General features: G+C 46.4%; 6 protein-coding genes across 6 annotated transcripts; 4 read left to right on the forward strand and 2 right to left on the reverse strand.

Moving 5' to 3' along the window:
- The first annotated feature begins 11,296 nt into the window (after positions 1-11,296).
- LOC149332470 (uncharacterized) lies at positions 11,297-12,733 on the forward strand. The gene is made up of 2 exons (XM_089555768.1): positions 11,297-11,429; positions 11,512-12,733. Exon 2 carries the CDS (start codon positions 11,697-11,699, stop codon positions 12,483-12,485), a length of 789 nt encoding a protein of 262 aa, XP_089411894.1. The 5' UTR covers positions 11,297-11,429; positions 11,512-11,696; the 3' UTR covers positions 12,486-12,733.
- Positions 12,734-12,940: 207 nt separating this feature from the next.
- Positions 12,941-16,359, reverse strand: LOC149332471 (uncharacterized). The gene is made up of 5 exons (XM_089557518.1): positions 16,326-16,359; positions 15,670-15,979; positions 15,281-15,452; positions 14,179-14,278; positions 12,941-13,848 (listed from the first exon to the last, which is right to left on the reverse strand). Exons 1-5 carry the CDS (start codon positions 16,357-16,359, stop codon positions 12,941-12,943), a joined length of 1,524 nt encoding a protein of 507 aa, XP_089413644.1.
- A 26,976-nt stretch (positions 16,360-43,335) lies between these two features.
- Positions 43,336-208,237, forward strand: LOC149332472 (A-type potassium channel modulatory protein KCNIP1-like). Its single transcript, XM_089558085.1, has 7 exons — positions 43,336-48,234; positions 184,469-184,596; positions 188,066-188,135; positions 189,537-189,607; positions 192,137-192,412; positions 197,496-197,558; positions 199,914-208,237. Exons 1-7 carry the CDS (start codon positions 48,090-48,092, stop codon positions 199,959-199,961), a joined length of 801 nt encoding a protein of 266 aa, XP_089414211.1. The 5' UTR covers positions 43,336-48,089; the 3' UTR covers positions 199,962-208,237.
- Positions 71,226-73,800, forward strand: LOC149332473 (uncharacterized). Its single transcript, XM_089555763.1, has 3 exons — positions 71,226-71,389; positions 71,460-72,490; positions 73,749-73,800. Exons 2-3 carry the CDS (start codon positions 71,559-71,561, stop codon positions 73,798-73,800), a joined length of 984 nt encoding a protein of 327 aa, XP_089411889.1. The 5' UTR covers positions 71,226-71,389; positions 71,460-71,558.
- LOC149332474 (solute carrier family 22 member 16-like) lies at positions 171,944-173,905 on the forward strand. Its single transcript, XM_089555764.1, has one exon. It carries the CDS (start codon positions 171,944-171,946, stop codon positions 173,903-173,905), a length of 1,962 nt encoding a protein of 653 aa, XP_089411890.1.
- Positions 208,238-230,675: 22,438 nt separating the features above from the next.
- On the reverse strand, positions 230,676-248,397 carry LOC149332475 (GTPase-activating protein skywalker-like). The gene is made up of 11 exons (XM_089558084.1): positions 248,303-248,397; positions 247,013-247,178; positions 245,907-246,239; positions 244,318-244,434; positions 244,119-244,229; positions 241,931-242,024; positions 240,524-240,586; positions 237,653-237,771; positions 236,521-236,760; positions 232,944-233,302; positions 230,676-230,811 (listed from the first exon to the last, which is right to left on the reverse strand). Exons 2-11 carry the CDS (start codon positions 247,148-247,150, stop codon positions 230,676-230,678), a joined length of 1,710 nt encoding a protein of 569 aa, XP_089414210.1. The 5' UTR covers positions 247,151-247,178; positions 248,303-248,397.
- Between the last annotated feature and the right edge of the window lie 20,871 nt (positions 248,398-269,268).

Consider the following 269,268-nt stretch of genomic DNA (forward strand, 5'->3'; position numbering starts at 1 on the left):
CAGTAGTTCAAAACTTAAAAGGAGACGCTGGGTAGTTTTCACGGTCATGCATCACGCTATATTTGACCCAAAACCAGAGCAGAAAAGATGAAAATACACCTGATGGTAGTTTGGAATGGCAGTGTTTGCTTTCATATTCACTTCGTTAAGGCTTGGCTTTTCAATATGACTGAGGAAAAATGTAGCCTCATGAGCTCAATCAAGAGCTCAGGGTTGACACTACGTTCTATCACAGTTCCATGTTCATGAAACACATAATCTGCTGCAATACATTGCGAGGACCACACTGTAAAAAGCCTGTGAGAATTAGGCCTAAGCGGGGGCTGTAGCGGGGTGGGGACACAAACAAAGGAAAGTCAGGTATATCGTTAGAGCACTGGAGGCTTCACAGGAGCAATTCAATTATGTAACGCACTGTAGCGGAAAACGGCGACAAGTCGATATGTTGTACCGCGGCAGGCGCCCGTGAAGGAGCAGAAGTCAGCAGAGATCCAGCGACGATGGTAACCAAGCGGTCGTCACTCACCGCCATTATCCGACAACTGACCAGAAGCAGACGAGACGCTAGGCGGCGGGGCGGATGGCACAAAATGGTGTTTTTTTTGCTCCATTTCGGCATTGATGGAGTATTTGGCACTATTAACTCCCTTTATAGACTGGAGTAAATGCTGGTAAATCCTCATTCTTACTCCCTTATTCCCTCATGGGAGTAAAATAGAGGACAGTCCACCTTTTTACTCCCCACTCATGGAGTAAATGTTTTCAGAAATGGAGTAAAAAGGGTGGCCGCCACCATTTTTACTCCCTTATGGGTATATTTTTGTTTACAGCGTAGTTAAAGCACTCGGGTGAAGCCATGATGCCCCTCCATTTTCTCCATCTGGTTCTGATCTCCTTCCTTTGGTTGTCTTGACTACTGTCTTTCTCTTCGCTCTTTCTTCTTCCTTCTTCTGTTGCTCTTTATTATGCTTTCTCTTCTTCTCCGTCGTCTTCTTTCTTCTCTTTTTTGGTTTGGATTGGCTTTTGGTTTGGCTTGAATTGGCTTGACGCCGAAACGCTTGAGCATCGATTTGCTGAAACGCACGTGCTTGAAAATGCAGATCCGAAGGAAAAGGGCATTAAGGCATTAACTCCTGCTTTAAAGCAAGGAAGACGTGGTTTCTAAGCCATCCCCTTATTGAGGCATTGGGGTTACACACGTGTATATCTCTTCCGGCAAAGGCACAAAAAATAACGAAATACCGATAAAGCGTCCATAAATGCAAATCCTCATGCTTCGAAGTTCAACTAAAAATCAATGAACTCGGAGGGTCAAACCCACGCGCAAATACAAGACGGAAGTAAAATGAAGGAAAAAGGCAATCTTTATCACCATCGAATTTTCCGAGAAGGGCGGCCGAAAGAAAAAAAAACAAGAAACTTCCCGGAAAAGACGTTCTTGAAGGTGCAGAGAAGTAGACCGGGCATACTTCAGCCGTCGGCAGAAGCCGGCACTCGCACCTGATCTGGCGTTGCCTAGCGTGACGCTCTCAGCCGAAAGCTGTATTGACGCGCTCATTTTCAGCGTAACTGAGTTTCGCATAGGGGCTCTGGAGGCTCATGGGCAGCGTCGTTTATGATGGCTTCGACCGTTTTCCTTCTATAGTATTTGTTCATTTTAACTCCTCGTGCGAACTGAGGGAGCGTGTGAGACTGCATGTCCGGCGTGGCCTCTATGCGTAGCAGGTACCGGGAAAAAGCTGTGCGCGACGAGGTTTTATCAACGCGCGGGTGAGAATTTTTCGCTGTGCTTTTGCGATCAGATAGGCTTAGCTGTTAGTAGGCTCCCACTGCGTGCTTTAAACTTCACGTGGTTGGAGCTGCCTGCAGGAATATCGGATGAAGAACACAAACGTGCAGGACACATGAACGGCGTTTCGAGATCAAATCGAGTCACAGTAGATGGAATGTATTCGGATTGAATCTGGCCTTTTCGAATCTTGAGTCACTTCTAGTTGAATTTGACCCAGTTCAATTCTGCGAAATGAAATTAAATCTAGGTGAGGAGACGGAAATAGAATTGTAACAGATGGAATCTCGCTCATGAAAAGTGAGGAAATTTTGATCTGCCCCCCCCCCCCCCCCCCCCCCATCCTTGAACACATACACAAGCATTTCCTCCCTCAACAGCAGCTAGGCTATGAGTAGCTGCCTTCATTTCCAGGTGAAATCCGATTTCAACCGATTTTTTCACCCAGGGACACCCAGGGAGCATCTTTAAAAAAATCAAGACGCGGTGCCAGCCAGAAAAATCGCTTTTGAGGAACTTAAACGTTAAAGTTAATATGTATTTGTAACCTATAGATTTAAATTCTCACTGTGTCGGCTTCGTTAAATAACTGCGGCAAACACGACGTCCTTCTATAAGAAGAAGCTTTGCATGTATCTATAAAGTCATTACTAAAATTTATTGCGCTTAAATACAGATATGTATTCCTATTACTGAATTGCGGGAATGTTTTGAGTTTTGAAAAAAAAAAAAATGAAGGCACTTGAGCAAGGTGCTGAAGACATTATCCATCGCTCCTGAACTCGCAGCTCCTCGAAGAAAAAAAAAAGATAAACAAACGGAAAACGAATTATTCCGAATGTTCGAGATCAGTTTAACGGAGAGTTAATTCGATTTTTCTTCTTCTATATAAACAGAGGCGTCTGATGTTTGTTCCCTTTCCTCTTTATCGCAGTTTACCCTTGAGTTCTCATTTAACGACTGAAGCAAATATGGAAATGGAGAAGCCTGTTTCAGCGAGCGCCTGGAAGGCACCGCCTTTCTGTAATGAAGTTCTCGCGTCCGGTATCTAATAACGAAGGAACTTTTATATATGTATTTGTTTTTTTCAAAACGCGGCCGCATCTCCGGGAGTATTCAAGGGGGAAAAAAAGTAAAGAAATCGGTCCGAACGAATTTCGAACTCCGCGTAATAAAACGAGTTCCGTTTACAAATTTGCATGACCGTCTCTGGTGGAAAGGTTCAAAATGCCGGATCTGAGAGCTTTCTTGAAAAACAGCTCGAGGGTAAGGTTCTTGCGCGGATGTATGTCCGAAAAAACAGCGCGAGAGTCTTGTCGACAGGAAGTGGAGAGAGAGACAGGTAGAGAGACAGAGAGAGATGTGAAGCTCTGCGTGCACGTCTGTATGTCGGGGGAGAAAGAACGGAGAGGAAGATGGACTGCAAATTTGAAAACTTTGGCGCGAGCGAAGGGATAACGAATTTATACGGCGAGTTGGAAGCCGCAGTGTGAGCCAGCGCCTTTCGGATTGGTCGGCGTATAAGCGTAGGTAGGCAGCATACGAAATACACCGCATGAGACGATGGTCTCAGTTACGGACGCATATAATTTACTTGATCCCTCTTAATCAAAGTTCATTATGCATTCTCTCTGAAGCGAAACTTCATCGAGCTTTGAGGACGCAGAGCTGTTACTACGCGGTCGATTTGGCTTTGTCATTTTTTACATTGGTCTGCCTTGCAAAACTACTTTGCGATTGCGCAATAGTCGCAGTAAAGCTTTAAATTGTCAGTGGGGGACAGTTTTGAGATGTTGAACAAAGCTATAGCGCAGGTAATGAGGGCTAGCATAATGATTTAAACGAAGCCTGAGTTTCTGAAATGCGATATATATTTGAATATTTCTCATCACAGGAGTAGCACAATGGTTTGAGCATGCACCTCGTACGCCAGAGGTTAGAGTTTCGATCCTCTCGGCCATTGTGTAGACATCGGTTTTCTAATGAATTCAAGCTTTCCACTAGCCTGCCGCTCGTCTGTGTGATGAAATATATAGTTAAAAAATTGGTACGGTTTTAGCGTAGCCAAACCGAGTAGACGTGCGAAGGCATGTGTTTAGCCTGTTTAGCTCATGGTTTTGCTTTTCTGGGTCGTCTGCACGTTCGGAGACGATATTAGACTCGGGTTAAGCTCTGATCGAGGTTAAGCTGATCTCGCTCAGCAGATGGAAGTTGCTGAAGACGACGATGCGCAATGCTCAGCGCGTGAGTGTGTTGCAGCTTAACACGAAGACAACAACAACAACAACAACAACAACAACAACAACAACAACAACAACAACAACAACGAAGCGTAATCATCTGCTGCGGTAGCATAGCGTTCTCGTACAGTGGCCAGGGAAGCTGATCTGTTCACGTCGGCGTGGGTTCGAAACCCAGTCGCGGCAATATTCATTTCTACACCCTGAATGTCAGGGACGCCACAAGGTTCTTGGTTAGGTTTGACCCTGTGAAGTAGTGCTTTCGCATCAAGACGGGTCCTTGACCCTACTTCATGTAGACCAGAACCATGTTAGTCATGGCGCACTTTGGACAAGTGGTCCACACGTCACTAATGCAAAGTCATAATTCAGTTTGGTTGTTGTGGGCCCCTGGACGAGGTTCTGTGGTTGTTCTGCTCCTGATTTCTGCAGACATGCACTTGCATTGGTTACCTAATAATGAGAATATCTGTTAGGAGGCGTTGAAAGGAAGCAAGCTGAAACACAACGAAAAAGGTCAGCAAAACACCGTGGTATATTACCCTACTTCCGCAAAGTGGTGACGGAAGTAGCTGCGTCACATCCACACATGATGCACGCGCGCTCAGATTGACTACTACTACTACTACTAGTAGTAGTAGTAGTAGTAGTAGTAGTAGTAGTAGTAGTAGTAGTAGTAGTAGTAGTAGTAGTAGTAGTAGTAGTAGTGGTTTATAAAAATAATAGTTAACAGGAAGGAAATGATTTTTGGCAGCCCCGGCATCTGCCATGGCTGCTGGAAGCACCTGATGGTTTGGTTTGGTTTATGGGGTTTAACGTCCCAAAGCGACTAAGGCTATGAGGGACGCCGTAGTGGAGGGCTCCGGAAATTTCGACCACCTGGGGTTCTTTAACGTGCACTGACATCGCACAGTACACGGGCCTCTAGAATTTCTTTGGAGGAGAAATTCTAGCCGCCGCGGCCGGGATCGAACCCGCGTCTTTTGGGTCACCAGCCGAGCACCATAACCGCTGAGCCACCGCGGCGGCTGGAAGCACCTGAGCTGGGGCAGCGCAAATAGAGGGATAACGGGCAGACTGGAGAAATGAAATGAAAGGGATGGGGTAAGAGCCAAATAGGATGGGGGGAATAGGTACTGTATACAAGTACTCCATCTACACAATAACATACTCAGAAACGCTGCTTTGCTCTAATTACCTGGTGCACTTTGATTACCTGGCTTCTATTTGCCCCGCTTGTGTGGTCGGGAGATGTTGCAATGTCACAGCAACGTTGTGCAACGTCACCGCGTGCATGCACTCTCTTGCAACGCTTTCATAGGTCAGAAGGGAGAGACGGGACGTGATGACGTAACACTGTTCGTTTACTAGCGCCGGCCACAGGGAGGTCACCTACAGGCAGCTATCGTTCACAGGCCGAGTTTATGTTTCATTCCGGCATTCCGGCTTCGTAGCTCACCTAAGCACTGTTGCCGCTGCAACGTTGAGTACACAAACGTAGCATAATGTTTACCTCAACCCCCCCCGTCCTTCTCTCACGCACAGTATAACTTTCTTTCCATGCATGCGACGACGCATCATTTGTCCCGCCATTCTCTGCAATCATCAATGTGAGGGCCCGGCACTGCCGAAGCATGCCACAAATACAGGCTTGCACAGGTCGCGGATCGGTTATATATGGGCCAGCGCTTCTTTGCGCGGAATTCTGGAGGCTCGCCTTTTCTATATACAATCTCTGTGAATCTGTGCAACATTGCTGGAGCTGAAGTGGCCGTGTCGGCCAGTCAGAGGCCTAACTCACTAAGGTGAGTGGTTCACAATGATTAGCGACTTTCCCGCCCTCTCTTGTTGGCATCGCTAACAATCCGAACGGCTACTGTGCAGACGAAAGGCTTCGTGAGTTCTGCCGCTGATTGGCTGACTCCATGACTTCTACTACGCAGCATTGTTCCAGTGGGGTAAAAAGCGCGGTCCATACTGTTGCCACTCCCCACAGTTTTCCTATCGTCTTCACTCAGGAGAGCTAGCAGCTCGTTTCCACAAAAAGAGAAGAGCGCCGCCTGCTCATTCCGCCAGGGGGCAGTAGTGCCTTTTCCCGCACCGGAAGCCGGCTGCACCGAATGCATTTCCGCTCTTTACGGCCACCCGTTCGACCGCCTCGGGAGAAGAAGTCGTTCCAAAGAGCGCAATCTCGAGGGAGAGAGTGCGGCTGTACAGGCGCGCAGACATATTTCTCGCGAACTTGAGTTGTTTCTCGCGTGCTTCTAGCCGTGCGTGACTGAGTGTTACGTGTATTGCGGTGGAGCGCTGTTGTGTTCGTGCAGGAGGCGGCATGGGTCTGTTTCCGTAGCGCCTCTTTTTCTCGGTGTCTGCGTCGTCTTCTCGTTATCTGCCTGGCGCGTCGTTATTTGCTTTCCCACTGGGAACTGATTAGAACGCTTTCCTTTCGCGCTGGGGATAGGCTGGAACTGTTCATGCACGCCCCGATATACATAACTCGGCCCATAGAAGTAGTATACTAACTCCATAGACATACTAACGCCAAAAGCAAAGCACGTGGCCGAACTCCTATGGGCACTCTCTCCACATTCTTGTTAGCTGGGAAAAAGGTAAGCCTAGCAGTAAGCAGCCGTTACTGTGCGGGCAAAATACAGGGTCTACAGGGTGGGAACAACGACCTTCACCGGCCACGTGATTCAAACCGGTACCAGGATGGCCGCTGCGCAGACTATTCTGCAGCGTTTTTAAGACCAGTGGTTGAGAGGTACGAAAATTGTATTTTAAGGCGAAAGCTTTTATTTCTGTCGTCCGTTAACAAAGCGTGTCACACGCGTTTAACTCGGGAACTAAAAAAGATAGAAGAAAACCAATGGTTGCTACAGACAGAGGAGGAAAAATGAACCAAGAAGCCAAGTTTGATGACTGTAGATTAATTAGTTAATTACTTATAGGCAAAAATGTGTAAATTTTGTCGAAATAGCGTCGACGTCGATATAACCTCCGGAACGGTGTGACGTCACATCCACCAGAAGTCGTCACGGCATAATGAAAATGGTCACAGAATGGTCGGAAAAACGTCGGATTTGTGTCAAATTAGATGAAAAATGTGTAATTAAGCTTAACACTTAATATCCGCGAAAGATGTATAATTTGGGTTGTGACATTGTGACGTCACATCCACCGGAAGTCGTCACGGCATAGTGTCCTGGGCTTTCGCCTCTGAACACTTTAGTTGCCAAAGTGTCCTCGCAATTTTTCAAACAGACTTAAAAGGTTACTGAAGCAGGGATTCCTCGATTTTTATGGCTGTTTTTAGCCATACATTCCTGGCGATGTCAAGATGGCGCCTCAGAGGTTTTGCCCTACGTCTTTTCCACGCCTTAGCCCCCTGGCACAGTTAAGAAGTTCACTTCTGAGAGAGGCGGTAATCCTCGTTTTAGAGATGCATTTTGACAGCAAACGTTATGACAATCAAACGAATTAAACATAGTTAAGACAACGATCGCCCATTGATCTTGTTCCATGACACCCATTCCTTGAAAGTATACGTAAATAAAGATTGTACAAGAAGCGCATTAAAGTATACAGGAACAGGACTGAAAGGCAGCATGTGTCGAGAAAATTCTGTTTTCACCGAGAATTGTCCTCTAATAGATTTTTAAGGAGAGGTAAAAAGAAAGCCGCCAGAGATGAAAAGAAAGTATGAAAAGGGCAGTTCGGGGTACTAAAAGCGCATTTTTTTTGTGCTTTTTCAGCACAGGTAAAGTGAAGGAAGACGGGGGAAAAGAGACCACGAATGTGTAAATTGTTCACATTAAAGTGACCATTTTTGGCGAAGTCGAGTTCCCGTCATGCAAATTTCATTTGCTCACGTGACAGGACTGCTCATGAGAACAACGCACGTACTATATAAATTCGAGATTCCGCGAGACAGGTCAGGCAGGAAAGGAAAACAACAGGAAACACAGGTATGAGTACTAGAAGGCAGCACACGTGGCGACTGAGGAGACTGAAAGTTCGCAGAAAGAATGGCGATGAAACAAGAAAAAAAAAGGGAATAGACTAAAACTGGCGTGGGAAGAACGAGCGGTTTCCTGGGAACCCGATATGATGGAAGAGGACGGCTCCTGGTCCGCTCTCTCGGCGGGCACTCTTTTGAATTTGCCGCTTTAATAGCTCCTTTTTTATTGTTTACTTTATTAAAGCGAATCGGGGGCAGCTGCGGTCTTCTTTTGTCCTGGACGGCCACAGCTCCGGACAACCACGTGCAGACAGGGGTAAGCTTGAAAATAGAACATATATCTGAAGAAAAGAAAAAGTAATGGGACCAAGGAAGGTGGATAATTCGTCTCCCCTCAACCTCGCCCCAACTTTTCGAGCAACTCTTCTTCCCTGCCGAGTTTCTCTCTACCTAAGCGCACTCGGTCAGCTGTGCTCACCTTTCACACTTCAGGGTACCTTATCATCGTTATTATTTCTCTGCGCACGTGCTGGCCTCTTCTCTGCTTCTTCTTTCACTCTCCTTCCTTTAGTCTTTCTATCTTCTATCCCTCCCTTCCTTTAGCTTTTTTGCCGTCTTTGTTTCCCTAATACACAGAAGCCAGCAGCTCCATTTCAGGCCTCCTCACCGAATTGTTTCTTTTCCTACATGGGCCTCGGTAGCACAACGGTAGATGGAGCCACCGGTGAAGGCGCGGTGCCTTGTTTCTTCTCTTTATTTTTTTTTCCGTAGGAGGAAGGGGCGATAAAGGTGTCACGATAGTTCTCTGGCGACCGGCAGGGATTTATGGCGTCGCTTAGCGTCGTTGGCGCGTGCGCGCTAAGCCGCGTCTAACGTTTATATTTCCGAGCGATGCTGGCTGGCGTGCAGTCTTGGGCAGGGAGGCTTCTCCTCACTGCTTGGCTGAGCTGTGGCGAAGTACCTAACGATGGTACGAAGGAAAAAGAAAGAAATATGGGAGAAAAGAAAAATATGAAGGAAAGATGAAAGTGAGTAGCGGCTAACGCATGCCCGTGCCTCTTGAGTATACTTTGTCTTGGAGAGAAGGAACCGTTGGCCATATTTTTTATTTCCATTCTTCCGTTGTTACTCCAGTTCGTCTTCTGTGACACGTGGCTTTCTTTAACTCTGCACACGTTTTGTTTTTGCGTTGCCCTTGGGAAGATGCGGGGGTGAGGTATTTATTGTCCTTGGCCGCTCGAGACGGATTTATAGCGTTAAATACGGACCCCTAAATTTTCGCTGGGTTGCCGCGCTTTGTTTTTTATTTATTTTTCTTTTGTTGGCGGGAATTTACTAGAGCGTCTCTCAACGATTGCGGGACAATCGTGGATTTGTAACGTGCTGTAGATATTTATCATAGCGACCTTTTAAAAACAACTTTCCCGCCTCAACGTGTGGCTCATTTGCGGTGAAACTTAGCACGGTGATTTCATATTGCAGTAACTTTTGTCGTCTGGAACACTTATTCCGTGCTATAAAAACTGACATAATTTCTAATATAGATACAATTATTGCAGAAAATGGATTCTTGCTTACTCTGAAGAAAACACATTGGAAACGAAAGTACAGGCTTCACCATTCAAGTAAGATGGTCGATCTCCTTTCACTAGGAACTTCTTTAAACTTGCTTCCCTTAAGGATTGTCATGTGACACGAGGGCACATCACCCTCGAGATAAAAGCTACTGTGGTTGATGGGAGTTGAAAGGAATTCAACCGAGCCGTGTGACACGGGTATACTCTGTCCTTTCTATGCCATGTTCTCTGCAATGAGTTCGTGTTCTTCTATATTGGGCGCGAGCGCCACCACTGGAGGGAATGGCGCTAGCGTCGCTTTTGCGTAGCAAGTGGGATCACGGGTCTCCTCTTGCTGTTGCTGAAGCGGACGCTCGCCTGAATTTTGTGCGTTTTAAAGGCTAACAGTCTTGTTGTCATCTGCATTTTTCGTTTTTAGTGAGTGCCAGCACTGCGCACTTTAATCGTGTGTCGTCGCTGGTACTGCTACAGTTTATTTAAGCTTTTGCCATGGTCGCTTACTGCTCTGTGCCTCAATGCCGGACTTACGCGGCGGAACCAGGCGTAAGCTTCCACTTCTACCCGAAGGACAGAAAGCTGCGAGAAGCTTGGTTAGTCAAGCTACGAATGGGAAAAGGTGCGAGTGCCCATTCTCGTGTGTGCAGCAAGCATTTCAGCGAACAAGATTTCGTCTATGGAGTTGGCGCTAAACTGTTCGGTGAGTAGCGGCCAAAGTTGCGGCGCGTATTTGCGTCCGCGCACGTATCACTTGTGGAGTCAACGAAGGATGTTTGTTGACAGGGTGGAAAAGGCGTTGGCTTCTACGCGAAGCAGTGCCATCCCAGAACCTGCCTGTTCGGCCTTTGGATCGCCAGCCGTCTGCTCGGCGTCGCCGAAACAGGGTACAGGGCCGAGGTAAGCTGAATGTGCATGGCAGCGTCGGGCGCGATTACGCAGTTTTAATTTCGCGCATAGCACTGCATGCGTAGCATAGTTACGTGTTTGCAAGTAGGTATTACTTTGTGTCTCAAATAATACTTTTTTTGCTTGCTGCGCCTTTGTGCGGGGAGCTTTTGGTAACGTGGTGTTGAACTGGCGTGTATTTGATGAATGAATGTATTCATTGTGCCGCGAGACTCATAAAAGCGAACTAATGCTTGCCGGTGGCGTGTAACTTCCATGATTAAGCTCATTTGTTATTTTGGCGCTCGTAGGCTTGCTGATGTTATCTTTTCTTACAAGTGCTAGAACCAGTATCTGCTAATGGTGCTCGTATCATTGTTTACATTTTGTGCCACTTGCACGCGCGTGACGAACATGTACGAACGCATTTTAAAACGGCTTGGCTAAATTTCAACATGCATCTGTTCTGAAAATCAGTGTACATCATTGCTAAGCTAAAATTTGTTTCCACAAATGTGCTATGCAAACAGAGGCCGAGCTTTAAACGGCCAACGTTAATAAAATACAAAGACCAGGTGCTGTTCACCTGATCACCTAAGTATCAACTGCAAGCTTCTTCATTTGTTAGTCAAGAATTTCATTAGAGTGGAATTAAGGCTGATATTGCAGTGCGTGCAGCAAGGGTGGAGAATTTATACCTACTTGCATAGCAAAGGCTGTGGCTAACTGTTTTAATTATTTGCTTTTATGCAGATAGAAGTTTGCAGTACCACTGTGGGAGAAACCCATATCTGAAGCTCATATTTCATTTTCAGAAGATAGGCCGTTCAGCAACATTTTCCCTAAAGAGAAGCTGGTACCGTTGCCTGTATGCGAACAAGAAATTGAAGCAAGTACATCTTGCTCAGGAGAAATTGAAGACAGTGCACCTGACTCAGGGTTCAACGCAGATATCAATCCCGGTCCAGGTGGCAATCAAGGTATCATTGTCAGCAGGATTATCTATATATATATATATTGCATTTGCTGACTACAAAAATAAATGTACATTATTTGCTTCAGATATCCCTGCCGAGCTTCATGCCATAAAGAAGGAGATTGGCGTGCAAGTCGACACGCTCGATGCTGCACGAAAACAACCACTGAGCACGGCAAACATCCAGGGAGAAAAAGATCTGAACATCTTAACTGGGATTCCCTGCTTCCAGCTGTTCTATAACATATGCGATATTTATACTGACAGCCGGATGCTGATGCAAGCAAAACGATTTTGCTTATCAAACGAAGATGCGGTGCTATTAACCCTCATCAAGCTTCATTACAACATGTCATTCGCACTGCTTGGTGTGCTTTTTGGCATTCATCGCACCACGGCATCAGAGATCTTCAAGGCCAGTGTGGTAGTCTTGGCTGCAATAATGAAAAATGCAGTCTTTTGGCCGAGCAAGGAAGCTGTTGTTGATAACTTGACGGTGTACTTCAAGGAGTATTCAAGTGTCAGAGCTGTGCTAGACTGTACGGAGATACCGATTCAGAGGCCGAAGGATATGGAGTCCCAGCTGTTAACGTATAGCTGGTACAAGGGTGTGTACACAGCTAAGGTTTTAGTTTGTGAGACACCGGGAGGTCACATTAGTTACATAAGTGAAGCTTATGGTGGCCGAGCATCTGACTCCCATATAACAAAGGAGAGCAAGATTCTAGAAAGATTTCTACCTTCAATTGATAGCGTTATGGTGGATAAAGGGTTCTTAATAGACAAACTCTGCCTTGAGCACAACATCACAATGGTGCGTCCACCTTTCCTACGCAAGAGAAACCAACTTACAAAGCATGAAGCTGAAAAAAATCAAAGCATCGCAGCAGCTCGGGTTCATGTTGAACGTGCAATTCAGCGCATGAAAGTGTTTAAGATTTTGACGGGGAACTTGGGCACCGAGCTTTTTGCTTATATTGACGACATTATCAAAGTCATTGCAGGAATAGTGAATCTCTCGAAGCCTATCTTCAGCAGTGACAAGTATTTAGTACAGTAGAAGACTACCAAAGTGCATGGACAATATGTTTCAGCACAGTTTCTTCTTTGGATTGTGTTTCCTACGGCTCCTTTTTTTGTTTGCTTGAACGAAGTGGTGGGAATTTTTCTACATTTTCTTGAGTGAGTTGTACATTGTGTTTGCCCTTCTGTTTATATGTTCTTATCACCAGTTTTCATCATCTACCTCAAGTTTGTTACTTCCTTTACATATGTGCTTTAGGTGGCTTGCTTCTCTTGACCGAACTGTTTTCCTGTAATCTTTTAGTGTTTTCATTCTGGTCATGCTTTTTTGTTCTTTATGTCAAAAAATAATTATGCGGCAAACAGCATGAAACTAAGTGTGCAAGTTGAGTTTTCACAGTCTCAGTAACATCAAAGTTTGAAATGCATGAACACACTCTTTATTGCCAACCATTGGCACAGTAAAAATGAATGAATGGTAGACACCAGTTGTCATTGAGTTGCAAGGTAAGGCAACACATAGGACTTGAAAAAGTCAACACCCCTCTGCACAACATCATTGAAAAAAGAACTGTTGAACTCTACAGGAAACAACAACAAGTTTTCGTTGTCTTGGAACACAAAAACATCAGCACTAGTCACCCTTGCCAATCCCATCTGTACCTGCACTTGACAGAAGTACTTGCTGGTCTTTTTCAGGCAGAAGCTTACGCCTTCTCTTGTTAATTCTTTTGCTTTAAATTTTTCTAAGCTTATGGGGCACTTCACTTCAAGCACTCTTGGAGTGCAGCAGTCGCATGTGACTAGCCCATCTGGACTGGCACCAATGCATGGATGCTGGTCTGAAATTAAAAGTCCACACTGTTGGACATTTACATTTTGATGCTGACTTGCAGCTAAATAGGCCATCTTTGCCGTTTCTTCTAGCAGAGTGCCTCTTGCCATTGCAGGTGTCTGCACTGAGGTTTCTCGCAATAAAACTTTCAAAAGAGGTCGCACATCGTGTGGGCCCATCCTTGTCCGGAGTGTGTGCACTCGTGTGTATACAGAATAGGCAACTGATGCTGTCACCATTCCTCTCCTGTACATCAGCCAGTGTGGAGAATTTGCTTGAGTCTTTGTTAAATTATTTACCATGTCAATTTCTGTGTTTGTGTATTGCTGTTGGAGGTGGCTGTAAATTTCTTCTGTTGAGTGTGCTCCGGCTGCAATGGCCTTCCTGACAGCTTCAACAAGTGCTGGTGGGTTTTTCACACCGAGATTTCCTGGGCTTCTTGAACTTGTAACACTATCAACAGTGGATGTGATTGTCTGTGTGGGTACCAGTGGTGCTGTGTCAGTGCATGATGGATCCACATTCTTGCTGCCTAAACTTTTACTGGACAGTTCACAGTGACTTCCTGAAATGAAAGAAATACAAATTTATTGGTGTGCTCTGAAACAAAAAATAAATTTCTGTGCATTTTTTGCGTTTGGTTGTGTTGCTCTCTAAACAGAGATGCATACTGTAGCATCTAAGTTTTCCTGAAACTATTTATTTATGAGTAACTAAACAACTGGTTCAAATAACAAATACAAACAGGGGCAGTGCACTATACGAAACTGTTTACATGCAGTAAAAAAGCTTGGTAATTATTGGTATTGGTACCTTTCAATTGACATGCTATAATGAGGTGCTAAGTCATAAAGCAGTTTACATCAAATAAAACTATAAAAATATATCCACTTACTGTCTTCACTGTGGCGGAGTGCTACGCAGTTGTATGGCAATTCTTGAAGCAGCCTCTTCAGGATGTTGCCATCAGGCACCTTGATATTGTCTCGTTTAGCCTGAAACACAAAAGGTTCAATCAGCCTACTTTCCTGAGCACACTAATAGCATTTTTATTTCATGGCACTTTTTAATCCTCATTATGATGTTGAAAACTGAACTTAGTACAGCTCTGATGCTGTTGCACGGCTACTTTCAACAAACTTAGTGCGCCTTAACTTGATCAGTAGTCCAGAAGTTCTCGAGGTGCATTGGAAGAGGCTGTAGTGGTCTTAGTCATGCTCGAAATGAGAACTTTTCACATAAAAATGCAGATAATATTTTTGCGAGTATGCCAAGCAATGTTTCCAAGTAATTTTTTTATTTTGATGCTGTTTCTACTTGCTTAACACATGCATCCTCTCAGCAATAATTAAAAACTATCTATTATATTGTTTGGCTGTATTAAATTAAATATTCCAGCTGTGGTGGACAAACAACTTCGATAACAGCTATGGCTTGTTAGTCTCGATGCACTCTGTGCAAAGTGCACTCAAAAACTATAAAGAACATTGACCTCAGTGATTGTTCACAGCACTTATCTCACACCAGTATTATGAACAGAGCAAGCATTTGAAATCATGAAAAGAGTCACTGTCACAAAAGGTTTGTAACTTTGACTAAACTGAAGCATGCATCGAAGTTAGTATGCTGCAGGAGAGGCATTCACACATAGAAGTACACGAGTGCAAACACCTGTGCCACTGTATTCATAATCAAATGAAACAGCAGCAAACTACTGTCTTCTCTTATGAAAGGTACATAAACCTGAAAGTACTCTGCCTCGCTGTATCCTAGTTCATGAGCAAAATAAGGATGACAAACTATGCACGTTATTTTTCTGCTACAAATTTCGTGTATGTTTCGACCAAAACCAAACTTGCACCACCACAAACACCTAGCATTGCTACAGGTCTAAGTGCAGTCATTGCTAATCATAATACATATGCTAACATAATAATATTTTGTGATACTCTATCCTCCTCTTATTTCAATTTGATGCAACATGCATCATGACTTACCTTTTTGGTACAGTGTAGGTCCACTATCTTCCTTGGTGCATATTTTCCTTTCACAACGGCTTTCTGATCTTTTCCCCATTGCTGAGGCAAATCAGTAGATGACATGAGGTCGAAGGTCTCTGCATGATGAATGTGCAGCAGCAGAGCAACCATGTGCTTGCACTTGTGCTGGCTATAAAAAATAAAGAACGCATATCATGCCTTACCAAACACATCTGATATTATAATGTTCTCACTTGTTTCAGCAGTAGATGCAGCTTACATGTTACAATGTTTCATAATATTTGTGTAGTAATATGTACAGTTTAATTCACAGAAAAGTGCCTGCAGAGCAAAAGATAAACTACAACAGTTATATTCCAATCATGAAACCAATGTTAGTATCATACCCTGCTTTGCAAGTGCAAGATGCAGCAGTCACTGTCCTTCCTTTTATTTCTATCTCCAGCTCGTGAGGGTCTTTGTTGACAGCGGAGGTCTGAAGGATAAGCCCAACAAATGTGACTTCATCGTCTTTGCAAAGCTTCACGCTGCACACCACTACGTGCTTTGCGTCATAGACAGCCTCCCCTTGTATCAAAAGCCGGGAGGTCTCAAATTTCTTCTCAATGAAGTCATTGATGCTTGACAATGGAAGTTTCACTGAAACGAAATAAAAGATTTTGCAGCGTGACAAAAAATAACACGCCCGCGCCTCAACTGGAGTGATAATTTCGAATGGCCGAGCAAGCCAATAAACACAAACTAGAACATTACAGACTGTGACCTCATGAGGAAAGAGTCAGCAAAATTACCCTGCGCGGGATAAACAAACACTCGCCCGAAGCTCGAATGGCAATACCGTCGCGGTCAGTGCGCAAGAATGCGCGGCGTGACAGAACACTGAAATTTAAATATTTATCCGCGTCGTCTCCAACTGTCCAACCCGACTGCTGTACAAAGTTCTAGGGAGCAGTCGAACGACGCCGCTTCCGCCGGCGCTGCCTGAAAGCGCTCGGCACCTGTCACAGAGAAATCTTATTACCGATATTCAGTGACCGCTTACCTCTTACTGGTGTGGCACCTTCAGTTCGCTCCATAGCATCAACAACGGTGGTCGTTGCACGATCGCTGCCACTTCAGCAGCTCGCTCACACGGTAACGTGTTTTGTTGTTGCCGAGTGAGTGGGCCTGATGCCTCAAATTGAGCCTAAACAGGTCCAGACCCAAGTGCATTTATTAAATGAATAAATAAACTATTAGCGCACAGCCAAACTACCTGGGAAAGCGTCACACAGTAGCAGTTCAACGCGCGTTATCCCACTTAGTGCGTCAGGCGCGAGCAGCCGAGGGGTGGCGCCACGGTATGTCCTCGCGCCCAATATCTGCCAGAGCCATTCTGCCATATCTCTCCTCAATCTCAAAAGGCCAAAGGTTTTAATATAGACTTCATGCCTTTTTTTTTCAGATGACACTAAAATTGGGTTCAACTCGTTACGCTAAGCTACTGTAAATGACATTTACTCTAAACAAGCTCGGCATCATCAAGCCTGCCGGCGATGGCGCTCAAACAAATGGACGACAGCTTCTTGTACACTCCCCCCACCCCCCCCTCCTCGCCCTGTATGCATGCAACAGATATCGTCACCATCGCACCTGCCAAAGCCACGCAGACAAGTTGGGGCCGCGTCAGTAGGGTACACCAAGAGCACCAAAAAGTAAAACGCGAAGCTCCTTGGGAAGCCTTGCGACAGAGTTTGCAAAGTTCCGCTCGCAGCCGGTGTTGTGGCGATACATTTAAAGCCTCAGAGTCAACAGATCCCCGTCAGCAGCAGCAGCAGCAGCGAGGCCGCTGTTTTCGTTGCGCCGGTGATGTCCTCGGGGATTAGTGCGCCATGGATGCTCGTTAGGCCTAGCTGCGAGGGAGGGACACCTGCTAAGCGCAGTGGCTGAGCTAACAAACAAACAGGTGTCGGTGGTGCCATATGATATATGTGTCGCGAACTGCATCCAACGTCTTTAGTGGGTCATTGTCATTAACCTTGGAACACCTCCCCCCCCCCCCCCCCCCCCCCCCGGAAAGAAATGACAGTACAGTTACCATTTGTTACAAGTAAACGCTTCGTAAAGAAGGAAGTTACGTAACAAAACCGATTTGGTCTCTCTTGGTAGCGCTCCATGGGTGCAGATCTGCACCGCAGTCTTACCAAGCTAAATATTACAAAACGAAAAGACTCGCCCTGCTCTTAAATAACATAAGCGTAAAGGAGTTGTTCAAGCTTTAAACAACCTAGCGCTAAACTACGACAGTCTGCACGGCGTTTTCCGTTTGGCTACTTTAACAAGAATAGAATGTACTCCCCTTGTATGCATTTCTCCTGCATATGAGCGGTGTTTTTGTTTATGTTATCGGTGATGGTCGCCAGATTTTTCCTCTCCAGAGGACACATAAGCCTGATTTGAAATTATACCGCCTTTAGAAGTTGCCGTAACAGAAATTAATGTTACGGAGTGCTCGAGGTCACAGCCACCACTATCATCATCATCATCACCACCACCACCATCATCATTCAGTATATGTCGACCAGCGGACAAATGGCTCCTACAATGTTTTTCACTCAGTCCTGTCAAACTGTACTCGGTACAGGAACGCAGCCGACTGTAACCTCTTGTGGATAATCATTTTCTTCTCTGCCTTGGGCATTTTCTACAAGCGGGATTAAACATGGTATAGCGTGATTAAACACGCACACAGAAACATGCTTCTATGCGCGTGCCCTTTTGTTTGTGTCATATTTCTGTCAATCTCCACACTTCACCGTGAGTAGCAAGCTAGACATGGGCGTGAGGTAACGTTTGCAATAGTGACTGAAGTCTGCCCTCACAAAAAAATTTTAGACAGTTGTCTATAAACTTCTGTTCATAAAGTCTATAAACTCTATAGACAAATCCTAGAGAACAGTCTATAGGCAATACAAATGCCATAGACACTCTATAGACAATCTATAGATTTATAGCCATACACTTTTAGTAGACTTTTATCTATAGACAGTCTATAGAGTATGAATTGACGAAACGAAATATCTATAGGACGGCAATAGAGCCAAAAATTAGTGTATAGACTGCGTATAGACAATTTTTATAAGTGTGCACATAGACCTGCTTGAAGAACATTACTAAGGCGTCCTGTTATCATCGGCACTTTGCACGAAATCCCGGAAACTGAAAATATTCACTGTCATAACCTCAGTCGGCAGAATTTCGCCGCCCTCCACTGTTGGAAATGACGTCGATTTCTTCCAACTCGACACATGTTCGAATGGGCCAGTGTTTTTCCGAACCACTTGATAAGACGGATCCAAAGTGGCCAGCCCCGCTCACTGCCCTCTTAGCGCGCACTTCAAACGCAAGTGGACGGCCGTCGAGCGTTCGCGCGTAAAGCGCGCGTCGAAAGGAATATGCGCGGTCTCCTTAACGTGAAATCGATGTCTCGAAAAGAGACCGGTACGGCGGAAAGAGGCTTAAGCCTTCTCAACTATTGCAGCACTGAGAGTATCGAGGGAACAGTTGCTCCAGGAAGCGAGACGTGAGCACCGACAGTCTTCCGCTGGGGGACAAACGCGAAGACCAGGGAGGAAGGGTAGCAGCCGCACGGAGTCCCACTTCGACGAACGTTGCCGACAGGGGAGACGCGTAGTGTTCCTCAGCAAAACGGTGCAACGCGGTGAAAGCTATGGAGAGCGGGTGCCTTTGGTGAGCAAATCTCCGAGTTCTTATAACTGTATGGCCTAAAGTAGTTGGGAACCACTTCAGAAATGTAGGGAAAATCTTAGACAGCATATGTTTTTCATAACACGTTTCAGTCTCGCACAGGTATAGACCCCCGCAGGTGTTTTTACAAGCCTGATAGCGTTTCACTACGGCTGGATCATGCAAATAATATTAGACAAATTTTCTGTAAAATTCAAGCATTTAAAATGTCATTTTTTCCTAAAGCTATAGGCGAATGAAATAAGCTTCCATCCAATGTCGCAACGATTTCCTCAAATCAGTAGCCCTACTGAAGTAAGAGAGTATTTTTTTGTGCGTGTGTGTGTGTTTGTGTATGTGTGGAAGCGTTCGGGCAAAGTTTTTTTTTTCATGCATACACGATGTGTTGATGATAGTGATCATGTGCATAATATGTCGCGTTACCTACATTATTTATTGGTTCTTGCTTTCTTCAACACCCCCCCCCCCCCTTCCGCTGTAATTCCCACGGGTGCTGTGGGTATTGTCGTAAATAAAATAAATAATAAACTTCGCGCCGCTAACCTGTGCCCCGCCTATCGTATCACCATCGGGCCACTCTCCTAGAAACACACCGGCTTCATCACTACCACTGCTACTATCATAATCACCACGACACCACCAGCACGTCGCAGTCACCATCATCACCATCACCACACCACCATATCGTGAGAGTCGCGGTCTTCGCTGTGGTCAGCGCCATTGTCATCAACCCAATCACCCAAACCACATCTAATTCTCATTTGCAAACCAACTTTGAGCGGCTCAGTTCTGATTGGCCCGCGAGACCTCTACCTTCCACTACGCTGCACAGTTCTCAGGAACAGAGCATAGAAAGGGGGGAAAGAGCGAAAGAGAGGGTAACGGAGTGAAGGCACGTCCCGCAAGCTGAAAATGAGTTGGTCTCGAGGGAAACGCCGGCTCGCTTGGCTGGGCTAGCGTGAAATTAGAGACGTCTTCGTCGTCGTCGGCAGTCGCCATCTCTTGGCGTCTTGTAACCGGAGCAGCCCAGAGAACTAAACGACTCGGGAAAGAAAGGATGCACGCAAAGAAGCGCGGGAGACAAAGAAGTTGGAATTGCGCATTTTCTTCGGAGTCCCTTGGCGGGCTGCTTTTATGACTGCGCTACTAGGGGGCCAATTTGCCGTTGACGTGTGCTGCCTGATTTCGCGGGGCGGTCTCTTCAGGCGTAAATCTGGCACATCATCAAGGAAACTCGAGTAGTATAAAAATGCCGAGTACTTTGTCAGTGTATCGAGAACTTCCTTCACATGGATGAGATGGCTGGCTATGTGTGTCTAGCGTGACGGTGAATGCGGTGAAACGACACTCGGACGTGTAGATGGTAAGAGGTCTCGTGAAAACCTTGCGTGTCTGTGTGTGCGCGCGACAGTTTTGTGCTATTGCGTTTCGCTTCATCTCTGTCGCCCTTACCTGCATTCGCCTTCGAGGTAGATTACTAGGCTAATATCTCCAGTGATCAATAGAGAATGCCTCGTCCTTCTCCCCCCCCCCCCCCTCCTCTCCTGTGGGAAGCTGGCGAATTATATTAGAGACCTGGGAGCCTTTAGTGTGGTAGAAAGTAATAACGAACTCGCAGACGTTTTTTTCTTCGTTGTAAAAAGAACAATGACAGAGAGTCTGTGCTGCCTACTAATCTCGCCGGTGCACGGATGTAGGCGCGACAGAGGCGCCTAACGCGAGCAAAATTAGGCGGTAGAAGGATACTGGAGTGGCAGTGACGCTGTACCGTTTACCAGTCTAGGTGGCACATGAATGTAAAAATGACCGAGGCGCTTAACCCTTGGTGATCTAGGCGGTAGGTAGGCGCAATGCCTCATGACTTCGAGCGTATCGGAATATTGGAAGAATGCTTACATCTTAATCCGCACGAAAGGGGACATCAAGGACTTGAAAAATTAAAGTCTGATCAGAGTACTGTCCGTTTCCTGCAAGGTGATCGCAAAAGTAGCCGCCAATAAAATCAGGAGAATTGTAGACTGCAATCAACCAAAGGTCCATGTAGGCTTCTGTGAAGAGTACTCGACAACACGCTATATTCACAGCATCAATCAGGTGATATATAAATGCGCAGAATATCACCATCCCCTATGTACAACCTTTATAGATAAGGAGAAAGCATCTCATTAAGAAGAAACCTTAGTAGTCATGCTGGCATTACGGAATCAGAGTGTAGCTGAGCCTTATATAAAAATACTGGAATATATCTATCAGCTGCGCAGCCGCTATAGTCCTTCATAATAAACTAATAAAATGCCATTAAGGAAGAGTGCTAGGCAGGAAGACACGATCTCTCCGGTGCTATTCACCGCTTATCTACAGGAGGCATTCAGAGACCTGGACTGGAAACAGTTGGGGATAAGAGTTAATGGTTAAGTAATCTGCGATTCGCCCATGACAATACTTAGGGGGTGGGATTACTTATGAAGTTACTCAGAGGATGAATTACAAAGTATGACTAATGACTTAGACAGGAAACAGCAATTTACGATTGGTAGAGAGACATTGGAAGTGGTAAGGGAATACTTGTAGTTAGAGCAGGCAGTGACAGCTGATCCGGATCATGGGAGGGAAATAACTAGAAGAATAAGAATGGGGTGGAGCGCATATGGCAGGTTCTCTCAGATCATGAATGAGTTTACCAATATCCCTCAAGAGAAAAGTATATAACAGCTGTATCTTACTGGTGCTCCCCTATGGGGCATAAACGTGGAGGCTAACAAAGAGGGTTCAGCTTACACAAAGAAAAAATGATAGGTTTAACGTTAACTGGCAGGAAAGAGTAGAATGGGCCGTGGAACAAACGCGAGTTAACAACGTCCTAGCTGAAATAAATAAAAAAAAAAGAAATGGGTTTGGGAAGGGCTTGTGTATCGCTTAGGGTATCGCTTAAATGCACCCGCAGTCACATCCTTGCGGAAGGACATAGCAGATAAAGAACTTAATCTCATCGCTGTCTTTGCATGCATCCTTGAATAGGTACGTACAGTCCAATTGTCATTTTGGGCGTTACACAGGGAACCAGTAAATATCAAGCATAGTGCTTCCCATTCGAAAAACAACAGAAAATTTTCTGTTGTCACAACATACTTTCTGCAGTAATTTTGGCCATTAACTTGTAGTAAAAGCATAAATTCTTGTAGTTAAAACAGACATTTCTGTATTAATCTGCTGTCCCTTTTCGTAGCGACACAAGTACTGGAAAATAAAACAGCATTATCGAAAAATACTACAGTATTGCAGAATGCTCTGTCGTTACGAAACCGCAACAAAACATTTTGTAGTTTTTTAGGCAGGATTCTACCGTTTCTTTTTTACTGGGTTTGAATTTAAAGACAGGTTTCTTCAGGTGGCTTGCCTTCCATAATCTATTGAAGATGAGCATACGTGCTGCGCTGACTTTTATTGTTTTTGTTTTAGAGAAAAAAAGTAAAATATTTCAAGTTCTCGCAGTATAAAGCAAACCAGGGGAGAAAGAAGAGATTACGCGCAAGGCAGCAATGATCATCCTGCCTTAATATCCTCTCTTCCCCAAAGCGGACAAAGTACAATCGTTATTTCTATATTACTTATTAATATAAGCCATAAACCACATTTTGTTAAATTATAGAGGCCCGTGTACCGCGCGATATCAATGCACATTTTAAGAACCCCAGGCGGTCGAAACTTCCGGAGCCCTTCACTACGGCGTCCCTCATAGCCTGACTGACTCACTTTGGGACGTTAAACCCCCATAAACCATACACCACAAACTGCGTTTTTCTGAAAACAAAACCAAATTCTCAGCTACTAGGGGTGAAAATAGCATGCTGTGAGATCCCTCGCTGCATAAGGTGAGCCTGCAAGCGAAAAAAATTAAAAAAATTGCCAGATACACCACGCTATAAGCAGATGATGAGATGATTTTGATTTTTGCTATTGTTTTGAGGTATGTGTCTGGGCCTCGGTGAGCAGTTTTATTGCCTTCAGATGTTAGGAAATAAGCCTTATTAGCTAGTTTTTATTGCATGGTAATAATAATTTTCCCAGGAAGCCCATTTGCAACACAAGGGCCGGATGCTACTAGATGGTGGAAGTTGATAACTTTTAGCCAATATTTTCATTTCCTGTGCATTAGAGGATAAACCTGTGCGCAAACGCCAACCGTTAGATGATGCCATTGAGTGAAGAGGGCACTTCACTCGCGACGCTTAATTGTTACTCCCCTTTGAGCGTCATTATGTCGGACCGCCTTGTACGCCTTGTGTCATTAGGGCCGAAGCTTTCTTGGAAGAAAGTGGTAGGCACTGATGAAGGGTTTGCCAGGCCGTCCCACGTAGAGTGGATAGAGCGTTGTTGTTCTAGCATCCGGTCGAGCAGAGTGTAATGAGCTTCTGCAAGAACGCTGGCAAGGCCAGAAGAGCGGCTAGTTAGTTCCCTGGCAAAGGTCTCTTCGAAGCATTCCTGAGAGGACTGAGAACAGAACAAGTACTGTAACTCTCTTCAGCGTTCCTTCGAGTGGACCAGATCGTGTGCAAGGCAAGATTGACTGCCACGACAATTTTTTCTCGCCTTCCGTTTTCTGGTAGTCATATCCGTATTTGTCTTGGTATAAATTTGTAGTCTTTGCAATAAGGTAAATTCTAGAGGCCCGTGTACTGTGCGATGTCAGTGCACGTTAAAGAACACCAGGTGGTCGAAATTTCCGGAGCCCTTCACTACGGCGTCCCTCATAGCCTGAGTTGCTTTGGGACGTTAAATCCCAATAAACCAAACCTAAACCAAACTCACACGTACAAGTCCGCGCTAATGCGCATAAGCAAGTGCGGAAATGTAAACGAAAAAAAAAAAAAACACGGGCCTGCGGATGAACTCGCAAGCTACGAATACAGCTCGCTAAAGAGCAGTCAGGCAAGCAAGACCGTCCGGAAGTGAGCCAGGGACAACTACACACCGTACATACGTCACGCGTGCACTTCCGGTGGCACCCGTGGGGCACGCACTCCACTACGGCGTCCCTCATAGCCTCAGTCGCTTTGGGACGCTAAACCCCATAAACCAAACCAAACCAAACAAACCAATAAGGTAAATTTGTACGCTGGTTAGGCCGAAAGAGGTACGCGTCGCCTCCTGTGGATTCCAGAAGCTGGTGTCGCATAACTATTATTAAGAAAAGCCTGGGAGAGGAACGCAAGCAGGACAAAAGTCAGAAAGCGCGTTCATAGAATGAACAGAAATACGTCTTCATTTAGGGAGTAATTACTCATCGGCGTCCACATAAGTGTTGGCATACGGCTACAGAGGAAAAAATACAGCTTTCCCAGAATCCTCGCTACTGAAGAAATTTTTGTCTTGGTCCGTGGAGGGCCGTTCTTCGGAGCAGCAAAGCTTCTGGGATAGGTATATTGCTTTCCTTTTTAGCCGTATGGCTATACCGTGATGACGCTAATGAGTAATTACTTCTTATTAAGAATCTACTCAACATTGTTTGTTTCCCCTTAAACACATCGTACTAAAAAAACGCCTGGTCTGCTTGCGTGCGACGTGTTTTCTAAAAGAAAAAAAAAAGTCCAGCACATCCCCGACAGGCTGTGCCCAGGAATTCCAGTATCTTGTAGCAACTTCGTTTGTGTTTTTAATAACTCTTATTACGTTTTAGTAGGTTTTGATACAGACCCTTGAGAGTCTGCTGGCCTTAAAAGAAAGGTACTGTTGGAACTGTGGTACTTTTCTTTAGCTGGACAGAGCATGTGCCTAAGTGTTCGCTCCGCCTCTTGAAAATCATCGAGAGTAACTTTCTCGATCTTATTGTTCTTGACTCGTGACAGCTGTTACTCTACGCTATTCTGTATAAGTTTGGAACTCTTTTTAGTGACACTTAGAGCGCACAAGTGAGGTTCCGAATTGACATTATGCATTGAAGAGACTAGTAGGACGCTGCGGTTGAGATAAATGCAAGTTCACTGACTATTGACGGCTGACTATTGACGGTTAGTGCTGCACAGATGTACTATTCCTTTCACATTGTCCACACGCGACTAAAACCAGCAGATACGCCATATAACATTGATTACCAATATCGATGACAAGGTTTGAGGCTAGGAGGACAGTTGGCTAAGATTTCCAAGAAACATTTTTGCCAGAACTGCAAATAAAAATTCACAGGGACACCTAATTCCATTGCTTATTGCCTGTGCGATGGCCTTAACAGCTGTTGACATATTTACCGCAATTGGCTGTCGGAGCTTTTGCCGGAAGAAAGCATCATTCAAATGGGAATTTTCTCGTCCGGTGACGACTTCACTTCGTTCCAGCCAATGGGCGAATTCATGACCGGCGACGCAATTTGGCCCCATTGGGTTCAAATGCTTTCGCATTAAAATAAAAGATCTGCGTGCACTTGAAGCATGTTGATAACTTCAAAGCAAAATGGGCTAAAAGCTTGACCGGGGAACGACACTCAGGTCCACGAAATTTCATGTGGTGCAATCCAAACGCTATGATTTTATGTTCTCCAAAATTTCGGCAGTCTTCATGACTGAGTATGTTTTGCGAGATGCTTCCCGTTTCAGAAAGATACGAGCAGTGGTTGGTTGTTGACGTCTAACCTGTTGAACTTTTCTTTCTTTCTTTCTTTCTTTCTTTCTTTCTTTCTTTCTTTCTTTCTTTCTTTCTTTCTTTCTTTCTTTCTTTCTTTCTTTCTTTCTTTCTTTCTTTCTTTCTTTCTTTCTTTCTTTCTTTCTTTCTTTCTTTCTCTCTCTCTTTCTTTCTTTCGTTCTTTCTTTCATTCATTCTTCCCTTCTTTCTTTCTTTCTTTCATTCATTCTTCCCTTCTCTCTCTCTCTCTTTCTTTCTTTCTCTTTCTTTCTTTCTTTCATTCATTCATTCTTTCTTTCTTTCATTCATTCTTCCCTTCTCTCTTTCTTTCTTTCTTTCTTTCCTACTTTCTTTCATTATTCCCTTCTTCCTTTCTTTCCTTCTTCCTTTCTTTCTTTCTTCCGTTCTTTCCTTCTTCATTTCCTTTTTCTTTCTTCCTTTCCTTCTTTCTTTCTTTCTCTCTTTGTTTGTTTGTTTGCTTCTTTCTTTCTTTTGCGTAAAAATTTTGGAATTCATATAGGAATTCATATAGCAGCGTAGACTGGGTCGCAGACTACCAACCTTTATCAATGCTTAACCCAGTCACTCTATGTACTCAACTCAACCCCGAATCCGACGTCTGCTAACGTCACCTCTTTACCTCTTCGCCACAGAGCACACGCATCGTTTCGCTACAAAATTCACGACAACCTCCATGTGATTCCTTCCTTACCTGTATGCCCTCTACTTTATCATTCTTCTTTTCTCTTGCTCCTTGTCCCGTCGTTCCGGGGTGAACGGATCGTTTCTTGTTGGCGTGCCCATTTTACGCGCCGCGTAGCAACAGAGCCAACCGACCCGTAGGCTTAATTTCCCAAGAGCCTCTTACCTGGCGTCGGAGAATAGAAAACAACCTTCGTTCGGCTTATCCTCCTTCTAGCTGCAGAGATGCTGCAAAAAAGAAGAAATAATAAACGAACGAGAAAAGAGCGAGAGAAGAAAGAAAGTAAAACACCAAGAGCTTCCAGGCAATACGGAAAAATTGATCAACCGTGCAAGGCCGGAGCCCATTGTGTCGGGCTTAAGTAAGTCATGACGCAATTCTCTTCGTTTCCGTGGCAGACGTTCTTAAGGAAGTGGGAGGTTGGAAAGGGTGGGGGGAAGTAGAAATGGAGGGAATGTGTCTGCCCCAGACATAGTCGTCGTCGCCGGACGTCGTTCCCCGGGTTTTCCCGCCCGAGACGCCCCCTGTCGGCGTCTACTAGCGTTTGTTCTTTGGTTGCTGCTGTTGGCGCTCCCGGAAATTTGCGCAACCAGCACACGTTGTCAATCGCAGCAGCAGCAGCCGGAGCAACGTTGTCAGCGTCAGCGCCATCTACCGTCTGTTGCACAAAGGAACACACCTTCCGTGTATGATGACCTCCAGCGCTCCTTCGAGGCCGGGCGAACTTGGAGCTGTCGTTCTTGTCTGCTTCATTGTCAGTCATTCCTTTCTTTCGCTTAGCTGGTAACTATGCCGCTGGCCTTGCGAGGTTCGCCCGGGTGACTCGGAATGATGGCTTCCCCTGTGCTCCAGTACAGCCGAGTGCACGTGGACACACAGACGTGAGTCAATTCCCAAAGAAACCTTCCATCCTTCCGTTCCGGGAGTCAGCGGAACCTCGAAGGATGGAGGGAAGAAAAAAATTTCCCCAAAACCAACAGTGCGGGTCGGAAGGAAGCACGATCCGCTTCGAAGGTTCTTAATACTCGGAGGTTGCGCGAGCGAACGATTGGAAGCAGATGAAGAGGCTCGATCTTATTTCAATGCTTGTTTACTTTTGCTTCGAGCCCGTGGAAACAAACACGTGTCTGATGGGACTTCGGAAATTGTTTCCGTGCTGGTGCTCCGAACGATATGAGGATATGATGCAAGGGGTAATGGTTTCGAACGATGTATGAGAAAAGGTGCAGCTGACTCGTCTCGGTAACAGGATGGAAGGAAGGCGAGATCACAGAAAGAAAATACAAAAAATACCCCAACAGAATTAAAGGCAGTGTCTGTTCAGGCCATGACTGCTGGCCGGACTAGACGGAGCCGATGTGAAATTCTGGAAACATGTCCATTGGAAATCTAAAGGGTAGTTTGCGAGAATACCGTTTTCAGAAGATTCATTTTGGTGCATACTGCAGCTCGACCGCTTCGCCCATCCGCCAAGCCATCCAGTTGTTTTTGTATCGTTAGATCAACGGCATGAAATGCCAAAGTGCCCATGTACTGATGTTCAGCTGTTAGTCTATTGACCTCGCCTGTACTAAATGACCTCAGAGAAGCGTGGCAGATCGGTGGCATAAAACGCAAGCTTGTGTGATACGGCGCGAGAGGGCACAAGACGTCGAGGATTTGCGAAAATCAGCAGCGTGGATTCCCAAAATAATTGCACGTTTTGTTGAAAAAAAATTGGCCAAATTGCGGGGTTAATGTCATAAAAGAACACATGGGTTATGAGGTACGCCGCCTAGGGTTCGCCATTGAGACCGCCTGGGGTTCGCCAACGGGCTCTAACGCTGCACAGTCCTAACAAAACTTCTCCATAGACTTTCTTAGACTTTTTGTATACTTTGTTACCTTATAATCGATATTTGCTTTGGTCTATTCATAGCCTACAGACTACAGAGAAGAGTATTCTTTAGCTGCATAAATCTATAGATTGTCGGTAGACTGTCTATGCGATTTGTACCGTCTACAGAGTAATCTGTAGGATTTATCTATAGAAAGTCTATAGTCTTTATAGATAAACGTCTAAAGACAGTCTATAGACTATCTAAAAAATTTGTAAGAGAGCACACCGGAGATTTTCGCGTGCCGTCTCCATCGAAACGCAACCGCCGTGGCCGGAATAAGTTTGAGATCGTACTTAAGGGGCACTAATAACAGCACGGTCCAAATTTCATTCTAAGTAAAAATCGATTCTATAGCTCTTTTTATGTACGACGATGTTCTTTTGGCAACAAAAGATGCGTTTACAGCCAAGAAATCTCATTTCGGAAATTTCCCTCCGATCTGATTCAAACTCTTGCTGTCTACACCGAAATCGATTCTGTGTTCAGCGTTTCTGGGGTCTGTGACCAAAAATCAGTGTCGACGTTCGTATTATACATCCATAATCTGACGGTGATGCCGCCACCTACATTTAAGGCTCAGTTTTCAGCGTCTCTGTCGTTTGGAAACGGCAGTTACAAATTTCAACCTGTCCTCATGTTCATTTAAAGAGGACGTCTGGTCTGTAAAGGAACCAGAAATATTGATCTGCAGAGGAGCTAGACGAGAAAAAATTCGTGAAGAAATAAGAAAGGTGACAAAGGAAACGGAATAAAAAAAAATAGAATAGAAGAGGAGAGAGAGAGAGAGGGAAAGGCAGGGATGTAGATAGAAGAGGAGTAGAATAGAAAAGGTAGGGAATGCCGGTACTAACCGTGTCACGCGCAGAACAAAGGATATTTGCTGCCTCTGCTTGTGATTTCGGCCCTTTTTAAAAAGAAAGAAGAAAAATATACCACAGATCTTTATGCTTTCTCAATTTAAGAACACGGAAGTAGGTCACATTAATTATCTTTATAGATTACCAGCGCCGGCGCAATTCCATTCGTGTCTCCGTTTAATTAAAAATTGATTTATTTCCAGCGTGCCAACTCGCAGCTCGGCGACCAGTGCGGTGAAACCGAGGGAAATGAACGACCTAGAAGTTTGGACCGTGATATATATATATATATATATATAGCATAAACGTAGACCAACGTTTGACCGCGGAACGGCCTTCATCAGAACAATGTCATGTCCTGACACCTGACATTCTGACGAAGGCTGTTCTAAGGTCGAAACGTGAATAAATCGTTTCAAACGTTGGTCTACGTTTATGCTACTACTGACTGTGCCAAGATACCTTTTCGCTGAATTATATATATATATATATATATATATATATATATATATATATATATATATATATGAAAGAAGCCAACAGCCACAGAAACCAAGGGGCACAGGGGATTTTTAATATTTTTATTTATTTTGTGGTGTTGATCAATTTAGAATATTACTGAACATGTTATCGCTTAAAGCTAATTGATTAGAAAAGCAGAAGAAAAAACAACCACTGCCGCCGGTGGGATCCGAACCCACGACCTCCGAATTACGCGTCCGGTGCTCTACCTCTGAGCTACGGCGACGGCTGTCAAATCTTCTGCTTTCGGGGGTATTTATGTTTACAAGTATGTTTACAATATATATATATATATATATATAATTCAGCGAAAAGGTGATATATATATATATATATATATATATATATATATATTCTAGTGTTTTAGCAATTATCCAATTGTTGATCAATTATCTTTTAGGTAAACAATAGTTACACGACTAATTTCGCTTTACCGTGACGGATATAACATATTTATACGCAGATGAATTCCCCTATGCTTTTCGGAGTTTCAGTGGCTGTTCGTCTTCTTCATATGCGTCTCGTACCGAGCTCCTTGTTTCCCTGTAAATATGATTTTGTAGCGACCTTGTCTGCTGCCACGAAAAGCGCGTTTGAATAGAGACTTCATTATTAACGAAATCGCATCAAGTGGATGTCGACTGTAGAAAGAGTGGAGAAATAGAACATTCGCTCACGGTGGGCGCAGCTTTCAAATGACAGCGTTAATTAGAGAGACACGGAAGAGGCCTTTGCCCTGCAGTGGGCGTGGTCAGGTTGATGATGGTGATGGTGAAATGCGCAGCGTATATTACAGCACAAGGACGCATTAACGCGCGTAACATGCTTGGTGCGATTGCACCACACAAGCGAAAAACAGTCCACCCGGCGCGGTGGCTGAGTGGTTACGGCGCTCGGCTGCTGGCCCGAAAGACGCGGGTTCGATCCCGGCCGCGGCGCTCGAATTTCTGTGGCGGCGAAATTATAGAGGACCGTGAAGTGTTCGATTTCAGTGCACGTTAAAGAACCCCAGGTGGTCGAAATTTCCGGAGCCCTTCACTACGGCGTCTCTCATAGCCTGAATCGCTTTGGAACAAACAAAGAAAGAAACAAACAAACAAAAACAGTCTCTGGCAGCGACAACTGCACGGTCAAGAGAGGTTTGATAGAACTTCAAAAAATAACTGCACGCGGGGAAAACTCAACAGCTGAACACGTAGCGAACTGAAAGGCCATCGACGCATGGCTGTGTGAGTGTACAGTAGAATATGCGCGGCTCTACCAATCGAATTTCGTAGTTGGAGTGCACTGTGCTCTTGTGGCCATGATTTACCGGTAAATTAATGAAAGCTCTTCTCTGCGGCCCCACTACGTGCTTAAAGGGGCTGCGAAACACTGCTTGAGGGGATACCGGCTATACTTCAGGTGAGTTGTTTATGTCACACTGATGCTGACTTCAAAAAAATTACAGGAATCGATGCACAGGAACGGGGGTTATTCAGTGAAGAAATTTCAAAATACAAGCAAACAAAACGCTGCCCTCGACTCGATTTTGGCGGGGCTTCCCACTCCTATTTCGCTCTCCCAATGACGGCACCTGGCGCAACCAATCAAAACAGCCTGCCAGAGCACGTCGCGGAAGTTTGTACTCCATGGTTGCCTGCTCTCTGTAACTCGTTCTTGCTGAGACTAGCAGCGTCGTTTCCATGCCAGAGCTACCCTGGTGGTGTATTTTTATTTTACTTGCTTTGCAGGGCTTTTATATAAGACAAACAACTTGTTTTTGTTGATCTAATATAAAACGCAGACAGGTGACAAAATGTGTCTATTTATTCACACAATTTGAAGTATATTTACTGTTTGTCCGATCATCAAGCTCGCGCCAGGTGATGTCATATCCGCTGCTAAAAACCCGCCACTGTGTGGCGACACCATCAGAGCCATGAAGTTGTTTTTGGGAGGACATTAAAATATTAAAAAAACGGAATATACGCGGTATTACCGACGCTAATAGCACCATTATAACTCACTGTATGCAATCAACAGGCAAAACAGTTAACTAAAATTATGTTTCTGGACCCCTTTAAGAAACACTGGCATACGCCGGCAAAGAAAACTGTCACTTCTATTTCATCGTTCAGGGCCTTTCGACATTATTACAAAGAAGAAGACGGCAATGGCGCAGGACGGAGCGCTCGAGCTATACCAGCAGCCATTTGCCATCGCTTCAGTGGCAGCAACAAATCCCCTCATTGTCATCAGTAATCTCGTCTCATTCTTCGGCTGGCCGTCACTTAACAGTACGTTTACGTCCCATCGATCATGAGCTTTCAGAGTCACTAAAAGCCCTAAATTGGGTCCTCTTCTAATCAGAGACAACAAATAGCTTGGGCCGTATTGTAATTCACAAAACAAATCACTTATTAAGCTGCGCGAATCATCAGCACAGAAAGCGAACGCTGAAAATGGGTCGGCGCGCTTACACATATGGTTTGGTTTGGTTTATGTGGTTTAACGTCCCAAAGCGACTAAGGGTATGAGAGACGCCGTAGTGGAGGGCTCCGGAAATTTCGACCACCTGGGGTTCTTTAACGTGCACTGACATCGCACAGCACACGGGCCTCTAGAATTTCTCCTCCAAAGAAATTCAAGAGGCCCGTGTACTGTGCGATGTCAGTGCACGTTAAAGCTTACATATATGATACCTCGAATTGCATTCGCGCACAGTAAAAAAAATACTAAACGAGAAGCTGAAACATATACCTGGTCCCCGCATGCATCGTTATATATCTTCGCGGAATGCATACCGCCGCGCATTAGTGTGTTGGCATTTCACCTTTCACACTACGCGCCGCCGTCTTTACCCGACTCGGGGCAGCGTTTTCGTTTTCTCGACCGAACCAACATGGCGGGCCTAGTTGCGGGAACGCTAAGAGATGGCGCTGCGCACTTCGCATATGGGTCTATTCCTTGCACATTTCTCACCGCTACGCGCGCAGGGATCTATAGTTCACTTTTTCGCACGATCCAGCGCATATATATATAGACTCGCTTAGCCTTCGGGCTCCGAATTCGGTCAACCCCGGGTCGTTCCTCTTCATTTCGCGACCGTCCAAATTCCTCCTCCTCCTCCTTCGCGTCGGTGCAGTCGGCGCTCCGTCGTACCTCGCGCTCATTTGCCTGCGGCTCTTATTGAAACAGATGTGGACGCCTCTGGGTGAATACGGAGCCGCCATTCGTCCACCGCCTTGCACTCTCCCATTCGTTTTTACGCCTCGAATTCGATTCCGGGCGTATTCATGCGCCTCGTGAAAAAAAAAAAATCGACTTTCTCATATTCCTTGATGAGCAGGTCTCGCCGTTTATTGTTTTTTTCTTCTCGACGAGAGTAAATAAATGAATAGCGGAATGGAACGGGAAACGAATTGGCATTGTCGAGAAATGGGGGTATCCTCCCTGTAGCCTGTGCTGATGAGATGTGCTGCTACGGCTGTGCAGCACCGTTGCCAGAAGGGGAGATGATAGACACCCGTTTCAAAATTTGCTTGGTCTCTTTTAACCCCCCCCTCCCCCCTTTCTCCCTCCGGTAATTGCGACTCGCGATTGGCCAGCTACACTGTCGTATATTGCTATTGGCCAGCTACACTGTCGTATATTGCTATTGTCTTGCGTGTACGCGCCGACCAATAGCGGGGTAACAGCTTCATATTGTCAGTGCCCACGATTCGCTTAAACGCTATAGCTTCGGGTTGCACATTGGTGTACGCTTTTAGAGGGGCGAAGGGATCCATATAGAAATTGAGAGAGAGAAAGACATAGGGGAGAGGAGAGTGATAACGCTGTCCGCATATGAGCGCAGTGGATGATTGCCAAAGTGAAACGCATCGTCGATGACGAGAATGGGCTTTGGCCGTACAAAACGCTTTGATCCCTTTGGGTTGAGTTTCTTTTCGTTAGTAATATGTATAAAAGAAAGTAGTTTAACTTTATTTCGCACGCGGGCGAAAAATTTGGCAGAGTTTTTCTAGAGCCTAATTTACCACAAGGCTGCATGCACTCTGTCGAACGTGTGCGTGAAAAATTGCATTTCGAAGCACTTGCTGCTGACATGTGTGCGATCGTTATTTATGCGGGTACTGTGTTTCGTCAAGACCGTACGTTTTGTTTTCATCATATATGCATGAACAAATGAAAAAAAAAATAATAACATGTCAGTGTAATTTACTGCACCCTGTGGCTGGTTCGCGCATGTGTCCCATTTCGGTGATTATTGCGCCTTTTGATATTGCTCTTTTTTTCATCACAATGCTGCCGTGATTGGTGCACGGGTCACTGCGTCTGTACTACCATCTTTGTCAGCCGGCCGATGACGGCATTACTTTAAACGTTACTGTGATCATTGGCATTAATTGCTCGCTCACTCACTCACTCAATCACTCGCTGACTATCTCACTCACTCACTCACTCACTCACTCACTCACTCACTCACTCACTCACTCACTCACTCACTCACTCACTCACTCACTCACTCACTCACTCACTCACTCACTCACTCACTCACTCACTCACTCACTCACTCACTCACTCACTCACTCACTCACTCACTCACTCACTCACTCACTCACTCACTCACTCACTCACTCACTCACTCACTCACTCACTCACTCACTCACTCACTCACTCACTCACTCACTCACTCACTCACTCACTCACTCACTCACTCACTCACTCACTCACTCGGTCAGTCAGTCGCTGCCAAAGGTATGACACCCTCTGCTAACGGATGACAATACGACCCCTTAAAGGCTTTCGCCTTAAAAAAAATTGCGCTACTTCCGGCTGTAGGCCAGAGCCGGAACTCGTTCCCGCCTTAACACGCTTGTTAGACGTGCTTATTCATAATTAAACTTGCAATCTATTCACAAGAGGTGGTTTCTAAAGGGGCTATCTACAGAAGTCGTTGTCCGAGTCATTTTCCAAACTCCATTAAAGAAATACTGCCTGCCCCTTATCGCATTTAGAATGAAATGGTAGTCGGCACGATACGGAACCAACGCTCTGTAAACAGACTGTGTAAACCATACATATCGCGTCGTTCCACCCATTTCGTGGCAAACGGCGCACTTTAATTGCTGCGTCTCGCGTACCCGCCCGTTCCCTTATCTTTCGCATCACCGGGTGCAAAGAAGAAAAAAAAAACGGCGCTGCCTTTTTATTTCTTCTATGTTTTTCTTCATCCCGTTGTTTCCCTGTTTCTCGCCTTCCCTCGCTCCCTATTCATCCCCAATCTTTGCTCCCTCCGGGAGTTTTCTGTATCCAATCTAGGGAAGCAAGGTTTCCCCTTTCGAGTCGTTTCCAAAGCCGCACTTCATGCCGTACTTTGCCTCGCTAATACTACGCAGCGTCATGGAAGCTGCAGGGCCGGCCTTATATACCGTACTAATGCATATTTAAGCACGCATCCCTCTTTTTCCCGGATCGGAAATCCTCAGATTAGGGAAGGGCGGTGATAATCGAAGGGTGGTGTAGGTTCAGGCCGCGGCGTTTGCATTTCCGTGGAAGCGAAATGCAAGAGGTTCGTGTGCTGTGCGACGTCACTACACGTTAAAGAACCGTTAAATAACCGTAGGTGGTCTGAATTATCCGGAGCCCTTCACTACGACGTCCCTCATAGCCTGAATCGCTTTGGGACATACAAACGCATAAACTAAACTGTTCTATATTGAGACCAGGTAGAATACATCTTTTTTTTTTTTTTACTGCCTTCAGTTTTATCGTTACCATCCGTCGCGGCGATTAGGCGATCCAAGCGATAACGGGGAGGGGTGTCGTTTCAGCCAACGGACAAAGGGCTATAGATAAGTAATAGAACTGGAACATATTTGTAGTACTGCGTTGTTCCTGCATTCCTGTATTTTGCGTAGCAGCAATAGCTGGGTCTGGGGCACTTTCCGAATCTTACAGCGCTGTCATACGCTGTTGACACTTCTGTCATTCTTTCGCGCTGAAAATTATGCTGTGACCGGAAACACAATGACGTCATCTCTTACCGGTCAAGGAGATTTAAGTACGCGATTGGGCCATTGAGAACGGCAGCCAATAAGAATGGGACGACCATTCAAGCTACTGCTTTCACTACTGCGCATGGGGCAAGAGCGAAAGTTTAGGACTTTTTGCAGTGTATAATTACCCGAAGTTCCCAAACCTCCACTGGGGAGAGTTAGGGAGTTGTAAACTGCCGAACTTTCACAAGCTTCCTTCGGGAGCAATTAAGGAGTTTTGTATCGTAAAAAGGAGATATACTGAGTAAAACATCTTCACGGGCTTTTTACAAAGGTTTTAATGGGAGCTTCTGAGTGTAACAACTACATAGCGGTCCCATGCTTTCTCTACGGTGTCCAGCGTCACCGTCGAACGTTCTGACCAAAAAAAAAAAAACTCGCTTTATGCTATCCAGATGTATAAGGGAGGAGGCGCTCCTGAAAACGGGTTCCTTGGGGTCACGTGGTGTAGGTAGGCTTGATCTGTGTGGGCCTTGAAGTGGGCAAGAGGGAAGGAAGGCCAAAGTTTTTTTTTTCTGTGACACAGTAGATAATCTGTATATATTTTTTGATATATAAAAAAAAATAAGACATCAGGATATTACATAAAAAGGAGGGGGGTGCGGCGCATTGGGAATGAGTGTGCTTACATTTACAGGTTGCGTAATTTCGCGTTAATACCGTAGTGAAGGCCGAGGGCTTCGCAAATACTTTTACGAGCATGCGAACGGTTCGAAATTGTTCGGCACCCCGCTCGCTGACCAATCGCGTCAGACGACCGTAGCAAGTGCGCGGCTGCTCTCAAAGAAAAATAAAAAAACTTGTTTTACAGAGCAGCTGTTCAAATATTCTTGTGGCCATATTGCGTCGTTCGCTCGGTATGACGTTACCAACGCAGTGGCTCAGTGGTTATGGTGCTCGGCTACTGACCCGAAAGACGCGCCGGGTTCGATCCCGGCCGCGGTAGTCGAATTTCTATGGAGGCGAAATTCTAGAGGCCTATGTACTGTGCGATGTCAGTGCACGTTAAAGAACTCCAGGTGGTCGAAATTTCCGGAGCCCTTCACTACGGCGTCTCTCGTAGGCTGAGTCGCTTTGGGACGTTAAAGCCCATAAACCAAACCAAACCAACGCGTCTCCATCTATTGTGACGTCATCACCAATACCTTGATTAATTACTTGTCAGTGGTTCACATGACCAGTTAAACTCCATGCACATGGTCATGACTCTCATTCGCATACTGTCCAGCCGTGCATAGCTTACACACATGCTGCACATTTTTTTCCCTGAGCGTATTGAGAGACCGAGGGGCGCGCTCAGAGGGAAACACAGAGCAAGAGCAGCTTGCGGGAGCCCGCATATATCGATTCGGGTATTTGTGGCGGCCGGTTAATTATCGATGCGTCCGACCCGTCTCACCCCCCACAGTTTCCCCTTAACCCCAGCGACCCCGTGCCTGCATCCCGGACTCGGCCTCGCTGCCACTATCTCTCTCTCTGATGTGCCTTTCCTTCCTCTTTGTTGATGCAGAGATTGCGGCCGCTGCCAGCCGGCTCGAGTCATTCGAAGCATTTAATTAACATCGATAAGGCCCCGTTGATTTCCTTTTCCATAGGGATGCCGCCCATGACAGGAAGGCTTTAACGTTGACTGGATCAGAATTCACTGCATGGCTGCACTTTTCGCACGACAGACCACCGTAATTTGTTCGGTGCAAGATGAATGAATGAATGAATGAATGAATGAATGAATGAATGAATGAATGAATGAATGAATGAATGAATGAATGGTCTGGGCGGAGTGATGGTGGCATGATTGCCACTTTGCGACCGTATTGAGAGATTACTGCGATAACACTCGGGAGCATTCAGCCGCCGCGGTGGCTCAGTGGTTGTGGTGCTCGGCTGCTGACCCGAAAGACGCGGGTTCGATCCCGGCCGAGGCGGTCGAATTTCGATGAAGGCGAAATTCTAGAGGCCCGTGTGCTGTGCGAAGTCAGCGCACGTTAAAGAACCCCAGATGGTCGAAATTTCCGGAGCCCTTCACTACAGCGTCTCTCATAGCTTGAGTCCCTTTGGCACGTTAAATCCCATAAACCTAACCTAACCTAACCTAACCTAACCTAACCTAACCTAACCTAACCTAACCTAACCTAACCTAACCTAACCTAACCTAACCTAACCTAACCTAACCTAACCTAACCTAACCTAACCTAACCTAACCTAACCTAACCTAACCTAACCTTGGGAGCATTCAGGGGGTAAAACTAAACGGTAGCCTTCGTGACAGTGAATGTGAGTCACAGCCCTGCGTCTCACCCCACCAGGCAAGACGCCATGGCTCTATTATTGCGAGTTCACGTGTTTTAAAGCGTCCGAAGCGGGCATCTGAACACAGGCAGGACAAGCCTTAACGAGCCCGTAGAGATAACTTTCAATTCATGAAAGGTGCAGAAGCCTATCTGAACAGTGGCCTTTCTCGCACATAATGTGTCAGACTGGGGAAGAGTAAAATGCGACCATCACTTCACATCTTCCCTGCCCCTCTTATTTTATCGTTGGAGAAGTAAATATGAGCACATGCTACTTATGTATGGATGGCTTGCAATACTTATGGAGGCATCATGTAGGTGGACCAAGATCGCGGTGTAGAGCTGTTCGCTCATCTAATCCGCGTATCCCCACCCGCTTCTATATGCATTGTGGCAGCTGTGCTGAAGACGAGACTCGAATGCAGCAAATGTGGTCGAGAACGATTGCTGCGAACCTGGGTAATGTGGGCCAAAGAGCCGTATAATAAAATGAATAAACTACTAAATCTAATGGCGCGCACCAACGAAACAAGTGTAAACATTAAAATACTTTGTTTTGTGAGTCAGATACAATATTTTGTCAACAACGCTATGCTAAGCTCTAATTTAGCATAGCGTCGGAGTGCTCCAGCAGAGCCACGCCACTCGGCTGAAGCCGCTTCCCCGATTTACCGGTGGAGCTCAAAATTCGCGCTCGCCCCAAGCTCACTGCACTGACGTCACGAGTGACACAGTGTCCTTCGGGCGGATCCCAATCCCCGTTGCCAGGGTGTGCGAGATGATGAGAGCAGTGGCAGGAGGTTAGGGCGTAAGTCGTGCCTTTTACTCCCGCAGTGCTTCCACAGAGCCCACACGTAAGAAATACTTGTGTGAAAATGCTGTTTAAGCTGCGGAATTCCTACTTAATTCACCAAGCCCTGTCCGACGTACACCATTTCATAGCACCTTTAATCTCAGGCTGCCACCATATTTCTCGGTCTTGTGCACAGAGTTGGAGGTGCGATCTCGGCCTACTAGGTCCAGCTCGGAGAAATTCCATGTTTACTCAAGTGTTTACTCAAGTAGCATATGTCCTGTCGTACCTGTGTCTATTTTGTCCTCGTTTTTTCGTGCTGCTACGTTTTCAAGTTGGATCAATACCAACTGGCCCAAACTTCGGTGTTTTTGCAAGTAGTTGGCCCGTGGGCAAGTCCAGGTGGGAGAGGAATATAAACACGGGCGGTAAAGCACTGTCAAACGTATACATAAATGTAAACACTGCCCAAAAGGTAAAAGAGCCGACGACTAACAAACACTGCTGATCGTGGCGGAAGCAAATAGTCAGCGAAAGCATTGACCATAGTGGATGTTGTTTTTTATTTGTGGTGTTCATCATTCGGAGATTAATAGGGTAATCATTTTATAGACAATTGATTAAAAGCAGAAGAAAGAACAACCATACGCCGCCGGTGGGATATCCGAACTCACGACGTTCGAATTTCGCGTCCGGTGCTCTACCAACTGAGCTACGCGACGGCTGTCCAGTCTTCTTCTTTCGGGGGTATTGATGTGTAGTGTAACTGACCCTCGAGAGTGTTCACCAGCGCCATCCTCATCCGTAGCGGTGGGTGCAGTAAGTCCTGTATTACCGCTAGTGCTACGTAGAAACGTGGTCGAACGGTGAGGGCGGAAGCTGTGCGGAAACCCTCTAATGCTATACTCATGGCATCAAGACTGCTGCAGTCCAGGCCCTCGTTAGTCATGTATGTCATAACGAACCCCTCTTTTCTCTTCCCTAGTCTGATAACCGCTGGTCCCTAAGGGCCACGGAGTGGATTCCACGAGAAGGCAAACGTAACAGGGGGCGCCAGAAAGTTAGGTTGGCGGATGAGATTAAGAAGTTTGCGGGGATACGGTGGCCGCAGCTGGCAAAGGACAGGGTTAATGGAGAGACATGGGAGAGGCATTTGCCCTGCAGTGGGCGTAGTCAGGCTGATGAGGATGATGATGTCTGCTAATTCATTACATATGACAGAAATTATGTAGCAATTACCAACTCCATCATGATGCACAGTGTAAGTTTAATACTTCTCTGAAATTTTGAACCCTCCCAAAGGTAACAACGCCCTTACTGCACTACTGCTTACAGTGTCCTAACTGACCATTGGGTAAAAATTCCAGGTACTGACAGCGGCGTTTTGTGTATAGCAATCCACGTTAAAACAGTGCAAGACGCTTTTTCTTTGTTGTTTCATTTAATTTCCAAGAAATGAGGAGGCCGAGGTAAAAGTAGCAAACAAGCCGCTTGTCAGCCTTCGACCACCGTCGACATAGCAACAGCTTAGACGAGCGACACACAGTAATATGATTGTAAGTAAAACACAAAATCGAAATCAAAATTTTAAAGTCGCGAACCAGGCGACGAAAAGAAGATAAATTACATGAGTATTTCATACCTTGAACAAATAGTAGAGATTGCAGTCGAGAAGGCTTCATTTATTTTGTTTAGTCATTGAACTAATTTTTTGAATATTTATTTTTGCTCATGGGCCCAGGAAGGACAGACATACATAAATGAGCAAAGAAGGAATAGCATATGGAATGCAAAGTCACTAAAAACAGTTGCACAATGATGCCGGTCTCTCTGTGGAATCCCTGCTAACGAAATGATAAACAGGAGCTAGATTTTTCAGTGAGCGTTCTAACACCCGACGCTGCAACTTTATGCGACGACTTCGGCTTCATCATGGCAGAGAATGTGCTACTTTTTCTCTGCCCATAAGCAGCATGAATAGCACGTTTGCAGGAGTCCAGTACACGGGTTAGTGTCTCACCATCGATTGCCACAAGTACGCGTCGCACTTTAAGTGTTTTGTTCGTAAAATTGGTTTGTGCAAAGAAACCTATATACTATTGACCATAGCTCTTTGATCGTGACGGTTGCAAAAGTACGGTTAAAACCCTCTCTTTAAAAGAGCACGCCAACTCAAGACGCATGACAAATGTGGTCACATGACTGTCACGCAGACGTCATTGCTCTTTTATCGCAGTACCTGTGCAGTACCGGTTCAGAAAGCAGGAACCTTTTCCTTCCTGCTTTGTGAACCGCGCTTTCTGAAGGCGCTCTTACTGTCCGTTTCTTACTGTCCTTTCCTGTGTGTGTGCCCTCTTTTGCGCTGTTAAAACATTGTAACCTTTTCCTTCACTGGCTAAAAGGGGGCGTTGTTTATGCGATGCATCAGCAGTTGCTGACGGTGCACTGCGGATTTTGAGCGCGGTTCGGAGCAGCTTGCTTTCACTACAACAAGTGAAACGACAATATGCCAACGTACAAATTTCACGTAATTCAGGGTGACATGTTTTCGAACACGGGTCGAGGAGACTGAAGCTACGCGATTGTTTTAATTAGAAAGTTTAGCTTCGCAGTTGGCAATCCTGCCCGGTCGCTCTCTCTATGGCAAATCTCAGTGGCAATCTCTTCAATCCTCGTTAAAGCATTTCCCTCTCGCCAACACTGCACTGCTCTTTGAGCTAGAACTAATCGAAAGCACTTCACCGCGTGCAACAGTCGAGAAGAGTCTAGCGTGGCGGTAATAAGCAGCGAGGGAAGCTGGCGGTAGCGCGGATGCCAGCACGAAGAAGCCGAGCAAAGCGAGTCTTCGCCGGAGGTCGTCCCAGGATTATCGATTGCCTCCCGAAGAATCCCCCCCCCCCCCCCCCTCCACCGAGCTCCGCTCTAACCTTTTTTCCCTCACCAGCAAACCCTATCCTCCTCTATCTCCTGTTTCGGGAACGAACGCGCACTTCGACACTCTTGACGGTGCGAGGCTCAGTGCGGTACGCACAGCTCTGTCGTGCCTTCTGCGAGCCTGGCGGGAATCGAGCGTACTTTTCCTCTTCCCTATTCATTCCCCTTTTTTCCCCCTTTGACACTCCCCAGAAACACGAGTGGTTCTCCGGTGGCGGTTCGCGTGCTTGTCACGGAACTGTCCGAGCCTTCTGCGAGGAGGACGGGTACTCGCGATGCCGTCTTGGCCAATACGTCTTCCCTGCGCACGTGAATAATACATGTGTGTACACAATGAATGGTTAGGTTTGGGTTATCATTCTACGGCGGCGTCAGGACGGGTGACTGCCACTCTGTTCTTATTGATGATGAAGGAAAACGCTATGGGAACCCGAGTCAACGGCAAAGATAGCGTAGAGATAAGCTTTATTAGCGCTGCTACGAAAAGGAAGATAACGGGCGAGAGAACTTGTTCTTGTTATCAATCACTATTTGCACGGTCGTGTGTTTAAGACAGAGAGTAAGCCTCAGCTGGCACAGGGCAAGGCTAATTGGAGGTCAATGGAACGGGCTTTTTTTTCTGCTGCGGACATGATTAGGTTAGTGAGATGTGTTCTTCAATGTTTTGCCGCAGAGCAACACCTGGGCTTTCAAAAAAAAAAAAAAATCTTTCCGCGTCGTAGTTGCAACAAAATGGTTCTTATTTAACTTAAGGTTGGGGCGCCATAAACGTGTAGAGGGTGATTCCCTCTTTTTGTACTTGGCCACCTTCCATTCTTGGCAGGTAACAAATTGAATTAAATTCGGTTACCTTAACTTGACTTCAATTCATGTAACTGACTCAATTCATTGATTAAGTAGTGAAGGCTTTAGGGTTGAAGCTGTAAATTCCACTTTAGAATGCAAAGCTATATGCAAAACCAAATCTACAACAGCTGTCGCTGTGAAAGAATTCACTGAAACCTAGGTGTGTGCCGCAGATATTTTGCTGCATAACGCTCCTTTTATCCTCCGGAGCGAAAATTGCCCCGTGCATCGCGCTAGGTAGCTGTGCTTGCGCACAAATATTTTCACAGCTTATCCTCACCTCCAAAGCGGATTAAGACCGGCGATGCTTCGGAAATGGCCTCGGGGTTGTAGTATATGCTGATAAATAAACAACCAAAGACCACCGTTCTTGTTTCTTGTTTTGACACAGTACGCGTAGGCGAGTCTGTAGACTTCCCATTCTAATGCGTTCTTGTTTACCTTGTTCCAGGTCATCCGTCCCCGAGGAAACGAAATGTCGGCCCGCAATGCTTATCCCGGACCAGAACCCACGGCAGCGGCCTACCGTAGGGTCCCACGCACCATCGGAACCTGTCCCGCGCAGCAGGCGGGCGCAGAGCGGATGTCTCCTTAGCAAAACACGTCGACGACTCAGATTGCGTCGGGGGGAAGAAATCAGCCCACGTCCTACGTCATCTCGGATTCCCCATACCACCGGCATCGCAGCGTCAACGCTTTTTCCGAGGCAAGCGCACTAAGGCAGCCAACGCAGGGGAACCTACGTCGTTGGAGACGTAGACCATGTGTTTACACTCGGTCCTGGAGGCGTGATCGTAACTTGTATGGTAAATAAGCAAAGCAAGCAAGGGAAGCGAAAGTAAAAGGAAATCAGAATCAAGTACGAAGAATCCGGAAGGCAAAAAACAAACAAACAAACAAACAAACAAAAACAACGCGGTGGGGGTCTTCTTTCGACGAACCTTACGTGATAAGAAGTAGGCTGTGACTGGAGAGTGGAGTGCGAGGCTAACCTTTCGCCTGAATGTTCGCTCACTTCGAAGGGCCCGCAGACCCCCGGGCTGACGTTTATTCGGGTCGGAGCTTGAACTCCACCCTTTCAGCTTCGCGCCTTCTAGCTGCCGACTTCGCTGCATCCACCACCACTTCCGGCACCACCTCGGCTTCTCTATCACGTCGAGTCTGAGAGAGTCCCCTGTGCACTCTCGTCGCGAGTGTGAAGTGGTAGGCACCGTCCCGAAGTCCCCTGCACGACCGCGTACAGCCGACCACTCAGAGAAAGAGAGAGAGACAGGCTGGTTCTCGTACTCCGAAGAAGAGACGAGGCGACGTCGAGGTAAACACACACATTCAGACGCGAGCAGACCGGGAGAAGCAGAGGCTTGTTCTGGATAGGAACCGGTGCATACGGAGGAGAACCTTGAGGCGAGCACTCGACAGCGGAGACTGCCTCTTCGATCCTCCTCCTGCTCCACCTCCCCATCTTCATCCCCATCCTCTCTAAGGAGAAGCATCGAAACCTACGCTGTGCAAGGGGCAAGGGCACATCGTTGGATTGTAAAGAGGCTGCACGGACGACAAACTGCTGTTGCTTAACTTCAACATTCGACGTCTACTACACAGCCAGTTCCTCCGACGAGGTTTGGAGTGAGACCTTGTTAGGTTAGCGAATGGGTGAGGTGGATCTCGAGGCGACAGCTACAGAGTAGTTTTCTTTTTGCGTTTGAGTTTGCGAGCTGCGGACAACGACTCCATTTTGGATGCTGGCGGCATTTTGATCACGTGATCCAATGTGAATTGGTTTAGAACTGACGGTGTCGCAAATACGGAGGCTGTACAACTTCGGAAAGAGAGCTGGGACAAACGAGAAAAAAAATTTGCCGTACCGTGATTGGGGTAAGTTGCTTTGAAGGAAGCAGCTACACATCGACGCTGTCGAGAGATAAACCCGTCACTCGGTGTCCCAGCGGACAGGGTGGGGGGTACGTACGAGTGGACACATGTCTTTTCAAGCTGTCGGTCGTCTTCAGTCGGCTCTCTGAGGCAGAAGCGAGCAATCGCAATTCCTGAAAGATAGACTACTCGAAGCGAACTACTGAAATAAGTAAAATTCCGAAGACGTCACTCTAACTCTTATTTTAGCGGCTGTGTTTCTCTCGACGTCTACGAGGTATAGCGGCTCTCTGGTGCCTCGGTTGAAAGTTTAAAAGGCCTCGCTTGTGAATTTTCTATGAGTGTTTCAACGAATCAGAACTCGAAGTAGTGCAGACGTTGAAATTCCCATCCTTTCACTCATTGTTTATTTAAGGTGCGCTGAAGATAACGCTTACGCTGAAATTGCCTAAAATTTCTAGAAATTTAAACCGGAACGAGACATCCCGATTTCGTGTTTCTTTAATACATAGTTAAAGTTTACGGCCTCTTGTGCAGTCAGTTCAAGCTTATTCGTAGTTTCAGAAGGAGATTAATTCGAATTTCATAGTGGAAAGTGAAGTTGAGCGGTGTTCAGAACAAACCTTTGAATTTAAGAACATTTAATTTTCGTTTTGTTTCAGCATAACGCATTTCAAGTGTCTCACTTCCATTCCATAAATAAGATCAGTTTCGCATTGCTTATTGCAAGACGTTCGCGAATTTCAGATAAATACAATAAAAGCAAGAATGTTAGCAAGAAAAGGCCTGGTATAAACTTTGGTAGCTACTTTTACCTAAGTGATCGGTTTATTTTTCTTTAAACCTTCATCAATTTCTCAAACTGAGAGCTTTGAAAAAATACAGAAGAATTTGTTAGCGGCACGTTTGGAGGATTAGAAAAAAAGCTAAATTCCACCCGTTCGAAAAAGAAACCTAAAGGACGTTTTCACACGCACAAAAGAGGAAAGGGAACACTGAAAGCTTTGTTTTTTTACTCTTTTCACTCTTGTTTGCTCACTACAGCTGAACGCCATCTTTTCACCCGTAATAATCCGCAACACTCTGTTCCCGCAACAAAGACAGGAGAAGGTCTGAGACGTCCGAGTGGTTTAAAACATTAAAAAAAAACTCTCGTTCTGCAAATAATCCGACACAGTCGCATCTCACCAAAAAAAGCAGCCATTAGACGTCGTCCAAGTCTTCGGAAAAATGGGATAAAAAAGGGGAAGAAACGAAGCAGTCGTCTAAAACGCCAAATCCTTCTAACGTGAAAAGAAGCACGTTGTTGTTTCTGCGGTCCGGTCGCCATCGACTAAGCCAACCGGACGCAATGGCGTGACAAACGGCCTGAGAACGCCTATATCAGTCGAAGACAGCCGCTGGGGTGAAGAAGGTGAAGAGGCAAAGTCTTGGCTGTGCCTGTCATAGCCGTTTTCTTTCTCTTATTTTTTTGCACCCAGCCAGAAGCAATGACCGAGGGTCAGGAGAAATGATTGTTCGTAGACGGCCCCTTTCTGGCGTAGTAATGGTATCACTCTGAAAGGCGGGCCCGAGGTGGAAAGAGAGAGACAAGCGAAAGCGAACTCATTGTTTAAAAATCGCCGGGCGTCTTCCCGAAGACCCGACCATGAGTTGTGGCCATGGCATGACGACAAGTCCTCGAGCGTAACCACGAAGGCGCTGAAAGCTTGCTTCTAACAAAAGCGGGCAGTTTCTCCCGTCGCGTTGCGAAGTCGAAATGTCGCGCACATATCAAATGCTTGCTGGTTTGCCTCGCTACATGATCAAGTAAAAAAGAAATAACGCTGCTACACGACTATCATTTTTCATCTTCATGTCCTTCGCAGTTTGTTCGGGCTGAGAGCTGTGCGGACCAAGGATGCAGGCATCATGTCTTAGAAGTTGACCGATCCTTTTTTTGGAAGCTCACGCTCAGTGGCCAGCAAATTCAGTTTTCCAGTGCTCCGAAGACCACATCTTAGCATAAATCTGCCATCATTTAGCACTACGTCATCATAACATACTCCAAGAACAACTAACGGGCTCTGTGTGACTCAGTCCTGTCGTGCCTGTTCAGCTGGACAACACACCATCTTTTGCACAGAGGTCTTCTCTCTGTTCAGACGATCCCGCTTATTCCAGCAATGTAAAGCCATTCCAGTATGTCATAAATTTCACATTTTAAGTCAAGCGTACTGAACTTTCTCCAGTTTCCAACTTCTGCACTTTCATCGCTTTATTACTTCAAAATTTCGATTCACTGCGCTGGTACTCGAGCTCAGCACTACTTAAAGTATTTAATGCGTCCAGAACTAGCTGCCTTCTGCAAGGGCGGTAGTGGGCCGACAAAGATAACGACATTTTCGGGACACCATTCTTAACGAGTAGTCTTGAAAGCCTCTCGACATGTTTCTCGACTTATCGCGGCGCCATTGTTTCTCAAAGAGGGCGTGTTCCGTGAGATATATATTTGGCAAGAGGACAAACCAAACCTGTCTCTGACAAGAGGCGCAACTTCACCCATCTAAACAGCGCAAACAAGTGCTCGAATAAGTGCAGTTCGCGAATTTCGATGAACTTGCGGAGGAGGCCTGGCAGGCTCAAGGCACAAACTCTGCGCCAGCCCGTGTCGTTCGCCGTCCGCGCCATCTAGTGCTGTGTGCGGTCAGTGTTCGCAAGTGCAGTGGCTATCAGCTCTGGTAGACCACACGTCCAGGGTGCACTGTGTCTGCCGACAACCAGAACAACTGTGGAAGCTACGGAATCAAGCAGCGACCTAAACAGTCTCTGTCTGGAGGTGTTGTGTTTGTGAGGTCGGGTGTACGTGTCTGTGCGTCGCACCAGGGTGTGTGCGTGTGTGCTGTGAAACCAAAGCGACACTTCTGTGAGCTGTGAGTGTGGTTTTGTGAAGGACACGAAGACAAGTGAGGAGAAGTCGTGCACTTCTTTGCAGCTCCGCTAGCGCGTAAGAGTTGGTGGCTTAACTTCGCTCTCAGCTCGGCGATAAAAAGCTCGGCCAGACCTGGCGAGTGTCAGTGGATACGAAGGCGAAAAAAGAACACTTCCGCATACTATACATTTAAAGCTCGTGCTTGGAACAATCTGAGCGGCACCAAGAATTCTTGCGAAACTTAGCACTCCGCTGGCTGGGAGTAGACTAATAACAGGTCAGAAAGACAAGGAAATGCTCAGTAGATCATTAAGAGATAACCGAGGATACTCATTAGAGAAGTCTACTAGGTTTGCTGAGAAGTTCTAGAACCTTCAAAAGAAGAGTTCGGAAAGCATCGTCAACACTGTGACGGAGCACGCCAAAGGCCCTTAGTGATAGTCACGAAGGCGTCCAGAAAGCGTTGGAAAGACATTAAGAGGGGAGTGAGCGTCTAGAGTGGTTCGTTCACGGTGACGTCAGGGCTTAGGAAGGGTCATCGAGGTGCCGTAAGGAGGTCCGTGAGGAGGACCGTAAGCGGAGGTCCGTAAGGAGGACCAGGAAGGGCCAGAGAGACCCAGGAACGGTGCGACCGAGCTGCGAGACGTCGAGCTAGGGAGAGTAGGGTCCAGCGGGCGTGTTCCGGTCGGCAGAGCGCACTACTACTCGGCCGTCGGCAGCGCCTGGGATACGGCAGGGCAGGCGGGGGGACCCCGGGGACACGGCGGCGCGAGGTCCTCCTCGGGCTGTGGCCAATGTCCGACGAGGACGAAGAAGACGAGAGCGTCGCCGGAGATCTGGGGCCAGCCTACCTGACCATGGGCGTGACGGCGTCCGTGCTCAGGGCCTACCACCGGATCGCCAGGATGCTGCGCAAGGCGTGGACGGACATGCGTTTCGGTGAGTGGTGCGGACTTGCCGTCTGGCATTCGTAGGCATTCGTCGGCATTCGTCGGCATTCGTCGGCCTTCGTCGGCATTCGTCGACATTCGTCGGCATTAGTCGGCATTCGTGTCTCGACATTGTCCTCGTTTGTGCAAGGCCCACACCACGCAGAGAGGCATGCCTACCCAAACAGCACAGGTAATCGGCCCAGTATTGGAAGAGCAGAATGCTGGGCGAGTCGCTGTATCAGTAGACATCAGTAGGCCTGTCTGATAGAGAGCTCAATTTTTTATCGTTATCACTTGAGTTTGAAAGATAACCTGTTCATGCCTTGCTTTCTTACCAGGAATGTCATGTGAAGATTGCGGCCTTGTGTGTGCGTTTTTTTTTTTGCACCTCATGTTTTCTTTTTCGTTCCGTTCTAGATTAATTCTCAGTTGCGAATTAGCGCTCGTCCGTGTCTTTCCTTTCTTGTCTTTGTGTTTCTTTCACACTTTTTTCAGCCATCCAGTATTGGAAGCGCATTGGCAGAGGCCTGTCCTACGGAGAGTCAGGGTGAAACCATCCATTTTCAATACTGGGCCGATTACCTGGGCTGATAGGGTAACTGGTATTGGTGTGTCCTCGGTGTTGGCCATGGCTGTAGGCCACGTCTCCTGCGGCAGAGCGGCTTCTTCTGCGAAGTCCTCGTATGTGCAAGGCCTAAGCACGCAGAGGGGCGCTCAGATAGCTCCATAAAGTAATAAGTCGACATGCCTAACTGACGTAGCAATGTCATTGGTGTCGGTCGCAGCTGTAGAGCACTTGGCCCGTGACTGTGTTTCCTCTGAAGACAGCTATCAGACGCCGTCTGCCCCGTCTTCTTCTACTACAAAGAGGGCGCAGACGCGGACCTATGCACCCATGTTCTGTCTTTAATGGACTTGCTTTTGACAACTAGTTAATAACGGCAGCCAACCAGATTATAAAACAGGGGTTCCGTCCAGTCGCGCGGATCTTGCGCACAGGTTTTGTGAATTCGGCCGCAGAGGGTTAAAAGAAAGTATTGCCTCCGAACCTGCAAATGAATAAGCTGGGTTGAAAGTACGGCGATGTGGAGACTGCGGCACCCATATCTAGCGGAAGGGCAGACGGAGCTGGAGCCGACAGAAAAAAAAATAAATAAAAAACGCGCGGCGTGATGAAATTACTGAGGCATGCGGCCGTAGTTTCTTCAAAACGCAACCGAGAACTTCTCGAAGAAGCACAATGCAGCAAAAGTTGCTCACAGAGAGAGCTGACCAGGTCGCCGAGATCCAAGAGATCAAGGCCACCAAGCGACAGTAGCCCGCCTGCGCCAGAAGAGAGCCTTCCGCTTCAAAGACTCTAAATAAAGTTTATTCTCTCTCTCTCTCCTAGATATATTCCACTTTAGTGGATGAGCATTACTTAAGTGTAATGTACGGCCTTAAAAAGCGGGCACACTTACGCGTAGGGTTGAAAGTGGAAAAGAAGAATAACTATATCTCGTTATCGAAGACTTTCGTACCACGTGACCTCCCTAACGGGAAAAGCTTGCTCTGCGAAAAACTTAACTCAGAAACATCTCTCCTGTAGTTTACGCCGTTCCTCGATGCTACAGAAAGGGGACATCCGAGCTTGTTCCTGTTTTGGACAATAAGCTTTTAGCTGCGTCTTTACTGTTTTGGTTGTCCACAACGAGTTTGCTTTGTCGAAATTCGCGAACGCAGCCCATTAAGACGCTCTAGCACAACGTAGAGAAGCGCCTGTTTAGTATTCTAAAAGCCTTTTTCTTCTCGTCTAATCAGTAGGCATTCTTTTCATCTGTGCCAGAGGATCCCCCGGCGCTCCTTGCAATTTCAATGAGCTCCTCGCTCACATTTTCTGTGTGAACATCAAAGACACAGCCCTCATAAAGGTCGCGCAAGCAAATATTCCGTCATACATAACCTAAGCGAGATATGTCGGATTTCCTTGAATCAAGAAACAAATACTTGCGCAGCAACAGCGGAGGCCTACTGGAAATCGAGTTACTGCACATCGGGGTCTCATTAGCGGTGCAAAAACGTAGCCAGCCGCCGAAAATACGGTGAAACGCGGGCTGTCTTCAGCGGTGGGAGCAGCCGTAACGAGGGGGTAGGATGGTTGGGGGGGGGGGGGGGGGGGGAGAAAAATAAATTCAAGGGAAGCCGCTAATGGCAGCCAGCAGATGGCGATGTCACCGCTTCGTAGCTTATTCTTATGCTGCTGCGGCCACGACGCGAGCGCGGAGTCAAATGTCTTACGCGGGTCAATTAGTTCGACCTTTTTAAGGCGCCTGTGCTGCCTGCGTTTGATCAGTTTCCTTAACTGGGGTTTGGTCATGCTTTGCAAGCTAGTCTTACCTGCCCCCTTTTTTTATGTTGATTCTTTCTTTTCGTTCGGGTGTTGCTCTTTCCCTTCCTTTATATTATCCATTTCCATCTTCTTCACCACTTCGTTTGTTCAATTTACTTTATTTTTTCAAATCTTCGTTTCCCTCTCCCTGTGTTCTCACCTTTCACGTGTCTTTTTCTTCATCTTATATTCACTTTTTTTTGTCACTTCCATAATTTCTCGCGTCTTGTTCCTATGTCGTTCCTTTTTTTAACCCCTTATTTGTTTCGGTCCTTACCTTTACTTGCAAAATAGAGGTAAGGAACGCTTAATGTCATCAGCCACCGGGATGCTGATGACATTAAACGTTTCAAAATGCAAGTACATGACAGTATCACGTAAACGCAATAGCTTAAATTATCAGTATTCTTTAAGGTCAATCCCCCTAACCCAAGTCGAGTCCTACCGGTACTTAGGAATAACAATCACTAGCAAACTTTCATGGTCCGAGCACATCTTAAACATAGTAGCTGAAAGTTCGAAATCGCTCAACAGACTGAGAAGGTACCTAACCGTGTTCCCTCCATTCATCCGTAAACTCGCTTACGAAACATTCATTCGTACTAAACTTGAATATGCCTCACCCATTTGGAATCCACACCAGTCATACCTATTTGAATCATTAGAATCAGTACAAAGTCGGGCAGCCCGATTTTTATTACATCATTTTATGATCGCAGGACCAGTGTTTCTGGCATAAAATTATCGCTTGACATACCGCCACTGTCTTTTCGCAGCCCAACTCTGCCTTTTCCACAAGTTATACTACAGTTTTCATCAATTGCACTGCACAGTTCTGCTCTCTCCCAATAGAACATCTCGTCGCCTTTTTAACAGTCCGAGCCAACAGCGTTTACATGGTTCTACCAATTCATTTCAAAAATCATTCCTGCCATCCTTCATTGAACAGTGGAGGCAGTTGTAACTGAGCGCGATCCAAATAAATTCAAAACCCTGCTTTTATCTTCTTTTTCCTTAGCGCACTTACAGTGTAATGCCCGACACTTTTGAGTACCACCTCTGCACGTGTTAAATTTTTTTTTTCTCAAAATGCTCCCTTGTCTGCAAATCAGTGTTCCCGTTTTCCTCCTCTTGATATAGCGTGATGGCCAGAGCGTACCTGCGATTGTTCCCTTTTTCATTTTATAATGCTCTTTTAACAATTATTTTGCCTTCTTCACTGTTATATTCCAAATGTTCCTATTGTTTGTGATTTCGTTTTTTTTGCCCCCCCCCCCCCCCCTTATGTAAAGCCCCGCCTAGAGGTCCTTAAGGAAAAATAAATGATGATGATTATGATGATGATGAATAAACGTGTGGACGGTGGCAGAGTTGCTTAGCATACTATCTGAGGTAACCAGAAAAATGTCATGGCTGGAGAGATCCACACTCATAATGCAGAGAACTTTGCAAAGGTGAGCACGAGAATAATAGTGCACGATAACTCATTTTAATCATTCCCTACGTAGTTTAAGTTTTATCGCCGGCGGGTTTTTTTGCCGTTCTGGGCTTTTTTTTTCTGGATATTTTTTTATGTTACCGATCTCTAAATGCTCAAAGTCACTAAGTAGTACATTTTTCTACGTGTTAGCTTGCTTTCCCACTTCCTTACTCATTCGTTCCTTATTTCCTTTTCTCCCCATTTCTCATTTCCCCATGTTCTGTGTACGTTTTTTTTAATCTCGTCATTTTATCTAAATTATCCCAATATACATTTCCCACTTCTAGTTAAAAAAAGTAAAAAAAAAAGTAACCTGTTTAGGGCTGCAGCAACGTGAAGAGCAGCAGCCAAGTGCTTGTCGCGTGTTTATTTATTTATTCTTATTTATTTACAAATGACTGCTGGCTTTATTGCAAAGCCTTAAGCAGGAGTGGGTTTTAAAATATACTTTGTCAAAAAGAAAACCTTGCAGTACACGCTATTCAGTACACAGTGCTGAATAAGAAAAAAGAAGGAAAAGAAAATCTACATTTCGGCACTCAAATTTCAGTTTCCCGACCCTGCGCATCGGATCAGAACTGCGTCGTATTAAGCAAGAGTGTGCTTGCAAAGCTCCCAGGGCGTTTATCGAACACTGTGATCAGATCAATTAACTGCGAACTATCTAACAATAGTTATTGCGTTGCTCTGCTAGATGTCCAGCGTCTTAGGTTCAACTACTACTGTAGAACTTGATCGAATTCAACGTTGTCATTTGTAAATCGCTTCGCGTTACGCTAAGCGTTATGTCTAACGAAAGTTAACGAGGCTAAGCTGTCGATCTTCAGTTCCGGCGACCTTCCGGTTGAAGGCTTACTTTATTTTTCCTTGTACTAAAGGTCGAAAAGTATTCATGTAGAAGAAGTCTAGGAGAGCCGAGGACCTTAATTTGTGCTATTTGTTTTTCCGGCTGATTGTTTTGTCCCTCTGCAATTGTTCAGTGCCACCTTCGGCGCCAGAACTGGCGGCAAATATTACTGGTGGAATTGCACAAAAATAGTGCGGATTATAGAAAAGAAGGGAGAGTGGTTAACCTGAAAGTTATTTCAGTTGGCTACCCTGCTTTCGGAGAAAGGGAAGAGGAGAGGTTAAGGAGGGAGGGAAAAGGCGAGGGTACGGGGGAAAAACCGCCACAATATAGGGGCTTCTGTAATTGGTTCATGTAGCAGGAACATTTGCACCGAGGGCCGAATAAAAGCGCGACTAAGGGAGAATTTTAGGCCTAACAAGATTGCAGATTTGCAGGTGCGCGAACAGAAAAGTTAAAGGTATTAATTGACTTAACTTGTGTGTTATTGCGTGCAAGAGCAACGCAGTCGGCTCTAAGACCGCCGGAGTGGAGGATCCCTTAACCACGGAACGCCTCAACCACTGAGCCAGCGGGTTAGGCGACAGCGACAGCTTGGGAACAAATGGGGCGAAAGAGTAGGTGGCGAATGAGAAGGGAATAGAGGAAGGTTTATTGGTTTATTGGAATTTAACCTACCAAAGTGACTCAGACTATGAGGGACGCCGTAGTGGAGGGCTCCGGAAATTTCGACCCCCTGGGGTTCTTCAACGATCACTGACATCGCACAGTACACGGGCCTCTAGAATTTTGCCTTCATCAAAACTCAGCCCCCAAGGCCGGGATCGAACCCGCGTATTTCGGGTCAGCAGCCGAGCGCCGTAACTACCACGGCGGGGAGTAGAGGAAGGATGCCACTTCTTATGACGCCAGCTTGCTGCGTCAGCTCTTGTCACTCGTTGTGCGACGCTAGCCGCGTTTTCGAACAAGCACGACCAACCTCCGGTGCAACCATAATCTATCATCGTAGACATGTTATGCCACGCGCTTCATTGGTAGCGATGCACACAGTATACGATTAATGCAAAGAGGAACAGCAGCTCAGTTTTTTTTTCTCTTGTCTCCGTTTCATTAAACCCGCCTTCCGCATATTTGCTTTAAGGTGCGCTGTGTTCACCGCACTCGACGTCTTTCGTCAGCAGATAACCGCCTCTTAACCCTCTTTCCCTCAGCCCCAATTGCCTCCTATTCCGTTTTCCCTAGGCAAGCAATTTCTACCGTGTTTTTTTTTTTTTTCACAGCCGGTTTCCATTATTTCCGCGCAGGCGGGCGCTTATTATGCCTTCGCGGTTATTCTCGGTCACGGCTGTTGTTTTATTTTCTCTTTAGCCTCGCCCGTTTCGGCCGGTGCGGCTTATTCGTTCCGCCGGAATGGGCGTCCCAGCGCGTTAGCGCAGAAGTGCTCAGCGCGTCTGGAAGCCGCAGTGACGGCGCGCGACTGCTGTGCGATGTCTGCCTCGCTTCCGACGGTGCTGCGGCCTGGTGGAGGGCGCGGGCGTGAATAATGTATGCCAGATCTAGATAGAGGAGCAGCTGGGCTTTTTTGCTCTTGCTTCGCGCGCCGTCAGCACTTGGCCCACTCCGCTCCGCGCTTGGGTTGCACATACGCTACTGTTCTTTCTTTCTTTCTTTCTTTCTTCCTTTCTTTCTTTCTTTCTTCCTTTCTTTCTTTCTTTCTTTCTTTCTTTCTTTCTTTCTTTCTTTTTTCCTTTCTTTCTTCCTTTCCTTCTTTCTTTCTTTCTTTCTTCCTTCCATTCTTTCTTTCTTTCATTTTTTCTCTTTCTTTCTTTCTTTTTCATTCTTTCTTCCTTTCTTTCCTTCTTTCTTTCTTTCTTTCTTTCTTTCTTTCTTTCTTTCTTTCTTTCTTTCTTGCTTCCTTTCTTCCTTTCTTTCCTTCTTTCTTCCCTTCTTTCTTTCATTCTTTCTTCCTTTCTTCCTTCTTTCTTTCTTTCGTCCTCTCTTTTTCTTCTTTTCTTCCTTTCTTTCTTTCTCTCTTTCCTTTCTTTCTTTCTTTCTTTCTTTCTTTCTTCCTTTCTTTCCTTCTTTCTTTCTTTCGTCCTCTTTTTTTCTTCTTTTCTTCCTTTCTTTCTTTCTCTCTTTCTTTCCTTTCCTTCTTTCTTTCTTTCTTTCTTTCTTTCTTCCTTTCTTTCTTTCTTTATTTCCTTCTCTCTTTCTCCCTTTCTTTCTTTCCTTCTTCCTTCCTTTCTTTCATTCTCTTTCTTTCCTTCTTCCTTTCTTTCTTTCTCTCTCTCTTTCTCTCTCTCTCTCTTCCTTTCTTTCTTTCTTTTTTCTTTTTCTTTCCTCCTTTCTTTCCTTTTCTCTTCCTTTCTTTCGTTCTCTCTTTCTTCCTTTCTCTCGTTCTTTCTCTCTTTCCTCCTTTTTTTCCTTCTTTCTCTTTCTTTCTTTCCTTCTTTCTTTCTTTCTCTTACATGTGTTCTGAGGCTCTTCATTTTTGCTACTGAGGTTCCACTGAACGTGAAATAACCTTTTCGTATACCACCTATGTGGGAAATGATGAGACTAGAGTGCATGCCAGACGAAGAAAGCAACAAGAAAAACAAAACAAAAACAAATAAATCAATCAACGTTCGCGTAATAGGCGCTCCTGCCTACACTGTTCGGTAAAGGTTGGCAAAAATGTTTATTGGCTACGGTATAAATTTCACCGCGCGTGATAAGTGCGTCTCCTACATTCGTTATGCACGGTATGCCTTGCGTGCATATTGTGAGGACACTTTACTCCCTCTATACCCCTTTCTGTTTAAAGTGCACGATTCGGCTCTGCTTGAAAACTGCGGTGGAGCGCGGATAAGAAAACACACACACGTGCGAAGAGCAGTATTTGTCAAATTCTGCAACATTTGCCTTCCTTAATCTCGATCGACAGCAAGGATGATTGAAAATATAATGCTCTTTATAACGGCGGTAAGAATGCAGTAATTTTCTAAGCTCCTGGTGGGAAAAGGCAGTGGTATTGACGAAAACGTACGTTTATGCGGCTGTTCTTGATAGAGAATATTTTGGAAGAATAAATGTACAGGCGCGGCCATAAGTAAACGGAGCACGCGATTGCGTTCGAAGTGCAATCACGCTTTTTCCATTGGTAGAAGAAGCGTTGTTTGTCTACAAGAAAGCCCACCAACCTCCTCAACCAGCATGTGCGTACCACTGCTGTAGATTTCAATTAGGTGACGCGTGAAAAATATTCGAAGACAGTTGCGTGCTCCGTTTACTTTTGTCCGCGCCTGTACATGTATGTCTCTACAGCAGGTTCTAAATGCACCTACGCTGCTAGCCCTTACAAAAATTTCTTTTGAAAGTCTATAGACTGTCCATATACATTTTTCTATGAAGTCTATAGACTTTCTACAGACAAATCCTGAAGACTACTTTATAGACAGTACAAATATTATAAACAGTCTATAAACAATCTATAGATTTACGGCCATACACTTTTGGACACTTATTGCGATACACTGTCTTTGGACTATAAATTGACAAAATTAAATATGTCAGGAAGATTAATAGAGTCTAAAAAAAGTCTAGGGGCAATCTATCAACCAGTATCATAGAGGCTGCCAGACTTGTCAAATCCTGTGCGGCACCTACAAAAACAATATTTTCTCTCAACTTCACTTTTTTTTTTCGCTGTAATTCAGCGGCGAACAAAGCCAAAAAGCAATAAAACCATCAAGTACACAAAGCCCACCAATTATGAATGAATCGATCGAAGAGCCCCTTTGCCCCTGAAAGACGCTTAGCGCTACTGCTCGTATTCACTCACGACGGAAATAATTGTGCGGGAACTGAAGAATTGACAGTTTCTATCGCGCTGTCATTGTTCTTAACTGTGTGTCCCTCCAGGGGGGCATATTTTAAATGAATATTCCGGTTCTCACACATGCTGCGCGAGCGAAAGAAGTTCCGGCAACATAACTAATACGACAGAGAAACACTCCTCACGTGATGATTTGAAGTGGAAGCCACGGCGAAGAAAAGTACTTATGTGCACTTAAAAGGAAAACAGTCGAGTTCAACAGAAGCTTTCCTCTAAGTTTGTTCTTGCTTCTGGCTTGGCGCCTCCATTTGAGGTCGTTATGGTCGCGTAAGCTGTGCTCCGGACAAGCGCTTAGCGCAGCTCCCTATGGGATAAAAAGGACGGTTGGGGGCCCGCGTAGCTGTCTCGTAGTTTTTCAATAACGCGGTGTTGAAGCGTCGTTGAAGAAGGAAAAGGAAAAAAAAAAACGAATGTGATGACAAACAGACATTCTCTGTAGGTACCCCTGTATAGCTTGTTACATAGCATGTGTACCGTTCGTTCAGAAAGGGTGTACAGCCTACTCTCTAAACACGAACCCGCCTATATCGGAGTGAAAAGCGAGTGGACCTTCTTGTAGCACACACTCTCTTTTAAAAGTAAAGGGAGTGCCCCTAGAGGAGCACTTACTCCCTTTGCAACCCTTTCTGTTGAGAGTGCACACCTCTTTGCGGGTATAAGGCATCCCCAATGCTTGCTCGGTATTTTTAGGCAACACAATCAACGTTCATTCATCACTTGAAAAAATATGTACTCCAAAGAAAAGAGATCATGTACCTCTATTTTAGTTCTTTATATTTTATTATTTGCACGCAGAGCGCAGCCCTTGTTCGGTTTTGGCGGGAGCTGGAGACAGTACAATGGATTTGAAAAATCGACAAATAAAGAGTACAAAATGTGACTGTACGCAATGACGAGCTCTGGTAGAAGCATTCAGACTTAACGCAAGCAACAAAACCGAGAGAACGCAATAAACAATAAAGCTATGAAAAAAGAAAACAGCAGTGAGAAGGCGCGCCAACGCTCCATCAGCTTTTTAAACAACACAGTCGAAGTTAAAACTCCTGCATCATAAAACTTAGAACATAATAATAATAATAAATGAAGAGAATACAAACACCGCGACTGTACTTTCTTCTTTCTTAATGTCTCTCATTTAGCAATAGCCGCCGCCGTGGCTCGGTGGTTATCGTGCTCGGCTGCTGACCCGAAAGACGCGGTTTAGATCCCGGCCGCGGCGGTTGAATTTCTTTGGAGGGAAAAATTCTAGAGGCCCGTGTACTGTGCGATGTCAGCGCACGTTAAAGAACTCCAGGTGGTCAAAATTATTCGGAGCCCTTCACTACGGCGTCCCTCATAGCCTGAGTCGCTTTGGGACGTTAAACCCCCATAAACCAAACCATTTAGCAATTCATTCATATGTTTACCAATAATGCAAACAACGCTAGCCCTTGGACTTTACGGCTCGGGGGACGGGCATAGCACAAAACATTACAAAAAGCACGCAACGCACTGGGAGTGGAAGAAATGTGAGACGTGAACACAACCAAGACAACCAAACTAAAGTTTAACCTTAAAAAGAAAACTGGAGAAAACTAGAAGGCGTTCGCGCACTTTCTCAACATTTTGGAGAACGCAATCAAAGTTGAACCTGCGCCTCAAAAATAAACAAAAACTGGATAAAACGAAAAAAAAAAAGATGCTGTCTAGACCCGGCCCCTCCATCTCTGCGAGGTGCTTGTTAAATCCGAGGCCCTTGCATGCAGCCACGCGGCGGAGCCGAAGAGGCGCGTGCACCGGTTATTGATTGCGCCCTAATTTTAGCCCTTCAGCCGCCTTGGCAGGTAGGGAGCCGTAATTGATCGCCAATTCGCGCTTCTTTTGTTTGGCTGCAGCGACGCGGCGAGGCGCCTCCGCTGCCGGCGCCTCGGGAGGCGTCGATAGAGATGCATTGTCCTCCGGCTACCCCTGGTGGTCGCTGTCGGCGTCGCCACAGCCGTCCTTGTTTTGACTGGAACCCCTTGCCTCTTTGGTGTGCGTCCAGGACGCCTTTTTGCCCATTGTCCCTTGCGGTCATAAGATACGGTTGAGAAAGCATGAAACTGGTTGGCGCCTGTGCGAGAGAGGTAGTGGAGACTTAGAGAGTGAAGGAGGAGGAGGAGGAAAAACTTTTATTATCCAACAGAAATGGCATCCCCCCCCCCCCCCCCCTCGGCACTAGGCCTGGGAGGCAGGAGGCATCGCTTTAGATGCTGGTCGGGAGGTCCTGTGTCCCGGCGGCCTCTTCAGCCAGTGGGACGAGGCGGAGCTGGAACTCAGGGTCCAAACTACGCAGCAGGGTCTCCCAGGATTCTTTAGAGCTGATATGTGGCGCCCTCCCAGGAGAATTTGGGAATTCCCGTATTATATGGTCGAGGGACCCTCGCAACCCCTCAATATGAACACTCGTCTGATCACATTCCGGGAACATACGGTTCGCCAGGATCGGGTGAGGGAACGTGTATGTTCGGAGTCGTCTCCACGCGACTGCCTTCATATTATTTAACGGCGGTCTGGTGCGGGTACCAGCCTACGTTTCTTCTTTATTAACGACGGGTCTTGGGGGGGGGGGGGGGGGGGGGGTGTACCAGCCTACGTTCCGAGAAGAAGACGGTAAAGGTCGGCCCAAAGAAAGTGTTTTCGACTCGCTACTCCACAATACAACGGAAAGAAAGGAAGTAAGTAATGAGCTGGAGAGTGTAACTGTAGTCGGTGTCATAATGCAACGAGCTGAACGTAGCGCCCAAAACGATGCAGTCGTACACGCACGCACGTCTCGTCACGCCCCGGCTAGCTGCGCGGGGCTGTGCTCACCGCTAGATGTCGCAACGGGCGCTAACGCGCTTGACGGGTGGCGTGGATGCGAGCAGATCGCATCCTACGATAAGCGGTCAGTCGGTGTCTGTAATGAGCTAACACTGGGTTGCATAAGGACTTAGTTATGTCGCGTTGCGTTACGGTGCGTCAAGGTGAAACGACCCTGTTCTTTCTGGCATTTCAGTTGTTTTTCGGTTGCGTGTCTTTCCGTCAGGCTGGGCGCCGACAGATGGAAAATGCAACCGGGGTTAGCGGATAGGATAATGGCAGTACGATCTTGGGAAATGTCCTGGAATAACGTGGGTTCGACCGGCACTAAACAGCAGTAATAGGAGGTCATTAGGGTAGGCATTCTTCCTGCAGGGTGCAGAACACTCGGCTACTGCTACTGTTGCTGCTGATGATGATAGTGATGGTGGCCATAATGACAGTGACGTCTTTGATGGCGAATCATAAGGTCTGCTTCGCTTCGCGAAGCATTACGCTAGCCAAATAGGTCCCGGGTCTTTCGGCGTCTTAGTAATCGGACCTAGTAATCAGATTATTCGGCTTATTGATATCGATCTGTGATTTAGCCAGCGTCAGTGCGTTAAGGATATAAGGGGTGGGTGGGGGGGACGAATGACCGAAAATTATCCGTATGTGGTACTTCCCCCACCTTGCTTGACGAGGACTATCGAGCCTGGGCACTGAGAGTTTTGTGTGCATGGAATCATCGCTTGTAAGATTCATCGCGTAAGAAATAACCCGCTGTCTAGGCTGAAGCGTACCGATGGACCTACTGACACATCGAAAACTTTTTCTTTCTTTCTTTCTTTCTTTCTTTCTTTCTTTCTTTCTTTCTTTCTTTCTTTCTTTCTTTCTTTCTTTCTTTCTTTCTTTCTTTCTTCCTTTCTTTCTTTCTTTCTTTCCTTCTTTCTTTCTTTCTTTCTTTCTTTCTTCCTTCTTTCTTTCTCTCTTTCTTTCTTTCTTTCCTTCTTTCTTCCCTTCTTTCTTCCTTTCTATCTTTCTTCCTTCCTTTCTATCTTTCTTTCTTTCTTTCTTTCTTTCTTTCTTTCTTTCTCCCTTCTTTTCTTTCTTAATTTCTTTCTTTCTTTCTTTGTTTCTTTCCTTCTTTCTTTCTTTCCTTCTTTCTTTCTTCCTCTCTTTCTTTCTTTCCTTCCTTCCTTCCTTTCATTTTTTTCTATCCGCCTTCTTTCTTTCTTGCTTTTTGTTTCTTCCTTAATTTCTTTCTTGCTTTCTTGTTCCTTTATTTTCTTCTCTCTGTCTTCCCTTTCCTTTTTTCTCTCTGTCTTTCTCCCGTTCTTCCTTTCTTTATTTCTCTTTTACCCTTTTTAATTCAACCCTACTGTCCCCGGATGTCTCATGTGGACCTCGCGTTCCGAGACTAAGCGCTCAATGTCTCTCGCAAGGTCCGCGGTCCGTTAAGAACTCTTTTTGTGCTCTTGAAGCTTCCAGACTTACGCCATCTCTCGGACTGTTCGTGTTCCTTGGGGTGCGCTTATTTCACAACGGCACCAAAATGTCTGTCGTGCGCCTTCAAAAAAAAAAAAGGTAAAAGGAATCTTGGCAAGTTTTGCAATATCAGGATTTCAGACCATTACAGCCATCCGTACTGGTTTTGCCTTCTTGGTTCGGGTGTCGTCTGCTTACGACATGAAACTTGGGCGGTCGTCTGCGTTCACGTGGAATATTCGTCATCGCGTTTTGTCCCGGTTTAAGCAATAAATGGTTTGCGGTTTCGTCACGGTGCGGTCAACAACCCTGGTTAACGTCTCCACGGGACTTAGATTTTCTTGCCGCATGTAGACGCGAACGCCAGCACTTTATTCCTACCCTGCGGTCCTGTCTGGTCGCTGCGACGACATCAAAACTCGATCGAGACTGATACTGAGCGCTTATTGCAGGAAAACGCTGGGGTTTCGTGTTGCCACATTTTTTTAGTTGTTCCTTACATGTCTTGCCCCTAGGCGAACGATCTTATCTCTGTTTCCCCTTGAAAGCAAGCTGTCGCTAGGCGCGACAAGTTTCAGTCGACAATAGTTGCAAGCGACTGGTTCTGTACGACCAGTATCGCAGGATTGCAACTGAATCGCGAGCACGCGCTCTTAACTAAAATGCTGGCGACTGCTCAAGTCGATACACGCGGGCCATCTGGAATTATCGGGGTCATCCGCCGAACTAAGCACAGCCCAGAGCCGCGTTATTCGAAGGGTGGTTTTTTGGCCATTCACTTAAGTTTTTGAGCATCTTTCTCCTGCCTGTCGAAGTGCTTCTTTTCTTTTTTTTTCTTCGGGCGGGGGGGGGGGGGGAGAGACGTTCCCCAGTAAACCTTACAATTGCTCCTCTTGACCTTCACAGCCTTTTCAGTTTTATGTTTACATAATTTAATATGAGTATATGCCCGTCTTCTAAACACGTGTCATTGCCCCCCCTCCCCCCCCCCGTCTCCTAAGATCTTGCCGCCATCGGAGAGGTGGGAAGCCTATACAATACAGACTTGAAAGCGCTTTTTTTTTAAATATTATTACATAAGGCAATCTTGAGATATGGCAGTATCAAAGCAATTTCAGTTTCGTGAGAGCTCCAAACCATATATGTAAAATAGAATCGGGGTTCGCTTTATAGTTCTTTCTCAACCACAAACTCTCGTACACACGGTTTATGTTTCTCACTTCAGTAGCCGTAGTTATTAGCACGCAAATCGCGCCTTCAAAGCGGCGAGTCCCGCTCGGCAGGCGCATGGCGGTACAGCGCATCAGTAAACGTCATGCGTCGAAAATTTTCGCCACCACTATATATTGAGGGCTGAAAAGGCGTACTATACAAGCTTCGAAAACAGCTCCATCATTTTCTGACACCGCACGCGTCCTGACTTAATTCCCCATTTCTTGAGCTTCCCTCGACGCCGGCTGACGCTTCTTGATTTTCTGCGAGAACCGCTGACTGACACATTTCGTTTTTTCTTTCTTTCCCAGTCTGTTTATGTGCATGTGTCGGTCGCATGTGGTATACGTATCGAGTTTTACGACGCTTAAAAAGCTTTGCATCAGCAGTCAGTCGATGTTCACTTGTAAACGACCTGTTCAGAATCTTTCTTTTATAGTGTGGTCTTGTTTTAGCTGATGAGCTGCATCACTCGACTACCCAAGACAGCAACGACATCGCGAGGTTCGTGAGACTCGGCTCCCCTATTTACGGTCCGTTTATCTTTTCCTCACGCGTTGTAGGTCCCGTAACTCTGACAGCGAGCTACGCAGAGCCGCTGTAGCGAAACCAAGTAGGGTCATAACAAAGGCCAGCCTGCGTAGCCACAGAAAAAAAAAAAATGATGAAGATTAAGCAAACACACTGCAAAAAAAAAAAAAAAATCCACCAAGATACGCAACCATGGCGGCTCCCTCGACGGCCAGTTTTCTCAACGCGTGGTCGAGCACACATTGCAGCTTGCTGCGACAGACTTCTTTTACCCGAGCTCGAGCGCCCCCTGCTGGGGCGATAAGCAAACAAAGCCAAGCTAAGGACAAGACAGTTCGCGCTCCAATGGCGTAATTTGTCCGGCGGTCATCTCCTCCCTTTAGTAGCTTTTTTCTTCTTCTTATTTCTTTTTCGCACGCTTTCTCGGGGGAGCTGTCGCGTTAGCTCGTCTTTCTGTGTCAGAGCTTGTTCTCTCAAACTATTCACAGACGACTTCTTCCTGCTTTTCTTTTCTTCATTTTGAGAACTCGAGGAAACCATGAAACGAGGCGGCTGTCTGATGGCGTTTTCTTTTAAGTCTTCTTTCTTTCATTGCGCGTAGCAAAGCACGCGGACAGTGAGTGTCAGTTCTTCGTTCGTTCGCACAAGCCCCCGGAGGTGCTGTGCTTATCGGGTCCCCGTCGCCACCGCAGCGAAGAAGAACGGACAGCCTTCGCTTGATGTCACGCCTGAGTGGCCGCTTAACGGGTCAGGAGGCTCGTTGCTCGGGCAGAGTTGTGTAATTCCTTTCCCGCCCGCAGTTTTTTTGCGACACCCTAAGTGTTAATTATGTATGAAGCGTCTGCCCAGCGGCGCACGTTATGCGGGCATTTCACCCTTTTTCGTACTCTTTTCAACCCGGGTGATTAACGACGCGTGAGATGCCCACTATCAGCGAGTTAGTTGCTAGCGTATGCGATCCCACGAGAGGGGCTCCGCTCCGCGAGCAGGCGAAAATCTTACCGCTGGTGTGGCAGTTCGCGGAGCGCAGCAGCCACAGTTACTAAAACAGGTTGAGCTGAAGTATTAGAGCGCAGCTCTTAGGCCCCTGTATCTGCGTTTCGTGGCGTCTCCGTTGTCCGTTGTAACCAGCAGTGGACACCCTTTAAGCTGCGAAAGCAATGGAGCGGGAGCTTGGAAAGGAGAAAGTAAAAGCGCAACCTCCTCTTCTCTTTAGCGACCGGCGCGCCAGTGGGGGGCGCAGCTGTTCATAGCAACCGTGACGTCATACAGTAGCGGTAGAACGAGCGCGCGCGCGTCGGCGGTGGCAGCTGCACTGCCGCTCCTTCGCCAGACGTCTCGTTGCAGTCGAGTGAGTGAGACGCATGGCTCCGAAGCGGCCCAGTGATTCTGCGCCAAGCGGTTCGGGGAAGCGGCAGTGGGTTGACCACAAGGCTTTCGCCAAGCACACTTTAGAATTTCCAAAGTCTCTTCGGTATTTTTTTTAGGAAACAAAATGCGCAGTATCTCTCTCCCACAGCTGCGAAACCAATAGAGCGGAGATTTGGAAAGCAGAGGGTAAAATTTGTAAATTGGTTTTTGAGGTAAAGAAATGCGCAGTATCTGTCTCACACATCTCAGTGGACACCTGAACCAGAGGGAAGGTGCATAACTGCCCTCTTGGAACAGTGGACACCTCAGTCGTTCTTTAAACTACGTGGCGGTAGTGACAGATGTGCGCTGCATGCTTCGTCATTGACAACATTGTGCCAGAAACGCTGCCACCTGACAGGGTGGCAGGGTCGGTGGGGACTTTAATTTAGATATAAAGACAAGCGGTAATTTCTTACCACTTATCTCTCGCTCGTAACGGCTCCCACAGCTGTGACAACCTCGCGAAATGCTTGCGCAGACCTCGTCTTTGAGAACCAGGCATTGGTGCAGCAAGTCGAGCATATGTCCATCTATTTCTCCGACCATAAAGCTTCCTTCATGACAATCAAGAACTGTTAGTGGAGTGTTTCTTGAAGAAGGAATATGTGTGAAAAATAACAACTTCTCTGTAATTGTACATACGTCTTGCTCAAATTCTTTGCTTCATTCTATCGAAAATCAGAAACAGCTGATGAGCTGCGCTCAAATTTTGCATTAGAAAGTAATGTAATCGTCGGCAGTTTTTTTCTAGTTGCGTTTTTTATCTGCTGCTGGAATGTGATAAAACACTTAGTTATTATAACTGTGTGGAGTGATTTTTGTTTCGTGCCTTTAAAAAAAGTTACAGTGAGCAGTGTTGTGTTCCGCTGTTCACCCTGCCTCTAGTGTAATGAAGAATTTAGACCTGCACAACTCAATCTCTTTAGCCGCTGTTGCAGGTAATATCATCACGTATTCGCAAATGCTTTCATTTAATGTTTCTTACTCACACACACAGTTACAGGATGCCTTTGAAGTGGCGCAAACTCATTGGGATTCGTCAAGAAGGTCCAGTATCGCACGGTATACCATCTACTATTCTATTCTCGCGCCGTCCCATCTGGTAGATTCATTAGGCTGACCTACAGCGCCCAGAACTGCTCGGCCCGAGTCGATCATCGAACCAAGCGTGCTGCTACAAAGGAGGGCTCCAAACGATCGGACATATCCATACGTGTTGTGTTCGCACAGCAGCAATTGCGAAAGCGCTTGCTACGTTCACGACCTGGACTGCTTATCGGTTGTTAACGTCGAGGATTATTACCTACCCGGATGAGTGCTTACCGTCCCTTTCATATTTTGTTGCTATTCTTCATTAGGCTTTGCACGAAGAACACCAGTCGGAACTCCAAAAGACAGGTCGATAGTTTCGTGGCGCCGAACAACTGGATGCCGGCGCTTTAATTTTTTATCTTTCTCAGCTCATTCGAAACGAAACTGTTCCACGCCTCATCAACCGTGCCGTTGCTTGAGGCTATAAGCCGTAATAATTATTGTCGCTAATTGGTCGGAAACGGTGCTCGTGATTGTTGTCGGAATGAATGAATGAATGAATGAATGAATGAATGAATGAGCTGTCTATTTAGAAAGGGAGATTGAAGGCTTTTTGTTGGGAAATGGGTTGTTAAGGAAGAGTAAAGTAGGGATATATTAGGTAGATGGCAGGACGTCTTAGGTAGCCGAGCCATGCTCTACACTACTTTGTAATGGGAAGAAATAACGTTATATATCGTTCTGATTTTTTATTATGCATAATATTGTATTCTGCTCCTGCACTGGTACTTTCCGAATGCGCAGCATCTCAGGATTTTTGCTCAGTACCAGTAAGGGTATCAATAAACTTAAGTTCGCTACAGGAAAAGCACATTCCATCAACCAAGTATACGAATAAAGCAGCTGTTTATAACAAGAGTGAACCCGGAAGGAGTCCTTCTACCTGTCTGCATTGTAAAGTAAAGACGAATGACTGCAGAGGGTTTAGTGCCAGTTATCTAATAACGTCGTAGCATAGCATGTGTGCGTCCGGTACTAATACAACTTTTCACCTATCCGACGTCGAGCGTACAGCTAACTTCACAGCTGCAGAATTGTGCAATATCTTGCCTCTCAGTCATACTCTTAAGACGTCGGCCGTAGGTGAATAGCATTGGCCAAACGCCTCCAAGTCAAAAAGCGTGCTTTTGAGCACCACTGTCATGAACTTGCGGTGCCTCTGAAGCTGCCAAGGTCCGCAAGGATGGGGAGGAGGCTTTTGCTGACCCTACAGGTATATTCAGTTTCGGTGGTCTCGTAAGCTGCCCAGTACAATGCTTAGAAGTAGACCCTGTGCTCTAAGAACTTTCGACAATTCTGTGCACGCCATTTAAAAAGCACTCTGTTCGGAAGCGCGAACGCAAACACTGTCGTCCAAAGAATGCCTGCGCATGTTTCGAAGTCGCCAAAAAAGTGTGGAGACCCCGCGAGCGCTCGAATGCCGTCGTCACTGACTCGAGGCTCTGTTTTCTGTATTTTTCGTCTCATTATCATTCCTTACATAACTGTCGGTAAAGCACAACAGGGCGTAACTGGGCGGAGTGGTCACATTGATACAGGCTAAACCCTTAGAAAAATAGTCTATAGACAGTCTATAGGCTTAGTATATACTCTATTGCCTGCCTATAAATATTTCTTTTTGTCTGTTTATAGTCTATAGACTGTCTATAGCATTTGTATTGGCTCTAGACTGTTCTCTATGATTTGTTTATAGAGAGTCTATAGGCTTTATAGACAGAAGTCTATGGACTGTCGAAAAAAAAAATTTGTAAGGGAAGTCTCTTTTAGGACTCTGCTATGCGAAACAATAAGTGGACCGTATGTGTTTAAGGGTATACGATACCTTGCTCATGCCGAGCGCCCCATGGACACACCGGAGCTGGGTGGAAAGAGGGAAAGATCTGCCTTCCGGCGCACGCGGAAGTCAAACAAGACGAAACGGAAGAGTGTGGGCTTCTCTTCCGTAAACGGCTCTAATTAGTGAGGAAGGCTGAAAGCACACAATGATCCTTTAATTAAAGCGAGACCTCAAAACCTCCATATCGCCTACGGCAATAAAGCCTGTCGCTACTCTTTGAACGTTTTTGTCAGAAAGCCCCGCCGTTAGCTCTCGATTGCCGCTTGTGCGTGCTATCCTACCTTGAAGTAACTTATCGACGGAATAAAGGCAAGAAGGCACGTTATAGAACCCCAGGTGGTCGAAATTTCCGGAGCCCTCCACTACGGCGTCCCTCATAGCCTTAGTCGCTTTGGGACGTCAAACCCCATAAACCAAACCAAACCAAACCAAACCCGAGCTGACGAAAAGGAGGGCCTCACTTCTCTCTTTCCGTCGCTGTCAAAGAAATTTCGGGAGAAATTTTTTTTTTCATTTACAAATAAATCCAACTTGCTCACCTCCCCCTTCTCAAACTTTGAATGCCTTATACGGCCATGTTATATGGGAGTGTCTGTGAGACCGACAGCGTCTTGTACGAGTGCGCGTCAGAACGGTGACGCCTACTAGAGGTCTCTGTATACGGAATGCCCAGCGTTCCTTTACGCGCACATGCCATTAAAGGCTGCCATTGCAAGGCGCGCGGTTTCTAATAAACGGGTAAGTGCAGATATTATTTCTCTGACTTCCGCTCAGTCCCGTGTATATCATGTGCGGCCTCATGACGTGATACGCATTCCTTACAGTTGCCACTCGGCTATGGGACGCGGGGCCCGGCGAAGAGACGGCCACGCTTCGGGAAAGCAGGAAAAGAAACAAGAAAAGAGGAGAAAGGAAGCCGGAAGTTTCTTCCGGAAGGACAGGAAGTCGCAGTATCAGCATCGTTATGCTCTGCACAGGCTTCCCGAAAAGCACGGTGTCGCCGTCATCAACGCGTTCGCGCGGCGGGTGGGGAAGCGGACACCGAGGACGGCGGCTCTCGTGCACTTCCGGCCTAGCAGCTGTCGTGACAGCTGCCCCTCCTTCTTCTTCTCATCTCTGTCTCCCCAACAGCTCCCCGTTGGCCCGTCCTTCCTTTTCCCGATATCCCGTTTCCCAGGGGGCGCTCCTTCCCTAACCACAGCCCCTTTGTGTATGTGGCGGTCGCTGCGTTGGACACGGGGATACGCGTCAAGCTGCCTTGTTCTTGGCTTGTCCCAGCATAGTGGCACCCGTTCTTGGGCCGTTATTCACGTGGGGCTAGGAGGCGGGACTGCCGCAAACTCGACACCACTCTTCGATCGTTGTCGTCCGAGCAGCCCGTAGCGGCTTCTGAGGCTGGGGACGATGCAGGGCCCCACGCTGACGGGGCATGGTGGGATGTGTGGAGGACTTGACGTGCTCGCGCTGCGATTGTTCTTGATTTGTTCATTTCTTGTGCATTTCGATCTTTTCAATAAACTCGCGACCTAAAAGAAGGGCCCTTTGTCAACTAAAAATTGAAGTGTCTTTAGGACCGCACAAACTTGGAAAGTCTGTTCCATGCATTGTTTTCCACTTTAGGCCTTTTATCACTTCCGTCTTTTTTTTTGTATTATGATAAGTACTCAGTCCGATTACAACATCATTTACCGAGTGTAATGCAACCTGTAGCACCATTTTGTGCCCGAATACTAATTTAATTTTTCTGTGTATTTCTTCGCATGATGGTTGTTACGTATACACTTGCCCATCCATATTCGCTGCAAACGTGGGAGTATATGTGATTTTAAATATCATGTTCGACTTTTTTTGTCGTAGTCATTATTGCGCATCGTCACTACATTCAACGAGGTTTACAGCGAAGCTATATACAGGTGTTTCACCTAAGACTTTCTGCAATTTTTAAAAATAAGCTATTTGAATTAGATGCGCGCTTTTTCTGGCATAGCATTTTCAGTGGTGTACTACATCATAATGCAGCTAAGACGTGCTAACTAGCAGGCTTGTTAACCAATATTTAATAGTCAACTTTTAAAATATTACCGCTGGGCTCCTTAATTATTGAGAGGCATGTAGCCCACCGTAAGTAATACCCATATCAGTTTTTAGAATTTCGAAAACGCGGTTACCCTTGGCGCTGTGGCCCAACAAATTTCGCCTACATCGCACCAAAAGACATGCGGTTTGAGAAGCTTGCAGGCAAAGCTACCTCTCCAGTGAACCTAACTCGTCGAGATAGCCAAAATTTGTTGGGCCACAGCGCCAAGGATAATCGCGTTCTCGAAATTCTAAAAACGGATATGGACATTACTTACAGTGGGCTACATGCCTCTCAATAATTAAGGAGCCTAACGGTAATAGTTTAAAAGTTAACTATTAAATATTGGTTAACAAGCCTGCTAGTTAGCACGTCTTATAGCTGCATTATGATGTACTACACCACTGACAATGCTATGTCAGAAAAAGCGCGCATCTAATTCAAATAGCTTATTTTTAAAAATTGCAGATAGTCTTAGGTGAAACACCCTGTATATTTTTTACTTAGTAACTCAACGTATATATTAGGAGAGCCTTCTATAAATTGATTTATTGCATGTGCTGCGTATACGACCTCCATCCAGATCCGTATGCATGTAGCAGTTGGCTAATATGTGCTTGTACAGACCAATTTACTGATATTCATATATATACAAGGAATTGGGAGGATCAGACAACAAGTCACTGAAAACAAGAAGAAAAGGGGAACGATGTTATGTTTTTTGTAATTTTTGGTTTTTGTTCAAAACCAATTAGTAGTGGAATTATTATATCGGTTAAAAAATAATTGATTAGAAAGCAGAATATATATATATATATATATATATATATATATATATATATATATATATATCAACACTACAAAATAACTACATAAATTAAAAATTCCTTGTGTCTCTTGGTTTCTGTGGCTGTTGGCATGTCTCATATAACTTCGAAAAGACTGTCCTACTACGTGTTACAAGAAAACTTAATCCATTTAAACGCTCCTTTTTTCTGGGTTCAGGAGAAATTACCGAAGTAACTGAATATAAATATCTTGGTGTTACATTAACAAACAACTTAAGCTGGAACACTCACATTTCTAACACTTGCTCGTCTGCCTTACGAAAACTTTGCTTGTTGCGCCATAAACTAAAAGATTCACCACTTCAAGTTAAGAGACTAGCATATGAAACCTTTATAAGGACTAAATTGGAATATGCGTGCATTGTATGGGACCCGTATACTCTCACTAACATAAAAGCACTTGAGCGGATCCAAAGGAAAGCTGTGCGATTCATGTTTTCGCAATACAATAGAACTGCTTCTGTCTCTGCATTAATGCATTCGAATTCCATACCAACCCTTCAGTCCCGGCGCAAGTTTCTTCGGTTGAAATTCTTATTTTTGTTATTTAACCATAAACTTGGAATTAATTCTTCGCCGTATCTTAATCTACAGAACACCAGACAAACCCGACACTCCCACCCCTTTTCTCTGACCCCGTACTTTGCAAAGACTAACTTATTTCAGCACTCTTTCTTTCCGCAAACCATCAGTGACTGGAACAGCTTACCAGCTTCGTGTGTACGGTCTCTCGATTTGATAAGTAACCATTGTTAGTTTGTTTTGTTAGTTTCTTTTTCTTTTCCATGTCATTTCGCGCTGCTCGTTGTCTGTTTGCACTTTGGTATTATTGCTCAATTTGTGTTCTGTTCTGTATCCACTCCTGCTTGGGCCTCACGGCCTGCAGTATGCCATAAATATATATATATATATATATATATATATATATATATATATATATATATCTATATATATATATATAGGTTGCGAAAGCGTGAAGTACTAGACTGCTTATAAGAATATAAGTTCCTGAAGAAGATCGGTCTTCCGATCGAAACGTCGAGTTTAATAAATATGTTTCCTTTAACGAAGCGTATACTTCGCTATATATATATATATATATATATAGTGTTACGGGATTGGAGAAACGCAGGAAGGGCAAGGCCGGAGAACAAAAGAAGAAGAGGTTTAGAGTGTTGTGCCCCGCTGGACGCTGATTCCCGCTCGCCGATCGAACCTCTCGCCGCTGGCCTGTTGAACCAACTAGAACACCCCGGCTATAAAGATTATAGCCGTAACATCTTGGTGGAGGTGCTGGGTATCGATCCCAGTACCTCTCGCGGCGGAGGATGGACGGGCCGCTCGTATCGAGGTGGTGGAGGCGCCGGGTAACGATCTCAGCAACAAAACGGCGCAGCAACAACTGGAGCAGCCCCGCCGGTGTCGTCGCCTTGCCGGGCTGGAACCGCTGACCGAAACCATGCAGTCTCCCGAAGAGCCATCCGCAGCACGAAGTGACGCTTCGATCCAAGTTTCAGACCAGCGTGTGGCCACAGCGACCGGTTCAACGCAGCACTATCGGGAGCCTCGCAGTTTCGCCGGAGCAGCAGGCGAGGACGTGGAGGAATGGCTGACCCATTACAAAAGGGTGAGCCGCTATAACCGCTGGGACGCCGCCACTCAGCTAGCCAACGTGGTCTTCTTTCTGACCCATACAGCTTTGGTGTGGTTTGAGAACCACGAGGACTCCTTCACCACCTGGGACCGCTTCGTAACTGAACTGCGACAGTGTTTTGGCGATTGCCTCGCGCGCCGCAAGCGGGCCGAACAAACGCTGGCACACAGGGCTCAGTTACCGGGCGAAACGTGCACGACCTACATAGAAGAAATACTGAAGTTATGCAAAACAACGAACGCTAATATGACCGAGGATGATAAAGTAGGACATCTTCTGAAGGGAATTGCAGAAGATGTGTACAATTTTCTAATCACCAAAGATGACTTGGGGGCCGTCTCAGACGTCATTCGGCACGTCCGCACATTCGAGACGTTGAAGACTCGTCGTATTACGCCTAAATTTGGGCGACTGGCTAACGTTCCAACTGTGGCCAGCGTCGAAGAGCGTTTTACGGATCTCTCAACGACGATCCGCCAGATCGTTCGCGAGGAACTTCTGAGATTCGAGCCCCATGCACGGTGTCCTCCATCTGTGCCGTCTGAAGTTCCCGTTTATCAAAGTTCTCCATTAGTAGTCCCCTCGATGCCTGGGCTGAGTTCTGTAAACACCGCACACACGTCCAGGTTCGGTGGACCCAGTCATCCCTATCATTCCTACCCACGCTCGGCGGACTTCGAAATGAACTACGATCCAGATTATGAACATCGTTCAAGACCGCCTGCACCCTCCTTCCGGCGCCCAGCCACAAGGCCTGAGGACGCGCGTGGGTATTCAGTGCTTCCCGCCTCGTCAGAGTCTTCAAGAGAACAAGCTCCTCGTCGCACCGCTCCCGTTTGCCGCCGCTGCGGCATCGAGGGGCACATCGCTCGCTATTGCCGCCGCCGTCCACCACCTCGATACGAGCGGCCCGTCCATCCTCCTCCGCCGGTCAACAATTCGTACGACCCTCCTTTTCAACGGCCCTTGACCTCGAGCGACTATCCTCTGCCCGACGGACAACGCAGCCACTCTCCCGTCTCCGACCGAAGTTTCTCACCACCCCCTTCCTCTTCTGTGCGCCGTTATTCGTCACCCCGGCGACGTTCCCCATCGCCTTCGCCGGGAAACTAGTCAGCGCGGCCGCGGGAGGTGAGGCCGCTGGAGACTGTGCGCTGCGTTTAGAAATTCCTCCCTCAATCGTTATGCTGAAGAACACAGTTCATGTGCTTGTAGATGGTGTGCCCACAATGGCGTTAGTGGATACGGGTGCAACTGTCTCAATTATGAGTTTGTCATTCAAGAACCAGTTAGGCCGCAAAGTTATGTTTCTTTGGGACCGCAGTGTTAATTTTCATGGCGCGGGCGGTGAGTTATTGTGCCCCTTGGGGATCTGCAGTGCTGTGGTGTACCTCGGCGGAGCCATTTTTACAGCGGAGTTTGCAGTGCTTCCGAGATGTACGCATGACGTTATCTTAGGTATTGACTTTTTACGAATGTGTGGCGCAACTGTTGACTGTCGCTCTGGGGAACTCTGCGTTGATGGTTCCCTTCCATCTGGACTCTTCGAAGAGACGCCGGCTCGACAAGATGTGTTTTGTGTATCCGAGGATACCAGTGTGCCCCCGCTTTCTATCAAGTGCGTCCCAGTTTCATGCCCCAGCCGTGCTTCCGATACCTTCGATGCCACTGTGGCGCCTCTATATTCTAACTGCGCTAAGAAACTCATTCTGGTTCCACATTGCCTGGTGTCAGTGTTCCAGGGCAGGACCCAGTTGTGGGCCATCAACTGTTCTTCGCAACCAGTTGTTTTACCAGTTCACATGAAGGTCGCCACGTGTAATCAAGATGTCCCTGCCTCGGTGGCTTTGGTTGCTGACGCACCAGACGCAGTAGCTGCTACTCCAGCCACTGACTCACAGCTGCGTCGGATGATCAGCAAGTCTCTGAACAGTGTCGAGCGTGATGCCTTAGAAGCCTTGCTGGTCAAATACTCGTCTATCTTTGACTTTTCAGAGCCCAGTGGTTCCCGTGGCATTCCCGTGTCACGTACACGGCATCGGATTGACACCGGTTACTCACACCCAATTCGACAGAAGCCGTACAGAGTGTCCCCAACAGAACGACAGGTCATCAATCAACAAGTTCGGGATATGCTGCAAAAGGGTGTTATACAAGAGTCCTGCAGTCCTTGGGCCGCTCCTGTCATTCTGGTCAAAAAGAAAGATGGTACATGGCGCTTTTGTGTGGACTATCGCCGCCTGAATGCTGTAACAAAGAAAGACGTGTACCCGCTTCCTCGGATTGATGATGCCATTGACTGCCTGTTCTCTGCATCGTACTTCTCATCCGTTGACCTACGGTCGGGCTACTGGCAGATCCCTATGCATCCCGAGGACAAAGAGAAGACCGCTTTTATCACACCGGACGGCCTTTTTGAATTTAACGTAATGCCTTTTGGGCTCTGTAATGCTCCTGCAACTTTTGAGCGATTTATGGACGCGATCTTACGGGGCTTGAAATGGCATATTTGTATGTGCTATCTCGATGATGTCGTCATTTTTGGCCGGACATTCAATGAGCACAACGAACGCCTCGCCCTTGTGCTGGATTGCCTGAAACGCGCTGGTCTGGTGCTTAATTCGAAGAAATGTCGTTTCGGTGAACGCCAGACGTTGGTGCTCGGACACCTCGTCGACAGTGAAGGTGTCCGCCCTGACCCGCAGAAGACCGCGGCTGTAGCATCATTTCCAACACCTCAGACTGCAAAGGAACTTCGCAGCTTCCTCGGACTTTGTTCGTATTTTCGCCGCTTTATTCCCCGTTTCGCTGACATCGCTCACCCGCTCACGAGCTTGCTCCACAAAGACGCTCCCTATGATTGGACATCTGAGTGCGATTCTTCTTTTCGTCAGCTTAAGTTTCTCCTCACATCGCATCCAATTCTCCGCCATTTCAATCCTTCTGCCCCAACAGAAGTGCATACTGATGCCAGTGGTGTTGGCATTGGTGCCGTGTTAATTCAGCGTTATGGCGACAAGGAACACGTCATTGCTTATGCCAGCCGTTGCCTGAGCAAATCTGAGCGTAACTATACCATTACTGAACAGGAGTGCCTTGCGGTAGTTTTTGCCGTTCAGCGGTTTCGCTGCTACCTCTATGGGCGACCTTTCACAGTGGTTACCGACCACCATTCCCTCTGTTGGCTGATCAACCTCCGTGACCCATCTGGCCGTCTTGCACGGTGGGCAATCCGTTTGCAAGAGTTTGATTATACAGTGTCGTACAAGAGTGGACGCCGACACGCTGACGCAGACTGTCTTTCTCGGTTGCCGCTTGCAACGACGGAATGTGACGCCGACGACTTTGACCACTACATCGCATCCATAGAACCTAAATTCCCCGATGCCCGTACATTCCACGAGGAGCAACGGAAGGATCAGCATCTCACGTCATTCTTTACCGCTGCGCAGGCCCCTACAACCTCCTGTGCATTCTGTGTACGCGATGGTCTTCTCTACAAGAAGGTCTACTCCGCAACTGGTCTCCGTTTCCTTTTGGTTGTGCCTGAAAGTCTCCGCTCATCTGTTTTGCGTGTCATGCATGACGATCCCACTTCGGGCCACCTGGGTTCTGCGAGGACACTCCACCGCATCCAAGAGCGCTTTTACTGGCCACGTATGCGCGATACGACAGAGAAGTATGTGGCTAGTTGTGCACAGTGTGCGAGTCACAAACGTTCCACCGGTCCTCCTCCTGGTCTTCTTCACCCGGTGACGCCTCCCAGATCTCCTTTTGAGAAGGTTGGGATAGACCTCTTGGGACCTTTTCCCAAGTCCCATGGCTGCAACCGTTGGATTGTCGTCTGTACAGATTACCACACTCGTTACTGTGAGACAGCTGCTCTCCCCTCGGCTACTGCATTTAACGTCTCTGTCTTCCTGCTGCATTCTGTGATCCTGCGCCATGGACCCCCGCGAGTCGTAATCAGCGACCGTGGCCGCCAGTTCACCGCCGATATTGTTGAAGCACTCCTTCGATTGTGCACAGTGCAGTTCAGACATTCTACCCCTTATCATCCACAAACCAATGGTTTAACGGAGCGAACCAACCGGACACTCACCAACATGCTTTCCATGTACGTCGCTCCTGACCACAAAGACTGGGACTCCATCCTACCTTTTATCACATACGCATACAACACCGCTCAACATGAAACTACGGGTTACAGTCCGTTCTTCCTCCTCTATGCCCGCTCTCCACGACACACCCTGGACACTATACTTCCGTTCTCCACCGACGATGACCCTGGCATCGCTGAGATCCTCTGCAATGCTGAAGAAGCCCGCCAACTAGCTCGCCTGAGAACTCTCGCCTCACAGGACCGCTCCAAAGCCCGCTATGACGACCATCATCGCCGAGTCACCTACCTCCCTGGCGAGTTGGTCTGGGTTTGGCGTCCACTCAGGAAGCGTGGCTTAAGCCAGAAACTGCTCGCGAACTATACCGGTCCCTATGTCATCTTGGAGCGACTCAGTGACCTCACTTATAGGATTGCGCGCGTCACCGCAAGCGGCCGACGTTCTTCCCGCACAGAACTCATCCATGTCGCGCGGCTGAAACTTTGTCATCCACGTGCCGATGCCTGACTCGCCCAGCGGGCTTCGCCTGCGACGGGGGAAGTGTTACGGGATTGGAGAAACGCAGGAAGGGCAAGGCCGGAGAACAAAAGAAGAAGAGGTTTAGAGTGTTGTGCCCCGCTGGACGCTGATTCCCGCTCGCCGATCGAACCTCTCGCCGCTGGCCTGTTGAACCAACTAGAACACCCCGGCTATAAAGATTATAGCCGTAACAATATATATATATATGTCCTCCAACGACACGGGCATTAAGAGCATCAATTTTCGGCCATGTCTGCCCAGACCCTGTATGTCCATTATCTGAGTCAGGTATGGAATTCCAGCACGGACCACATCTGCTGAGTAGCAGCCACAAGTTGCTGCGATTCGAAGCCACCTGGTCCTTGCTCCTTGCAGTCGCTTTACCCGCAGCTAGCTGACGCGTCATTTTCCCCGCAGCTGACGCGCATTAGGTTTACTGGTCAGGTTTCACGTCGGTTCGGGAACGAAAATGCGACGAAGAAACGAGCTCTCGCGAATGCCGAGCGAAACTACCGCATGTCGAGTCGACTCAAGCCTCGCCTCATCGTATACGCCTGTTGCATAAGTCACTCGTATCTCAGCGCTCCAGACGTCACGTCGAAAACGCCGCGCGCAAACGCTGCAAGAACGTATAAGGACCAGATGGCGACGAGGAGCAGGTCTCCTCCTAGCAACAGCATCTTCCCTACCCGTCATCATTTCTTCGACATACAGACTTTCTTTTTTTCTCTTGTTTCCGGATCAGATGAGTACGGGTGCTCCTGCCGATGTGCTTGCCTTTCAAGTTGCACGCGCCCGTGATTTACAGGCATGCACCGTGCAAGCTAAAAATAGCTCTTCGTCCTTACCTTCAACACGACGTGCGCTTGCAGTGTAATTTGACTCGAGGCTTACGGAAAGCACACGGCGGAAATGCGATCATCTAGAGATGTCTGCGTGAAATGGAAGAAATGTGAGACGGAAACAATACAGACAGCAGACAGAATAACCCCTGCTGTAGCAAATCAGAGTGATTTCGATCGTTGTTGACAATTCCTTTTAAACTGGAGGAGGTAAGAAAATTTCCCAGAGCGACGAAGGTAATCGAACACGAAAGCAGAAGTAGAGAGAAAGCGAATATTTCCGAGAACGTTGTGCAACGTGTCGGGTTTCAGCGAATTGTAGCATACATTACTCATTTGCATGTGTACTCTCTGTAGCGAAAGCGTATAGGAGGTAGATGAGGTGAGTAATTCATTTAGGCACTGTCATACGAGCCACCCTCGAGAACTGATTGCAGTTGCGAAGGAACATACATGCACCATTCGTCTGCATCTGTACCAAAAGACTCAGCCGGGACGTAGCGCTGCAGGGAATTCGTTCCCGCACGCACATGTCCCGTAAACATTTGTTCCCGACTGTACGACATTTGAGATATCTTTTAGGGCTGTCGCAATTTTTAATATAGCTTTGTCATTCTCTAGAATTCCTGTCCTCTTTGCGAGAAGTTTCAAATTTCTCTTCCGAAAGCTTCTAAAAAGACGCTGACGTAACCGATAGCATTCTCGTTTTGAGCGCCTGCGCGGTCGCGTTCCGTGAATATTTTGTTCATTCGTGTTCTTCCGTCTTTCTTCATATTGCTTCGTGCTGTCCGCTACAAGACGTCTCTCGCTTTCAACTCGCCATCCAGATTGTTTCTCCAGTGAAAATGCGAAGCGCCTATTCGTATGACGTCACACTCGCGCATGATCAGTCAGGAGTACGAACTAACAGGTGGTATGGAGCGCATAAAGCTCAACTAAGATTTCCAAGCACATTCTCCTTGCTATTAGCCATGTCTTTCAGGAGTTCCGAAAAAAATATCGAGCGTGGGTGAAATGAGATTCTTTGAAAACAAATTTCGCCGCTACTTGTCGTCTGCCACTTTTTTCTCTCTAGAACCTCTGGAAAGAAAGTTGTGAGCGGGGGGAGGGGGGGGGGGGGGGGGTAGAACTCTGCGTAGATAATGAGCCAGCACTGCCGACATCAACTCGTTCAGGTTCCTCTTTCCGGTGCTATGCGAGACCTTTTCGTCGTCTTTGAAACTCGACCTCTTGTGATCCCAGTTTGCACCTATTTTTTTTTTTTTTTTTTTCCCCTTGAAGACGATCAAACCGTGCAGCCCGTGGCAGGTCTCGTTACATCTGTGCAGTGTTGTGGAAGGAAGCCATCGCATCTTTCGGGCCTCATGCATAGAAAAGTAGCGCATCAGCGAAATGTGCATGCGTGTACCGAAATAAATGAGCTGCATTATTCGGCTGCTTCCCTACGTACCTAAACCACAAATATATTTGGTCCAGTTTGGTTTTATTTTAATAATTACGTTTGGTTTGGTTTATGGGGTTTAACGTCCCAAAGGGACTAAGGCTATGAGAGACGCCGTAGTGGAGGGCTCCGGAAATTTCGACCACCTGGCGCTCTTTAACGTGCACTGACATCGCACAGTACACGGGCCTCTAGAATTTCTCCTCCACACAAACTCAACCGCCGCGGCCGGTATAGAACCCGCGTCTTTCGGGTCAGCAGCCGAGCACCATAACCAATGAGCCACCGCGGCGGCTTCTTTTAATAATTAAAGCTTATCTCACGGTCAGGCGACAAAGTGCTCCAGGTCAGATTACTTAATTAGCATCCGCGGTGGCTCAGTGGTTATGGTGCTCAGCTGCTCACCCAAAGTACGCGGGTTCGATCCCGGCCGTGATGGTTTCACTTCGATGGAGGCGGAGTGCTAGAGGCCCGTGCGCTGTGCGATGTCAATGCACGTAAAAGAACCGCAGGGGGTCGAAATTATTCGGAGCCTTCCACTAAGGCGTCCCGTGTAGCCTTAATTGCTTTATGACGTCAAACCGTGTTACCATATGTTTGTGACAAACATTAAGTTTGTGACGTTAAACTAAACTAAACAGAACCAAACGAAACTAAACTAAGCTAAACCAAACTAAACTGAACAGATTTTCGTACTGTACAGCCTTCGTCAAAAGTCTTCGGGACGCATGATTCGGGACGCACACTTAACACTGTTACACTTATATTGCACACATTAACGTTATTTGTTACTTGTATTGTGAAATTGTCGTGTGTTTATCGATATCGTTGTATTAACCCACTCCCCTCTGTAATGTCCCCACCCTGAGGGTATCAATAAATAAATAAAAATTTGCTTCACAGCCATGTAGTGGTGAACTTGTGGCAACCTGGAAGCTCAGAATATTTTTAGGGTAAGGGGAACACTCACCCTCAGCTATGAATACGTTAGAGTTATCACAGAGGCTCCTCTACGGGGCTCGAAAAAAAAAAAAAACCACGTGGCCCGGATACCTTTGAGCAAGGCTGTACATGAGCACACGAACTGCTCTTTGAAGGAATGCGTACGGCGCACTTGTCGCACGCTTATTCAAGCATTAGTCCCTATTCGCTCTCTCCAGCACACACCACATGCACGTTCGCAGTAACGAATAATTCGCTATTGAGAGGCTAGTCTGCTCAAGACAAGGACCACCACACTGCCGCGCATTCCAAGTAAACGCGAATTCACCGAAACCGGTACTCCAAACCAGACGGCACTGAATAGTCAACGCGGAGTTGCGACATGTTCTACGCATTGTGTTCACACGCCTACTACATCGCGCCTTTTAAGACAGCTCTCTCGTTCCTGCCCCCCGATGGGAAGTTCTGCATCGTTTCTGTCCTGATGGGACATCTCTGGTTATCCCGGATCGACAAAATGGTGCAGTCTTCAGGAAGCTGCAGTCACCAGCAGTTGAGTGCAATTAGTGGCCTGGCCGAGTTGACAAAGTGGCCCGCACGGATGAATATACGCCGCTTGCTGACCTCTCATCGCCAATCATGATTGGCTGACGCGTGTACGAACGTGTCCCAATTGCGATACGAACGTGTCTCAATCTCGAAACCGCTCGATCATCTCCGCGAATTGCGTCCCACGATCAAAGCTGACACCGCTGCGTATGGCTTTCACAACGCTGCATATTTTTCGCGGGACAAGACACAGAGTGCAGTGTTCGCCGAGTCTTGCGCTAACATATATCGACGCGCGGTGCCCGTCCTGCATTTGCATTCTGCGCCAAATGGCATGCAGATCGCGCCAGCTCCGGCACTGAGTGGGAGTTGGCTGGCGCGCACTTACGCAACGAGTGCTGCCGAGATGAGAAGCGTGTGCTCGCACGATGGAACGCGGCTGGATCTAAAAAAAAAACGAGCAAAACGCTGAGGCAGCGTAGGAGTGCCGAGCGTTAGCAGTATCGAACGAATATTGCGTCATTAGTCATCTTCGCTATTTCCGGTATAAATTTTTCGTTATATCCGGATATTTACTTTTTTGATGCCAACGTATACAGCGCAAGAAGACAAATCGGTTGAGACCACTTCGAATGTCCTAGGTCAATTAGTTTGGTCGTAATGGAAGATTGAAGTTTCAAGAAGTCACGGTTCGGGGAACCAAAGGTCGTCGGTGCGAATCCCTAAATGCTCTACGCTTTGATTAAACTAATCATCTTATGCTCCGTAGCGCGATGAATCGTTTAATACTACTGCGAAAATTCTACGCCAATTAGGTGGTCCACAATCTGTTTGTTTGGTTTATTGGGGTTTAACGTCCCAAAGCGACTCAGGCTATGAGGGACGCCGTAGTGAAGGGCTCCGGAAATTTCGACCAACTGGGGTTCTTTAACGTGCACTGACATCGCACAGTACACGGGCCTCTAGAATTTCGCCTCCATAGAAATTAGACCGCCGCGGCTGGGATCGAACCCGCGTCTTTCGGGTCAGCAGCCGAGCACCGTAACCACTGAGCCACCGCGGCGGGGCCTCACAATGTGTGTACCAATGGTGCTATCCACTGGTCCGCCTTGGATGGCCTTGTGTTTATTTAATAAATAAATAAATAAATAAATAAATAAATAAATAAATAAATAAATAAATAAATAAATAAATAAATAAATAAATAAATAAATAAATAAATAAATAAATAAATGTTCTTGTGTTTCATACTAACGCGACCTTGATTAAGTAGGGCATTACAGCTAACACTCTAAAAAAGACAAAAAATGTTGGCGACGAAAGTCTGCGGATAAATTTCACTTCCCAGTACGTTTAGTATTCTCCTGCGCGTCTCATGTTACGCGAGCTATGACACAGAGGGCTAAATGTGAACTCCGGCCCACAACCGCCGCGGTGGTTCAGTGGCTTCAGTGCTTGGATGCTGGTCCGAAAGACGCGGGTTCGATCCTGGTTGCTTCAGTCGCATCTCGACGCAGAAGAAATGCTAGAGACCCTTGTGCTACTGTGTGATGTCAGAGCACGTTAAAGAACCCCACGCAATCGAAATTTACTGCAACCCTCCACTACGACGTCCCTCGTTGCCTGAGTTGCTTTGGGACGTTAAACCCCATAAACGAAACCGTATAAACCTAACCTTGCCCGCGTCGGCTGAAGAATACTCTGCTCGAAGCTATGGCATCGCAGTTTGGTTTGTCTAACGAATATTTTATTCTTGACTGCGTTGTATTTTGCGTGCGCCGATCACGTGTAGGAGGCCTTATCTTTCTTTTTGCTGTGGGGAGCTGCGACGAAGGCAGTTCGTGGTTTGTTTGGTTACGTGGGTGGCGTGTTTAGTCCGGTGGTCTAGAATAACGCCGGAAGAGACAAAAATGATAAAATGTTTGCAATGTGTCAGACTAGCGACGCAGTCGATCGTTTAGGAGGGAAAGAAAACAGAAACTTAGGTGACACTTAATTCCGTTACGTGTTGAGAATGCTTTAGCATTGTGACCCTTTTATGGATCATAACAGATGTTTCCAACCGGATTTCCCCGCACTTTGTTTTTTCCACCTTTTAAGTTTTCCTGCCTTTTTGGTGACGTCATTTGTGGCGTCACACTCTTTCGAACAATCAACAAATTATGTGACGAACGCCGCAGGTCGCCGCTTTTTTTCTGATGGGGCTTCCAAAGCCATTGAAATAAAATTAGGGACCTTTTACGTGATACGTAGGAGTCTGCAGCTACAGCTGTGGGAACTCCTAGTGGACCGCTTTAGTAATTGCAACGCAGCCTTCCTTAAGAACACTTGAACAGCTTAGAGAACACATTAAACTACTTTGTTGCTGCTTTATACATCCTTCATAATCACTATGGCATTTCCGTTCGAGCTCCTTGAGGAGTCGCTTCATTCATGTCGCAGCATTCCGCGGAATTCAGCTGTAATAATATGATAGCGACAATAACCTGAGCTAAGCTTAGCTGAGCTAAGCTAAGCTATGCTATGCTATGCTATGCTATGCTATGCTATGCTATGCTATGCTATGCTATGCTATGCTATGCTATGCTATTCCGTGCTATGCTACTCTGTGCTATGCTATGCTATGCTATGCTATGCTATGCTATGCTATGCTATGCTATGCTATGCTATGCTATGCTAGAGAAGCGGCAGCATGATCGTGTTCGCAATCTTGAGAACATTGATTCTCAGGAAATGAAAGGCGCAGTAACTCTCTCCGTTCACGCTGGACACATCAACCGCGCCGTAAGGGAAGGGCGGAAGGTGGGAGTTGAAGAAGAAAGAGAGATAGAGGTGCCGTAGTGGAGGGCTCCGGAATAATTTCGACCACACGGGGATCTTCAACGCCCTCTGATATCTCACAGCACACCGGCGCCTACAAAGAATACACACGCCGAGGAAATACGAGGTCTGTTAGAAAAGTATCCGACCTTTGGCCGAAGAAAAAAAACTGGCATAACTGGAGCGTTAGAAACCTAATAACCTTCAAAGTAGTCTCCTTGGGGCTCCATATGTATCTCCCAGCGGTGCTGCCATTGTTGGAAGTATTTCGAAAAGACCCTTTTCGGAATGGAATTTAGCTCTGCTGTCGTTGCAGCCATAATGTCCTTTCTTTTCTGAAATCGCGCTCCTTTCAATGGCCTCTTGATTTTAGGAAACAGCCAGAAGTCGTAGGGGGACATATCAGGAGAGTAAGGAGCCTGTTGAACTACAGGAGTCTGGTTTTTCGCCAGAAAAGTCTGAATCAAATGCGAGGAATGTGCAGGAGCAGTGCCGCGAGGGATGCGCCAATTTCTTGTTGACCTTAATTCCGGTCTCTTGCGCCGCACAGCACCACGTAGGCGATGGAGGACATCCCTGTAGTACTGTTTAGTCATTCTTTGACCCTGTGGGGTGCGTACTCGTGGTGTGCCACACAGAGGGATTCAAAAAAGCAGTCAGCATCACTTTGACATTGCTGCGCACTTGTCGGGCCTTCTTTGGTCTTGGTGACGTGGAATGCGTCCTCTGTGACGACTGGGATTTGGTTTCCGGGTCGTACCCGTACACCCAAGACTCGTCACTAGTGATTACGGCGTCGGTGAAGTCAGGGTAACTGTTTGGGGAATCCAGCATCTCCTGTGAGACTTCAACACGAAGCTGCTTTTACTCCACCGTGAGCAGCCTCGGCGCGAATTTCGCCGCATCTTCCTCCATGGCCAAATTTTCGGTGATAATGAAATGTTCAGAAAAATTGCTGATGTCCACCTCTTCCGCAATTTCTCGGATAGTCACACAACAGTCCCGCATCACCACAGCGTTCACTTCGGCAATTACCTGGTCATTTCGGCATGTTGATGGCCGACCGGAGCGTGGCTCTCTCTCCACGGATGTGCGGCCGTCTTTAAACCAGTTGCACCACTGCTTAATCTGTGTGCTGCTCATAGCATCATCACCGAAAGCCGTCTGAACATTTCGAATAATTTCCACTTGGCTATCGCCAAGTTTCTGGCAAAATTTGAGGTAGTAGCGCTGCTCCTCTCGCTCCGCCATTTTTCTTGCAACAAAAAACCGACGAGAGCACTGCTCACTCCCTCACTCAAACGCTGCTTCCCAGCGACTGACGCTATCGGCAGGCGGGAAAAAATTCGTGCATGCGCACGGGGGTTCAAGGCCGGCTGCTGTAAGCGCGCTTGTTTCATATCCATCAGGTGTTCGCAAAAAAAAATAAAGTCGGATACTTTTCTAACCGACCTCGTATTTTCTTGCGGTTGAAACAAATCTATGTATGCCCGCATCCCAATCCTTACGCGTCTCCCAAGTGCGCAAGTCTTACTACGAGCTACGTTGGTTCTGTGGCGAGAATGCGTTCCCTGTTATTGTGTGTATGCTATATATACCGCCGGTGTGGCATTTGAGGCTTTTCAGCGCGCAGCCGTTCCAAGAGCTATTTTGGCAACATTTCCTTCGTTTCCTTCGTTTCGCTATTCTCTCGATACGGGTCACGATCGCTCTGCCTTGCTCCCTCCCCATCTAAATGCCCGCTGTTTGCGATCGAGGAGTCCGTGACCCGAGACGAGTCAAAGCCCGTGGCAAAACCTCGAACCACCGCTGGAGAGGATATCAAAGGGGGAGGGGGGGGGAGCAGGGACGGTGCACTTGACAGCCCTCTCATATTTCGCGGTTGAAAGGGTTTTGAAACAACCCATCCTCTCTCTATCAGGACTTTGGTTGCTGCATAAAAACCGTCCTTTCCAGGAGTAAAATGGGAGAAGAAGAGGGGGAAAGGAGGTTAAGCCTGGAGAATGGCTTTTCTCTCGCTTTCTACAGCTTATTTCTGAGCAGTGGAGCACGAGAGAGCGATGGTTCTGCGCGTTCTCGGGTCACCCAGTGTACTCGCACTGTCGTCTAGAAAAGCGCGTGTGAAGCCAATTTGTTTAAAACCGAAACCCCCTTCGACGGCAGCATACGTGCTTGCTGGATGCCGCGAGGTGTCGATGACGTCATTTTGCGCAAGCCCGTGTCGCCGCACGATGGTGCCTCGAAAGATGCATCCGCACAGGGTTTCGAAAGTACTTCACGTCGTCTGCGAGCTTTTTGTTTTTGTTGTTGTTGCGCGATTTTCAAAGCTTTATTTTTGCCCCGACAGAGGCAGGTGAGACTTGGCGAAATCGCGTCGCTCCGCTCAAAGGTTGTGACGTAAGAGAGGAACGTGCGATTTCACGTCCTCCATTGGGCAACCAAAAGAATGGGATGAAACGGAAAAGATGAGTGCTTGTGTGCATGTGTAAGTGAGTGTGTGTAGGCGTACAAAAGCTTTGGCTGCTACTATTTTCACACTTTTGCTCCCTTTCTTGTATTACGTACGAGGTTTCTTAACATCGGATGTATTTATTCTTCTTTTTTTCCTAGTTTAGAAAACGACAGCGCCCCCTCCTAATACCATTCCCCTCCTTGTGCAATAGCCTCGGGCCCGTCCCTTCTGAATAAATTCATTCATTCATTCATTCATTCATTCATTCATTCATTCATTCATTCATTCATTCATTCATTCATTCATTCATTCTTCTTGGTTCACTTCTCCACTTTCCCGTGTGCGGGTGTTCGTCCCCTGTCCTGCTACCTTCTTCGTTCTGCTCGTCTTCTTCTATTTCCTCACACTTCTCCTTGCGATCCTTGCTGCAGGTTCATTGATTTTCTATTGATTTTCAATGACCACCTTTTAGAAGTTTTAATGAATCTGCACAACAAAACTTTCCAAGCGTCCTCGTCCGCCCTGACTTACTCCCACCACGAATGAACTATATGCGGCAACTTCTCCCCTTATTCTTCCTTATATCTGTCGCAGATAAATCCCTCCGTGGGCTTAAGTTCAGTCCTCACCTTGCTTGACAGCCCTCGTTCGCGTTCACTTCAAGACGAGGATTAACTCGACGACGCTTTTTAAGCGGGAACTGAACTTTTCCTTTTGCAGGAATGAGTCTGTCGCAGGGATAAGTCTGTCCACTGAGGAACCGCACCCTCAGGCTGCGTGCGGTGAAGAAATTTACGACGTTGTGACGTGTGAGACCTTTAGAACCTTGACGGTCGAGATTTATTGAAAGGAGGCTCGCGGAGGACACAAACGAGTCTAGCGGTGGTAGCAATATTATCGCGCCTTCCAGTCTCCAGGTCACCGTCAGGAGGGCTGCGTTTGTAATTCGCTATGGCGCCACATTCGAGGCGGTATCATCGCGTAGTAAATGTGAAGTGCATCAGGAGCCCCAACCTTACTTTGTTGTGTTTTGTCGGATGCCGGTTTGTAGAAAGTACCGGGTACAGCACGCTACTGCAGCGCCAACCGTGTCAAGTTAGAGACCGCGCACAACTACGAATTTGAAGTTAATCACGACTCATCCTGAAATACTTGTTCAATAATTAACGCTGTCAGCCCCAGGTTAGCTATTACGTTTGATAATGACCTTGATGGATGTTTTTTGTGCGCATGTATAATGATGGGCGAAAATTAGGTAACAAAGCACAGGCGCTATGGCTTAGATGAACATAATAGTTAGTGGATGGAAAGGGTACTGGGCCGGCGTAACAACTGTTTTTGACTGCACTCCGTGGAGCAGTCGCGGAGTAAGTTTGAAATAGTAAAACAAGCGCAAACTATTTGACGGCGGGCAGAGGACGATTTAGGACGTAGCCACTCGTAGCTGTCTGTATACATCCTTTGATGACAACTTCCTCGCATGGCTGTGACCGAAGATGATTATCCTACATTTTAACCACCTCCTCGCTTTCTCTGAATCACAAAGCAAAGGCTTTTGCTGCTCCCTCAAGTTGTTGTTTATCCAAGCTTTATCCGTCCACCCGCATCTCAGCGGTGTTTCGTGAAAATGCGATTCGAGGCCGTGACTTGTCTCGAGTTTCCTCCGTAAGAACACCCGTCGTAACAGAATGCTCCTTAGGGACTACACAGCCTATTAAGAAAGTTACCCTAGCAGCTACATTGGGTGCAAGCTCGCCAGTTTACTAAGCCTTGCCGCCCCTTGAGTGTGCCAGCAAGGTCGTATACAGGGTGTTTCACCTAAGACTTTCTGCAATTTTAAAAAATAAGCTATTTGAAGTAGATGCGCGCTTTTTCTGGCATAGCATTGTCAGCGGTGTAGTACATCATAATGCAGCTAAGACGTGCTAACTAGCAGGCTTGTTAACCGATATTTAATAGTTAACTTTTAAACTATTACCGTTGGGCTCCTTAATTACTGAGAGGCATGTAGCCCACCGTAAGTAATGTCCATATCCGTTTTTAGAATTTCAAGAACGCGATTATCCTCGGCGCTGTGGCCCAACAAATTTTGGCTATCTCGATGAATTAGGTTCACTGGAGAGGTTGCTTTGCCTGCAAGCTTCTCAAACCGCATGTATTTTGGCGCGATGTAGGCGAAATTTGTTGGGCCACAGCGCCGAGGATAATCGCGTTCTCGAAATTCTAAAAACGGATATGGACATTACTTACGGTGGGCTACATGCCTCTCAATAATTAAGGAGCCCAAGGGTAATAGTTTAAAAGTTAACTATTAAATATTGGTTAACAAGCCTGCTAGTTAGCACGTCTTAGCTGCATTATGATGCACTACACCACTGACAGTGCTATGCCAGAAAAAGCGCGCATCTAATTCAAATAGGTTATTTTTAAAAATTGCAGAAAGTCTTAGGTGAAACACCCTGTATAGGGCGTATATATAGCTCGTATATAGTTCCAGCTGTATCCGTGCACGCCGCAGCTCAGAAGCCTTCTTGCTTTTTGCCAGTCTCTTTCAGGATCTGGCCTCCGATGGAATCTGGCCTGAGAGAAAATCCACAAGGTTTGGGGGCCGGGGGGGGGGGGGGGGGGGGGGGGGGAGAACCGGTGGCTCACGGGAGGCTTGGCTGAATCGTAGCAGGGAAGCGGTCGATTCGAGGGGGGCTCGCGGAAAACCAGCAGCTGTCGCCTTCCTCGCGTTCTGCGTGGCAGATATATGCGCTCCCGATAAACTTCTGGCAGGCCCCTGTGTGTATGCCTCTGCCACGTGGCCTCTGCCCTTTCTTCGCACCCTACTATATACTCTTTGCGCCGCCCGGTATCGTTCGTGTTGGCGGAAAACTCTGGTTTGTAGCAGCTGTTTCTTTATATAGTAGGAGGGATCGACAGATGGTGTTGTTGTATAGGGCCAGGCACCATTCAGCGCAGGTTCCCGGTAGGGTGTTATTTATTTTGGTTGTCGTTACCCTGAGGACTATGCTTTGTATTAACTGGTGTCAGTGTGTGTCTAAGGAGGTTTTCATGGGACGACTGAAGTCAGCGTATACCTGGCGGTTTAGTTGAGCTGAGAAGAAATGGCGTCAGTCCAGTTTGAACAAGTATTTGGGGGCAGGAGCCTTAGTCCGCTCACCGACGTTTCGGCAAAACGACTTGTTCTCTTCTGGGCGTTTCGAAAAGTTGGCTACTGGACTGAGACTTCCCCCTCAACCTTTGCTCTCTTTGCTTTGTGTTTTTAAGAATCCCATATTCCTGCCTTCGCTCTACCGTGAATTAGCCCAGTTTGGTAGAACTTAATGGGAGCAAAGTTTCCCTTGCGGGAACACGAACAGGCGATACAATTCTCGATTACTTGAGAAAATTAGTAAGTACTCATAGGTGAAAGCAGCTAACCGTGCACAAGGCAGGAGTCGATCTGCAGCAGAGAGGACATGTTCTTTGCAAAAGAGAAGACAGAAATCTAGCTTCGAGTTGTGATTTGCTGGCCATTCAATGACTGACCTGACGCCGTTAAAATGATGGCACGTACCTAGACGGGCTGCAAATGATAGTAATTTCCAGCTGCGTAGAATAGCGCGAATGCGACAGTAAGCGAATAAACTTTATTCGTTGGATACATGTATATCCCGGAACGCCGCTTGCAGTCTCCGCTAGGAGCCCTTCTGCATGGGCTGACAGTTGATTAATATCATAGCTTCAAGAGAGGATTGAACTGACGATGGGCTTCAGCAAACTATTACAGTGAAGCTGCATCCCCAACGGATGGAGCTAGAATGGTGGAAGCTAAGCTAATTCCAGTAAGGGCGCCAAGCTGAAGGCCGTTTTAAACGCAGTTACGCAAGCCATTGTCGAACGTTGGCACGACCATCTTGCTGAGCGAAGTTTCTTGTAATCATTTTCGAGATTACCTCATCCATGATAATCGGTGCACGAGCACAACAGAGCAGAGTAAACCAAGTTTGTCGTCTTACAAAGCTTGGAAGCGTCCATTCGTCGCGCCAGTAGTGACCTTTCAGAGCCTCGCTAAGCTGAGATTGTCCAACAACTTTTGAACATGGCTTGTTTTGGAAAGCTTTGAGGCTGCTCTGATTTTCTGAGCGTCTTTTTTATTTGTGAAAAAAAAAAGAAAATGTTGGACGCTGCACAATGCGCATTAAGCGCAGGATAAAATGGGCATTGAGCCAACCACGCTGAAAGAAAAGGCGAGATTGCGAAACTTTAGTGCCCGTCAGTGATAACCACTCCTCTCGGAGACGTCCCGACGGTTCGAGGCCTCAGTTTATCATATTCTTTTTCGCGCTTTTTCTGAATGCTTCAATTCTCGAATAATTCTTGAATATGCTTTAGCTAAAAAGCCCGCGTCAGTTGTACGCTGCCTCACAGATGAATAATAGAAATGCAGACTCGTCAAATTTGGCCTGGAGCAGCTTTTTTTTCTCATCCCCCCATCTGCATCTGATACGACGTGAAATTAAAGTTCGTTTAACGTGATACTAAATTTCATGAGTTGGGCGGAACAAGGTGGCTGATAACCACCGACGGGTGGTTAGTGTGATAATCACTGACTTGTGAAAATTTCAACGAAGCCCTTGATAAAACCAACAAATGCGGCTTTCGCACTATTTTGTAAGTATGGATGAAAACCACGCCGTGATAATGAGAGGATGCGGCTTTTAGCAAATATATGGTGCTTGGATGCCCAAGTTATCTCCTAGTGACAGCGCACATTGTTCGATGGACCGATTAAGCTCGTTTTGGACACCATACACGGAGAGAGAGAGAGAAAGAGAGATTTTCAGTTGCTTGCAGTACCACCAAAGCGTCAGATTTTGAGCAGTATCGCAAAAACTAATGCGCTTTTTTTTTTGGAAAGCACCCTTATTCGACTACTATCTTATTTTGATAACAATGGTAGGGACTGATATCAGTTTTCATTTAAGCGTGTTGATTGGCCGCTGGCACAGAAGTCGGCCGTCAGTTTGGCACAGCGCATTGTTCATACTTACAAATTAGTGCATACTTCAAGAAATAGTTTTGAATAAAACGTTTGTGAGCAAACTTTTTATCTCTTACGCCTCAGTAACGCTAAGCAGGTTCAGTTGATTTATGGCATTGCCGTTTCTTGCACATATATTAGCCACGAGAAATTCCGACTGACGGAAGGAGGAGGAGGAGGAGGATGTAGAAGAGGAAAGGCAGGGAGGTTAACCGAAATAATAATCGGTTTGCTACCCTACACGGGGATAAGGGGGTGAGGGGATAAAAAAAAAAAGAAAGAGAAAGGAGAGTAACAGAAAATTGAAGTCACTATAAAACGTCACTGTTCGTTAAAGTCAAGGAAGGTAGTATAACTGCAACTGGTCGAAAAGTTTGAACTTCACCCGCGGAAAAGTAATAAGATGATGTGATTGTTTCAGTGACTACCACTGCTCATACTCACATTAGTAAGGTTTCTAGTGAACTCAGTTTCGATCGGGTTCTGAGGAGTTTCATTTCCGAAATCGAAGCCAGGTACTGGCAGCTGTGCTAATTGTGGATTGGACTTCGGCGATATCTAAGCATCCTGAAAGAGGGAGAGAGAGGACACAAAGAACAAAATTCACAGGGATAACTAACTAACTATCTTATTTGTTGGTCAACGCGATAGCATTAGAAGTTGTCGATGCCTTTACTGGAAATGAGGTCCCTTCCGGTTTAGTGACGTCACTTCCCCCTCCAACTATTGATTGAATTGTATGACTGACGACAGAGTTTTTTCTCTATGGAGCTTTCAATGCAGTAGCGATTTTTTTTTTTTGCCGCCGTGAAAAAGACAATTGTTATTATTTTTTAACAGCACAATGTACTGGCCGAGTTCATCTTGAAGACCAGGTTTTCTATTAAACCTTCAGTTGTTAGTCAGCGCCCATGTCGTCTTCTTTCTCGTTGGTCCTTTGTCTGTTTAGCGCTGGTCTTCAAGATTTACTATTTTTTGTTCTCGTTACATTGTTTTTTTAGTTTTGGGCTAATTATACCTTACATGGCAACGCATTGCACTCAAGATTTTCAGTAAGCGAACATTCATGTTTGCTTTCACGCTCTGGAAGTCTGTCAAAACTACTTTAAAACGCGAGAACCTACCCTTTAAAGTCGTTCATATATCCTGAGTTGCTCGTAAAGCTCTACTTTCCTCCTACTTTCGATACGGTAGTAAATCCGTCTCGATCCACTCGCACCTTGGGCCGTGAAATCGGCTCTTACGCCACCTACGTCACGCCCATCTGGTTACGAGAGCCGCCGAGGACTTCACGTCTTCGAGAACCGGCCGCTCCGGGAATCCTCATGCACTTCGGGAATCGAGAAAAAAGAACGAAGGGAAAGAAGTGCCCGAACCTGTCATCGCCTTCCCACTTATTTTTCCACTCAGACAGTACTCGTATTTCAAGCAGTCTTCGAGACGTCCACCCCTCATGTTCTTATATATATATATACATATATATATATATTCAAGTAAGCGGGGGCAAAGAAAATGCAAGTAAAAAAGGAAACTTGGGAATGGAAAGACCCGTTGGAGCCAGCCTTCTGTTCCGCTCCACCGAGCGTTCCTAATGCCCGCTTTAGTATTGCTGTACTGAGCCGCTCTTTAAGATGCTGCGGGCTTGTTTACGAGCTCTTGCGCAGCGCGAAAAATATATAAATAAAAATAAAAACCGAAAGTGAACTTGGTAACGTATGCAATGGAAAGCGGCATTAAGGGCGACGAGGCGTGGAAGGCAGGAGACGAAAACCGTGGAATCCAATCAATCCGGCGAACGTGATCGCTTGTAATCCCGATCCCGAAGAACCGTTTGCGGAAGCAAGACGGAAGTGCTGCACCGCTTTCTACGTATCTCGCTCGGTGTTTCTCTTGAGTCTTCTCCGCTGTCTCTGCTGTGTCGCCTTTGCAACGGAGCCGGTCCTTCTTACAAGTGCGCGGACGACGACCCTTGAGAATGTACTTGGAGACGAGGCACTTGCGAGCATCCTGAATCCTGTTTTTCTTGGGTCTCTCTGCTTTCCTCACTTGGAATTCGCCGAACGGTGGACCTGCCTGGGACTCGAAACGCGATTTCGTATCTCAGCGTATATATACCGACCGAGTATGATTCGTCTCTTGCGCTGTGAGATGGATTATTTTGGTTTGAGTTTTTCGGTCCTCCTCTCTGTATCGCTAAGACATCGCTTTATATGTACAGGGTTTTTCACCTAAGACTTTTCAGAAGTTTTAAAAATAGGCTTTTTCGAGTTAGGAGAGCGCTTTTTTCAGCATAGCGTGTCAGCGCTGTAGTACATCAGAATACAGCTAAGGCGTGCTAACTAGCTGGCTGGTTAACTAATATTGAATAGTTAACTTTTTAACTATTACAGTTAGCTCCTAAATTATTGAGAGGCGCGTAGCCCACCTTAATTAAAATCCATATGGTTAGCAGAATATCGAAAACGTGGTCACCTTCAGCTCTGTGGCCCAACAAATTTTGGCTGTTTCGGCGCGTTACGTGCACTGGAGAGGTTGCTTTACCTGCAAGCTTCTCGAAAGCGCGTGTATTTTGGCGCGATGTAGGCAAAACTTGTTAGGCCGCAGCACCGAGGTTAACCGCGTATTCGACTTTCTATAAACTGATATAGTTATTACTTACAGCGCTCTACACCCCTCTCAATAATTAAGGAGTCTAACGATAATAGTTAAAAAGTTAACTATCTTATATTATTTAACGAGCCTGTTATTTAGCCCGCCTAGCTGCAGTCTTAAATAATTCACCTCTAGCAGTAGTATGCCTAAAAGAGCGCTCTTCTAACTCAAAAAGCCTATTTTAAAGAATTTTGTAGTCTTAAGTGAAGCAGCCTATATACGAGGTCTGTTAGAAAAGTATCCGACTTTATTTTTTTTTTGCAAACACCTGATGGATATGAAACAAGCGCGCTTGCATCACGTGACCTTGAACCTTCGTGCGCATGCACGAATTTTTTCCCGCCTGCCGATAGCGTCAGTCGCTGGGAAGCAGCGTTTGAGTGAGGCGGTGCGCAGTGCTCTCGTCGGTTTTTTATTGCAAGGAAAATGGCGGAGTGACAGGAGCAGCGCTACTCCATCAAATTTTGCCATGAACTGAGCGACAGCCAAGTGGAAACCATTCGGAATATTCAGACGGCTTTCGGTGAAGATGCTATGAGTAGCACACAGATTAAGCAGTGGTGCAATTGATTTAAAGATGGCCGCACATCGGTGGAGAGCGAGCCACACTCCGGTCGGCCATCAACATGCCGAAATGCCGTACATTCATTGCCGTCATTGCCGTACTGAACGCTGTGGTGATGCGGGACCGTCGCGTGACTATCCGAGAAATTGAGGAAGAGGTGGACATGAGCAATTTTTCCGCACATTCCATTATCGCCGAAGATTTGGCCATGGAGAGAGTTGCGGCGAAATTCGTGCCGAAGCTGCTCACGGTGGAGCAAAAGCAGCTTCGTGTTGAAGTCTCACAGGACATGCTGGATTCCGCAAACAGTGACCCCGACTTATTCAACATCATAATAACTGGTGACGAGTCTTGGGTGTACAGGTACGACCCGGAAACCAGATCCCAGTCGTCACAGTGGAAGCATTCCACGTCACCAAGACTTCAGAAGGCCCGCCAAGTGCGCAGCAATGTGAAAGTGATGCTGACTGCTTTCTTTGGCACCCTCTGTGTGGCAGACCACGAGTACGCACTCCACAGGGTCAAACAATGACCAAAGAGTGCTACAGGGATGTCCTTTGTTGCCTACGTGATGCTGTGCGGCCCAAGAACCCGGAGTTGAGGTCAACAGGAAAGTGGCGCATCCATCACGACAATGCTCCCGCACATTCCTCGCACTTGATTCAGACTTTTTTGGCGAAAAGCCAGACTCCTGTAGTTCAACACACTCCTTACTCTCCTGATATGGCCCCTGCGATTTCTGGCTGGCTCCCAAAATCAAAAGGCCATTGAAAGGAGCGCGATTTCAGACAAGGAAGAACATTATGGCTGCAACGACAGCTGAGCTAAACTGCATTCCGAAAGGGGCCTTTTCGGAATACTTCCCAAAATGGCAGCACCGCAGGGAGAAGTGTGTGGAGTCCCAAGTAGACTACTTTGAAGGTGACTAGGTTTGGAACGCTCCAGTTATGCAAGTTTTTTTTCTATAGCCAAAGGTCAGATACTTTTCGAACAGACCTCGTATATACACATATCAATGGCTTGGACGGGAGGAGAAAGCTTAACTGTGTGTATATATATATATATATATATATATATATATATACATATATACATACACACATTCACATAGAAGGCAGGCACTGCTCAGTCAGACAATTTATTGACATTGGCCTTCCTTGTCTAGAGGTCATTGCTTACAACCCTCGCCATTCACTACCGGCAAAAGCGTCAGCAGCCTCCAAAACTATCGCATTTTAAGCGCACAACGTCAGTAGATGTCCCCGTGTTTTTATGCGAAGCATATTACTAGAGCTACACTACAGCCCGTCGAGCGCGGCGGTGGAGCTACCATTGACCTTTAGCGTGACCACGTGACACACGTGACAACATGACGTCACAGCAGAGGAGAGATGGGCTGCCGGCTCGCGCGGTCGGCCGCGGCGGTGGAGGCTCCACATCAGAGGCGCTGCAGCTGACCACGTGACGCTACAGCAGCGGTATAAAGCTGAGCTTGCCTCGCTCTCCGGGCACTTACGAGGCGGCCAGGTGTTGGGACGCCGCCTAGAAGCAGGGCTGATTTGAACGAGAAGCGAAAGCTTCAGCGTGCCACAGAGACCGATGAAGAGCGGGATGAACGTCAACCAAGGAAAGCCATGTATTACCAAGCCTAGCCATCAATATGCTTCGCGTCTGACTAGGCTTAACCTTAGCTAAGCCTCAGCCATTTTTTTTCTCTCTTGTTCCTTTGAAATCTTCGGCAGAACGAGTAAAAAATTTGTCCATAAACCGCGCTCCGCTTGTATTTAAGAGAGCAAATTGGTCTCGTGTCGCATGCTTGCGTCTTTGATTTCATTATCCCGAACGTTATAAGATTTGCAATTCTGTGCTAGTTAGAACGCATTGGTGGTGAAGCACTCTGAATGTACTCTGTATGCTTGTTCACCAATGTATCGTGAAAACTGCGGCACCACATTTGTGGGATAAGCGTGGCAGGACTAACTGCGTAACATGGAACAAGCTTTGTCCAATTATAAAACGCTTCTGCGTCTGAGCGGACGGTCTTGTCAGCGAAGCTAATTACTGGCTTTCGTTCAGAGCGTGTTTTGTTTCTCAGGCGCTCAAGCCAGCTCGAGAATTAACGCGTAGAAAAGGAAACTGAAAAAAAGAAACTACTTCAGCGAAAATTGAAACCAGGAAGAAGGCTCCGGGATTTCCGTTAAAGACTCGAGGCGGTGTTGTCGCCGGATCCTAGATTAAACACGTTATTTAGTGCAAGCCTACTAAAAAGCTTCCGGGTAAAACTGATATAAAATAAATTTTCTGGGAACAATTACGGAGGGTTATCGAGAGGGCAAAGGAATGCCTCAAGCTGATTACAACTTTGCCGACTTTGACACCTTGATTACGTGAGCCGAAAGAAAAATTCACACTAACTGCTTGCATGCTGTCAATGCCTTATATGCAAAAAATACTAAACACGTGAGATTTTGCTACCGATCATGCTGTCGGCAAATTAGAGCGATTGTATTAACGGCAATTTAGGCTCGTCTATTCTCATTTTCTTGTATTCAATCTTCAGGCGCCAACTACAGTGCGTTTTCAATCGAAGCGCGCTCATACTCGAAAGTCTAATTCTTTTTTGAAATACAATGCTTGCAACAAAAGGAAAGGGCTGAGGACAGCTGGGCCTAGAACATGGCTTAGGGAGTTACTTGGAATCGCAGCGCGCTTGCAGTCGCTTTAAGGGCATGTCCATATATTATGCAAGATGTGATCTCTGTTTGTGTCAAGAAATAAACGAAGCACCGTTTTCAAGAAATTGAGATTTCAGAAAAAAAGCAACTGGAAAGCAAACAGCTATAGGTAGTGCAATGCGCTTATAAAATTTACTTGGTAGTTTACAAGGGCAGTAGCCCGAAAACTGCTCTCACGTCGGCGTTATACGAACCAAGAAGCTTTGCAGAGATAAGGGCAAACGGACAGTACTCTTTTTTCCCCCCAGACACTGGGTTTCTTACATAACCTTCCCCAGATCCGCGTGGTTATGAGGACCTGTGCGGTGTACGCTGCACCCACCTCGCAACAGCATCATGAATGCGCGCGTTCTTATATTTGCTAGTGAGGTGCCTGTTATGCCAGGGCAGAAGCGTTGTTTCTGAGGTGCCTGTTATGCCAGGGTAGAAGCGTGACCCCATATTATACGTACTACATTTCGAGCTAAAAGGGCAACGCCTGCTCACTAGAATCCTACTCTACCGCGCATCTGCATTGCGCCCGCTCCTTGTATGCATATATATATACGTGTATATAGTCGCGTCTTCTGTGGCGCTAAGCCTATCTGCCTAAAGGTCAGGCCACGGTCATAAAGGCCGACGCGCGGGAAGATGCAAGAAGTCGCAATCCGCTCTCAGCCTCTACGGCCGTGTTCATCCGGCCCTACCTAATCCCGCAGAAGCGCGAAGGCTTACGAGAGAGTTGGTTTCGGCTTTGTAGGTAGCACTGCGAACGCACCTTTCCATGTGCGTCTCGAATATGGGAGAGAGAGGGAGAGAAAGAAAAGAAGGGAGGATTAGGAAAGATGAAGAGCAATATAATCTCGTGAGGCGCTGCACGCGTCACCTTTTCTCCCTGTAACTTTTATCCCGCTCATCCACATTCTATATACATGTATTTGGAGGCGCTATAGAACACCGTAAGAACCGGCACACTGTGAGCTGTGGCGAAAAGATACATTTAGCGAGGCGTTGAAGTAGCAGAAAAAGACGGCCGTTTTACCGTTCCATCTTGAGACGCGAAACTATTTCAGGCCTCAAGTCCTACAAGTCTCACAGTCGGATGCTGCGACGTCACGTACCATCTCTGCAAACACAGCGCATAATCCTATAAGGTTCAAATTTTCTTTTTTTCCTTCAAAATAACAAGTCGTTGGTCGCTCCCTGTTTGTACCTTGCACCGCTTGACGTCCAGGCGAGCAAAGAATGGGCACATACAATCCCTAACTCATAGCCTACAAGAACCAAAAGCCTTCAGATTTTGTTTTTTTCGCGGGAATCATAACCGAGCGGAACCAGCGACCGTTATCATTCCTTAGTAGCACTAATCTTTTACAACAATCCTTTCATTGGCTTGTTGTGTATGCTGATGTTATGCTCTGTATTTTCTTCAATTTGCTGTGTAACGTTGTGCCCCTACCATCATGTACCTTTGGCTGGACCTGCAATATGACGACGTAAATAAATAAATGATTAAATGAAGGGAAAAAGAAAGATGAAAAAAAGAAAGAAACGAAAAAGAAACAGAGAGAAGGAAAAAAAGCGAAGAAAGAAAGAGAGAAAGAAAAAAAGGAAAAAAGGAAAAGGAAGAAAGAGAGAAAGAAAGAGAGGAAGGAAGAGAGAAAGAAAAAAAGGAAAAGGAAGAAAGAAAGATAGAAAGAAAGAAAGAAAGAGAGAGAGAGAGAAAGAGAGGAAGGAAGAGAGAAAGATAAAAGGAAGAAAGAAGGAAAGGAAGACAGAAAGGAAGAAAGAAAGCAGAAAAGAAAGGTAGAAAGAAAGAAAGATAGAAAGGAGAAAAAGAGAAAGAAAGAAAAAGAAAGAAAGAAAGAAGGAAAGAAAGAAAGAAAGAAAGAAAGAAAGAAAGGAAGAAAGAAAGAAAGAAAGAAAGAAAGAAAGAAAGAAAGAAAGAAGCAAAAAACAAATATCCATCACCCTTCTGGTGCCCGACACCGGGCGGTCAGTTCCGTAGACAGTAAGATTGGAATGAAATGATAAAAAAAGCTCTTGTATAACATCGTTACTGGGCAGCTACATTCTTAGAAAGGGATCATGGTCGGCAACCCTATTTGCTAATTTTTCTGCGCAACTGGTCACGACTTGGGCCAGTTACAAAGCGCTGCTTCGTCATCTCTGTCATCATCACTGTAGACATAAAAACGCGATGCAGAGGACTAAGATTGTCTACCACAGATCTCAAGTGATCCCTATCCTACAAATATGCTTGTCTCCAATCGTTCCTGCGTGAGCATTTTTTTTTCGCTGACCGCATAACCGCATCACCTTTCCTAATTATAAATTGAACTTTAATTTAGTTACATGCGTGCTCAGTCTATATACTCCTCATCTTAAAATACACGATTTTACCCCAAAATACCCAATGAACCCTAACAGGGCTGTTGTTTTTTTATTTTATAGCGTCTCTTCAGCCAAGTACGCTTTCCACTCTCGGGCTTGCGCTAGTTTAATATTAACCCATGATTTGATCTCCGATGCACACTGATCCCTTTAACCTGACCTGCCATGAAGGTTTCGAAAGTAAGCTCAAGGGATAGTACAAATAGGGACAGGGTGGCCCGCATTAAAAAATACTTTTCTGCGGGAAATTCGAACTTTCTCCATAGCTGATGACGAATAGCAAAGAAACCGACGGTTGCCTCAGTCAATGTGTTATGCTTTCTTTGTACTCTGTTCTCGTCCTCATTTATCTAGGTAGAGGGAATTTAACTCCGGTCTTTCCGAATTCGGCCACTTATTGGCTGACCGGCAGCCCTAGCTTCCCTAATGCTGCTTTCTTTTAGAAGGAGCATGAACTTATCACCTTTTACTTTCTTTCATCCTTCTCTCTTTTCTATTATTCCCACTTTGTTCGCTCTAACCAGGTGGCTCCCGGCATGAACAAAATGAATAATGTATGAATCTTGTAAAAGTCGGGAAGGTGTTGAATAATCGAAGACCGTGAGCAAAGGTCAGGTCAGATAGATGGTCCTCGTCTACGATCGTAATGTGGTAGCGTGCCCCCCCATCCCAATGTTCTGTGTTGCATATCCAGTAGTATTATATGTTTGTAATTTATGCAGTTTCTTTGGTGTAAGGCAGGAAAGAATCGTAGTCGTGAATCGAAAAAGCGATATGGCGAAATCGAGGCCCACGAACAGAACCGGGAGTGACGCTCAGAATTCGTCTCTTAAGTTTCCAGTATAGACGTCTACACATTTGTTCAGAGCACTAGAATGGCACGTAGGGGAGACCATTGCCCAAGCTGCACAGCCAATAGCCCCGATATTGCAAATGGATGGTTTCACTCCAATACGTTTGCCAATACGTTTCCAATATTGGGATGATTATCTGTGCTGCTTGGGTAGCGCCATTTGCAACTGACCTGTAGGGCTTAAAACAGCACCTCATGATGAATGCATGACCCGCATCGATCATGGTTTAGTCCTTAAGTCTCAAAAAGACTGCATCGATCCCGTCAGGAAGCGAATGTCCCAAACGCACATAAGAGCGCACCGCTGGAGTGCTCTTGACAAATGTGTGGACATTTGTACAAATGTAGCTAAAAGCAAACGAAAGAAGGCTTTTAGAGAAAGCTGCACTGAAGGGCCACCTTCTGGATCTTACCTTTCTATTCTTATCTGATAGCGTTTATGTGCCTCGCTTGTATGCTGCGTGGAATTCTTCAGTCGAGGTATGCGTTGCTACCAATTATTTTTGATAATTGGGAATTTTCTGCTCATTTCTCCACTGTGTTTGAGAATGGGTTTGGAATATAATAAACCAAGAAGAAAAATAGTTTGGAAATAAAAAAATCTGCGCGCTTTTTTTAATTTATTTACGGAGTAATTAATGAATGAATGCTCAAACTTTGTCCCCTCTTACAATGCTTACGACTGCACGTTGCGATTTTATTTTTTTTGTTGAAGATTTGGTAAGACCAGGACCAGGTTTCAATCAGCACACGAATACCAGAGCTCACTCTCCTGTCCTCTCCCTTGTCGCCTTCGTTTCTCTGTATGCTGTACAGCCGGGAGTAACTAATCACGAATAGTTCATGAACATAGATGTTTTATGGTGCTGACAACATCTCAACAGCGCCATTACTCTCCCGCGGCCACCTAGACTTAAGCGCGTCATTGTCTGTCTGACCATAACGACAAGACCGCAGTGATATGTGTTCTGTCGATCCCGGATTCGTGACGCGTCCCCTCCAAGTTCTGAGCCCTTTTTTCAAAAATTCCTGGTAATTGTTTTGACGGTGATGATCTCTGCTCCTGAGGTTCTGTCACTCTGCAAATCTGCGGCCCCCAAACTCCTGACGATCTCTGCTGCAGAGGCTGTGACCCACTGCAAACCCGAACTCCAGGTGATCTCTGCTCCAGAGGCTTTGACCACTGCAAAACTGCAGCTACCGAACTCCAGATGATCTCTGCTCCAGAGGCTCTGACCACTGCAAAACTGCAGCTACCGAACTCCAGATGATCTCTGCTCCAGAGGCTCTGACCACTGCAAAACTGCAGCTACCAAACTCCAGATGATCTCTGCTCCAGAGGCTCTGACCACTGTAAAACTGCAGCTACCGAACTCCAGATGATCTCTACTCCAGAGGCTCTGACCACTGCAAAACTGCAGCTACTGAACTCCAGGTGATCTCTGCTCCAGAGGCTCTGACCACTGCAAAACTGCAGCTACCGAACTCCAGATGATCTCTGCTCCAGAGGCTCTGACCACTGCAAAACTGCAGCTACCGAACTCCAGATGATCTCTGCTCCAGAGGCTCTGACCACTGCAAAACTGCAGCTACCGAACTCCAGATGATCTCTGCTCCAGAGGTTCTGACCACTGTAAAACTGCAGCTACCGAACTCCAGATGATCTCTACTCCAGAGGCTCCGACCACTGCAAAACTGCAGCTACTGAACTCCAGGTGATCTCTGCTCCAGAGGCTCTGACCACTGCAAAACTGCGGCCCCCGAACTACAGATGATCTCTGCTCCAGAGGCTCTGACCACTGCAAAACTGCAGCTACCGAACTCCAGCTCACCTGTAACTACATCCCAAACACTATCAACCTCTGGCGCCTTGCTTAGACCCGGTGCCATAATAGGGCGTTTATTCTGGAAGTGTCCACAAAGGGGACATTTCCAAATAGGGCTGGCTTAAACTGGACTCCTCCTCTTGCTCTAAGAAAGGGCAGATACTACCGCCCCCGCCGTCTGGAGCCGCGTTAGTTGTGTATAAGCTCTCTTCGGCTTTAAATCAAAGCGCAGCCACCTCTTACAGCTTTCGAATGCGTGAATTTAAATCATAATTAGTGTTTACACCACAGCCTTTTTTAATGGTTCCGTTTTGCACTAAAATTTCTGACGCAATGAAAAGTGTAGCCTTGGGTGGTGTGACATGACAGGAAAGAAGTGGCATCTGTCTGTACGCAGCCATCACCTTCACATTCACTCCTCCACAGAGGCTGACCGAAATAGACATGTCGACGTAACGGACGCATCCACAATAAGGGCTCTAAAATGTCAGGCTCTGCACGCTTGAAGACGACTTCCAGCCTTTACAGCCCACTGGCAGTATGAAATTTTGGGATTGCATTTTTTTTTCTGAGCTTCATCTGATCAAAAAACATGTATGCTGCCCACAACGCTATGGGCAGGTGGGTCGCCTGCCCAAAAGCAGGCTTCAGGAACGTGTTGTCTTGGTCAGAAGTCCTAAGGCCACAGCGTTCAGCTGCAGCAAAATGAGTGTCCCTAGAATGCTCCGTGTAGCGAATCTTATAAAACACAAGTCAAGCAGGAAGCTTCTCTACATCCAGAAGAAACATTCTGCTAGCATTTCAAGGTCCACCGGACTTTAACAGTACCGTAATAGCTTTATTATGAGGGTAAAGCGAAAAGCCTTTGGGCGTAGGTCTTTCGACCAAGACTGTACATACGTACAGGGTTGGTCAAAAGTTCCCAGGCCACAGGTTCTGCTTTTAAACTCCATAGCCCGGAAGTTATGACACCCTCGAAGCTGAAAATATGTGTAGATGGTAGGAGAAGCGTCATGCTCACCTCTGAGAACATTGATAGCTTTAATGGCGTCTTGTGTGCCAGGATGTAACTCTGAAAAGACGACCCAGTGACCTGGGAGCTTTTTGACCGACCCTGTACGTATGAACGAAATCAGAAAACGCACCTAGTAGTGTTATCGTACTTAAAACATATCATTCGGGTCTATCCCATACCTCTCTCTGTTCCCTTAAACTACACCTTCATATGCTTTCAGGCTTGGGATGGGAAGTTTCCGCTTATTTCAACTCTACTAAAGGCGTTCTGCTAAGCCCCCTGCTTGCACTGCACTGGCGGTTAGCCCACGTTCACTAACATTTCAAAATGGCGAGTCTGGTGCGTAGTGAACCTGAAACCTAGACTTTCTTAAACAGCCGTTAAAGTTCGTCTCAGCCTCTCCTTACCCGGTATCGATTAACCCTAGGCTAGGCTTTCTCTTGAGACAAAGCTGCCCGACCGACAAAGCAGCCGCCGAAGCCGCGAGCGGAGGGAGATTAAAACGCTCGGATGAATCAATTCGGGATATTGTGTTGACTCTGGGCGGTTCTCTATCCATCTAGGTTGAAAAGGCAGCCAGCCCAACCCTATTTGAACTGCTCATGCTTGCTCCCCACCCCTTTGTCTTTCACTTCTTGCTTAGCGGTACAAAAGATATAGTTAAGCCTTTCTATATATGCCCTCGGGTGCGCGCAGCGGCGACCGACTTTGGGTTTTTTTTTTGTTTTCCCTCATGATAAACTCCGCCGCCTCAGGGAAAGATGATCTCAGGCCACTCAAGAGAGGGCTGCTTTGTATCCATCTTGCCAAGAACTATGCAGTATGCTGGGTACTAGGTAGGGTATATCGGCATATGTAATCCCTTGACTGCTGTCATGCTGACAAAAATTATGTAACTATGGAAATCGTGAATGTCCTTGGTGTCTTTCTCGTTGGTAATCATTAGGGGCCGGATACCATTCTCATCTGGTTAATGTGTAGACGTCCGGATGTAAGCAGTACATTACCGTTCTGAGTATCTAGACATCTTGTGACTATGGGGACATGTTATCAGCATGCAACGATGATCTCCCATCATGCGAAAGCGAGTTAAACGCCCTCCTTACTAAGCGAGATCGGAAATTAAGCGCTTCAGCTCTGTAACAGGCACAAAATATAAATATAGTTCTTACTGTCGATAGCCGCCGCGGTGGCTCAGTGGTTATGGTGCTCGGCTGCTGACCCGAAAGACGCGGGTTCGATCCCGGCTGCGGCGGTTGAATTTCTTTGGAGGAGAAATTCTAGAGGCCCGTGTACTGTGCGATGTCAGTGCACGTTAAAGAACCCCAGGTGGTCGAAATTTCCGGAGCCCTCCACTACGGCGTCTTTCATAGCCTTAGTCGCTTTGGGGCGTTAAACCCCATAAACCAAACCAAACCAAACCAAACCAGTTCTTACTGTCGGTATGCGCCTCTTAACTCACCGCTCTCAATTTGGTTCATGCCTTCTTTCCGCCGCCGCGATGGCTCAGTGGTTATGACGCTCGGCTGCTGACCCGAAAGACGCGGGTTCGATCCCGGCTGCGGCGGTTGAATTTCTTTGGAGGAGAAATTCTAGAGGCCCGTGTACTGTGCGATGTCAGTGCACGTTAAAGAACCCCAGGTGGTCGAAATTTCCGGAGCCCTCCACTACGGCGTCTTTCATAGCCTTAGTCGCTTTGGGGCGTTAAACCCCATAAACCAAACCAAACCAAACCAAACCAGTTCTTACTGTCGGTATGCGCCTCTTAACTCACCGCTCTCAATTTGGTTCATGCCTTCTTTCCGCCGCCGCGATGGCTCAGTGGTTATGACGCTCGGCTGCTGACCCGAAAGACGCGGGTTCGATCCCGACCGCGGTGGACGAATTTCGATGGAGGCGAAATTCTAGAGGCCCGTGTACTGTGCGATGTCAGTGCACTTTAAAGAACCCCATGTGGTCGAAATTTCCGGAGACCTTCACTATACGGCGTCTCTTATAGCCTCAGATGCTTTGGGACGTTAAACCCCAATGAACCAAACCTTTCTTTCCCTATCCCTGTCCTCTCCGTGTCCTTTTATTCCTGCTAGCCGTAGCTTAGATGCTTCAGGTTTCGATGGAAGACGCCGCGGCTAGCAACATCTTTTCCTTCTATATTTATTTTTATTGTTAAATAGCCACTACCACGTATCTGACACCGATATCCACTCGCTGTGTTGAAATGTAATAGCAATTAGTCAGCTTAGATGCGCATATCATTGAGCGGATGAAGATGTTAGGTGAGATAACAGCCGTAAATATTCGTCCTGTTTTGAAATCCATATCCTTGATCATGTGAGCTCGGCTTTCCCTGTAGCCTCTGTGCCACTGCACTCTTTTGGGTAAGACAGAAAGCAGTAGCCCGTCGGCTCTCTCCTGATTGGGTATTCATCTCTTCGATAAGTCTGCTGCCTTTTCCAACATTCGTCTTAACCGCTCTCTCTGCATAGTCATTTTATTCTTTTTTTCATTTAGTTCTTTCTTCCTTCTCAACCTTTTCTCGGCACACTTCATCCGACACTCTGCTTAATGAATGAGAAGTCGCTAAAGTTTGCTAAGCGGATCGCGCAAGACCGAACGTTTCTCCTCTTTCAACAAACTTTCTTTTCTGCTTGTATTTTCGCTGACGTCCTTGTTTTTCTTCATTGCTCGCGCGGGCCCTTTGACTCATCCCATGAATATTCCCAGTGCAAATGCCTGTCGAATTTTTTTTTTAAATATTCAATTTGACTTTTCTTCCTCCTTTTCGGGCCGGGCGAAGAACTGTGCGCCTCTCATCACTGACGCTTCATCCCGGTTTCGTAAGAGACTGGGTTTCGCTCGAGGCGATTTTAGCCGCCGTTCAAAGAGGAAACACTCCTTTGATTTTGACGCAGAGGTGGCATTATATATCTCCTCTTTACGTTCAAGAAAGCGAGTGTTTCAAGGGGCTTTAAGTTCTCTTTTGTTTCACGCAAGTATAATACGAGATGAGAACGAACTCTTGAGCACCAAACTCTAGGGCAAACGCCCCGGAGCTGTTTAGTTCCTTTGATAACTTTGGAGATGAGCGCGTGGCTCAAAAATTTCAGCAAATTCCTTCTAGATAACCTCACCAACAAGAAATTCGAAGCAGCAGACGAACTTCTGCGTTTTTTGTGTACGTAGGTCCCGGGTTGAAATCCGGGCCATGATGTTTGAGATCTAAATGAAAATGAATTAAAAAAAAGATCAGTAACTCCGTTCGGATATAAATTTCTGCGCTGAAAGAATCCTGAAAAGCCTGTGCAATTCCCGCCGTTCTTATTTTTTTTTTCAGTCGTTTCGTCATGCCGGTATAGAATGATCGCCTGCCATTTGCCTTGCCTCACACTTGACCTTTCGCGGAGGGAAACTGTATAATGGGCACCACTGGTCTTATGTTGGTTTCACGGCTCTGAATGCTGAAATGAGGATCGCCATATTGATGGCACTTCTAGAGAGATGATATCAGAGGCACACATTTTTTTATCCTTTGGTTTTGCGTTTTCTTTCAGCCCGTTTTCTTCGATATTTTGCGTTATCATCAAACTTATATCGATTCAATTTAAAACTTATTTACCATGCATTCATTATGTTGTCGGCATTACAAAGAGCAGAAAAACATTGTGCTTGACGGCGTATTTGCGTATACTCCCGTCAAGCCGATATTTCTGCACAAAATAATTAAATGAAAAATTGGCAACAGTGATCAAAGATGATTAGGTAGCATTATACAGTGGCAAGAGGGGAATCTTGGTATATCTAATGAAAAAGTTTAAAGCAAGCAGTGTAATTCAGCAGAGGCTGTTATTGTTACAATGTTATGAGGAACAATGTAAGTACTCAATCATCAAGTTAATTTTAGAAGAGCGGTAATAATAGTATATTAGCTGTGTTCCGAATTTAGTGTTTATTGTTGCGAAAGCTACATTGGCCACGAACTTGCGATTTCACTGTGGCGGTGATCCGAGGAGGCACAGAGACCGACCTTGAGCCGTTCCCTAGCAACCGCCGCAGCTGGCGGACGCCACGCGCTCGCCGCGCCATCTGGCATGACGTCACACCGCGCGCCTCGCCGCGGAGCCGCCGCTGCCATTTGGTATGACGTCACACCGCTTGCCTCGTCGTTGCGCTCGCCTCCGCTCGCTTCGCCAGCTTGTGTCGCATGCCTGCCTTCGCTACGTATATCCTGGCATAGCCGAGCTAAGCCACTGCCAATTTTTGGTGTATTGGGATTTAACGTCCCAAAGCGACTCAGACTATAGGCCCATTCACACTTGCGAGTCGCAAAGGGCACGAGACCAGCGGTCGCTTGCGACCAAGCAGCAGCTCGACAACACCGTTGTTCACACTTGCAAGCGCGACCAGCAGGTCGCTTTCTCGTTGGATATCGTTTGGAGCGAAAACTACCGGGAATGACGTTGTTCGCGCGCTTTCGAGAGTTTCGTCTGATTTGGCCGCGTCTCCTGTACTCGCGCTCGGTCGTCTAAACTGCTATTCGCAATGTACTACAACGACCCGAGCGAAGATTAGGTTGTCGTGACGGTTTTGATGTGCACCGCGGTTGTACAAGCGTCATGATGACAGAGGCGCGCTTCTCTGCAGAGCCGGCCTACCAGCCTGCAGTATGCCGGCCGCCGGCGTCAGCAAAATGCGCCAGTATTGCTTGTTCGCGTTCATACCAAGCCCTTGGGTGCAGGAATGTAAAAAATAAATCATTTTTGAAGATCGCTGGCCAGTACCGAGTTGCTGGTAGAAGTGATAACTGCGACACAAGCCCCATACCCGCTTTGCTGCTGCTGCTGAAGGCGTCGCTGCTGAAGGCGTCGCAGAAGTCGAGCATGTCGAGCAAAGCGGTGAGGAAAACAGCACCTTAAAGGGTCAGTCTACTCACCGAGATGAGTGTATAAATAATGGCATATTCTGGTAGTTGGCACCCTATAACATCAATAGCGAGGGGTCTGCGCCCGGTTTAGGCAGCAATTTATATTTTATTTTGGCGTTAAAAGTCGCGTAAAAAAACATGGTGGCGACCCCAAACGTTCATTTTGTTCAAGAAAGTGGTAGTATTTTTTTGTAGAAGCATAAGTGAATATACTACGTACCATTTGTATGCCCCAATGTCAGAGAAACTCACGTTTTGTTCTAGTAAACTGTAGAAGGCGTACCGCTCGCTTTTTCTGTAAATCACATGAATATTTATAGTTACACGTACGCAAAACGCAGGCACATTCGCACTTTTAGTTCAGCGTATGCTAGCAGAGACGCAAAAATAAACTCAGCCTATAGTGGCGCCATCTGGTCGTCAGGACGGGAACCATTGCTGTAAACAAACCGACTCTCCACTTAAGCCTAGGAGCGGCAGAATCGTCACTCTAATTATTAAAATAAAGCAAATTTATCTCTTATATGTTTTCTTAGAGGCGAGATGAGACGAAGCGAAAGACAGGCGCCCCATTTATGGCCAGTGAACGCACTGAAAAAGGCAGCAACAACGAGAATTCAGTCCGAAGCGAGAGGTCCGGCTTCCACGGGCGCCGCCATGTTTGTCGCCGCGCGGCGGAAATCCAGATGGTTGCCAGATGAGACTACCATCTCATACAGATGTGTTCCCACATTAATAAATTCTATTTTAAAATGTTCTACCGCACTCCTTGGCACCACAGCTGGCTAAACGGTAATTTGAGTAAAGAGCTATCGGTTGCCGCAAAGAAAATATGCTCGATAAAATTTAGTAGACTGACCCTTTAATTACTAGCGCTGGCCAGGATCCGAAGCGCCCTCAGCTGCGGCATCGAAACCGGCTAAGCTTAGCAGCGACTAGGGCAGCCAGCTGGGAGCAGCGCAGGTCGTCGCCCGGCGCGCCCGCGAGCGGTGTCGTTGCCGGAAGCTTGGCTCGCTCGCTGATTGGTTCAGCGGTTTGCGACTCGCAGTCGCGAGGCTGAAAAATCGAGCAGTGAGCGACTGGCCCGCGACTGTCGCTTTTCGACCAGGGCGACCGTTTGCGACTGTCGCTTTTCGACCAATACAGTCGCGCGACCTCTGCGACTCGCAAGTGTGAACGGGCCTTATGAGGGACGCCGTAGTAAAGGGCTCCAGAAATTTTGAGCACCTGGGGTTCCTTAACGTGCACCGACATCGCACAGCCCACGGGCCTCTAGAATTTAGGCTACATCAAAATTTGACCTCTACAGCCCAAATTGAACCCGCGTCTTTCGGGTCAGCAGCAGAGCACCATGACCCCTGAGCCACCGCGGCTTGCGTAAGGTATGAACCAGGGCGCATTTGGACGATTCTTGTAATTTTTTATGATTTTGGATAAATTCATATGTACTCAATAAAGTGACTATAGAATCTTTTCTCTAACGTATTGTTTCAAGTGTAATTCACTGTGTAATAATTTTACAGGAGAAACTGTTTTTCCTGTAAAATTAGGTACAATGAATTGCACTAGAAAAACATTCTTCTCTTGAAAAGGCATTCAGTGTGTAGTATAGCATGAGCTGGTAATAACACATATAGCTTTGTTTTGCACTAAAGAATGTTAGTAATGTTTGACACCAGTTTTTTTTTCCCAGACTAGGTGACATTGCTAGTGGGGAAGTAAAAAGATTATATACACACTAGTAATTTGAAGCAGGTGGGCGGAAAAGAGCCTCTCTTTTGTAAGTGACCAATGACTCCTGCAAGTTTACCGCAAAACATGTCGAAGTGTTTACTGTAGATTAAGTATTCTTCAGAAATGACTGTAAGGCTTGCAACTGAAAAGGTGGCATGCACAGGTGAGCTTCCAATAATTATATGATCTGTGATAATGCCCTTAATTTTTAGGTTGACGAAAAGGGCTTTGGTCTTATTCATGTTAAAAGTTGTAGTTTTATTCACGTTAGAGTTTACTTGACATCATGTATTAATTATATTTATTGCTTAATCAGCGCCAGCCACGTGGTCACTATGGCTAGCAGAAGTAAACAAGATGTTATCTTCGAAATACGTGACATATTTAGCCGATCGAGCATGGTTTGTTACGCTGTTGATGTAACCATTGAAAATGCCGGCCCTAAACTCCCGCTGAGGTACCTATTTGTACTTAACGGAAGATCATTTTATCGAGATATAAAATACTATTTGTCTTTCTACTGTATTGATTTTTAAGGGGTAATCTATTATTCGTTTTTTTCCCTCCTGTCTCACGACCGAAACTGAGGAGCCGGCGTGTGATGCTGGAAGACACATTAAGCGAGTGCCACAGTAGACAACATAAGCTTTGTTTGATAAACTTATGTGTTTTTTTATTGCACAAACGCCCTTGTCCTTTTATTTTTCTTTGTTTGACTTGCATAGCCTGGACTGAGTTGCTTCGTTATTACATGCGGGTTCCATTTATCCAAATCCCCGAACTCAATCAATTTGATTCTTTTACACCTCCTGAAGGCATTTTTTTCTTCCCTAAAGCTGCATTGAATTGCGAAACTTTTTTTCGAATGAATAAGGCACATTTGATAGACATTCCGCGGCATATAAAAGCACAATAACTGAGGAAGAAAGAAGAAAATGGAACCGAAACCTTTATGTGAACTTCTTTACTGTGCCGAGATTCAAATAACTCTTTCAAGGTTGACAGCCTTGAGGGAAGAAGAAATAACGGTAATGGATGACGGCAATTTGAAAGAAAAGGAGAAAAAGAGAGGGCGAAGTAAAATCAGCCAGTAAAATACACACAAAAAAGGAAATCTCTTTTTGGTCGTCTCTTAAGGTGTGCGAATGGAGGCCTTAATCTGTCCGATTCTTATCCCGTCCCCCGTCAGTGCCGAACTCAATTTACCTTTCTCCTCCCTGATTCTACCTTTATTCCCATTTCTGTCCCTTCATTGTCGCATTTATATCTATCGTTCCTTTCCTGCTTCTTTCATTCGTGCTTCGGGAAAACATCCTGGGGGTCCAGGGCGATCAAACCGCAGGCGGCTTATACGAGCTGCCTGTCGATGGCCCAGAGGCAGGTTTAAGAGGCGGCGCAACTTGGCACCATAAAGACGGGGCGCCAAATAAAACTTCCTTTTATTACGTCTAAAACGTTCCTTTCTGTGCCTTCGCATATTTTTTTTCTTGACGCCTTCCCGTGGTACCTAGGCAAAAAGGGTAATAAAAAGAAAAGTGACGAGGGTGGTGTGGGTAGTGAGAAATTTTTATCCTTTTTTTTCTCATGTATCACTCACCGAAAAACGGGGAATACGTTTCTGCGATCCCCCGTGAAAACAAACACAAAAAGAGCAAAATGATTGCCAGAACCTGGAACGAACTTTACGACTGCAGAAGGCACTGCGTCGGGGATTCCGCTGGCGAAGGTTGCAAGCCCATGGTGGCAAAGAAAGTTTGCTGACGAAGCTGTTTTCTCTTTCTATTTGTAGCCGTTTGATTCTACGGGGTGGCATTAGATATAGCTTGCCTCAGCCTCGCATTCTCGCCAAGTCATCACTGGCAGGAAATATCTAATCGATACTATCGCTCAATTCGGTTCCCTCTCTTCTGGATGAGAAAAGCGAGAGGTTCTATCTAGCTGGTGTTGGTAGCTGGCCCAGCAATGCTGTAAGCTTTAACGTGGCGCTTCTTTTTCGAGAAAACTATTTTGTTTGTGCGGGACTTCACTGCCTTTGCGCGGAGACGAAATGCTGCGCTCGGCACATTACGTACGAATAAATAGCGTATACTTTCATAAGCGGTGTAATATCCACGCGCCCAGTGTGTACGCAGTACAACATACAGGTGCACATCACACATCAAACAACATGCAGCACACAGGAGACAGCACACAACATACGACATACGACACACAACATACAACATACGACATACTACATACTACATACTACATACTACATACTACATACTACATACTACATACTACATACTACATACTACATACTACATACTACATACTACATACCACAGCCGCCGCGGTGGCTCAGTGGCTATGGTGCTCGGCTGCTGACCCAAAAGACGCGGGTTCGATCCCGGCCGCGGCGGCTAGAATTTCTTTGGAGGAGAAATTCTAGAGGCCCGTGTACTGTGCGATGGCAGTGCACGTTAAAGAGCCCCAGGTGGTCGAAATTTCCGGAGCCCTTCACTACGGCGTCTCTCATAGCCTCAGTCGCTTTGGGACGTTAAACCCCACAAAACCAAACCTACATACCAAATAGGACATACCACATAGGACATACCACATAATACATATGACATACAACATACAGCATAAAGCATGCAGCATGCACCGTACAGCATGCAGCAGACAGCACAAAAACACGTCACACAGCACACAGCTGTAGCACGCAGCATGAAACACCAAGCACAAAGCACACAGCACATATTACCAGTAAAAAGGACACGTTCAGGCATTCTTTCACGGATCACCAGGCATGCTTTTTCAGATTGACGCTTGGTGCCGTAGCATTCACGTAAGTCTTACCGCTTCTTCGCTATGGTTTGTTGCATTCACAGAAAAAGTACCGTTCCTCTAGCTTCCCCCCCGCCCCTGTGCTTATCCCCATCCAACTCCTTCCCAGTGGCAACATGGCAAATGTGTACACACCCTAAGGCGAGGTTAGGAGAACCTGACAGAACATGCCCGCCGGCGATGTGGTGAAATCACATTTCTCGGGTCCCGCGAATCTGTCTCCTCTGGATGAAGGCCCAGAGCCTCGTCATTTCGCCATCGAGAATTGTGTTTCCTCGCAAAATATGACAGGTGTACTAGCATCCGTGGCGTTCGAGGCGTATACGCACTCCCCCCTGACACTCACGGAATCCAACTCGTTCGTATTTCTTTCGTTGCTTCAATTACGTTTTTTGTTTGTTTTTTTCTACCTCTCTGCCATACGTATGCTCCTACATGTAGCCTTCAGCGATTGCAAGTAGCAAAAATAAAGCGCGCCTCAACGCCGGTGGAGCTGTTACTATTCTGGCGGTGTTCTTGGCGTAAGCTCCCCTTACTCCAACTCCAGCAGCCCGGTAACGGGGCAAACACACACGCTGAAACGGCAGAACTTTTTTTTTTGCTATCTACCGACTACTTCGCACCATTCCCTTCCTCGCCCCTTGTTTCCCGTTTCCTGTGTGCTCGCCTCCCCATTTTCCTTGCGTGTTTCCCGAAAGGCAGCCGTCGAGACGAAACGCTGCTGAGTGCATCCCATCAACACGTCGCGCCAAGGTGTTTCTTTCATTTCATTATTCCTTTTGCTTCACTCGCTTACTTGTTATCCGTCTCCCTATTTACCTTTCTTCCCTCGTGTAGTTTTATCTCGAGCTTCCCTAAACCCTTTCCTCCCCTTGCCGTCTCTGCGCTGCTTTCACTTTATGGCAACCCGCAGCGATCTGGTTTGTTTTCTTCCGGATGGAAAAGACTAGGGAGAAAAGGCTGGGGAGAAAAGGCAGGGGTGAAAAGGCTGGGGTCCCTGTTCTCTAGAGCACGGCACGCCCAATGGCAACAATTAGGGCAATTACCCGCGCCGTGCCGGTGGATGGGGGCTTAGCTTGCGTTCGCATTGCTCCGCACCCGCATATATGCGTGTATGTGTCTAGGCTATGTCTACTTATATGTATATCTATCGTCGTTTGTACTCGCAATTAATCGCAAGTACGTCGCGGGAGGTGGCGCTAGCGGTTAATCTCGGCTTTCCTGTCTAGCTCTTTCTGGAGTGTTGTTCCCGAGGCATTGTTTGTTTCTGGGTACGGATTCTTGTGATAACAACGAGAGAGAGAGAAAAAAAGAAAAAGCGATAAACTAAAAAGGTCAGAAGTACGTGTTTTGCGCAGGAAGTTTTCAGTTTTTGTATGTTTTGTTTATTTCGTTGTTGTTTTCTGGCAGGCATTAACAGCAGCTTGTTTCGCAGCCCCGCTGTGGTGGGGACGACGTTAATCAAAATAGCGTTTGGGCCTTACGCTGTCGTAATGACTTGCTTTCGCTGTAGCTAGAGCAGCATTTTCGTTGTCTTGTTGGGAGCAGGCTGCAGGGAATGTCATAGGAAAAATGACAAAAGAGGAGCAGTAAACAATTGTTTCGTAAAAATAAAGACAATATTGCACGTGTCACCTAGGAGAGTACAAGACGGCTTCGATGATATTTTTTCTTGTTCGCTTATACGTTTACTTTGGAACGAGCGTGTTGCTTAGAGAGTTGTGGTAGGGGAAGGCAATGTTGCTTAGTTACGCCAAGAAAATGCCGGCGTTAGCGGCTTACAATTGTTGGCCTCAGGCGACAAGTTTCAAAAACGACGTGATTACGGTGTGTGCGATGCACACAAAAAATGAATGCAAAAATGGTATGCCTTATATAGTTACTTTCATCCAGTGAGCAAGTCCACGCTTATGACATTTTCAGGTCACCAAAGTCCAGATAAATGACATAAACGCACGACTTTAAAGCTGTTCTCTGCATCTCACACCAAAATGCGAAAAAGAATGGAACAGTGCGTCGTGTTTGTGCTATACGGTTCTAAGAACAAACCGCAGTCATACAATTTTACCATGACATTTGGGGTGAGTAACGGATCATCCTATGGAACAAGTGACCCATGTTTTCTTCGAAGCAATTTACGAAGAAAAAACTCCCGCTACAGATTTGCAGAACACTTATCACTTAGCGCTTAGCAATATTAGCTAGCTGGCATTCGTTTTGTATGAAACGCACTTTCTGCGAGCAATAAAACTGCGTACGTTTTCAAGATCATCAAAGGCATCTGGGACACCTCGTTTTGAATCGGCACTTAACGCTAATTTTTCCTAAGGTGCACTGCATTTAAGGTAATAATATGTCTTAGGACAACACACACACACACACACACACACACACACACACACACACACACACACACACACACACACACACACACACACACACACACACACACACACACACACACACACACACACACGCACGCACGCACGCGCACACGCACGCACACGCACACGCACACGCACGCACACGCACACGCACACGCACACGCACACGCACGCGCACGCACATGCACACGCACTTACACGCCGCGCGCGCGTGCACTGCGGCGTAAAATAATCTGTTCGCTGGAAAGAATTTGTGTTAATATTGTGTAACTAGCTTTCATAGCTACTTTATACCTTCAACTAACACCGCTGGAGCTTGACCGCTAAGCAAGCAGGAGTTCGCATGCAAATCCCAAAAGAGTTTGCTATAACCAGCACTTATCAGGAACTTTCGTGTCCTGGTAGACAAGCCGCCAGAAAAGGAGAAGAAAAAAAGAAAATATAGGCTAGAAAATGTGTGCACTGCCTAGAAGATGGGTCCATAAAAAGTGCCACTTTCAGCGCTCTCCCCACACCAGTATCTTTCGGTTCATATTAGCAAAGGTATACGTTTCGCAGTTCCTGTCGTCTAGGTTAAGAACGAAACGATTTTGTTACCAGGAGTCGTAACTTCGCAAATCCGCAGTAACCGCCCATATTTGTGTCAATAAATTTAGCTGCTACTGTTGGCGAAACGGGCTCATGATTGAGATCTTTCTTACGATTCGGAATCGTATTATGTGTGTAACAATAAAAACAACCATGCCAAAGCACAGACGCATTGGACACTAGCTGAAATAAACTTACCTTTGTGTGGCTTTTTATTGTCTGAGATCCAAGACATGCTGTTTTTGTTGAACAAAGTAGAGTTCTATAGTGCCATGCTTTACTGTTATGAGCCGTTCACCCGTAAAACTTTCGTGGGAAGAGAAAGTCATCGCTGCCACAACGGTCGGGTTCATTTAAGTTTTGCTCCCTTTCAGGAAAAGTACGGCTGATGAACAGTTCACCTGTGAGGGTTTGAAAGCAGTGCAGCTACTTTCGTAATTTTTTGGGTTCCCAAAAATAAGCAGAATCTAGCAGGTGTGGTGTGAGAGCTCTTGCTTTTTCTTTTGCTCACTCGCCTATCCTTTCGTCTAGCCTAATAATCCTCATCCGCTGCAGATTCACTTCCTAGTGCATTTGGCCTGAAGCGTTTCAAAACTTCGCATAAGGGAACGACCTGAGAGTTAAATGTTCCAAGATTTAATAAAGAAAAAAACGTTCCGAACAAGGTGACGGTGACGACCTTAATTACGCCGAGATGACAGCTATTAAATTAGTTTTCTGCTCTAACGACCTATGAATAAGCATGACATTTGGTTTGGTGCATCAGTTATGTGGTTATCTATTGTTGCTCTGTTTCCTATCGAGCTTTGTTGCGGTTCAATTACGGTTTAATCCTTGAAACATTTAATCATTTCTCGTTGCGATAGCTTAAAGGAAAAATATATATAATCCGCTCATTGCCCAGCGCGGAAGCACTTCATGCGAAAGAATCATAAATTAATCTAATGACTTCTAAAAAAAACACTCTATGCTTTCATACCGCTCCCACGGTGAATTAGAGATAGCGGAAGCTCTCTTCCAGCTTTTGCTCGCCTTGTGAGAGGGCATATATAGCGTGAAAACGCCTTGGTGACGCAAGCATGTGCAGTAGCAACGACAACAACGCAGTGTGCGTGGAATACCAGTTCCATGTCCTCCACGTGTTCCTTCAGTGAAGTAAAAGAGATGCAAAGTAAAACAATTATAATGGTTTTCAGTTCTGGTTTAAAGGAAGCCTTTTAGTGTAATTCCGTTTTCGCACTTCGCAGAAAAGCGACTCATAATTTAAAGCTGATTAGCTTTTAAAAAATAATTTCCCTGTCCGCGCCTCCGCGCACGCACGAGGAGGGTGTGCTGTCATTTTGAAACCCGAGAAAGCGCAGACGACCGCGGGGTCGCTAATTTTCCGGTCCGGGCATCCCAACCGACGTGTTCATGCGAAGCGCGGACCCTTATTTACGCGAGGCAGGCCGCAACGCATTCTGGCATCGATTGAACCGGAATTCTTACTGCGTACTGCGCTCACTGCAATTCCCAGCCTGCGTAATCTCCTGTCCCTTCGTTCTGACGCTTCAGCCATTTCAATTCTTCTTCTTGTTCTTTGCTGTTCAGCCATTCTTTTCCACTGACTTTCAACGGCTTGATTACTATGCACGATGACGACAGCGCAACGAGTGGAAGAAAGAGGGAGAGGAGGAATCAAATCACACCTCTTAGCGGGCTCGGAGCAGAGCAAAGGCCACAACGGGGGCAAAGGCAACGTCATGCATTTTATGCAATCAACCGAACCAGCCCGCTAGCATGGTTGCTAAATTGCCTCTGCTAGTTTTTTTTGTTTATATTTTTGTAGGTTGTCTCTTCGCACATCTCTCTCTTGATCTCCGTCCATGGAGAAAGGATTCAGAGTGCCAGGATCTTCTTCTTCGTTTCTCCACACTCTTGTGTCTCACTCCTCAGCCGCAGCATCGTTTCGATCTTTTCCGAGCACTGTGCTGAGCTGTGCTGTGTTGGGCGTCGTGGCCCCTAGGCCGGCAATTAAGGCAATTACCCGTCGCGAAACATCCTCTCTGGTTATTTCATTTTCGTCTTGTTCGTCCTTCTTCGACAGATACCGAGATGGTTTCGTAATTCAATCGCGATGCCCTTTGCATCCCCCGCTTCCCCAACCGCCCTTTGTCCTGTTTCTTCTTGGCACCACTTCGACTTGTTCCACTTTGTATGCTTCTCTTGGGTGCGATCCTCGGTGCCGTTTACTTAGCGACTTCCTCCGTTTCTTTCTTTCTCTCTTAGCTTTTCTTTCCCTTTCTTTCATTCATTTTTATACAATAGCATTAAAAGGATCATGAATGCGAACACATCAAAATTGAAGAAAAGGAGCTGATTACGAATATAAACGGGATATCAATAAAATCAGAATTAGTGAGTGAAATACACTTTAGTCAGAACTGGAATAGAATCATAATTAGAATAGTTTGGCGAGTTAAAGAAAAATGCTATCGCGTTTTTTCCACATTAGTCCAGCTGGTCGCCCGTCCATTTTTTTTTCATCCCTTCCTCCTTCCTTCCTTAGAACTCATAGTGACCGTTAGTAATTTGAGCATCCTTTTCATTATCGGGAGGTTCTCGGCGTGGCCTCAAATGCTTGGTTTCCAAGGAGGACAAGTTTTTCCACGGCCTGGTGCTCGGCTTCAGGAGGTTCAAATCTTAGGAAAAATGAAACTTTTACACAAACTCGTGCCAATAGCAAACATTATCCGTGACACATTTCGACCAAGCTGCGCCCTTGCGCCGTTAACTCACCTCATGACCATCATCGTCATCTTTCTTGGAGCTGGTGAATCCCCAATCTTTATGACTTCTCGGTTTGGTTTCTTTCACCGTGGGTTTCCTTCACCATCTTTATTTTACTATTTCCTTCCGGTTGAACCTTGATTAGGCATTTGCCCACCTGCAACTCCGCCTACTGTTTTTCTTCGTCCAGTCAATCGCATTCACTGTGCTCACTGGGGAAAACCATTCGGGCTGCCTCATTGCCCAGTGTCACTGGCTTTCTGGTTTTCATCTCTGCCCTCTTCAAACTATCACTTTATTGGTGAAGCTGAGATCTGGGCGAGTTGGCATGCATTCATACTGGTGAACAGCGCAAAAAGGCGGGATAACGACAAGACAAGCGCTGACTATCAACTGGGTTTATTGAAGGACGGGAGGGTATATATACGAAAACATAACACAAAGAAGTAAGAAGAAAGTGTGAAAAGGGCCGTGAAAATCAAATACTACGTCACATGGGAAGTGATGTATGCTAATTCCTTGTTGCTAAGTGTCACGGAAGGATTGCAGATGCATTCGTCACCTTGCCTGTGGATGTGATGCGCTTCCATTATTTTGCGCGTGAGCTTATCTTTATGGCGGAACAGAACTTCGGTTTTCTTGTACTCAGGTGCGCACTTGCACTTTTTGCAGCGGAACTTTGTGCGCGGAAGCCCGCCATTTTGTTCCGATTTCCTTTTTTGCTTTCTTTCTTGCTCCCATGAAAGGGAGCAAGTGCGCACCTGAGTACAAGAAAACCGAAGTTCTGTTTCGCCATAAAGATAAGCTCACGCGCAAAAAAATGGAAGCGCATCACATCCACAGGCAAGGTGACGAATGCATCAGCAATCCTTCCGTGACACTTAGCAACAAGGAATTAACATACATCACTTCCCATGTGACATAGTATTTGATTTTCACGGCCCTTTTCACACTTTCTTCTTACTTCTTTGCGTTATGTTTTCGTATATATACCCTTCCGTCCTTGAATAAACCCAGTTGATAGTCAACGCTTGTCTTGTCGTTGTCCCGCCTTTTTGCGCTGTTCACCAGTATGAACTGTATTGGTGACCACTTGCTTTGCATTAGGGTTGTTTTGTTCATGACAACTCTACTCGTAGATAGCTTGCAGGCATTGTCGCGAAGCGGGAATGTATAAAAAGAAAAATGTTCTTATTACCCAGTTCGAACATGCACTGCTCACCGAACCATGAACCGATCCTAATACCGTGAAACGAGCTCCATTGAACGAGCTATGCGCCTCTCAGCGCCAGCATGCTCTAGAAGCACTCAAAGCAGCTGGTAGACGCGAACAACCAAGTAGTTCAGAACGCACAAACTGCGGATATCCACAGTTTTTTTTTTCTTAATCCATTCCATGCTTCCTTCCATTTTCAGCAAAGTGGCGAGTCGTAATTACTTTTAGTTAAGTCACTTCCCTCCAGCCAATGGACATGCCCCAGTATGGTGACGTCGGTTTCTTCCAGCCAATGGAAATGCTCCGTTCTGGTGATGTCATTTCTCTCCACCCAATGGGCGAACATTACGACCGAGAGCGCATTTTAGGAGCCCTGTGCGGCCAAAATGCGCAAGACAGCACATTGTTCAGGTGCTCCTCTTTGTCGCTTTTCTTATTCTGCTTTAATTTCTCAGCTTCTATGCTCCACCACTGCTCCATATTGGTCTGTCGTAATCAGCAGCGCCTTCTATTTTTCTGCCTCCTTGAAGTGTCGATGGAGTTCTATTTCTCAGGTTAGGGAGTAGAGAGCGGATAATGTGGCTTTTACGCTACTTTTCTGCTTGGGACGAAGTTTCCTTTCTTCCAACACTCTTCTTTCCTCTTTCTCTGCTTGCACTTAACTCGCCATTAAAGCCGGCTTCCTGATTGGGGCCCCGAACAATCCTGCGTCCCGTGGGCTTATTGGCCGCTTGAGCAATTGCGAGTGTTGGATCTCGCTGCAGCTTCCGGCGCGGTCAGCGTGGCGGCTCGCGATCTCTCTGGTTGGGCCTCCGCGTACGTAATTAGCACCGATAGATCAGGCCCGACAGTTACAGCTCTCGCCAGACGCGTTGGCCGCCCCCGCGCCATGTCGTGATTGAATTTTGATCGCCGCAATCGAGAACAAAGTGCTTTTTCCGGATCCGTGTTGCCGTTGTTCGGTACACCGTGCCTCGCTTGAAGGGCGCTTTCTATTCCCATTTCAGGTCTGTGGGCCTTCCTTCCTTCCGTCCTTCATTCCACCTTGCTTTTCTTTCCAATCCTGCAGTTCTTTCCTTCTTTCTTCCTTTCCTTTTTCCTTCATTTCTTTCTTGTTTTTCTCTTTCTTACTTTCTTTCTTTCTTTCCTTCTTTCCTTATTTCTTTCTTTCTTTCTTTCTTTCCTTCTTTATTTCTTTCTTCCGTTTTTCTTCCTTTCTTTCTTTCTTTCTCTCTTTCTTTCCTTCCTTCGTTCTTTCTCCCTTCCTCTCTTTCTTTCTTCCTTTTTGTCTTTGTCCCTTCGTTCCTTCCTTGCTTCCTTCTTTCCTTCTTTCTTTCCTTCCTTCTTCCTCTGTTTCCTTCCTTCTTTCGTTCTCTCTTCCTTCCACTCTTTCTTTCTTTCTTCTTCCTTCCTTCCTTCATTCCTACTTTCTTTTTTCTTTATTTCTTTCCTTCCTTCTTCCTTCCTTTCTTTACTTTTCTATTTCTCCTTTCTTTGTTTTCTTCCTTCCTCTCTTCCTTTCTTTCTCTCTTTCCTTCTTCCTTCCTTTCTTTCTTTGTTTCTTTCTGTCTTTCTTTCTTCATTGATTACTAGCTCTCTTTATACACCATTATCTTCCTTACTTCTCTCCTTGTTACGCTTAAGCTGAAGCTGTTCAGTCCCCGCCCACGCGGAGTAATGTTTGCCGCTGTATTACGCCGACCGAATTTGCTCGTAATCGGCGCCATTACAGATCCACCGTGGCGAAAGCGGCCCGTCGCATTTCGGCTCACTGCGAGCCAAGAATGGATAATCACTGGCCCAACGTTGGCGCTATTCTCGGCGCTCGTGCCAGCGCGCGCGAGCCCGAGAGTGCCTGCACGTCATGCGTGCATCTTCAGAACGGGAATGTACCGTGTTAGCGCGAATTTAACCGGTATGAGGTTACCGGAGTCCTTTTAGCTAATACGAGCACAGCAGTTACTTTCATTTCTATCTTAGACGAGTGCGTATGTTTACGCAAATGGAACCCCTGTACATGGTGTGTACGATGTTTCATCGCTATCTTTTCTTACTACCCCATCTGTCTTCAACTCCCACGCTCTGTTATTTCCGCCGCTGGCTGCAGATAAGAAGTCAAGAATAAACGGGGCTGTTCCAGTCTTCGGCAAACATCTTTTATTGTTATTGCTGTTATCGTTTTAATGCAAACAACCACTACACCCCGACCCACGCCGCAGCTTAGCATAGAAAAATGACTCCAACTGAAAACGTGCGGCATAACGTCCGTGTCTTTCAATGCAATGATGTACGAGGGAAGCTATTGGCAGAAAATGAGGGCCAAAAAATCGCATCTCATATTTGGCCACTTGGAACGATTCCGAAAGGAATCGTTACATAGCGCAGCGGCAAGTGATGTCAGCAGTGCTGACCCAAAATTAGATCTCGGAGGATCTGGCATGCAAGTGCCGGAATACATTGCCTCATTAAATTAAAGAGAGAGAGAGAAAGGGAGATAGAATGTGTAAAGGGTCGGTGAGACTAAATTCGCATTATTACGGTACATGGCTTCGTTCCTCTTCTCCCCACATGCTCTTCATCGCTGTCCTCCTCCTCCCCCCATCTTCTTCCCTCCCCCTTTCCTCTGTTGATGCCTTCGCGCCTTTCCTCACCGCCGTCACCACCACCTTGTGTCGGAATTATTTCGGGCAAGCAAGCACCGCCTGTGCGGATGTTTGTTTTTCTTCGCCGAGCAACTGCACGAGGCATGGCTGGAGGGAAGTCGGAGAGGGACCGAAACCGCCCTAGGAGTCTGGACTGCAGAAGGCTTTGTTCCCGGCGGGAAAGGGCATCGCTTACGTCACTAGCTGCGTAGCGGAAAAAAAAGGGAAGCGTGACCTCCTTCCCCCTCCCTCTCTACACCCTCTCCCCGCTCTGCAGATGCCTCGGTGCTTGCGGAGTGCGCTGGTTCATGAGCCTGCTCGTGCGTTCGCAACCTAATTGCCCTCGCCGCGGGTTCGCACTTTTAAAAGATTGCGAAGACACTTTGGCAACTAAAGTGTTGAGAGGCGAAAACCGAGGACACTACGCCGTGACGACTTCCGGTGAATGTGACGTCACACCATTCCCGTGGCTACATCGATATCAAAATTATACATCTTTCGGGGATCTTAAGTGTTAATTACACTTAATTACACATTTTTCATATAATTTGACACAAATTCGAAGTTTTTCCGACCATCCTGTGACAATTTTCACTATGCCGTGACGACTTCCGGTGGATGAGCGTCACACCGTTCCCTTGGCTATATCGACGTCTGCGCTATTTCGACGCAATTTCGACATTTTTGCCTATAGTAAATTACCCAATAACTCTACAGTCATAAAACTTGGCTTCTAGATTCATTTTTCCCTCCTCTATCTAAAGAAACCGTTCGTTTTCTTCTATCTCTTTTAGTTCCCGAGTTAAACGTGTGTGACGCGCTTTGTTAACGAACGGTATGAGCCATTAAAGGCTTTCGCCTTAATAAGCATTATAAGTGCAATTACTAGAAAAGCCGGCGGCGTGGGTGTGCGGACGGTACAGAAAATCCTAGCGATATAAAGTCAAATAGGGTGACGTCATCAAGCGGCCGTATGACGCACACAGCAAGCCGAGCACTGCCATTTCGGAGAATTCTATACATAGTGTGCGTTTGTATATACTCGCCATTGGCCGACGTTCACGTGACCCCTAGTCTTCCCAATATTGTGACGCAACCGTTTGTCGTACAGCGTCCCGAGTGGTGCCATACGATTTCACGTTCACTGCATATAGCTTACGTGTGCTAGTCAAGTTGGAGGCAAGCTTGCGCCAGGGATTCGAACCATCGACATATCCACCTCTGTTGTATGCCTTCTCAGACTCTTTACTTTCCTCTTCCCTTAAGGCGCGGCTGAGGTGTCCACTGAGATCTGAGTCAGTTACTGCACCATTTCCTTTCTCAAAAACCAATTTTCATATTAAAATTTTGACGCAGTCGTTCGTCGTACAGCGTTCCGGATGGCGTCATGCGCGCGCGCGCCTGTGTGCGTGTGTGTGGGTAGTGTGTGTTTGGGTGGGTGTCAATGCACCCAGGCACAGTAATGGTTTCGCATTTTCACACGTAAGGAGTCTCAAGTGCCTCTGACGATTTTTTTTAATTCGTGTGGCTCATGGGTTGCGCCATTCCGATGAAGCACACCATTGCTTCATCGGAGTGCAGTGACCTCTTGTTGCAGTGGTGGGTCTACAGTATGACGAGCCCTAATGGGGTTCTTTTTTTTTCTCATTCGATTGATATTTACAATTTCTGGTACGAAAAATTGGGGATTGAACCAGCGCTTGCTTAAGAGGGCAGTCGCCTTTCTTTCCAGTGCTCTCTGAGCTGACCAGTGGGCGAGATAACTCACCTCCAATCGAACGTAATGGCAGCGATATTGCGCCGCATGTACTTCTCATATGTGGCTTTTATATCTCAGGTTATAATTATTCAAAAAACTCAAAATGAGAACAAAAAATCCGCTGTGGCTTAGCTTGGTTAAGCCCGGTAATTGCGAAAGCAATATCCGCAGCTACGCCATGGTTCAGCTGGTTGTATAGCTGGTGGTGGTGCTTGTGGTTAGACTTGTGGTGATGCATCGGTTATACAATCCAATCTAGTCTAATCTAATCTAATCTAATCTAATCTAATCTAATCTAATCTAATCTAATCCAGTCCAGTCCAGTCCAATCCAATGTAATGTAATCCAGTCTAATCCAATCTAATGCAATCAAGGTCAAATGAAGGTCAATGGTGGTCACCGCCGCGGCACGGCAACGGCGTGAAAGTGCAAGTAGTATTGCTTTCGCAATAAAAATTCGCAGACACCTAATGCCATTATGCGTGTGCAGTGCTGTGGTATTAGCAGTTGTTGGTGCCTTTACCGGAAGCTAAGCTACTTAGCTCCGTTCTGGTGACGTCACCTCCCTCCAGCCAAGTGGAGAATTTTATGGCCAACGATGCATTTTGGCACCACGGGGCTTTTAATACTTTCGCATTAAAACACACACAAAAAACTGAAATTTTGAAAACTGAAAAAAAAGCTAGAAAGAATGGGCCAGTGGAAATTATCCATTTTGAATATTCGGCCGATTACCTGTGATGCCTGGGGTGGTTGTAGGACGAAACGCACGCACGCGCGCACACGCGCACACACGCACACACACACAAACGCGCGCACACACGCACGTACACACACACAGGCACATATGCACACACACACGCGCACTCTCACACGCGCGCGCACACACACGCACGCACACACGCATGCACACACACACGCACACACACACACACACACACACACACACACACACACACACACACACACACACACACACACACACACACACACACACACAAAATGCAGTCTCTCCTCGAGGTTTTGATTACATGCAGGAAAATTGGTAGGGTGTTAAAGGATTTGAATTTCGGCGAAGGTTTAATCTTCAGGGAGAATTTTGGTGCTCGTAGGATGTAAGACTTGGAGCTCACAGTTTCTTGAATGCTTTGTATATGCGTTTAAATCATTGAGGCGTGAACTTTTTCCAGGCGTCGTGAACGGCGTTTCAAGCAATCTCTCGCCGAGACTCGGCCCAAAATTGTCCCTCATCTGTCATCACATAGTGAAGCAAATAAATGCATGCTGGGCTTATCGAACCGGCAATCGAAGATTCGACCCGTTGATTCTAAGGCGGGCGCTCGGAACAGGTTGTCCTGGCGGATCGGATCGAAGAAAATAAGGAGCGAATAAATAAAGGGGAAAAAAAGGGGGGCGGGGTAAAAATAGCTGGAAAGTCCTTACTTTGCAATGCCGGAGACGGTGGTGACGATAATCAGTGCAGTGTAGCTTGATTACTGGAATTTTATGTTGACGTCCTTGTTGCCAGTTCAATCTCAAGTTTTACTTTCAAGCAAAATGACATGCAGTAATTTTTCTTCTTCGCATAATATTTCATATTGGTGTCCTTAACATTCTATGATTTCTTAGTGGATCGCGAGTGGACAGTCGGCAGCAAGAATGTACGGGATGCAGGTGTGCAAAAACAAACAAAAAGCTATTTGATGGTATTGGTACCAGGCGACTGGGTCGCGAGAGAGTGCTACAATAAAGTGGTTCCTTAGGGCACGCACTGCGTAAACTTTTGTTAGCGACTTTCTTATCTTGTGCAGTTAAGCTTAATGTACATCCTTAAAATTATTCCTATGATAGCTTGCCGATAGCAGCGCCAGATTTTCCTCTAGCGTTTGTAGCACAAAACTCGATAGCAACACCTCAAGCACACAGACTGAAGCTTGCTTACCCCCTCTGATGTGCGCGCACACCCAACAATTCTGGGCAAAAACGTTTTTCAACGAGAGAGAGTTTTTGAACTCAATTTTCATTTATTGTAAAGTTTCACTACAGCATTCTATATATCCGCACATCTCCCGTGAGCAGGCTTGTATTGTTTTGCTATCAACGTTTTTTCTACCCTTAAAAACGTTCCCTATTGGTTTTCTAAGGCAATCTTAACTGCTCAATGCGAGCGATGCAGAGATTCTAAAAGCAAGATTTTGCTACCCATAGGAAGAATCGACCATTACCTTTAATATTTCTTTAACAGTATCTTGCAATATTGCAATATTCAAAATTTTGAGCAAGACTGTGCTGGATATGGGATGGCCTCAGAACTTTTGACGATGACCGAGGGTTATAGCTCCAAACGCGGGCTGTTTTCACACATAAATAGCTTGCCGTGGGAACAGGCCAAGCTGCGGCTTTCTGAGGTTACCGGGAAGAGCAGCTCAAGTTCCGGTCACTGTCCTGGCGCCGACGACGGGAACACCAACGTGCACGCGAAACCCGAGCGTTCGACACACAGTTGTTTCTTTTTCTTTTCTTCGAAGCCGCGGAAGGCCCTTCTGGCAGTGGCATGCCAATAAGCGATGCATTTCCACGTGTGCCATTTCATCGCTCGCCATTTTGTCCCGTGCTATTTCGTCGCTGTGTTGTCGCTGTTGTCCTACTGCAGTGAGGGCTACGCGCGCTGAATTAGTAGCGCGGTTAACCGGCTATCTACAGTGTGTCGTATGCCACTCGGCTACAGCTGCGATTAGCAACTAAAAATAGCGGCACTCCTTTCCCCCTCTCTCTTTTTTCGGCCTACTTACAGTAATTCTATGCTCCCTCACAGGCAGCAAAAGGTGAACTGAAAGGTCGATACAGGAAAAGCCCGCAAATAGGAGTAAGATTTGGGGAGACAGCAGGGCAGAACGTCACTCCCTGCCCTGTTAAGACTTCATGGAGGTTACAATCGGGTCTGGTAACAACATCTACACTGTAAACACAAATAAGCCTATATGGAGTGAAAAGGCGGTATGCTGTCTTCTATCGCACTCCCTTTTACAAAAGGGAGTAAGAGGACAACTTTACTCCCTTTTTACTCCTTTTTGTTTACAGTGCTTGAAGGCCGGACGGCCACGAAGCGCATTTACATACACACACACTCGCGTCGATTTGGTTCCTGATTCAATGACGCCTGTTCTAGACTTACCGAAGAGTCACGGTCTTAGCGGAAGCGAGTATACTCGTTTGTTACGTCACAGTGACGTCGGATAGGCTTTTGCGGATCATTGCGAGCTATTACAGTTAGTGGCCCTGTGGGTATTGTTTGCTATTAGATACATTTAACATAGCGCGTAACGCTGCTGCGACCGCTTGCCATGCCCCGCCACTGCGCATTCGCTGATTGGCTCCGACGCAGCAGAGGTGGGTGCTGTTGCCAGGAACGTGGCGCCATCTGGCGCTCTCAGGGTGATCTGCGCATGCGCGGGGGCGTGTCCTGGTACGCGCTAGTGATATGCAACATGTGCTTCAAATCATAGAGTTTCTTACTATTACCTAGAGGGAAAGCTGGCAACCAGTCTATGGGAGTTTCTGTGGAGGCCCCTCGCGAACACTTCAGCCACCAAGGGCGCTCAAAGCATCATGGGGCGGTGCGCTACCGACTCCAGAACTACAACTTTTGGCGAAAAAATAATAGAAAAATAAAGCTGTTCGATAACTACGAATGTCCTAACATTCAATATCCTGTCTGTAAATCGCAACAAACGAGCAGAAAAGCATGTAAATGCAAAGTTTGCCCAAAATAAGAGATGGCTAGCTTTCCTATTCTCGAAGTATTGAACACTACAAAAACTAATATTTCGTATTTAACAGGCGCATTTTTAAAAGTAAATATGTTTAAAAAAAAAATGTTGTTGCTTAGATACTTTAAGAGGTTCTTTAATGGCATTTCGGAAAAGGGAAACCTTTTATTGGCGTCGTGTGTTGTCGCGTTTTCACTACTATGGCTTTTGCACACTGCGTTCGCGCGAAAGTCGTCTGCGCACACACGAACAGCGTTTTCGGAATGAAACGTCTTAGTAATGACACTCAATGTTCCCGAAAAACTACGACTGTCTCGCAACAAGTAGCTCACCGCCCCATGATGCTTTGAGCGTCCATGGTGGCTGAAGTGCAGCGCCGCCAGCTTTCCCTCTAGGTAATAGTAAGAAACTCTATGCTTCAAATAGCTTAGAATTGCCGCTTTCCGCAGCTATTGTGCCGGCAGCGCCCCCTCTTCGCTGTGCTTTGAACTATGTGGTACATCAGAATCGTGCGTCGGTGTTGGCTGTTATAGAGATGCTTTGGACGAAGCCGAGGAGCATGGGGAAGGCAAGCACAAGATGAGCCGACGCAAGAAAATGCCCCCGGCCATAGAAAAAAGCTTTATTGTAGCCGACGTTACATAAAAAGGCACCCAAAACGGCACAGCGCTGTTGTACGAGGGGCATCCAGAAATAACGGCCGAACGGCAGGAAAAATGCTTCGGCCGTTCGCGCGGTTATTTTCGCTCATTTGTCAGCGAGCTGCCCAGCCAGACCACAGAGAGAGAGAGAGAGAGAGAGAGAGTGTTGAAGGATACTAGGAGAGAGAGTGAATGAGGAAGCCGGGCCAGTAAGCGGGAGGCTGAAGGCAAAAGAGAGGAGAGGGGGGTGGGGGGGGGTGGGGGGGCAGGAGACGCAAGTGGATGCTCGTGATAAGCACACGGCGATAACTCACTCCGAATCTGCTCTCACATTGCGCGTCTGGTTGTATTTCTCACTTCGTTAAGAGTCAAGCGCAGGGATGGGGGGGGGGGGGGGGCGGGGAGGGGGGGGGGGTGCACGTTGCGATGACAGGTTGGGATCGCCCATCCTTCTTGTCATTTACCGATGTTTCGGAACTGTTGCCAGGTCCTGAGCTGATGCTTGACTCCATCTGTCGTGCCTCTAAGTCAGTGTTGGGTTCACACTACGCAACTGGTACGAGCGCGCTGTTCGAAGCGTTGCTATGGGGCGGATCTTTCAGTCAGGGTCAGGGTAGTGAATGCTTCAGTGAGTGCATTAGAAAGTGATTCAGTGAGCGAGGGTTTTAGTGGTCACACGTTTCAGCGCTTTCACTTAATGTGTAATGTCTTGGATGATCAATCCTCCGAGGGTGAGTTTGAATATTTCATTCGCTTACGCAGGGGAGAGGCGAGCTTCCTACTAATTGAGAAAATATTATTATTTTGAGCGAATTCTTGGTGTAGCGAGGCAAGCCTATAAGTAAATAAATTTGACAAGTAGAATCATATGTTTACAAAGTTTATTTATCGAATAAATTTTGAAGTCAAATCTCTCGGGTAAATCTGTCAGTAACCTTCCCTGCTTCGTCTTCAGGTGAACACTAAACTGAAGACCATCAACCCGTTTTTAAATGGCCTTCAACTCGTCGGGACCGGAACCGGAAGCAATCACAAACATTGCGAGTTGAGCCAATCAGGCTCTTGACAAACCGGGGACGAAAATTCACCGAAGAGCGAGCATAAACAGCTACCGTATTTACTCGCATATAGGTCGACCTTTTTTTTTTTTCAGAAATGTTGTCCATAATTAGTTATCGACCTATATTCGTGACCAAAGAACCTCGACCTATATTCGTGAAGCAGGTCTTCATCATCATCATGCGGGTGCACACAGTGAATTGCTGTGTATATCCGCATTGCTCTTTCGCTCATTTCCGTGTTCTCATCGTGGTAGACAGCTTAGGAAGCCATATATTTTGGCGTTGTGGGCAGGAGCGGTGACAGTAAAGCACGGGAGGTTTTGGAGGCGTACCACATAAGAAAAGGAGGAAAAAGTTGTGTCAGCGATACATCTGTGAACCTTTTCAAAAAATGAGATTTCATATCTTGAACGGTTCTGTTGATTGCACGTCACGTTTCTTTCTGCGCATGCCTAGGTTTCTCTATATTTGCTCGCTTTTCAGAGATTAAAGTCAGATGAAGTGTGCGCTTGTCCTACGTCGTATGTGCATGTTTTTCAAAAGATATGGGTCGACTTATATTCGAATAATTTTTTTTTATTTCTCGGCGAGCCCAATGTTAGGGGTCGACCTATATTCGTGGTCGACCTATATGCGAGTAAATACGGTAAGCCTTTCTAGCACGCTCAGCCTATGTGCAGCAAGAACTACGCACAGTCACTGCCTCTACATCATCGGGTGCTGGGAAATCAATTTCGGCGCCTTCTGAGGCACCGCTACCCACGTAAACATGGATTCCAAGGGACGGCGAACGTTATAAGGGTGACAAAGTTAGATGGGTTGGTGAGATTAGGGAGTTTGTGGAGATAGAGTGAGTCGGCTCTGGCCCTGAAGAGAGTCGATGGGAGATCATTGAGACAGGCCTTTATCCTCTAGTGGGCGTTGATAGGCTAATGGCCGCTGCTGGTGACGTTGCTTGATATTAGGTTTGGGGTGATGATGATAACCTGCGGAAGCGTTCTGCTACCCCGACTGCTACACGGCGGTTAGTACTCATTGGGATCGGACACGACACGCGCCTGGTTGTTGCACATATTTTGAAAAACACTATAACTTACTGCGGCGTACATCAGAATGAGGTTTATTGTTATTCAAAATACAACACAACATAGACAAAACTATACAGAAGGATATCCCGTATTGAGAGATTGTACTGGGTTCGCCTATATTGTCACTGCAGTCCGGCGAACAGGAAAACAGCGAGAATGTCTTCGAAATAAAACTCTTTATTTGGACTGACTTGCGCCCGCAAAAAAGTGAATCACTCGGCGGCGGCGTAGCAACAAGCGTGCTCGGCGTTCGTCGAACAGAATGCCCGCCGCTTTCGGCCGTGCTGTTTTTAAAGCCGGTAGCGAACATTCGAGATAAAGCTTGGAAAGTTACTAGAACATTCTGGCACGAAGTAGAATCGGCTCCGCCAGGATGTGATCAATCGAGATAAATCTAGGCGCGTCTTGCGTCACAAACGAAGCGATAAAGCGACGTGCCGGCAGCCTTGAAGCATGAACAAATAAACACAACAAACGAACGCTACAAAGATTCACGGCAATGTTGATAAACAAAAAGGTAGTGCGTATACAAACATAGAAGCTGTAATCAAATCTAATTGAACAATCGTATGTTGTCTATTGGCAGCGGTATAGTTAATAATAACAAAGAAAACTATATGCGATATTGCAAATGTTTACACGGATATAAAAATGAATGGAGGTGTTATACACTGTAAACAACAAGAAACAAAATTAAGGGAAGAGTAATAGATAACGTTGTGTTTCGAACAAATAATACCTAGTTCACAAATGTGCAGTTAACATCTGGTGCAATAATCTAAATAATTCTAAGTGTCAGTTGAACGTCAACCTAATAATTATTGCGAAGAACCAGTGCTTTTGGGTCATTTTTATATAAAATTTAGTGATTTTGTATTTTTCCCTTCTTCCTGCTAAAGTGTTTCAGAAAGAAAATGATGAAAAGGTAACTCTTTGCTTACTCTGAAAGGTGTGTACTTTTGGCAAAACTATATTTATGTTGATAGGAAATCTGTAGAATTAGTGTTTATAAGAATGTGGGGAAATTAGATGAGTCTATTAATTACCTTATATATTAAGATACCAAAGCTATGTTCAACCAGTGCAGGTGGGAAAAGTTTGTTGGAATTATGATAGGGGTCCTGCGCATGGTGATTTAAAGATCAGTAAATTACACTTCGATTTTAACTGTGCTGTATATTTGTGCGAGTGCGATTCATTTACATAGCTGAAATAGTCATTCTCTTCGCCATCCTTTCTTACTGTCTCTCCTCTCTTTACTTAGTCCTATCTATCACCTTTGAACCAGCCGCAGTGGCTTTGGTGTTCGGCTGTTGATCCCGAGATCCCGGTTTCGAATCCCCAGGTGGTCGAAATTTCTGGAGCCCTTCACTACGGCGTCCCTCGTGGCCTGAGTCGCTTTGGGACGTTAAACCCAATAAACCAACCAACCAATCCCGTCCGGGCCTGGCCGAATTTTGTTGCAGGCAAAATGCGAAAAAGGCCGTGGGCACTGTGATGTCAGCGCACGGTAAAGAACCCCAGATGTTCGAAATTAACCCGAAGCCCCTCAACACGTTGTCACTCACAGTGCACATGTGCGGCTTATGGACGCTAAACCCAGCATACCATATACCACCCATCACCCTCACCGTTCCGTTTATTACCTCCGGCAGCAGATGATGTGTCGGTTTCCGGTGGAGATCTCCTTTCTCCTTTACTGTTCTCATTATTTTTAGTAAACTCCATCACTACTGCCACCTACATCCTGTGCTTAAGCTTAAAGGCGCGAGCACCGGAGCGCCATAACAGAAAGCTCCGTCGCTCGGAGTGCATACAGTAAACTTCGAAAGTGCTCCACACTAAGCGAACTCAACCTAACATCTTTTCGTATCGAGCTTAGCAAGCTTAAAGTTTTGCGATACTTATTTTCAGTCGGCCGTAATGCGTAACAATGCTTAGCATCACGTATGCAAAATCCATTTAGTAGTACACCAGTTACCACAAGGAGTTCACCGCTATTATCGAACTATCTTTTCCGAAGAAAGTCAAGCAAGCTTTTATGTTTCAGTGGAATGCCCGCGGGCTCCAGTCCCGGATTTCAGACAAAACCGCTTCCCATTCTGGTGATCTGTGAACCGAATCTGCCCAACATTTTACAATTATCCCCGCCCTTTCACAGAGGCCACGATCCTCGGTCCGTGGCCACAACATCCGACTACCATCAAGGCTCACAAGGCACTGTTTTGTCTTTTCCGAGAGACTGCCTTGCTTGCTAGATTGTGACTTTGTCTCTCGTTCCTTCTCTCTTCCCTTTTTATCCCCTCATTCCCTTCCCCAGTGCAGGGTAGCCAACCGTAAACCTTTCTCGTTAGCATCCCTGCCTTTCCCCCTCTCTTTATCTCTCTCTCCTCTCGAACGGGCAGTGCGACGTATATTTTCGTGCCTACGCTTCATGGTTGCGTTGACCATTTCAGGTAAAGTTCAGGTACTACTCTCAACTGTTTGGATAATGGTTGCCTACTATCGATCTACATCGGGAAATTGACTATTGTCGTCCCCGTTGGCTCTGTCGTGCTTGCCGGCGGGCTAACGAACGGTGATTGCTAGGCGCTTCGGAAGGCCTGACGAAATCGCAATCTGGACGCTGTCACGGCGACGCGTATGGAGTGGACATACGTGACTGCCATGCCGCGTTTAAGTTTCTTGGTAACCACGTCTGCGCAGAAAATTCTCGAGCGTGGCTGTTCGTGACGTCGCAATGATGAGAGGCATTCAAAAAAATTTTATATCCTGGATGAAGACATGCGAGAGGTCCTGGTTGTGACCTGACTGAATGGAACAGTTCATCGATGCAAATGAGCATAAAAGACCAGTGCAGAGAATTTGCGTTCAGTTCTCGAACACTCGCGTCTAGCTTTATGCGATACCTTTACGGTAAGGTTACAATGGCTACTGTTGACGCAACCAGACAAGCCAGTGTGCACGGAGTGGGCGCTTGAATGTAACGTCGCTGCTACTTTAACTGCACAAGAGTTCGTTATTACTGACTGGCCAAGAAATGCAGAACTATGGGCAAATCTTGTGTTGTTGTGTTCCACTATTGAAGTAGTACGTACCCAATATGGGGGTTTGGCCAAATATTGTGTCTTTACATTGCTTAGTTCTCACTCACTCACTCACTCACTCACTCACTCACTCACTCACTCACTCACTCACTCACTCACTCACTCACTCACTCACTCACTCACTCACTCACTCACTCACTCACTCACTCACTCACTCACTCACTCGCTCGCTCGCTCACTCACTCACTCACTCACTCACTCGCTCACTCACTCACTCACTCACTCACACACTCACTCACTCACTCACTCACTCCACTCACTCACTCACTCACTAACTGACCAAATCAATCAATCAATCAATCAGTCAGTCAGTCAGTCAACCAATCTATCTATCAATCAATCAATCAATCAATCAATCAATGAGTCAATGAATCAATCAATCAGATCAAAGCAGAGGAACTATGACATGTAGGAAGAGCATCGCCACAAACTACGGTCCAAAAAGCATGCAGTTGAGCCGACCGGCAGTCGGGATATGAGCGCGCATGATACAGGTTCTTCCTTGCAGTCGACAGCACGCGGGCGCAGAGCGCAATTCCAAAAGGACATCGCAGTTAACGCGATTGGGACGCCCGCGACTGCCGACCTTTCTTATCAAATTGACCCCCGTGCTTCCACACCGCTGGCGCGGAGAGCCCATTAAGCCTCTTTCCAGGGGAGCGGAGTGCACGTTGTTGGGGAGAGAAAGGAAGGGGGGGGGGGCGCTTTTGGGGAGGGCGCGCCCTGGCATCATGCGCGACGCTACACTCGACTCGACGACGGCGTCGTTTGGAGCAGCACTCGGTGCACCGCATCCGAGCGCAGAGCAGCCCGCGGGTTAAGTCGATTACGTGGGAGCCACCCGACCATCCGGGCGAGCGAAACCCTTTCCTCCCCATTCTTCCCTAACAGAGACGACGACGCAGAGGGCCGTTCGCGCATTACCGCATGCTCGCAACCGCGCTGTCCGGTCGGCACAAATAAAGGTCCTGTATATATGAACACGCTCCTACTCGCTCGAGAAGAGCGCGATGGACCCTTGATTGCTCCTTTTATTTTCCATTTCACTCTTGCGGCTGCGTTGCTCCTTCATGCGTCTGCCTATTCTCCCGTTTCCTTCCTTTTTTTCCCGTTACGCCTGGGACTTCGTTCGCTGTCCTTTCATTCCTTTTCTTCATTTCCTCATTTTCCCTTTGGTTCATTGCCTTGCTTCTCTTACTCTTTCTTCCTTCTTTCTATCAATGATTTCTCGGCTTTTATGATTCCTCCTTTATATTATCGGTCTTTGATTTCGTCGATGTGGCAGATTGCGCCAATTGTGAACGAAGAGGCACGGCACTCCGACCGCGAATTGAGAGAGAGGTCGACTGCGGGATCAGCGGAATCCTTCTTTCTGTAGTCTCGTTAACCTCTCTCCAACGGGCCTTCACGTCATCTAAAACTAGTTAACCTGTTCATTAAACCAGAGAGACACGCCCACTGAGAGCAGCGCTTATAAATCTGATTAAGGACGCGAAGCAAGAGTACACTGAAAAAATATCCGGGTGCTTTGATGTCTTCGGTTTAATCACACCTTAGATACAAACAACAGGGCTAGTGGAGACAGTGATGCGAGAATTTCGCAGGCGACAGGCTGATGCTAGCGCGGTGAAACTTTGCTATGAAACTGCCCGTGATGTCATCGGCTGTTATAAATGCCATGGTTAGTTCACGTGCTTGCGAGGTGAGGAATCAGGGCTTGTTTAAGCAAGCTAAATGTCATGGCATGCGCTGGGGCCAAGCGCTAGTTTTCTGGACGCAATTTAATCAATCAATCAATCAATCAATCAATCAATCAATCAATCAATCAATAAGTGAGTCAGTCATATCCCCTCTGAAATGCACTGAGGCTATGTCCGAGTAGGGCAAGTAAGCATGATAAGAGAAAAATTTGGCCCGGGTTCAGATTTGTGAAACCAGTTCAAAGAAACATTCATGCATTTGCGCGGTCACAGTGAACAGCAAGTTATATGCTTCGTCCGCACTTGTTATCTTGCCACAGCTGTGTTTGCAACTAGTACGCAATGGTCTTGCTTTCCCTAATAACCCTTTTTTTAAAATTAAATCTTAGTAGTTTGTTTTTAGCCAATGAAGTCATCTTCTGTGTGTTTGGTTGCTGTGAGGAGGGTGTACTTGCAGTTTCTTTATTCCAGTGCGGCTGGAAGCGCAGCATACCCCTGCATTACAGTATACCCGTTCGCGAAATCTTGCCTTCAACGTCGTATCAAAAAAACTTTGACTTTATCCCCCCCTTTGCGTTCGTTACACCCCGAGCAAAAAGTCATTACTAGCAGGTGTTTCATCCCAATCCTCAATCATGCCCGCAGCCTCCAACTCACAAACCAATCTCATCTAGTCAGCGAGGCCGCAAGTGGCGCGGAATGCGAAATAAACCCGCTTCCCCTTTCCTCCCTTGCATTCCCTTTTCTCTTCTTCCCTATTTCATTACTGTGCTCTCAGTGGCTCGGACGTAGAAGCGCCGGGGCATTCAAATCCGCGAAACTGCCACTTCAGAGTACCCTGCTTGCTTTTACCCTTGCACACTTCCTCTCTTTCTTATCCACTTCCCTTTTTTTCCCTTTGCGAGCTCCCGCGGCTTCCCGAATTCCCTCTCGTTCGTGCAGTAACGGCAGAGGTGCGGGAAGCGAAGCGAGCTGGCGTGCCGTCAAAAGCCGTTCTCCGCGGCCCCGGTACGGAAGTCGTTATAAAAGCGCCTCGTCCTGACAGCGCTTGCCGACGCCGCTGCTGTTAGGGCCACCGGCCACCGGTGGCGCTGGCGCTCTATAACGCGGTTTTCCTCGTGGCTCGCCGTAACGAGTTTATACCCGCGAGAAGCGGCAGCGCGTCTGCCGGGGCGCCAGCCTTCCCCGTGCAAGCTCGTTCCCTCTCCAGAAGAAGACCTGCGCTGTAGGCCGCACCGCCGTGGTTCGTGGTGTTGTTGGCCTGCCCTGCTTGCGCCCTCGCGTTGACGACGTTACTTGAAGGCTGTCTTCGTGGCGTTTTTCCGGTTGTTTTTGTCATGACCTTTGTGTAGCCTTCCATATTGCTGTAGTGGCAACTGTTGTTTTCTCTGTTGATATTGCGGCCTGTATGTGGCCTTTGCTACAGCTGAGGCTATTTCTGTTGTCGTCGTCGTGGCTTCTATGTGGCCCTCCCTGTAACTGTGATGGTTGCTGTTTTTTGTTGTTGCTATCTTAGCCTCTATGTGGCCTTTTCCTGTATTGGCTACTGTTGTTGCCATAGCCTCTATGCTTTCTTTCATATAATTGCTATAATTAGTGTTGTCGTGCTTTGCACGTGGCCTTTTCTGAACCATTTATTGCCATCTTTGTTGTTGTGGCCTGTATGCAACCTTCGTTTTGATTGTTGCTTAGGGGTTTGTCAGCTGCCGAGAGCTGAATGAGCCTGTATATCAGTACTGAAACTTCCCTCCATATGTAGCAGCGGTCAATAACCGAGCGGCGACTCGATTAGTCGGCTGTTACTATCGGGGATGTGAACTTTCAATGCCGCCTTTTCTAAAAAATTCAGGGGTTTCTGCTCCTGCGCTTGTCACGCAGGTGCCGTTGTAGTTTTCTTATCTATTTGTTGTGTTTTCATTTCCCTGCGCTTGCTGCTGTGTACACGTCTCGCTAAGAAACCGATTGTAGAAAGTTGACGCCTGCCGTAAACCAGCCGGGGAAGTAACGAGGAACTGGGATTCGCCATGCTTGGCTCGTCTTTGTTTCCGCTGTCGCTTCATTTTGTACGTTGCGCAAGCACGCAAACGCTGGGAGAGAGATAGAGAGAAAGAGAGAAAAGCACTAACACCAACTGGAGCAACTGCAGATGCTGCTGTTGAATAGAGTAAACTCTCTCTACTGTATCACTTGCAGGGGAAATATCGCAGAGGGATGCTCTCACTCTGGCCCTTTGCAGTACTGGCCTTTGCCAATACATTTCCAACATTGGGCCAATTACCTATGCTTCTTGGGGTGTGATTATAACAGGAGCAGCCAGCCAGGTCGTGATGACATCTCCGAAACGATGTTGTCTTTAGGGTAGCTAGCGGCGCGTGGTGGCGTTGACGCGCGAGAAAATGGCCGGTACTGACAGTGTGGCTTGGCTTGTTAGTCGCCATATGCAATCCCAAAGGCTCGCGTTTGAGAAGGATAGGGTACTGCGCGTGTTCTGAGTGGTTCCACCACAGATACCACATTCGGTTGACAAAAGGAAATAGGCTCCACTTCGTCATCGTCATCATCATCAACGTCGCCGAAACCGTCACTACCATGGTTCTATCTCCAGCTTCATCATCAACATTATCGTCAACAGTGGCATGCCTCGGTTGCATCCAGAATTCCTTTATAAGGCGAAGCCCCTTAATCGTTTGTCTGTTACGTTTATGTTGCTGTCCAAATATATACTAGACTTAACGGCGTCTCCGGTCAACACTTGAGGTTTAACGTAAGTTTTAAACCTCAACTGTCGCGGGGCCCTCCTCCCATTGGCTACAGCTGGCGCGACGCTCCTTCGAACTTACCCAAGTAACTCGGGTAAGCTCAGGTAAGCTCGGGTTAGTTCGGAGCGCAAGACACGACAAGATTCTTGTTCGGGGTTGGATAAGACAGCGCACGAGGCAAGGTTCTTGCTCGAGGTTTGCAAGTCTGGAATAGTGCTTTCGCACTAGTATATATTTGTCAAAAAACAATATCGCAAGCTGTCGAAACGGCGAAACAAGTGGAAGCATCAGTACATTCGGTTTCGGGCAAGCAGTATGATCATCTGGGCGTATATAATGGCCAGACACAGCCGGAGACTTCGCTCCATGCATGTGATGAGAGGAGAAGCAGCGACGAAGGAGTCGCGAGGATCGATGCTGATGGCCGAGCCGGTCGTGCTCTGCCCTTGCCAATTTGAGGGGATTGCATTTAGCAGCAGCTTCGCTGAAAGCCTCGCCCCGCTTCGATTGAAGACGACGTGACTGAAGGTACGCTGGCGGTAACGGCGTCGACATACTACAATTCGTGCAGCGAGGCAGGCTGCCCGAAATTAGGTTGAGTCCGCTATCAACCGCCTTAAAATACCTCGCGTGTTACTCCATTGGTGCTCAGGAAGAGTTGTGCTCGCGGAAGTAGATTACTTCGACAGGCTTTGATGTTGGAGGTACGACCAAGATATGATATGTGGAAAGCGAAAAATGTGGTAACATAGGCTGCTTAGGCTGTGCTGTAACGGTTTGTTCTTGTTCAATAGGGATATTACAATGCTCGCGACTGTTCTTTGATTTTGTTGTGGAGAGTTCTGAATTTTGTACTGCAATATAAAACCCGCTGTTATGTCTGTAAGGCTTTACAGTATTTACCACTGCCTACTTCAGTTATGTTAATGCGGAGAATTTTAGAACTAATAGTTCTTGTTTCAAATGAAAAAAGAATTGGAAAAATTCTCGCTATTCGCTACTGTAGAACGATGGTAAATTTTCTCAACTCTCTTCTTCATAAAAAATTTGCGACTTTGGTGATAGACTGCTTCTACGATGTAGTCTTTAGAAGATAAGTGAAATAAATTAAAACAGTCACACCTTACACATTTTTGTGAAGCTCGAAGTTAACAGCATTTCAGATGTTGTGTCTGCTTGATGCGGCTCAAAGCTGCAAAAAAAAATGTTATTTTCTTTTTTCTTTTCGTTAGAAAAACAGAGACCGAACAAACTTTGTATAGTTTGAAGACCTCTTCTTTTAGGGAACAGGGTCCGCGAACCATGGTCTCGCCGGACGAGTAACATACTCACAGTCAGCATAAAATACACCGGTTTATTCCGGACGAAAGCAACGCGCTCAAAGAGGCACAACTGGGAACCTAGCGGCTGAGCAGAGCATGCGGTCTGGGAGGAAGCTCCATTAAGTTCGGAGGAGCGTCGCGCTAGCTTTAGCGAATGGGAAGGTGACCTTGAAGCTGACCTTGGCACCCTCAGCATCCTTTGCTCTCGCACCTTTCAAGCATGGGGCGCTTTTGCTTTTGCTCGTCTATTATGTGTAAGTGCGTTAAAATCCCACCACTTTCTTCACTCGACTCTGACTCCTCCTTGCCATGTCGCGCCCACTGCCTTTCTTGGGCGTCCACAGGGCCCCATACTTTATGGCGTCTCAAGCAGTGTCACTAAAATGCTTTATTACTCTAGTGGTTAATAATTTATACTTCGTCATGTCGTTATTTCGTAGGATATGCACTCGGCAGTGACGAAGAGAAAGACGAAGAGACCTTTGCTTCCCTTCACCCCATTATCCTTTCCTTCCTTAACCCGGGGCGTTAAATAAAAAAGTGTGGTTTCTGAAGCAACTTGTAAGCGAAAACGTATCCATGGCTAACAAGTGCCGCTATATACAGGCTTGCAGCGTTGCCTGCGATAAGTGCGGAACGGAGTTATCCGGATCCTAGACACCTGTCCGTGGCTCCAGAGCTTCCTGCTCGGGATCCGTCACGGGCGAGCCGCTCGCACGTGACGAACGCCCTGGTACAGTCGCTCCTTCAATTAGCGAACGAGCCCTCCGGTAGCCGGGTATCGACCCGCAGCCTCTGGTGCGGGCATCCTCTATACCCCGCCGGGTATTATAGGGAGAAGTGATGGAGGGGGGGGGGCTCCTCTTCCATCCCCGATGCCGATGCGGAGCAGGGCTCGAAAGCCCTGCCGGAGACGCTTGGGTAGGAAACGGGGATTTGGGGAGCTTAGCGATATTCATAGGCTGCTGGATCGAACGGCACCAGAACGGGCTGTATATATATATATATATATATATATATAGCACAAAAAGATAAACGTACTTGGTTGCTAGAGGTAAAATGCGAAATTGAGAAACGCTTCTGTTAGTAAACATTTATTGGGAGTCGACGTTTCGGACAGGCTCTGTCCGAAACGTCGACTCCCAATAAATCTTTACTTAAATGGAGCGCTTCTCAATTTCGCATACACACACACACATATATATATATATATATATATATATATATATATATATATATAAGTTATGTAAAAGAAGGAACATGGCTTCATATCGAAACATTTATTAGGTCGACTTTTCGGCCAGAAGCTGGCCTTCATCAGGATTGGCCTTCTAGCCTCCATGAGGACTATATATATATATATATATATATATATATAGTGCATACACGCCTGGAGGCAAATGCGAACCTCCAACCTGCGCTTCGTGATCTGCATAATTGGCTGTGAATTGAAAGAATAAAGGCGAATAAGGCCGTTGGCGTCGAGCGATTTGAAGCAACTGTAGAGAAGCGATTATTGGGAGTCGCCCGCCGAAGCGCATTCGGTAAATGCTGCTCCACGATGAAACATGCGTGTTTGGGGCGATGGTCAATATTGCACCCTAATATGCGTGCACCCTCGTTTTAAGTAAACCCTGAGCTGTTTTTTTTAGGGTACGAAACCCCAATGTGAGGTGTTTCTCTTTTTCCTAGTGGTACCGACATTGTTTTTAAGGAGATTTAAATCGCTTTTCGCCAGGGTGTCATGTTGATGCTGCGTTGCATTTGCTTCTTTTTTCGTGTTCGCAATACGTTTTTTCATTCTCTTCTGTATGTTTCACACATTCATTGAAAACAGACTGAACTGAACCAGCGCATATAAACTTTGAAGTGGCCAGCTCAAGCTGTGTTAAACTGCCAAAACTTTTTTACCGATCGACTGCGTCACTGACTGATTACGTGGTTTATTACGTTCCTCCGTGCCTTGTAAGAATTTCGCGATCGCAGAGTTTCAAGCGAAAATGTTATCTTTCTTTTTTTCTTTGCCTCTGACGTTATCTTCACTAAAGCCCGTAACGGTATCTTCTACTTGACCATGTTAGGGTTTGCTTTTGCTCACAATATCTTCATATAGGATTACTCCTCGCTTTCTTTATCTGGATAAAGCAAACCTGACGAATTTTCGTAATGACCTTGTTCTGTTTTTGTTTTTTTGCTTTCTGCCTCAGTTAAAACACGTGCACCGTGTTTAATTTATACCGAGCAGCGTTGTGGAAGCCCGATCCAGAGTCAACCAATAACAGGCGTCAGATTCGCAAGCATCGATTCGTGATTTGCCGGTTCATAAATGCTTACCCGTCATCGTAGTCAAAGGCAGAAATTAAATGGAATCACCATCCAATCGGAAACCGTTGTCACGTGTGACCAGTTTCTTAGATTAGAACGTTGATAGGTTAACTTCGGCTCTATATAGCTTCCAAGGTGCTGCACAGCTTCGAAGAAGCAGAGCATAGACACCCGCACACTTTACACGCCTTTCCTGGGACGCTCACAAGATGGAGTCTGCACGGGCATTAGATCGCGTTTTAATAGCGCGCCCGCTTTTAAATATCGGCAATTTCTTATCGGTCTCCCTCCGCTTTTCTTTATCACGGTTCACCGCGCAATTTTTTTCTTATCTCTCCGCACGAACGAACAAGGTGGCTGCAGCGGAAGAACAGAGGCAGGATAAAATTTATACGTTGATTTTATTTTTTGTTTGTTTTTCCTTGAAGGCGTAAATACCGAAGAGCCGTTTTTATCGCTGTTCCTCGCTAGAAGCGTTTTCCCAACTATTTTCTCCTCCCGTTTCGACCGCCGGGGGAGCTGCGAATCTTCGCTAATGGCCTCCGCTGTGCTGTTTTTTTTCCAATTTTCCCGCCAAAATATCTGCTTTGCACCGACTAGCGCCCGCAAAGTGTTTTGTCTCGCAAGATCGTTTGATCTCTCTCCTATGTTTTTCTCATGCCTGTCTCTTGAAATATGCGAGCATTCATCTTTCGAAGCCGAGGCCTTCGTGGTGCAACGCTGGGCAAACTGTGCGCGGATAAAAGCTTAACACGTCGGTTGCGCCACCTGCCATCATTTCCGCTAAACTAACGCGCCGTCGGCCGCTGAACACACACACACGGATCCACTGAAACGCGTTAATAATTTCTCCGCAGCAATGTAGGCAAACCCTTGCGAGCGATTAAAAAGGCGATTTAATGCGTCAAAAGTATCACGCGTTGAGTGCATAACTCAGGAGGTGAATAATTTGTCCGGGCGAATTTTGTCTCGCTTTCTTGTTGAAGTCTTGTCTTTCATATCGCTCTCACCATTCCGCCTGTAAATTATTCTACGCGTCATGGTGTTAAGATGTGGTGTCTCAAGAGCTACGCTTTTCGAAAATTCGTCTTAGTGAGGTGTGATGTGCGGAAGACCAGAGAATTTGGACAGGCGACATTTAGTTTTGCTTGTAACATGGTCCTTAAAGGTGCAGTGGAGAGGAATTTGAACTCGTCTTTTTGTCGCGGGAACTGAATCTACACATTCCGATCATTCTTAGAAACTGCGACTTATTGCCCTGTGTGGCCGATTTCCCTAATTAAATCGAATTAATGTCCGGCTCCCACCTTTATTTTTTTTTAATTCTGCCCGTACGGTGGGCGGAGTCGACCAACGCGTGGAGTGCCTTTCACCCAGTCCCGCGGCGGCTTGCCGCTCTGCCATCGGCGGAGTAATACGTAGTAGTCCGTAGTAGCAAATAGTCCGCGCGTATTTCTATTTCTGCGGGCTTATTTTGCGGCTATATTATCTGCGAATGAAACTATTTATTCACGGAAACCTAAAAAACAAAATAAAGCGAAAGCAAAGCCTCCACGGAGCTGGCTGAAAGGCACCCCACGCGTTGGTCGACTCCGCCCACCTTACGAGGAGAATTAAAAAAAATAAAGGTGGGAGCCGGACGTTAATTCGATTTAATTAGGGAAATTGGCCACACAGGGCAATAAGTCGAAGCTTCTAAGAATGCTGGGAACGTGTAGATCGAGTTCCTGCGGCAAAAAGACGAGTTCAGATTCCTCTTCAGTGCACCTTTAGCATTTTCAATGTTTCGTGTATTTTATTTAGTTTCCATAGCTGTCGAAATTAGTCGGCGCGAAAGATGGAACCATTTTGTACGTTTGGGTATGCAGCCAATAGGAAGAGTACAGTATCAGAACCAATATGTTGGTGCAGCATCGCAGCAAGGCTCTTTTCTCACAGCAACAAATAAACATTTGCAATTTGAGTTACTCAGCGTTTGCTACTGGCAGCCGACAGATGGCGCCAGTAAGCGATGTCTCGTTAACTAGCGCCACCTCTGAAGGCTAAATAGTTAAGAGGAAGTGAGCATACAAAGAAGTTTACGAAATTTAAGTCCCTTGTTACCGCTGCTGTTCATGATTTCTGTAGCAAGAGTGGTACATGAGCTAGAACAGAGTGGCGTTTAGTCTAGCTTATAGTGAACAGGGACTAACAGTATTCCAATGTCTTCCGAATTTAGAGCACGTTGATGATGTGGTACTTTTTCTGAATAGCTGAATTAAGCTACAGCTCCTCTCAGAAATCTTTGCAAAGAAAGCAGCCCACTTGAAATTCAAATTCAGAGTTGAAAAATCTAGCGCCATGGTATTTAACGGTAATAAGAATGGTTTGGTTTGGTTTGGTTTGGTTTATGGGGTTTAACGTCCCAAGCGATGAGAGACGCCGTAGTGAAGGGCTCCGGAAATTTCGACCACCTGGGGTTCTTTAACGTGCACTGACATCGCACAGTACACGGGCCTCTAGCATTTCGCCTCCATCGAAATTCTTCGGCCACCAGACGAAATTCGGGCCAGCAGACGAGCACCATAATCACTTAGCCACCGCGGCGGGGGTTAATAAGAATCGAACATCAGTACAGGGCCATGAAATTCTTCGTCTAGAGAAGTACCGATATTTTGGGGTGTGAAATGAAGAAGCACGAGAATATTTAAGGACCCCTGAAGTGCATCTGAACATGAGCTAGGCGAACGCGGCTATATTGAAGCATTGAGCACTATGGGGGTACAGTATATATGAAATAATACGGGAAACGAGGAAGGGGCCACTGGTTACGGGGCTGACATCTGCGAACGTGGTATATGCTACAGTGGAGATATGCTGCAGAGACAAAGGATTAACCAGAGACGGTTGGCAGATTGGTTCTGTGCACTCATTGAAAGACAACAAACGAAGCTACATATGAATATGGGTTGGTCGTCCTTTGAACTACGGGAAACGCAGAGCTAAGTATCGTTTAAAGGAGAAAATTGGGTGACAAGAGCTGGACAGGTGAAGACTTCTAATTTAACGATAAAACGTAAATTCGCGTGGAGAGAAAGGACTGAAGAGGTTATGACAGACTACAGAGGCAACAACAAATCAAAGGAAGCACTCACCAACATCACTGAATAGAAAGTCTGCGAAGGCAAGACTACTAACTGAAGACCAAAACTGGTAACGAAATCTTTATTGCGTGAATACAGAGCCGGATAGACCGAAATCTGGAAGGAAACGCTGTATAAGTGAAGAATCAGTGTGATTTCTTTTATCAGGTTAGACGGTGCCTTAGAACGAGTAAATATTGAAGTAGGCATAAACAGGGCGATGATGTTTGCATAGATGGTGAGAATAGTACCGAAAATAATGAAAATGTTCTGGTCGGCTGTAAAGTTACATATCCAGATATCACGGAAGACAAGGTAAGCCTTGCAAAAGCTCCGAGTATTAATGATAGGGAAAGGAAAATTTACAGAGTAGCCATAGAATATTGAGTCATCATCATCATCGCCATCAGCCTGAGTACGTCCACTGCGGGACAAAGGCAGACGCGGAAATCTAAATAATATAGCTTGGCGCATTGGACGAAAAATAACAATGGCAGTGAACCAGAATCGAATTAGAAGTTTAACAAGGTACGAAATAAATATAACAGCCACTTTATTTTACCAGTAAATGTGTCTCGCCCAACTGCCCCAATTTTAAAATTCGGAAAGATCCGTTTGTTCAGAAGGGTATATGCTTGGGCTTGTTGGTTCATATGTTCATATGTGTTGGTTTGTTTGTTTCCCAAATGAAGGGGCTATTAATGGTTCATAGTAGTTTATGTGTGAAGCAGTGACGTGAGATAGCGGATAATGGAAGGGCGCTAGCCTTAAAACACTTCTAAATATATAAATGTGCGTAAAAGTGGACGCTAAAATTATTGTTATTTTGTTATTCGAAGAGCGTGCCACAAACATATGCCTAGAAAGGACGATGCGTATGTAGGAAATATACGAGGTCTGTTAGAAAAGTATCCGACCTTTGGCCGAAGAAAAAAAAAATGGCATAACTGGAACGTTGGAAACCTAATTACCTTCAAAGTAGTCTCCTTGGGACTCAACACACTTCTCCCAGATGTGCTGCCACTGTTGGAAGTATTCCGAGAAGGCCTTTTTCGGAATGGAGTTTAGCTCAGCTGTCGTTACAGCCATAATGTACTCTCTTGTCTGCAATCCCGCTCCTTTCTATGACCTCTTGATTTTGGGAAACAACCAGAAGTCTCAGGGGGGCATATCAAGAGAGTAAGAAGCCTGTTAAACTGCAGGGGTCTGGTTTTTCGCCAAAAAAGACTTAATCAAGTGCGAAGAACGTTCAGGAGCATTGTCGTGATGGATGCGCCAATTTCCTGTTGGCCACAACTCCGGTCTCTTGCGCCGCACAGCATCACGTAGGCGACGGAGGACATCCCTGTTGTACTCTTTGGTCATTGTTTGACCCTGGGGCATGCGTACTCGTGGTGTGCCACACAGCGAGAGTCCAAGAAAGCAGTCAGCATCACTTTGACGTTGCTGAGCATTTGGCAGGCCTTCTTTGGTCTTGGGGACGTGGAATGCTTCTACTGTGACGAGTGGGATTTGGTTTCCGGGTCGTATCCGTACACCCAAGACTCGTCACCAGTGATTATGGTGTTGACGAAGTCGGGGTCACTGTCTTGGAATCCAGCGTGTGCTGTGAGACTTCAACACGAAGCTGCTTTTGCTCCACCGTGAGCATCTTCGGCGCGAATTTCGCCGCAACTCTCTTCATGGCCAAATCTTCGGTGATAATGGAATGTGCAGAAAAACTACTGATGTCCGCCTCTTCCGCAATTTCTCGGATAGTCACACGACGGTCCCGCATCACCACAGCGTTCACTTCGGCAATGACCTGGCCATTTCGGTATGTTGATGGCCGACCGGAGCGTGGCTCGCTCTCCACCGATGTGCGGCCATCTTTAAACCAGTTGTACTATTGCTTAATTTGTGTGCTGCTCTAAGCATCATCACCGAAAACCGTCTAAATATTCCGAATGGTTTCCACTTGGCTGACGCCCCGTTTCTGGCAAAATTTGATGCATTAGCGCTGCTCCTGTCGCACCGCCATTTTGCTTGCACTAAAAAACCCACGAGAGCACTGCGCACTACCTCATTCAAACGCTGCCTCCCAGCGACTGACGCTATCGGCAGGCGGGAAAAAATTCGTGCATGCGCACGGCGGTTCAAGGTCTGCTGGTGCAAGCGCGCTTGTTTCATATCAATCAGGAGTTCGCAAAAAAAAAAAAAAATAAGGTCGGATACTTTTCTAACAGACCTCGTATAGGGGAAGGAGTGCAAACGAGTCACACCATGAAAGCCTAAAATTTTGTCAACATATCGATTGCCAGTTGTCCGCTTATCATTGTCACAATAACTGGTTCTAACTGTCATTTGTCTGTTAAAGTGTAACAATCCACACAACGGGAAGCGATTGAGGTGATGCATAAGTGTGTATCGACTTCAAACGTTTAAAGTTCGCGCTCACATTGTGAGCGTAGATTTGAAAGACAAAAAAAAAACGTTTCAAGATCATTCTTACACAAAGAAACCAACACACGAAAATAATTTCGAGCATTGGTTGAATTGCCTCTGCTACTGGATACTCTTCAAGGGGTAAGAAGGTGAAGATAAAACAACATCAAAACAAAACGGCACTGTGAAATCAGCCCGAGGAATCCTGAAATATTGCTTCCTCCATCACTCTGTACGGATGAGACACTTTCCTGCCAAGAAACTGTTGACGTCGCTGGCTCCAGACCGATTACCTCGAATCGAGACGGAGGCGTCGCCACCACAGCTACTACTACTACGAGCGGTGCCGACCATTCTGGCGAGGTCCGCAGCCTTCTTCTAAACGATGGCTGATAAGCGAGCCCAAAGTGTATTTTTCCGTCGGCGACAAAATCGATCTTCAACCGATCACGACCTCACCCCCAATCTCTTCCACTCTCTCAAACTCGCTTCTCTCTACTGGGATCAGTTTTCTGCCACTCCTCCTCTTAATCTCCTTTCCCTCGCTTCTCAACGGCGACGATCGAGTCACTTTTATCCCTCCTATACTCTCCCGACGAAAGATTGCTGCCTGCCGATATAAGTAAACATCCGTCAAAAAGGAAACAAGTCGATAAAGAAAAACAACGTCACCCCTGTGGACGGAGGCAATCGATATTAGCGCGTTTCCTCCTTCGCTACCAAGCTCTGTCCCTTTCACCCACCACACACTCCTTCACTACCGAGGACTCACATATATTTATCTACTTGTATTCTTTGTGCATTTCGTTTTTGTATGCGCGTGTGCGTGTACGTCGTTGCTGTTGATCGGACGGTGGACCGTTCCGTGAGTGCCGTTAAGAGCGCGTAGAGGGCCGGCGCCGTTTAAAGCCTGCTGAGGAGAGAGCCGGACCTCTTCAGCGCTGTGCCCCCGAGCCAACTCTGTCTCCACGCTGGCCACGCAATCGCCACGATTGAAGGAGGGTCTCGAGAGAAAGAAGAGGGGTGTCCCCGTTCAGCCTGTTGGCGAGATTGAAAAGGCCTCTTTCTACCTCCCTCACCTCTGAAAGTACCCCCCCCCCCTTCCCCAGCGGTTCCCCTTTTTGTGAAACCTCGCTTGTTGGTCGGCGTAAATGGGGAAAGGGGGAGGGACGAAGAAAAAGAGGGAATGGGGAGAGAAATGAAACGACAGACAGCACCAACAGGAGGCGCGGCAGTCGGAAAGCAAAGCACGTTCTCTCGACGGAAGAGAGAGAGAGAAAAAAAAGAAAGACAAATATATATATACACGACAGAGCCGGAGTACCTTAGGTGGCCTTCCGGTGATTCCGGCTGAACGACGCCCACAACTGGAGCCTGCCTCGTTCGTATTCCTCTCTCTCACCTCTGCCTTTTTTTCTATTGTTTCATAACTTCCCGCCTTTTCCCGTCCTTGCTGCATGAGGAGATTGTAAAGCAGAGTGGACAACACTGTGCCGTGGGCAGCCGGTGGGCGTGGTGTTTTTCAGATGCAACATACTACGTCATTTATCTTCTCAAGCAGGTTCGTTGCAGCTTTCAGAACGCTGCACCTTATTCGTGACGAAGGGTACTAGGGAGGAAAGGAGTATAGAGAGGATGAAATTGGGGATGTGAGAAAAAGTAAGAGTTAGGGAAAAAATAAAGCGATTTCCCGAATGCGAAGTGGCTTCCGACATTTGGGTCTTCTGGCACGCAGTTCGACGTGCCCCTAGGGTCATGTCCATGTCCTCCACGGTGCCAGCGTTGGTCGTTCGCGTTGGCCCGTGCGTTGACACCTTGGCGTCTGCGTCGAACCTTTACGCGCGTGACGCTCGCTTCCCGAAAGCTTATCGCCAGAAGTGCCCGTTGTTCTTTTCCATTACTTACGTCCTGGATGGCGCCCGAACCTGGCCACTCTGCGTGCGTGAAATGTAAAGCGACCGGCCATTTTTCTTGTTTATATTTTTTTTTCCCCCGGATGGCGTCGCTTCAGGATAACGCTGGAAATGGATTTATTTTTCGCACCGGTGGCGTTAAGAGAAAGAAAAGCAGCGACCGGGAAGATCTGTCTTTCGAACACGTCGCCGTACGGTAAACATGCCGAAATTCAGCGGCGAATCCAATTCACCGAGGATTTCTTTTTTATTGTTTGACCACGTTTTTTGTATGTGTGTGTGTGCAGTTTTTCTTTCTCGTGAAAGGATGATGTATACTGGGCGCGCTCTGTTCTGTTATTGTATTCAAGCCTAACCTAAGCTTCAGTATTGATGCTGTAGACTGCTACATGGGATAGAACAACATAGCGAACATTCTAACGGCGTGAGGAAAAGAATAGCAAAGAGAATAAGAATTTAGGATTTTCTTAAAACGATATTACTGTACTTTCCAAGAAGTCATGGAGACGGTTTCAGGACATTTTAAAATACACAGTCTTTTTACAAATGAGGCGTCTCTCATAGCCTCAGTCGCTTTGGGACGTTAAACCCCATAAACCAAACCAAATGTGCATCCTGGAACTTAGGTAGCAGTCGCATTCTATAGCTAGGTTTGATTATTGCTGACAAGAATTACGTTTAGTTAAATGGCTTTTACTATGAATTGTGCACCTCGGTTTGTTATGAAGCTGAGACAATAGTATGAGCCTGCCGTGTGGTCTTCGTACTTTTAACTAAAGCAGCCAAAACTGTAAACCTTGTAAAAACTGATGAACTAGTTTCTATTTTTTTTTTCATGGACAGCCCTGCGCTGTCCTTGACTTGATGAATGCGACGGGACAGCTGTAATAAGCAGAGGCATCGGCTTGTCCTTGGCTACACCGCCCGTCCCATATCAATGCAGCAAGCCAACTTTCGTGTCACGTTTCACGGACATTCAAAACCATCTCACAATTTATTAGTCTTAGGGACGTATAGCTGCATTACTTCCGATTTGAGGGCACGTCGAAGATTATGGTTGGGGTCTGAACTCGGGAACCGTTCCTGGTGCCTTGAAAATTAGCTCACAGATCTATTTCCTTTCGTCTCAGGCTAGTTATGCCCACTTCGGGTATCCGTATACGAATCTGAAAAGAACATTTCTGCATACGAAGGAGGTCTCAGCGCGCTTCGGCACTGTGCGCACGTTAGCAGTCGGGTTGATTTTTATCGAAGTTTACACCCTTCAACACGGATACGCCAATATTTGAGTGAAAATTAAGTAAGCTGTCCTTTAGCGTACTCCTTTTTATAAAGGAGATTGTACTAAACTACATCTTACTCCCTTTATACTCCTTTTTGTTTCGAGTGTAGTTTTTGCTGCAAGTCTCCCCAGTAGGGGCACGTTCTGCCAGATTATAGCTCTTTTATCTTAACGAAACTGAAGATTTTCAGAATGTGACTGCAGAGACATGCTCTGTGTGTTTCTTTTTAGTCAAATGTTTAGGGGAATCCCCTAAGGTGGAGTTGATTTGTAATAAGGGAGTAATTACTCATTGACATCCACCCAAGCGCAGCCATACGGCTACAAAGGAAAGCTATACAGCTTTCTCAGAAACTTCGTAGTTGAAGAAAAATTCGTCCTGGTCCGGGGTTCGAACCCGGGACCACCACTTCACCGGAGCAGTCGCTCTACCAATTGAGCTAACCGGGACGGCAAGCTATTGGTAGGGCGAGAGTGAATTGATCAAAAACTCGAAGTGGGAACTGTGTTGGTCAAATGCTTAGGGGAATCCCCCAAGGTGGAGTAGATTTGTAATAAGGGAGTAATTACTCATTGGCATCCACCCGAGCGCAGCCATACGGCTACAGAGGAAAGCTATACAGCTTTCTCAGAAACTTCGTAGTTAAAGAAAAATTCGTCCTGGTCCGGGGTTCGAACCCGGGACCACCGCTGTTGGTCAGATGTTTAGGGGAATCCCCCAAGGTGGAGTAGATTTGTAATAAAGGAGTAATTACTCATTGTAATGAAGGAGTAATTACACATTAAGTTTCTCAGTTTTTCAGAATTAGCTAATTATACGGTGTACAACGCGTTCTTTCAAAGCACTTCGCAATCAACGCCTTCTTGGTAGGGATAATATAGGGATTCTGTTTCAATAAAATTCGCTTTCGACCAGCGTCATTAGCTCAAGCACCACCACGCCCTCACTGTCGCAAGAGAGCGTTGCTGGAATCGGGTGAAAGTAATATATGATTCAGGCCGAGATTGAACAGACTATCGGTCGAATAGGAAATTTTTTTTTGCGCGATGAAGAGTAATTATATATATTTCGTAATATTATAACTAGCTATCACCTGACCAGTCCAGCGTTCGTCTATGACGAGAAGAAAGGAGTGTTACACCGCCCCCATCCACTACTTTTCAGAAGCACTCTGCCTCTACTTCTCCCTATTTGCTTTCACCGCATTTCTCTCGAGCTATCACAAATCATTATCAAGTTCGCCATCGCTTTAAGCCACGGCTTTATCACTGCGAACCACTGGAAAACTCACTATATCAGGGCTCATGTTTCCCTAGAGGTCAATCTGCGACGGGTAGAAGTTTGCTTCAGCAAGTATAAAAGTGTGAATGAGAGCATTCACAGCATTCACAGCATGAGTGGATCGAGCTAGAGTATTGAAGAACTTAAGTAGAACAGAAAACTGGGCGAGTTGGTGAAGGTTCAACATTATGTCTTAGTTTTTCGCGCTGTACATAATACTGAAGAACCTGCCTCATCTTTTTTTTTTGTCTTGTAGACGTAGAGTTAGATGTGCTGACGGTGCTCCGAAAAACACTCTAGGGAGCCGTTCCCTGTGTTGCTGCGGGTTCCTGGATAGGGACTGGCCTTCCCAAACTCGGTCTTGGTTAGGTGAGGATGAGGTCAAAGAAAGGGAAAAGGGAGAACAGCTGACGTTATGTCAGGGAAATCGGGATTCACTTAGTCTACTTGTCTATAACGTCGTCCCTTGGCGGAGTGCCATGATGGTCCTGGGAAGAGTTTTTTTCTCGTTTCCCCTTGAGAAACTATGTATCGTTCATTTCTATTTTGATCTTTTTGTTTGTATCTGAAAAAAAGTAGAGTGCAACCACAAGCAAGGGCAGCAGGGCCTACGTTCTCAATTGACATCTACTGACCTGAACAATCAAGTCCACTAGTCCGCAGCCGTCTATTACGATACTGTCTACAAGCCAGGGCGCTACTTGTGACGTCGTCTTGACCTAACCTGACCAGATTGAATCATAACCGCATTAGGCACGGCTGCTCCAAGCAACTGAATTTAGTTTGTAATTACAGACTACCCTGACCCAGGTTTTCCTTATATTTTTTTCGTTTCCTTTATTGCAGCCACTTTTCGCTTAATGGTGCCATTATGGCCCATCCGTCCCTCTTTGTACTGCGATCTCTCAGACCGGAAATACGTCGCCATTTCTCTCATCCCTGGCGAGTAGTTTCCGCTTTCTCTTCATGCGTCCATCTCTTTCTGGCGCCACCGATAACGATGTTTCCTGGTAAAGCTTGCCTTACTTTGCCGTAGTACCACGTTCGGCGGATATTCAATTTCTCTCCCTATCGCAAGATCAGACCACCCTCTAACCACTGCACGCTGGCCCTACCCGTCCCCGGCTATAGCTGAGGCTTTTAGGCACTCTGTACGGAAATTATAGTCCTTCAGGATATGCTGCTCTTCATTCTGTGTGATACCATGTGCGGCACATCGCCTAATGCTTTTACGTATTTCACTGGCGCCATCTCTCTCAAGCGCACGCAGCAAGGCTGGCTGAGGCTGTATCGAGTTTATCTTTTCCTTCATAAAAGTTTTTTCGGGGCCACATCGGGTTCAGACTTCCCTATTTCGCCTTTCTGGCTCACTTCCCCTTTTTAGGGAGCCATGCTTTTTTTGTGTGTCTTCTTGCCAGTGAGCAACAGACCTCCTCTTCTTTACATCGACGGCTCCTAACTTCCGTCCAGAGTTTGCGTTGGCCGCGGAAGTCATTTCCGGTTTTTAACACATTTTAGTTTCGAAGTCAAACGCATCTGTGACTAACAGACCACCAGCTGAGTGGCGACAGTAACCGAATCAGGAGTTTGATGAAAGGAATGAAAAAAAAAATTGTTTTCTTGTCCCAGCCCTGCCATGTTGCCTTTGTTCATTTTGTTCTTTTTCTTGACGTTTTTCTTTCCTTTTCCTTTATTTCTTCCTCCTTTGTCTCTGCTTTCCCTTTCTTTCTCTACTTCTTCCTTCCCCGTTTTTGTTATTTCTTCAGTTCTTATTCCTGGCTTTCTTCCTTTCTTTCTTTCCTTCTTCCTTTCTTTCTTCCCAAATTCTTCCTTCCTTTCTTTCTTTCTTTCTTTCTTTCTTTCTTTCTTTCTTTCTTTCTTTATTTATTTCTTTCTTTCTTCCTTCCTTCCTTCCTTCCTTCCTTTCTTTCTTTCCTTCCTTCTTTCTTCCCTTTTCCTTCTTTCTTTTTTCTTCCCTTTTCCTTCTTCCTTTCCTTCTTCCCAGTTCGTTCATTCTTCCCAGTTCTTTCCTTGTTCCCTTCTTTCTTCCTTTCTTTCTTTCTTTCGTTCTTTCTTTATTTCTTTCTTTCTTCCTTTCTTTCTCCCTTTCTTTCTTTCTTCCTTCCTTCCTTCCTTCCTTCCTTCCTTCCTTCCTTCCTTTCTTCCTTTCTTTCTTTCTTGCTTTCTTGCTTTCTTTCTTCGTTCTGTCTTTCCTGCCTCCTTCTTTCTTCCCAGTTCTTTCTTTCTGTCCTTTCTTTCAATCCTTGTTCCTTCTTTCTTCCTCTTCCTCACTACTTTCTCTTCTTTCCATCTCGCTCGATCGACGGTCGCTTGCCACAACTGTGTACTCTTGCTGCCTTTCTCTCTCTCTCCCTTTCTTTTCCATCTCATATACGAGACGTAACGGATGCCAAGACGAACTGCGGCTAAGCCGCCTTTTAGCCCCGTGGCCTTCTGGGTTTCCTCTTTCCTGTCCGAGACAGTGGGTGCGAGAGCCGAGTTGTTCGCGTCCGCAGAAACCTCGAATCAGCCGAGCGCGTCCCATTCTGCCCTTTCTGGTCGACGGACGGAGTTTTAGATTCGCAGCTTGGGAAGAGGATGTTGCGTTTGCTGAGGGACGGCTATTCATAGCCGGCTCGCTCGCTTGGTTGCGGCAAAAGCATAAGCAGCAGCATCAACGGGCATCAGCGGCTTTCTCGCTGAAACCGCTCCCTTCGGAAAAAGAATAGGAGTTCTGCTTTCAGAATTTTCGGTCTTATAGTCCGCCTAGGTGTTTTCCTGCCTTTTTCTTAATGTGCTTCATAGTTGTGCTTTTGTATTTCATAATACTGTGGCGGTTCCGCTTTCAGGCTTCAGGCGGTTTGGAACGTATTGCCTAGTTGTGGTTAGCATCTAACGGCAAAGTGGTTTGTAGCTTGGGAGCTTTTGAAGCTGCCAATGGGTGTAGGCTGTTTTTTTTTTTTTTGATGGCTTAAAACTTTAGGACGGGCTTCATTTTTGGTTGGAGCGTAACGCGGGATGCCAAACTTGCGTTTATTTATTACCCGAGGGTCATTGCGACTAGACGCGACTTGATTCGTGGGCGGGCAATGTGCAAATTTCCGATTCACCTCGCCGGGATGATATTCGAACAAACTCAGGTTTTTCGTAAGGTTCGCAGTAAGCTTTGGCGCTTGGTAAGCTTGAACAGCAGAATGACTCGCAGTTGGCGGGTCATGGTAAAAAGCATGGGCTTTTGCTCTGCATGGCCCTCGCATAGTTTTGTCCCAGTTACGTTAGCAAGCTGCGTTGCATGTTGTACTAAAAATAAAGAAATAAAGGAATCTGCGTACGCTTATTGCAAGCAAAAACGCGTAACAGGACTCCCCCCCCCCCCCCCCCCCCCCCCCACTGCCTTCCTTCCTGAAATGCGAAAAAAAAAAGCGCTATACTTCGGCCACTATTACTCTTATCCGCAGACCACATTGCATACAGATAACTAAAGATCAAGGTTCTTGACTGCCTTAATGCCGAACTTTCCGATAAAAAAAGCTCCCTCACTAAAAGTACTTCTCGCTGGGTTATAGTACCCGCCATGAACCAACTCACTTGAGACCGTTCCCTAAGAATAAAAAAATTCGCTGTGGCTTAGCTTGGTTAAGCCCGGTAATTGCGAAAGCAATATCCGTACCTACGCCATGGTACAGCTGGTAGTGTAGCTGGTGGTGGTGCTTGTGGTTAGACTTGTGGTGATGCATCGGTTATATAATCCAATCCACTCCAATCCAATCCAATCTAATGTAATGTAATCTAATCTAATCCAAACAAATCCAATCCAGTCCATTCCAGTCCAATCTAATCCAATCTAATGCAATCAAGGTCAAATGAAGGTCAATGGTGGTCACCGCCGCGGCACGGCAAAGGCGTGAAAGTGCGAGTAGTATTGCTTTCGCAATAAAAACGGCATCCTACCAGCGAAGCTATGCCTCGACATCTACTGTACGAAAGCATAAAAACATGATCAAAGCCAATTGTGCAGGCCGTCTTCGAAGGAGCGTAGACGCCGAAGAAAAACCAAGAGCACGTAGTATAGGGAAGGCATACGCAAGCAGCAAGGAAGAAAGAAAGAACGAAATTGAGAAATACAGGAGAAAAGAAGTTAAATAGATAAAGGAAAAGAAAGACAGAAAGTAGGGAAAAAGGAGGAAGTAAATAACATAAAAAAAGAACAGCGTAGCTTGAGGTCACGTGACCTGGTAATGCGCAATTCAGATGCAGGCCCAGCGCCATCGCAAAATGGGGTCGGTGAACATAAAGGGTGGTGAGCATAGAATGCCGATGCCCCAGTCTCCTCTCCCCCTCCCATCGCTGCCCTTTCCTTCCCCTTACTGCCGCCAGAATGGTAACCACAATGCAGCCGAGTCGCCATAAACGCCCCAAAAGGGGTTACAAAAGCTTTCCTGTCAGAATACGTTCTCAGCTACCCTTTCGAAGCCCTTTTATTCCCTTAATCTCTTCAAGAAACGAGCCCGCCGCATAGCAAATTTCTCAGTGCTAAAAGAGCTCGAACGCGCAGTTTGAGCGGTGATTGAGGGTCCGGTGAAAAAAAAAAAAAAGCTTCCGCTTTTTCCATAAGCTCTGGCATTATTGACTGCCCTCGAGCTAAAGCCTTATGCTAATGTTCACGTTCAGGGCGACTTTCTACGTGCAGACTGCTTTCTTCCCTACATCTGTTCCCTATTGTTTAGAATGCGCGGCCGTTGTATAACGTTGAAAGATGGGTGCATCAGTCACTTCCGTTTTCGAATATTTTTTTTTTCTCTCAGAAGTTTAGGAAGTTCCGCATTTTCTCTGGCCGGATTTGTTGGGTCTGATCAAGTCACCAGCGCAAATGGAAACTGGCTTCATGGAATAGAAGGGAATGAATGAATGAATGAATGAATGAATGAATGAATGAATGAATGAATGAATGAATGAATGAATGAATGAATGAATGAATGAATTCGGATTTATCTCTAGGCGTACAGCAACCAAGAACACTTGTTGCCGCATCTCTCAAACACGGTTTAGTTTATTTGAAACCGAATGGAAATGAACGCTATATGATTTAGCGCCTGAGTAAAAAAAAAAAAGCCCCGCGGAGCACTGTGTTTCTGTTTTAGTGAGATGAAATATCAAAAAAGCAATAAAGTGGGCCGGTACGCTTTTGTCATCGTTTTCAGTACCGCAGTGCTTACGTAGAGGCAGCTGGGCACTGGGATGGGTTGAGGCAAAGCCAGATTTACCACAGGGCGTTACACTGAACCTAAACTTAATTATCGCAATTACGCTGATGAAAGTTCTTACGAGGATCAGCACTTTCATCAGCGTAATTGCGATAATTAAGTTTATGTTCAGTGTAACGCACTTTGATAAATCTGGCTTTGCCTCAACCCATCCCAGTGCCCAGCTGCCTCTAAATACCTTATATTCATCACGCTGCCATAATTCTTACTTCACCTGGCGGCTGCTGGCGGTGGCAATTTCTGGGCCCCACGTGAGCGGATCACTTCCACACCAGCGAAAGCAGCACTAGAAGCCGTGTTTTGCAACGATTATTTTATCGATTCATTTGTGTGCTCTTCTGCCATTGGTAGACGCGACTTGTGACGTCAAAGCTGAAGGGTAACCAAGCAATATGATTCGCCGGTTTCGGTATCAAAGGTGAAGACAGGTCAAAGTGATGAAGCAAAAATAAAGAATAAATCACAACGTAATGTTTATAAATACACCCCAGTTTTGTGTTTGTTTTCTAACCGATGTCGCTCATTCTTTACCTGAAATGTTTCCAACCTCATTTTAAAAGAAATCCTAATCAAATGAAAAGCCTAAGCGTGGTGCTTTCAGTTTTTCTTTCGTTGTTTTTCGCCCTTAAAGAATTACAAAAAAGGAACAAATTACAGAAGTGAAAGTACATATAACAGGACGCGAATCGAAACAATTTAACTTTCATTCCATGGGCTCCCCTCGTTTTCATTTCACTGATACGGTCTCATCGTATTTTCTCAATGCTCGCTATAGTGCGCCATTAGGAACAAATCGTACAGCACATTTGATCTGCGGGATGTCTAGGCCTTCTTAAGACTCCTACTTCTTCAGACTGCAGTTCCATTTAAGGAAAACCCCGGAGTTTAATTCTCGGTCGGCTCAGCTAGTTGTGCCTCTGTTTTTTCTTTCTTTAAGTTGTCTCGAATGAAAAATGAGGGAAAAATAAGTTAAACTCGAATCAATGGATTATTTTCATATTTTGGTCTACTAATTTTTATTTGCATGAAAATTAAAGAAGTATGGTGTCTGGCAGCAGCACTGGTTACTTTCCACATATTGAAAGAAACCACTTCTACTGACTACTTCTTACCGCCGCCGCGGTGGCTCAGTGGCTATGGTGCTCGGCTGCTGGCCCGAAAGACGCGGGTTCGATCCCGGCCGCGGCGGCTGAATTTCTTTGGAGGAGAAATTCTAGAGGCCCGTGTACTGTGCGATGTCAGTGCACGTTAAAGATCCCCAGGTGGTCGAAATTTCCGGAGCCCTCCACTACGGCGTCTCTCATAGCCTTAGTCGCTTTGGGACGTTAAACACCATAAACCAAACCAAACTACATCTTGTTTATACCGACTTTCCGTTGTACCGCGTGGTTCATAACTCAGCTAGCTGTGCCTTTTTAGGCTGTCTAGAATGAAATATGACAGACAAAATATCTCAAACTCGAATAAAGAAATTATTTTCATATTTTGATCTGCTGAGTCTAAGCGCGAAGGAAAAAAAAACAGCTAATTTTTATTCACATAAAAATAAAAGGGGAGGTTCGGTGTCTGGTAGCAGCACCGGCTACGTCTTTTGACATATTGGAGGAAAGAACTTCTACTGAAGACATGTGGTTTATATCGGCTTTCCGTTGTACCGCGGGGTTCATGAGTGTGCTGTTGGTTCGTTTCACAGTATGAATTCACTAATACGCAAGCTCAGTATGTAACTTCTACATTCTAAGCACGAATACGTTGATAAGGAAGCAAAAAGGCGGAAGCTGTCTTCTAGCGCACACCTCTTTATAAAAGGGAGTTAAAGGAGAGTTTACTGCCTTTTTACTCCTTTATTAGTTCAGAGTGTAATACGAAGCTTGCAACCTTTAGTAGGGAAGCTAGAGATGTTCTCACTGGTGTGCCGCTGGTTAACGTCAATAATGTTTCTCCTCTGCGTTTAAACGCAAAAAAAAGAGAGAAGTTTGCCAATTTTTCCTTCCTTCCGTTGCTGTATTTATATTTCTTGTCTTTTCTGGTGCTGTGTTCATAAAGCGCAATGTAAGAAGCAGGAACTGGCACACTTAAAATTTAAATAAGAATTTTCTTTGAGAAGCCTGCTTGTACACTTTTTTTTTTTTTGCTAATGGTACAGGTTAGCCATTTAAGTGCGTTGTAACGCTAACGGGATGATTGGGCTGACCTTATAGAAAGATGCTAAATGGAGATACGTACTATCAGCAACGAATGAAACGCGAACAAGAAAACTGAGGTGGCAGCACAAAAGCACCAATGTATTAGCTCCTCTATTGGAAATACAAGCGCGGTCGAATAGCACTTCTAAAGAAGAGTCTTCGTGCCTTCGAAATTAAAAAAGCAGGAGCTAGTATTCAGCTTCCCCTGGCTAAGAGCTGCTTATTTTGCAGTGCGTGGTTCAGTTGTCTTGTTCGCGTTTCATTTCTTGCTGATAGTACATTTACTTGTGGACCGTTGCGTTACGGAGAATCAAAATATTACTTGCCAGTGCGCTGTTTCAATGCCATTAGAATAAAGAAAATTGGATTTTGGAAATAAGGATGCAAACTGCGTTTAAAGGCTTAAAGTGACAAGCGAGGTTGGAATAACCCGTTGCGAGAACGCCATTGATCTTTCCTTGCCTCCCTTGTATAAGACGTCCGCGGACATAATAGCTAGCTTTGCGGAGGTCTTTACGGCCGCATACTTTCTCGTCCTATAGGCAAGCTAAGAATGCTGCTTGCGTTGCAATATAGGCTTAGTTCCCTAAAATAGCTCCTTGCACAGGGCTCAATATGTGTCGAGACACAACCCATTAAACGTCCGCGCCACGCGCCTCTATACGCCTTATTTCCCTGGCGCTGCCAGCCTCCCTGCGTACGTTTTTTTTTACTCTCCTATATTTGTTTCTTTTTTATTTTCATTGTCTCATTTCCCCCGTCAAAGCGAACTCTTTATCAACGCTCCAGCTTTCTTTTCGAGGGTTCGTATGGAGTTTCGAGCCCTTTCTAGCGACCACAATGAAGGCGAACTTCCGCCTGAAGCCTGAACTGAGCTTATGGCCCTACATTTTTATTTCCTTTTTTTTCCTTCTTTCTGGCTTTTCCTATATCCTTTGTAGGTTCTTGTAGTTGGGTCTGAAAAAAAAAAAGAAGTTTCATTTTGCGACAGCGTTTTTGGCTCAGTGCGTTTCGCAATATTGCGTCCCGCTCACATAAAGAAGCTGCCCAGAGGCTGGCTAGGCTTGACTCGGCTTGACGAGAAGCCTCTTTCGGAGAGTCCGGCTAGAGACGTCCCCGTACTCTGAAGTCTCCGTCCGGAAGCTTGAAAGTTGTCAGCGTTTAAAAAAGAAAGCAAGATATATACGGTAAGATATATACAATATATATATATAAGATATATAAGAGCAGCACTAGTGGGTTCTAGTAGAAAAACTAAAATGAACAAGGGGAAATTATTGAACAGTGAGAGTAGACTGGCTAAATATAGCAAGAGTAAAAACAGGACCAACAATACTACCAAGACAAGGCGCATGTATATGCCGCGCGAATTCGAAGTGATCTTCGCTTCCTTTCTGGTACAGCCTGCCGGGGTTTCAGAGGCGTTCTTCTGGAAAGGAGTCAAAAGGGGAGACGGTGGGGGATGTAGGGAAAACGGGGAACAGAAGAATACCATTCTCGGCGGGGTTTTTCTTCGACCCAAAGTTCGCGCCGGTCTGAGGAATGCTCTCTGACGTTCTTCTTTTCTTCTGTTGCCGCTTTTCTGACCTCGCTTATGCAGAATATGTATTTCTCGCCTTTGTGTCTCTGAGCGTGCCTCCTCTTTTCCCCATTCTCTCACTTCCCCCTCGAGTCTAGGCTTCTGTAAGTTTTGCATTCCCCTGTATTATATGTTTCTTTTCTTTTTGACCTGGGCGATCAGTGTGTGGCAATCGCCTATCGTCGCCGTCTGCATTCACATCTGCTGCTCCCCCCCCCCCCCTCCTCCTTTATGCTATATACGCAAGCGCTTCGCTGTAATTGGCTCCTTCTCAGACCTTCTGTCATTCCTCTTTCCTTCTCCGTTCTAGACGCTATTCTTTCTATTCTTCGAAGAAAGAATGCTATGCGCCAATTTTCCTCCCTTTTTCGCTCTTTCGGTGTATTTGCGTGGACTCTTGCGTACGTTCCAGCTGCCTGTGGTTCTTTCAAGTACTGCTGCTTGCGAATGCAATAACGAAGGAATAGCACTGGTGGTTTTTTCACCTATGTGTTATTTATTCACTTGGCGCGCATGTGTTCACGTATCATCGCTTTCTTTATTGTTTTCTTTCTAAACGAAGGCCTTATATATGCGCGTTTCGAGAAGAATGGTTAGAAAGGAAGTTTGAAAACTATTCCTGAAGCCCAGTTCCGAAATTCCTTAGTGTATGCGCGTGTGTGAGTGGGTGTCTTTGCGCATATAATAACACTTTAGTTCTCTCGTGATCTGTTTTCTCTTTTTTTTTCGCAAGACTTGGTTAATAAACATGCGGAGGTACGCAATGCAGTTTTTCGGTTTTATCCACTCCAACTTTCCATTGCATTAGTGAAGGGTCTTTATTGGGAATGCAATTTCAGAGGGGCTATTCGGTTAGCTTTTAATTGAAAAAAAAAGAGGAGGCGGAGTAGTAGTCACAGTGTGAACAGCGTGCATTGGTTCTTGTTTTTTGTTTTCGTGACACTTTTGGAAAATTTAAGGAGCACCGCCTTGTGAAGAACTCTATAGCCTATTTCTTTCTGAATATACATGTCCAACATTCTCGGAGAAAAATTTTGAAAATCAGAAAATTGTAAGATAGTGTGATGGAAATATTGAAGGTAATGGTCCATTCTTCTGATACGTACAAATATCTTTCCTTTAAAGTGTTTTCATCGATCGTATCCAGCAGTTAAGGAGAAGAGGAGGAAGGGGACGAGAAGGCAGGCCCCTGGCAGGCCCTCACCGCCGGGTATGTGCCATTAAGCCTGAGGACATCATCATCATCATCACCGCCGATGATCTCCGCGGCCAGTGTCCCAGAATCTTCAACTCTGTTAGCGGGCGTAAAGCGATGGGTTCCAACGCAAGGCGGAGAGAATGCCTTGCAGAACTGTACGCTGGACATTCGCAAAGAATATGAGAGATGGTCATATCACGGCCACAGATGTCACAGGCAGGGTTATCAGCCATGCCGATCACAGTAGAGAAGTGGTTTGTGAATGCGACACCAAGCCACAGGCGACACAGTAAAGTTGCCTCACGTCGTGGTAGGCCGGATGGAAGCAGTAACTTCATGTCAGGATCCAGGGATAATAGACGCTGGTTCGAAAACTGGCCGGAAGTCCATAAGGCAAGCGTGATCTCTGGTGCCAGTGTTCGAAGCCTGCCCGCTGCGTCGGCTCTCGAGATGGGGATGGACACAAAATCGCCCTAGTGGTAAGCAGTTCACGCGGCCTCGTCCGCAGTTTCTATAGCAGTTAAGACTTGTATAGAAAACCAATGGGGGACGCTTTTGACAACAGCAAAAACGTTGATAGCAGAAAAAAAAATTCAAGACTGCTGTCGGGTGATCTGCGGATTTATTTATTTATTTATTTATTTATTTATTTATTTATTTATTTATTTATTTATTTATTTATTTATTTATTTATTTATTTATTTATTTATTTATTTATTTATTTATACTGCAGGCCCATCTTGGGCCCATGCAGTAGTGGGGATACAGAGAAAAAGAAGGTACCGTACAGACATAATTCTTGAAAAACCCATGAAAAAGATTTTTTGGATAGCCAGAACAATTTATCATGCCACCTGCGCAGCTTAGAACAAACTGCCACATATTGCCAGCCAAATAAACAAAATGCCACGGATTACACAACTAGGAACAGCTAAAGTCTTTTTTGTTGGCAAATATTTCTATAGAAGTACCCCTGACTATATCTTCCGATAATTTGTCGAATGAGCAGTCGCACATGGGAATGATGAGTTCTTACCTATGTTAATGCGGCTAATACGCTGCTGTATAGTTTTGCTGTGATCGATTTGTCATGAGTGCCTGCAAGTGATGAGTGATTGTTATAGTGAAATCTTACAGTATATGAAAAAAAAATGTGTTTTTAAACGGTTACCCGTTCAAAAATGCTTCTGTCCAGAATTGTGTATGCGCCGCATACTTTCCGCGTTACCCTTAGTTGATTTGTTGCAGTTGTTTTTTCTTCTTTTGTTTGTGGTTTCCACTCCTGTAATGGCCCTTCGCAGGGCTAACAGTATCAATAAAAAAAGAACCAACAAAACAAACAAAGAAAGGAAAGAAATAAAGAAAGAAGGAAAGAAAGAAAGAAAGGAAGAAAGGAAGAAAGAAGGAAAGAAAGAAAGAAAGGAAGAAAGGAAGAAAGAAAGAAAGAAAGAAAGGAAGAAAGAAGGAAAGAAAGGAAGAAAGAAAGAAAGGAAGAAAGAAAGTAAGAAAGAAAGGAAGAAAGAAGGAAAGAAAGAAAGAAAGAAAGAAAGAAAGGAAGAAAGAAAACAAGAAAGCAAGAAAGAAAGAAAGCAAGAAAGAAAGAAAGAGAGAAAGAAAGAAAGAAAGAAAGAAAGAAAGAAAGAAAGAAAGAAAGAAAGAAAGAAAGAAAGAAAGAAAGAAAGAAAGAAAGAGAAAGTTTCTCCGCTGTCATTTGGCAAAGAACCTTATCGTAATATGTGATATGCATCACTCCTGAAATTGATTTCTCGAAGTATGGTGTGCACAAACTGTGCTTATCCTTCTACAGAGTCTTTATTTGTCCATTTCACTCGTCCTTGAACACAACACAATGGGCGAATCCATCAAGCGCCAGTGACGCTTGTAGCTCTCTAATCACGTGCACCTCATATACGGCCGTGTCTATATTTAGGTGTTTGCTCTATGCATGGGTAGGTGCAATGGCGCATTCCTGCCTTTATCTTTTTGTTTATTTATTCATTACACACTCCTGTAAGCTGAAACGAAAGATAGGATTCACCGTTGAACATCCAGAAAGAGATCGTCGGAAACAATTGTCTCTCTAGAAACGGACTCTAATGAGTTCGGCGATTTTTCTGTGTTATATCCTTTTTGTTTTACCCGCCGGGAGAACTTCCTCTGTGTAGCAATCGCAGCATAACAAAACCGCACGCGTTGAAACGACGCCGGTGTTTCTCAATCAGGTGCGCGGGGGGTTCCCGACGAGCCGAGTGCTCATTTAAGTTCATTAGACCTGAACCGCTATACTCGTAGGGATCCTCCATTTGTGCTTCAGCTTTCTCCATTTCTTTTTTTCTTTCTCAACGCTTTTTCGTTTGTGTGTGATGTTGTTCGTTGCGCCCTAGCGTGAAGCAATCTGCTGATTGAAAAACTTGGACAACCCGACTCGGAACCCCCTCCCTTTCCCCTCTCGACTCCCATTTTTTCCCCAGCCAGATTTAACTAGGGAAAGAGAGAGGGATAAAGTGAGAACGGACTGTCCTCAACTGGAGGTGAGTTTAGTGTCCGAGCGTCCTTTTTTTTTCTTCTGGGCGTGACGAGTCCATCCGACTAATTGAAATGGGTCTCCTGCATCGTCGCCGGCGCGGGAATCGGGACGCGTTGAAACCTGCGAGCGTTTGCGGTGGTCAGCGCGTTTATCCTTGAAACTCTTTCAGTGTCACCACCTTGTTTGCGTTCACGGAGGCGTAGACATGCTCGCCTTCTTCTAAATCAATCTTGCTATATAATTTGAAAGGATAAACTCGTACCTAGCTCAACAAGTGACGCTACTGAAGACCGTCCAGCAATGGGAGCGAATTTCGGACACAACCGCATGGTAGCTGGCGCACCAAATTAACGATCTCACAAACTTAACGAGGAAGATAGTGAACGAAAACCGCTGATCACGGTTCCACTGAGAAGCATGCGGTTCTTTTTGCTGGGTAATGAAGCTGTTAGTTCTTATTATGAGGAATGAAGGAATTTCATTTCCTAAAAGATTGCTATAATAATAATAATAATCTTTATTCAGCATAATCTGAACATACAAAAAAAACGGAAGCGCCGAAGCTACAAGTGGGCTTGTGCGGCGACAACCGGCAGCCGCGGCAATCTTCGCGCTACATCAGAGCTCCATCAGAGGCAAAAGAAAATTAAAAGACGTAAATATGAAGAACATAAAAATTTTGGCACGGAAGGAATGAAAAAGCACTAATAAGATTTTAGTACATGTTAAAGATTCTCTAACGCTTGAACAGCAACACGCAGTTTTTTGCGGGTGGTTAAAGAAAATAAATCATCCGGTAATTCGTTAAATATAGCTGGCACGTAATATTTTCTAGTTGCTTTGCCGTAGTGAGTGCGCACTCTCGGTTTATGATGATATTGAGTATAGGGACCGCGTGAAACTAGTAGAATACCAACAAGAACCTTAAAAGGAGTCCGGAATCCCATCTTATCACGTTTACGTTGCATAATGGCTATTCCATTTGTACTGCTGATAAATGTTTACTTAATTTCTGTGTATTGCGTAAAAATAACTAGGACTAACAACGCAACAATGCGGCCTAGTTGATATTGATCCACGAGATACTCTCCTGCAGGAAAAACAACGAAAATTCGCAGGCAGATCTAATTACATCATGAGTTGGCAATTCGATGGCATTAGAAGCTGTTGATGTCTTTACTGGAAGTTACATTACTTTCGGTCTGTTGCGTCACGTCCGGTCAGGTGACGTCTCTTCCATCTAGCCAATGGGAATTATGAGCTCTGGTGACGTTACTTAACTCCAGCCAGCAGGTGAAGCTTCTAAATGATTTCGCATTAAAATGGACACATATTGAAGACATTAACCGAACGTAGCCCAAAACAGGCTACATGCCGTCGACAGACGGTAGCGATTATCAATATTATTGCACCGTGCTTTACGAGAAAATTTTGTATCGAAACACTGACTAGGCGATTTAACTTAGTCGTTTCAAGATAGAGGCGTCAAGACACGAATGACATGACTTCCTGTTCCTGAGTTCGCTTCTTGCAGTATATATCCTCCCCAGCGACCCTGTTTCAATTTTTGTTGCGAAAGCAACAATACGCGAGTCGCCGAGCCATTTCGCGGAGCTGAGGAAAGGCCATACTGCGCATGCGCGAGGAGCAGTGAAGACACACGGCGCACAGCTGGCGCGCCGCCTCCGTCGCTGCGTGGGTGACTCAGAGCTGCCGCCGCCGCGCTCGCCAGTTGCGCAGTAGCGGCGCATAGCTAGCGTGCCGGGGCCGCCGCTGCTGCCGCGCGCTCTCCATCGCCTCTCTCTCTCTCCTCGTTGCTTTTGCAATCCTCGAGGTTTAACCAGCGCTAAACCACTGCCAATTTTTTTTTCTCAAAAAAAAGACACTGGGGGCAAATTCAAGTAGGCTAATACCGATTGATTACAGGCTTCTAATAACAACGAGACTACTTTCTCTAAAAAGAAGCTTTCATAATCCAGTAAAGTTCGAAACTTCAAAGACAGATGTTACCGTCACACGCCGTTTTCACAGTTTAGCTGCGGTGACGTCGAGTGCAAAATTTCGTGCTGATCTCTGAGGCTGTACACCTCACTCTCCTATTCTACCCCAAAAATCTCCGATCACGTAGTCTCTTATGTGCATGACGTCATCATGCACATAAGAGGCTCCGTGATCCTTCCTTCGCTGCCACTCTAAGGAGAGCGGTCAGCTATGATTTCAAATGACCGAGTTCCAAATCCGATTTGGGGCCAGGGCTTGCGGAATTGGCGATGGGGGGATTTTGGCGGAATTAAGAATTACAAATGACGTCATCATCAACGTCACGAATCTCAATCGAACGGCGGGGAGAAAAATATCCCACATTTAGCTACCTATCTCCGAGCGAGCGATACGTCTTTTGCTCCCCAAAAGAAACGCGGCCACACCACAAAAGGCCTAGCTGTCGAAGTTTACAAAGAAGCGAAATTAAATGGAGTTGTCGACAGTGTCTTAAGTCGTAAGTATGAGTCGCATTGCGTCAGTTTTCGGAAAACGGCAACCGATTTTCCAGCCCGCTCAGCGTTATCGCGGTTTCACACGTCACAACGAGGCGCTCCTTATTTCTCAATACAGAACCTGTGCTCGCCAGCCCAGATCCAAAATGCGTTGTTTCCTCGGCGACAAAGCCGTCAGCGCTCCCTATGGTCCCACCGCCGTAAGACTTCGCCTGGAGAGCAACGATAACAGCCGCTTAAACGGCCGTTTGAATTAGACAGCCACAGCCCCAGAGTCCGGTCGCGTAGCGTTCTTTTTTTGCGAAGGCGTTTAGCTAATGTCGTAGTTCATTTTTTTTCCACTGGAGGGCGTTAGACAGCGTTGTTCTTACGTCTGGAGGGATACTGATTTCAACGTTTGCAGATGCCCCTTTTATTCATAATCCACCAGTGAGAAAAGCCTTTAGAACATGATGTATCCCCTTGTTTATACACGGAATTCGGAAAACTGTTCTTTTTTGTGCGTATTAATTTATTCATTTGAAACACACTGCAGGCCATAAGCGGGCTTGCAGGAGAGGAATCAAAATGAAAATTTAGGATTAGGCGAATAAATGATACGAACAAAGTGAGAGGAAATAAATGAATGGTTTGTTTTGAAGGTTCAGTGTTAGTAATGGATGAGGGTAGTGAGTAACCAACTGCTTATGGAGAAGGGAGCGCGTTACATAAAAAATATTTTTATTTCTGCCTCCAAAACTACAGTGACAGAGGAGCTGCAGATAAAGCTGTCCCGAAGAGCTTGACTGGGCCACAATCCTTATATACCAAGTAGCAAAGACAGGCAATCACAAGCAAAATATCACACGCACGACGGGTTCGTGTTTCTAATAAATAAATAGAAAAAGCGCAGTTGATAACAAAACAAATATGTTGGCGCTTTAGACGGATTTATGTCTCCCCAAATTCCGGAGCTTCATAGCACTGTTGCATTTTTGGAACCATTTTTGCCCCTTCAATAGCGCCGTCTCGATTTTATGCGCTGTAAGGAAACCATCGGAAGCTAGTCGACTTTAAATGTGCAGATGTCGTGGAGAGGAATCACTGCAAGCGGCATTCTATCTGTTGTTATACCGCTCTTCCGTTCCTCACTCGCCTTTTACTTTCTTCACAGCTTTTCGAAGGATGTTTCTCCGGATGAATGGCGTCTGCTTGATAGCATGCTAAGTGGCCGAAGACTCTAGTGACGAGCTCCTCCTGAAACATGTACAGCATGAGTGCCTGAGCGTTCTCGAATCTACCACCCACAGTCACGTGGTACAAACATTGCTGACATTGGATGCGCTTATGGACTGTACGGTGGAGGGACTTGATTTAAACCGATAGCATTAGATTCCTAATCGGGAAGGAAAATGTGTCATCGGACGTTCAATTCGCTCATTGGCTGGAAGAAAGTGACTCCATCAGAAAGGAGCATTCCCATTGGCTGGTTGGCTGGAGGGAATTGACTTCACCGACGGGAGCATTCCTATTGACTGCAGGGATGTGACGTCATCAGAAGGGACCTGATGCCACTTTCGGTAACTGCATCTGCTAAAGTTGTAGCGCTGCGAACACACACTGAATTGCATCCCCGTGAATTTTCTTTTTTTTTGTGTGGTCTTAAGTGCCAGCCAGGTAGTAAGAGTTATGTTATACGAGTAGACGGAAAACCGGTTTGACTCGCGGCGTGAAGGTAACCAGCCGTTATCGTACGCCTTATAGTGTACTGTGAGAGGTACAGGCGCGGCCATAAGTAAACGGAGCACGCTATTGCGTTCGAAGTGCAATCACGCTTTCTCCATTGGTAATGAAGAAGCGTTGTTTGTCTACAAGAAAGCCCACCAACCTCCGCTACCAGCATGCGCACACCACTGCCTGGAAATTTCAATTAGGTGACACGTGAAAAATATTCGAAGACAGTTGCATGCTCCGTTTACTTTTGTCCGCGCCTGTACGTACCAGCAGTCAAAATTTTATGGGACAAAACGTTAGTGAACAGAAAAACCTAATTTCGACCGGCCGCGGTGGCTCAGTGGTTACGGCGCTCGGCTGCTGACCCGAAAGACGTGGGTTCGATCCCGGCCGCGGCGGCCGAATTTCTTTGGAGGAGAAATTCTAGAGGCCCGTGTACTGTGCGATGTCAGTGCACGTTAAAGAACCCCAGGTGGTCGAAATTTCCGGAGCCCTTCCCTACGGCGTCTCTCATAGCCTGAGTCGCTTTGGGACGTTAAACCCCAATAAACCAAACCAACCAAACCAAAAACCTAATTTCGTCACAGCCTTTAACGCAGCACTTCAAGAGTAGAAGCTGCAAGTAGACTGTGACCGCTTGCTCGGGGTACCACGCTTGCCTCATGCAATTCGGACAGGTTCTCAAAACTCATCCCTACATTCCTTGGACTCTTTCTGACAACGCCGAATTCCGCCCCATCCTACCGCGTCGCGAAGCAGCTTTGCAATGTCGCCGGTGTCTTGGCGTTGCGTTCACGAACCAATACTTCTTCCTCGTAGGAATTACCGACAGCTCCACCTGACTTAGTTGCAGGTGTGACGAGGCATTCGAACACTTCCACACTGCATGTCCCACGTGGGACTTCTGAGAGACATTCTCTATACTGTGCGCTTGGCCGTCCTGGCCCTCGGCTGCTTACAGAGATGAAGGCCGTTGAACGTTGTCCCAGAGATCGTCAGCTCTGAAAATGTGCTAGCTCACAGTCGGAAAGCAATTTTTTTTCTGTAATGTTTTTGCTGATGAACTTATAGGAACAGCAGACATTTTTGTAGTAAATAGAATTTTACGTAGTGACTACATAAAAGCACGGCAAAAAACATTATAATTCAACAGACAAATACTGCAAAAGAGGAGAAAAATCTGTCGTTAAGACAAAGTGACAAAATATTTTGTCATTTTTTTTACACGGCTCTGTCGTTCTTTTCGACTGCCAGACACTGCTCCTGTTTCTTGAGGGCGTTCGGCTTGCGCGATACGTTGTGACTTTGCCATACACAGACCCCTCCTACTTGCTTACATGGCACTCTTCATTTTGAACTCAGCTCTCCTACCTTTTTCCTCTCTATATGCCCTCTTCCATATTCCCTACTGCAAGGTATAGCACACAGGCTACTCCGTCTGGTTAACATCGCCGCTTTTCCTTCTCCACTCTCTCTTGCTGTGTGATAAATTTTTCCTGCTTAATTCAAGGTATGGGAATTACACAATCCACCATTAAATGTCTTGCAATAGCCCTACTTGCAATAAAAAAAATACTTCGTCTAAGTCGTGTTTCATAAACTTATGACGGTGGCCTTACAAAGGACTTTCTTGAGGCTAAATGGCGTCTGCTTCGGTTTCATACGCCATAATTGCAAGCTTCTGCTGTCATTTGCTTGCATATCAGTGAGCTAGGTTGAATAGTGGGTTCTGCTTTCGGTAACATGACATCCGTAATGATATGACACGCTCGGGCCTGAGCCATACATTCGCCAGCACTGGAGCAGGGCTGCCACTAGCACTTCCTCGTCTGTGCGAGTGGCGGATTACCTGGAAGTTACCGCCCTTTCTCTGGTGTTCACACCCAATAGCGGAGTATACGGCCAGAGCACACTGAATTAGTTAACTTCCTCTGTTCCTTGCTGCTCCTTGTAGATGATCAGCGCCGTGTTTGTCTACTCCTCTATCTCGTCCTGTCGTTTAGCGCTGTTTATATGTACTTTCGCCGTTGTAGATGATAAACAGATTGTTTCGCTTCTTCAGTTCCTTTTCAATGCGGCATCATTAAAAACCTCATCGGGCAAGAAATAGGTCATCACCATCAGCCTGACTACGCCCACTGCAGGGCAAAGGCGTCTCCCATGTCTCTCTAATTAACCCTGTCCTTCGCCAGTTGCGGCCACCGTATTTCCGCAAATCTCTTAATCTTATCCTCCCACCTAACTTTTTGCCGCCCCTTGCTACGCTTGCCTTCTCTTGGAATCCACTCCGTTACCCTTAAGGACCAGCGGTTATCTTGCCTTCGCATTGCATGCCCTGCCCAGGCTCGCTTCTTCCTCTTGATTTCAACTAGGATATCATTAACGTGCTTTTGCTCTCTCACCCACTCCGCCCGCTTCCGATCTCTTAACGTTACACCTATCATTTCTCTTTCCATAGCTCGCTGCGTTGTCTTTAACTTAAGCTGAACCCTCTTTGTTAGCCTCCACGTTTCTGCCCCATAGGTGAGTGTCGGTAACATACAGCTGTTGTATACTTTTCTCCTGAGGGATATTGGTAAACTGCCATTCATGATCTGAGAGAACCTGCCATATGCGCTCCACCTCATTCTTATTCTTCTAGTTATTTCCCTCTCATGATCCGGATCAGATGCCCTAAATAGACATATTCTCTTGCTACTTCCAGCACCTCGCTACCAATTGCGAATTGCTGTTCCCTTGGTAGACTGTTGAACATTACTTTGGTTTTCTGCATATTAATTTTTAGCCCCACCGTTCCGTTCTGCCTATCTAACTCATTTTGCATACTTTGCAGTTCAGGTCCTGAACGACTTAGCAAGGCAGCGAATCGCAAATTACTTAGGTAGTCTCCATTAACTCTTATCCCCAACTGTTCCCATTTCAGGCCCCGGAATACCTCCTGTAAACAGGCAGTGAAGAGCATATGCGAGATCGTGTCTCCCTGCCTGACACCTTTCCTTATTGAAATTTTATTGCTGACTTTATGGAGAATTATGGTAGCTGTGCAGTCGTTATAAATATCTTCTAGACCCTGAAGAAATAGCTCGTCGGTCATAAAATTTCCCATTGGCTGGAAGAAAATGACGTCACCAAACCGGATATTCTGACTATCTCGACGGAAGTAACGTCATCACAGCGGATATTCCCATTGGGTAGAGGGAAGTGACGTCACTACAGTGGAAGTGCGGTCACTTCCGGTGAAGGCATGAACAGCGTCTAATGCTATCGCTTTGCCAACTCATGGGGTAACTAGGTGTTTCTGTGAATTTGGCAACAACTAATTTGGAGCAGCGCGCAATAAATAGCCTAAGAAGAAAAGAAATTTCTAAGCAGTTGCATAAATGTCTGGCGGCGGGCTGTTCATATTACGAGTTCGGGGAAAATTGTTTTGATTGAATAGCGCCTTTTATAATATTTAAATCTCATTTAAAACCATACAAATTACCCGTTCACTTCTCGCATTTCATTTTCTGCAAAGTATGCAACTCTCCCTCGCATCACACAATCATCATCATCATCCCGACTACGCCCACTGCAGGGCAAATGTCTCTCCCATGTCTCTCCAATTATTCCTGTCCTGTACCAGCTGCGGCCACCCTATCCCCGCAAACTTCTTTATCTCATCCGCCCATTTAACTTTCTGCCGCACCCTGATACACTTGCTGCCTCTTAAAATCCATTCCGTTACTCTCAGGAACCATCACTTAACCAAGCGGAAGAGCTCACGGCCCTTTTAGGCAATATTTCACAGAAGAAGAAACAGAAGAAGACCGGCTACATAGTCCCGAGGGTGTCGCACACCGGCATTCCCCTCATGGCTAGCCAGAGAGCAAACGTGGGTGGATCCCCCACGAAGCGTCGTCGTTCCATCCTGGCCGCTGCCCACAAAACTTTCCCACCTGAGCATCCTGGCAGCGATACGCCTTCCGCGACGTCCAAGAAGCCTTCGGTGAGCTCCGCCGATGATCCTCGAAACGTCTCTGCTTCCGTACGAGCCGACGATGGCGTCGCTCTTTCTGAAACCTCGCGAGCCTCATCGGGACATATCGTCTTGGTTCCGGCTACATATGACACCAGCGAGGCTTCTTCGGAGAGCGACTTTCACTTCCACGTTTCCAGACACACAGATTGGATGATAGCCGAAGACCTTGCAGCCGTGTTCGGTAGCGGCCGCTTCCAGCTTGAGGCGCTCCTGTGCGCCACGGGCGCCTACTTCGTCATGCTCTGTCACAACCTTCTGCATGGGGTTCTCGCACCACACGTCGACCACTGGTGCCGTCCCGCCGCCGAGTACGCCAACCTGACGCCGGCGCGTTGGCGCGCCATCAGCGAGCCTATGGACGACCAAGACCTGCCTCAGCGTTGCGAGCGCTTCATGCCACCTCTTTCCATCATGGCACGCAACCGTTCCAGGCTGCCTTGCGATGGCCTGGATTACGACGTGTCCGAGCACGGTCGAACCATCGTCAGCGACTGGAACCTCGTGTGCGACCGCCGTTGGTTGGTGTCCGCCTCGTTCGTGTTCTATATGGGCGGCGCCATGCTGGGTACCCTGGCCGCCGGCCATATGGCAGACAAGGTCGGCCGTAGACCTGCCGTCCTGGTGGCTGTCTTCGGCCTGTTGAGCTGCGGCTTGGGTGTTTGCTTCGCCAACACGTTCACGGCATTTGCGCTGCTTCGATTCGGTGTGTCGGCGTCCGCTTGCGGCGTCCAGGCGACTACGTACGTTCTTCTCTTCGAGGTCACTGCTCGGCCAAGCCGAGCGCTGTACTGCTGCCTGGTCACTGGAGTCGGGTTGACCGCCGGACCACTCTGCGTCTACGCATTGGGCGCGTTCAGCCGGAACTGGGTGGCAACACAGGCTATCATCATGGTACCCACTTCCCTCTTGGGCGTCGCTGTCATCTTCTCAACCGAAGAGTCGCCGCGCTGGCTTTTGGCGACGTGGGACCTGAAGGGCGCCGAACGAGTCGTGCTCCGAGCCGCGAGTCTCAACAGAGTCGATGCCGACACAGCCTTGAAGATTTGGAGAGCCTTGACAAGTCAGGTGCTGCACGGCCCGCCGCCCTCCAAGAAGGACATAGCGTTGCCGGACCACCAAGGTTACGGCCGTCTGTGGTGCTCATCTCTGCTTAGGCCTGTGGTTGTCGTGCTGTACTGGTGCTGGTCTGTCGCGATCCTCTCGTACTATAGTCACGCACTGATGCGGACCAATTTCGGCGGTGCCGACCTCCCTTTGAGCTGCGGCGTCGCCATAATCCAGGTGCCGGCGTCCGTGGTTACTTACAGGTCTATGCGCAGGCTTGGACGCAGGTCTACTCTGTGGTTACTCCTCTGCCTGCTAAGCCTCGTCTCTGGCGGCGGCGCGGTCATGTTGTCCGTGCGAGGCCACCGGTATCCTGCCGTCGTCTTTCTGTACGGGTTGACCGGTGTCCTGCTCAACCAATTCGTGATGTTGCTCTTCGCGTACAGCGTAGAGGTATTCCCCACAGCCAGTCGTAGCTTGGCGGTGTTCACAGCGAACTTCTGGGGCAGGCTGGGCGCCGCGTTGGCACCGGCAATGATCGGAATACTGGACGTCGTGGGGCTGGGTGGAGCTGTCCCAGAGATGGCTGCGCTAAGCCTAACGGCGGCACTCACTGGTCTTGGGGCACTTTCGCTGCCCGAGACTAAATCGCCCGTCGTGTTGGAGAGGCTGGAGGAAGAGATGCACACTGTGAAGCAGACTGTGCGTCCCGAGCGGCCGGTCGGTACCTCGAAGTCCGCCGCAAGATGAAACTGTGTTCGACTATTGCTTGCCATGTCACAAGGAACGTATATTTTATAACGCTGTCAAATGTTACTCTTTCTTTTCATTCGGGTGCCATAGAAGAATTTTTTTGCATGACAATCCTCATTCTATAATTCGTCGCGAGCTTACTAACTACTTTTGTTTAATAGCTGGTCCTACTGTTCATCAGGATCAAAGAAACCACCGTTCAGGTACTGAAGTTCTGCAGCTTGAGAATCGTTTGCTCAAGTATGGGTTGCAAGCTTTAGGAGAATTCTCAAACGGTAGCCGCCATTGGATTGTTGGAGTTTGAGGTGCTCGTTCACACGTTTAGAAGCGCTGGACTACCTGAACTTGTATACCGTTGGGTTTGAAGCCGCAGTGTTTTGTCCGTGAATCCGTGTTAAAGTTACTTTGCTGGGACAAAAATCAGCTCCTCCAGGCGATAAAGGTCCTGTAGATGCCATCAAGTACACCAAAAATCTTTATATTCATTACACAGGTCTAAAAGTCCACGTGAATACATGTGGACATGTAGTAAGAATTGATAAAGAAAAATATAATTCTTCCATTCAGCTTCTAGATTCTTCCATTGCTAGTTTGGTGATGAGTACGGCCGCAATTGCCACCATTAGAGGAATACCATTGTTAATGACTCTACGAGCGTATGTTGGCGTAATGTGTTTGTTTAGAACATATTGCAGACCATAAGGGAGTCTAAGCAGGACGGGCACTTCTCACTAAAAGCACAAAAAAGAAATGCAGAACACGAAAACAAAATATATCTGATAGAAAGAATAATAACCGTTGCTGCTGAACTATGACTAAGCTGTTGGGTGGTTCCAAACGGATATCGCACTCGGAAATAACGAAAATTGATAGCCGGTGGTTCTTCGCAAACTACAGTGTTAGTATATACGTCTGGTGGTTTCGCGTGTGTTGGGTGCGTAGATGGTATAGGCATACGCAGGGCTCCCACGCAAACTAATTGTCAATGAGTGAATAGATGAAGTAAATCCAGTATTTCCTTGTTGACAGTTCAGGTTATTTGATGCGGTTGAATTGCCTTGAGTTCAGTATGAGAGTCGGTCAATTTAAATGTTGAATATATTAGCCTTGCAGCCTTTCCCTGAAGCCTTTGAAGCTTAGTCATGTTTTGTTTGGTAAAAAAATTCCATTCTGTACTAGAGTAACCCATTTTTGGTGTGATATAAGTGCAAGAATGTTACCGATTTTAGTTTGGGGGCAGGATTTCTGAGCTTATGCCTCAGAAAACATGCCTTGGGGAATGCAGACGAAAATATGTTGTCTATATTATAGTCATGGGAATTGTGCTAGTCCTAAGAAGTTCAATAACCAAGTGTAATTAATGGCAGCAATTGGTCAGCCACGTTGTCGCAGTCACAAGGAATCGTTCTGGATCAAACCGGCAGGTCAGCGTGTCTAAACTTTCATTGCCATTGCTGCTAATTGCTGCCTTTATTTCCTCCCAACTACCAAGACATTTACTTTGAGATGCCTGAAGACTAATTTATTAAAGGTTTAATTCTTTCGCAATAAGCCAGATCATCTGTATATGCACGTTTCCTTGTGCATATGGGGCGTTTAAACTCCGGAAACCCACAAGTTTATGTTTAGAACCCAACCGGTTATAAGTTAACATTTTTCTGTCAACTCTGACACCATATTAATACTCAACACAGCAGATAGCCGCGAAGACTCATGTTTTCATACGTGATTTTCATATCTGACCCGGCACGTGATCTGATCACTTTGGTATGCGTCAGACTGGACCAGAGCGTTCAGGAACTGTCAGATTTCCGCTCAGCATTTTTTACGCGTTCCAGATATACGTACGTGTTTTCACTGCTCTAGAAAGCCCGCTGGCATCTTGAAACCGAGCATGGTCGAAAACGGTGGATATTAGCTTTCTGACCACCTTCAGGCGCATTTACTGCTATCACTTCCTCGGTGTCGCTCCTGGCCACAAGTTCGCCCCGTAAGTCGTTTTAATTCATCGCCACCTTGATTTTGCGTCGTACACTACCGTGTCTATCGTCACCATTCGTGACAGTGCACACAGCTGCCGGCTTTATATATTTTATGTCAGCCTGTGTGTGGACTTTACCCGAAAAACAATCAATCGGGATCCCTCTGTCCCGTAGTGATATCCTCCACCCAGTAAAAAATAAACATGACAGAATCGCGCCTAAAATATGTCAAATATCTTGTCGTAGCGACACAATTTTTTGTACTATTTTTTTGTAGTGCTGTAATCTTTCTGCGGTATTTTTTTTTTGTAATTTGATCATTACTACGAATGGACAGCACAACAGTATCGAAAATTCAGTAAAAATGATGAACAAATCTTAATTTGACGACAGAATATTCTCTGTTGGGTATTTCGACGGGAAGCCGGCCGCCGCTGCGCTCTCCCCGAATCGCTCCCTTCAAAAGTAGGAGAGAGATGAGTGCGACCATCACCTCCGTTCACATGTAAGTACTCGCGGTGCTCAGAGCGCTGCCGATTCTGCTAGACCGTGACTAGACGCAATCGCTCGTGCCTCAGCACCCTATACACTCAGCCTCCGCTGCACCCCCCCCCCCCCCCTCCCCCTTTATCCTCTTTTCTGCCGTCGTTCTCCGAAACGCGCTCTTTGAGTTGGGTGAGAAAATCGTCGGGCGCCTCGTTCTCCTCCTCCTGCGCTAGTTTCGAAAAGAGAACTGCGTACCGTTTTTCTCGGAACGCTATAGGGAGCGGGAACGCTCTAAACGCGCGCATTGGAGCAGCGTATACCTCGTTACGCAAGCACACACGCGAGCGTACGAAGGAACGAACGCACACGCAAAAACGGTGACGTGCGTCTCCCTCTGTTCGGCCATAATTAATAACTCGAGCGCGCGCCGTACCTATAATTGAGGCCTCGTCGTTTGGCCGCATGGTTTATTCATTCCCCAGACTCCGCCTCCTCACACACACTCCCGAGCTCTCGCTCGGATTGCGACGATTGCCGTCATTCCTTCGATTGCTGGAAGACTCACCCCCCCCCCCCCCCCCGACCTCTCCTTCCCTTTCCCTTTCCCAAATCCCTCTTTTCTCGTGATTCGTCCCGAAAAGTTGGGCGCAGTGCGCTAGGTTGAGCCAGCCGTGACTGAGCCTGGCACAGACGTGGAAGACACGCGCTACTTAATCTTTATTTGCACATTCCACGTGTCCCGCATCTTCTTTTCATGCTTGGCTCGCAATCGCTTCACTCGTAACTTTCTGCTACCCGCGCCGCTCTTACGCAACTTTCAGAAGCGAAATGCTAGCCAAGATGTGCAGATTAAACTTTGCTTGCCTTAACGTCAGCAGAGCCTTAGCATTATTACACAGACTCTCTCCCCTCCTCGGAACCGGCCGTTCCGATGCTAACCGCCTCATTTCCCCTCTCCCGTCGCTCCGAAAGAGCCGCTCCACTTCGCATGTGGGGACAGGTGGTGCTTTAAGCCGGTAAACTCTCTCCCCCCCCCCCCCCCCCTTCCATTCCCTGCGCACCACGACAGCGCCACATTCCTTCCCCTGAAGAATCTGTGACAGCTGGCGTTTAGTGCGCGCAGTTCAGATCGTACGTGCGGAACTTGCGACGCACACCGTAATGGGTTCCCCGGAGAGCTTCACACGGCCGAGTGATTACTTTCGCGTGAGGCGAAACTGCTACCCTACGTACCACCAACGGGCTCCCGAAGCAATGTGCGCACTCCCTGTAAGCTTATATACTTAGTGGCGACGGTGACGTCTACAGAGACACAGTTGCGAAATTCCAGCCTATAGGTATGGGTGAACATCTCCGCTGCATATCCTTATCGCCCTTGCGAATTTAACCCTCCATATCTTCTTCATTGGACTCAAGGATTCTTCAAAGCGCCGTTAATACGGGAAGCACTGTGAAAAAAAAAGTGTCATGGTTTTAACGCAGTTAAACCGTGTCGACGTCTAGACGTCTAGTAGACGTCTTGTAGACGTCTAAAAGCATGTGCTAAGCGTGGTTAGCTCATCGTTGTGCTTTGCTCGGTTGTCGGCCCGTTTCGCGACGATATTATTTCTATAGTAGTATTAGTTGGTGAAGACGACGATGTGCAATGCACAGCGCCACAGTCTGTATATTAGTTCAATACTAGTTTTAGTTGATGAAGGCGACGATATACAATTCACAGCGCATTTAACTCGAGGCGTGACCGGCTGTAACGACAGCATAGTGCTCTCGTGCAATGGCCAGCGATGCTTTCGCGTTGCCGCTGGTTCAAATCCCTGTCGCTGCAATATTTATTTATTTACTAACGGTTTGGCCAAGGTGTCTCTCAAGGTTAAGCTTCACACAAACTCGGTGAGGCAGTTTGACATCGTGAAGTAGTTTTCGCACAGAAATTAAGCAAATGAAGAATATTGCCAGGCTGTTGTCTGTCAGCAAAGAATCGAGAACTCACAGCGACGCTAACTACTATAATTTCCACCAAATAAATCGCCCACTGACATTATTGTGCACTGGCCAGAGATGTAGATACATTTGACCGTAGAAAGGACCCTTCTCGAGAACACGAGAACACCCCCCCCCTCCCCCCCCGCCCCCGCTGGCCCGCATGACCCACAACTCGCCTCTATAACTTGATAACCTGCAGACCAGCCTGGATAACACCTCGACGTGACTCGTGATTGAACATGGCAGTTTTTGATCGCGACTAACTTTTCCTGTGCTGCGACAAGTGTGTCTGCGCGCGCGTGCGTGTGTGTTTGTGTGCCTGTGTGTGCATGCGTGTGTGTGCGTATGTGCATGCATGCGTGCGCGTGCGTGCATGGGCGTGCATGTGTGTGCGTGTGTGTGTGTGTGTGTGTGTGTGTGTGTGTGTGCGTGTGTGTGTGTGTGTATGTATGTGTGTGCGTGCGTGCGTGTGTGTGTGCGCGTGGGGAGAGTGCCTTATACGACCATACTTTTGAAAACGAAATTAACAAAAAAAGGCGCGATTACCACGTCCACAGGAATCGAACTAGCGACCTCATGTTTCAACGGCAAGCACCGAAGCCGCCAGTTCAGCTACCCCAGCTTCACACCGCTCTGCAGCCAAATTCGGCGCAGTGACGTTAAGCGGATGCACGGAACCCAAGCCTAACGTCGTCTCGCTTTTATTATGCCTTCTTCCTTCACCTGCTTCGGGGGACTCTTAGCCCAGCTTCGAGTGCATCGTCGGCCTCTCTCCCTCCTTCCCCACTCTTCCCTCTATCCCGCCTCCCCATACCTATCAGTCCTAATTAATGCGCGCGAACGCTATTCCGCGATCGCGATTCCTAATTGCGTTCGCCGCGTATGGAGCGGAGCCGTTTAGCCCGTTCCCGCTTCCCCAAGAACGATGCCTCCTCCTCAGCCTTTCAGTCTCCTTTGTGTGTGTACCGAGAGTCGGTCGACTCACCGTGGAGGTTCTCAGAGGGAGGACTCCAATCTCGTCCCCTCGCGAGGGAGAATCGCGCGCTGTCGTTTAGGAATGCCGAGTTACGCAAATCTTGCGTCACGACTTGCGCCAAGCGCGCGCAACTTCACGCACGCACGCGCGCATACACACGCACAACCGCACATACACATGTACTAGATCTTTCTCACGCACAGATACACACGTACACTCTGCCGCACACACACTATGGGCACGGCGTTCGGGAACAGACTACTGATTGCCTAGAAAAAGAGGGCCTCTGTTATTCCCCGCATACGCCCTACCTGATCTCGCAATCGCTTGCCGGACGGACGCACGGTAGTCCCGTGATCGTGGACGTAAGATCTCCACTTTGATCGCTATTGACCGGCCTTTCGCAAACAAACAGCCCTGTCCCCTAACTCGGAGGCTAGTGATAACGCGCTGATGGATTGTCTCCGTCTTTCCGCCTATAATAGAGACGGCCAATTAAACGGCTGGTGCGAATGGTGAGCGTTGGCGGCATTCTTAGGCGAGCCGGACAATGGGATAGTTGGCCAAAGCCTTGCAAACGAGCGACCTTGGCAGGCTTACTAATGAGTGTTCTTTGCCGCCTTTCTCTGTTGCTTGCAAGCTTGATAAGCTCTTGGCGCTGTTTCGTTGATGAAGATAACCGACAGTATTGAGAATGGGAAGACAACCTTCGTTGAGCAATTTCCTTTAATAAATCCGGTACTGAATTATTCACTTTTTTTTTTTGCTGAAGGTCGTGATCCTAGAAGCTCTTAGAGGACATTGTCGAAATATAAATAGAGAGTTTTAGTATAGCGTTAGCGTGATAGCGGACCTAAGGAAAATTACGTTAGCGTGCCGCAAGCAACTTATCCTCACAGACAGTTTTAGTATAGCGTTCTGAAAACGTTAAACGCCACCTGCTTGACACGGATGCGAACGGTCCCTCTAAAATGGTCGACACTGCCGCTACCTTGCCAAAATATAATATTTCCGAGTTTTTTAAACGAATTATTACTGTAGTGCTTATTTTCGTCTGCAAAATGACCCCGAAATTTAAATAAAATGAAAAAACAAACGTAAAGCGGTAGCGCCATCTAGTCAAGGCAATGTTAACTACAAGCCGTTCGAGCAAAAATATTTGCCATCACATGACGTGTAATGTCAAAAAAACTATTTGAAATTTAATATAAACTCGCTTTACATCATTTAAGTCCATAAAACACTGCGAAAAAGCTCCATATCTATTTTTGTTTCGTTCCGGACGTTTGTGCTAGGTTTCGGCTCCCTTTCGGGCAGTTGCAGACGGTAGCAGTGCAGCTGGAGGTCCCATTAGGCTTGCGCGCTCCAGAATCGAGAGCGTAGCTCAAAAACTGGACTGAATGGCAGCTTATACTTTATCGTCGAAGCAAGGCAAATCATAGCGAAAAGCAACTACACCAGTAGTTGCCGGTAAACGTGCCGACCGGAATCGCAAGGACTGCTGAATCGGCTGAAGCGGGCGGCTCTCGCTTGGGAGGACGCCGCCATGTTTTCCCGCTAAACACGCAAAAGCCGCACCGCTAACTTCTGAAAATTGCGTGCGTCCGCTAACGCTATTTTACCGTTAGCGTTCTGCGCATGCGCACTTTGGACCCGCTATTCCGCTATGCACGCAATTACGCAAAGCCCGCAATACTACAACTCTCTAATGTCTAGTACACTCAGCTTATTAACGTGGATTACAGCTCACGTTGGGTTTTACAGAATCAATTGTTAACCTGTTCTTTCGAAAGCGGTACTATTTCTTTCCCTGGCGGTATGGTTTTAAATCACGACGTAACTGCACTTGCGCGATATGACTTCGCTTACAATAGGAGACTACGGTTCTCTCTTAGACTCGAATGTTGCAAGCTGAAAGAAACAATGGGCAAACTTTGCAATGCAGATGATTCAAGAGACCAAAATTATTGCCTTGGCATGATTGCGAGAAGCTTTTGAGAATTGTGCCTCGTCTTCGCCACGTGGAGCTCGTGTGTCGCAACGGGTCTTTAAACCTTATATACCAATACGTTGTCTTCGCTCTTTGTCCGAGAACTAGGTATGCGTCTTTGTATCGGGTGTCCCAAAAATGACTGATGGATTTTGAAAGTCAATAAAAAAAAAAGACAGAATGAGATAGAATTCCATTGTTTGCGGCCTTACGTTTAGGAAATCAAGTAATTTTATCCCTTCAAAATTTAAATTTAGTTTACATTTCCACCGAAACGTGGCGCTGTATTTTCTTTGGCAACTGCGCCTCGTTTCAACAAAACTGCGTTGCAGGCGGTGGAACTCTAACACAATAAACACCCGCTGTTCAACGGAGTAAACCATTTTGGTACTGCAGAATTGCAATCTCAATAGCACACGCTATCAGCTTGTCGGCGAACTACGGAATGACGAACTCAAATATGCTCCGTTTTAGCTATACCTGTTGGATGGATGGATGGATAGGAGCGCCCCCTTTGAAACGGGGTGGTGGCAAATGCCACCATGCTCAGCTTTTCTTCTTTTTTGTTTTTTTTAATGTGTTGGCAATTTTCATCAAGAATCGCCATCATCTTAACCTACGGTTTCCTACAATTCTAACCTTATGCCACATCTCTGCTTTTCAGCCACCAATCCTCCAATCGCTTTTTGCTGACTTCCACTGCAGATTTATTTACATGACCATTGTTATCTTTAAACCCTAGGGCCTCAGGAAGAGTGACTGCGCCTGCATCGACATCCGGATGGATACCGTCACATTTGATTATGAGGCGTTCAATTGTTTCCACAGATCTACCACACACTGCACATGTGTCATCTTCTTCGTTAAATTTCTTTTTGTAGCTGCGCGTTCTAAGACACCCTGACCTAGCTTCAAAAAGTAGGGCACTGCCTCTTGAGTTATCATAGAAAAATTCTTTCCTGATCTGCCTTTTCCAGCATCGATATACTTCTACACTATGTTTCTTTTCCATTGAATTCATCCAATTTATAACTTCCGCGTTTTTAACCTGTCGTTTAATGCTCTTTCTTTCTCCGTCCTCATGACCTGCATACTTACTGGTTAGTTTTCTAGTTCTTTTCCGCCACTGTGAGTCAAAGCTCTTTCTGTATAAATATTTAAATACCTTAGCTGCCCACCTGTTATCGTCCAATTTGCTCAGGCGTTCTTCATATAGTATTTTACTCTTAGCTTCCCGTGCTTCGAACGATGCCCAGCCCATATCCCTTTGTACTGCCTCGTTTGTTGTTTTGCCGCGGGCACCTAGTGCTAATCTTCCAACAGCTCTCTGATTTACGTCTAATCTCGACTGAACTTCTGCCCTTAAGCACAGAACCGCATTGCCGAAAGTAAGTCCCGGCACCATTATTCCTTTCCAAATACCTCTTAGTACTTCATATTTGTTGTACCCCCATAATGCCCTATGTTTCATTATCCCGGCGTCTCTTCGTCCTTTTGCCCTAAGAGCCTGTTCGTGCTTTTCCGTGTATATCTGTCCTTCGTTTAGCCATATCCCGAGGTATTTGTATGCGGCCACTTTGGGTATTTCGTGGCCTTGTATTGTAAGCACCTGGTCAGTTGTATCGTTAAAAACCATCACACCTGATTTAGTTGCGCTAAAACTGAATCCTAGAGCGTCTCCTTCGTCTCCACAGCAATTAACCAAAGTTTGTAAATCTTCCTGGCTATCTGCTAACAGTACAATATCGTCCGCATACATTAAACCCGGGAGTCGCTGCTCAACTACATGTCCGCCTAATCTGTACGACAAATTATAACCCAGATCGCCTGTAGCGCCGCCACCTGTTAGTGGAAATGTAAACTAAATTTGAATTTTTAAGGGATGAAATTCCCTGATTTCCTAAGCGTAAGGCCGCAAACGATACAATTCTATCTCATTCCGTCTTTTTTTAATTAAATTTCAAAATCCATCAGTCATTGTTGGGACGCCCGGTACATTGACAATGTACAGTCTTTGTCAAAAGTAACCAGGCTGCATGGTTTGCTTCTCATTTGTATAGTAGAGCCTTTACGGCTTTCCCTAAGGTCGAAAAGTTCTTTGAAGCTGAGGACAGGGGTCCTCCTTACCATACAGAGATTTAGAGCTTGAGGGCTGGCATAATAATAATAATAATAATAATAATAATAATAATAATAATAATAATAATAATAATAATAATAATAATAATAATAATAATAATAATAATAATAATAATAATAATAATAATAATAATAATAATAGAGATTTATTCATCAAAACGATGAAAAGGGCCGAGGAAAAAAGCCAGCAAGGCTTGACGAGCCCTCGGCCCCTTCACATACAAAGGCATCAGGGGAACAAAGAATACATATTGTGCAACAGTATCACAATAACAAAAATAGTACTACAAACTTTTGATGCAAACATTGAATAAAAAGGAAAAATGAAAAGATTATAAAACCAGACTAATTTTTGAAACACAGGAAATGTTTACAAAGGTCACGGATCGGCGTACTAATTATGTCAATATTTTTATGATGTAACGTGTTTAGGTGTTTAGGCAGCTGGAAGGCAATCATTTGTAATCCGTAGTTTGTTCTTGGAGTTTTAGTCTGCCACGGGGAGTGTTGTCTAGTGTTATACAGCTTCTCTCTCGGCGTTAGGCAGGCCAGTGTCCCCAAATAATCAATATGACGAAGTAGCTCCTTCTTATACCTAGAAAGCAGTTGAAAACTATAGATGTCAAAAATTTTCATAATACATGCATCTTCAAAGTACTGGCTTGTATGCTGGTTGAAACTAAGCTGGAATATGCACCTTATCGCTTTCTTTTGAAGTAGATAAATTTTGTCAAATTACTCAAGATTATTTAAATATACGACTGAGAAGCAAAACCATGCAGCCTGGTTACTTTTGACAAAGGCTGTACTTCGTACATTCGCAGCGAGTTGGCAATTTTGATTCTTCACTGCCTTTCATAAATAATTCGTTCTCAAAGTCGTTACTCACCATTCCTCCCTGTACCTTTGTCCGCTGTCTCTCTGTGGGCGAGGCTGAACGGCCAGCGAGAGGAGAAAGCAGTTGCTTCAAGGCAGCCTTTTGTTGTGCCTTTGCGCATGCGCAGCCGACGACCCCGTGGAGGAGGTGGAAGTGGCGGCGGTGCGATGCCAGCCCGAGCGCATCGAGGACCTGTGCAGGGCCACCAAGTTCTCGCGACAGGAGCTGAAGTTCATGTACCAGGGATTCAAGCAGGTACGCCCGGCTTCAGTACATACATATTTGCCTATTGCGTCGCTGAATGCGCCTAATGTGCAATGGGCGAGCGCAAGCTTCTACAGACAGTTAATATACAGGGTGTTTCACTTGAGAGTTTACACAATTTTTAAAAATAGAAATTTTGGACAAATGTTTAGGGGAATCCCCCAAGGTGGAGTACAATTGTAATAAGGTCTGGTGTTCGAACCCGGGACCACCGCTTCACCGGAGCAGTCGCTCTACCAGTTGAGCTAACCGGGACGGCAAGCTTATGGTAGGGCGAGAGCGAATTGAGCAATAACTCGAAGTGGGAACAGTGCTGGTCAAATGTTTAGGGGAATCCCCCAAGGTGGAGTAGATTTGTAATAAGGGAGTAATTACTCATTGACATCCACCCAAGCGCAGCCATACGGCTACAAAGGAAAGCTATACAGCTTTCTCAGAAACTTCGTAGTCAAAGCAAAATTCGTCCTGCGACTGCACCGGTGAAGCGGTGGTCCCGGGTTCGAACCTCGGTCCAGGACGAATTTTTCTTTTACTACGATGTTTCTGAGAAAGCTGTATAGCTTTGCTTTGTAGCCGTATGGCTGCGCTCGGGTGGATGTCAATGAGTAATTACTCCCTTATTTCAAATCTACTCCACCTTGGGGGATTCCCCTAAACATTTGACCAGCACTGTTCCCACTTCGAGTTATTGATCAATTCGCTCTCGCCCTACCATAAGCTTGCCGTCCCGGTTAGCTCAAATGGTAGAGCTACTGCTCCGGTGAAGCGGTGGTCCCGGGTTTGAACCCCGGACCAGGAAGAATTTTTCTTTAACCACGATGTTTCTGAGAAAGCTGTGGATGTCAATGAGTAATTACTCCCTTGTTATAGGATTTTGGAGTTAGAAGCGCGCTTTTTTCGGCATAGCATTGTCAGCGGTGTAGTACAACTGAGTGCAGCTAAGACGTGCTAACTGCTAGGCTGGTTAACTAATTTTGAATCGTTAACTTTCTAACTATTACTGCTAGACTCCTTATTTATTGGGAGGCATGTAGCCCACCATAAGTAATATGCATATTAGTTTTTAGAATTTCGAAAACGCCGTTTTCCTTGGCGCTGTGGCCCAATACATTTTTGGCTCCACCGCGCCAGAATACATGCGCTTTCGAGAAGCTTGCAGGCAAAGCCACCTCTCCAGGGCACGTAACTCGTCGAAATAGCCAAAATTTGTAGGGCCAGAGAGCCTAGCGTGACCGCATTTTCAAAATTCTAAAAACTGATATGGGTAATACTTACGATGAGCTACACGCCTGTTAGTAATTAAGGATCCTCACAGTAATAGTTAAAAAATTAACTATGTAATATTAGTTGACCAGCCTGATAGGTAGGCCGCCTTAGCTGTACTCTGATGCACTATACCGCTGACAATGCTATGTCGAAAAAAGGGCTCCTCTTACTCAAAAAGCCTATTTTTAAAAACCATGTGAAGTCTTGAATGAAACACGCTGTATAGTAGCATATTTTAGGAAAGTGCTTTGTTTTGTGTTCATTACCTGCAGCAGCGCGCTATGATAACATTAAACAAATGGTAGTAATAAAAAAAGTCTGTGACATTTTTTTTCATGCCTTAACAATGTATTACGGTTATGACAAATAGAAATAACCAGTTTTTCATTCTCTTTCGCCTGTCGCTGGTTATTCAACCAGCACCGAAACACCAGTGCTCACAGGCGTTTTCACATTTAGCCTTCATCGAAATACGATCATCACCACGGCCGAGATCCGGACCGGCAGTTTTATGCTCAACATCAGAAAGCCGGAGACGCTTCGGCATGTCGGGTTGCATCCCACCTAAGCTGCCATTTCTGACTTTTTTTTTTGTTTTTGTCAGTCCAAGTACTGACATGTGGGAGTTTCTACCACACTCATTAAGTTCACTCCACCTATGAATTTCTCTCCGTATCGAAAGCTACAAAATAAGATTTTTTTCACCAGCAGAGACAGCCATCCTTAAAACGCGAAGATGCTGAGGCTTTGATCTTTTCACGTATGGTGTTGGCTGCACGAAGTTAACGTATTCATGTAGATGCAGGCTAGTTGTTGTAACACCTTCACTATTCATACGTTTGTAGTCTTGTTGTTCATCGGGCAGAGAAGTGAGAAAACGTGTTTTTAGCTTTTCATAGGTGCATTCATCGGCCAAACATAATTGCTCTCATTGCGTATTTGAAGGAAATGCAGTTGTATCGTTAGGAAGCATAGCACAACAAAATCTTCGGGCTACCATTGTTTCAAGGCTATTTACTGCGACCGATCAGTTCCTTGGAAGTTCTGGTTGGGACTGCTTTCAATACTAATTTGCATGTCCCTAATACACACCACGCATTTCATAAACAAAACACCTTGCAGAGATATTTCGCCACTGTTTCATTATAACTGTCTTTATTCCCCGACCGTGACATGAGGTTGTCGCCATATCATTCATAAAAATGTCAAGTTATAATTTTGTTTGTTTCTGTATATTTCGGTACATTTTGTTCTGTACATTTCTTTTCGGATTGTGTTGTCCGTTGCCGTCAATGCCAGGGGGACCAAGATTTTTTTTCAAGCCGTAAAGGAACGGCTTTTCTTCTTGGCCCCTTTCACAATGTGTTCGTCATGTTGTGAAGAACAAATAAAATGAATGAATGAATGAATGAATGAATGAATGAATGAATGAATGAATGAATGAATGAATGAATGAATGAATGAATGAATGAATGAATGAATGAATGAATGAATGAATGAATGAATGAATGAATGAATGAATGAATGAATGAATGAATGAATGAAAACGCGAACAGTACAAGAGTGCACATGTTGCCTTGCAAAGAGTTAAGATGGAGTGAAGTATTCTATGATCAGGACAGTGGGCAGCGAGGTGAACGGTAGCGTGCAGCCACAATAGGAACGTTCATTGGAATATCTGGCTAAAGCACCAGACGTCCAGCTCATCTTGTTTAAAACAGTTAATCTGTACATAATAAAAAACTTGAGAGTAGTAGCTGCTCCTAAAAGTCAAGCGCTGCCAGAGATTTAAGATAATCATGACTGTCGTTATTTTTTCCTGTCATGTTGACAGCCTTCAGCTGTAGTAATGAGTAGTGTGTGTACCGCAAGTTTTAATTAAGGGCTTTAAGAAATTGTAGGCCTTTTCTTATTACGAGGTACGTCTGATATGTTTCATATGGCCTGAAATGTGTGTCCTCTTGACCAAGGATCAGAATGTGCGGCTGAGCACCGTGAGCATCTTGCTCTGGCAATGTTGGAAACAAACAAACAACAAAAGAGAAGCTTGGAGTTCTATTTTCCTTGGTGTTACTACGTGTCCGTGTCGGGTTTTGCATGCTGTAAGGTGGCGGTGCGTTTTAATTCACTTCGCACGCGTTGCTTACCCAGCTGCTCTTTCTCCTGCCCCTCCTGTTTGTCTGCGGCGCTGCAGGTCTGTCCCACCGGTGTGGTACATGAGAACACCTTCAAGGAAATCTACGCACAGTTCTTCCCACACGGAGGTGATGTGTCTCGCCTTACCTCGTTTTCTTTGTGGTGCCGTTAGACTCGCGAAAGGGTCAGGTGATCAGACAAGGGACAGGTACGCGAGGTGTAAACCTGCAAGGTGCCTCACCTAAGACTGTTCGCCATTTTTAAAATAGGCTTTTTGAGTTATAAAAGCGCTTTCTTCGGTGCAGCGTTGCCAGTGGTTGGTGTGCATCAGCTTAGACGTGGTGCGTAGCAGTTTAGTTAACTAATATTCAATAGTTAACTTTCTGTCTATTATAATTAGACCTTTCATTTATTGTGACGTTTGTAGCCCGGCGTGAGTAATACCTACTTAAGTTTCTACATTTTTGGAACTGCCATTGTCATCGCCGCTGCAGCGCAAGGAATTTTGGGGCCGCACACAGGAGAAACCGAAACAGCGTGGCTCTAAGCAATGGCTGATTATAAATGATAATGTTGAACTTAGTAGCGCGAAGGCAGCTTAGGACAAAGAGCATCATGGCACAAGGCAGATTTTTTTTTTACACAAGTTGAGGTCAATGACTTATTTTCCAAGCATTTCTCAAAAAAGAAGCCGACGCCTAGGCCAAGGGAAAACTCAATTCAATTCACTTTATTCACCAGACATTTCTGGATGGTTTCCTGGATAAAAGCTGCTAACGCAGCTTGACGAAGTCCAGGAAACCAATACAAGGCAAAGCGCACAGCATATGACAACAAGTTTTAAGCCATCAGTAACTATAATTGATAGTACAACAATAAATTGTAAAAACAAAAAGCATAGAACAGAGGCAGTAAAATAAAAATGTCATGAAACTCCTAGCTGTGCAGCGAAAAAAATGTAAGAACAAAGAGACAACTGAAGATGGTACATATTCAATCAACGAAGCAAACACAAGTAGCACACTGAGCTTAACAACACAGCAAATAATAATAACAATGGTATTAACAGTACACAAGTATTCACAACGTTACAAAGTAGTTCCTTAGTTACTTTATTATATAGCCAGTGGTGTTTTGAAATGCGTTTAAGGTACACGGAGGGTTAAAGACTAATTTGTAGTTGATACGAAAACTCGTACCCATTAACTCGTACACATTGTTCCACCGCTCGGTACCCGGCGGCACCGGGAATCGAACCTGCACCTCTCGGATGCAAGGCGGGTGCTCATACCCCTAAGCCACCAGTGAGCTTGTTGATTATAACTGTAATAATGGCTACTGCAAGTGACGCAATGCAGCTGTTCATTCCTAGCCGCTAGATCGCATCTGGCACTGTCGGGAATTCGCTTTTCTGACCGGATATGATCAGTGTCTTGTGAAACACCCAAGTCTTGACCTCTGCATGCTAACTTAGAACACTGCAGAAGGAAAGAAGTGTGACGGTGGCTCGTGTGTTCCCCTACTCGCAGACGTAAGCCAGTACGCGCACTACTTGTTCCAGGCGTTTGACCAGGACCACAATGGTACGATAACCTTCCAGGTCAGTGACCCTATGTGTACTGTCATTGTTGTCCTGCTTTGTGTTTTAGTGCGAAAGCCCTTCTTAACATGATTCTAACCAAGAATCTTATGTGAAGCCTCGGGGTAACTCGTGTAAGCTCGGGTAAGTTCGGAGCAGCGTTGCGTCAGCTGTAGCCAATGGGAGGAAGCTCGGGTAAGTTCGGAGGAGCGTTGCGCCAGATGTACCCAATGGGAGGAAGCTCGGGTAAGTTCGGAGGATCGTCGCGCCAGCTGTAGCCAATGGAAGGAAGCTCGGGTAAGTTCGGAGGAGCGTCGCACCAGCTGTAGCCAATGCGAGTGTGACCTTGAGGGTGTCCTTGACCAAACCTAGCATAGCAACAGCCCATGCAGATATAAAATAAATATTGCCTCATCTGGATGTCTAATATCGTCGTTAGATGCGCCGATGTGTTTAGCCAACCACACTAAACTTATGATTTCGCATGTCTAGTCGCTTTAACTACGTTAAATAGGTGAACACTTTGTTCAGTGCGAGTGTTTGCCGTTGCCTTGTCTGTGAGATAACGGAAGGTCGCTTATGATAAAGGAAGGGATACTAAGGGACGGCATGATGTCCATCCGGGAGTGGCTCCGTATCTCAAAAAAAAAAAAAGTGTGCGTTCAGACGGACAAGTGTATAGAACTGAAGAGAGTACAAAATCATTTTTGTGACAAGAAATATCTGAGGCTAATGGGAACAAAACATTAGACAGTTTTTCTGCGTGTACTAAACCAGTATAGCTGTTTGCTTCGCATGAAAAATGCTACTCTGATATTGAACGTAAATTGCAGTTGGCTAGTATCGACCGATTACCGGGGGGATTATAACGAAAAAAGACCGCTTTCATTCAAAACAAAATTTTAGTAGCTGTAAAAGGGAAAAATTGAATAAAAGTGTCGCCACCACCGGCAGATTTCGCAAGTAAAGTGCGTTGCGTAGACAGAGTCTTTGCGTCCGGATTCGGGAAGCTAGGCTACAATGCCACTCACTTCAACGGCAGTCACGGAGTCTTTTATGGTGGGGACGTCATGAGCTTGAATCGAGTTTATAGAAAATTTTAAAATTCATCTTGTAGGCAATAAATGAGTCTCTCGCGGTCAGATGTACGTTCATTTAAAGAGATAAGAACCACAGAATCAACTTTTACTTCGAACAAAAATTTATTGAAGTTGTCTTCTCTCGTAGTGCATGACCGAAGAACGTCATGCACTCCGTAGAGCTTCCATGTTGCCGAAATCTCTCTACTGTTGTCTTCATCTTAGTTTCGCGCTTGTTAATAAGTCTGTGATGATTTTCGAAGCGTCGGCTCTGCTACTCAGGATAGAGCATTCGCGCCGTGAAAAAAAAAATGTGCACAATGCTGCCACATGTGAAGCACTGAACGAAATACTATCAAGTTAAGGCCATTTTGTGAGATTGGTAGGAAACGTTTCATCGCTTCAGAATTTTCTGGCTTGTGCATTGTGAGCGAACTGTAGCGATTCCCAGGGGCACCTAATTTCATTGTTTGTTCGGAATGCCATGACATTAGCACCTGTTGACGTCTTTTCCGGAAGTGACGTCACTTCCTGTCTGGTGGCGTTACTTCTCTCTAGCCCATAGAGTTTGTTACTATTACCTAGAGGGAAAGCTGGGAGTTTGCTTGGAGGCCTCAAGAGCACTTCAGCCACCATGGGCGCTCGAAGCATCATGGGGCGGTGAGCTACCGACTGCAGAACTACAACTTTTGGCCAAAAAATAATAAAAATATAAAGCTGTTCGATAACTACGAATGTGCTAACATTCAATATCCTGTCTGTAAATTGCAACAAACGAGCAGAAAGGTATGTAAATGCAAAGTTTGCCCAAAGTTAGAGATGGCTAGCTTCCCTATTCGTCAAGTAATCAGCACTAAAAAAACTGATATTTCGTGATTAACAGGCGCATTTTTAAAAGTAAATATGTTTTTTTTTTAAATGTTGCTGCTTAGATACTTTAAGAGGTTTTTTAATGGCATTTCGGAAAAGTGAAACCTTTTATGGGCATCGTGTGTCTTTGCGGTTTCACTACTATGGCTTTTGCACACTGCGTTCGCGCGAAAGTCGTCTGCGCACACACGAACAGCGTTTTCGGAATGAAACATCTTAGTAGTGCCACTCCGTGTTCCCGAAAAAATACGACTGTCCCGCAACAAGTAGCTCACCGTCCCATGATGCTTTGAGCGTCCATGGTGGCCGAAGTGCAGCGCCACCAGCTTTCCCTCCAGGTAATAGTAAGAAACTCTATGCTCTAGCCAGCGAGAATGCTCCTGCCTGGGGACGTCACTTTCCTCTAGCCAATAAGAATGCTGCTGTTTGTTTGCATCACTTCCCATCAGCCAATGACCGAATTTTATGATCGACGACGCACTTTGGCCCCATTGGGTTTCTAATGCTGTCGCATTAAAAAAAAGTGAAGCAGTGTCACGTGGTGATAGCAGCATAAGCAGCGGCAGCAGCGCCGTGTTTCGTGAACCCTTCGCCGTCGCAGGACTTCGTGGTGGGCCTGTCCGCGCTGTCACGGGGCGCGCCCGTGGACAAGCTCCGGTGGGCGTTCCAGCTGTACGACCTGAACGGCGACGGCATCATCTCGCGAGACGAGATGACGGACATCATCGTCTCCATCCACAGCCTGGTCGGAGCCCACCACGCCCACCCCTCGTCAGGCGCGGGGGGCGGGGCCTCCTCTACGGCGGGGGCAGGAAGCGGAGGGCCAGACGATGACGATCCGGACTCCGTCAGGGACCACGCCAACAGGGTCTTCCAGGTAAGGGCCCCCCTAACTCTTACAGGGACTTCCGTGCCAGGGCTTAGCTTTGGTTAAGCCTGGTAGGTTGCGAAAGCAAAAGCGCAGCGCCTCCAACTGAAGGAACGCAGTGCGCCGCGTCTACAGGTCACGCGTGGCTAGCGGCCGCCGCTGCGCGACGACTCAAAGCGTCTTCGGTAATTTTTTTATATTTTGTTTTTGATGTTGTTGCGACTGAGAGCAAGAAAACATAATCTACAGCTGGTATGACGTCACAGCGGCAGTAGCGCCACAGATGCGCAGCGCGGCAAACACACACCGTAACTGCAGCCGGGCTCTCTGAAGGAGCGAGTTAGTCGCCCATAATCTACAGCTGGTATGACGTCACAGCGGCAGTAGCGCCACAGGTGCGCGGCGCGGCGTAACTGCAGCCGGGCTATCTGAAGGAGCGAGTTGGTCGCCCATATTCACTCCGCTAAAGGTCAAACGTGACTGTGGCCGGGTCACGCGAAGGCTTGAAAGTGCGAGTAATATTGCTTTCGCAATAAAAAGAGTGGGCTTTCACGGCGTCTGGATCTCGAAATGACAGCTCAAGCGCCTGAAGACGTACCGTCGTCAGCATGCTTAACACGAACGCTCGACTGCGCGTCTTGCACTGATTACAGCCCCTGAAGGCTGGGCGCTGAGTCGGAGACTATGCTGCACGGTTTGTTTGCGGCGGTTGGAGACAGCTCGTGCCCTGCTTCCACTCTAATATTGTCTCAGACGCAGCGGACGACGCCCAGCGTCGCTGATGTCAATAGAAGACACGTGCTGGAGCGTTCGTGTTAAGCGTGCTAACGACTGTACTTCCGTCCTGAATAGACCGATATGGCGTTTTCATCGCCCACGCCTACTCTTGCTCAAGGATCAGTAACGGCTGTGGTCCTCATGGCCTGGTTCTCGCGTTTTTCTGTGCAGCAACTACCAGGTGCGTACGGATACAAGCCAAGTTGTGGTTTTCCCAGTGTTATTGTCTGCGTGCACTGAATGATCAATTATCATTAAGTCCAAGCTTTAATTATACGCTCAGGGGCTTTGTCAGGGTTAGAGATTGCGCTCTGGCAACTACGGGGATATTAGTTTGCTGAAGAATATTCAGCCAAGGATACGGTAAATCAAGTAAAAGCAGTAAGGGGTGTAGGCACCTGGTTGGTGCCTACACCACGCATAAATACCGGTAAACAGCGCCTGCAATATAGACTTCCTTCTCTTCTAAACACATACAAATCTGCCAATTTCAACTTGTCTACCTGTACTAATCGTGAGCTGCGTTGCTTATACATAGACTGTGTTACAAAATGATTTTTTTTCTTTAAACTGCACTAAGAGGTGTTTTTGTTTTGTTTAAATTGTATTGTTTGATTCATTGTGCTTTTGTTGTACTGCTGAAAGATACTTATGCAATGATGTTTGGATGAACATGTAAATTGCCCACATGTACAATCTAGTGGTAAGATTTTTTTGGTGTTAATGTGTTTTTCTCTGAATTGTTTTCTTTTGTTTTCTTTGTTATTTTTTCTCGTCGCCTGTCACTGCTGCCCGTTATAATGGGGGCTGCGGCTCAGTCAAGCTGTCTATTACAGCTTTTTCTGCAGCTCCTCTGTCACTTTTTTGAGGCAGAAATAAAAATGATTGAATGAATGATTGAAAGTGGTAACTGCTGGGAAGTGAGAGTGGGTGATGGGCGACTGGATGCAGCGATCAGTTATCCGCGTAGAAGCTGTTTAACAACAACTAGACTAATGAACTCATAATGACTTAATTTCAATGGCACAAGGGCAACTTGGTCAAGGAGCGCCGTGGCGGATCTGTTAGATTTGCGTAAGGCAATGATATAAAGATAATGCTCTTAACAGTATGCGTCACGCATAGCGCGTGTCGCATTAGAACGCTAAACCTCATATACCACACCATCCTTATGGCATGAACTATTTACAAAGGTAGGGCCTGTTTACAAAGAGCGAACTTGATCGCTACTATTCCGACAGGGACGTTTCGTGGACGGCATCATTGCTGCCAGCTAGCATGGAACCCACGCTGAAGCTTTTCATAAATAAGAAAAATCCTAGCGCAGCTGCTAGAGGGTCTGTAGTGCGCGTCTTGAATTGGCCCGATCGGCTTCCGCTCGCAGGGATATTCATTCCGGCAAATGGAAGCTCTTGTAAAGGGTGCACGGCCACACAAGCACTTTGAGAAAGGTAAAGCCAGCTTGTAGGGACAAGGATGCTTAGGAACGGGTGATGCCAGTATATTTTCGAACCAATATGGTAAGTAAATACGGGAAATATTGAAGCTATATTACGATCAATACAGTGAGTCTGTTCGTGGCATGGCCCAATGGACGCACGGATATCCACAGCTTCGGTTATTGCGTTGAAGCGAGTGCTTGTTGATGAGCGCATACAAGTCCAGCAAATCTGGACGCACGCTTCTAGTTCGCCCGTCTGACACCATAAGCCGCGTGGCGCTGAAAACTCTAACTCACAGTGGCACCTGTCACTACCCTCCTAAAAATTTCAGGGGGCACTTTGACTGTCTAAAGTGGGTAGAGGCGGAAGCGTTTTCCGCACCACCTTCGCTGTTTCTGTGGCACCGGTGGCGTCACATATAATTGAGTACTAATTACTAAGTGATGACAAATCACTTATTAATGGTTAATTACTGATTAATGCCTGAATACTAATTAACTGCTAATTAATGAGGCTTAAGCTTCGCCTTTAGGAGTGGAACGCGACAGCGCGTTGTAGCGCTGCCAGGGAGTCCACGGAACACCACCCGTTCAGCGCGATGCCTTGCCCTTTGAACGCAACGCTTTTTGAGGAAAGGAAATGGCGCAGTAATTCTCTGTCATCTCGGTGGACACCTGAACCGCACCGTAGAGGAAGGGAGGAAGTGGGAGTGAAAGAAGATAAAGAGGAGCCGTAATGAAGAAAATGAAAATTGTATTTGAGGAAAGGAAATTACGCAGTAACTGTCTCACAAAATTCAGGGGGGCACTTTTTTGACCTAGTGTGTGGTCACTGATGCCCCTAAGAGTGGAACGCGACAGCGTCTTGCAACGCTGCCAAGGAGTCCATAGAACGCCATCGCCCATTTGGTTCTACGCATCGCTCGTCAGTAAATTGGTTTTTGAGGAAAGGAAATGTATCTGTCTCGCATTTGTCGGTGGACACCTAAACCTCGCGGGAAGGGAATGGAGGAGGATGAGAGTGAGTGAAGACACCGTATTCACTAGACGCGCCTTTGTTCATTCCAAACCATCGAGCAGGCATGGCGGAGTGGGTAGCATGCTCGTCTCTCACGCCGAAGACCGGGGTTCGATTCCTGAGCTCGACCAATTTCTTAATCGGTTTTATTTATTTATATGGCCTGACTAGTAAAGCTAATTAGGCTAATTGGGCAATTAAGCAATTAACTAAGCTCAGTCCCACTTACTTGGAGCATCACTATACGATGCCTTCAATTGGTTGCATGGTTACTAGCCAAAGTACAATTGGCCCGGTTTGAAATTCGCGCACTGTGACGTCACGACCGTTGCCACCAATTGAAAAGCGTGACATTTTCTGTCGACAACTGCTGCTTACAACGATGAGACATTAAAGGCTTCCGCCTTAATATCCATCCACCCGTCTATCCATTGCGGTGATTTCGAATGTTCCGCATGTCTCGTTGATTTTCTATGGCCGTCAGAAATAGTTGGTGTGAACGCAGGAAGAGCTTCTACCTACATATTCTCTGCCTGTTCTCTACCTACTCAAAATTTTCTCAAAGTTTTCTCAAAATTACAAGTTTAAAACATCGCCACTGAATCACTCAGTTTTCGCTACGGGGGGCTGACAGATGGCGCTACTTGGTGGAGTCAAGGAAAGATGGGCATACACATCATGTAGAAACTCTGCTCACTTAAATAACAACGTCTATGTGCGATACAGCATAGTTAACATATTATGCGATCACTTTCAATCGAGTAGCTGGTCAAGACCGCTTCTTTCCGTTCATCTCTTCTACCGGCTTTCCCATCTCGATCAGCTTGCTCTCTCAGCGCGCATTCCTCGCCAAATGTGGTTCCCGTTTCACATCAAGCGGTCTACGTATCTTGCTTTTGCGAACGCCACCGCATTCCAGCGTAACCGACGCTAAAGCCATTGCTTCTGCTCTTAGGGCAACGTAACCGTGACGTCATAGCTTTGAGGACGACACGCATGCGATGTCCTAGGGAGAGTGACGCAAGCAACCACGCGAGGTCGAGAGCACTTCAAAAGAAACTGGCCTCAAAGCAAGTTCCCGCTACTGCTTCTTCACTCCGTTACGCAAGGGGATGGGCGCCGTAGTGACGTAAGAGGCTGCTGCCATGAACGTACGGCAGGACGTAGTGAAGGCGAAGTGCGCGCAATAAGCGAGTTCGCGAAACCACGTCCAGAGCGGCCACTTTACCTTCAACTTGAGCACGACGCCTCTAGTGTCTCTTTTTTGTCCCCTCTATATCCTGCACACGCTGTTCAATGTCGACCCAACTGTCGTGCATTCTTGACGAACGCGTCACAGCCTCTTACCTGAGTCTCGTTATCCAGTAAGCAGTGTGGTGAGCTTATATGTGCGCTCGCTCCTCAAGGACTCTGCGCATTCATTTTGCCGGTAGTTTCGTTTTCACGAGAACCACTTGCCACAACTTGTGACCTCCAAAGCCAGACTTGAGCGTTGAACTAGGAGAAGCTTAGCTCGGCGTTTTCTTGATATTTGCTTGCTTCTTTATCTCAGCATTCTTAAATGGAAACCTGAATTAATTGCCTAACCATGCCCAAACAAGCTGAAAAGTTCTCTGTACGTGAGTCTTCATGTTTTCACTAGAGAGACTCAGGATTGAAACGCACTTAACATACGAGAACTTCGCTGTGCCTCGTGCGCTGCCACTAGTGCTTTTGTTAGCTTTAGCTTTTCTTGAGAATTCTTTCAGCTATTAAAGCAGATTTTCCATTGCTACTTGTCGCTATGAAGCGATGCAAGCGTTGAAAAATTCTACCAAAGGCATAGCTCGTGACTTGCCTTACACATGATTACGCAGAAACTGGACCTGAATCAAGATGGAGTTGTGACTATCGACGAGTTCATCGAAACCTGCTTAAAGGTGAGCCACTGAGAGACGCTGTTATACGATCATTATCTCTAAAAATATAGTGATCACAGTAATTTGTGACAGTACACTCCTAGTGTGTAGTTACTAGTTGCATGCCATGAACATTTGCTTTTTCAATTTTCAGGGCCATAAATTGATTCCCAATTGTAAATTGCTTTCTACCAACCTGTCGATGCAGCTGGCTATTCACTGTATCCGTTGGGCTGACCTCCAATGACGAAAGAACTAACGAGCAAGCAATTTAACTAGCTCACTAACTAAACTGGCTTGCTTGCTTGTTTGCAAATGAATAACTCACGCAATTTTCATTGCGTCACTTACCCACGTACTAGACCAATATCTCTCTCACGTATTCATCATCATCATCAGCCTGACTGCGCGTACTGCAGACCAAAGACCTCTCTTGTGTCTCCCCAATTAACCCTGTCCTTTGCCACCTGCGACTACCATATCCCCGCAAACTTCTTAATCTCATCCGCCCACCTAACTTTCTACCGCCCCCTGCTACGCTCGCCTTCTCTTGGAATCCACTCCATTACCCTTAAGGACCAGCGATTACCTTGTCTTCGCATTACAAGCCCTGCCCAGGCCCATTTCTTCTTCTTGATTTCGACTAGGACGTCATTAACCCGCGTTTGTTTCCTCACCCACTCTGTCCGCTTCCGGTCTCTTAACGTTACACCATCGTTTTTCTTACCATAACAGCCATGAAATGGGTACTAAGGATGCAACGGCGAGTATTGATGTAACCTATGGAATGATGGAGTGCATAGTCCGACAAATGGGCTGACGAAGTTTACTGCAGGAAGAATGCATGATGGTAACGTGCAAGTGAATTTAGAGCTTATCGAGATGTCCAATGTCTTTTAAATAAAATAGAAAGTTCATTGCGAGTCTCTGTTGCCTAAGGCAGGCTAAGAGACCTAAAACTTTGTCCATTGTTATCTTCGTTTTTTTTAACCTTTTCCACACTGCTCTCCTTCTGTCTTTATCTCCCAAATTCCCCTCCCTACGCAGAGTAGCATGCCAGCGATTTTTAAACGCCGGCTAAATTCTCTGTATTTCTTTAAAGAGTTTCTCTCTCTCTTACCATAGCTCTATGAACAACCTTCTATGAACCTTCTACGAAAAACTCATATTCGCTATACGAGGGGGTACCCAAAAGAAACCGGACTAAATTTTTTGGTCGGAAAAGCTTCTGTGGTACCGCGTTTTGCCACTAGGAGCGCATAGAACGAACATTCCAGAGTCAGTAAGCCGAGTGCCGTCGTTGAAGGAGGTCAGACTAGTTTAGGCAGAGTTTTAGAGTGACGACTGTTTTGTGTGAATGCCGTTTTTGCAATAGTTGATTTTCGTGAACAGCGTGCGCCGGTGAAATTCTGATTGTTGCTTGGAAAAAGTTGAATGGAAACTCTTGAAATATTAAGAAAGACGTGCAAGGACGATGCTATGGGGACAACTCAAGTGTTCCTGAATCGAATCCTGAATCAAAGCAACAATCATGCCAATGGAAAACTTCAAATTCACCTCGCCTCAAGAAAGCTCGTCAGGTGAAACCAAACCTCAAAACAATGCTGATTTGTTTTTTCGACGTGAGAGGAGTCGTCCATTGAGAATTTGTTCCGCAGGGTCAGACAGTTAGCCAGGCTTTCTACTTTGGATGTTTTGAAAAGATTGGGCAACAGTGTGCGGTGAAAGCGGCCAGATTTGTGGCGGTCGGGTGACTGGTTTTTCCATCATGGTAATGCCCCTGCTCACACAGCCCTGTCTCTACGACAATTTTGGACCAAAAATGGCATGACCCCTATTCCTCAACCCTCATACTCTCCCGACCTTGCCCCGTGCTACTTTCTTTGTTTCCTAGAATGTAAAAATAGGTGAATGGAAAGCGTTTCGCTGATGTTGTTGAGGTGAAGAAAAAAACGACGGAGGCACTGTCAAGCATCACAAAAGATGAATTTAAACAATGTTTTGAAAAATGAAATGAAAGATTCGACAAGCGTATCATTGCAAGTGGGGAATACTTTGAAGGAGATTGAAGGTCTGTGCTTAAAATGTGAACAAATAAGTTCAAACAAAAATAAGTCCGGTTTCTTTTGGGTACCCCCTCGTACGTTTAAGTGATTCACTACCGTACTCACTCGGTCACTCACTAATTCACTCTTCAGGCAATGAAATCAGTTACTCTCTCCCTAGGTAATTCACTCACTCCCTCGTTAGCTACCTCGTCGCCTACCTACTAACCGAATAATTTACCTACCGTGTCAGCCTCTGGAAAACTAACTCGCTACCTGACTTGTTAAGCCTCTCATTAAGGTTGTGCCCGCTGCCCCTGCCTCGTCCCAGGACGAAAACGTGATGAAGTCGCTGGCCATCCTCGACACGGTGCTATGAGTGTGCCGGAAAAAACTGGGCCCGCTTCGTCTGGTGGAACCTGAAGCGCGGTGCGCGTGTGCTCTTAACGCGCGCCCTAACCGACCAATCAGAATGGGCGAAGCTTGTTACGTGGAGTGGACAGCCGCCGACGTCGAGGGGACTACCACCACCCGCTTCACCTCTCGTCCAGCGAGCCGGTCGCAGGTCCCGCGTCACAACACCTGACAGCGTGTTGGCTCAACTTGCACCATCCGCGTCCCACGGCCCAAGGTTGCCCGACGCGCCTCGGCTCCTTCGAGCCTGCAGGCGTCCTGTGCTGGAAACACTGGCACTCGGTTTGGGGGACTGCCATCATCCCCTCTCAGCGTATCGAACTGAAAGAGTTCATTGAATAGCTTTCGATTGTTTACTTCCGGAGGTTGGGGTAAACGAGACAAAGGTCAATAGGAAGAACATTACGGCGCGACGCTGACGAGTAGTAGTCAGCATTCTAACGCAACAAAAGTTCGTGCACCTTCTTATCGCATTATGCGATGCAAAGCCGTTATCGACAGGATTGTGGGGCGTCGTCACTCTTAGTGTTCTTAGTTTCGGTCACGCCTAACCTCCGGAAGCTATTGGATCACTGAGTGGAGGTTGGCTGGTGCCATCAGGAATGTCTTAGACGATCGCAAGGTTGCGAGGTTTCTTAACGAAGACTTGTCATAGTTCTTTGTTAAGGTGGGGAGGTGTCCTCTCACAATACGACACCAGCAAACTTTCCGCGCAGCTGAAGTGACGGGCGAGGACTTGAGTGACGTAAGCGGGAGAGAACACAGTAGCGACGAGTGCTGCTTGTAGTTTCATGAATACTTCACTTTAAACCGGCTCAAGATATCAACTCGCTAAGAGCATTGATGCAAAAAGGACAACGTTTCTTCGCGAATAACGTTTGTTTTGTTGCTCTTGAAGGACTCGATTGAAGCTTTCAATCGGGTGCTTAGTTTTTATTTTGAATATTTTAAGCGATCACCTGTACTAGGTTGTGTTTATTCTTTGAAGTAGGTCAGCGCTCAGTGAATGGCAATTCGCTCCCTGTGTGACAAATTTTAGCCTAACCGAAATGGAACTTTCAAATACCAACAAGTGTCATTACGGTGAACAACAATTCGGAATTAAAAATTTGAAATTGAATGACGGCAATTGAGATTTTCAACCTTAATCCTTTTAAACCTTAGGTTAATCCCGGCAATGAAGGGAAAATTTTCAGACTCTAACGCTTTTCCTTGAACTTAAACACAGAAGCTCAGTTTTCATTATCTGCTTGCAGTGGTTTACGCTATCAAAGCACCAGCATATTTTTAGGCGCCGAAGTACAGGCGTCCCAGAACCCTGTTTAAACTTGTAAATTCTCACGAAAGCAGATATCACAATTATTGTGCTTGGCATGCATCGTCGTTATATCGACAGCTCGAGCCATGTCAGAAATCAGAAATCTAAGCAAACTCAAATGATATGCATGCATGGACCAAAGTGTTGGTGAAGAGAGAGTATATTCTCCTCAGCATAAATACGTATTTTCACGAAGCTTCGCTATCGACAGCTCGAGCCATGTCAGAAATCAGAAATCTAAGCAAACTCAAATGATATGCATGCATGGACCAAAGTGTTGGTGAAGAGAGAGTATATTCTCCTCAGCATAAATACGTATTTTCACGAAGCTTCGCTGACATTTATGGCTATATCTATATTAACTTCGATGAAATCGATCAAATGTCTTCGAGCTTTTGCACGCCCCCTTTCAAACGCAATCACGTCGAGGCTTAAGCGTGCCATCATCCAAACTACTGCGCCATTCTCTTGCTGGCACTCCAAAGAAGCAAGATGCTCACGATTACGAGGAGCCGTTTTAGGCTCACCCAAATTGAAACCTCCATCGCAAAGTGTGGTGTCGTCACTCAATCCTCGCCTCGTGTCTCGTACCCGACAAGCTTAGGGAGAAAAGGGAAAAAGCTGCCGAGTTCCTGTTACGTGACGCCGTCGACGGCCTTGTGACATCACGTAGGGTTGTGACGTATAATCTTTGTCCGTTAAGGAGAAACAAACCTGAAACGTCCGATTAGGATGAGCGATACGCTTGCTCTTTCGTCCGCAGTAGTAGGCACTTGCAGCAGTTCGTTTATTCTGTGCCGTTTGTGTGTTTATCGATGCTTGTCTTATCATACTCCCGCAACCGACGCTCGGCATGGTTGTCTAGTGTCGTCAGTCCCTGTCATATCTCCTTCGAGGTCGTGCTGGCTGTCGCGTAGCTGCTTGGAAGACAAAATAATCGTTGGTTAATAATAATAAGAATATTAATTTCTCCATTCAAGTGATGGAAGGGACCAGGGGTAAAAGCTGCAAGAGAGTTTCACCAGAGCCCATGGCCCCTTCTACGCAAGCACTTGAGCATACTTATGCACAATTGAGCATACAAAATTTCATTGCAAAAAAGGGCAGAAAAAAAAAGGGATATTCAAAATTCCGCAAGTGCGCTTTTCCACATAACAATGTTGCCCAAAACAAGATGGCTGACCATGCGTTCCCAGCTGAAACAAAGCAAGAAAGACTAATTTTTTGTTTGGTTTTTCCAAAACACGTTTCTTACATTCTATCCACACTTTCAGCGCCTGTCCTGTAGCCCACGTAGTTTCTTTATTGCGAAGTCCGCCATCTTGTTTTTGGCAACACCGTTATGTGGGAAAGCGCACTTGCGGAATTTTGAATATCCCCTATTGTTTTGTTGAAAGCAGTGCTAGGAAGTGAGAAGTGACGGAGCTCACGAATCATAGTACGACATAAATGAATTCGTCACTCATTGAGGTCACTGAGGGGAGTACGCAAAATGTACAAGCTTACCACACAATAATTAGGATGAAGCAGCCACGTTCCAGTATTCGCGGGACCTGTTGTAGAGGATTGAATTTCGATTCCAGCTGAGATAGGTTACGGAGAACGTTTAGGTTTTCTTTTAATTTACGCTAAAGGCCACGTTTAGTCTGTAGCGGTATATAATTTCCGAACAGGTATGTCTCCTTGAAGGAACCGATTGCGAGTGTGAAAATTATATAGAATATCAGTAAGGAGCCTATATTTTTTTGCAGTATGGACAACTTTTCTGAACTTGTTGCTTAAATCAACGGATTCTTCCATTTTGGACGTCGTGCAGCTAGACTTTAACTCCTCATTTCGATGGTTTATTATCAGCCTAACTCATCCGCGGAACGTTGTCTTAATTGTTATCGTATTGAATACGAAGTTTACGAGAAACTTTGTCAGAACAAGGAAATTGAATTTCTAGACTACTTTTATCCCTTGCGTTACTTCGGCATACTCCGGCTCGTATGCTACCTAACTATTCAGCTACCGAAAGTAATTAAAAATTCTAAGTACTCCTCTTTCAACATTTCCCATCGAATCAACGCCTTCTGCACTGGCTATCAAACTAACTTTTGCGTTTTGTATTGAGTGCCTTGTTCTTTGCTTTACTAGCCAAACATTACCTTGGAACCTAACATCATACTTGAATCATTAAACGTTTCGTGTGCGCAGTGTTATAACTAACTGTCACTGCAGTTAACCTAATTGGTTATATTTCCAAACAGCTAAAGCGACAGCCAGCGTTTTTGTGCTGCTAGCTGGTTGACACCTTGACTATTACCTTTTAAATCTTTCAGCTCCACATTTCAGTGAAAAACTTCCTTATTGCTGTTCAGTGCAATTCCGAGGTGTTAAGCTCCGTTATGTTTGCTCACAAAATCGTATTTGGCAGCTCAGACTCTTTAACTATTTCTGTTCTTTGTTTATAAGCAGGCTTAGGTGGAAACGTTTACCGGGTTGTTTTTGATATTTAGTGGTTTTCACTACAGAACTGATGATGTTTCCATGCTGTCTCGCCTGTTCTATGAATTGATGCAGATACATAAATTGGATCCCATGTTGCTGCACTGGCGACCGACGCTCTGGCGTCTACACACCTGACCTGCACGTCAAGGGTAAAGCCTTCCTAAAACCGGAAGCCATCAAGGTTTTAGGCTTTAGCGGAACCGTTAGACAGGCTTCCGCTCAGAAACATATGGCGTGGAAACATTCAAACGAGTATCGCGGATGCTGAAAATATCACTGTGTTCGTAGTATTCTCCATGTATTCGTTCATTAAAGCGTGGCCAACTGAAGCAATGGCCGCGGTTCGCTCAAAGTACAGCTGAAAGTTCGACCAAGCTGCCGTGTAAAGCCAAGGTGTCAACACACACGTACAGTCAAAAAGTTTGCTTGTCCTAAAAAAAAATTTTAAAAAGCGGATAAAAAGCTCAAGGTTGCAAACTGTCGTTGAAACAACATCGAAAATCTCCGATATTTCTTAGCTATATCACTGTTACTGCGAACTTGATGCGCAGGCTAAGCTGACATTTTGGCTGTACTGAACTTATAGTGATCACTGGTACCTAGCTCATAGTTTGACATGGCATTGTTTAAGCCGCTTATTTGGGTGTGATTTTGCACGTACGGTTGTTCGGTGTGTATGCTCCCTCAACTGAAGTTCTGTGGAGTGCAGATACTGCGTATGTTCTGTTAGCATTGTGCCAAATACAGACTGTGCGTGTAAATTTTTACCCCTACCGCGCGCATCCTCCTTCATCGTCGTCTTTTGCTGCACAAGTGTGGATGCCATGGGGATATGCTCAGACCACGCGCGGGAATGATTATCGCAACGCTGTGCTTACATAGAATTATAGCGACAAATGCTGTACGGGAAGCAGCATGCTGGCAGGCGTTGTTAATGGGATCCTATAGATATCTTTCATTGAAGGTTTATTGTTTTCATTTTTTTTCTCTCTGAGGTTATCTTTATTCATTCAGAAATGGCACACCTTGCCAAACGCCCCCAAAAAAGGCTGGGTGTTGCGGGGTTTCCCTCTATTAATACTAGTCACAAAAGCCATGCTTAGTAACTCGACTCTCGTGCGTCATGCTTGAAAATCTGGCGCTTTAACTGGTCTGAAGTGAGCATCAGCCGACTGTTGCGCCATCTGGTTGCAGGCAGATAAACTTCTCAAAACTTTCCAATGCATAAAAAGAAGAGATGTTACAGGCCATCATCAACGCCCGCGGCAAAAAGGTGCCCATCTCAAAGGTGGCGCCTCAATCTGCTCACCGCTGAAAGCTGGCCTCTCGGGTAATGCGCGGATTATAAATCTGAGCTTCCTAAATGAAACATTACTGAACTCTACGCTGCTGCACGTATGATGCACTGAATGGTAGGCCAATCGCACTTCAGTTGGCTCCGTGTCTCTTCTGATTCTCTCATCGTCCTTGACTATACACTCATCGTATTTCCCTCGCATGTGCTGCAAGGAAACCAGCCAAAGGAAGCATGTTGCGTCTTGGTATGCGCCATGAGATACTCTCGCCCCAACAAAAGCAGCAAGAAATTGTGAGCGGGCCAATAAATACAGTTGATGAGTCATAAATAACTCTCGAGAGCCACTTCAACTGGGTTTCTGAAGCTACTTGGGAACTGCATACGTTATCATCTTGCTGCCCTTATACCCTTCGCGGTACTATCTTATCATTCGAAGCAGCCTTGAAATCAAAACAATTCCGTATGCACGTAGGCACAAGGCGGATTTCCTTTACGTGACTGCGGTGCAGAGCAAATTTTGCGTAGGAGCTGTCGAGAAAGAAAATAAGCTGCTAAAAAGAATACAATAATGAGTATATAAGATCGACCGACGATCTTGAGAGGATAGCGTCGGACTCAAAAGCGTCAACTTCCCCGACGGGTTGTTTAGGGACCCTTTCTTACACAGAAAAGTCATTACAAAAACGAAAGAAGGTGAAGAGCAGAATATTGAAATAGCGAGCAAAAAGTTTAAACATGCTAAGGATTCCTGTTCGTGTCAGAAGGAAGACGAAAAGAAATATGCACTGCAAGGAGGGGATCGAAGTCACTGTCTCTGAAAGCAAAAAAAAAAAAGGTCTAGCGGCGGAGCAGCGAATAATTCTGACAGCTTCTTCCTTCAGGGTATAGTTCTTATTTTTTTCCCAGAGGTTTACATGCTACGGGAAGCATATCTCCATACGTCAAGTTTATCGCTAGCGGAAACGTCGGCTTTAAGCGACGCGTCTTAAACGCTTGAAATATGTACGCTTTGATGAAAGAATAGCGCCTTTAAAACCAGTCAAGCTTTTCTAGCGCTTTAAGTGATGTAGTTTTTCTCTTTGTTTTGCCATCGCTATTATTTCGTTTTTAATGAAATCAGTTTACAAACTTTTCCAATTGTGAGAGGGCAGAGAGAGAGAAAATTTTATCACGACAGGTTTTCACTTTAGAGGGCAGAGCCCTTCCACAAGGTCTGTTTGCAATTCTTAATATCACGTCAGTGACATTACAGACACGTAAAACTAGCATGAACATGCTAATATCAAGAGTTGTTACGTAATGATCTAGATCATTGCCATGCCTGGAGGAATAAAATATAGCCCACATGTTCGGAGGTATCTTAAAATGTGCGATCTTTCTTAATGGGGCAGCATTATAGCCCCTTTTCGCCAAGGGCGCGGGGGGTGTCCGTGCAAATTTCTCCTCCCCAGCGCCCCTAGCGGCATGCGCAACGTAGCGGCTCCTGCTGACGTACGCCGTGACGTCATCGCGTGAAGCGCACTTACTCGCTGGCGCTATAGCGCAGGGAGGACACGTAATACTTGCATGTCTTGCCCTGATTGCTTATCCTGATGACGTCACATTAGGCTGATCACAGCATGCGTCATAGCCTTCCGCGTGCGCCATAGCCGCTCCTACTTTTGAACCTCTAAGACGTGCGTAACATAAACTCCCGTTCATTCCACCTTGTCTCGCAGTGGCGATGGCTTGGGCGATGACGCAAGGTACTATAGTCGCACACAACTCAAAAATGAAGCGATGTTTCGCCGCCAGGGGACCTTCTTCCAGCCAATGGCGACGGCCGAGGATGGCAATGCATTGAGTGGCAGATGAAAGGGTACAGTCCCCCCCCCCCCCCCCTTCCTCCCTAAATTGTCGCGTCGCTCCCTGCTTTGTCACGCTAGCTGGATCATAAGAATCGGCCGATGCCATGATCTAGAAGGGGGTTCCTTGACGGGAAAAAGCCACTTCATTTTTTAGTTGTATCCGAGTATAGATCCTTCCGAGCTACAGCGATGCCGATAAGCTAAATCTCAAGGCTGTCTCATATTTCTCGCATCATACTTAAGGCTCACATGTTATTATTTTCTTTTGTTCTTCCGTGCATCACAAGTTAAACTTTTACGGGGCTTCCGAAAATAAAAAAAAATAAGACCTTTGTAATTCTTTGAAAGAATGGCTGTTCTGTGGTGCGGCCCTAAGCGCGAATTGCTGTACCGTAGGTGACATGGTAAATCCGGAAATAATACGCTTTACAACGCTCAATGTTTTCCGTCACCAGCATGGAAAGCGTCCAAAACTGAACGCGTTTTAGTTATATATGTGGGCGCTGCAATGCACTTTTCATCGATAGTCAGGCGCCTCATTCCATATGCTGTCTTGTTTAGTCATTTCACGCGTCGTAAAAATATCGGAAATCAATGACTATCGACCTATTTCTTGCTTCGCGCTTCCCTCATTTGCATTTTATAGCCACGCTAAAAAAAATATTCCGTTTATGGGCACTTCGGTTTTCGATGGCGTGATGGATGCCATGAAAACCTCCTAACAATAGATCCGTTCTTTACGCAAGCTACATAGTTACGCTTTTTTTTTTGTTTCCTTATTACGCGCTACACCGCGCTTTTAAATACAACGGGTTTGAATCAGAAACGAGTATCCTTAGGAAGTCATGAGCGAGCCGTTTTGCGACAACCTTTTGGCACTGAGAAAACAAACAAAAAAGAAAATGCAGTTAAATCTGTGCGTTATACGGATATTTGTTGTTGTTGTTTTTTTAAATTCCACACGACGTCGACTAGGCGGTACTTAATCGCACTTGACCGAAAGGCCTGCAAGCCGTACCAGAAACTGTGATCGTATCTTTTGCATATACTTTCTCCAGAACTGGGCAAATGTTCGGTTTATCAGCGTTAATTCGTACATACTATATCCCTCATATGAGCGCTCAGTTGAAAGTACACACAAAAAATTTCCGGCCCTAGGCACAAGTGTTCTGTATCTATTACCTCTTCACATGCTCTGTGCTGAGTATTTTGTGACTTCGGAGTATGCAACGCTTTATAAGGCATGCTTACCGCGTGTTTAAATCAAAGCTAAAATTATGTGGTGAAAGCCGAGAACTTGGGGGGGGGGGGGGGGGGGGGTACCGTTATACCCGTTATACAGAAAGTAGATTGAGGTTGAAAGCAACCTCGCCCGCTCCACTAAAGTACCGCGGGTAAACCCGTTATACAGTCCGCACCCGGTATATAGTGTGGGGGGGGGGGGGGGGGGGGGGGGGGGGGCTCGATTTCTGCTGAATTATTTTTTTATATACTTTCCGCAGCCGGTACATAGCCCGCGAGGTGAATTTGAGCAACCAGCGCATATATAAGTATGCGTACGCCCAGCGCAAGTGTCATGAAAGCTTGTAATAAACTAAAAACGTTGGGAACTGCATACCATAATCCGCGATATTGAAAAGAAATGCTGTATTGTCCCCATCCCTCAACAGTCCGGAAAGCGGTAAATTTAAACATTTGCCCAATTCTCTAAATGATGACTACTAGGTAGCGCATGGACTACCCTCTCTACTTCCAATGGCACTCATACTGCAGATCTGCCGCGTTTACTTCACTTTTTTTTTCAAGAATGCAGTAAAAGAGAGCTGTTCAATATAATTTATGCGGGGTCCGATGAATATATAATAAAGACTTATGTAAAGAGCGACACAGATCCTTCGAACATAAAAAAGTGGCTTTGTCATCCCAGCTGTCCCGCTGAAATCCACATCGCCTCCTCGCTTCACATTCCAAATCACTCGAGTCTGAAGGGCCAATTATGGAAAAGCTTAAGAAAGTTCGAATGTTCCTAAAAAGAAGTGAACTTTCTACTATCAATCATTTCTGCTTTGTTTGTTCTGTGCTTCTTTTTCAGTCATTTTTCTTCATGACTTTTTTTTTTTACACTAAAAGGCCTGAATCGTTACGATTTCGCGCGGAACCGTGCAGGAGCTTACGAAGTAGGCACATTTCATTTTTTGCCGTTTCTGGTAACCCTTGAGTGATCTGCTGTTTCAGACTGCAGAGTGGTTTGTACCAAAAGCCAAATCCGTTGATAATACCGCTGGAGTCGACTGAGGGCGCCAAAAATGCCCAAACAAAGCAAAAACAAATGTTCAGAAAGGAGGCACTTTCTTTCCTTTTTTTCTTTCGGCTCCCGAATTTCATTAAATTTTTCAGAGTACCGTCAAAGGAATCTCATGCCTGCAGTGAATAAGGGCAGTGCCTACAATGGAACATGAGTGTTAGAAGACCCACCGATAAAAGTCCTCAGGAAACTGCGAAACGCCAAATAAAACATGCAAGATAGATTAACGATCACAAAGCAGTAGTTACTGGTTGCTGCTGTATTATAAAAGAAATGGAATCTAAAAGATGAGAAGTATAAGGCGAAAATAAGAAGGAATGAAAAATTTGTTAGGTAATAGCTCATTTACAGGGTTGGTCAAAAGTTCCCAGGCCACAGGGTCTCTTTCTGAACAGTATAGTCAGACGGCGACGACGTCCTCGAAGCTGATAATATACGTAGAGGGCAGAAGAACCATAGTTCTAGCCCCTGAGAACCTTGATATATTTGTCGACATCTTAAGTTCCACAATATACCGACGAAAAGCATGGGGCATGGGAATTTTTGACCAACCCTGTACAATGTAAATAATTCAGCATGGTGGTTAACAGCGCCTCGTTAACGCAAAGATATGCTAAAACCTAAACTACAATACAAAGCAAGGAATCAATGTGAATCTGCTAATGCATTCGTGAAATAACGTTTAATACGAATAATGAAACTTTCCATGATATGATTTCAGAATGGTCGAACCACCTCATTTTATTTTCGCTGCTTCTATAAGGACACTTTCGTTGTCGACAGTAGAGTACCTATCGAATAGTAACTTATAGAATCAGCAAACAAGATTCATGTTCCAAGAAAGAACAAAGACTCTTTGTCCGCTGTAAGCCTAAACGTTTCAAGAAGTTACTGAAAAAAAAAAGAGCATCTTTCGGGACGTATCCTTGCCTAAGAAAGCCTGCAGGTTACCGAAGGAGCGACAACCTATAATCCAATTACCGTTCCCTGAATTCTGCAAGTAAGGAAATTACTCCCTAAGGTTGCTCAGACCACGGACCAGGGCTCTAGCGATTGCCGCATAACCTTAAAATATGATGAGCCCTTGTAACGATCTAGAACCGTTGCGTACCGCGGTTCTTGAGAGGTCGGCTGATTGCTGGGTGCTCTTGCATGCGCACTCGGTGGACTGTCACGAGTGCCTGGGAAAACAGTCATATGGGTTTTTATTTATGTATGGAGCTTGCTCGCCTTGCATAACCGTGAATAAAACAAGGGGGAAGACTCTATGTAATGTGTTCCTCCAGTGGTCCACAAATGACAGCGTGCAATCCAGAAAGAGCTCCTAGTGCTCGTGGGAGAGTAAGGACATGATTCTAACATCGAAAGAGCTGGGAAAGACCACAGATGATGACGACTTGCGAGTTTCAGTCGCGGTAAAGAAGACAATAGAACTTCAAAACGGTCGCCTTTGCCTGGCAGCGATGTGTTTTCTTACGCAAGTAAAATGTCGGTGTTTCAACGACGGAGAATGTGTAGCCGGATAAATCATACGCTCGCAAAGTGCATAACATAGATTGCGCTTACCTTAGTTCATTCAGATAATTTAATTTCTCCGTACACTGAACTCCATTCGCTCGACCTGCGATTAGTCTGAGGAATAAAATTGCACGCATACTCACTCTAATAACTTTACCTTTATCGTCGTTGATATGGTCATGACTTAAACTTGTGTACCACGCACCAGGAGATTTCCGAACTTATCTCTGTTTTTTTTTTAGTATCTGATGAAATTCACAGACAGCAGTTTTATGCGATTAAGAGCAGTTTTAGCACAGGAGAGACGTGCTAGCTTAAACGAATACTGCACAGTTCGTCTGCCTGCGTTACATGCACGATTGTAACTCCGCGTCCACACATTGACATTGCGCATGCACCTGGCTAGTTTCATATATGCCTGCGCTCTAATAAGTCTTTGCTATATGTACAGTCTTCGCCAAAAGTAACCAGGCTGCTTGGTTTGCTTCTCATTCGTATAGTAGAGCCCTCACTGCTTCCCTAAAGATCAAAAGGGGCCTTTGAAGGTGAGGACAGGGGTTCTCCTTACCGCACACAGATTCAGAGCTTTAACACACTCAGTCGGCGTATACGTTGTTTGAATCATAACCCAATTGCCACTTTTGCTGCAACGTCGCACTGCGTAGATTCAAGCGCGTCAAAATAACGTATTGGGCGTGAATGGACGGCGATAACTCATCACACCGCTGTTACGCAAGGACATTTAGGCTTTTTGTAACAACCGTAGACTAGAAAAAATCGGAACGGAAGCTTGTGACGTTTTAATCGTATATAGCAGAGCAATACTCGAGGGCGGTGAGCAGTTGCAATTTGCAAACATCTACGGTTGGAACAAGTTCTACGACACTTGAAAATATATGTTAATGATATTTTCGATTCTCTGGCAGCACCGGTACATGACTGTGTGAAATGGTTCAAAACATGAAGGTTAATGTTTGGAAGGATGTCTTTGTCATTATTCTTACATTTTTGTTGGTAAACCTTGTGCGCGTGAGCCAACTAAGTGTACTGACATTGTGGCAGCCCCTTACGAAAGCTACTTTGGAGAGTTTATAGAAAATCTGTACATGATATATAGACTATAAATTGAAATTTTTTCGAAGGGCAACATGCATAGACTTAGAGAAAGGAACTTCAGTCGTGCGACAGTACCGGAGGTGGAAATGCGACAAGAACTTCGCGATGACAGAAATTCGTGGCGAATTTGTCGCGACAAGAAGAGACTATTGTGCGATAATAGACATTTTTTAAAAGTCGCAAACTCCGGATAAATTTTTTGTCGTAACGGCGCTTGTAAGAAAAACACGAATGTATTTATTGGTCGCTTTTCCGATCTACGTTCCCGTTTCTTTTTCGTATGTTTGTTTGTTTGTGTTGCAAGAGTGTCGGAAACACTTCGGGAGTCTTGAGCGACAAGTTTTGCGTCGCGCAAACAACTCCGCAACCCTTGGGGGAGACGAACGCAATTTGTGGTAAACGTGCTTTACTGTTGTCGCGCCCTTGTTTGTATGTTGTCCGTCGGGTCTGAAGCAGAACGTCTTTTTGCGGGTTTTTCGGCGAGTTTTCAGCCGTCACTTCTGTCCATCTTCGAGCGAGGAGAAGAAGATGGTGGTTGAAAAAAAAAAATCACTGGGAAAAGCCTGTCAGTATATGTGTCACTACTTGCGTGTTTGTGGTTATTTATCACTTGTGTAAAGACTGTGTTTAGAAGGACCGTTTCGACGTTGTTCTACACTGTTCCTGTGACGTCGTGATGATATAAGCGTCTTTTTGTACGAGGGAGCAAGCTGCAAGCGTTTGATGAGCATACATGAATATCAGGTTGACTGTTGAATAAATATTTATTTCAAGATGCGTGGCGTTGTCTGTATGCTATTACGCGAAAGTGATTCTACCATGTGTCGTCTTTCTTGTCACTTGGAAATTACGACAGAAAGTCGTGTGTTTATGCAGTCTTAAAAAACATTTCGGTCGTCCGAAAAAGGCTGTTGTGAAGACTAAACATTGCGCTGCAGTGGCGCAGCCACTTATATCGCGACGGCATAAAAATATTTTTATGCAGTCGTGAGATATATATCTGTCTTCACGATTGGCATCTTGTTTACTTTATTGGGGTTTAACGACCCAAAGCTCCTCAGGCTATGAGGGACGCCTATATATAGCTCTATTGCCTTCATATTTCTTTTTGTCTATTCATATTCTATAGACAAAAACCTACTAAGTTTAGTTTAAGGGGGTTTAACGTCCCAAAGCGACTCAGGCTATGAGGGACGCCGTAGTGGAGGGGTCCGGAAATTTCGACTGCCTGGGGTTCTTTAACATGCACTGACATCGCACAGTACACGGGCCTCTAGAATTGCGCCTCCAAAGAAATTTGACCGCCGCGACAGGGATTGAAGCCGCGTCTTTCGGGTCAGCAGCCGAGCGCCATAACCACTGAGCCACCACGGTGGGTACGACTGGGATCTGTCCTCACGACAGCTTATTATAAGATAGCAGAGCTTCTTGTATTGTGGATTTGAATCCGTCACATAGGTAGAATTCACTGTGGCAATAAAGCCAATAATTTGGCAAGGACGGGATGACCGTGAAAGACCCCAGGAAAAGGTGGTTCTACGACAAGAACTGCTGCCTGTTGTTGTTAATTTATTGTTGAGTTAATTGAGTTCTTGTCGTTCATTGATTACCGAGAAATGCGGCAAGAATTTTTTCTCCTGAAATATTTGGGGTGCTCATACTCATGGGGTTCATTTTGACATAACACTGAAATACTGTAGTGTCGAAAACACAGTGCTTCGTGGGTAACGGCGCAACGGGGGAAAAAAAAAGAAGCCTTAATGAGGCAATTCATTATTTGTTTGTACTGCTCTCTGCAGAATCCTTTTTTCGCACTCTGATATCGAGCTCGCAAAATAATGCCACCGAGTCGCAAACCTTTTCGCGCACAACATGCTTTACTGTTTAGCGTACAGGTACCTATGATAAAGCGTCGCATCACCAGTGTCTTTGTGCCCCGCCGCGGTGGCTCAGTGGTTACGGCGCTCGGCTGCTGGCCCGAAAGACGCGGGTTCGATCCCGGCCGCGGCGGCTGAATTTCGATGGAGGCGAAATTCTGGAGACCCGTGTACTGTGCGATGTCAGTGCACATTAAAGAACCCCAGGTGGTCGAAATTTCCGGAGCCCTCCACTACGGCGTCTCTCATAGCCTGAGTAGCTTTGGGACGTTAAACCCCATAAAACTAAAACCAAACCTTTCTTCTTTCACTGCCTCCTTTCTCTCTTTCCCCAAGGTGCGGTTGACGTGTCCACCTAGAAGCGAGACAGTTACTTCATCCTTCATTTCCTCAAAACCATTTGTTTTACTGAACTCTGTCTACTGGAGCCACGGCTACAGGTACCGACAAGAAGCCTAATTTTAACGCGTGTTTCTGTATACATTTCCGAACACGCACAGCTTATGGCTTAATACGAAAATTTTATTCCTATCGCAATAGCTCCAGTTTTCTTCATTGAATGAACACGCTTTAGCTCTACTATCGCGAACATCTGCCACTCGGTGAGACGTCTGACAGGAGCTGAATGGATTCCAGGAAGATAAAAAAAAAATAAAGCATATGCCTTCTTATACACCGGCAAATCTGCGATTATCGACGGAAGAAAGCCTAATTTCCTTCCTCTAAGCAAACGCTTAGTTCACGTAACCGACAACGTTAGGCACAGGTGGCGATTACTACACGCTCAAACGTCTTCCTTACCGTCTGAGGCTATCTTCTTACATACTTATTCGTTTTTCGTTGCGCCGTACAATAAATGATGCGCACCTAATTGCGCAATCCAGCACTTTCCTTGACTACAAGCTCAATGTGTGTGTGTGGCGAAGGCAGGTAATAATTGAGCCTGCGTTGCTTATGATGCAATGCGCACACGTAATTGGCGCTCGGTAAAAGCCGCGTAATAGCGGCAAGAGTACACTAGGATGTTCTCAAGAGTCCTAATGTCTATTCCACTTAACCGAAACGCAAGCTTTGAGCGAGCTCGATGACGCATTAGGCTGCCCATCCATCACTCGCCGTCACTGGCGTCATCCCCACGTGTGATATTTTCTCGTTTTTGATGACGTACTTCAGAGAGCATGCCAGATGAAGCAACAACAGAAGTTGCCATTCAAGGTAAGCTTTGCTTGATATTAAACTTGGGCGTTTTTTTTTTCTTCATGAGAAGAGGTGGCCTTGATGGACAAACAAGTTTATTTTGTACGACGCATAGAGCATTCTCTTTTGATTTTATATTTCGTATTAACATTTCCGTTTCTTGTATTTTCAATCCTTTAGATGACCGCAGCTTGCTCCAGTACTGTTGATGCTAATGGTGAATATAATCAGCGTTACTTCATTTCACTGATTTTAAGTACCTCGAATGCTCAAAAAAAGAGGTTCTTCGTAACGGGGGCGCAAAAATAAGAAAATAAAATCACGATAATACGCAACAATTTTCACGTTTAATGAACTTAGGTGATAATAGGAGAGAAAAAAAATGAAGAACATAGTAGTGCACCAGCGTTGGCAGCCAGAAATGCAGTTGAGAGCGCGTTGCTGTCGTATCTATTACATTCGTTTGTTACACCCGTGCTCACTCCTTAATTAACTGGGACGCGAGTAGAGGTGAACAGCACTTCCATTCAGCAGCAGTAAAGGGAATTGGCAAGCGCTTAAAGTATGGCCGATTTTCGCTATAAGGAAGAGTAAGGTCTACGTTGTGAGGTCGCATGTCGAAGATTTTATGTTCAACTGCAAGTGTTGGCTGGCTAATTAAGCACTTTTAATTCAAACAGATGCTCATCTGCACCCCTAGGCTCCGCAAAGGGCATCGCTCAATGCAGCACGAAAGTTATGCGAGGCTTTTTTTATCGAACACCACTTTTAGGGCCAAATGATGCCGTGCAAATGAATGTCAGAAAAGCCTTTTCCTATTGCAATAGGAGTTTCAACCTCTGAAAACATGCTTATCCTCAATAGGCCTGAGATTATATGATACGTATGTTCCTGAAGCCTCGAACAATACTTGATGTAAATGCACCTAAAGAGGAACCAGCGAAAATAAAGCTCGGGACAAGAAATAGGAGGCACACACACAACACCACTGGACTTTAAACTGATTTGTTCCGATGAGGAAACCAACATTTATGTCTTTTTTTTCCCGTGCAAGCGCACACTCTGGGCAAGGTGGCGGAAAGAATTTGCGAAGATAAAAACGGACACTCCTTTTCGGTGAAAAAAGCTGAAGGATCGCTCATGCGTGTCTGCTTATTCTTTCTGATTAAAAACGCTACCAGCAGCTCACGCTCACGTCTTGATTTCTCCCGGCCGATAATACTGGCGAGTGGAACCGAGGGCAACAGTGATGGCAGTACTTGACATGGAAGGCTAAGTTGCTTTTCGTGAACGAGCCCAATAGACCTAGAGTTTGCCGCTGGACAATCAGATGGAATAGACCACACCCACTGAGCACGTAGTGATCATCGTCTGGTGGTTAGTTTTGCAAGCGCCAGTTTCCCGCTGGCCACCAGGGATTTCGGCTCGCTAACCGAAGAGCTCAAGGGGAGCAGACAACACTAAAGCCGCACCAAACTTTTGAGCCACTTTTTGTAGCGAGAGCTACACTACGCCAGCCGCTTCGCGAGGTCAGCGTGGCTGCGCGCTGAGACGTGGCACCACCGCTCCGCCAGCTGTACGCATGCGCGGAGTGACGTCAGAGCGCGCAGCTGGTATGCGCGCCACGTGCCTACATCACGCTAGCATTTCGAGCCTTCAGCGTGGCGGCGCCGTGGCTGGTCACGTGGTTGGTCACGTGGTACGGAACAGCTGCCGGCGGCGCAACGCGCCAGCAAAACCCAGTGGGGAAGGAGTGGAGGGGGGAGAGGGGGAGAAAGAGTAATGTTGAATTCCAATGGCAGATCGGGATCAAGTTTTTCTGCTCGGTTTGGATCAGTCGTATTCCAATGGTAAAATGGGAGCGCGAGTTGTATGTTCCAATGGCAGATCGGGATCAGGCGTAAATCCCGGATCGCTCCGTGGAGCAGCAATACTTGATCCGCCGAAATCGGCAGATTTGACCGGAGCCTCGCGTGACGTTTTTTTTTGTCCGCCGCGTCTGCTTCCGGTCGCGACCGGCAGCAGACGCTTCGTTCCTGTCGTCGCTACGTGGTGAGCCGGGCGAGCCGGGCACTTTCCAGTCAACAGTGGACGGCAATGATCTTGCTTCGAGCCGTGCGGCACTAATTTTGCTTCATGGAAGTGACAGTTCCGACTCGGGCACTGAAAGCTCAGAGTCCAGCATTGAAGATTCGTCTGAAACGGACAGCGAGTGTGAAGCTGCCGGCCTGTATATGCCTGCCGCCGGCGTCAGAAAAATGCGCTAATATTATTGTTCGCGTTCATAACAAGCCCTGGAGTAGAGGAATGTAACAAATGAATCATTTTTGAGGATCGTTGGCCAATACCGAGTTGCTGGTAGAAGTGATAACTGCGATACAAGCAAATTTCTTCCTGACGCCCAGTGCGGCTGGCCTGCTGTCTGCTAGCTCCGCTGCTGGAGGCGTCGCAGAAATCGATCATGTCTTTATTTTATTATGAGACGAGGAACACAGTAAAACGGTGACGCGAGTAGCACCTTTACTACAGCGCTGGCCAGTTACGAAGCGCCCTCAGCTGCGGCATCGATGAAAAACATTTAGGCTTAGCGACGACTACGGCAGCCAGGGAGAAACGTCCGGGGGGCAGCGCAGTTCGTCGCTCGGCGTGTCCGCGGGCGGCGTCGTTGCCGAAAGCTCGACTGTCTCGCTGATTGGTTCAGCGGCTTGCGTCTCGCAGTCGCAAGGCTGGAAAATCGAGCAGCGAGCGACTTGCCTGCGCGTCGTCCGCCACTTCTTTCGTGAACGGTAGGGACAGGCTCACTGGCTCTCCGAAGACCGCGGCCGCATACTCGCGTGTTCACGGAGGGTGGACCATCCTGCACATACGCTTTGGTTTTGGCTTTACATTCCGGCCTTCGTACTACCTCCTTTTTCTTTCGCCGAGACGGCGTCTGTCAACGCAGAGATCGCGCCTCGCGCAACTCCTGTCGGACTCGAACACGGAAGCTAGCAGGGCGTTCGCTCCGGCGGCGCGCCTAGTTTCGCGGCTCGCCGCTGCGGCGCTGGCGTCGCGCTCCCGAGAGAGCACTCGCATTCCAATCGCAAAATGGGAGGTGGCGAAGCTACGCGCTCCGACGCGCTCCGTACGCGATCCTACGGAGCGGTCTCGATCTGCCATTGGAATTCAGCATAAATCAATGCCCAGAGACGAAGATGAAGGAACGCCCAGCGAAGCGGAGCCGCGAAATACTGACTGCAATTCGACTGAGCGAGTTCCATTCGGCCAGCTGTAGCTATCGCGTCATTCCAGGTTCAACCAGAGCTAAATCAACGCCAATTTTTTCAGCCCATGTGAGAGAGAGAGAGAGAGAGAGAGAAAAGGACGGAAAGGCAGGGAGGTTAACCAGGCGATGCCCAGTTGGCTAGCTGAGGTCTCGTGGAAGTTAGGAGACCACTTCAATCTTCTTCCTACCCTCTTCCACTAGGCTCGGACTTTGCGGAAAGCTTTCTGATTTTTTTTTTCTCCAAGGATTCACCCGCCTCCAGGAAAACCGATGGGTGAAACCGGGAAGCCTTCAGCGAGTCAACCTGCTCCGCCAGATTTTCCTGCATTGCATGCGGACAACTTTTCTTTAAAGAAATTAAAAAAGCACAAATTCGCTATGCTGCGCTTCATACACTTCGAATGTGCCGGTTCATACGCAAAAGCGACTTTTTAGACGTAGGTGCGTAACAAACGTGTCGGTCAAGAAAATTCTTTCCATTCATCACCTTATTCAGAGTCTGCGCATGCGCAGAAAATACATATAAATGTTGGTTTCTTCATCGGAATAAAACAGTTGTAAGACCAGCAGTGTTGTGTGTGTGTGCCTCCTATTTTTTGTCCTGCGTCCGTTTTCGCCGGTTCTAGCTTCAGTGCATCATGAACCAACTAGCTCAGCAATTCATGCTCTTGATGTAAGTGCTGGCATTCATTCATTCATTCATTCATTCATTCATTCATTCATTCATTCATTCGTTTAGTTGCTGTACCCGCCGAAGTGTTTCATTGGCTTCGATGTTCGGCTCCTGATCTCATGGTCACGAGTTCGACCGCAGCCGCAGCGGTCGCGTTTCAATGGAGGCGAAACACGAAAACGAGCATGTGCTGTGCGATGTCAGCGCATGTTTAGAACAATACCAGGCGGTTTAATTTGATCTGGCGTCGTCCACTACGGCGTCCCTCATAGCCCGTGTGTCGCTTCGAGACGTTAAAATCCACAATTTACTATTTTTGTTTACTTATGCGTTTACTTCGCAGCTCTTCCTTTTTGACAGTTCCTTGTAGGCAAGCGCCATACTTTTCGGCAGTCATTAGGTAATCGGGCTCTAGTAGCAGTTGGCTGCCACCATTACAAGCTAATCGTGAGCCGTGTTGTCGGTCAAGTGATCGTTTTAGGTTGGGATAGGTTAGGTTAGGTTAGGTTAGGATATATTAGAAGGTTAGGAGGTTAGGTTAGGTTAGGTTAGGATAGGATAGGATAGGATAGGATAGGATAGGATAGGATAGGATAGGATAGGATAGGATAGGATAGGATAGGAGGTTAGGTTTGGTTAGGTTAGGTTAGGATGTTAGGTTAGGTTAACTATGAGTAGAATTTCTTCTTCTTCGTGGCGCTGCCCGTAAACTCCCTCTTTCGAATGTGTTTAACAGTAATACCTTAATTCAGTCACCCTCTAACGGTTACAAGAACGCATGCGCAAAAAACTGGCGCTTCTTCTTGGCTTCGGGGACAGTTCAGCACCTTTAAGCACTCAGGCTCTGAATGCGCAGTGCCGGCGCTAAACCGTATTCCGAAAGGTAAGTTTGAGCTAATTGGCTAGCACGACGCTCAGTGGCCTGTCACCGGTTGTGTTCATCTTAGTCTGGAAGTCAAACCTCGCAACAGAGCAAGATGAGATCAAGAAAAAAATATACCGTGTCCGTAGTAAACATCTTCCAGAGTGTAGCGGGTGAGAATGGCACTTAGATGTCGGCTACGGGAGCACGCGGGTTCGCAGTGGCAGATGCGTACGCAAACACCAATTTACAGTGTCGAAAACGACACCATGGTTCTTACGGACCGTACAGATTACTGCGTTTTACATAGTCGGCTCTCCAAATCTCTTGAGGACGAATGAGAACGCAGAAATGCAAGGACTGCTAAAAAATCGTCCACAGGCGACTCACCTTGTATGCTTTTTGTCAAAGGATGTACACAAACACGCAAAGTATAATCATGGACGTGAAAGCAAACTGGGTGAAAGGACGATCCGTGGATGTAGCTAAGCCAACGCTGCAGCCTTCTTTAAGTGAGACGAGCGCCCAAGGAGCGCGCGTTCGAGCGGTGAAAACAAAGCCGGTTTCCTTTGTTCAGAGGCGGCTTCTCCTTCTATCCCCCTTTGAAAACTTTTCCTCCATCCCGTTTCCCAGTTCGCTTTGTTTCCAGCTTCTCCTCTTCCTTACTCCCTTCCCTTTTCTTACCCTTTCTCTCTCTCTCTCTCCCACTTTCTTTCACTTCCGTTCCATCGAGCGGTTGTTCCTTGCGATGCTTTGCGGCCTCCCCTTTCGTTGAGCCGTGAGCAGCAGCAGCTGTCAGCTCGCAGGCACGTGGGGAGAACGAGAGGTAAACATTTAGAAAAGGGAAGATGCCCGGATTGGGGAAACGAAACCGCCGACACACGAAGGAACGGACAAGAGCAAGGCACACGCCGTCGGAAGAAGGAAGCTGTTTACTCGGCGAATTCTGCGCGCCCATTTGACCGGCCAACCGAGCTTTGTTGCGCTCGCGAGGCTCCTGAACCGGCTTTTGTCTCGACGTCCGACAGAAGAGGCCGCAGATTTTTCACAACTGCCGCTGCTCCCTTTTTATTCCACTTGTACGCATCCTTTTTTTTCTTTTCTTTTTTTGCTTCTGGGGGCCTCCGGCGATTTGTTTGTTTGGAAGGCCGTGTTTTTCATTCTGTTCACGGGCATACATGCTTCCTTCTTTGAAATGTCGGGCAACTTTTAGGGATGCGTATACCTCTCTATACTCTTAATGAGAGGTTGCGACAAAGTAGTCTCTCCAATAGCGCTTGACCTTGAAGCGTTCGCAAGCTTTCTAAGGCCCGTGGTCACTTGTGCCCTGAAGGTCACGAGGCGCAATGGCCTTCGAGAACGCTATGTTATGAATGGCAGTAACCTAAGCGGTGCGAAATGTCTTAGAGGAACAACGCCATTTCCAGCGCATAAGTTATGCAAAAATATATATGGGCATTACTACCTCTACTTAAATCATTTACGTGCACCTAAGTGTGTAAGAAACACTCTCCTGCAAGCATTTTAGAGCGAAAGTTGTACTTCATGTCCAAAGCTGCAAAAGCCGTTTCATCACTGAAGCCTGACCTTGAATCAATAAATAAATAAAATCAACATTGCTGCTACTGGGTTCAGAACCCGTGGCGGCTCGAACAGACCAGCTTCGCTGGCCTGCGCACGAGAGCACTATGCTATCGCCGCATTTTGTAGCGAAAGCTACACTAGCTTAGCAGAAGAGCATTTCGCGGCGGCTGCCAAAGGCAACTACTGCGCATGCGCCGTTACCATGGCAACCAGTACCATGGCAACCATGGCGCCGTAGCCACTGCACTGCGCGCAGAGTCACGTGCGCAGCTTGGATATGAGCCGGAAGCGATGCGCGCACCATGGAAGAAGGAGAGCGGGCGTGCTCGACACGGAAGCAGTACAGGCTGTGTGAAATTGAGTCTTTCGATCGAGGCTTGTTTGCACTCCTTTTTACAACTTTCTTTCCTTTTTCATTATGCCTGATGGCAAACAGCTCGAATAAAAAAAAAAAGAGTCTTTCGATCCAGAAGTAGTCGCATGGTACTAGGCCGGCCGACAGAGTGAAAACGAGGTGAGAAAGGCTAAGCGGGTTGCCCAGTCGCCCGAAGAACGAGAGGAACGTCTCGCCAAGAGACGCCGCCAAGCTGCTGAACGATAGCGACGGCGTGTTGCTACCGAAATGTCTGTAGACGAAACTGCTTTCGCTACGGATATCCTGGCCTGGCTGAGCTAAGCAGCTGCCATTTTAATAAACACTGCATATATTACATACGCATCCGATCACGCCTCGTGTTAGACTGCAACGCACCCTCGCTCTTCTTCTTGTCCACATGAAAATGGCACATACCCACGCGGGGGGATTGGCCAAGGTACGGTGGTGAATGCGAAGAAGGTATATGCGCGGGGGGGGAAAAAAAACTAAGTAGTTTAGTTGAATTAATTAAATGAGAAAATATATATGAATTGTTAAAATTTTTCAATAAATAAACAAATTAGATATACCATGAATAAAATAAAATACGCTTTTGGACATGCGGTGGAATTTTATAAGGAGTTAACAGGGTAAGCGACCAGTTGCAATGACGTAATCGTGAAGGTAGCCGCAAATAGTGCTTAGCGAGAATCCCGTGGCGCTCGCACCAAACGAGAGCAGAACAGGTAGAGACAAAGGGAGTCCTAACCTCGAAAGAGGGTCCTCCAAATACTGTTTTCTCTGAAATGTGAACCGCCGGCTGGAGAGGAGAAAATGGTGAATTGTGTGCATCACACGTCGTCGTCTTCATCAACGAATACGACTATCGATCTCGTATCGTCGCCAGACGCGCCGACGACCCAGAAAAGCAAAACTAGTACGAGCCAACCAGGCTAAAGGCATGCTTACGCACGTCTACTCGGTTTTACTGCGTTAAAACCCGACCACTTATTTAACCAGAGAGCACTACTTCCCGAGGTCAAACCCAACCAAGAATCCTGTAGTGCCTGAAACCGTCTTCAGTTTCTCTGAAGTCCCCGGAATGAACACGAATCGTACTTGAACTGATCTGCGAAAGAGTGAATCGTGCTCGACAGGGCCGGATTTTTTTTTTTTTTTTGGGAGGGGGGGGGGGGGAGAAACAACTGAAATTTAAGTAACATCCCGTTTACCAAAACCAGCCAAAATACTTAAATACTTTCAGTCACTCTTGGAATTCAGTCACTGCAAGGATTTCTCAAGTTAGCTTGCCTTATTTTTTGGTTGCCATGGAGCTAAACTTTCTGTGCGTGGACTCAAATTTGAACAATTGCTTGCCCTCTGTCCTAGCCGCAGTAGCACTAAACTTTATTTAAGCGCATAGGACGAGGTTGAAACCTCTCAGCATAAAAAAAGAAAACATTTAAGTCAATCATGGAGGGTCGCCTTTACATTGATAGCGCCTTCTATGCAGGTAATATCATTTCCTCAACTAACAGTATGTAAGGGCAAAAGTAAAAGCGCTGCAAAAAGTTGCAGGTCAAGTTGTGCAGAGGGAATAGAAAAAAAATTTCGATCATTGAATGGAGAATTCGATCAAAAAGCACAGAATTGTTTCCATGCGGTAGTTACAGCGCACAGCCAATCCAGACCGTGTGACCACGAAAATACTTCAGCTGGCTCATTCGAGCACAACCCTTTTTCTTCTCGAAGGAGCGAAGTGTTCTTACAATCGTACAAACAGCTAGAATGCTTTTGTCCCATTGGCCTTTCCCCGCCGCAGCAACGATGTTTGGCGCAGCTCTTTCTCTGCTAGGACCTTTCTTTCGGAATCTACTGGGAGAGGACTCTTACGACAAGCGCCAGAACATGAGCGCCAAGAACCGCTGGAATGTGAAGGGCGCTATGGGAAACACATTCTGGGAATCGCAGCCAATTAAGGCTAAGACCGAAGGAGAAGATGATGAGCTCCTTCCCACGTGATACTGCCCCAAATAGTCGTTCCTGTAAACGAGGATTTTGTCGCGAAAGTTGCACTACTATTGCTGGGAGGCATTTCGCCGTGAGTCTCCGAATGACCTTCAAACGACCTTGAGATGAGTCATGGATAGTGTTGTTATGCACATATACCTAACCATGCGTGGTGCACCTAGTGGACCACCCTTGACCTTTAACTTTGACCTTCAACTTTGTCCTTGACTTTGACCTTTGGCCGTGACGTTCCTCCTTGGGCTTTGATCTTGAACTTTGACATTGAATTTTGACATTGCAAGTAGTCGGCAGAGGCAGAAAGAAAGCCACGTGATAATCACGTTGTGTCACGTGATTCAGTTCACAGTTGTGACGTCAGGTATGGGGTATATGTAACCAGAGCCGTGCGCTACTGACCATCGATGAGTCTTTGTCTCCATCAAGCCAATCAATGACGACGAATAAGCGGCTGCGTAATGGTGGAGGGAATTAAGAAACAATAAAAGATCTACCAAAGGTAAACCATGTTTACTCATGCTTATGTAGCTTTCGCTACGTGAAACTCGGTTCAAACTTTTTTGCCTTTTTTCTTCTCCGCCGTTAGCCGAAGACCACCTCTTCCTCTCTAGCCGCCTAATGGTACACCTGTGAGGGATGTCTCAAAGGATCGTTGCATTGTTGAGCGGAAATGCGGAAATTTGTTGGCTTCATCATCGTTGTCCTCAGTGCTGCTTTTGCCTCGTAATGACTTTCGCTTAGTTCCGTCAGCCGGCTGCAGTCCTAAAATACCTTTATAGTTGCTTTGTCGTACTGTTCAGCAAGTTGCTTATATACGCCCTGCCACCTATACTGCACACAGGCATAGCTGCCTGATCTCCGTGTACAAATGGGGGCGAGACGCGGAGGTGGGGGGGGGGGGGGGGTCATCATCTTCAACCCACATTTTAAAGCGAGAGCCTTTAATGGCTCATTGTCCCGTCCGTACGTCCGTCCGGCGTTACATCCAGCACCTGGGGTGACTCATCGACGAGCGCAGCGAGGCGCAGCTGCCAAAAGGTGACGTCATCTTCGTCGACAGGTGGAGCTCTCTGTCGTCAGTCGGTGTGCGGCAGCTAGTGGAGGAGGATGGCTCCCGAGCGGTGCAGCGATTTCGCGCCAGGTCGTTCGGCTCAGCACAGGAAGGGCGACTCTCCGAACACGAAGTCGTAACAAACATAGGCAGTTATCGGCAGTCGTAGTAGCGCGGCGAAGGCTTTCGCCTAGCGCACTGTAGGCTGCCAAAGTGCCCCCATAATTTTTTATTGAAAACGCGATATTTCGGAACCGGCTCTAGTGACAGCGTACAGTTCAGCGTGCAGGTTTGAATGGATGAAAAAAAGTGGGGTCGAGGCGGAGGGGTATGTGGACAGGAAGAAGGATTGCTTGAGCTTATGGGGGAAGAGAGAGAGGGGGAAAATTGGGAGAGACACTGCTCCAACGGCAATGATCCATCACGTAGCGTGGTCGCCTGGAGACTCTGTAGTGGTTTGCTCAAACTCGTAAGCATGGCGTGCACCACGAATCGAGTGGGACTCTCTTTTGGTGGGCGCTTTCAGGTACCCAGAAGCTGATGTTTGTGCTCAAAATATTCTGACTGGTCGAAAACAGCAGTGCGTTCTCTTGCATAATTCTTCTGCAAGCTTCGTGAAGTTGCTCACGCGAGCTTAGCTGTAGAGAACAAGACGAGTGCAGGCTCGATTCTTCTTGAAAGAAACATGGGGAAAAGTCTCACAAATTTTGCGCACCCCTCATGTCTACTTGAAGGGGGAAGGGGGACACTGGTCTTCCTACCCCTCCCTCCCCCCCCCACCCCCCCCCCCCCCCAAAAAAAAAAGGGAGTGGTCCTGGCACTTGAGAGCGTGCTGGTTTTGTAGAATTTTTCTATGATAACTCAAGAGGCAGTGCCCTACTTTTTGAAGCTAGGTCAGGGTGTCTTAGAACGCGCAACTACAAAAAGAAATTTAACGAAGATGACACATGTGCAGTGTGTGGTAGATCTGTAGAAACAATTGAACACCTCATACTCAAATGTGATGGTATTCATCCGGATGTCGATGCAGGCACAGTCACTCTTCCTGAGGCCCTAAGGTTTATAGATAACAATGGTCATGTAAATAAATCTGCAGTGGAAGTTAGAAAAAAGCGATTGGAGGATTGGTGTCTGAAAAGCAGTGATGTGACATAAGGTTATAAGTGTAGGAAACCGTAGGTAAATAAGATGGCGGATCTTAATGAGAATTGACTACACAGTTGAACAAAAATAAAGAAAATGTGAACATGGTGGCAATTGCCACCACCCCGTTTCAAAGGGGGCGCTCCCATCCATCCATCCATCCATAAATCAATCAATCAACCAATCAATCAACCAACCAATCAATCAACCAATCAATCGATCGATCCATAAGTCCATCAATCCATCCATCCATCAATCAATTCATCAATCAATCCATCCATCCATCCGTCCATGATCCGAGTCGAGCCAAGCACTCCACAAAAGAGAGGAGGGGGCACAGGGGAGGTGAGGCAACTGCATGCCCTTGGGGCGCTTTAGAAGGCAATGGGCCGAATTAGCTTATGGTTCAGGGCAGTTATAGTTTGCAGGAGCCTTCGTATATTGAGGGAAAAGGGCCCGTGCCGGTGTGAGCCGGACGTTGAGATTAATATGACGAAGCAGTTTAATGGTCGTGTGGGAGTGGCGTACCTGTTTCGAGTAGGGTGTCAAAGTCACAGAAGATTTCTTTCCTCCATTCGATGGCCTCGATCCTGCTATGAGGCTGTAGACAGAGGACTGCAGGGGCCTGGTTCAATGTATCGCATGTTACCTGGTGTACCAACTCTCGCATGTCATCCAGGAGAGGTCAGGAGCCGACCGGATCCACAAGAAGGAGGGGCGAAAAGAATTGAGCGCATGTGCAATTTTTCTCGGGATATATGGCTGCAATGTGGCCTTGCTGAAAGGCTTGAATAGCTGTCTGCCAGTCCGTGAAGATCGTACATGCGGTACGGGTAGGTTGCATCGTTACGAGCTCCTGAATATACCAGGCACTATTGATAATACCTCCAGGGTAGGAGTTGAGTATGGTGAAGAGTACGGTCTGCGGGTGATGGTCCGGAGTTCGACGAGAAAGGGAGAGCAGTGGAGAAAGCTGCGGCGCCATCCTCGGTGCTAGCCGCACCTGTGTAAGTAGTCACGTGCTGTTCGAGTCAGGCTTCGTTTGTTTATTTTAACATTGCGCTGTCGTCTGTTAGTGGTATGGTTACCTTCAGAGGTAAATGACTTGCAGGAAGAGGGAAAAGTGCACGATATCGTTTTACAATCTCCTGCAGTCTTGTGCTCAGTCACTAATTAGACCTTCAGCAAAGAGATAACATCACGACACTTGTTAACAGCTGAGGAAAGGATACACACCACCATGCACACCACACTCAGCTGCCTTGTATTGTTGCGCTGCTGCTTCAAAAAGCAAAACCGATGAGCCCAGATGTACCGACTTGCGACGCCAACATTCTCGGGTTTAGCACTAGGGGTGCTCTCTCAATGGCTCGGCAAACCAAATACAAACCTTATAATGATCCACTTTCGTCTGCATTTCTGACTCGATTCTCCTGCCACCTGGTGGTCTGTGAGAAAGCTCCAGCCAGCTCATATGCCAAAAGCCCACTAGGTGCCGCTACACACCGCGTCCCGTTAAAGCCTCTCATTGGAGCATAAGTAACGAAAGGCTTTGAACTTTCCTTTTTTTTTATTCGAGCTGTTTGCCATCAGGCATAATGAAAAAGGAAAGAAAGTTATAAAAAGGAGTGCAAACAAGCCTCGCTTAAAAAGCGGCAAAAGTTCGTGATATAGCGATTATCTAGAGTCCACTTGGTATAGTCGTCTGCAACGTCCCATCGCAGGCCAACCTTTCTTAGTAAACGTCGTCTCACGGAAGCTGTAGCCGGGCAAGTCCACAGCAAGTGTTTTTCATCACGCTGGTCGGGCGCAGCACCACAATGGGGACACTTGTCTGTCACTTCGTAACGTTTGTCACGCCACCGATGACGCACAGAAGGAGTCAGAGCCGCTCCTGCCCGAACTTTCCTGCTCTTCTCCTCTCCTAGCGCGCCAGCGCCGCAGCCATGTATTCTTAGCCATGTATTAATAGTCATTTATTATTAGACAGCCATGTATGATTAGACATGCATTGGTGCACTTCTACATATTACGCAACTTTAACATACTTTTGCACAGGATTTCCAAGGATATATTCTGTGTTCATAATAGCCAATACTTAGAAATAACCGGGATTGATATATCCAGGCCTGACTGTATAGTACGCATGCAAAATTGTTTCGACAACAGAATGAGAAAAGGGCAACGTCGTATAAAAGTTTTTCCCGCCGCTCTGATTGAAACTTGGGATTCTCTTATGACGACACAGGACTAAGTGACGTGAAACATGACGTGCACATGACGTAACGCAGACTGATTTCTGGGGGCCAGCAGTGCGGCCTGGCAGCAGCCGAAAAGAAAGCTACCGCCGGCCGCACGTTGAAGCATCTATCAGCTATTGCGGCCTTCGCTACCGTCACTTCGTTTGCGTTTGCACCGGCGTTTTGCCAGCGTTACGATGGATCCCGTTCTCGAAGTCGTCACCGAAGTTCTAGCGAATAGACACCTTTAGCATACCGTGTACCTTGTTACACTTAGCGGAATACCGGGAGCCCGCCTACCGCCGGTGAACAGGCGCTGATTGGTCCCGTTGCTGCAGGCGCGCGCGTAGCTGCCGGGTACGTGGCGCCATCTGGCGACGTCAAGAAGATTTGCGCATGCATTGGCTGCGCCTCAGTGATTTGTGGTTCTTCGTGTTCTAGTGTTACTATAGTCGGATACAACTTAAGTCTGCAGTGAAGCTCCGCCCACATTCAGCCTCCGCGCACAGAATTCCTCCACGACAAAAACATAGTCCGCTGCTTAAACTTTTTTTGTTACGTAAAGAAGAAGTTTTATCACAACAAAAAAATTATGAGCTCTAGACTTCTTATACATGGATTGTCTGATGTAGTCAAACATTAAAAAGCTGATTTTGTTTACAGTTGCGATTGGGCAGCGAAGTAATACAAGACGCCGCGAACCGCGGCCCAGTGTTAGCAACTGCTGTTTTTTTTAGTTGTATCCTACTTTTTTTTTTATAGAACCATTGGTTCTAGCAACTGTTTTGTCCTATGACGTCATCGCGCTTGTACTTGAGAGTTTGGCCTGTGGCGGCGATACCTGTATTTTGGTTCTTGCTCTTTTCTACGTTACAAAAGCTTTGTTGTTAGTATGATTGGTGTTTTTGTAATCAGGAGCTGGTATTCTGTCGATACAAGCCAACTTCAATTTCTCCTCAGTGTCCCTTTAAAGTTAAGCTGAGGACCACTCAACACAATTATTATTCATAGCAGAAATTGATTTTTTCGACTTTTTTGGGGGTATGTTAACGCTTGCCGTGTATCAAAATGCGCATTTATCGCGGATAATGTTTTACCTGAAAAGCTTCCGGTCAGCCGATTCAAACTTGTGACGTCCTTCGAAAAGAATAGGTTGCCACCGTTTCGAAGTGAATGACCGTGTAGCGTAGACTCCGTGATCGGCGATTTACTTGCGAAACCGGCCGCTGATGGCGACACCCGTATTTCTCCGTTTTTAATGAGACTGGTGTTTTTTGCAATCCACCTTTCCCACACGGCTACTCTGCGCATCTGAGCCTTTACTCCTCCAATTGCACTGGTTGAAAGCAGACAGACATCTCTTACTGCGCAAGTGCAGATCATGTTAGTGAAAGGTGCAAGCGACAGATGGCAGCAGCTGCTAATGCGCACACTTCCCACGTCGCAGGCACAGTTCGCACCTCGTGGAACCAGATCGCACCTACGTAGCCCATGTGCATTTATTTTCAACCACTTTTCGCCCACTCCCCAGAAGGTGCCACATGTTGTCAATAAAGCGAATTAGAGCGCGGTACCCTGTTGATACTGTCGTCAGTGTCCCTTCAAACTCGAATACAGGAACGGCAGTCTTATACGCACAAAGCGTTTGCAAACCACCAAAGTAAACTTAATATAGAGGCCGCTTTGAGAAAAATGTGCAACATTTCCTCGGTCATCTGATGTAGCGCCACATATTAATTATTGCATGCATGCTATCAACTTATCCGCCGATACAGCTCATTATTACAGTTCTGGTTCCGTCCCATTTAGGGCACCCACAATGGACAACATTGTATTGGCGGCATGCACATAATCGCCAAAAATCTGTTACGCACGCAATGATATGGTAACAAAATATTACCGCTTCACGTGACATGATTCTTAGGGTTAGTCATATTGCTACTCAGCAGGTTTCTGTCATAAGCGAGGGCTTGTGTGTGGAGCGCTTTTTATTATAACCGCATTAGCGATGGCAGACGAACAAAAAGCTGAGCACGTATAACGTGCTTGCAATTGCGCTCGGACGTTGATCCCAGTCTGGCTAAATTGCCTATGTATTATACACGGTGGGCACAAAGTTTACACTTATTTGTACGTCGCCGCAACAGGTACAGTTCTCGAGCACACACACAATAAAGAGTCAGTGTGGCGGGGGCTATAAGGTTTTAACTATCTTTCCTGGCGCTGAATAAACTTCATGAGGCTGCTTCATAGGCGCGAATTAAATAAAGTCAATGGATCGTGAATAGTCCTAACGATCTTTGTTCAGGCACTGGACATTGGAAAAGCGAGTATTCAGCTCGCAAATCATATGAACGATGTAAGATACGCCCGTCGTTACAGTGCCAGCGTAATGGATTGTACCGGACTACAATAGCTGAATGAAAGGCAACGAAGCGAGATGTAGAAGTGCAAAAGAAGCTAGGGTAAAACGAGGGCTAGAGGTGGCAATGGACGTCGTTGGTTCCAGATCACGCAAATCCGACCACCTCGAGGATGCGGATGACGAAGTCCTTGCTGCTGGCCAATGGCGCGTTGTCGAAAGTGTCGCAGTGCTCGGTGCGACCGTTCTCGAGGGACCCGTCTATGTACAGGCCCATGCCGTTCCTGCGCCATAGGAGACGTACTCAAAGTTAGAAAACTACGCGAAAGCTTTGTGATGCTTTAGCAATATGCTCTATGAATAGACTCGCTTATATAAGTGATTTCGCAGAAATAAATCATTACGAGGGCGCTTAGTTGTCATTATGCGATGACAGTGTATTAGCATGAGGCCCTTTCCTGGCTTTTAATTGCTTCTTAGTCGTAGCCGGCAATTTTCATTTTTTCCTGCATCATTCTCAGTCATATTCCTTTTTGGCGAGTCAGTAAGAGCCTCTAATGGCTCTTACTGTCTTCCGTTAACAAAGCGGGTCCACGCGTTTAACTCGGGAACTAAAAAAAGATAGAAGAAAACCAGTGTTTGCTTCAGATAGAGGAGGAAAAAATAAACCTAGAAGCCAAGTTTGATGACTGTAGATAAATCAGTTAATTAATTATAAGCAAAAATGTCCAAATTGCGGCGAAATAACGCGGATGTCGACATAGCCACGGGAACGACGTGCCGTCACATCCACCGGAAGTCGTCAAAGCATACTGAAAATTGTCACAGAATAGTCGGAAAAATGTCGGATTTGTGTCGAATCAGATGAAAAGAATGTGTAATTAAGCGTAATTAGCACTTAAGATCCCCGAAAGATGTCAGGAAGCAGGTGCCAGGTGTACATACAACTACGTCGGACGTCGCTTTCTTTTTTCAAAATGGGGCTTCTAACACTGACTTATTAATAATAGTCATGCCTTTGATAAAAACGAACCTAAGCGGCTGTTGAATGAGCACGCGAAGACGTAGTACCGCACAGTGCAACACGATGAAAAATCAGCGTGCTGACGCGAGACACAACAGAAAGTGATCATGACAACGGGCTAATCTTTAGTCGTGTCCTCGTACCGGCAACAACTAGCCCAATATTGAAAAGTAGTGCCGATTTTCAGGGGGTTCATAAGCCAGAAATTCTATTGCCGGGAAGTAATAAAAATGATAAGTAAGCGGAGCTCCCCGAGGAGAGTCAGGTGAGGAGTAATGTTTACCATTCTTGAAAGGTCGGCGACCCTCATCTGAGGAAGGACCACGACCATACCCAAAAATCCTCGATAAAATCGGAGGTAGCCGCGATTCACGGCCGGGTACTGATTCTCATAGAGTTTCTTACTATTACCTAGAGGGAAAGCTGGCGGCGCTGCACTTCAGCCACCATGGACGCTCAAAGCATCAAGGGCCGGTGAGCTACTTGGTGCGGGACAATCGTATTTTTTGGGGAAACACTGAGTGAGACTACTGAGATGTTTCATACTGAAAACGCTGTTCGTGTATACGCAGACGACTTTGGCGCGATAGCAGTGCGCAAAAGCCATAATGACAAAAACGTAACAGCACATGACGCCGATAAAAGGTTTCTCTTTTTAGAAATGTTATTAAAAAACCTCTTAAAGTGTTTAAGCAACATTTTTTAAACATATTTCCTTTTAAAAGTGCGCCTATTAAGCACAAATTATTAGTTTTGTAGTGTTCTATATTTGTCCAATAGGAGAGCTAGCCATCTCTTATTTGGGCAAACTTTGCATTTACATGCTTTCTGCTCATTCGTTGCAATCATTAGGCAGGATATTGAATGTTAGGGCATTCTTTATTATCGAACAGGGTTTATTTTTGAATCAATTCTTTGGCCAAAAGTTGTGGTTCTGCAGTCGGTAGTTCAACGGCCCATGATGATTTGATTTGGTTTATTGGGTTTAACGTCCCAAAGCGACTAAAGCTATGGGGGACACCGTAGTGAAGGGCTCCAGAAATTTCGACCACCTGGGGTTCTTTAACGTGCACTGACATCGCACAGTGCGCGGACCTCTAGAATTTCACCTCCGTCGAAATTCCGCCGCCGCGGCCGCGATCGAACCCGCGTCTTTCGGGTCAGCAGCCGAGCGCCGTAACCACTGAGCCACCGCGGCGGGGCGCCATGATGCTTTGAACGCCCATGGTGGCTGAAGGGGTCTTGAGGGGGCTCCACGCAAACTCCCATAGACGGGGCGGTAGCTTTCCCTCTAGGTAATAGTAAGAAACCCTAAGCTGACTCCCATTTTCACATATTGAAGAACTAAATAGTTCTGAGTAACGAAGAGATTCTGCGATGCCGATGTATTACCCTGCGCCAATCTGAATCATGTGCTGGTTGGCCGAGAGGAACAGCTTCGAAGAGTGGGGCACATCCAGAGTCGAGTTGACGCCGACCCACTCGAAGCGCCTCGCTTCCGGCACGAACGTGAACAGGAACGTCTCTCCAGTGCCGAAGTAGGGGGCTCGCCTGCGCTCCTGCCATCTGGTGGAGCAGTAGGCACCGAAGCGGTCACCCCGGGTCGTCAGGATCGCCAGCACGGTCGGTTCCCGGGTGTCCGTACGCAAGTAAAGGTTGGTCAGGCTGGTGCCGTGCCTGTTGGTCGAGTAGATGACTTCCGGCCGCAGCGTAGTGATACGCGGTGGTAGCCAGTTGCACACAGTAGACATCTGTGGGGGTACGATTCGCCCAAACGTGAGAGACATGGGTGCTCCTGGGAGTTGTAACATTGATGAAAGACTTGTGGAGATGAATCGCAAACACAAGTTGTCTTCGGGTCTCCACAAATTTGGTGACTACGGACTTCGCGTCTTCGTTCTCTGCTCCTGTCCTGCTCTTGCATCAGCCGCTTCGCTAGGCCTACCACTGCCCGGAGCTCGAGACCCCACCTATCTTTCATCGTGTAAGCCCTAACCATGGATCCCTCCACTCCTGTACCGTTTCCGTCGCCTCTCGCGCTGCCACCTCATGAGTCCGCGGGCTCCGCCCTCAAGCTCCCCGACTTCTGGTCATCGGACTCGGAACTTTGGTTCCTCACCATCGAGGCCTTGTTCCGCCGGCACCGCATCACGTCCGGGTCATCAAATTTGTGGAGATGAATCGCAGACACAAGTTGTCGTCGGGTCTCCACAAATATACTTGGCAGGACGCGCTCAGCCAGGCGGGAACGGGACAGCGTGCTGGCGGCATGCAGTTAAGCAGCCACGAAATCCAGTCTGCGCGTGCTTGGCAGGCGTACTGGGACTGTTGTCATCTTCTGCGGCCGGACCACGATGGCACGCTATAGACTCATTTACGCCCACTGCTGGAGAAAATCCTCTCCAACTCTTCTTTAACTACGTCTTGCGTCGGCTACGGGGTTTCCACTACTCACAGCTTTATTTAACCCACGTGCATTCTGCACTGTACCACGCATGCGCAATAAGCAGCTGCCCCAGACCAGCGGTGTAAGGCTTCGCCCACAAGGATAAGTTTGAAAAGGTTTATACTGGGAAAGTTCCTAATCTCATTTACTCACCTGATTCTCTGTTGTGCCCTTCCTTGTGTACTTTCGTTTCGAATACCCTTCATTAACCCAAGAGACCACTGGCTATCTGTCCTCCAAATTCGATGCCCTCTACTCGTGTGACCATTTGGGTAATATGTAATGGTCATATTTAAAACAGCGCTCAGTCAATGACAACTTTCCCTGTGTATATGCGCCATAAGTACGTAACCGCGATTCTTTGAACTTCCTGCGTAGTTGGGCCCCTCAGCTGTGTTCATGAATTCTAGACGAAAAGCCCGGTACGTGTAATGAACACTACAGACTTAAGCTCAGAGAAGAATGAATGCAAGCGTTGGTCTACCTTCTCTCCTTATTTCCGCCCACAATGTAGAATACCGAGGAAAAATGATGGTCGGGGTTTGGCTTTAACCCATCAGAACATCATCTTGACGGACCATAAGAAGGCGCCCAGGTCGACGCTGACAGCGGCATAGTCTTGTCTAGTGTCCTTGTAAATGTTTCGCGATGCAAAATGGTGCCTTTAAGTTTTCAAAGCGAATCACGTAGTTGGCACGTCGCGATGCAACCTGTCAGCGTCATCCTGTGTGTCCCGTGTGCCTTGTCAAATCATGGTGGCGTTTGGTTTGCTAAACCCTCCACCCCCATCTACTACATCCTCGAGGATTGATTTCCTTCTTACCGCACCCTCTTGCTCGGCCATCGTGGTGCTCCCTTCTAGTCATAGTCATATTTAGATCGCTACCCGCTGCTGCATTAACTATACACTCCAAACACGAATATATGGAGTAAAAAGAGAATGAGCTCTCTAGCGCATTCCCTCTGAGGGACAGCATATGCTATCGAAGTTCAAGAGCAGATTTCGATCTCTAAATATACGGAATGCTTACTCTTGACAAGTGAGGTGTATTGCCACTGCAATTCATGTTAACTTGATGCAGTCAGCAACGGGATGAGGCTTTCAAACACGCCACCGATGGTCTTGAGGCTAACAAAGAGGAAGTTTAAATTCAATTTTTAAATTCAGTTCATTCAGCACGGTATCATAGTGCTAGGTTTGGTTTGGTTTATGGGGTTTAACGTCCGAAAGCGACTAAGGCTAGGTGCACGGCAAAAAAAGCCAACAAAAATCGTCGGCTTAACGGGAACCGCGCCCCCGCAACAAACGATGGCGGAGGCAGCGGTGCCGCATTTTCTTACACTGAACAGAAACTCACCAATTCGAGAGAAAAAAAAATTTCACAAAAAACAGTTCAAGACATACAGAATGAAACAAGGAATTTTATCATGTAGGTATACAGAGTATGTAGACAATCACCTTTAAATACTCATTATCTAACGGGACAAAAAAAAATGATGTGAAGTGACGTGCAGAAGCACTAACTGCAAGAAAAACTGTGGTCACAAGAAAATACAAGTTAAGGAAAAACACAAACAAAAGCATGAAAGAAATTTGACATCAAAAATGATGTTTGTGCGAGGCATTGCTGTTTCCATTTTTTAGCTGTAAGGGAAGGGGTGCGGATGTTTAAGGAGAGCGTTTTGTTCAGAATATACGGCAGCTGATGTTGTATCTTTTACTGTCTATAATTCGTACGGCTGGGCGGAATGTACCAGGGAGGGATGGGGCGAAGTGGTCTTGTTTTTGCATTAGGTCTTAGGTTTGCAATGTCTTGTAGCATTGTGGTGAGTGTTTTTCTTCCTTTTATATACTGAAGCTCGAGCATGTATTCATAAATCCGATTCGCTGCCACAATTTTGAATTCAGTGAACAGATGTGTAGCATGCGAGTCATATGGAAGGTTAGTTATAATCCGAAGGGCTTTCTTTTGCTGCATTTGTATCTTGTTGATATTCGCATCTGTTGTGGTTCCCCATGCCAGTTGAAACCTGTTAAAATCTTCGGAAGTTCGCAAGTTTTGAAGAAGGAATTTTTTTCTGTGGCGAACCGTAAGTATTGCGCATTTTTAGTGATGAAGAGGTCGGCGTTCCTGGCTATGTGGCCAACATGCCACTCTATCCCACGTACTCAGGGCTTGCCCTCGGGACTCCCCTCCTCGAGGTTTGCAGCTCTCGAATCCAGACCAGTGGGAGGCCGCACTGCTCAGTTCCGACTCGGACACACAGATCCGGGTTGTGACAAGAGCCCCAGAAGTCGCCGAACGCCACGGACTAATGGCCACTTGATGGGGCTGTAACCCCACACCATCAAGCTACCTTTGTCGACGAAAATAAAGTTTATCCTCCTCCTCTTAGTGATGAAAATCTAGCAGATTAACGGAGTGCCCTAGAGGAGAGCATACTTGCTTTTTACTCCTTTGTTGTTTATATTTCTAAGTGTTGACAACGATGAGTACTCGGCAGTGTCCCTACCGCTCCTACCTGCTCGACAGTGAGGACCTCGGAACGAAAGTTGGCCAGAGGAATGATGCCAACCGAGACGGCCCGCGTCGGGCCACGCCCGCAGGTCTTGACCGCGAGACGCGGTACGGTCACCTCCGTGCGGCGACCAGAGACCGAAATGGCGCTTTCAGAGCTAGCTCGCCTTCGTACGCTGGATCGGCTCCGGATGTACGCCTCAGACTTCAGAAGCTGCTGGTTCAGTAACTTGCCACTCACGCCCTGCACACCGCGAAATCAGAGGCTTTGTGTATAACACGTTTTGTTTGATCATAGGTGCACTCATCCTGCTGGACTTTAGCTGTTTCTAAGACCAGAAAGTCCACGGTGGGTAGAGGGCATATAAAAGCGAATTCTTAGATGCCTAAACTTGAATAAGCGGTGACAGATAAGGTACTGTGGTGACAAACGTATCGACAAAAGAACTTGGCTTCGCCTGGGACTTCTGCGAGTCGAAGACCGTGTTTCGGCACAGGGAGTTGTCACCGTTCAGACAAAAGTTTTCGTGCGTCAACTAAGTGCAGTTTCCTTGCTTAAGCTTCCACTGGTAGCATTATTATGCAAGATTCAGAGCGCTTCCTGCTCTGTATAGCACTGCAAAAATCGCGAATTGCTGATTAGTTGCTGAAAAAAACACGCGGGCACCTAATTCCAATATGCGTTGGCAATGCGATAGGATTTGAAGTTGTTGATGCCTTTGCTGTATGTGATTGGTAGAAGTTAGGAGACACAGGGTTTTGGGGTTTATGGGGGTTTACCGTCTCAAAGCGACTCCGGCTATGAGGGACGCCGTAGTGAAGGGCTCTAAGTTGCTCTTTCCGAACTTTTCTCGTACACCACCTGGCAAGGTTGGCAGGTGGTATGGTGACGTCGCGTTCATCCAGCAATGGGATTTCTCAGCTCTGTGCCGCCACTGATGACGTCACTACTCGCCAGCAAATCAGAATTCTTCAGGAAAGCGCCGGAGGGTCTCCGCCGGCTTTCTGCACCGGTGAGGCTTCTGGGCTATCGCGTAACATCTCGCAAGACGTGAGGAATGAAGACAACCGAGCACAGAGAAACGGTGCGGAGTAGCCTGCGGCCGTGACTGCAGGCGCGTAATGCGCATGCGCACCTGGATGCTGTAGGCGGTCTTGAGGAGCTTGTCCACATTGTAGGGCATCTCCTTGCAGAACGCTATGATCCGATCCGGGAAACCGCCGAGGTCATGGCCGCCTTCTCTCGGAGAATCCACTGCCGAGGAGAAGTAGGGGACTGAACGCGACCTACTCATCTACCCGGCATCATATCTTATTGATTGTGGTTCGCAAGGTTCACAGACCACACCAACGAATCAGGATCCGAGCTATCAAAGCTCACCGAACGTGTGTAGTGATTTCAAGTGGCTTGCAACCAATAGGTAGCCAACTGTGATAGCTTTTGCTAGGCCTATTGTGTCGTATGGTATATACAGGGTGTGTCATCTAAGACTTGACAGCGTTCTTAAGATAGGATTTTTGAAGTTAGAGGAGCGCTTTTTTCGGCATAGCATTCTCAAAGGTGTAGTACAGCTAAGACGTGCTAAGTAGCAGGCTGGTTCACTACTATAGAATATTTAACTTTTTAACTATATTTCTTTTAGGCTCACTAATTATTTAGAGACGTGTAGCCCACCGTAATTAATATCTATATCAGTTTTTACAATTTCGAAAACGCGGTTACTCTCGATGCTGTGGCCCAACGAATTTTGGCTAAAACGCGCCAAAATACATCAGCTTTCGTGAAGCTAGCAGGCAAAGCAACCTCTGCAGTGTACGTCGCTCTTCGAAATAGGCAAAAATTTTTGGGCCACTGCCCCAAGGGTGTTTTCGAAATTGTAAAAAAGCAAATGGATGTTAATTACGGTAGGCTGTACGCCTCTCATAATTTGAAAAGTTTAGTATTCATTATTAGTTAGCTAGATTGCTAGTTAGCACGTCTAGCTAAGTTCTGACGTACTACACCACTGGCAATGATATGGCGAAAAAAGGATTCCAAGTCAATAAGTCTTTTTTTAAAAAAATTGCGTAAAGTCTTAGCTGACACACTCTATTAACACTTCTTTCTGGGCGAGTTGGTGCATACTTGATTTGAAGAAAATAGCGCCAGAGCATGCAAACCACGAAAAGACAAGGACGAGACACAAAGCGCTTTGTGTCTCGTCCTTGTCTTTTCGTGGTTTGCATGCTCTGGCGCTATTTTCTTCAAATCAAGACACACTCTATGTTACGGCGTATGGTGTTTAAAGTCCCGAAGATGCTCTTGGGTTATGAGTGGCGCCGTAGCGCTTAACTTGTGACTAATTTTGATCAGCTGACCAGCGGGGGTGTTTAACCAGCACTAATATCGCACACGCCCATGAATACTTTCATTTCACCTGTACAGGGGCGTGACCGCCGGGGTCGGGATTTCATCCCACGATGAAATACTTTCCAAATCCGTGTGCCCATCTGCTGAATGTGGCATCTATTTGAGTGCCACCGAATGGGAGACTCAGCATGGGAGCAGGAAGCCTTAAAGGGACTATGAAACAAATTAATTGAGATTACGTAAAGATAGGCAATCCATCACTCGTCACCCCAGCGAAAGAATTTTCGAGCTAGCATGAATAACAACGAAGTTATAGACGATTAAAAATCACGCTCCTCCTCTCCCCCCTCAACTCATACACGCGGAGCACCAAGAAAAAATAAAGAAAACAGCTCCAGGACTGGGCTCCGCCCATGAATACGTCATTCGCTGACGTTCGGTTTACGACTTCCGGTTGTCGCACTCCCGATGAGCAGCGTGCGTCGGCAGCGTCTCTCCGGTCTCGGCGCTTTCTTTGCTCCCGAACTCCCGGCAGAAAGAGGCGGCAGAGGTAAATTGAAAACATATGCGTGAAGGCAATGCCCTGGCCCGCGCTTGCCCGAGGGGGTCGCGCGGCGCCTCGAGCAGACGATTTTCACCGCTACCGGAAGTGTGCCCGTGACGTCGTAGCTGCCGCGGCTCGAGCGAATGACAGCGTGTGGTGGCCTACCGACGTCATGGGACTAGTGACGTCTGTATTCCCGGTTTTGGTTTCAAAATCGCTCCCTACGAAGACACCAAACGGCCCGCGAATTTTAAAAAACGCGATTTTTAAAAAGCCATAATAAATTGCCGGCTCAGTTCCGAAGACTCATACTTGGTGTCAGTGCTTCTGAACATAACTTCTAACATTTACAAGCGGCTTTTAATTCTTTTCATGGTCCCTTTAACGTCCTGACGTCATTGGTAGCAGTCTTTCAGTGCCCTCGCTTTTGTCATCCGTTGACGTGGTTTCATCGCACTACTCAAGATTTTTCTAGAAACTAAAGCGCCCAACAGATCAACGTTTACCGATGGCACTGGAACTCAAGCTAAATCCTTGAATGGGGCATTTGTCACCTCCGCAACAGCAAAGGTGACATGTTCGAGGAGCTAAATTCTCGCTGAAAGCCACTGATAGCGCTACCGCATTCTGATCAAAAAACCGATTCAAGGACAATTTGGATTCTAAACACAATCTAAGTCGATGAAAGATCGAAAAGCAACGAGAATCGCGTAACAATTTTCCCATTAATCACAATGCACTACAGGAGGATACAACTAAAGAACGAAGCGGAAGATACTCCTCAAAGGAATTAAGCCCGTCCAGCCAATGGCGTCGACCGATTTTTATTACGCTGCGGAATTAATGCGATTAAGCCGTGGTTGATCCCGTCATCGGCCACTCTCTGCACTGTCACGTTTGGATGTCCAAGGGGATTAACTAAGGCGTCATTAGAATTCCACTTTCAAGGAGATTTGCAGTTTCGTTCTTGAATGGCATCAGGCTATAATCATTCAAATCTTCGGCACACATTGCACACTTCCTCTTGCACACTTCCTGGCACACTCCGTAAAAATGAAGATTTTACTGCATTCTGTATCTCCGCAAAAAATGTAGGGCTACGCCATGGCTTACCTTTGCTTCTTCCTTTCTTGACGCTGAAAAGTCGCGAGAATAGCGACTTGGTGGGGTATTCGGCTGCAAGTCAGAAAAAAAATACCGACGATTACGTTACTTCCTAATGCGAAATTTGAGCGCAGCAAATAAGCTGTTTCACCTTTTCGATAGTGAGTCAACCCCAGCTGCGGAGTTGGTTTCAGGGACAACGCCGCCGATGCCGACACAAACAATATGATACCCTCGCTTCCGCAGCGCTAAGAACCAGGTCTAGCCGTGGGAAAGTGGTCACGTATTCGTCGACGTGCCGGGGCCTACGTGAAATAACCGGCGCGTCGGCAACTGAAGAGCACCCTATCCGCCACACAAGAACAGGGGGGGGGAGGGGGGGGGGACCCTTTCCTCCTCTTTCTGCATGGCGGCGACGGTGTTCTATGCAGTCACGTTATCTTGACTCTCTAGCGGCGTCAGCGGCATCCAGCGGTATCAGTCGGTCGCTGCTAGCGCTGGGGGGATGAAAGGGGGGCGGAGCTGGTTACGAGGCCGACGACAACGCCGACGACGACGCGAAACCCAGGAACGGACGCCAAAGAGCTGCGCTCTAAAATGTATCCAGAACCTCATCCGCGCGTTCAGAACCGTGTCTGACACCTGTGAATCACTAACGGAAATCGGTGAATATAGCTATATTACTCGGAAATTATCAGTCAAAAGCAGGAGCATGGGAATGAATAAAAGGAGATCATGTTGGAGTGCAAGCTAGGGAGGCATACAGAATCTGTCTTCTACATTATAGGCACTCTATATCTAAAATATAAACTGAAGCGTTTATTACGTGAAAGGTAGATTAAAGAATTAATGGCCAGCATCTTAGTAGCCATCGGCTATTTTGGTTTCTTTATGGAGTTTAACGTCCCAAAGCGACTCAAGCTATGAGGGACGCCGTAGAGAAGGGCTCTGGAAGTTTCGACCACCTGGGGTTTCTCGTGTGGCTGAAATAGATGGGTTGGCTTCGGGAAGGCAGTGTTACTTTATTTTTTTGTTGTGATGTGCCCACTAACAGCCAAAGGCCTTTTTACTGTGGTGCTCAAGAGCAGCGAAAGAGAAAAGAACAATGAGAAGAATAAGAAAAGAGTAACAAAATAGCAATTACGGCAATGCAGACGATGACAGTAACAATGAATGATATAAACAGTTAACAGTGAAAAGGTGTTAGAGCTGCAGTGAGCTGGACTGGCTTCGCCTGAAATATTTAAAATCCTGACGAAATATATAAGAACCACATGGTTCCATGGCGTTATACGTGCACATCGTTCGCGCAATGGGGCTTAATTTTAACGGTGACACTTCGGTATTTAGTTGGTTGCCATTCATTTATCGGAGTTGTCTTAAAAACAAATGGGGATTGGAGCGTTCGCGACTCACTGGAGTGGTCCTTAACATACAGGATGAGGATGGCCATGGCGATGCGGTACAGCGCACGAACGCCCTCTATCAGGAAGCAGTCCATGGTGCGAACCTGAGGAGCGGAAAAGTACGGTGGAAAGTTGAAGGGACAAATATTTCGTGCGAAATCAACCTCACCAGCAGGCCCTTATAAAAATAGTATATAGGCAGTCTATAAACTTCTTATAGAATCTGTTGCCTTCCTACAGATATTTCTTATTGTCTATTCATACTCTATAGACTGTCTATAGAAAAAGTCTGTTAAAAGTGTATGGCCATAAATCTCTTGTCTATAGACTGCATATAGCATTTGTATCGCTTATAGACCGTTTTCTAGGATAGAGACCGTCTATAGACTTTACAGACAGAAGTCTGTAGGCAGTCTATAGACTGTCTAAAAAATTTTTTTGTAGGGCGTGGGGGGTGAACCCCGTAACATCGACTGGGAATTTGAGAGACGAGATGCCTTCATGGTGTGAGGTGTTTTGCGCACATTAGCCGGCACTGTTCAACATGAACAAAATTTAATTTGAATTCGTGTGGCAGCGTTCTACTCAGCAACTTTAGCCAGTAGAACAAACTATTCTCTCGCATTAATTGCATTCCATTTGAACCGCTCAGAGTGCCGGTCCCGAAAGCAGCTAATACGTGGAGTCGCCCGAGCAACTGCCGGAGGACGAAAATAAAAATTCAGTCGAATAGGAAGAAAATTGACATATGTAGCTGCCCTAGCCATACAGATGTCCGCACGTGGCCTCAAAACTCCTGATATAGCTGGCAAGTTGTTCCCTGCTGCCGCATTTTTTCTCTGGGCCTTAAAAGGAAGCTGCACTACTTTTTGAGAATTCCGCGATATTCAAGGATTCAAATCTATACAGGCTGTACGTAAATAATGTCAAGTGCTCGTGCGCTAGTATTTAAAATAGTGATGTAATCGACAGTTGAATTTCAGGATTCTCCTCAAAGCATCGGAACAGGCAAGTTCGGTCCGACGTCACGGAAGGTAAGATTTCAAATTACCGCTGCCGTCAACCACACCGCCCCGTGCCTCGTTTGATGCTGCCAAAGAACTCTCTGTGGGCTTTGCCTTCAGTGGCATTTGTTTTTTTTTTTCCTTCAAAGCAAGTGCTTATGCCTTGGAAACATAAACTTGCCGGCCATGACGATTTTAATCGGCGGTTACCTTGTCATTTATAATCCTAGCCCAAAAGATTTTCGCATGCTTAACGTTCAAGTTTCACATATTCGACTTCCTTAAGCTCATCAATTTCTAAAAATTATGCCGTGGCTCTTTAAGAAGCATGAAGTGCTCAGATGCTTCGTACGGATGATGAGCCCTTCATCGCGTGTCATTCACTTGAAATCTTTTTAAGTTGTTTTATCTCCGCATTTCAAAAGGTCACTTTAGTCGTCGCTTAGAGCTAGCAAATAGTGCGTATCAGCGTATTTGCTATGAAATGTAGAGCTGAACAATGCAATCAAATAATCAAGAATGATGCATTTTATGAACAGTGTTATCCAGGAAGAATAGAGAAAATACGGATTTCAGATTAAAATCATGGAAATGCACTGTTAGGACGACGATTCGGGAGCTGGGATCTAACGTCACAAACACAACACAGAGATCAACGCGCACCCAGTGTTCAGTGAACAATAAGCTAGCGCCGGTTCGCTAAGTGTGCCGGATCTTTCCTGGCCCAAAGTAATCTTCCTAGGCATACGCCAGCTGGCACAAATAAAAAATGATGTTGAAATACAATATTAAGCTATTCTAGCACGTACAGTCGGGGACAAAAGTTTCTGGACCACGTAATCTGCAAATGCAGCCGATAGCTCTGTTATTAGCCGCCGGTTGTAGACCACACTTGTGAAGGTGAAATTCAATATCCGCTTCTTTCACTTCCACAAGTGTGGACTCCATGATAGTAGAGCTATCCGCTTCGTTTGCGGACCACGCGGTCCAGATACTTTTGTCCCCGACTGTACAAACAAGCAAACGTAGCAAGGAGCGGCAGAAAGTTGGGTGGCCGGTTGAGATTAAGAAGTTTGCGGGTATACAGGGGCCGCAGCTGGCAAAGGACAGGGTTAGTTAGACATGGAAGAGGCCCTTTCCCTGCACGGGGCGTAGTCAGGCTGATGATGATGATGAAGAGCGCGTACCACGTACCAGATGGTAGAAGGGGAGCCCCCGGAAGATCCAGAGCTGCCATGTGCGGAAGATCCTCTCCACCTCATCCTCACGTAGAACGTGGCGAACCAGCCGATCATAGGTCGACTTCTAATCATGCAAATAATAAATGCGCTCGTTAAGGCTCGTCACCAGACTCCTTCCTTGAGATGGACATAAAATCAAGAGGGCCACCCACCGCTAAATGCTTGGTCAGCCTCATCAGCGTGTGGGTCGATGTGTCGTGCATCAGACGTGTCTGGCTCACGTGCCGTACCACGGTGCCGTCGACGAGTGCACACACACACTCGTACGTCTGCGCAAGCAGAGGGTGAAAGGCATATGCGCTGCCACATTAGAGAGTTTTAGCGAAGCGTTATCGCGTACGATCGCCGCCAGCAACCATCTGCGCATTCTAAGATGGCAGCTGGTGGTAGCAGTGTACGACAATGCAATTCAAAGTATACGATAACTATACGCTGAGACTTTCAGTTCGGTTAGAAGACTCAGCTTAGCCTAGGCTTAGTGTCACCGCTCGGAAAATAACCCAGTAAAGCATAAATTAAAGCATTATTTATATTTATGCTTTTGATTGTCTGTGTGTTTTTTGATTGATTCTTTTTTTTCTTTTTTCTCCCCACCAATGTGAGTCATGTTGAATGTACTACTCCCCCCCCCCCCCCGCCCTTTTCTCTTATGTAATACCCCACCAGGGGCCTTTAAAGGTGAAATAAATGATGATGATGGTGATGACAGCATAAACCGGCAAGCATAAGCCGACGATAATCTTGATGATGATTGCCATGATGATGGACATTTTGCCGAGAGAGCGACTGTGGCCAAAAAGCGTGAAAAATTGTTAATCCAGACCTGGACTAATATGTGAGAGGAATACAGTATTAATACCACCGAAATAAAAGTTGATTATGATTGTTTCCCTGTGTTCGGAGGGTGGAAATAGAGATTAATTTATAAACTTGAGTGCTGCGTAGGTATGAAATAAAGTCAAATAATTCGTGAATTCCATATTGGTTTGTTTTTTAGCAATTCGTTTGAGCTTTATTGTGACAAGAAACTATCAAGAAAAACTGCCCGTCAATTTAGCGTGCTTAGGACAAATCCGCATTAGAGGTCTCCGGAATAATTTTGACCACCTGGGGATCTTTAACGTGTGATGTCAGTGCACGTTAAAGACCCCAGGCGGTCGAAATTATTCCAGAGAACTCCTCTACGACACCTCTTTCTCTCTTTCTTCTTTCACTGCACCCCCCCCCCCCTCTTTGACCCTTCCCTTACCGCGTGGTTCGGGTGTCCACCTAGATATGTGAGAAAGTTACTACGCTATTTTTTTTTCACTAGCACTTCCGTTTTCACATCCGTTTCGGTTCGAGGCTCGGCTCTCAAGATGAAGCAGGCTTCATTCTAAGATTGGTGAAATCGAGCTTAAGGTTCGCCTTAAGGGTATGACGAGATAGCTTTAATGGGTTAATGCCCATTTAAGCGGAATTGATCATTCTCTACATTACATTCATAGATCGCTGGGAGTCCTCATACCCCTCCTGGCACAGTGGTGCAGCGGTTAAGCGATGCACCACTGTCTTGCGATGGCAGTTGTTGCCATCGGTCGGGTTGTGAGACCCAGCCTGCTCTTCCCGAGCAACCTCAAGGTCACGGAGAGAGGCTTCGGACAGACAAACATAGGCGAAACCTGAAATTGGGGGTTTTAGTGTTCGCACACTAGAATAAACCTGCGGCCCTAAGGATTCAGTCATCCACAAGCAAACAAACCTGTTCCTCAGGCAGGTAGTGCAGCAGCAGGCAGGTGACGGGGTGTAGGATCGGGCAGTAGGTGACGAACGGGTGGCTAATGGACACAATGTACAGCACCCGCTCGGCACGTCTATGGCCCTCCTCCGTGAGCAGGTAGTCCTCACAGAACATGGGGTCCGCAAACGCCGGCAGGCTCGGAGGCCATAGGCCACCAAGGGACTCTTTGACCGTACTCTGGTAGTAGTCCAACGGTACCGATTCTTTCATGTGTCCCTGGCAGAGCTTGAGCCACAGCTGACCCCTCCCCGGATGGTCAATGGGCCAGTGCTGGGTGCGCACGATATTCTTCGCCTGCACCGACACAAGCACAAACAACGAGAACAAGAAAACCTGTTGACAAACAGTGCTGACAAGAAACGATTGCGACAAACAACACGAACAAAACATCTGCTGAGAATTCAGGCAGTGAGCATTGCGTTCTCGCAACCGCAGTTCGTCCTCGGGCTTAAACATTTTGCCCTAACAACGTCCTCTCGATTTTCTGGAGATGGTTGGATAAAAGGCGTCTGCACGCCGGACCTCCAGATGGAGAAGCACCACGACATTCTACCTGAACCACCAAAGTTGAGCCGAATTCGCAGAGTAGCCGGCGGGCACATATAAGGAGGCATTGTCAATGCGGAACCTCTCGCTATTTTCTGACACTTAGGTCTTCTCCATCCGCACCATACCAATTTTAGCATGCCAATTTTAGCTCGTTTTCAGAGATCGGCAAGTTCAGGCAAAAGTAGAAGCCAAGAGAATCTCAGTCGTGTAATGCCATCACAGGATATGCGTAAAAAAGGCGACACGAAGACAGAAGACACGACAGGACTCTTGCTGAAATCTGAGTCCCTACTCCGTCACCGTTCCCACAGTAGTATAGCTTCCGGGCGAAAGAACTTGCCCGTTATACGGATAATCCTAACTGGACCCATTCAGATGAGGCTCGTGTTTTCTAGCAAAGGCTGATTACACTAATTAACATGTGTCGAACAAGTATAAAAAGCCAGCCCCAATGAAATATAACTCACTGAATGTTGTAAACAAAAATTTTTTAAAGAGCTTTTCTCCGCATCTCTTACTTTCTTGATCTTTCCTTCCTTGATGAAATGAATGACGTCGGCGCAGGTTTTCGTGATATGTGTAGGTGGTGCAGGTGCAGGCAGGGGCAGCTTGCTTGCGTCGACAAACTCCTGCTGGAAGCACTGAGGAAGCGCCATCTGCTGCTCGGGATACCAGCTTCACGTCCTGCAAGTGTAAAAGGAAATGCAGGTTGAATCTCGACTCGAAAGGCACTTTTTTTTTAATAAGCACCGAACACACTAAGAAGTGACGTTCTATATGCCATAACCTAAACTCCCCTCAACTAGACCCACGAACTCTTATTTCAGGGTCTTTTTCCCTGCAGCAACTTGAAAACTCGTTCATTTTAGAAAAAGTGAGACGATTTCGGTTCCCCAAATTCGCGGTTGCTAAAACTGTCATCAAAGCCGCCGCTTTAGCAGACGATGCTCCCAAAAGCGGAAGTCAGGAGAAAACGAAAAGAAAATTCATGTTCAGAGCAACGGCAGACTCTCAGTATTGCAAATTCAATTTTTTCGCTCCTGTCGCATGTTTTGCGGAAACTTCCTCGGCAGCAACATCGCTCGTAAGGAAATCTCGGTTCTTGAAGGCATTTACTGCGGCCGACAAAGGGATTACTCGCGTCTCCCTTAACCCCACCGAAGTTAAACCTTTGGTCACAGAGCACATCATTGTGCTTTGGAAAGGTGAACCCCAGGTCCGGCATTAAGCATGTCTTGAAGAAATTTCTGTTGGTAACAAAAAAAGCTTTAAGGGCGTGAAAACAGTGACAGTAGCACCCGCTTCAGAAGCTCTTTGTGCACGTCGACCATGATCGGAACGCTTACAGAGAGCAGCGGCTCACGCTGCGTCTATTAAGTTCCGTTTGCCGTTTCCCCAGTGTCAGTGGGAAAGGATTACAGCGTTGATGAAATACAAAAATTTAACACTCGAAACTGTGTGTGGACGTTCAGACAAAAACGCTCTTGGCCCTCCAACAGAGCGTTAAGAACGATAATTTACGGCGTAATCGACTCAGTCTGGCTGAGTACTTATCCTCCAATTCACTTGGCTGCTGAAACGCAGTTGTCCTCCACCGGTGTTGGCATATGTTCATTGATCGCGGAAAATCGTGCAACCGCAGCTCCCAATACGTACACATATCCTAGACCTAAGAAACAGTACCAAATGGGACATCATAGCCCCAGTATATTCTGTTGCCTCGTTGTGCCTTCCTTAGAGGCACCTGGGCCAAATTTCACGAAATGACAAACAGAGCAAGACGACACACAGACCAACCCTCCGTTTACCTGGCTATAGTCGTCGTCGACGTGGGAGACCTCTTCAGGATTACGAAGATACCAGCCCAGCTGCCAGCCCGAAGGGGGTTGTCGGTGACCAGGCAGGGCCAGTGAACAAAGGCTAAAAGCACGCTCCTGGTACGTTCTGCCCGAGTGCGGGGACGCCGAAGATCTCTTACCTTAAGCGAACTAAGAATAAATAGCTTATAGGCTTCATAACCAGCCGCTGCTTGGAAGAAAAGCACGGCTGAAAGGAGCCTCCTTGATGGTCTCTGCGTTCCTCTTCTTTTCACTCGTGGCCACCAGCTGCACGAGCTACCTGCACAGACATCTTGTTCTAAGGTAGCAGTGGTCAACATCGATAGAAAAAAAAAACTAAGAGGGAGCGCAACAGCAGGGTTCAGATTAAACTTTATTCTACGGCCAGAGACGTTAATGGCAGCCCACCTGAGCCGTCGTGTAACTGAAATTTGTTGCAGATGTAGTTGTTATTCTTTGGCGTAATTGTCATGACCCAGTCTGATGGGCGCCAAGTCAAGGCAAGTCAAACCAAGAGCCAAGCCAAAAGCGAGAGAAAAGGAGAGAAGAAGAGAAGAAGCAGAGAGAAGAAAGAATGTTAAATGAAGAACAAAAGTAAAAGACGGAGAAAAAGGGTGAGAGAAATGGACATGACAGCTCTCGCCGAATATAGAGTCGACGAACGCCACCTCCCGCGCCATCATGTGGCAGTGGCCGGGGTGATAAAGTGCGTCGATTACTTTAGAAAACAATTTGATGCAATGCAGTTGGTGCAATATTTAAAGCTTGAAGGCCGTGCGGAATACTTAAAAATTTCAGGGGGCACTTTGACTGTTTAAAGTGCGTAGAGGCTAAAGCGTTTTCCGCGCCACTTTGACTGCCTCTGTGGCACTGGTGACGTCACCACTGGATGTCGTCACACATAACTAAGGACTAATTACTAAGTAATGACAAATTACTATTTAAAACATAATTGATAATTAATGACTAAATACTAATTGACTGCTAATTAATGACGCTTAAGCTTATCCTTTAGGAGTGGAACTCGACAGCGTGTTGTAGCGCTGCCAGTGAGTCCACGGAACGTCACCACCCGTTCGGCGCGATGCCTTACCCTTTGAACGTAACGCTTTTTGAGGAAAGGAAATGGCTCAGTAATGCTCTCTCATCTCGGTGCGGGAAGGCTGCGGCCGCTTATCTATTTTTTCAACCAGCGTCCGCTTCGGCGGACGCGCGGATCCTTCTCTCAGTCGCAACAACAACAACAACATCTCGGTGGACACCTCAACCGCACCGTACAGGAAGGGAGGAAGTGGCAGTGAAAGAAGAAATGAAGAAAATGATAATTGTATTTGAGGAAAGGAAATTACGCAGGAACTATCTCACATATCTCGGTGGATGCCCGTCAAAAGCGTGTCACCTCTGCTGACAAGCTTCTACTGGCAGCCTTCTGTCGACAACGATGAGGCATAAAAGCTTTCGCCTTGAAACAAAAGACGTGGGAACGAGTACTACCAACTGCGAAACACCAGCACTTCAGAGCACATCAGCGTCTCCAGCCACTGAACAGTGCTATACGCTCCTCCTCAGCCATTTAGTGCTGCTGTACAGGGTCGTCCACTCTTAGTTAGAATGCGCTAGCGCATGGCCGCAATCTTCAGAGGGCCACCGCGTGCGACACAGTAGCTCATCGCAGCGAAGTGGCGCAGGAGAAGGTGTACCTGGACGTGGTGCTTCGCGTCATCTGCCACTTCGCTTCGATGCGCAGCCGTTTCAAAAGCAGTGACCCTCCAAAGAGCACGGCTATGCGCTAGCGCATTCTAGCTAAGAGTGGACGACCCTGTACACATGTAAAACTCAATGAGTGGTTGCACACACCAGTTAGCGTTCTAGTGTTTGTATCCTGTTACTGCAGCTGTGGTAACGCTCTCTAGGTTTAGTTTACTGAAGATGTTCATGCTTCAAGAGCTTTTGACTTTTCTGGAGCTTTTCACTCGTTGGCCGAAGGCATCGTACCTCGCGTTGTACCAGGGAATTCCGTTACCCATGCCCAAAATTCCTGGTTCAACTTAGCCCTGCAGGAAGAACACCACCATAGAGGAGCCCACTCCTAAGCGCACATGGAAGACGCCAAACGTTAAATACAAACCAAACATTCTCCTCATTCAACCAGAAAACATTCGCTCGTCTTAGTCCGGAAACCGCGTTGACAACTTAGTTGCTTTCTCGCTACCAAACAAGCTGGGTAGACTTTGCCGAAAGGTGAACTGTAAAGAAGCCAAAGGCCCGTCTTGCGCCCAAAAGTAGGACACCTGCTATGTTCAATGCTGGGAGTGTTATCTGAGGGCATACCGAAAAAGTGCGGTCGCATGTACACCCTTCCAATTTTTTAAAGGTATCACGCGAGAATCGACTGTTCGCTTGATCAGCGCCCTATGACGGAACGAATCGGCAAACTCGCCGCGAGTTGTGGCATGCGCACGAAGCCCAGGACGCGGCGGCCGTCGTCTGCCAGGCTGATCCTGGAGATTCGTTCAGCCCCCGACCCTTTCGTTCTCTTACCGCACTACCTGCATTTTTTATCTCCCGCTTATCAAAACCGTGGGCGACAGCAATATCCGCATACAACTGCAAACAAGACAAGAGCAAACGAAAGATTGATCGCAAGGTTCGTTCGAGAAACGCTGAGTAAAGCTGTTTGCAGCTGGGCGGCCCGTGGCTTCTCCTGAATATCCGTGGCGCGTATGCCATCAGTATTACGATCGAAGGGAAGGGTCGGGGGCTGCGCGCAGCTCCTGGAACAGCCCAGCATACGATGCCCACCGTGAGCTGGTCTTCGTGCGCATGCGGCAACTGTCGGCGAGTTTGCCGATTCGTCCCGTCATAGGGCACTGATCAAGCGAACGGTCGATGCTAGCGTTATACCGTTAAAAAAAATGGAATTGTGTACGCCGGTCAGACAGGATGATGCCTTAATGACCGGCTGCATGAGCATGCTGATAACAGACACAGCGTGTGAGCATGCTGGTAACTGATAATCGACGCCCTGCCAATACATTGCAAGAATTAAGACTGCCGACTAGAGCTCTGCACGGGCTCTGGTATGCCCGCCGGGCCCGGAAAATGCATTGCTTCTCCGGGCCTGAGCCGGGCCCGGCTTGAAGCTGCGGGCCCAGAACGGGCTGGGGCCCCGACATAGAAGTCCATTGTCTGGCTGTTGATCCAAGACTGCTGGGTAAGTGCATTTTGAGGCATTCTAGCAGCGACACGAATGAAACACGGCCATGGTGAGGGCTGAGAGAGAAGATTATTGAAGGCTTATTCGCTTACAGTTTGGTGTCTGCTATAGTTGCACTTTATTCAAGCGGGAAAACTTACAGACATTACTGGTTTTATGTTTTTTTCGAATGCTGCCCGGCATGGCTCGGAAGTGAAGGAATCCCGGCGTTAAAATCCTTCCAGAGAGCACTTGGTTGACACGGTATGAGCGAAAAATTTAACAACGTCATCTATAGACCAAGTTTCACCAGCTTCAATCAAAGGGCAATGGGCAAGTGACTGTGGACGACCGGACGCTTTGAGTGACGCAAGAAAATAAGTTAAATGTCATTTGTCAGTGGTTGAAGAACAGCAGTTAAAGACCGCTCTCGCAGGTTCGAGCACGCAAAATCCCGCAGAGGGCTGCACTGCTCCACGGTCCTTAGTGGAACTTTCTAAAACCTGACAACCGGCATATTTCAACGAGTTTTCTTTAGCCTACTAAAGTACAGATCACCGTTGTCTCGGGAAGTTCCGGCGTTATTGCAATAGACAATAAATAGAGAGAGAGAGGGAAACCCTTTAATGAAAAAGCAGAGAATTTAGCCGGCGTTTAAAAATCGTTGGCATGCTACTTTGCTTGGGGAAACGAATTAGATAGGTACATGGAAGGAGAGCGGTACGGAAAAGGTAAAATAAAACAAAAAGGGGAAAAGATATAATGCGGCCATGAAATTCGTACTAAGGTGCATCGGCTAGAAATTATGCAACATATGAAATGATGCAGTGCATAGTCCGACATATGGGCTAACAAAGTTCACAGCGTGAAGAATGGTTGAGGGCAACATGCAATGTGAAATCAGAGCTTGTCAAGATGACCAGTGTCCTTTAAATACTCTGACAAAAAGTTCATTGCATGTCTCTGTTGCATAGGGCAGGCTAGGGACCTAAAACACTGTGCATAGTCAGAGGCACCGGGGAGAGCTTCTCCATGCAATTTTCACAGTACGCACGCTCGTCAGCATATGCAGGGCACTCAAGCAGGATATGTTCCACGGTTTCAATCAAGCCGCAGTTGTCACAAAGCGGACTGTACATTTGATCGAAACGGTATCGCAGGCCTCAATAAACTTTTTTAGCTGAGTGGGAGGGATAGTGCCCTTCAAAGCAGCAGGTAAACCCCGCCGGATGGGTCCGAGAGCTTAGACTTGCGTCAGCGCACTTTCGATCGCGGACTTGAAGAAACATCTGCTTTATCTCAACTCTTAAGTCCCCGCCCCTCTTAAGACGGTTTCGTTCTATTTGAATTTCTTTCGAGGAGAAATTCTAGAGGCCCGTGTGCTGTGCGATGTCAGTGCACGGTAAAGAACCCCGGGTGGTCGAAATTTCCGGAGCCCTCCACTACGGCGTCTCTCATAGCCTGAGTCGCTTTGGGACGTTAAACCCCATAAACCATAAATCATTTCTTGTTTTTTTTTTCCTATGACTACGTGATGCATTCAACCCTTTTCTCGTCAGTATCTATTGCACACTCAAATGAACCGTCTCAGTTGATAGCGGCCACAACTTGTGTTGTCATTCTTTCGGTCGCCCTTGTTCGTTGCGCTGCATTGCCCCTTGATAAGTTGTCTGATTGATAGGAAGCAGTAACTTAAAAAAGGTAAACGATTTTCCTTCAAGGTCGCTGCAGACTAAAAACTGCGCAGGTACCTTGTTGCTGTTGTTGTTTACCTCAGTAAACATGCCACACACCCACATGAGGGGAACGTGGGGCGGGGGGGGGGGGGGGGGGTGTTGGCTAAGGTACGGCGGTGAATGCCAATGAAGTATTTGTGCGGGGAAAAAAGACATGAGGCGGCAGTTGTTGTTGTTCTTTTTGTTGTCCTCAAGAGAATGGCGCGTACCCACTGCGGGGGATTGGCCGAGACACAGGCGCTGAGGTCAAGCTGTTGTTGTTGTTGTTGTTAGCCTTTGAAAGGATGGCGCATACCCACACTGGGGGATCGGCCAAGAATCGGGAGGTAAAGGTTGCTATTCACCTGTACATAGTAAAGGCAAAAGAAAAGCACACGGGCGAGCAACACCGGGGGAGTCTACCACAAGGAGGGCAGGGAGTGAAAAAATAAAAAAATAAATAAATAAATAAATAAATAAATAAATAAATAAATAAATAAATAAATAAATAAATAAATAAATAAATAAATAAATAAATAAATAAATAAATAAATAAATAAATAAATAAAAAGAGGACAAGTGAGGAGGTACCATGTTCTTCTTCATCATCCTCTTAAGAATGTTCTTAGAATGTTCTTAAGAATGTTCGTGCAAAACTTCATCTCTTTCTTGCTAAAGGTCGTTCGCACAGCTACCGGTAGCAAGCACGTGCAGAGACCTCGTGCGGCGAAGAGGCAAAAGATAGAGCGCGCTCCTGCCTGCCTAGGCGTTGCTGCAGCAGTTCAAATCGGAAGCCCAACGGATAGCTACCCGCCTGCTTGAAGGCAGTCCTCTGGTCCACAAAGCGGAGTCTGCCACAGTTGAGCGCGGTTAGGCCTCTCGTCCCTTCCTTGGGCTTGCTTCTACATGCCTAAGCGCTGTTCGTGGCATGCGTAGTCGCCGTGGCCGCGAGGCTTCTTGATGCCATCGTTCCCTGCAATCAGCGTTCCACATCGCAGGTATCTGACGACTTCGGACGAGCTCGCATCAGGGTCTTGCCTGACAGCAAGAGCGGAGAGGCCCCGTTCTCATCTGCGGCTACCACAGCTTGCTGACGACTGCACGTCCGTGACCACCTGACGTCTCGAACAGAAACATTGACAACCCGAAGCCTTAGCCCCTGGTGAGCCAACGTCGTGCATACAAGTAGACAATACAGCTTTCCTGAAGTTAACGGTTACTTTGGGAGGGTTTGGTTTAGTTTATGGGGTTTAACGTCCCGAAGCGACTCAGGCTATGAGAAACACCGTAGTGAAGGGGTCCGGAAATTTCGACCACTTGGGGTTCTTTAGCGTGCACTGACATCGCACTGTACACGGGCCTATAGAATTTAGCCTCCATAGAAATTCAACCGCCGCAGCCGGGATCGAACCCGCGTCTTTCGGGCCAGCATTCCAGCACCATAACAACTGACCCACCGAGGGTTCGTGAAGAAAAAGTTCGGCATTTCGTTGCAAATATAGCGCGATTCAAAAATGAAACATTACTTGAGAAGACCGTGAACAAGCGATGCTTATTGTAAAACAAGCCGTTCTGGAAACAGGAAAACTTTTTATGCAAACGGTTCCCTTCAGCAGAGCGCACCTAAGTGAAGTTCTATGCAGCCTCTTGCGCGTCGCAACTGCAAGAATAAGGTAGAGTCATACCTCCTCTTTTCACTGCCTCCTAAGAACTTTCCGCATTTTGTCCTGTACAGATATGTACTCATTTTTTGCGCTCTTCGTGTTGTGTTATTGGATCTGTTTTCTTCATTTTAATTTCTTGCAAACATTCGTAGTGTACAGTGGCCTTGTCTGCTTTCTTGCTTAATGCACCACTGTTTAATTTTGTATAGACTCTATATGTTGTATTGCAAAGAGTGCCAATAGGTGATCCTGCTGAACAACGTACCGTTGGTGGGGCCTCATCACGCAAAATGGATTTGCTTTCCGTCCCATCACCTCGGACATAGTCTGGCTGAACAAATCAATCATTCAATAAATTAGTCAATCAATTAATCAATCAATCAATTAGTCGTGTGAGTTTCTTAATTTTCATGTGGACATACGCGTTGCGCTTGTCTGCATCTTTAGTGCTTTCGTCCGGTCAAAACTTAGAATTTCCTTAACACCGTTAGCATGCTGATCGTCGTTCTCACGCTTCAAAATTTTTCTATTCCACCGCAACAGAACCAGTCGATTTTGAACAGCACTGGAGCTTCAAGTTTTAGACAACTGACGGAGTGACCATGGGCGGTAAGGTTCTCGTCTAACATTCTTAAAGCCCCCAACTATCTCATCTGGAATTTTTCTTTTTCATTACTCAGCTGAGTGTTTATGCGACGACAGATAATCTTGGCAGCAAAAAAAAATAGGTCGAACCATTTGCATATTCTACCGTATTTGTTTGAACTATTCTTTCTGCCACTCTTCACGCTGTGTGTGCAAGTTTTGGAGAAACCTCTTTTTCCGGCGCTTAAGAGTGTGGCTGTTTGGTTCTCAAAATGGCTGCGTTTTCCTTTCCTACATAAAAAATTAAGCCTACAATTTTCTACTTAAAAGTTAAGCGTAGGCTTCGATTGTTGGCTGAAAAGAAAGTTATATAAATGGCCGATCAATGAAGCTGTTGAAACAGGATGCAATTCCCCGCACGCTTGTTCCGTGATTAACGAACATCAGTAATTGTTAACGCGTGTGTTCTTTGCTTCGATTTCAGAACTTTACGCTTATGGTAAGTACCACTGTGTGGAACTCAACTTGTTAAGCCGTAAGCATAGAACTTAAAACAGCATCATAGAAAACAGTCTCGTAGCACTACACCATCCTTTACTTAACTATTGATGAACAAGAAACCGGCAGGTATTTTAAAGCTCACTAGCCATAATTATCGCGACAAAGAAATCTAAACATGAACATTTGTGCTATCAGCGCACTAATTTATGAACTTCTTATGTTTCAGATCCGCAGCAAGGTATGTGTCAGTCGTATTCCTTGTCATTTTCTAATCAACTCGTATATACACGGAAAAGCCGTATTTTCCTTATCTTTTTTTATTCCCTGCTATCTTTGCGGTCTATGATTTCTCCGAATTGCAGGAGTGGGTTCCTCCTGGCGTTCAGACAAGAAACTAACCTTGTACTGTGGGAATTACGTAGGTGTTAAAATTATTCCATTCAGATTTAACAATCCCCATTCTTATCTGCCGGGTACTCTGACACCACTCGCGCAGCTATCTCTTCCCTTGCAAAGGGTTCGGCGCCAGATATTCCCAGAGATTCCCTTATAAAAGGGTCTGTAGACAGTCCATAGACTTCTTACAGGCTTCATTGCTTTTCTGTAAGTATTTGATTTTGTCTATTCACAGTCTGTAGACTTCTATACACTCTATTGCTTTCCTGTTGATATTTCCTTTCGTCTATTCAGAGTCCTCAGACAAAACTCTACTAAAATTGTGTGGCCATAAATCTATATATTGGCTATTGACACTCTATATGATTTGTCTATACAGAGGCTATAAACCTGGAAAATTGCAGCGCAGCAGTAACAAGGATGAGACGAGAAGGACGCAAACACAAGCGCTGACTAACAACTGTGTTTTATTGCTCTGAGTCAGCCTATGTAAGAACTAGGTACAAAACAACAAAACAGAAACCAACACATCACCTCACGCATTCGTGGCACGGTTATCGGAATTGTCTCCCGTTCCTCCAATCTTTCGTCCTATCATTGGCGTTCAGAAATGACATTTCTTTTTCACTAAGGCGCACAGAGGGGTTGCTGACACACTTATCTGCGCATTTTGATATCGCCAGAGCTTCTGCTGTCAACCTTGTGGTGGTGTCCCGACAATTGCGAAGAATAACTGTTCTTTCAAGGGCAGGGGTGCAGCCTTCGCACTGGCTACAGTGTAAGGCGAGTTCCCCTGAGTTTGGGTCCCTCAGGTTCCTTCTGTGCTCTTGTAGCCTTGTGTTCAGGCATCTCCCTGTTTGGCCTATATAGATGTTGCCGCACGACAGGGGAATTGAATATACGACATCTTTTTCGCAATCGACGAGACGTTGACGGTGCCTCGTCACGCAGTAGGGCTCACGTTCGGTGACAGAATTTACTCTTTTGCACAACTGATGCAGTTTCTTCGGGGCCGAGAAAAAAATATCAACCCCCGCTCTGTTTCCTATGCTTTTCAGTTTGTGTGATACCGCATGCAGGTATGGTATCACAGCTGCCTTTGTTCGACGTTCATTTGTGGTGGGCCCATTTCGCGATTGTTTCAGCATGCCCTCTGCAACAGCAATTAGGAGATGCGCTGGATATCCGGCATGCTCAAGACGACGCACTTGGCTTCGAAAGGCTTCTTCTTTACGGTGCCCACATGTCTTCTCAAGAGCGCTCACAAAGCACGACTTCACAATGACCCTCTTCGCAAGCTTTGAGTGCGCTGAGGCATACGGGAGGACTGGTTTGTTACCCCTCGGCTCACAGGCCCAGCAAACGTGTTCAGAGCCAAAGTACAGTCCTAAACCTAAGAACCTAATGTGGCCGTTGGCTGTCTGCTCATGAGTCACCGCCAACGGTCGAAGACACTCTGAAGACACTCTGAAAGACACAGTTGTGCAAAAGAGTAAATTCTGTCACCGAACGTGAGCCCGACTGCGTGACGAGGCACCGTCAACGTCTCGTCGATTGCGAAAAATATGTCGTATATTCAATTCCCCTGTCATGCGGCAACATAGGCCAAACAGGGAGATGCCTGAACACAAGGCTACAAGAGCACAGAAGGAACCTGAGGGACCCAAACTCAGGGGAACTCGCCTTACACTGTAGCCAGTGCGAAGGCTGAACCCCTGCCCTTGAAAGAAGTTATTCTTCGCAATTGTCGGGACACCACCACAAGGTTGATAGCAGAAGCTCTGGCGATATCAAAATGCGCAGATAAGTGTGTCAGCAACCCTTCTGTGCGCCTTAGTAAAAAAAGAAATGTCATTTCTGAACGCCATTGATAGGACGAAAGATTGGAGGAACGGGAGACAATTCCGATAATCGTGCCACGAATGCGTGAGGTGATGTGTTGGTTTCTGTTTTGTTGTTTTGTACCTAGTTCTTATATAGGCTGGCTCAGAGCAATAAAACACAGTTGTTAGTCAGCGCTTGTGTTTGCGTCCTTCTCGTCTCGTCCTTGTTACTGCTGCGCTGCAATTTTCCAGTGTGCAGAACCAACTAGCCAGTCACTATTTCTTAAGCTATAAACCTTATAGACAGAAGGGTATGGACAGTCCATAGACTGTCTACATGATTTGTCTATACACAGGCTATAGACTTTATAGAAAATAAAGTGTATGGACAGTCATAGACTGTGTGGCCATAAATCTAAGACTATATGATTTGTCTATAGACAGGCTATAGGCTTTATAGACAAAAGTGCATGGACAGTCTATAGACTGTCTATATGATGTGTCTATAGACAGGCTATAGATTTTATAGACAAAAGTGTATGGACAGTCTATAGACTGTTTAACCCTTTCGGCCCTGGTGTCCTATAAAAAGGACACGAAGCAAAACGGCTATAAGTCATGATTAAAATGCCCAATAATCTGAAACAAGAACTGAGCCGGCTGCCAAGGCATCCCTATAAGCACAGACAGCACTTTCTTCTTCGTCTTCCTCATCGTAGCGCCGATAGTAAACAAACAAAATGGCGGAAGATGGGAACGGCGGCTGCAATGGTAAGTGCTATTTTGCCATTTTTTTACTCCATACTCAAGAGCGTGTTAGAAAAAATTTTTCAGGTCGTTTTAAAGACACTAAAGGCTTTAACAGTTGCAGAACGTTTTCTGTGCGGTTAGTAGATTTGTCGCAGCACGCCGCGATATGTGTGTCCTATATATAGGACACCAGGCTTCAGTGGTTATAAACCACCGGCGCGTGTTGCATGCAGTGCGGAACATTTTTTTTTGGTAATGCCTAATTTTTGTTTTTGTTTTATTGCAGAGGCAAAAACTGTGACCTTACTCAACGGCAAAGTGGCCTCGATTAAGTCATCTGCGTCTCGAGGATCCAGATGTCATTTTTGCTGCACTGAAGGATGGTTACGTGTCGGAGGTTGAAGACGCTGAGGACGACGTGGATTTGAGCTCTCGGCTGCCTCCAGCGGTGATGAAGTTGGCAAAGCAACACCGGAAGACAGGTCGTGGTGCAGGAGAGCTTTCAATAAGCTAGCAGCCACGTATCACCCTCAATAATCTGGTGACGAGAATGAGAATGATCTTGATGGTCTACCGACCCCGTTCCCGTATCCGTATTTTTCTCGGTACGTGCCGAAGAGTGTTTTTTGCTGTTCTCGCCGAGGAAACAAACATGTATTCTATTTATCAAGAAGTAAAATTCGTTGAGATGACGAAGAAGAAATCAGAAAGCTGATTTCACAGCATTAACGATGGGTGTCTTTCGCTAGCCACGGCTAGAATCTGCTTGCACATTGTAGACGTGAACGGAGGCCTGTTGTGAACGCCCTGCCTTCACTACGGCGAACGCTATGCTTTCAATACGGCGAACGCTATGCCTTCACTACTGCGAACTCTATGCCTCACAACGGCGAACGCCCAGCGCATGCTCCTCACGCTTTTCCTCGTCCCTTCCTCCCCTGACCCTCGCCCGGTCACGCTATGTAAGCTGGCTGATCGGGATGAATAAACGCTCTTTCTATCCCGAGCGTCCGCTTGTGTTCCATGGAAGCACGGCGCGCGCAATGCGCGTACAAGCTTTGTAACAAGACCACACCACCAATTATCCTTTCTGGAAGGTCACAACAGATATGGACACATTTCGTGAAAGATGCCTGCCTAAACCTCTCTTTCGAGGAGCATCTCTGCAGCGATGAGCAAATCATTCCGTTCAAAGGACAGCGAGACATAAAACAATACATCAAAGGGAAACCAAATACGTGGGAAGTGAAAGTTTTGATGCTGTGCGCCGCCTCGGGGATTACCTACGACTTCGTCGTTTATCAAGGTTCATCCACTGAACTCATTCCAGCTGTTTCAAAACTTTTAACACGGATTAATCGACGTCCAGTATTAGCTGCACCTCAAGGCAACCAGCATGTTTGTTCTCAATATTTGAATGTTTGTGAAAGTCTTGAAATAAAGAGTAACGTCAAACTTTGCTTTTTTTGTTCTTGCAACCACTAAGCCCTGCTGTCCTATATATAGGACACGGCGCCATCTTTAAAACCAAGGTTGTTCTAGAGAAATTTTTTGCACTAGTGTGTTCCTTGGGTGGCAGTGAAGCAAAATAACACTTTAGAAAAATTCCCGAAGTAGCAAAAAAAATTCAGCGCTGAAAGGGTTAAAGACACTTTTTAAGGGTTCATTGGACATGTGCACATTGTACTTGCGCACAACCAAAATACAAGTCAAATTTCGCCAATACGCTTTCCTCACCGGGCGCTTACTACCTGCTTTACCACCAGGCCAATACTACCGAAACACAGAGAAACGCGGCACAGATGGCATTGTTGAACGGCAGTTTAGCAGCGCCCTCTCGGTAGTGTAGAATGCATGCAGCAATATGGAAAACGAACAGATTTTTCTGCCGGCGCAAGTTTTTCAACTAAGCTTTTCTTTCAGGCTCTGTTTACGACCAGTCAGCCTGTAAGTGCAAAATGTCATTCACATTCACATGGTTTTTTCAAGTTAGTATTAATCTACCGGGGGTCCCCTGACAGTCGCTTGATTTTGGGACCGTCGCCTGTATACTGAATTTATGTAACCAATATGTAGCCAGTATATTCTTATTTTATCTTTAAAAAGAACATCTTACGGGGCTACTATGGATACTGCGCAGGAAAAAACTCCCATTAATTTACCGTCCATTTCCCGACGAGGTGGTCGAAATTTCCGGAACCCTTCACTACGGCGTCCCTCATAGCCTGAGTTGCTTTGGGACGTTCAACAACAATAAATCAACCAACCTTCCCGACGCAGTTGTAGCAAAAAGCTTTCTAACTCTTAACAAGAACCAAGAGAACAGACACTCAAATGCTTATCGTGAATCCCTGTCAGAGCTACTTTCAACAACGCCAGCCTTTTTACTGCCAGCTGGAGTAAATACTAATGAGCTCATTATTGCACAGCGTATGCTGTATGATGAAAAGGCGTAGAAGTTTTCTGTTTTGTTGGTAAGAGTCGCTTTAGGCAGCACTAATCGGTTTATCTCATAATGCTACGGCTATCCGGCATCGAATAGCCTTCATATACGAATTTTATTTTTTTTTTTTTTCAGACGACTCTACCTACGCTTCTCGTAAGTAATGCAAATCTGTTATACCCCGTGTGGCATGGGTTCGTACAGCTAGTAACAACCACCTTTTTGGTATTTACTCCTATTTTGTGCACTTTCGTGCTTGAAAAAGAGAGTGCGGCCTACTGGAATCGCTTATGTAGGCGTGGGATGCTTGTGAAGACAATAAATGCAAGCGTCGTAATTACATAACTTTCGGTGGAATCGAGATCCGCGCCGTGAGGAAAGAAGTGCGGGAGAGGGGGAAAGGAGGTGGGAGAGAGCTAAAACCCCTCTGGATCAGTGATGCGCATCATGAAGCATAACAGATTAAGAGAAGTTCTTGCTGGGCTACTTGGTAATTCATTGTAAAAGTAAAGGCGCCAAAAAACCACACACACACACAAGACAAGAGAACTGGACAGAGCGCCTAATCCAATCGTCGATGAAGCACGGGGACGACACACACATAAAAGGGTCCATTGTACTAGAAATGTAGTTTAAGAGAACTTCTTGCTGGGGCTAGTTGGTAATTCATTGTAAAAGTAAAGGCGCCAACCCCCCCCCCCCCCCCCACACACACACACAAGACAAGAGAACGGGACAGAGCGCCTAATCCAATCGTCGATGAAGCACGGGGACCACACACGCATAAAAGGGCCCACTGTACTAGAAATGTAGCTTAAGAGAACTTCTTGCTGGGCTAGTTGGTAATTCATTGTAAAAGTAAAGGCGCCAAAAAACCACACACACACACAAGACTTGTGTGTGGGGGGGGTTTTTTGGCGCCTTCACTTTTACAACGAAGCACAGCAGGTTCTTGGTTGCGCCGCCTTCTGCAAAGAATTACCTTAAATTTGCTGACCAGCTTTACCAGTCTCATTTCGTTCGTTTTAACGGTGCATGCATTGTGCTTGAGGCTGCGAAGATCTGCATTCACTTCACTAAGACTTGTTCACTGAGCTGCGACTTCGCTGCGTGCCTGCACACTCTTAAACAGAAAGGAGTAAAAAGGGAGTAATCTGCCCTATAGCGCACTCCTTTTTGTAGCGAAAGCCTCACAGGCCACGAACTTGCGATTTCGCTGTGGCGGTGCTCCGAGGAGGCACAGAGACCGACCTTGAGCCGTTGCCTAGCAACCGCCGCAGCTGGCGGACGCCGCGCGCTCGCCGCGCCATCTGGCATGACGTCACACCGCGTGCCTCGCCACGGAGCCGCCATTTGGTATGACGTCACACTGCTTGCCTCGTCGTTGCGCTCGCCTGCGCTCGCTTCGCCAGCCTGAAAACATGTCGGAGGATTGAAAAGGAGAGCTCGCGTGCGCCGCAACCACAGTTGAGGCGGCAATATGGACGGCGACCTAGCTTTCGCGTTCTGCCCTGTTCAGCCCTTAGGCGCGGCTGGGCAGCCACCAAACCACGTAAAAAAAGGAAAAAAAGAAGAGAGAAAAAATGAAAAAAGGAAAAAAAAGGACGGCTGAGCATGGTGGCGGTTGCCACCGCCCCGTTTCAAAGGGGGCGCTCCTATCCATCCATCCATCCATCCATACGTCACGGAGGAAAAACTGCTGAGAAAATCGAGTACTGCCAAGCAATACCTCGCGCCAAAATACCGCCCAATATGCAACGCATTCTTGGCTTCACCAAGCTAAGCCTGGGCTTTTTTTTTACTCCCATATAGGCGTATTCCAGTTCAGACTTTGTGGCTACTAACGCGCAGCATGTTTCAGGAACTGTTACTTTGGCCCCAATTTCAAACTCATGCTCCTAACGTTACTAACTTATTTAATCTTTTTGCCGCACTATAGTTGGCCACAAGGCGAGCACAAAAAATTTCTTGAGGGATGAGGTGAAGAAAGACACAACGCGTGTGATGGCTATCAACTGAAGGTGTTTAACAGCAGGAAGCATGAGATATGCAGAGTTCCTTGCGCTTAAAGCTCTTGAAAGGGGTACGTACTTGTGCAAAAGACGGGACGAAAACGAGGAACCACAAACGACATGTTTGCGCATTGCACATGTCGTTTGTGTTTCCTCGTTTTCGTCCCGCCTTTTGCGCAAGTACCTACCCTTTTCAAGGTATGAACCAACTCGCCCAGATTAGAGTTTTAATTAAAGCTCTTGAAGCACATGTATGCAGAAAAAAATAGCAGAAGAAAAAGCACACCCTTCAAGCTAAAAACAACGGAAATTCACGTGTCGGTTGCGCGTGGTAAACACTGTTGCGGGACGCTGAGATCATGTACCTGGACCCCTGCCACTGGGCAGGAATTGAATTGAGAAGTCCGTTTACAGCGTTTTTTTTTTTGTTTTACTTTGTTTTTTTTTCGACTTCCATTCGGGCGGTGGGAAAAGATCAGCTTCGCTGGCCATTGCACAAGAGTAGTACGCCATCACCATAGCACAATAGCGTACGCGCTGGGCTTGGGTGTCGTCGTCTTCACCGACTACCATTCGGTCTCCACGAAGTGGTTAGCTTAGCTGGCCACTTCCTTAGAGGGGTACGCCATCGCCGTAGGCAAACACCCCGTGTGCATGGTTTAGCATTCAGAGGACGAGAGTGGTCTTAAGTTCTCTCCGTAATTTTTTACGCCACAGAAATGTCGATCAGTTACTGCCACGCGGTCACAACACGAAGGGGCGACCCAGCGAGAAAAATTTTCAATTTTGATTGTAGCAACGTAGCGCTGCTTCAAATGCTCTTTGCTTAGAATCTATAGGTTCGCATCAACTCGATGCGCAGTGATTCTGTTATATTCAGTAGTAAAAACGACACTTGCAGTAGACATTGAAGAAGCGTAGCTTGTTGGGCCAGTTGGTGCATGGTATGTAGAAAACCAGCGAAAAGGACGCATTCACAAGAAGAAGTACACAGGACAACGCTGGCAGCGTTGTCCTGTGTACTTCTCCTCCTTGTGAATGCGTCCTTTTCGCTGGTTTTCTACATATTGCAGTAGACAGAGAACACAAATTAAGCGAGCTAAGTTAGCAGTCGCTTCGCTAATTTCTTCCTCTCTCCGAAAACGGCCCTCCACCCGTTGGCACCCTCACGCAAGGCTCTTTGGCTCGTCCGTTAGGCAGACTTATGCACAATGTCATAGATTTGTGTGCTTTAATTTCTTCGTCTGCCGCAACACTAAAGCCGCGCACAAGACAGGCCTCGATATAGGTGAATCCAATGCGCGGCAGTGGTCCTGTACGTCGTACGCCTCGCCGACGCCTCCGCAGTCGTACTGGTCGTTGTTTTCCCAAAGTGGAACCTTTTCAGCGTGTCCGCTCATTTCTTTTCACGCATCTCATACGGTTCCACTCAGACACACGTTTTTGAAGCGGTAGCTCCACTATGTCTCGGGCTGAGATCACCGTGCGTTGCCGATGACCTTCAAGGCATAGCCAAGGTCAAACCTTCAGTTTATAAGTTTAGAGAACCGGTGGAGGGTCAGTGGTCCGACCAGTGGTCAAGCAGTTAGACAGGTCAAGATCCAAGGTCATTTCAAGGTCAAGCCGGGGACGTTCAGGTCACATCAAGGTCAACCGAAATTTGGTCGCGTGATCGACTTTGGGCTCGGCGAAGAGCCTAAACGCGGCGTGTACGTGATAGGTCGTGACGTCACGCCATATTTAACCGAGTATATGATGGAAGGAGCGCCGGCGCGCCTAGGAAAAATTAACCGTGCTTTAGCTTTGGTTAAACCGAGTGAAAAGCTGTAGCTTCACGATGGTTCAGCCAGGAAAATACCAAAAAAACGCTCAACGAACAGCACAACAAGACTTTGCAAGGCTAAACCGTCGTGAAGCTACCGCTTCTCACTCGGTTTAACCAATGCTAAAGCAACGTTAATTTTTACAAGCAGGCCAGAAATTACCTACAACGACACTCGAAAGACACTCGCAGTTTAAAGATCACAAGGAGCTAAAAGCTGCGGCTGTCTGCGGCGGCCGCCCGCGCACGCCACCACGAACATGCCGAAGGCCGCGCCGGCAGGTGGCGCCGCTTGCGAATGACGTCACATGAATACCACCTATAGGTTTTATCCACCTTGTCCTTCTTCAGTTCCTAGCGGTGCATTGCAAATTAATGCAACACAGAGCAGTAAAAGTGTCACTTAAGCGAGCCAATATGCACTTTCTGACAGCGTTACGAACAATACGGGGTGTGTCATCTACCATCAAGCCTTCTGTGAAGAAATGCTATATAGCAAAAAAGCTTTAGTTTTAACTTCAGGGTGTAGGAGCGGGCGGATATTTCGTTGAAGCGTATTTGTAAAACATCATTTATAATTCACCTGGCCCGTTTTATTTACTCGTCAAACTTTTAATCGAATACCTTTAAATATAAACACCTTAAATGCAATCAAACCCCTTGTTTTGGTTGTGCTAAGTGCGCTAGAGCTCCGGATGATCATGACAAATTTTGCACAGCACCGAAAAGAAATTAAGCTTATTTTATCCTTGTTTGTTTAAAATTTAGCCTCACCCGATAGCGGTAAGTATCCGTCAATTATCTTGTATCCCAGACACTAATACATACACGATGACGTCGCGAACACCCATTATATTTTGAAGCGAAAAGCTTCACTAGGCTAGTCAACACCGGGTCTGGCGTATGCTCCGTGATCAGAATTAGCCACAGCTGCGCGTGCGCAGAACCGAGTGACGTCACAGAAGAGGCGCAGGTGGTCGGAGCGGCCGCCGCCGCGACTCCGCCGCCTCCTCACCGCCGCTACTACTGCGCGCTCGCCTCCTCGCCACCGTTTGACCTTTCGTTGCAGCCGCGTGTTTACCACAGTTACTATGCATGCGCAAGGAGGGCTATATAACGCGCTTGCCTACACCGTTATCGTGGTGATGCTCCCAGTGCATTGTGCGCGAACTGCGACAACCATGACGTCAACAAAAGCATTTGTTGGGCGAGTTGGTGTTTTTGATGATCCATAACTACAGCGCAAACGACAGGACAGAGATGAAGAAGGGACACCACACAGCGCTGACTCACAACTAAAGTTTATTGGATGCCAGAAGGTATAAATACCTCCCTGGCGGCCAGAAAGAATGCAGTCGACACTTACATGCGTGACTGACATAATTGTGTACCAGTCATATGCCGCCAAGCAAATCACATGCGCGAGAATACAAGCAGTGACAGAATACAATATAATCAGTGAGCAAGCACTTGTCAAAATTCGCAATCAAGGTATCTTCTTTCTTTTTCTGACAACGCGACAGATGAAGCACTGATGCATTCTTCCGAGAAGAAAGACTCAGAGAAGAAAGACTCAGAGACTCAGAGACAAAGACTCAGAGACTCAGAGAAGAAAGACTCAGAAAGACTCAAAGACTTCCGAAAGACTCAGAGAGCATGAGTATAATGTCTCCCGTGTCGCTATCTCTGGCCACGTGGCGAAACATTGCAGGCACTGCAAAGGCAATGAAGATGACGATGACACCTACGTCTGTGCGCCAAACTATCAGGAAAGTGCAGTGTTAGAAAAGAACCGTGACTCGTTAGCAAGGGAGATCATTGAAGCTCACTTAATAGGTAGGCTCTCGGAAGAATGCATCAGTGCTTCATCTGTCGCGTTGTCAGAAAAAGAAAGAAGATACCTTGATTGCGAATTTTGACAAGTGCTTGCTCACTGATTATATTGTATTCTGTCACTGCTTGTATTCTCGCGCATGTGATTTGCTTGGCGGCATATGACTGGTACACAATTATGTCAGTCACGCATGTAAGTGTCGACTGCATTCTTTCTGGCCGCCAGGGAGGTATTTATACCTTCTGGCATCCAATAAACTTTAGTTGTGAGTCAGCGCTGTGTGGTGTCCCTTCTTCATCTCTGTCCTGTCGTTTGCGCTGTAGTTATGGATCATGACGTCAAACAAAGCATAACTGCAGCTTTCCGCTTGTGTATCCAGGCTTAGCCAGAGCTAAGCCACTGCCAATTTTTACCGACTGCTGGGTTTCAAGATTAAATCTATATCAACACAACGACGTAACACTAAAGAACGTGGATTCGGAGCGATAAGACGACTCGATACAGCGCTTATGTTGCTGTGACATACTGCTTCTCTTTTAAGGCGGAAGCCTTTAATGGCTCATACTGTCGTCCGTTAACAAAGCGTCTCGCACGCGTTGCCCTTACAAAAATGGATGTCGAGTTTCTTTTGAACATGTATGGAGAGCCTAATGATTCTAAAGGATCTCTATAGAAACTCGCTGTCTATCGAGTCAGCTCATTAAGTAGTCTATTTACTCTTTAACGAGACCTAACTATAAAATTTTGCTCTGTACGCAGTCAACAGAGATTCTTTAGAATTGGTTCTATAAGAGTTCATAATGAGTCAAATTTTATAGAATTTCTTTCGTGCCTTCACTATATGAACTCGCTCCGTTCGCAGTCAGAACAAATTCAATAGAATTTCCTCCGTAAGACTTTATAATGAGTCACATTTTATAGAATTTCTTTCGTGCCTTCACTATATGAACTCGCTCCATTCGCAGTCAAAACAAATTCAATAGAATTTCCTCCGTAAGACTTTATAATGAGTCGAATTTTATAGATCGTGTTTTGTGCCTTCGCTATATGAACTCGCTCCGTTCACAGTCAAAACAAATTCAATAGAATTTCCTCAGTAAGACATCATATTGAGCCAAATTTTATAGAACTTCTTTCGTGCCTTCACTATATGAAGTCGCACCGTTCTCGCTCAAAACAAATTCAATAGAATTTCCTCCGTAAGACTTTATAATGAGTCGAATTTTATAGATCTTGTTTTGTGCCTTCGCTATATGAACTCGCTCCTTTCGCAGTCAAAACAAATTAAATAGAATTTCCTCCGTAAGACTTTATAATGAGTCGAATTTTATAGATCTTGTTTTGTGCCTTCGCTATATGAACTCGCTCCTTTCGCAGTCAAAACAAATTAAATAGAATTTCCTCCGTAAGACTTTATAATGAGTCGAATTTTACAGAGCTTGTTTTGTGCCTTCGCTATATGAACTCGCTTCGTTGGCAGTCAAAATAACTTCTATAGAAATGGCTCGGTATCGCTTCAAAATGAGTCAAATTTTTTAGAGCTTGTTTCGTGCCTTCGCTAAATGAATTCGTTCCTTTCGCAGTCAAAACAGAATCTGTTGCATTCTCTTCGTAAGACTTCTTAAGCCAAATTTTATAGATATTGTTCGCAGTTTTCACTATATCAATTCGCTCTAAAAGGCGGTAAAACTTTAAATCAAACTGCACATCAGCAAGCTAGAAATAATTCAACGCAAGCATATAACATTAAATTTTCGAAAGGCACCTCTGAATCGACGACCGATCTCAAGAAAAATTTGGCAGAACACAGCGGCAATGTATTCGTTTGCTTTCTTGAGTAAAAAAACAACCTCACCGCCGTTACGATCACTTGAAATCTCCAGAAACTGGATCAACAAAGCGTACAAATACCTGTAACGAATATATTTTTCCTCATTGAAAGACAAAATACGATCAGCTCTCACTACTGACTAATGAGCATGAATAGGAGTAGCCTTGTACATCGTTGTCATTGCATTCGCCTTTTTTCGAGTTCTTGTTGATTTGTGTCTGCACCAGTTGTTTCCTTTTTTTTTGGCGAAAAAATGAGCCTTCTTCCCGTAGCGTCCTGTCTATAGCATAAACGCTGCGCAAGTGCTCTACCACGAGCAATGTTTGCCGACCAAGCACACGGCGCACTGTGCGACAGTAATTCG

The sequence above is a fragment of the Amblyomma mixtum genome, chromosome 8 (genome assembly GCF_055824585.1).
Source record: "Amblyomma mixtum isolate Tamu chromosome 8, ASM5582458v1, whole genome shotgun sequence".
NCBI classification, from domain to species: Eukaryota; Metazoa; Arthropoda; class Arachnida; order Ixodida; family Ixodidae; genus Amblyomma; species Amblyomma mixtum.

Coding starts and splice junctions, on each gene's coding strand:
- LOC149332475 (XM_089558084.1), bottom strand. CDS start 247,150: ATGGCGCTTCCTCAGTGCTTCCAGCAGGAGTTTGTCGACGCAAGCAAG. Junction 246,240..247,012: donor AGGAAGGAAAGATCAAGAAA/GTAAGAGATGCG, acceptor GTGTCGGTGCAG/GCGAAGAATATCGTGCGCAC. Junction 237,772..240,523: donor CAAGAAAGGAAGAAGCAAAG/GTAAGCCATGGC, acceptor TCTCCTCGGCAG/TGGATTCTCCGAGAGAAGGC.
- LOC149332470 (XM_089555768.1), top strand. CDS start 11,697: ATGCTGATGCAAGCAAAACGATTTTGCTTATCAAACGAAGATGCGGTG.
- LOC149332471 (XM_089557518.1), bottom strand. CDS start 16,359: ATGGAGCGAACTGAAGGTGCCACACCAGTAAGAG. Junction 15,980..16,325: donor AGGTGCCACACCAGTAAGAG/GTAAGCGGTCAC, acceptor TTATCACTCCAG/TTGAGGCGCGGGCGTGTTAT. Junction 14,279..15,280: donor ACCTACACTGTACCAAAAAG/GTAAGTCATGAT, acceptor TTTGTGTTTCAG/GCTAAACGAGACAATATCAA.
- LOC149332474 (XM_089555764.1), top strand. CDS start 171,944: ATGGCTAGCCAGAGAGCAAACGTGGGTGGATCCCCCACGAAGCGTCGT.
- LOC149332473 (XM_089555763.1), top strand. CDS start 71,559: ATGCAGTCTCCCGAAGAGCCATCCGCAGCACGAAGTGACGCTTCGATC. Junction 72,491..73,748: donor CCGCCTGCACCCTCCTTCCG/GCGCCCAGCCAC, acceptor TTGACTTTTCAG/AGCCCAGTGGTTCCCGTGGC.
- LOC149332472 (XM_089558085.1), top strand. CDS start 48,090: ATGTCCGACGAGGACGAAGAAGACGAGAGCGTCGCCGGAGATCTGGGG. Junction 184,597..188,065: donor TGTACCAGGGATTCAAGCAG/GTACGCCCGGCT, acceptor GCGGCGCTGCAG/GTCTGTCCCACCGGTGTGGT. Junction 188,136..189,536: donor ACAGTTCTTCCCACACGGAG/GTGATGTGTCTC, acceptor CCCTACTCGCAG/ACGTAAGCCAGTACGCGCAC.